A 262519-nucleotide genomic window follows, 5' to 3' on the forward strand; every position below is an offset into this window, starting at 1 on the left:
GTGTGAGAGAGAGAGACAGAGAGAAAGGTCTCCCTTTTTGCCGTTGGTTCACCCTCCAATGGCTGCTGCTGCCGGCGTGCTGCGGCCGGCTCATCTCGCTGATCGGAAGCCAGGAGCCAGGTGCTTCTCCTGGCGCTGATCCGAAGCCAGGAGCCAGGTGCTTCTCCTGGTCTCCCATGCGGGTGCAGGGCCCAAGCACTTGGGCCATCCTCTACTGCACTCCCAGGCCATAGCAGAGAGCTGGCCTGGAAGAGGGGCAACTGGGACAGAATCCGGCACCCCAACCGGGACTAGAACCCGGTGTGCAAGGCGGAGGATTAGCCTATTGAGCCATGGCGCCAGCCCCTTTTTTTTTTTTTTTTTTTTAAAGAAAGGAAATTTTGGTGAGGCCCATTGATGGAGGCCAGGAGCTGGGGTAGTTTTTGTGTGACACAGCAAAGATGAATGACATCGAGGCACAAGGGAACCTGCTGTTGTGGCTTCCCCAAGGTGAACTAAAAGTGTCCTGTGTTCAGTTTCCACCTAACCCCTCTGAGATGGCACCCAGAGGAGCATGTCTTCACTCCAAGGGTGGCCTGAGCAACAGTCAGAGGACAAGTGCCAGACTGTTGCCTGGCTGGTTTGGCTACTGCTGACTTCCAGAATTTCCATTCCAGAAGGGCAAAAAAAAAAAAAAAAAAAAAAAGACAGTAAAATCTCTAATTATGCCTTCTGTAGGCACTTCCCTCCCGCAGGCTCAAGCTACCTGGCAGGCAGCTAAGAGACTCCCCAGGTGCCGAGTGCCCAGGGAGGGGCCCTGCTGGCATGGAGCCTTCTCATCTAGCCAGGGCTTGCAGCTCCTCCCCCTGTCTTCAAACTTCTAGCCTAACATGGGTTTTCCCCAAGTGACGCTTGCTACAAAGGGTCATTTGTGGACCCCTAACCAATACCACCAGTCAGCTGAACCCCAAGGGACTGACCAACCCAAAGCTGTGTCCCCACCCAACTCTACCCCCCCAGATCTCTTCAAGGAAAGGAGAGGCTGGGGGTGCTATGGAAGAGCCCTAGTAAGAAGCTCCAGGGTCTGATAAAGCAATGGCTCAGCAAAGCCTCCCTTCAAATGCTGGCTCAGGGAGCAGAGCAATGACACACCCATTGACTGATCCTTCAGTGGTGGTACCTGGTAGGCAGGAAGGGTCACCAAGAGATGCCTTAGCAACCCATAAAGGCCAAATCAGTGGATGAAAGTAGGCGGGCAAAGTGGAAGTTAGATGAAAGCTGGAAGCACTGATAACTTACACTCAAATAGACATTATCTTTCACAGTACATGAGTACACTATGCAGAGTCAAGTGAGTTTGGGATACCTGGTCTGTGCAAGACCATGGGAGGCATCTGACAAGACAGTCTAGTTAACACCTGTACTCCTTAGTTTATACAAGCTGTCACTCTGCGCTTTGTACCAGACACACCCCAGTTTTAGTAGACCAACAAGTTCTCAAACAAGACGTGTCATGGCACCTTGCTCTTTGCCTGTAAAACCTTCTGGATCAGTCTAAGGAACCCTTATGGATCCTTCAATTCTCCTTGTAAAAGTGCCCTGGTCCCTGTCTCCTACAGAGTAGGTCCTCTGCCTGTGCCCTGCACTCCATCACAGCAGTCAGCACATTGCACGTAGCTCTGCAGTGACAAAGTGCATCTCACCAACTTGGTTCCATCACAGTACTTGGAGTATAGTGAAAAGTAATAAAATTTAAGAAAGTATTGCTAACCTTACACCATTTGATAAATAGACATTCTTTTTCAAAAAGACAAGGAAAATGAACTTAAAGGCAGAAGGTAAAATAAACACGTTGAGGCATAGAACATCAGCAAATCTCTCCTCGTGCTTGGTTCATTTCTTACCCAGACCACGTGGTGTGCTGATCACTACTTCCCAATAGGTCTCCCAGTGGCTTCCAGAGGCATCTGTCTCCCTTATCTAGGAATCCATCATATGATATGCAACTCTGATACATAGTAGGCACCAAATATATATATACGTGTGTGTGTGTGTGTGTGTGTGTGTATAGGATGCATGACAAACCAGTCAACGGATGAAATCCAGAAAGCAAGAGCAGCTGTAATACACATAGACTGAAAGTGGTACCATGAATTGAAATACATCCAATTTGGGGTCAGTGTTGTGCATAGCAGGTTAAACCTCACCTTCGATGCTGTAGTCCCAAATCAGAGCACTTGTTTGATTCCCAGCTGTTCTGTTTCTGATCCAGCTCCCTGCCAATGCACCTGGGAATGCAGCAGAGGATGGCCCATATGTTTGGGTCTCTGTCACCCATATAGGAGATCTGGATGGAGTTCTAGGCTCCTGGCTTTGGCCTGGCCCAGCCCCAGATGTTGTGGCCATTTGAGGAGTGAACCAGTGGATAAGGGATTCTCTCTCTCTTTCTGCCTTTCAAAGTAAATAAAATAAATCTTAAAAAAAAAAAAGAAATATATCCAATTTACAAACAAATACCTCATAGATCTAGGAAGAAGCACCAGCAGCAAGCTCTATCATTGAGAAAAAGGGGTTGATATTTTACCGGACAGCCCAAGCTAATGCCCAGAGGTCAGGCTCTCAGTTAGCTCCACCCACTCTCCGCCACAGGAGAAAACACTATTTGCCTGGAGATCGAGCCAAACTTGCTGTTCCCGTGGGCTCCAGCTTGGTTTACAGCCAGTCATTTAGAGACTGTTAAGTGAGGTGCCTGAATCAGAATCTCTAATATCAACTGATGATTCAAATAGAAAACTCAGCAGAGAAAACCCTCACTATGGTAATGGCACAATTTTTCAGAATCATATCAAGTTAAGAAATTCCTAAGTAGCTCTTTCATATAGATAGACCTAAAATGTTCCAGTTATTACTCTCAGTGCTACTACTGATTATAATTTTTGTTATCATACTGTCTCGTTTAGAAGAAAAACCTGTGTGGGCCAATGGCATTCTGATGGGAATCAAAATGGAAATTCAAAATATTGAAGAAGTGGAGGATTTGTTTACAAACGGGGTAGACTTTAATCATCTCTTTTCTAGCAGAGTAAGACCAGATCAAGTACACTGCGGAAGTGAGCTCCTCTAACGGAAAAAATGCTGGTGCCTGTCTTTGGTGGACAATTCTTCTAACTTTCCAGTGCCCATTCCACCAACCCCTTTACATGCAGTTACTGTATGAGTGCAGTTAACTCACCCATTGCTTTAAGTTTAAGTCCAGTTCTTAACATTCCTCTGGCTCAGAGACTGACTTGCATTGTCAGGTTGCATATGAAAACACTTTTTTTAATATTACCAGTGTTCCTAGAAATTATAAATGCATTCTAGTGTTATATCCTCAGGCAAACTAGCTAATCTCTCTGGGCTTCAACTTCTTGTTCTGAAATCTGACTCCATGGCTAACGTTCAGTTCAGCTTTAAAATCCTGAGCCTGGATCTGATCTGACCCACAGGGGTAGGTGTAACCAAACCTAATATACAGAAATGTCCATATTACTAAACATCAGAGAGGGGATTTGGTGGTGCAGAACTTCTCAAATTCATAGTGCATGTAACAATCCACCTACAGGTGGATCCTACTAAATTGCAGATTCTGACCAAGCAGCTTTGAGGTTCTGCATTTCCTTTTATAAAATTATTTTTAATTAATGTATTTTATTTGAAAGGAGAGAGAGAGAGAGAGATCTCCTATTCAATGGTTCATTCCCCAGAGGCCTGCAACAGTTGGGCCAGGACAAAGCCAGGAGCCAGGAACTCTGTCCAGATCTCTCATGTGGGTGGCAAAGACCCAACTACTTGAACCATCACTGCTGACTCCCAGAATGGAATTGGAAGCAGGCTCTCCAGACTCAAACCCAGGCACTCAAAAAATGGAATGCAGGTATCCCAAGCAGCAACTTAACCATGGCACCAAACACCCACCTTCTGCATTTCTGACAAAGTGCACAGGGATGGCCATGCTCCATGGACCACACTTTGAGTAAGAGGCCTGCTATGCTAAAACCTCTCTCAAAAAAAAATCGCCAAGGATGTTTCCCTGCCTCTGATCTGCCTTGCCTTATACCCATGACATTGCCACACCGGCCAAGCTGTCCACAAGAACCAGCACCAGAGCACTCCAAAGCAGCCATCTCTGTGCTGGCAAGGTGCCTATGAGATAGTTTAGCACAAAAGCACTGTTCAAAAGGAAGAGCCTTTAATAGAACAGGCCACTTCCTCTCTCTTTTAGGAGGTTTGAATATGACACACAGAGAACTGTGCCGAAGTGCAACCTGGGGAAGAGGAAGTCACAGCAGACAGAACACAGGCAGTGGCAGGAAGACTCACATAGAAGCAGAGACAGAGAGACTGAGGCACCAGACTACAAAGTCCTCTGACACCACATGGATAACACGCAGGGGTGGTGGAGCTTGTGCTCTGGGGGAATGGCTTTTTCCTTCTCATTTCAAGATGGTTGTATTCTGTCTTTCCCTGTATTAGAATGCAGCCAAGAGAACTGATTCGAGTCTCAGCTGCATTACTTTCTCTGGGACTTCTGGTGTTGCATCTTTTCTTGACAAAGCTCTTTGGATTAGCACTTCTATGTGGAATAAATGTATGATCTGGTCACAGTGTGGAGAATTTCCTTAAGTATGGTCAACATGTTCTGGACCGGCGCTGTGGTATAGTAGGCTAAGCCTCACCTGCAGCATGCACATCCCATATGGGCACCAGTTGGAGTCCTGGCTGTTCCACTTCCAATCCAGCTCCCTGCTGATGGCCCAGGAAAACAGTAGAACAAGGACCAAGTGCTTGGGCCCCTGCACCTGCATGGGAGACCGAAAGAAGCTCCTGGCTCCCGGCTTCGGATCAACGTAGCTCCAGCCATTGTGGCCATTTGGGGAGTGAACCAACGGACCGAAGATCCCTCTCCCTCTCTCTCTCTCTCTCTGCCTCTCAAATAAATAAATCTTTAAAAAAAAAAACCTGGGGCCAGCGCCGTGGCACAGTAGGTTAATTCTCTGCCTGTGGTGCCAGCATCCCAAATGGGCACCAATTCTAGTCCTAGCTGCTCCTCTTTCAATCCAGCTCTCTGCTGTGGCCTGGGAAACCAGTAGAAGATGGCCCACATGCTTGGGCCCCTGTACCCACATGGGAGACTAGGAAGAAGCACTGGCTCCTGGCTTGGATCGGCACAGCGCCAGCTGTTGCGGCCATGTGGGTGGTGAAGCAGCAGATGGAAGACCTTTCTCTGTCTCTCCCTCTCACTGTCTGTAACTCTACCTCTCAAATAAATAAATAAAATCTTAAAAAAAAAAAAAAACCTGCCAACATGTGAGTAGTACTCAAAATAGCAAAAGGCTTCTGAAGACATTCACTTGAACATCCTACTGTAAACACCTGAAATACCTCATCTTAACCACATCAGAGATACTTCTCAGGACAGAACCACCTACTAGGAACCTCTGGGCTGGCCCTGAAGTGGAAGTAAAGGGAGAGAAGGTAAGTGCCAGGGTCTTGACAGATCTCAAGATTCCCAGTTTCTTTTGTAAGGGAGACACAAATCAGCCTCTTCACTTGTTATCCACCATAAGATTTTCACTACTACTGAAGTCAGATAGAAAACAGAAGAGCTATCAGGAATATAAAATGTATATTAGTAGCTTTTATGGTAGGTTGAATAATGACCTCCTAAAATACACGTCCACCTGGAACCTTAGAATGTGGTCTTATTATAGATGGGTTCTTTGCAGTTGTAATTCGTTAAAGCACAAGGTAAGATTAAATTGGGTTAGGGAGGGCCCTAAATTCAATGACTGGCATCCTCAAAAGAAGGGAAGACAGACACCAAGAAGACCCTGTGAAGAGAGAGGCAGAGGTGGAATTCTGTGGCTACAGCCAGGAAGATTACTCCGCTGGAATCATGAGGAATGCCCACTGGCACCCTGATTTTGGACTTCTGGCCTGTAGAACTGAGAAAGAATAAACATTTGTCTTGAGCCACCCAGATTGTGCTAATTTATTATGGCTGCCCTGGGAAACCCAGTTAGATATGGATCAGTAACAGGGCTTATATACTTTTTTTTTTTTTTTTTTTTGACAGGCAGAGTTAGACAGTGAGAGAGAGAGACAGAAAGAAAGGTCCTTCCATTGGTTCACACCCCAAATGGCCGCTGCAGCTGGTGTGCTGCACCGATCCGAAGCCAGGAGCCAGGTGCTTCCTCCTGGTCTCCCATGCGGGTGCAGGGCCCAAGCATTTGGGCCATCCTCCACTGCCTTCCCGGGCCACAGCAGAGATGGACTGGAGGAGGAGCAACTGAGACAGAATCCAGTGCCCCAACCGGGACTAGAACCTGGGGTGCTGGCGCTGCAGGCGGAGGATTAGCCAAGTGAGCCGCGGCGCCGGCCAGGGCTTATATACTTTTAAAAATTTATTCAATTCTTACTGGAGTGGCTGAGAAGCAGATAGAAAGAACTCCCATGCTGGTTCATATCCCAGATGCCTACAAGGGCTGGGGCTGAGTAGGGTTGAAGCTGGGAGCTAGGAACACAATCCAGGTCTCCCAGGCAGGTGGCATCACTTCCTGAACTGCCACTGCTGCCTCCTGAGGTCTGCTTTAGCAGGAAGTTGGAATCAGGGGCCAGAGCTGATAATCAAACCCAGGTACCCCAGTATGAGAGGTGGACATATTAACTGCTAGGCTAAATGCCCACTCATTTGTATTATTTTTCACTCAGGGTTGGCCTAGCACTACACACAATTTTTATATATATATATATATATATATATATATATATGCACAGAGGTATATATATATATAGGCAGAGGTGTGAAAAAGACATGCTATACCATTTCTTCAGGTGTCTTCCTCCCCTTGGCATTTGAAGCAACCATGCTTACTTTTCAGTTAAAATTAGAGGTGCCCAGTGAGATATTCACATCACCTCAGAGACCCCCCCTGCACCGCCCCAGCTCAACTTTATGCTTCTGTACAGGGAATCGGGGACCAGAGATGTAAGATTTCATCAAGAAGCCAAAAAGCAAGTGCTTCCCTTCCCTCATCTTCAGGCAAAGCCTCCATTAATATTCATATTATAAACAGAAAATGTTACCAGTCCTGCAGCCTATCCTCCAGGGTTACACTTCTATGCTAACTTTGAATCTGCTCAATAATTTGCATAGAATTAGGGCAAATTGTCTTCTGTCTTATCATGCAGAGGACCATTCTAAGAAAGTGATGAGACCAAAAGGATGCTTCCACTTCACCCCCTGCACAAATTAAACACTGTTCTAGAGATATCCATATGCCATTTGAGGAAATGAGAAATGTGGCCTCCACATCACTTTGAGGGACAGAATTCAAAAGTGATGTCTTATTCACTTTCCTAGTCTCATTTCCCCCTAACCTCTCCAATGGTATATAGGCAAGGACACAGTGTTGCATCAAAAACATCTACAGAGTTAGCACAGACAGAAAGGTTGAAAGGAAAGGAACCAAAATACTAAGTGTTGTGTGCTTGCATTTTCCTTGCACTTTCATTTTCTAAATTTTCTGCCTGATACCATACTGCTCTTATAAACAAGGGGAAATCTGTGAGAGATGTAAAAGGCTTACAGATAAGCTTTCTCCTACAATGTCTTTGAACTACAATTCTAAGTAATTTACCTGGACAACAAAAGTGAAGAACTTGACTGTATATTCTGTTATACTTGTTGGACTTGGAACATTGTAAATATATCCATTGTCCCCCTCTGACATTTCCAAAATCACCCATCTACCATTTCTCCACACAACGCTCATCATCAGCCAAAGTAAATATTTTCTTCCCTAAACATATTTTTCCTTCTTTGCCTCTCAATCTTCTGACTTAGGTGACCCTATAACTGGAAAAATCATACTCATTCTTTTTTCAAAGCTGAGTATTTCATTTAAAGGTAATATTGTTTTTCTAAGAACTCCATGAAACATACTATTTGCACCACTTTGTAAAACTAAAAAAAAAAATTTTTTCTCATCTACTTGAAATGCAGAGCACTATATAGAAAGAGGCAAGAGAAACAGAGAATGAAATTTTCCACCTGTTGGTTCACTTCCCACATGCCAGCAATAGTCAGTGCTGGGCCAGGCTGAAGCGAAGAACCTGGGTCTCCCACGTGGATGACAGACATCCAGGTACTTAACTGCTGTGTCTCAGGGTGTATTAGCAGGAAGGTGGATTGGAAGTGGAGTACAAACAAGTACTCTGATGAGGGCTGGGGGGTCGCCAGTAGTGGCTTAGCCTGTTGCACCATAATTTCCACCCAACACTACTTCTTGCAACACAGTATAATCTATTTTAGGTTAGTGTGTTTACATATGTATTCCACCTGACAAGAGAGACCTTTCCAGGACATAAACTACGTCTTGTACATATTTATTTCCTACAGTGGTCTATGTACAGAAAATTCTTTCAAGTTTACTAAATGAGTATTTGGGGAATCAGGCATCCCATCAGGGAGCACTTTGAGAAATGCCAAATTTAGGGGGTGGAATTGTGGTACAGGGGGTAAAGCCACTGGCTGCAATGCAAGTATCCCATATTCGAGTGTGGGTTTGAGTCCCATCTGCCTTCACTTCTGATCCAGCTCCCTGCTAATGCTCCTGGGAAAGTAGCAGATGATGGCCCTTCCACATGGGAGACCCAAATGGGGGTTTTAGGCTCCTGGCTTTGGCCTTACCCATCCCTGGCCATTGCAGTTGGGAAATGAATCAGCAGATGGAACATTTTTCTCTTTGTTATTCCTTCTTTAAATAAATAAATAAATCTTAAAGAGAGATAAGAAATGTCAAATTTAGATTATCCCTATTCTGACCCATTTGTTAATTTCAAGTGAAGAATAAACATCTTACAGAAGAGGTGGGATGATCCTAAATTTAGCTTGGTTTCCAGAATACTAGCATTTCATGGTGGGAGGATGCTGTTAGTGAAACTTGATAATTACAATCGAAACACTCAATGTGTCCCTATGTGACTTTTCTTCTTGCTGGCCATCCCCCTTGGACTCGCTCTTTCTCTTGTTGACTTTCCTGATGCAGCTTTGGGAGAGGAACCCTGCTGACATGTCCACATGTGACTGGATTCTTTTAGTGAAACAGTAAAGTTTACAAAATAGTAGGCAAGCCTTGATTACATCCTCAAGGAAAACAAAACACGTTTTCCTAAAGATCGCAGCAAGATTCTACCCGGACTCCTGGCCTGGAACAAAGTATAAACCAAGTTAAGAATGAGATTGTGAACAGGACCTATCAGTACACTGTCACATGCCAAGTGATGGGGGGGGGCAGTCATTGTTTATGCAGTATATACCAACTGTGTCTGGAAGATATCCAAAGATATCTATGGTCAAATTGGGTAATGTGGGGTGGGGGGAAGGGACCAGTGGGCCTCTGGGAGATCTCAGGGCAAGGTAATTAGTTTGGTGTGCCCTTTGATATTTGATTTTTCACCATATATATCTAAGATGTTTTCAATTAACAATTAGAAGTAAGGGCATGGCTTGCTTACTGCTTCCAACTCGACAGGAAACTTATTAGGCAAAGCCACAAACCTACGGGTTACTGTTAAATGGCCCCACTGTATTATCATACCTTTCTAACCTCTCTCTCACCTACTCACTCCCATTGCAATACATAAGAATTTTGCATGATTTTAGATTATATTTAAATATGACACTAAGGCTGATGCAGTTAGTCAGTAACTGTCATCAACATAATATGGTGCTAGAAGTGGGCAGGAAGTAGAACAGCCATTACTAATATATATATATATAGTATTATATATTAATATATATAATAAACTATAATATATAGTTTATTACATGTGATACACTGCTCTAAGTGGTTTGCATATGCATAGGATAGTTCATTACATTCTCACAACCATCTCACGGGTAAGGTATTATTGTTTACAGATGAGCAAAGGCACCGAGAAGTTGCCGAGGGTCATACCAGGTAAGAGGTAGGACGGACGTGGGAAACCAGGGTGCGCTCTTGCTCACAGGCAATTGTCTCAACACCACCTACAACAAAAGAATTTAGAAAGACCCCAAACTGACATTATTATTTTAAATAATAAATTATAATAATAAAAACAATAAAAAATAAATTTACCAACAAAGTTGTCTTAAAATGAGTTGTTTGGAATATTTTTTCTTTTTTTTTTTCTTTTTACTAATTGGAATGAATGAGAACTCTTTCTTTTTTTTTTTTCTTTTTTTTTTTTTTTTTTTTTGGACAGGCAGAGTTAGACAGAGAGAGACAGAGAGAAAGGTCTTCCTTGTGTTGGTTCACCCTCCAAATGGCCACCACGGCTGGCGTGCTGCGCCGATCTGAAGCCAGGAGCCAGGTGCTTCCTCCTGGTCTCCCATGCGGGTGAAGGGCCCAAGCACTGGGGCCATCCTCCACTGCCTTCCCAGGCCACAGCAGAGAGCTGTACTGGAAGAGGAGCAACCGGGACAGAACCGGTGTCCCAACCTGGACTAGAACCTGGGGTGCCGGCACCGCAGGCAGAGGATTAGCCTAAGTGAGCCACAGCGCTGGCCTGGAATATTTTCTTCCCAGGAATACATGTATTTAACATGTGAAGGTCTACACAGACTCTGGTCCGGTTGCTATTAACGTATCTATTTCTTTTACCACTAGTGTTCAGGTGTATGTTGGCAAACACTTTATAGGCTCCTTGTGTGCACAGCACAGCCTCACAATATTTCCTGAAGCAAAAGTATGATCAAGGCCGGCGCCACGGCTCACTAGGCTAATCCTCCGCCTTGTGGCGCCGGCACAAGGGGTTCTAGTCCCGGTCAGGGCGCCAGATTCTGTCCCGGTTGCCCCTCTTCCAGGCCAGCTCTCTGCTGTGGCCAGGGAGTGCAGTGGAGGATGACCCAAGTGCTTGGGCCCTGCACCCCATGGGAGACCAGGAGAAGCACCTGGCTCCTGGCTTCGGATCGGCGCGATGCGCTGGCCGCAGCACACCAGCCGTGGCGGCCATTGGAGGGTGAACCAACAGCAAAGGAAGACCTTTCTCTCTGTCTCTCTCTCACTGTCCACTCTGCCTGTCAATAAATAAATAAATGAATACAAAATAAAAAAAAGTATGATCAAAATATTCTGCTGAGGACCAATTTTCAACTGTGAAACAACTGCAATGAAAAAGCCAATACACCAGCACAATACAACTGAAAACATCAGGGAGCGCTAAAAAGTGAGCTGTGAACCACGCCCACAGGACACTTCAGAGGGGCACGTGAGTGTTTGAAAACAATGCTAAAAACAAATTAAAAATTGACTGCTAGCTATTAGCAAAGAGGAAGTAACAAATGCTAGTGAGGATGTGGAGAAAGGGGAGCTGGTAAACAACACTGCTGGGAATGTAAATTCACAACTACTATGGAAAACACTATGGAGATTTCTTTAAAAAATAGAAATCAATATTTCTTTAGAAACAGAACTGCCAGGGGCTGCTGTTGTGGTGTAGCTGGTAAAGCTGCCGCCTGCAGTACCAGCATCTCATATGGGAACCAGTTCAAGTCCTGACTGCTCCACTTCCAATCCAGCTCTGGTGTAGCTCTGATGTAGCTCTGCTGTAGCCTGGGAAAGCAGTACAAGATGGCCCTAGTCCTTGGCCCCCGCCCCCACATGGGAGACCCAGAAGAAACTCCTGGCTCCTGGCTTGGGATAGGCACTGCTCCGGCCGTTGTGGAGTGAACTAGTGGATGGAAAGACCTCTGTTTCTCTGCCTCTCCTCTGTGTAACTCTTTCAAGTAAATAAATATTTCTTAAAAAAAAAAAAAGAAATAGAACTTCCATATGACCTAGTAACCCCAGTACCGGGTATAAATGCAAAGGATATGAAATTACTGCTATCAAAGAGTTACCTGCTCAACCATGTGTATTGCAGCACTGTTCACAATAGCCAAAATAGGGAATCAATTGAGGTATCCATCTTCAGATGAATAAAGAAAATGTGGTATGTATGCATACACACACGCACACACAATTTGACTACCATTCACCTATACAAAATGAATGAAATCCTGTCATTTGCAGCAAAATGGACAGAACGGGAGGACATCATGTTAAGTGAAATAAGCCAGACACAGAAAGAACAAATACTACCTGTTCTCCCGCATATGTGGAAGCTAAAAACAAAACCAACTCAATCTGAATACAGAATGGTGATTCCCAAAGGCCGGGAGGGATGGAAGGAAGAGATTGAGTTTGGATTAAAAAAAAAAAGAGGAAGCCAGGTGTGGCTTATTAATTGTGACAAATATATTAATATGAGATGTTAACAGTAGGGGAAGCTGGGTGTGGGGTATATGGGAACTTTGTACTACAGATTTTTTGTTTTGTAAATTTAATACTATTTTGAAATAGTGTATTTTTAACACATCGCCCATTAGGTCATGTGCAAACATGCAACATACTGTATTTTTATCTCCTGCAGGATCACTGAGTCTCACTGAAGACAAAGTTTTATAAACACTTATTTGGTTCATTATACAACTAGGCAAGGAGAGAGTCCCACCTATTCAGCCTGAGATCTGTTCAATATTTTCCTAAAGAACATGCATCAGTGTTGCTGTGTTCTGTTGCAATTGTGACACACTAGTACAAATGGTTTTACTTCTAACAGTTTTGCCAAGGTTCTAATAACTTTACTTCAAATGTAGGTCTCTTTTTATTTTTTAGACTTTTTAATTTGAAGGTAGAGTTAGGGAGAAAGGAAGAAAGAGATCTTCCATCTGCTAGTTCACTCCTCAAATGGCCACAATGGTCAGGGTGGGCCATCCGAAGCCAGGAGTTTCTTCCTAAACCCCCACTCACATGAGTGGCAGCAGTCCAAGCACTTGGGTCATCTTTTGCTGCTTTTCCCAGGTCATTAGGAGAGAGTTGGATTGGAAGTGGAGCAGTTGAGACTTCAACTGTTGCCCACATGAGATACCAGCACTATATCTTAAGGTGGAGGATTAATGTGCTGTACTACAAATGTAGGTATTACAGAGAGCAGGCCTTGTGGTGCAACAGGTTAAGTTGCCACTTTGGGTCACTGGCTCTTCCTATCAGAATGCCTGCTTTGAGGGAAGCAGTGTTGAGGCACAGGATGACTGAAATGCCAGCATCCTTGAGTGCCAGTTCAATGTCCAGGCTGCTCCACTTCTAATCCAGTTCCCTGCTGAAGCACCTGGGAAAGCAGTGGGGGATGACCCAAGTACTTAGGCCCCTGCCACTGCTATGGGAGATCTGAATGGAGTTCCAGGATCCTGGATTCCGCCTGGCTCAACCCTGGTCATTGTGGCCATTTGGGGAGTGAACCAATGGATGGAAGATCTTTCTCTCTGTGTAACTCTGCCTTTCAAATAAATAACATTTTAAATCAAAATCAGGCTGGCATAGCGGCTCACTTGGCTGGTCCTCTGCCTGCAGCGCCGGCACACCGGGTTCTAGTCCCGGTTGCTCCTCTTCCAGTCCAGCTCTCCGCTGTGGCCCAGGAAGGCAGTGGATGGCCCAACTGCTTGGGCCCTGCACCCGCATGGGAGACCGGGAGGAGGCACCTGGCTCCTGGCTTCAGATCGGCACAGTGCGCCGGCCGCGGCAGCCATTTGGAGGCTGAGCCAACGGAAAAGGAGGACCTTTCTCTAAATCTGCCTGTCAAAAATAAATAAATAAATAAATAAATAAATAAAAAATCAAAGGCTGATTTGAGTCCCAGCTGTTCCACTTCTGATTCAGCTGCCTGCTAATGCATCTTGGAAGGCAGCAGATGATGGTCCACGTCTTTGAGCACCTGTAACCCATGCAGATTAGCTACATGGAGTTTTCAGGCCCCTAGTTTCAGCCTGGCCCAGCTATGGCATAGTCAGCAATTGGGGGAGTAAACCAGTAGGTGGAAGATCTCTCTGTTTTTGACTGCCATTCTTCCTTGCAAGCCAAGCAGATGAAAATAAATAAATGTGCCTAGGAAAGCAGCAGAGGATGAGCCAAGTATTAGAGACCCTATCACCCAGTAGATCAAGATGGGGTTTCTGGCTTTGGCCTGGCCTAGCCATGGCCATTGTGGCTATTTGGGAAGTGAACCAGTGGATGGAAGATCTATCTCTCTGTCACTCTGCCTTTCAAATAAACAAATCTCAAACAAACAAACAAAAAAAAGTAAATGGATGTGCATTTAGCTTGATGGTTAAGATGCCTGTGTCCCACAATGGAAGGTGTGGGTTCAATTCCCAGTGCCTGACTTCAGCTTCTTTGTAATGCAGACTCCAGGAAGCAGCAAGTAATTGGGTTCCTACCACCCACATGGGAGACCTGGATGGCATTCCCAACTTCCAGCTTCAGCTCCAAGCCACCCTTGGCCCAGTGTGGCCACTGATGACATGTAGAGTGATAACTATCGGCTGGCGCCACGGCTCACTAGGCTAATCCTCTGCCTTGCGGTGCCAGCACACCGGGTTCTAGTCCCGGTCGGGGCGCCGGATTCTGTCCCGGTTGCCCCTCTTTCAGGCCAGCTCTCTGCTGTGGCCAGTGAGTGCAGTGGAGGATGGCCCAAGTGCTTGGGCCCTGCACCCGCATGGGAGACCAGGAGAAGCACCTGGCTCCTGCCATCGGATCAGCGCAGTGCGCCGGCCGCAGCGCGCTGGCCGCGGCAGCCACTGGAGGGTGAACCAACAGCAAAGGAAGACCTTTCTCTGTCTCTCTCTCACTGTCCACTCTGTCAAATAAATAAATAAATAATAAATAAAACTCATAAAAAAGAGTGATAACTATCTTTCCCTCTCTCTGTGGCTCCCGGGGAAAAATTTAAAAGTTGCAACAGACAGGTCTGGGCCAGGCTGAAGCCAAGAACTCCACCCTGTCTCCCACATGGGTGGCAAAAGCCCAGGAACCTGGGCCATCTTCTGCTATCTTCCCAAGCATGTCAGCAGGAAGCAGGACTGGAAGCAGAGCAGCTGGGACTTGAATTTATGCTCTAGGGATGCTGGCATCTGCAAGCTGTGGCTTAACCCAGTGCAGCACAACACCAGCCCGAAATCAAAGAATTTTAACTAAAATATACCTCAATAAAATTGCTTTTAAAATAGTAAATAGATGAAGAATTTCTGGTACTTTCTAATGTTAGGGTTCGTTCATCACCCAAGATAAATATTCATGTTGTAGACACAGGGTCACAAAATGCAACCCCTAAAGGAATCCAGTAAGGAAAGGTAAACTTATATTCTATCTGTGAAGTAGACAGTGCTGGCTGCTCCAGTGGATTGGTAGCACACATGCCTAGTAATTTCAGATCTAATTTTCCAAAGGAAATAGAAATATATATTCTTGTGAATTAAAACATTGGGAAAACTGTGTGATTCAAAAAGAATGCATCTGAAGATCAAATCCCCCTACCCCCCAATCATTCGGCATACTGAGCAGAATACCTTGTACACTCTTATTTGTTCTTGTGTGTAAGATATGCTTTACAACAAGAAGTTTTAGAATGTGTATTAAAAATTCATTTTGAGGGGCTGGTGCCGTGGCTGACTTGGTTAATCCTCAGCCCGGGGCGCCAACATCCCATATGGGCGCCAGATTCTAGTCCCAGTTGCTCCTCTTCCAGTCCAGCTCTCTGCTGTGGCCAGGGAGTGCAGTGGAGGATGGCCCAAGTGCTTGGACTCTGCACCCACATGGGAGACCAGGAGGAAGCACCTGGCTCCTGGCTTCGGATCGGCGTAACTCTGGCTGTAGCGGCCATTTTGGGGGGTGAACCAATGGAAGGAAGACCTTTCTGTCTGTCTCTCTCGTTGTCTATAACTCTACCTGTCAAATACATTTTTTAAAAAATAACAAAAAAATTGGCCGGCGCCGCGGCTCACTAGGCTAATCCTCCGCCTTGCGGCGCCGGCACACCGGGTTCTAGTCCCGGTCGGGGCGCCGGATTCTGTCCCGGTTGCTCCTCTTCCAGGCCAGCTCTCTGCTGTGGCCAGTGAGTGCAGTGGAGGATGGCCCAAGTACTTGGGCCCTGCACCCCATGGGAGACCAGGATAGGTACCTGGCTCCTGCCAGCGGATCAGCGCGGTGCACCGGCCACGGAGACAATTGGAGGGTGAACCAACGGCAAAAGGAAGACCTTTCTCTCTGTCTCTCTCACTGTCTGTGGGGAGCAACTGGGAGCAACTCGGACTAGACTAAGTTACTGGAATTAAGACTTATTCTATGCATCTGCTCTCCCACAATATTGCGCTGGGAGAGGAGGAAACAGCTTCTACACAGCTGCCTCCAGTTCAACCAATAAACTGTAGGACCTGCTCCTGATTGGAGGAGAGCAGCGTACTCGGCGTGTGGGTAGCAGAGTTGGGATTGGTGGAAGAGGACTATAAAGGAGGAGAGAGACAACATGCACCAAAGAACATCTATCTGAAGGAACACCTGTGCAGCCCCAGAGAGAGCCGGCCGGCGGTGTGCCGCTCCCCCGCGGAAGTGGGGAAAGTGGCCAGGGGGAACCGCCCTTCCACGGAGGTGGAAGGGACGGTAGCCAACCCGGAAAGAACCAGCAGCAAACCCAGGGAGGGCCGAGCAGACAAAAGAACAGCGCAGGGTCCTGTGTCGTTCCTCCACGAAGAGGGGGAGCGACATAATGGTGCTGTGACTCGGATATGAAGCCTAGGCAGGGTCTAGTGTCGTTCCTCTGCGAAGAGGGGGAGCGACAACTGTCCACTCTGCCTGTCAAATAAAATTAAAAAAATAAATAAATCAAAATTAAAAAATTTTAAAAAATAAAAAAATTCATTTTGAGGGGGCTGGTGTTATGGCATAGAGGGTTAGGTTAGGCTGTAGCCTGCGATGCCAGCATTCCACATGGGTGCCAGGTCATGAACCAGCTGCCCCCACTTCCAATTCAGCTCTCTGCTAACATGCCTGGGAAAGCAGTGGAAAATGGCACAAATGTTTGGTCCCCTGTCACCCATGTGGGGGACTGAGATGAAGCTCCTGGCTGCAGCCTGGCTAGGCCAGGCCATTGAGGCCACCTGGGAAGTAACCAGTGGACAAAAGATCCTCTCTGCCCCTGTCTCTTCTCTCTCTCTCTGCAACTCTTTCAAATAAATAAATAAATCTTAAAAAAATACATTTTGAAAAAGAATGTTAGTAAGCAAATCTTGATAGGCCAAGAAAAGATTTTTGTCGTGAATATGCTTAGCTTTCTTCATGAGTCAAATAGCATGGGAATTTACTGTTTCAAACAAAGGGACAGAGCAAGTACTCACACCCCACAGAAAACAACAACTGAAGCAAAGAAAGAGTCAGTGTCCAGCACATTCAAGCACTTGAGAGACTACTTAATGACACAGTTTTCAAAGGCAGTAATTGGGCAGTTATTCTTATAATAAAATAATTATTTTAATGAAGTATTTGAAATAATTTTAAACATCTGATCAATAAGATTATGCACAAATATGAGAGTATGCTGTACTTTACAAAAAATAAAGCGAAGCATTTAAATTTAAATATACAAAACAACATAAGTATAGATCTCTTCTTAAAGTATTCTTTTAACATATACATAATTTATAGCATTTTACATAACTTGCTGAAACAACAAATGTGGCCAATTTAAAACTTACTATGGTGTAGAATACAGCCATAACAAACCTGACTGGAAGAACAGGATGAAAAGTAACATACTTGAGGTGTTTTCTCCCCTGAATTCTTTTCCTAAGAAGCACAGCATTTCCCATTTTTTTAACCCTGCTCGGAGGACTTAATCTTTCTTTCTGTATGTGATTCTAACTACAGCTATTATTTTTTACCAGTTACATTCTGCATAGGTGGAACTGAAAAAAGAAAAACAAGGAAAGAAAAGAGGGTTTGCTTTGCACATCTTCCTCAGATGTATGATATGTTCCTCTCATTTACAGTGAACATTCCCCAGCAGTGAGATGTTGTACAGTACCTTTTAAGAACAGAATCCAAAATGCAGTCATATCATTTAAAATTAAGTCATTAATTAGGATTTCTTTTAAATGCACTAAGATGTTTAAAATTTAGGGTAACTAAAAGATTTTCCAAAAGAACAAAACCATAGAAAACCATCCTGCATGGGATTTAAAAAATACAAAACAAAAAATGCCTACTTCTTTTTGAAATTCTATAGTTTGCATCCACATTTTCCTTTTTTGGTTGGGCTGCGATGTTTTTCTTCCAAAAACAACAACAACAAAATGGAATAGCTGTTTTGGAGTTCCAGTTCCACCCCTGCCCCCTTAGGCATATGCGGCAAGCTTCCTGTTTTATGACTCCATTTTCATTTTCCCCTCACCGGTTTGAACTCAGTGCCCCATCATTCCTTCCAATACTTTCCATGTTTTCTATATTTCAATGAGGTATATCAACAGCTTCAATTTTAAGGTTTCCCTGACAAGGATGTCCCCTCACTTGGTATGAGGAGCAGCACATGGTGAGATGAACCAGAGAATTAGCAATCACCAGCACAAACTACTCCCATTTGTCTCATTTTGACAACACTGGGACTTAGCCAACCAAAGTCACCACGGGCTCTACTCTCTGGTGTCACTTTCAACTACAGCAGGTGACTGTCCTAGTTACCTAAGCAACTTCTGACTCCAACCCGGAAAACCTAACACTTTGGGATAGGCTCAGTATAAGATTAGATACATTTTTCTTGGTAAGTAATGATATATTACAGAAAGACATCTTATTTATTACAGTTTGACAAATGAAGCAGGTAGTAACAAACAGGGCCTTAGCTTACTGTAATTAAACACATAGGTAGACAGATACCTACTTCTGTGTAACCTCTGTTTCACAGCTGATTTTCAGAAAAGAAAGCTAAGTTCTAGTCTGTAAGAACCACATGGGATGTATAAGTAAGACTTAATAAGAGCCTATAATTGTAAACAATGGTCTTCCATATTGGTGATTATTTTTCAGAAATGAGAATTTCAGGATAATGCAACAATGCTCGTTACATCTTCTTTGGCAGTAAACAGCAAAGATCTGGATGGAGAGTGGAGTGGTCACTTCAGAAGGGCCAGGTATAGAGCTCGGGAATACTTCATCTCCCTTTCCTGTTCCATACAAAATATCAAGTCCCTGAGGCAGATTCTTGTGATTCTCGGACGAAGCAACTGTTTGGTGGCTGTCAGGCTGGATGTCCCAGAAGCAAGAAGGTTGTCTTTTAAGCCCTAAACGAGGCAAGGGGAGAAAGTGAGAGAAAGAGAAGCAATTTAAAATAAGCAATCTTTCATAAATGGACAGCCTGTCAATGCTAGCATGTAAGAAGAGCCTACCTCTGGTCACTGGGTCAGGTACTTAGATCTTATGATGATGAAGACTCAACTCCACCCTCTGTCTCAAATGGCTACTACAGCTTGTTTAATTCTTAAGTCTGTTACTTGGTTGCTGACAAGAGCCTCTGAATTGATTTCTCCACTTCCACATTCCACTTTGCTCCATTCTTTCCTGTATGTTGGAGGCCAGACTTTCCTCTTTAAAGGTATCACACAAAATTTTTCAAAGTGATGGATATGTTTGTCATTTTGATTATGGTGATCATTTCCCAGAGGTATATGTATTCATGAAAATATAACAAATTGTACATTTTAAAGGTGTGCAGTCTTTTGTTTATCAATAAAAACAGAAATCTTGCATTATTCAGATGCTACCACATGATTCCAAAATCTTCAATTGTCAGAGTGTCCACTTGAGCAATTATTAAATGCTGAGAACCATGTTAAGCACTTTTCACACATTATTTTTCTATCATACAATGTGATAGCAAATTATGTGAGTGCTGTCCTCTTTTACCAAATAAGAAAATGGAATCTAGATAGGTTTAGCAATCTGTTCAAAGTCACATTAAAGGTTGTTAAACTGCTACTTGATTTCTCTAATTTGATCTAAAGTGAGCATTCTTAATCACTATGCTATACAATCTACCGTATTAGGTACCAACTCAATACCCTGGTTTCTCTGCTTAGTTCCCATTGTTCCTTTATAAAGCAACTTAATTCCAGCTACAGAGTTCCTCTGCCAATAGGCAGAGTCGAGCAAAGGGGCCATGTAGGCCAGTCTACTCTCAGGTGTTAAGATGCATTTCAGATTTGCCTACCTGCCTCCCACCTACTAAGGAATTCTTTCTGAGGCAATCACCTCACCCTGTAGGACAGTAATTTTCATATGCTTCCATCAACACACAGCTACCAGATCAAAGGTTTTCTGAGAACAGTGGCTATTGTTTATGACCCCTCTAAAGCTTAGCAACGTAAACAGAACAACATAGATTATCAATAGTATTTTCTGAATTCTGTTTAAAACAAAACCAGTGTGAATTTTAAATGTCATTAAAAAAATGAATGAAACCCAAGACTCCCATATAAAGACAGTTTTAAAAACATCAGTATGTCTACACCTGTTATTTTAAAAATGAAATTAGAAGTGTAAAACACAGAATTCCCAAAGGATAATTTTGTAAAAATGAAACCCTATATTCTTACTTTGATTTTACTATAGTTTCAAAAGCCATCTCAATAGGGTAGCAACTTCCCTTTATCCATCCAAAAGACATAATAAATGACATTTACCTACACAGGAAGAAAATCTTCTAGTTCTGCAAATTTTAATTACTCCTTCCACATTTTGGGCTGCTTGCTTTAATGAAGCAGAGGGAAATCCTTTAAGTTCTCCAAAACAACTGGGTCAAAAACAGTCAATTTGGGGCAGGTGGTTGGCCCAGCGGTTAAGTTGCTGCTTGAGATACCCATATCCCATATTGGAGTGGCCTGGTTCAAGTACTGGCAAGTTTGCTTCCTGCTAATGCACACCCTTGGAAGCAGCAGATAATGACTCAGGTGCTTGGGTCACTGCCATCCATGTGAGAAACCAAGATGGACTTCTGGGCTTCCTGGCTTTGGCCTGCCCCAGTCCTGATTATAGCAGGCATTTGGGGAGTGAACCCAAAGATTAGAAGATCTCTCTCTCTCTCTCTGCCTTTTAAATGCAATGGGGAAAAAACAGTCAACTTAATTCCAAGCATGCTCACAGCATGATGTGGGAAGTACTTTATCTGATGATCAAACAAAATTTCTTTAAAGAATACTATCCAGTTCTGGAAGTATATGCTATCACAATATTTCTTTTTTAATTAATTAATTAATTAATTTGAGAGACAGAGCCACAGACAGAGAAAGGGAGAGACAGAGGTTTGCCATCTGCTGGTCTACTCCCTAAATGGCCACAATAGCCAGAGCTGGGCCAATCCAAAGCCAGGATCCAGGAAGCTCCTCAGAGTCTCCCATGTTGGTGCAGGAGCCCAAGCACTTGGACTAGCCTCCACTGCTCTCCCAGGCCATTAGCAGAGAGATGGACCAGAAGAGGAAAAGCCAGGACATAAACTGGCACCTCATATGCAATGCTGGTGCTGCAGGCAGAGGCTTAACCTACTATGCCACAGCACTGGCCCTCATAATCATATCTCTACACTCATGAGGCTATTTGTACACAAGTAATCATGTAGCAAATTTTGGAAAGTCCACATTCTACAAGAAGGAAAGACAGATTGCTCTTGGCTGCTTATCCTGGGGTACAGCCAGTCTCTTATCCCTTCTACACAATTCTTGGTAATGAATTCAACTCGCATAAATATAGGTGTCAGCCTCTGTACCTTCTTTCTGCTGAACACAGCAGCTAAGCCCTAGCCTGTCACTCTTCTTTGCAGCATCACCACTCTGAGATGATGTAACTCAGATGTCACCTTAGCTACTGTAAATTATTACCATCACAATATTTTAAAAAGAATTGCTTAGAATGGGCCCACTAATTCAGCTTTAAGAAATGGAATAAAAAATACACATTGGGAATAAAGTTAATAATATGGTAATATGCGCCATTGGCCATGAGTGGCAATTTTGTGTCTATAAGAGTTATTTGTTTATTTTTTTTTTTATTTTATTTTTTTTTAGTTTTTTTAAGTTATTTGTTTAAAACTACAGTATATTCAATGAAACATTTTCTTTAGCTATAAAATAGACATATTATGCTAAAGCTGAATCTGTATACATCTGCAAATGTTTCCCGTCAAGAGTGTGCCTAACATCATTAGTTCAGGATTTTATATGAATTTTTTAATTAAGTGGCTGGCTGGATACTATGTTTTGACAATTCTACTTCAATGTAAATGCCCAGAAATCTGTCACATGTTCATCAAAAGACATGTAGAAGAATGTTCAGCATTTTATTCACAATAGCCCTAAATTCAATGCCCTTAACAGTAAATTGCAGAGGTTAGCATTCTGGCTATAGCAGGTAAAACCACTGCCTGCAACACTGGCATCTCTTCTGGGCACCAGTTTGAGTCCCAGCTGCTCCACTTCCGATCCAGATCCCTGCTAATGGCCTTGGTCCAAGTGTTTAAGACCCTGCCACCCATGTGGGAGACCCAGATGAAGCTCCTTGCTCTTGGCTTTGGCCTGGCCCAGGTGCTGGCCATTGCGGCCATTTGGGGAACCAGTGGATGGAAGATATTCTCTCTCTCTCTCCCCCCTCCCTCTTTTCCCTCCTCCCTCCCTATTAACTGACTTTCAAAATAAATAAATAAATCTTTGAAATGGCTCAGACACAAAGGAATACACATTTCTATCAACTTCCAAAACAGACAAAACCAAAAAACAACAGTGAGTCTCCTATGGGCCAATGAGAAGTGATTAGGAGGGGAACCAAGGCTCTTTGGAGTTCTGATGATTTTCCCACCCTGATTTGCCTATGTCTCCACAGCAGTACCCCTGCTGTGAAGTCAGTGAACTTATTACAATTCATGTACTTTGTGCATCAATGTTATTCCTCAATAAAAAATTAAATAACTAACAACAACAAATCTTGTCTTGATAGGAAATTGGAAGGGAGCAAAAGGAGAAAAAGGAAAGAAAACAAGGCAAAATTGTTAAACAGAAAAAAATTAAAGAGACTGTCATCTGAGTAAGGAACAAAGGGGTCACAGTTCATGCTCGTCATGTGAGGAGCCTGAAGGATCCAGGGAAAAGAGCTGCATTACAGCTGCCAGGACGGGGTGAAAAGGAGGCCATTCCAACAGGACGCAGCCGAGGCCGGAGGCAACATTATAAATGAAACAAACCCCAAGGGATATCTAGTAACCCAACAGAAACGTCTTTCATATTTCACAAGTTTATGAAGGTGACAACATCTCTTCCCCCAAAGACTGACTGACTTAGAAAGTCTACCTTTCTTGAACCTCAACACAAAATATATGTACAGTATTTTTATTCCTATGCTTATGGTTCAGGGAGGCTTCACAATGCCCTGGCCAGAATACTTAGCTCCCTCTCAATTATGCATTGTGAAGCAGGATGGGGAATGCAGGCAACAAATGGGTTTTTTCACCATCGGTTTTAGCTATCTGTTGTCCCACTGAGTCCTTTCCCCAAAGCTGACTAGCACTAATTTGGGGTCACACTATACTATTAATGCCAAGCACATTAATACAACTAAGGGCCTGCAGTTTGTAGGAATGACAAACAGGCTCTCTTCACAATGTACTGTGTACTTTTGAAATAGTTTTTCCACTCACCTTTCTACATGAGGATATTCCTTAGTCTAGATTCTGTACCAGGGTAAAAGAGGATAAAATGGAAGGTGAAAGAAATAATTTACTTCCCAATTCACAACAGATGTCCCAGGGAACCTAGTCAAACCTAAATGTTAACCTGCTCTAACACTGACTAATCAACTCAGCTTTCATTAATTCATTAAACTATATCACTAAATAAAGCTTAGTTTTAGGGGCTGGTATCGTGGCATAGTGGGTGAAGCCTGCAGTGCCAGCATCCCATATTGGCGCCGTTTCAAGTCCCAGCTGTTCCACTTCTGATCTAGCTCTCTGTTATGGCCTGGGAAAGCAGCAGAACATGTCTCAAGTCTTTGGGCCTCTGCACCTGCTTGGGAGATCTGGAAGAAGCACCTGGTTCCTGATCAGTCCAACTCCAGCCTTTGCAGCCATTTTGGGGAGTGAACCAGCAGATGGAAGTCCTCCCTCTCTCTCTGCCGTTCTGTAACTATGCGTTTCAAATAAATAAAATAAATAATCTTAAAAAAAACCCCTTAGTTTTACAATGAAGCTTCTTTAAAAAATGATTGATTGATTGATTTGAAAGGCAGAGTGACATGGGGTGGGGTGGGGGGCAGGGAGAGAAGGTGGGAGAGAGAGAGATCTTCCATCCACTGGTTCACTCTCCAAATGGCCTTAAATAGCCTTGCTGGGCCAGGCCAAAGCCAGGAGCCTAGAATTACATCTGAGTCTCCCACATGGGCTGAAGGGGCCCAAGTACTTGGGCATATTCTGCATTAACAGGGAGCTGGACTAGAAGAGCAGCAAGCAGCTAGGAATCAAACTACTCAAATGGGATGCTGGCATCACAGGCAGCGGGTTAATCTGCTGTGCTACAACACCAGTCCTAATGAAACTTTTCAAGGAAAAAAACTGAATATCACTAGCTACCAACTTCAACGAAATAACACCATTTTATGAATGACATAAAGTAAGCCAAAATACTAGGCATCCAATTTTCATCCCTTCATCTTAATAGTGGTGTGAAAGAAAAGCTTTTCTACTTCTTTTCTCCCATTTCTTTAAATTAGATCACTTCTACATTGTTGGAAGCGGGAACAACATCATTATGAGCCCAAGGATTTCACGGATCTATGAACATTCTGACTTACTTCATAGGGGTCTGGAATTTCAAGAACCACTATCCCAAGTAACTCAGCTTCCTGCTGGACAGTATTGATCCAATTCAAAATTTTCTGAGCACTTGCTAAGAGTGAAGAACCATGCTACATACCACAGTGGTAAATACTAGCTATCTCCTACTTAAGAAACCCCAAACTACCTCTCTATGCCATAGTTTCTCTGTCTGCAAACTAGAGATAGTGACAGCAATTATCTCTTAGGTTGGTCTGAAGACTAAATGAGAGCAGTACCTGGCACACAGTGTAAACTCTATAAATGCTGGCCCTTTTTATCCCAACTAATTTATTAGTCAGCTGGAGAGGCTCTGAAGGTTTATATATAGAAGTAATGTAGCTCTAGCTCCAGACCTTTTCTCCCACCAACTTTTTTCCCCATGTCCTCTTTATCCTCTCATGTCCTTGCTAACTCACTGGCTAGCAAACGAGAAAAAAGTTCATGTTGTCACATTTAAATTGTCCCTTCCAGTGAAATTTCTGAATTTTAGTAGAACTTTTTAACAAAGAAGAATGGAGAAGCAAAGATTCACTACATTTCTCAGACTCTCTTCCTAATTTATAGTCTGCTTAAGTCTCAACCAAATGATACCATGGTACCTCTTAAATGATGACTTGACTCTTTTAAACTTTGAGGAAAAACCAAGGACTAGACATGGGAATTAGAGAGAATGAAGACCTGGCTCCAGAACAAAACTTGAACATCTAAGTTTTAGAAGCAAGGATAAATAAAAGTGCCATGGATGCCTGACCAGTGGAACAGGAACACTGAAAAATCTGTATTCTAAACACCTGCACTTAAGAGAACCACAGAGCAGAAAAGTCTGAGCTTTGAGACTGACTGCCCTCTGCTGGTCAACACGCAGACTTGTGAAGCTACAGAACTCTTCCTTTATCACCTTCATTTTACAATCCCTTTTGAATTATTTCAGAATGCAGAAAACTCTGCACATTTAACTTCTGCCCTAGAATGTTGTCATGCCTAACTATATGTGTTTCAACAGTCTTTCACAGGAGCAAACAGACTTAGGGGACATGGAATCATGAGCTTTGAATTCTAATTTTAGTTCTGTAATTATGGGAGCATAAAGATAATGTACTAACTGGCATATGTTATTGACCACCCTCCATCTTTATCTCCAACAAGAACACTCTTAAATTCCAGACCCCAGTCTTCAATTTCCTAATGAGGTGTCCAACTGAATGTACTCTAGGTATTTCAAATTCAATTCAAACCACTATTTCTTCCTTTTTTCCTCTTCTCTTTCACATTTCAAAGAATGGTAATATCAACCACCTCCAAAGACCAGGCCAGAGAACTAGACGACACCTTCAATTCCCTTTTCCTTTCTTTATAGTCCACCCACCACTTAATAGCAATTCTATCTCCATAACAGCTCCCAAACCAGCTACTACTTTCACATTTTTCACTTCTGCTAGATTACTTCAGCAAAATTCTAAGTAGTCTCAAGACATCTAGTGTTAATACTGCTTATACTTCAATGAGAAATAATTTTTCTTTTTTTTTTTTTTTGACAGGCAGAGTGGACAGTGAGAGAGAGAGACAGAGAGAAAGGTCTTCCTTTGCTGTTGGTTCACCCTCCAATGGCTGCCATGGCCAGCGTGCTGCGGCCGGCGCACCATGCCTATCCAAAGACAGGAGCCAGGTACTTCTCCTGGTCTCCCATGGGGTGCAGGGCCCAGGCACTTGGGCCATCCTCCAATGCACTCCCAGGCCACAGCAGAGAGCTGGCCTGGAAGAGGGGCAACCGGGACAGAATCCGGCGCCCCGACCGGGACTAGAACCCAGTGTGCTGGTGCCACAGGCGGAGGATTAGCCTATTGAGCCGCGGCGCCGGCCAGAGAAATATATTTCTAAAATAAGAAATAATCTAACAATAGTGTTTTCCTGCTTACAGTGCTTAATGGCTAAAAAATCTCCTAGAGAACCAAGTCAAATATCTAAGCACAACACATATGGTCAAGCACGACCCCATCAAAGCTTATCTCCCTAGTCTCATCTCTCATTTCTTTTTCTGTCTCACACTTGTATTACCAGTGGATGAAGCATTTTCCCAAACTCACTCACTCACACACACACTCTCTCTTTCCAACTTTGCCTTTTTTTTTTTTTTTTTTAAGATTTTATTTATTTGAGAGGTAGTTACAGACAGTGAGAGGGAGAGACAGAGAGAAAGGTCTTCCACCTGCTGATTCACTACCCAGTTGGTCACAACAGCTGGAGCTGAGCTGATCTGAAGTCAGGAGCCAGGAGCTTCTTCTGGGTCTCCTACAAGGGTGCAGGGGCCCGTGGATTTGGGCCATGTTCTGCTGCTTTCCCAAGCCTTAGCAGAGAGCTGGAGTGGAAGAGGAGCAGCCGGGACTAGAACCAGTGTCTATGGGATGCCAGTGCCACAGGCAGAGGATTAACCTACTGCACCACAGCGCCGACCCCTCTAACTCTGCCTTTCAAATAATTAAATAAAATCTTAAAAGAAAAAAGTGTATTAGTGCTTGCCAGGGGCTGAGAGGAGTGATAGCTAATGAGCGGAGTGATAACTAAGGGCTAAAGAAATATGAATACTGCTTTGTGAGGTAATGAAATGTCCTGGGATTAGACGGTAGTGATGATTGCACAGTCCTGTGACTATACTAAAAACTACTGAATTGAACATTTTAAAATAGTAAATTTATTGTATGTGAATTGGCACACAATAGTAAGTCAAAAGTCCTAATGAACACTTCTAACATAAACCTTTTTACTCTTCCATTCAATACTTTATGAAATTCTTGGGGGAAATGCATTTTCAGTAGGAATTCAATAATGTACTGCATTTTTCTTGGGGAAAATGGTTAAGTAAGATTTCTAATGCCACAAAAAGTACCATTGCAAGTACACCTAAGGCAGATTGATTGTTTTCATGTAAACCTGGGTTTTTACTAGCAACACAGTTGAAAAATCTGAACATTCAACTTCAGCAAATTTAACAGAGATTATTATATAGGGGAGGGCACTGTGGTGTAGCGGGTGAAGCCACTGCCTGCAGTGCTGGCATCCCGTATGTGCACTGGTTCAAATCCTGGCCGCTCAACTTCCGATCCAGGTCTCTGATTTGTCCTGGGAAAGCAATAGAAGATGGCCCAAGTCCTTGGCTCCTGTACTCACGTGAGAGACCCGGAAGAAGCTCCCGGCTCCTGGCTTCAGATCGACCCAGCTCCCTTCTGCTTGCTGGTAATCTTTATATACTAGGAAAGTTGTGCTCTTCAGCATCTCTAAAGTATGAACCAAATAAATGCATGCAAGACTGAAAGGACTGGTACAACATTAGGGAATAATATAACTGGTTATATGAGACTACTACAACTTAAAAAGAGTAATACTAGTCTAAATTATAGAAACATCACTCAAAGAGACACAGTATGTCAAAAAATGGCTTCCAGGAATCCTAAAAACCTTGTAGGAATCATAGTAAAACCGGAAAACTTAAAAAATAAAAATCTTTTCAGCAAAAGCTCATCAATAGGCTAACTATACTTAAAAGTGCTTTGAAAAAAAAAAATACCAAACAAAGTCTCAAATATTATATATAAAATACAAGTAAGACATAACCGACCAAAACGCTTAAATGAAGCAGTGAAAGGTAGTAATAAAAAATACTGGAGAGGCTGGTGCCGTGGTGTAGTGGGTAAAGCCACCACCTGCAGCATCGGCATCCCATATGGGTACTGGTTCTAGTCCCAGCTGCTCCACTTCCTATCCAGCTCTCTGCTATGGCCTGGGAAAGCAGTAAAATATAGCCAAGTCCTCGGGCCCCTGTACTCACATGGGAGACCCAGAAGAAGATCCTGGATCCTGGTTTCAGATTGGTTCGGCTCCGGCTGTTGTGGCCAACTGGGGAGTGAACCAGCAGACAGAAGACCTTTCTTTCTGTCTCTCCCTCTGTCTATACCCCTCAAATAAGTAAATAAAATCTTTAAAAAATATATTTGAGGAAAAGACAGTAATCTTAAAGGTTCCCAGAGAGCTCTGAATAGATAACTCAATATATTATATATATGTGTATGTGTGTGTATATATATATATACACGTGCATATATGTACATATATATACATAAATATATAAAGCTAATTTCCAAGTATCCACTGGCAATTGCTAAAAGAACCAGGACTTCTGGGCCAGTTTGTGGTGCAGCAGCTTAAGCTGCCAACTGTGATGCTGGCATCTTGTATCATAGCATAGGTTCAAGTCCTAGTTGCTCTGCTTCTGATCCAGCTCCTTGCTAATAGGCCTGGGAAAGCAATAGAAGATAGCTCTAGTGCTTAGACTACTGTCACCCACGCAGGAGACCTGGAGTTTCAGGCTCCTGTCTTCAGCATGGGCCAGCTCTGGCCATTGAGGCCATGTGGGGAATGAACCATCAGATGGAAGATTTCTGTGTCTCCCACTCTATCACTGCCTTTCAAATAAATAAAATAAATCTTTAAAAAAATTATATATATATATATATATATAAAAAGATTATATATATATATAAAGAACCACCAGGCTAACAAGGTACTTTACCTTTTCCCTGTAGTACAGGTTCCAAGTACTGCCCTAATCATGCTTAATTATAAGGTAGGAAAGTACAGTTCAGCATAAATCCAGCAATGCTGTGATAAAAGAGAACTATAACTTTTTTGGGCTATTAAATTACAAGCAAGCTGAGACCTAGTTCTATTCTCACCACTGTATTGAGCACAACTGGATAAGTGAACGAATGAATACAACATCAACATTAGGAGTCATAAGACTCCTAATGGGCAACAGAAAATGAGACTAACAATTAAAGATAGAGATACAAATGAAATCAAGGATTTTTAGAAAAATAATAGCTGATACTGATTAGAGACTAACCAACAGGAACATTCATATAGCACTAGCAGGCAGATAAACTAGTATAATTTTGGGGGACAGCAACTGGAAATACATGTTTTTTGGAAAATGTAATAAAAATCTATCTGCTTGTTCACTCCCCAAATGACTTCAACCACCAGGGCTGGGCCAGGCCAAAGCCAGGAGCCTGGAACTCCATCTGGGTCTCCCACACAGGTGTTGGCAGGAGCCCAAGTATTTAGACCATCTCCCACTGCTTTTTCAAACACAGTAGCAGGAAGCTGGATCAGAAGTGGGCATCACAGGTGGCATCTTAACCTCTTGCACCACAATACCAGACCCTATTTCTGGAATTTTAAAGCAACAGGCACAGTTGTAGTGGCACAGTGGATTAAGTGAGCACTTGAGACATGTGCATCTCATATCAAGTACTGATTCAAGTCCCTGCTCCACAGCTTCTGATCAAGCTTCCTGCTAACATGCACCATGGGAGGCAGTGGATAATGGCCCCAGTATTTGATTCCCTAACACTCATGTGGGAGACTAGGATGGAGTTCTGGGCTCCTGGATTCAGCCTAGCCAAATATTGCTATTGTGGGCATTTGGAGAATGAACCAGTGATGGAGATCTCTCTCTTCCTATCTCTGTCATTCTGCCTTTCAAATAATGTTTAAAAAGCAAAAATCAAAATGAAACATGCATCAAAGACATAATTACAAATAGGCCTACACATTATACAAGGATACTTCAAAAAGTTCACGGAAAATGGAATTTAAAGTATGTTTTTATTTTGGTGCAAAAAATGCTTTTTCAGGGCTGGTACTGTGACATAGCAGGTTAAGCCACTGCCTGCAGACAGGCATCCCATATGGGTACCAGTTTGAGTCTTGGCTGCTCCATTTCCAATCCAGCTCCCTGCTAATGTACCTAGGAAAACAGTGCAGGATGATCCAAGTGCTTAGGCCCCTGTACCTGTGTGGGAGACCTGGATGAAGCTCCCGGCTCCTGGCTTTGGTCTGGCTCAGCCTTGGCCATTGTGGCCATTTGCGGAGTGAACCAGTGGATGGGAGACTTCTCTATCTGACTCTGCCTTTCAAATAAATAAATAAATCTTTTTTTAAAAAACAGCTTTTTCATAATATGTGCAAAACGTATTATGAAAAAACTGTACATGGATTTCAATTTCTTTCTGAAACAAAATAAACTCACATTTTCCAAGAACTTTTTGAAGTACCCTCATGTTCAAAACTAAAATATGTTCAAAGGAAAGATGAATTATATCAATGAAATACACAGAACAGCATTCACTGACATTGATAACATATATTTAAAAAAGCAGATAACCAAAAATATGATTACAACCATAAATTTTATAAGAACTGGATATACTTTGGATAAATTTGTATTTTCTTCTATGTCATCACTCAAAGGATGTATATATAGTCAGAGTGACTGTATTGGGTAAGGGAAGTAATTAGACTTTTTAAGGATTGCTGGAAACTGACTATAATCCAACATGATTTCTAGGAGATGCAAAATACTGCTGTTTTCCATCAGTCAATGGCATTTTGGCTTAGGTTCATCACACAAAGGGGCCCTGAAGCCATATAATGGTTATTTTCACATTTCAGGGATGCATATTTCAATGGACATACTCAATAACTAAGGGTTCCCACACTGGTTCCTTGACCCATGGAAGTGAGAGAAAGTCAATAAAGTCAAGTGGTAGTCACTAGAATGGTGTACACTTACTAATGTAGTAAGCTGTTTCCAGGAGATACTACAGAGCCGCCATCAAGGATATGAAAACCCAACAGTGGTGATTCCTACTACCACATCATCATTCAGTTCATCTATATGGCTTTGAAGGTGGCAAGTAGATATTTGAGAATGATAATGGATGGTAATAAACTTAATGAGGTGGTGGTTTCAATTGCAGTTGTTCCATATGTGATTTTGTTGCTGGGATAAATAAGGATCAGCTCTGGCTTAATATACAGATGGTAAACCTGGTATGTGCTTCTTTTTCTCTGTATTTATTTGTAAAGATGATCAGAACAGGGGTTGGTGCTATGGCATAGCCGGTAAAGCCGCTGCCTGCAATGTTGGCATTCCATATAGGTGCCAGTTCAAGTCCTGGCTGCTCCACTTCCTCTCCAGCTCTCTGCTATGGCTTGAGAACATAGTGGAAGATGGCCCAAGTCTTGGCCCCCTGCAACCTGTGTTGGAGACCCAAGAAAAGCTCCTGGCTCCTGGCTTTGGATTGGTGCAGCTCCAGCCATCTGGGGAGTGAACCAGAGGATGGAAGACTCTCTCTCTCTCTGTGACACTCTGTAACTCTGCCTTTCAAATAAATAAATCTTAAAAAAAAAAAAAATGATCAGGGGCCGGCACTGTGGCACATATAGGTGCCAGTTCGTGTCCCTGCGGCTCCAATTCTGATCCAGCTCTCTGTTATGGCCTGGGAAAGCAGTAGAAGATGGCCCAAACCCTTGGGCCCCTTCACCCATGTGAGAGACCCAGAAGAAGCTCCTGGCTTTGGATTGGCACAGCTCTGGCCATTCTGGCCATCTGGGGAGTGAATTAGCAGATGGAAGACCTCTCTCTCTGTCTCTCCCTCTCTCTGTAACTGTCTTTCACATAATAAAAATAAATCTTTAAAAAAAAAAAGATCATAATAATTTTGCTTTCAACTGACAAGGTCAGTAGTATACCTTCAATAATCTGCCTCCAGCTGTATTAAGCATTCTGTTGTAAGACAGTCTGCGAGAATCAAGATGGCCTCTTGTTTCCATACGTTGTGCCACTCCATTACATTAACACCATGTTGACTGATCTGGTAGGCAAGAAGGAACTCCTCAAGACATTCTGGTAAGGTACATGCATGCCATATGGTAAGCAATAAATCCCACAAAACTTCAGGTGCCTTGGTGAACTTTCTAGAAGTTCAGTGGCTTGGAGTATGTTGAGATATGCTTTCTAAGGTAAAAGACAACTTGCTGAAGCTGCTTCCTGTTGTTAAGAGAAAAGAAGCATGTTTGGATTTTAAAGGCATGTCCACTTTATCTGATCTGCAGTGGAGACTTGACCCCCTTTCTACGTATGAGCTTTGCTCTGTTCTATTGTTCTAACCAGGAGCTATGAAGTTTGCCTATCTTCTTCTATTTAGTATCTGGAGTCATTTCTGTCTTTCTCTTACTATTTCCAATGGGTCTCTCATTGTCAGCTCTTCCCAGATCACTTTTGTTTTCTCATCATTACACATTTTTTATCGCCTCAGGTTTATGATTTCTTTTAGCTCTCCCCCACCTCTTTTTTTTTAATATTTATTTTATTTGAAAGAGTTACAGAGAGAGAGGAGAGGCCCTCCATCTGTTGGTTCACTCCCCAGATGGCCACAACGGCTGGAGCTGCACCAATCCAAAGCCAGGAGCCAGAAGCTTCTTCCAGGTCTCCCACGTGGGTGCAGGGGCCCAAGGACTTGGGCCACCTTCTACTGCTATCCCAGGCCATAGCACAGAGCTGGATAGGAAGAGGAGCAGCCAGGACTAGAACCGGCACCTATATGGGATGCCGGCACTTCAGGCCAGGGCTTTAACCCACTGCGCCACAATGCACCCCCCCCCCCATCTCTTTAATTGTGGTTTAACAGGTTAAGCCACCACCTGCAATGCCAGCATCCCATATGGGTGCCAGTTTGAGTCTCACTGTTCCACTTTTGATCTAGTTCCCTGCTAATGTGCCTGGAAAAGCAGAACATTGCACAAGTACTTGGGACCCTGTACCCATGCTACAAACCTGGATGAAGTTCCTGGCTCTTAGCTGATCTGAAAGATCTCTAACTCTGCTTTCAGATAAAAATAAATCTTTAAAAAAAATTATGTTCTAGGTATATCTGTACATGTGTCTTCAGAAGAAATCAGCATTTTAAAAAAAGATTTATTTTATCTGAAAGGCAGAGTTACAGAAACAGGGAGAGACCCAGAGAAAGACATCTTCTATCCTCTAATTTACTCCCCAGATGGCTGCAATGGCCATGGCTGGACCAGGCTGAAGCCAGGGACTTCATCCAGGTCTCTTACAAGGGTGCATGGGCCCAAGCATTTTGGCCATCTTCCACTGCTTTCCCAGGCACATTACCAAGGAGCTGGATCAGAAGTAGAACAGCAGGGACTCGAACTGGAGCATATATGGGATGTTTGCATTGCAAACAGTGGCTTAACTGGCTATGCCACAACACCAGCTCCAGAAATTAGCATTTAATCAGTAGACTGAATAGAGAAGGTCTAACCTCATCACGTAGGGGTGGGACACTGTCCCATCCACTACAGGCCTGGAGAGAATAAAAAGGCAGAAGGGTGAATTCACCCTCTCTTTGGGAGCTATGACATCCATCTCTTAACCCTGGAAATGAGAACTCCAGGTTCTTATTCCACTGGCACAGCTCCACCCCATTACTCCACTACTCATGGCACCAACAATCTCAGGCCTTCAGTCGCATACTGAGAGCCAGCACTGGCTCCCCTGGTTCTCAAGACTTCACAGTAGGAATGAATTAAACCACTAACTTTCCTGGGTCTCTAGGTTGCAGGCAGCATATTGTGGGACATTTTGGCTTTCATAATTGTGAGAGCCAGTTCCCATTAAAAAACAAACAAACAAAAAAGAAAAACAGAGAGGCTGGCGCTGTGGCGCAGTGGGTTAATGCCCTGGCCTGCAGTACTGGCATCCCATATGGGCACCGATTCAAGACCCAGCTGCTCCACTTCCAATCCACCTCTCTGCTATGGCCTGGGAAAGCAGCAGAAGATGGCCCAACTCCTTGGGCCAGAGACCCGGAAGAAGTTCCTGGCTCCTGGCTTCGGATCAGCGCAGCTCCGGCCATTGCAGCCAATTGGGGAGTGAACCATCGATGGAACACCTCTCTCTCTCTCTCTCTCTCTCTCTCTCTCTCTGCCTCTGCTCTCTCTTTGTAACTCTGACTTAAAAAATAAATACATGAACAAAAAAACCCTCATTTAGTTATATAAATATATATATATATCCTATTGGTTCTGTTTCTCTAGAGAACTTTAATACAATGTCCATGATAGAGTAAACCACATGATATAGAAAACACTTTTAGGGTAACTGCATTATAGTAGTTAAGAGTACAAACATCAAATTCTCTGGATATATAACTTGGCTCTTCTACTTAGTGTGGAATTACTCCTCTCAAGACCTTTACTTAGAGAAAGCAATAGTATGTTCTCACAGAGGAACTGTGAAAACTAATGAATACACTCTAAGTGCTTGTAAAGGTAAACTAAGATTACTGTATATGTATTTTTTAAGTATATACATAATCTTATTAGAGACTGAACTATATGAAATTGTCAATACTTATAATAATAATGGCAAGTTTATATGGTTTAACCTAATAGATTCATGGGAATTTTCAGGAAGGATATCCAGGAAACTTAAGAGCTGCCTTTAATACACTAATCTACGTATTTTCAACATGACCATAGTTAAATACCCCCTCTCTCTTAAATAAGAAACTATCTACACTCCTTGCTTGAAGCAGTATTATATTAAAAGTATGGCAGACACAGGGGACCTCCTCCCTCTCCCCAAATTAATAATCATTTACTGATTGGGCAATCTATCTTCTTACAGTGCTCTTTTAGGAAGACTCTTCTTCATTTCAGAGAAAACTGAAGACTTAAAAGAACTCTGGTACTAGAAAGGTTCTCAGAGACTATGTATTTAGGTAAACTCATTTAAACATTGTCAGAAGCATTCCTAAAATCTGATCTAAATAATACTTTCCAAAGAGCTCTGCCTTAATAATTCTATACAATTAGCTTTTTATAAGTGGGTAGAGTTACAGACAGTCAAGAAATAAAAACAAAATAATATTTTCTGACAGATACAGTCATAGAAATGGGCCAGATACCTGGTGCAGCAGTTAGTACACCACTTGGGGCACCCTCATCTCATATGAGAGTTCCTGGGTATGAGTCCTGGCTTGACTACACATTTCAGCTTCTTGTTAATGCACACTCTGGGAGGCAGTAGGTAATGGGTGAAGTATCTGGGTCTCTGTTATCCATGTGAAGTCCTCAATTGAGGTCCCAGCTCATACCTTTACCCTGGCCCAGCCCCACTTATTGTGGGCAACTGGGAACTGAGCTAGCAGATAGAACATCTCTGTCTCTTTTTTTCCCTTTTTAAGATTTTTTTAAAAATTTGAAAGGCAGAGTTAGAGAGAGGGAGAGATAAAGATCTTCCATCTACTGGTTCATCCGCCAAATGGTGGCAACATTTGGGGAACACTCATATGAGATGTGGGAAATGTAGGTGGCAGCCTAACCCACCTGCACACTGCTGGTCCCTCTTTCCCTTTCAAATAGCAGAGAAAGAGAAAGAGAAAGAGAAAGGAGAGACAGGAAGGGAGGGGAGAGAAAGAGAAGGGGAGAGAAGGGAAAAGGAAAAAGAGAAAAAGGATAAGGAAAAAGGAATCAAAGAAGAAATGATGGGCACACTGTGTTTGAAAAAACTACCACAGATCTAGTATGTTGGAGGCCCTACATTGCTACATGATCAAATGATTAATAGAAAGGAATGGTGGGGAAATCCCTAGGAGCATCTTCTCTGAAGACAAAGAAGTGGATTACAGCCCACGCTGCCTCCGTGTTTTTCCTCTCATCTGGTATGGTCACACGTCAGTCATCTGAGTTCCAATCGCTGTCTTTTCAGCTCACTCCCACCTAGCTTCCCCAGACTTCCTTTTTGGCAATGAATAGGAAGTTGCTGCTTTCTGGGATTGTTTAAAAATCAGGTGCTCACTACTTGGCACTGAACTAGCTGACTTTCACTTTCCAGAAAGAGCATACCATGGAAGCACAGAAATAAAAGGAAGGGAAGAGAGAATACTTGCCTTAAGGATTATCAGAAAGGGGAAAAACTAGCTATCCACCACAGATTTCCAAACCAAAGAAAAGATATTTGCACCACAGTAAATCAGGGAAATGTTTATCAAATAAATTCAAATTAGGAATGTCCAGATGATTTCATGTTCTCCATTTAGAAACTATGAATATTTTTTTCTTTTCCATAACTATGGAATTTGAAATTTCAAAATAGTAGGCACCCAATACAAACTTGCCAAATTAATATGAGTTTTTCTTTCTTAGTAATCTCAAACCCTCAGGTACTTCTTTATTTTTTTAAAAGATTTATTTATTTGAGAGGCAGAGTTATAGACAGAAAGAGGGAGAGACAGAGAGAAAGGTCTTCCATCTTCTGGTTCACTCCCCAAATGGCCACAATGGCAAGAGCTGGGCTGATCTGATGCTAGGAGATTTTTCCAGGTCTCCCACATGGGTGCAGGGGCCCATGCACTTGGGCCACCTTCCACTGCTTTCCCATGCCATTAGCAAGGAGCTGGATCAGCAGTGGAGCAGCCGGGACTCGAACTAGCACCTACATGGGATGCGGGCTTAACTCGTTGCACCACAGTGCCAGCTGCCCAAAGTTTATTAAATACAATGCATTGGGGTTGGCACTGTGGCACAGGTTAAGCCTCTGCCTGCAGCACCAGCATCCCATATAAATGCCGGTTCAAGTCCTGGCTGCTCCACTTTTGATCCAGCTCCCTGGGAAAGCAGAGGAGGATGGCTCAAGTACTTGGACCCCTGCACTCACGTGGGAGACCCTGAAGATACTTCTGGCTCTTGGCTTTGGATTGGCCCAGTTCCAGACATTACAGCCATTTGGGGAGTGAACCAGTGGATGGAAGACCTCTGTCTCACCCTCTCTGTCTTTAACTCTGCCTCTCAAATAAACAAATCTTTAAAAATAAACAAATACATTTTACTACTTTTACACTGCTTCAGCACTGATTTGTAGATAACTTTTTTTCAAACAAGTTCAGTTCATTTCTTATAAAAATGATTCATTTCTTATGTAATCTTTAAAGTCATACAAGTAGAAAAAAATGAATCTGGGCTCACTTTAGAATCTGGAGATTAAATGTTACCTAAAATGGGTTAGCCCCTAACAAGATATGTTACCCTTTAGAGGACAGGTATCTAGTACCGGAGAATTATTTTATTTGTGTCTATGGCACCCAAATATAGGGTCAAATAATTATAGCAAACATCAAAGGATTAAACAGTTGCCTGTTAATTTTGATTATTTTTCCATAACCTTTTGAATCTCCTTGATCACTCCACCCTATCACTCCAAATGAGACAAACTATCCTAAAGCTTTAAATATCAACTTGGAGCCAGAAAAGGTAAATTGTCCCACTAGTAAAATAAATACTAGTAAGACCTGATTTTTATTTTTTTATAGTTTAGTATCTTGTCACATTCACTTCAAATGTAGACATTATATGTATATGTATGCATATACATTATTTTTTCTTGAAAACAGATATTAATATCACAGAGTGAAGGATTCATGACTGACTGGAATGTGGGGGAAAGAAGGATATGTTGTCATTTACATGGTAAGATTCAGTGAAGCCATATTTATAACTAAATACCAAATGATAAGACACCCACACAATTTTTATACTGTACTAACTTCTATAAATAAGAAAAAACATGATATTTATCTTTCTGGGTCTAGCTTATTTCATTTAGCATAATGATCTGTAGCTCCATCCATTCTGCTACAAATGTCAGGATTTCATTCTTATTTATGGCTAAATAATATTCCATCATGAATATATACCACATTTTCTTTATCCAGTCATCAGATCATGGACATCTAGATTGGTTCCACATCTTAGTGACTATGAATTGTGCTGCTATAAACATGGGAGTACAGGTATCTCTTTCATATGCTGATTGAATTTCCTTTGGATATATTCTCAGGATGGGATCGTTGGGTCATATTGTATATATTTTTAGTTTTCTGAGCAATCTCCATACTGTTTTCCACAATGATTATACCAATTTGCATTCTCACCAATAGTGAATATTAGGGTACCTTTGTCTTCATAACCTCACCAGCATTTGTTATTTAAGACTTTTGGATAACAGCCATTCTAACTGAAATGAAGTAATATCTTATTCTGGGTTTTATTCGTATTTCTCTGATGGCCAGCAATCCTGAGCATTTTTGCATGTGTCTATTGGCCATTTGTATTTCATCCTTTGAAAGATGCTTGTTCATATCTTTTGTCCATTTCCTAACTGGATTGTTTATTTTGTTGTTGAGTTTCTTGAGCTCCCTACATATTCTGGATCTTTACTGAATGCATATTTTGCAAATATTTTCTCCCATTCTGTCTTCTGTCTGGTACCTCTTCACTTTTGTTAACAGTTTCTCTCACTGTGCAGACACTGCTTAGCTTGATGTAATCCCATGTGTCTATTTTTGCTTTTATTACCTGTGCTTCCAGAATCTTAACCAAGAAATCTTTGCTTAGACCAATGTCTTGCAATGTTTCCTTTATGTTTTCCTCCAGTAATTTGATAGTTTCAGGTCATAAGTTTGGGTTCTTGGGCCATTTTGAGTTGATTTTTGAATAGGCTGCAAGATCGGGGTCCTTGTTTCAAATGCCAGCATGCAAAAATCCAGCTTTCCCAACACCACCTGTTGAAGAAATTGTCCTTTCTCCAGTGAACGATTTTAACTTGTTTGTCAAAAATTAGCTGGTTGTAATGCATGGGTTAATTTCTGGGGTTTCTATTCTGTTCCATTGATCTACATGTCTATTTTTGTGTTAGTACCAGGTTGTTTTGATTGTAACTGCCCCGTAGTATATCTTAAAATCTGGTATTTTGACAGTTCTGGTTTTGTTTTTATTGTTTAAGGTTGTTTTGGCTATTCAGAGTCTTGTGTGTTTATGTATTTTAACATTGTTTTTTTCTAATTTTATGAAGAATATCCTTTGAATTTTGATTGGGATCACACTGAATCTGTAAATTGCTTTGAGTAGTTTGGACATTTTGATGATATCAATTCTTCCAATCCATGAACATGGAAGATTTTTCCATTTTTTTGTGTCTTTCATTTCTTTTTTTGTTTGTTTGCATTTTTCAAAAATACTTTTTTTTTAGGATTTTTTTTAACTTTTATTTAATGAATATAAATTTCCAAAGTACAGCTTATGGATTACAATGGCTTCCCCCTCCATAACTTTCCTCCCACCCGCAATCCTACCCTTTCCCGCTCCCTCTGCCCTTCCATTCACATCAAGATTCATTTTCAATTCTCTTTATATACAGAAGATCAGTTTAGCATATATTAAGTAAAGATTTCAACAGTTTGCACCCCCATAGAAACACAAAGTGAAAAATACTGTTTGAGTACTAGTTATAGCATTAAATCACAATGTACAGCACATTAAGGACAGAGATCCTACATGAGGAGTAAGTGCACAGTGACTCCTGTTGTTGACTTAACAAACTGACACTCTTGTTTATGGCATCAGTAATCACTCTAGGCTCTTGTCATGAGTTGCCAAGGCTATGGAAGCCTTTTGAGTTCACCGACTCTGATCATATTTAGACAAGGTCGTGTCTTTCATTTCTTTACAAAAAAGTTTCAACTGAGTATCTACAGCAAACTGCTACAGAGCACTTGTGGCACAAAATTTTTTTAGGTCACTTCTAAATACAAGTAAAAATTGGCCAGTGCCGTGACTCACTAGGCTAATCCTCTGCCTGCAGCGCCAGTACTCCAGGTTCTAGTCCCAGTTGCTCCTCTTCCAGTCCATCTCTCTGCTGTGGCCTGGGAAGGCAGTGGAGGATGGCCTAAGTGCTTGAGCCCTGCACCTGCATGGGAGACCAGGAGGAAGCCCCTGGTTCCTGGCTTCGGATTGGTACAGCACGCCAGCCATAGCGGCCATTTGGGGAGTGAACCAACGGAAGGAAGACCTTTCTCCCCTCCCCGCCATTGTCTAACACTGCCTATCAAATAAACATAAATGGTGAGCAATATAGATTGAGTTCTGCAATGAAATAATTTTATAAGTTCTATTCAAATAATACTTGGCGAACAATATTTGAGGAATATTTGGCTTAAAAATAGTTAAAGAATGTCCAAAATGAACTGTTTTTTTCAAGCTTCAGAAATTTTAAAAAGTGCAAGAAGGAAGAAATGTATTTTGGGAATGCACACTTAATTGTGGTAAAAAATAGCCAAACTATTATCAGTATCGCATTTCCTTCTCTGGAAAAACTTTTTTTTTTGAATGAGAGTTACATTATTCTGATTTTCAATCAAATTTTCTAGTTTATTACTGAGCAAAGGTCTAAAAAAAGACTTTACCCATGTTAACCCAAGAATAATAACTTGCCTCTAGAAAAACAGAATATACAAGAGGACTTCGAAAACTTCATGGAAAATTCATGTTATTTTTTTTTTAAATAGTTGAGAATACTTGTTTTCAACATTGTACTCTTTACTTTTTTTTTTTTTTTTATTTGACAGAGTTAGACAGTGAGAGAGAGAAACCGAGAGAAAGGTCTTCCCTCCATTGGTTCACCCTCCAAATGGCTGCTACGGCTGGAGCTACACCAATCCAAAGCCAGGAGCCAAGGCACCTCTTCCTGGTCTCCCATGTGGGTGCAGGGGCCCAAGCACTTGCGCCATCCTCCACTGCCTTCCCAGGCCACAGCAGAGAGCTGGACTGGGAGAAGCAACCAGGACCAGAACCCGGCGCCCATATGGGATGCAGGCACAGCAGCTGGAGGATTAACCAAGTGAGACATGGCGCTGGCCCAGGAAAATTCATGTTTGAATTCCATTTTCCATTAATTTTCTGAAGCCCCCTCGTTCTTATCCACATAGTTTCTTTATTTTGTTAGCAAATGAATGCTATTTTAAGTAAAAGCACCATGTAGCTGATTTGGTACTGTAAATAATGTAATTTTTATAGAAATATCAGCATTTTTAAGCCATTTGAAATAATACTGGTTTTAAGGATAGGGGAAATTTTGCTTTGTTTTATTGAAATAGAAAAAAACTAATAAAGGACAAAAAAAGCCTAAAACTAATTTCTTTAATTTATTGTCAAGAAAAATGGCAATCTCTAAATGCTAATGGTAGTAGATTTACTTTTCTAAAATTTACTTTTAAAAAACCACAATCAGTACTATTCAGCTGTTTAAAAAAAAAAAAAAAAAGAAAAGAAAAAGAAATCCCATCTTTTGCAACAAAATGGAAGCAACCAGGAACCATTATGCTTAGTGAAACAAGCCAGTACCAAAAAGACAGATACCATATATTTTCCCTGATCCAAGGCAACTAATAGAGTACCTAAAATGTAACGTATTAGAGTGAAATGGACATCTTGAGTCAATGATTGTTTATAGCCCTTGTCTTTTCTGTTAAGGACTAGTGTGTTTTTTCTCTATGCTATTTGTTGAATTATTTTACTTAATATGGGGTTAACTTTATGATCAAGAAGAGAACTGAAAGTAGATTTTTTGGGGCCAGCGCTGTGCCGCAATGGGTTAACGCCCTGGCCTGAAGCGCCAGCTTCCCATATGGGCGCCGATTCCGCGACCTGGCTGCTTCTTTTCCAATCCAGCTCTCTGCTATGGCCTGGGAAAGCAGTAGAAGATGGCCCAGGTCCTTGAGCCCCTGCACCCACGAGTGAGACCTGGAAGAGGCCCCTGGATCCTGGCTTCGGATCGACGCAGCTCCAGCCATTGTGGCCAGTTGGGGAGTGAACCATCGGATGAAAGATCTCTCTCTCTCTGCCTCTCCTCTCTCTGTGTAACTCTGACTTTCAAATAAATAAATATTAAAAAAAAAAAAAGAAAGATTTTTGTAAAAGTTAAGAGTGAGAATGGGAGAGGGAGGAGGAAAAAGGGTTAGAGCATGGGCAGGGGGAGGGAAGGGGTGAAGTATCCCTATGTTCCTAATCTGTATATATGAAATACCTGAAACTTGTATAACTTAAATACAATTTTAAAAAATCATTCTATTCAATCTTCCAAAACGAAAACTCACCCACGATAAAAAAAAAAAAAAAAAACTGTACTTGAACTAGAGTTACTCTTTGAAGAAATTCTCATTTCCTACTATCCTAACAAATTTAAATCAAACAGGTATGATTTTGAGTTCTCATCTATAAAGAATGAAGCAAACTAAAAGTAAAGACTCAGTTTCCAAAGTATAGAATTCTAAAAATGGTTTCATACATTTGTATTACCCGTGAGAGAATAAAGCAAGTAAATGAAGAGTTCCTGACAATCCTGATCAATGTAGTTCAACTTACTGGCAGGGAAAACAAATAACAGAGTCTTCTTTTCTTTAGCAGAAAAATGCTTTTAACATTAAAATATCACAAATAAAAAAAATTAGTCTAGCTACTTTAAAAATAAGAATTTACAAAATATTACCTAGTGATCATAGACAAGGATATGTTCAATTCAAGTTGGCATTACTTAAAAGTCTGACAATAACCTAAGTTTAAAGCCCAGGAATTACAAGGGAAAATACACATGCCTAAATTCTCAAGATTAAAGAAGCACCATGTGAACATACAATTCAATATGCTTATATCCAAGTTACAAAATATGTTTTGAAACTAAAAATAAAATAATTTTTATGTCACATAAACTAACATATATTGCTATCACTGTAGCACTTTCATTCTCTGGCTCTAATTTATGGACTCAGATTCAAATATACAATGAATGAAAAACACTAAAAATCTCTATTATAAATCAGGTATTATTTAACATCTCTTACATTTGTGACAGACTCAAGTGAGACTAAAGCAAATAAAAATTCAAATTTGCTGTCTCCAATGTTCCCTATAGATTCTACGAAAGGCTGAAATAATATTATTAATGGGTTATTACTATGATGATATATATGATAATTTATTAGGCATTTATTTGTGGCCTGGAGCTGTAAAGTGTTTCACATAAACCAATCAAGACATTATAAGGTAGATGTTATGCCCATATTAAAGGTGGAGAATAACTGAGGTATGGGGTTTAAGGAATTTCTTCCAAGGTTGCAAAGTTTAACAGAGTCAAGATCAAAGTCAAATTTGTCTAAGTCCAAAGTACAATACTCATCCCATGTGCTATGATAACTTCCACAAAGCAAACATTTACAGAATTTATTGCACAATGCTAACACAGAAAAGTAGGTCAGGAACTTAAACATCCCTAAAATTCATTCTCTAATGAGTTATCACTTATAAACTGTAACTATATGGATTTAAAAAAAACTCAAAATAACTAACTGTACTCGTGATAAAAGAGTGTTAAAGGTTCTTCGTAGGAATATGCTTAACAATGAGATCACATGCCCAATTTTAATAAAACTTTTACAAACATTTATATACAAATGATCCTAAATTAAAGAGCCATAGGGTGTCCTGTGCTAAAAAAAAGTAAAAACTTAAAAATAGTTCTCTACTGGACTACCTTAAGGACATTATGCTAACTCAAATAACCAAGGGGCAGGCATTTGGTACTGCACCGTAAGTCCTCACTTGGATGTGTACATCCCAGTCATAGAGCCTAGTTTGATTGCTGGTTACTTTGCTTCTGATCCAGCTTCCTGCTAGTGTGCACCATAGAAGGTAGCAGGGCATGGTTCAAGTACTTGGGTCCTTGTTACTTACATGGGAAACCCAGATGGAATTTCAGCTCATGGTTTTGGCCTGGCCCAGGCCTGGCTACTGTGCACATTTGGGAAGTGGACTAGAAGACAGAAATCTGTCTCTTTTAAAAATTTTTGTTAAGACCAGTCACAAATCAACAAATACTTCACAATTACACTTAGAAAGGCATCTAACCTAAATCTGCATATATGAAATACATGAAACTTGTATACCTTAAATAAAATTTAAAAAAATTTAAAAAAGGTAAAAAATAAAAAAAAGGTAGTCAAATTCACAGAAACAAAAAGCAAAATGGTAGTTCCCAGAAGCTGAGGGGAAGGAAAAACAGGAATTGTTTAATGGGTACAGAATTTTAGTTTTACAAAATGAAAGAAGCTCTGGAGAACTTTCCAATGTGAATGGAGTTAACACTGTTTAACTACACACTTATAAACGGTTAAGATGATTAAAAAAAAAAAAAAAAGGACTTGGAGCAGATAAATAGCTATAAACAGATACCAGTCAGAATAGCTGTGCTTCACTGACCAACATAGTAGTCACTAACCACATGTGGCTATTAAAATTTGTTAACTTAAAAAAATTTTAAATTCAATTTTTTTTCCAGTCACACTAGCCACATTTCAAGAGTTCAGCAGCCATATATAGCTATCCCGGACAATGCAGACACATAGTTTCATAATCATATAAGCCCTATTAGATAGCACTGATTCAGAGTTCAGAAACAGACTTAAACACAGACGGGAATTTGTATTTTACACAAAATTGTGTGTGACAAGGTGGCATTTCAAATCAGTGAAGGAAGGAATTATTAAGTAAATGGTTCTCATACAATTTGCTAGCTTAGATGAGAATGACACAGGACTAAGGAGATAAAGCTAAATACATATCTAACTCCTACTCTAAATAAATTCCACAGGAAGCAAAGATTTACATTTTAAAATGAAGCAATAAAAACACTAATATATAAATTTTAGTTAAGATGGGCTTTGTGGGTGGGTGTTTGGCCTACCAGCTAATATGCCTATGTCCTACAGTGTAGTATCTGGATTTGATTCCTAAGTTTGGCTCCCTGATTCCAGCTTCCTGCTAATGCAGACCCTGGGAGTTAGCAGGTGATAGATGGTTCAAACAGTTGGGGCACTGTCACCCATGTGGGAGACCGAGACTGTTTCTGGCTCTTGGCTCTGGCCCCAGGTCTAGCCCCAATCATTCTGGACATTTGGGGAGTGAACCAGCAGATAGCAGTGTGCTCTCACTCTGTCTCTCAAATAAATTTAAGACGAAAAGAGACTTTAAAGAGAATGTAGAAGAGAAAAAGGAACAATTGATTATTTTAAGGAAAAATTAAAAACTTTTACTAGCAAGGATGGGGAAACCTTTTTTCCACCAAGAGCCATTTGGATATTTATAACATCTTTCAGAGGACATACAAAATTATCAACTGAAAAAGGAGCCTGCTGTGGATTTATTGAATTTTAAGTCCTACTTGCAGTTGCCTTGGCAGAGCCAGACCAAATGATTTTGTGGGTCTTATACAGCCCATGGGCCAGATGTTCCCCATCTGTTACACGAATAAACTCCAGACAAACTGAAAGAAACAAGGGAGTTGTTCATTTCCTTAATCAATTAAAAAATATAACTCAACTGGACAAAGGACAATTGGTAGGACAAACATACCAAAAAAACTGCTCAACTTACTCATAACTTAAATGGTCTACTAAAAAATGGCTTTTTCAACCATAAAATGGCAAAATAGTGCTACTGTTATGGGAAGTGTGGAAAGACAGGCAATAATAGATATGAAAATGGAAACAAGTTATTCAAGAGCTATTTAAAAATACTTATCAAAATTAAGAGAAACAAATAATATTTATGAATAAAATGCTATTGAGTCTGAAATTGACTTTAAAATAATTTGAAAGAGAAAAGGCATTTAGTCTAGAGGTTAAGATGCCCACATCCCATACTGGAGTGCCAGTGGTTGATTACAGCTCTGGTTCCTGACTCCAGCTTCCAGCCAGTGCAGACCCTGGCAGGTCGCAGCAATGGTTCAAGCAGTTGAGTTCCTGACACTCACATGGGAGACCTGGATTAAGTGTTCTCAGCTTCCAGTCTCAGATCTGGCCATGAAGAGCATCTGAGGAGTAAACTAGCAGATGGGAGTTTTCTGCCTTTCAAATAAATTAAAATAATAAAATTGATAATTTAAGTAGAAAATAACTTACTTGAGAAATTGTTACAGATATAATAAAGTTAGGCATAAATTATTATTGGAGCAGGGAAAAGGGTACATGGGGCCACATTTTACTGCTCTCTCTACCTCTGTATATACTTAAGTTTTTTCAGAGTTCTCCTTTGAAAAATTCCTTTAGGCCAGGAATTCCATCTCTACAAATTTGGCCTCCGGTTAGTTACATTGTACAAGCAACTACACAACTATGTAAGTACAAAGAAGTTTTCTGGGGCAATAAAGCAAAAATCTGGAAACAACCCTGTCCATCAGACGAAATGGAAAACTAAATTATGGCTTGTTGAAACACAGTCAAGTCACATACCTTCAAAAAGTATGAAAGTAAATTATATGTGGTATATTATGGAAAGGGGGGGAAATTTCAAGAATAGAACAATAGGTATAGTCTGACCAAATTTAAGTAAAACCAAAATAAAACACATAGATATGTGAATACACATCAGATACGTGCTCATATTCGTAACAAATCTCTGGAAGAACATGTGAAAAACTTAATGTCAGTTACATCTGAGTAGGAGATGGGGACATTATTACATTCCTCATGTTTAAATGAAAAAGAACATGAATTTTTAATAATCTTTCATCTATTAAGGTAGCTGGCATTCATTTAGGGACTACTACTGTTTAGGGTCAATGTTGTTGGGGAGCTTGTCTCAAAGTACGTTTCAATTCTAAAGAGAAGGGGCTGGCATTGTGGCATTTGTGCTGAACCAATGCTTGTGATGCAGGTATCTCATGTCAGAGTGCCTGTTTGAAACCTGGCTGCTCTGCTTCCAATTCTGTTTCCTGCCAATGCACCTGGGAAAGCAGTGGATGATGCCCCAAGCACTTGGACCCCTGATACCCATGTGGAAGCCCAGAAGGAGTTCTTGGCTCCCAGCTCAGCCTGGCCCAGCCCCAGCTGTTGAGGCCACTTGAGGAGTGAACCAGCAGATGAAAAGATTTCTCTCTCTGACAGTCTGTCTTTTAGATGAATAAATAAATTGCTGACCTCATCCAAGGGCTCTTATCATACCTTCATTTGAGCCCTATTGATTGATCCTGAAGTCTAATCTTATCTCCAATAATTATTCTGAAGTAGGTAAGAGCCTTCCTTAGCATTAATCAAAAAATCAGTGATACTTATTGAACATATTGTACCATGTTCTATGGGGAATGCAATGGAATAAGATCACAGTCATTACACAAGATATTTGCAATTTAACAGAAGAAAAAAAATTTCTTACGAGGCACACACAAAGAACAATTAAGTCAGCAGATACACGATATGCTTAGAAAGGGAGAAGCTGGTGTTGGAATGAATCATCCGTGTTCAAGGAAGAAATAAAAGGGCATATTCAGTCTTAATAGATGAGCCAGACTCAGATAAATAGAGAGAATAACATAAAACTATCAGAAAAGCTGCACAGAAACAAAAAATAGAAATAGGGAGATTCAGTGTGACTAGAGTCAGGGAATAGGAAGAAGTATAAAATAAGAATGAAGTAGAAATAAAGTTCAGGGTGATGCATATGGCAAAAATCTAACAAAATGTAAGATTTCCTAAAATTAACAAGAGTTTTAACAAAAGTTTGACAGTAACTATGCATGGAGCAGGGTAAACTATTTCCATTTCTCTGCTCATTTTTGGCTTGCTTTCTTGCCATAAAAAATAAAGTAATAAGCACTATTTCAGTACCTCACTTGCAGATTCTAGTGGTCTCTTCTTCCTCGGTCCAATAGCTGCAAGAGCTGTAAGATTAGCGTCTCTGTGTTGTATCTGTGCGAGTTCCAATTGCTGCAACTAGAAAACAGGAAAAAAAATCAATGTTTACACACGGTCACACTCGGGGAGGAAGAAACTGATCTGTAAGCTCATTTCCGAGTTCTTCACCAAATAGTTACACTATAAAATAAATATTAGATTCCTAAGAGCCAATGGCACATTTCCTGGTTCCCTCACTCCAACAAACTCTTTAGTCTTTAATCTCTATTGAGAAGAGGCAAAACTGAGGTAACAGGGAAGTGCAGGGGAAAAAAAAGTAGAAAAGGTATTTAAAGTTAATTTCCCCTCATTTTTAGCATAGTTAAGAAATGCCTGAAAAATAAGTTTAGCAATAAATTGGAGAGAGTGACCACAGTCCACCTTTCAGATTAAAAGAAGTTACTTCAAAATATTGACAAAAAAAGACAAAAGAGAAAAGGGAAAAAAAGACAAAAACAAAAAAGAAAGAAAAAAATACTGGTAATTTTTGTACATGATAGGGCCCAGCTCTAACATGCTATATGATTTACAAAGCATTTATCTCTTATAATCACACAGAATGGTATACATACATTGCTATCACATATGAAAATTATCCAGATATGCCATCCCCTTTTTACTCATAGAAATAGAGAGGCTCTACAAGGTTGGGACAAGTTTATAAAAGTCAAACAAGTACTAAGAGGTAGAAACAGAACTTGGCACTGGATGTTGTCATTACAAACCTACTTGATACACCACAATTTTCCATTTGCAAATTAAAATCAGAAAGTTATATTTATCTTCATGGCAAGAATCAAATGTGATTTCGTACTGTTCTGTTATGCAGCTCTCACCATATTTAATCCAGAACATCCAAATCTGGAGAGTGTAATTTTCTAATATGTGGGCAATACTATGCATAAAATATGTCTTATTAAAATAAGGCAGAAACAGCACAATTTCATCAAAATAGTCAAGTGTCAAATTAGGTATTCTTAAAAAACAAAGGTGAGAGAGTCAAAACAAAATATTTTTACAGGGACCAGTGTTGTAACATAATGGCAAAGCTACCACCTGTGATGCCAGCATCACATATGGGCAGTGTTTCCAGTCCCAGCTGCTACATTTCCAATCCAGCTCACTGATAATGCGCCTGGGAAAGCAGCATTAGATGGTCCAAGTGCTTGGGCCCCTGCATCTTTGTGGGAGTCCTGGAAGAAGCCCCTGGCTTCAGTCTAGTCCAGTCCTGGCCACTGTGGTCATTTGGATGGAAGATTTCTTTCTCTCTCTGTGTAACTGCTTTTAAAGTGAATAAAATATATCTTAAAAAAAAAGCCCACTATTACATTATTACATATTAATTATTATTACATATTAATCTTTCCTAGAAGAGGTATAATATTCAATTCCCTTCAGAATTTACTACTATGGAAAGCGAAAAGGAAAGAACTCGGGGCTGGTAGACAGCCACAAATTCAAGTAAGATTAAGACTGTGAACTAAAAGTAGCCTGCAGAGAGAGGCTAGAATTGGAGCATAACAGGTAAAGCCGCTGCCTGCGATGCTGGCATCCCTTGTGAGTGCTGGTTCAAGTTCCAACTGCTCCACTTCCAATCCAGCTCCCTGCTAATGGCCTGGGAAAAGCAGGAGAAGATGACCCAGGTGTTTGGGCCCCTACCACCCACTGGGGAGACCTGGATGAAGCTCCTGGCTCCTGTCTTCAGCTTGGCCCAGCCCTGGCTATTGTGGCCATTTCGGGGTGAACCAGTAGATGGAATCTCTCTCTCTCTAACCGACTTTCAAATAAATAAATAAATAAATAAATAAATCTTTTAAATAAATAGTAGCCTGTGGAGATGTACTACACTTTATAGATTTTTTTATAGATAAATTTATAAATTTATAGATACATTTTTAACACTTGTTTTCTTTCTCTTTTCTTTTTAAAGATTTATGTTACTTATTTGAAAGACAGAGTTACAGAGAGAGGTATGTAGAGACAGAGAGTGAGGTCTTCCATCTGCTGGTTTACTCCCCAACATGGCCGCAACAGCTGGAGCTGAGCTGATCCAAAGCCAGGAGCCAGAAGCTACTTCCAGGTCTCCTAGGTGAGTGCAGGGGCCCAAGGTCATCCTCCTCTGGTTTCCCAGGTGCATTAGCAGGGAGCTGGACTGGAAGTGAAGCAGCTGGGACTGGAACTGGTGCCCACATGGGATACTGGTGCTATATGCCAGGGCTTTTAATTCGCTGTGCCACAGCACCTGTCCCTAGCACTTCAAAAATACCAGGATAAAAATAGGAAATATTAGTGCTCAATTGGTCAGTCTCAAGGAGAAACCAAGTAAATAAGCCCCACTTTAAGAAACTTCCGATTATAATAATAATAGAGAGAAAACAATGAAAAGCAGAAGAAAACTGCTATGGTATGGATGTTTGTGTCTCCCCAATATTCACATGATGAAATCCAAACCCCCAGGTGGTAGCATCAGGAGTGAGGCCTTTGTGAAGTGGTCATAGGGCCAAAGGACTCACCAATGGGATTAATGTATTTCTACATATACTAGAGACCCCTCACCCCTTCCACCATGTGAGAAAACAGTGAGAAGGTGCCATTTATGAAGAAACAGGCAATTACAACACTCCAAATCTGCAAGCACTCTGCGCTTTGATTTCCCAGCCTCCAGAACCAAGAGAAATAAAAATGTTATTCATAAACTACCCAGTCTTTCAAATAGGATACTTTTGTTACAGCAGCTTGAACAGATTGAGACAAAAATTAACCAAAGGAAGTGAACTAAATACTACCTTCTATTTGCTCCATAAATTACAGAACAGAAATCCTTTCGAACTGTGGGCTTCCTTATAAATAGATAACTAGAAAAGTGTTTTCAGAAGCTTGGAAACAGCCTTTGTGGCTGTTAGCTTTTTTAATCACAAAAAAAAAAAAAAAAAAAAAAAAAAAAAAGGCAAAAACAAACAACAAAAAAAACATGAACAGAGTTTTAGAGTCTGATGTATAGAAAATCCAGAACTTTTAGGTGACAAAATAAATATTTTAGTTAATCTACTCTGCAGTACAAACCAAAGAGCAAGCTATATTTTAAAATCTTTCCCTGCAGAGAAATGGCACCTACAAGATAACCAAACCAAATTAAATGTTTCAAAATTGACCTTTGTCTTCAAATCTCCCTATCATTGTATAAAATATTTTTGTTTCCTGACATTTTACACACAATATCTTAGACAATTTTGCAAAATTCTAACAAAAATGGAAACTGATCATATTTTTTGTTGGTACTTACAACAAACTTTCTCAAAAAACATGTAAAATGGTTAGCACAACATGCTTAAAATCAAGACAGGAAGAAGTTGTGGGCATCAAGGCAGATTTAGCATAACCATGGTGGTTTAACATAACCATGAAGGTGAAAACAAGCAAGCTCAGATTTTACAATGACAGTTAAGTATGTATAAAGATAATAATTTAACCCCAATATCAAATAAGAGAAACTCTTTAAAAATAGCAAAAATTTAAATTGAACGTGGAATATGCTTTGGGAAAATACATTTATTAAACTCTAAAATTCTCAATGATGTTTATATAATTGGTTCTGAATTACTAAAAATATCAAGTCTATTCAGGAAAACAAGGTTAGATTCTAAAATTTCGTACTACAAAGTAAACAAAAAAAAACCTCATTAAACATTAATGGTGATTTTTAAAGGAAAGGAACTTAATATAATTTAAAAAAATCAGGGGTGGTGCTGTGGAGTAGCTGGTAAAGCCACTAGCTACAGTGCTGGCATCCCATATGGGCACCAGTTCATGTCCCAGCTGCTCCACTTCCAATCCAACTCAGCTCTCTGCTATGGCCTGGGGAAAGTAGTAGAAAATGGCCCAAGTCCTTGGGTCCCTGCACCCACATGGGAGACCTGGAAGAAGCTCTTGGCTCCTGGCTTTGGCCTGGTGCAGCTCCAGCCATTGTGGCCATCTGGGAAGTGAAGCAGCGGATGGAAGACCTCTCTCTCTCTGACTCTCCTTCTCTCTCTGTGTAACTCTGATTTTTTTTTTTTTTTTTTTTTTTTGACAGGCAGAGTGGACAGTGAGAGAGAGAGACAGAGAGAAAGGTCTTCCTTTTTTGCCGTTGGTTCACCCTCCAATGGCCACCACGGCCGGCGCACTGCGCTGATCGGAAGCCAGGAGCCAGGTGCTTCTCTGGGTCTCCCATGCGAGTGCAGGGCCCAAGCACTTGGGCCATCCTCCACTGCACTCCCTGGCCACAGCAGAGAGCTGGCCTGGAAGAGGGGCAACTGGGACAGAATCCGGCGCCCCGACTGGGACTAGAACCTGGTGTGCCGGTGCCGCAAGGCGGAGGATTAGCCTAGTGAGCCACGGCGCCAGCCCTGATTTTCAAATAAATAAATAAATCTTTAAATAAATAAATAATAAATAAATCACCACCCCCAAGTTATCTAAAATTCAAGGTTACCACAATGAAATGCAGAATCATTTTCAAACCCTCAGACAATTACTGGCTAAGCATCCTACCAAATCAAATAGTAAAGAATCTGACTACAGCTTGTGCTATGGCGTAGTGAGTCAAGCAGCTGCCTGCAGTGCTGGCATCCCATATGGGTTCCCGTTCTAGTCTTGGCTCCTCCACTTCTGATCCAGCTCCCTGCTGATGGCCTGGGAAAGCAGTAGAAGATGGCCCAAGTGTTTGGGCCCCTGCACTAGCGTGGGAAACCCAGATGGCTCCTGCTTTGGATAGGCCCAACTCTGGCCATTATTGAAGCCATTTGGGGGAAGAACCAGTGGATGCAAGACCTGCCTCTATCTCTCCCTCTCTCTGTACCTCTGCCTCCCTAGTAAATACATCTTAAAAAAAAAAAAAAAAGAATCTAATTATTATTATTATTACTTTTTCTAACCACTAACACAAGTTCATAAGATAGCAGGAAACTGTCCAGAACTCCTACAAAATATACACTCTGATGCCTTATTGGCCAGCCTTTCTCATCGATCCCTACCTTCCAGAGAAATGGTATATTCCTCATAATCTCAATCAAACACCTTCTCTTTAAAAAAAAAAATTATTTATTAACTTGAAAGGCAGAGTTCGAGAGGGAAAAGCAGAGGCAGAGAGAGAAGTCTTCCATTTACTGGTTCACTCCCCAAATGGCTGCGACTGCTGCAGCTGGGCCACTCTGAAGCCAGAAGCTTCTTCCAGGTCTCCCATATGGGTGCAGGGGCCCAAGGTCTTGGGCCATTCTCTGCTGCTTTCCCAGGTGCATTAGCAGGGAGCTGAATCAGAAGTGGAGCAGCCGTGTCTCAAACTGGCTCATATATGGGATGTCAGCACCACAGGCAGTGACTTAATCTACTATGCTACAGCACCAGCCCCAGACACCTCCTCTCTTTAACTTAAACATAATACCCAATTTGTAAATTGTTTAAATACAACATGCTACAGTTATTCTAGATTACCAAACATTCCCCCACCTTACCCTGGCTCTCACTGTTACACTCTTCTTTCCTTCTGGTCCTCTGGAAAGAAATAAAACCTAACATCCATAATCAACCCCACATTACATCTATTAGCTTGATGGCATTTAATGTAAATGTTCCTATAGGTAAGATCTTTTCCCTTTTATGCCTCACCTTTCCCTAAGTTATGACAACCTTGAATAAGCAGAAGAGGCATTGTTACATTTATTTTATTTTATTTTATTTTATTTTATTTTATTTTATTTTATTTTATTTTATTTTGCCAGGCAGAGTTAGACAGTGAGACAGAGAGAGACAGAGAGAAAGGTCTTCCTTTTCCATTGGTTCACCCCCCAAATGGCCGCTACGGCCGGTGTGCTGCACTGATCCAAAGCCAGGAGCCAGGTGCTTCCTCCTGGTCTCCCATGCGGGTGCAGGGCCCAAGCACTTGGGCCATCCTCCACTGCACTCCCAGGCCACAGCAGAGAGCTGGACTGGAAAAGGAGCAACCGGGACAGAATCCGGCACCCCGACCGGGACTAGAACCCGGGGTACCAGTGCCGCAGGTGGAGGATTAGCCTAGTGAGGTACAGCGCTGGCTTTTTTTTTTTTTTTTTTTTTCCACTTTCATTTTAAATAAAAGGAAAGTGAAGCAAGTTGCAAAAGATGAAGAAACTTCCTGAAAGTGAGATCTACATATTAGGGCAGGCTGAAACTAGAATACAAGACTCCTGTCTTTGAGCTTGATACTATTTCTTTCATAACATGCTCTGAATAGGGAGCAATATGTCTCCCAAGACACATGAAGCTACTTTTTTTAAAAAAGATTTATTTATTTATTTGAAAGGCAAAGTTAAAGAGAGGCAGAGAGAGAAAGAGAGTGAGAGAGAGAGAGAGAGAGTCTTCCATCCACTGGTTCACTCCCCAATTGGCCACAACATCTGGAGTTGTGCTGATTCAAAGCCAGGAGCCAGGAGTTTCTTTAGGGTCTCCCATGTGAATGCAGGGGCCCAAGCACTTGGATCATCTTGTACTGCTTTCCCAGGCCACAGCAGAGAGCTGGATCAGAAGTGGAGTAGTGAGGGTTCAAATCGGCATCCACATGGCATGCCAGCACTGCAGGTGGCAGCTTCTCCCACTACGCCACAGTGCCAGCACCGAACTTAAAAAAAAAAAAAAAATTATTTGAAAGGTAGAGAGAGAGAAAGAGAGATGGAGAGAGGGAAGGAAAGACAGAAAGATCTTCCATCGGCTGGTTCACTTGCCCAAATGGCCACACCACCACAGGGGTTGATCTGAAGCTAGAAGGCAGAAGCTTCCTCTGAGTCTCTCACGTGGAGTACTTGAGCCATCTGCTGTTGCTTTTCCCAGATGAATTATCAGAGAGCTGATTATGAAGTAGAGCAGCTGGGACTCAAAACAGTGCCCATATGGGATGCTGGCACTACTACCCACTATGCCACAGCACTGGACCCCAAAGCTACCCTTTTAAACTAAGGATATATGCAACCTTCTGATGTATCTCTAAATAAAATACTTTCTTTTCTATGTAAAGGAATCCAGTAAAGAAATACAACCAATGAAGTCTCTCATGAAAAGAATCCATGAAAAATGTTAGTGTAACCTTCTTGATTCCAAGACAAACTTACGGAAAGGTAACTGAATTATGCTAGTTCAAGATGCCACATCTCAGATTCCCATATCACAAACAGCATTTTGTTTCATTTTTGCATATCATTTAATTAAAGGGAAAATGAAAGTAATAAATTTTGAGGATTCCCATTTTTTTGTTAGACCAATCGTTCTAAGGTATAATCTGCAGAACTGCAGCAGCAATAGCAAGCAGCATCTGGGAATTTTTTGTAAATACAAATTATTTGGCCCGAGCCAGATCTACAACAGCGTACATTCTGGGTGTGGGGTTCAGCAACCCATTTTTCACAAGTTCTCTGAATAATTTGCATGCATGTCAAAGTCTAAGAACTATTATCCTAGACTATCAATGCTATAGATCTGCTTCTTCACCCATATCAAAATATAAATGCTCTATAACATCATTTTAAGAATTTCTTTTCCATCCTGCGTAATTTGATTACTGAGATGTGCTTTTAATTTATTTATTTTGATGTTTAACAAATTTTTTTTATTTACTGATATGGGATCCAGGCATCCCATACAACATCTTAACCACTGGGGCAAATGCCCAACCCAAAGATGTATTATTAATGACAAACTTCATTTTGTCTTGTACAGTGTTCCTTGAGTTTTGGCATTTACAAAACTGGCATAAAGTTTAAGTGAAAAAGCTCAACTATTAAATTTTAGTAATTAGCTATCATGTTTCATTGACTCCATATCTTCAAATTTCATTTTCAAAATACTTATATACACTGCTCTTCTGCTACCTAAATATAAGTAATATATTTTCTAATCAGTTATGACTCTTATGATTCAGTATTTTATTTATTGTGCAATAATGCTTTATGGAGAGTTGTGCTTACCATTTTTAAACAAAAATCCTAAATACTTCAGGGTACATGTTTTTAAATGGTTATGCATTTTAATCACTTAATGCTATTCTTGTGTCCAGTTCTTACAGGTTGTACTGCCAAGCTAAAGCGCCAGCAGGTACATGTACCTCTCCTGTCCTCCACTATATAATAATAAATGAAAGATGGAAAGCTACAAATTGTTATAGAGAGCAAATGAATTCTCTGTCTCATTCTTCATAGATACACTGAACTCATATTTCCCAAAGAAGAAATTCAAAAGGAAATAAGAGTCACAATATGCATAACAAATGTAAGAAATCAGGTTGTTTGAACTACAAGGTCAGAAGGCTTGCTCTGCAGAATTCTAGATGATATGGTCAGACAAGAAAACACTGAGGGCTAGATGTTAATCTAGGACACACAACATACATTTCAGACAAGTCCACAATTGCATTAAACAAGGATATGCCAGGTGTGTGAAGTTAGAAGTTGGCAATTAGTAATTTATTAAAAACCTTTTACAAACAAATGGTAAAAGGAAGGAAGAATGTCAGCACTTATGAGGGAAAGTATCTAGGAAAATCCAAAAAACTCACAATGTCAGTATAATTGAAAATATGAAGTTAAGAGAGAGATGGAGAGAACAGAGTGATGGCAGGGGGAAGAAAGGAAATAGGCTTGGAGAGTAAGACACACACACATACACGTGCACAAAGAGAGCAACAGAGACAATACAATGTTTTTTCAGACAAAAACAGAGAAGAAAATGAAAGTTTAAAATAAATTGCTTGACTTATGGGGATATTCATGATATTTTAGCTAGGGAAAAGCAGTTTTCCAAATAGATAACCTGTCAGGTCACTAAGAACAGTGTGCAGTAGGAACTACTTCAATGGGCTGAGACTGGACTGGAGGTAAATCCAAAAGCATCCTTCCCCTCCCCACCCCACCCTCCAACAGTGCCAAATGAAAATCACAAAACTGAAGAACTCAATAGGAAGAATGAAAAGAAATTAATGGATACCATTATAAAAGCCTGCCCAACTGAACACAATTTTTGTCCTTCTACATGGAATACAAAGAAAGCAACAGCCTCTAAAGCTGTATTAGAGAAAACAAAACTGTAGGAGAAATGGTCAAGACCCAAATTCTAATACCTAAGAGCTGAAGGCAAGCATGGATTGTAAGATTAGGGGGATTCAGGTTGTGACTTAATGATTATATGGCAAATATTGCTGAAACATTTCCCAGGATACCAGGATGTATAATGTCTACAACTTCTCCACATAGTTCACTGGAATTCTACATTTATAAGAAACTATCACTCATCTATTTACTGTTTCCAGCTTGGTAGGTAAGTAGCAGTTACTTGAAAGGAAAAGCAAAGCAGTTCTAAATCATGCAACCCTAAGGTTGCTAATTCTCCCATCTGAACAAAGAAAACTTTCTAGATAGTAAAATAGCAAAAATTTACAAATCAAAGCATTACAGTTTACACCAACATGACAGCAATTAGTACCACCCAAATGCCAACCTTACAAATTACCAATTAAGAACAATTCCACTCTATATTAGGTAAGGTATCAATATCAATGCAGTCATGGCATATCCTTATGTGTTTGCTTCTGAACTACAGACCCTTAGAACATTAAAGTCAGTAATAACTCTAGGCAGTAGGAGAACGACAAAAATGACAATATTTAACTTTCATCAAACATTTTCAACTAACACACAGTGGCTATGTTCTTGGAATGGAGCCAATGTATTTGATTCTTTTTTGGATCAAAGAGGATTTAAGGTAGAAAACAGCCAGAAAACTTTCAAAATATTTTGGAAAAAAAAAGTATATTGAGTTCTTTTAATCTTGCTTGGGAAAAAAAAATAATAAATGGAGGTGTAAAAGGAGAGAAAAAGCTAGATTTGCTACCACCTGTTCTCATTTAGAGGCATTTTTTTTTTTTTTTTTTGGACATTCCCTCTCAGTTTTCTTTGAAAAATGCTGTCCACCTATTCAATCCTCAGGGAATAATGAAACACAATGTTAAAAGACAAATCAAAGAAACAAAACCAAAGCTGAAGAAAAAACTAAGATATAGATGTTTATGAAGGTTTGTGAAGGAGGAATGGACAGTAAGGTTAAAAGGGTAAGCTTTCTGACACATATTTCCAAAAAGATGGAATTAGAAGTGAGAAAAGCAACTAATCAGTTCTTAAAAAAGAAAGAAGACAGAGTAACAACAGGTTGCTTATCTCTAACTAATCTACTGTCAATTAGGTTTGCTTAAAGAGAATTATAGATATAGTTCTCATGTTAATATTTTTAGATACTTTTTCTACTGGAAGCAGAGTATTATCAGGAGTATTTTATTGTTGAAAAGGATCCTGGTTTCAACTCATTTTAATGGTTTCCCTTTCCAGGGTTCCTTGTCCCAATCCTAAAACCCCTCCACCAGAGTTCATGTATTTTCCTTCTCCGTGTTAATGAAAACACACTACATTGAGTGTAAGACTCTTACTAGATTTCCATTTGTTTTGCCTCAGCTCCTACATTAATCCAAACAATAAGGGCCTTTAAAACATTCATAAATAACCTGCTGCTGCTGGCACCTAGGAGCCAAATGCAGCAATGTTAAGCAACAACAAATTTCATAGTTCAAGAGGCACAGTTAAAGAAAAAGGTTGCTCACGAAAATCACTCTTATTTAGACAAAGATGCTTAAAAATTGCATGAAATCAGTGAAGTAACTATAGAAACCAATTTCTTCAGCTCCATATCACACGTCTCACACCTCAATTGTCTTTATTATCATCTGCTGTCAGATCCTTAATCAGAAATGTGAACAGGCTTGATGATTTATTCAGAAGGGAAAAGAATCTGTAGGTCAAGTGAAAAATTTCACACACACACCCACATACACACCACATCTTCAACCTTAGGTACTTTCATTTCATTCTGTTCTCAGCAGCTCTGGGGGCAACTCCAGTGAGATCCAATATTAAGGCTCAATTAAAATAAGCTCCAATTAGTGGAGCTTTTTTCTCTGGGGCTAGAAAAGTCAGGAAATGGATATTGGGAAATGTAAAAAGTCAGCTACTGAGAGGAGGCTGCAGACATAAATGAACTTATTTGTTGATTTCTACAGTTGCTATGCAGAGGCCTCTGGGAGTAAAAGCTTAACCAGTCTAAGCTATAAACTAAAACCCCTGCAGCTAAACATGAACTGTGTGAAACAAGGGCTCCATTCCAGAACAGAAAACTGCTGGGCCCAGAAAATTAAAAGCCAGAGGCGTTTTCCATTTAAAACTAAATCCCAGTACCGCCTCCCAGCCAAAGAATTATAAGCAGTATCAGATTTACAAAACGAACAATTACCCTGGAAAAATGTAGCCTATTGTACATTCCCAGATGCTAAATCTCAAAAGTTTCTTTTTTTTTTTTAATTCCACATTATATTTCTCCAAGTACACTGCTGTAGTTTACAAAGAGCCATTTCTAGACAGGCCTAAGCCTTGAAAATAAATTTTAAAAAGAGAGCTCATAACTCATTGACCTCATTTGAAGTACTGCCCTTGCCTTTAGCGGTTCCTGTCCTTCCCCAAGGCTTCTGCAAATGGTATGCACCAGCAAAATAAGCCCTGACCTAATTGCCAGGAGAGCGCTGCCAACCTTCCCTCAAACACAAAGACAAGCATGGTAACTTGAAAGTCCTACCTCTTTGGCTTTCTGCTTTAATCGCAGCTGTTCCGGGTCTTCTTTATTGGAACGACTCTATCAAAGGAAAAGAAAATTTTAATAGAAATTACTAGCATCTAAACACCATAGTTGCCGTTAAATATTTAATAAATGACAATTTTCTCTTGTGATTGAAAATCTTAGCTCCAGGGGAAATGCCTCAATCCAGGCTAGCTTCACTCTGGCCCTAACAACCCCCCTGTCATCATCTGGGCCAGCTGCTGCAGTTCTAGCCTGGAGGGGGCTGACACTGAAAATGATGCTAACAATGTCAGTCAGGTCCAGTTGAGGCATGACGTTGTTCTTGTTGGAACACTGAAAACTAAAAAACGCATGAAAGAAAAGAGGAAGAACTGTTGTTTCAAATGAACGAAAATAATCAATACTGGCTAATCGTCAGGTGAAGCTATTTTGGAAAAACATATTTCAAGGGGTACTAAAATAAGGCAACTGACTAACCTTTAACAAAATCTCCTTCTTTTAAAGTGTAATTTCTAGAAGTATAAGTAAGAAATACATTTTAGTATTTTCATTAGAGTATCTTATCTTTGGGTCTTCTAGCATTTAACAGACTGCTGTGCACAAGTAAATGTTCAATAAATACTTGCTGGGTGCCAATTTCTATTGCCTAGGACTAGTGCAATAGAGCTATCTTCTGTACATAATAATGCTATAATGGAACATGCGATAAAAAACTTTGATACCATAAGCATCTGTCCATTAAAAAACAAGCTTGAGATAAATGTATCCTTTTTTACATGTTAACAAAGTTTTCTGAGTCCTATAAATCTGAATATTTGTTCTATAAAATGCAATCTTAGCTAACTAAGCTAATGATAATGAACAAAACCAAATCTATGTATTTTTTGTATTTACTAAATTTACCTGATGCTTTCATCAATTTACCAGTACCTTTATTAAAGGAAAATATAAGAGACAGCCCATTTAGAATTAAGAGTGCCTTCTGATTTCAAACACTCTACATAAATAACTACATTAAATTAAATTCTACCCAAAGCTGGCAATGTTTTTATTGTAGTCCCCAAAATATTAAAGCAACTTTATTTTAGCAAAAATGAAGTCAAATCCCTCTGTTAGTCTTCCTATAATGAATTAGTATGCATATGTATAAAAATATCTGTTTATCTGTATATCTGTATGTGCATGTGTGTATACGTTTCTGTGTTTACAATTTTCTGTCCCAGTATAAAGCGGGAGCATCTGGGAATTACATCTTTCTCAGTCATCCAATATTTACTGGTCACCCACAATACAGACTCTATCCTCTAAATATCAGTGTTTACACCAGGGAGATATCGAAGAAATAACTAGACAAACTCTTCACTCAAGTAATTTACATTTGAAAAGGAGAAAAATGATAAAAGAAAATAATTTTATAAAATTAAATAAATTTGGGGCCAGCACTGTGGTGTAGTAGGTTAAGCCTCCACGTGCAGTGCTGGCATCTCATATGGGAACCAGGTCATGTCTGGCTGTTCCTCTTTCAATTCAGCTCTCTGCTTGTAGCCTAAGAAGGCAGTGGAAGATGGCCCAAGTGCTTGGGCTCCTGTACCCGGAGGAGGCTCCTGGCTTTGGATCAACTCAGCCCCTACTGTTGCAGCCATTTGGGGAATGAACTAACGGATGGAAGACCTCTCTGTCTTTTCCCTCTCTAACTTTGTCTCTCAAATAAATAAAATACAACTTTAAAAAAATAAACTTATGATGTGAAACAATTACTTGTATAACAAAATAAGTAACTGCTAATACTGATAAGTGCTATAAAGAAAACAAATAGAATAAATGTGTTTTAAAAGGAAGAGAGAGGAGTACAATGGGTACTCCCTAGCCAGGATGGTGGGGAAGGTATGTCTGAAGGGGAACATTTGAATAGGGACCTGTATGACAAAAACAAAGAGCCATGCAAAGATCTGGCAGAAGGTACATTAATCATCAAACAGAAACAAGCTTAGGCATACTGACACCGGAGAGCATCCACCCCTTTTGGTCTGGCCCTACCAAGGCAATCACAGGCAGAACTCAAAATTCAATAAACCTATAGCAGGTTAATTTTTTTGTATGGCCCATGAATGATGTTATAAATAATCAAATGGTCCTTGGCAAAAAATAGGGTTCCCACCCCTTCTAGGAAATATGGCCTCTCTGGTTGAAACACAGAGAAAAGCCAAAGGAGAGAAAAGAAGTGGATTGTGTGTAGGCCATGATAAGGTGTCAGGGGTTTATCTCCAGTTATGAACAAGCCACTGGAGGGTTTGGATCACAGGAATGAGATGCCGCTGACGTGACACTTTCAGAAGATGGCTGTGGCTGTTATGTAGCCATGCAAACAAACAGCAATTTGGAGACAGTTTTAAAGACAACTGTTCTAAGATAATGGGAAGGGGCCGGCGCTGTGGTGTAGCGGGTGAAGTTGCCGCTTGCAGTGCCGGCATTCCATGTGGGTGCCGGTTCAAGTCCTGGCTGCTCCACTTCCAATCCAGCTCTCTGCTGTGGACTGGGAAAGCAGCAGAAGATGGCACAAATCCTTGGGCCCCTATTCCCGCATGGGAAGACCCAGAGAAAGCTCCTGGCTCCTGGCTTTGGATTAGCACAGCTCCAGCCATTGTGGCCAACTGGGGAGTGAGCCAGTGGATGGAAGACTCTCTCTCTCTCTCTACCTCTACCTCTACCTCTCCTCTCTCTGTGTAACTCTGACTTTCAAATAAATAAATAAATCTTAAAAAAAAAAAAGAGAGAGAGAGAAAGAATGGGAAAAAAGATGCAGGCAGCATAGCTGGCAATATAACATAAAAAATGATGACAAAAGGCTAGATTTTTGAAACATATTTTGCAGGTAAACCAAGCTGGATTTGTTGGTGGATTGACTACTGGGTGTGAAGTAAAGAGAGAGATCAAAGATGACTCCTGGGATCATGGCCTAAGTAATTGGGAAGACGGTAATTCCAAATTACTGAGAAAGCAAACATCTAACAAAGAGCAGATTTAGGGCTAGAGACCTCAACGTTCTTTTATATGCCTAATTAGAAGTCTAATAATCTAAGGTGAGCACAAGCTCGGTACACTCAAGGAACAGAAAGGGAATTGTCTCTAGAGCAAAGGGAGTGACATGAGGCAAGCTCAGAGACATAGAAAGGAGACACCAAATAACACAAAGCCTTTTAAAATTTGGTTGAAAGTTTGGATATTTTGGGGCTGGTGTTGTGACATAGCAATTAAAGCTGCAGCCTGCAAAACCAGCATCCCATGTGGGTGCTGGTTTGTGTCCTGGCTGATCCACTTCTGATCCAGGTCTCTGCTAATGGCCCGGGAAAAGCGCTGAAGATGTCCCAAGTGCTTCAGCCTCTGCCACCCTTGTCGGAGACCCAGGTGAAGCTCCTGGTTCCTGGCTTCAGCCTGGTTCAGTCCTAGCTGTTGCAGCCACTTGGGAAGTAAACCAGAGGATGAAAGACACTTCTTTCTGTCTCTCTTTAAAACTCTGCCTTTCAAATAAGCAAATAAATAAATAATTTTCAAAAAAAAATATTTTTTTTAGAAGTGCAACAGGAAGGCACAGAATGCTCTACAACAGAAACACATATAATTTGTTATGAAAACATAAACATCATTCTGACAATAGTACAAAGAGTTGACCGCAGGAGGAAAAGACCAGTTAAAGATATTATAAAAGTCCAAGTAAAAGATGACTTACATTATAGTGGTGACAACACTGATGAAAAAAGGGTGACATAACTTCTAGAACTAGAATACGAAGTAAACTGGATGGAGGGAGAGACAAGAGACAGGGGAATTAGAGATGACTCCTAGGTTTCTGACTTGAATGTCTCAGTGAATGATGGCCTCATTTACTAAGTTAGAAAAGCCTCTGGGGCCGGTGCTGTAGCGTAGCAGGTTAAGCTGCTGTCTGCAGTGCTGAAATCCCATATGGGCATTGGTTCAAGTCCCAGCTACTCCATTTCCAATCTAACTCCCTGCTAATGTGCTTGGGAAAGCAGTGGAAGATGGCCCAAGTCCTTGGGCCCCAGCAGCCAAGTGGCAAACCTAGATGAAGCGCCTGGCTCCTGGCTTTGGCCTGGCCCAGATCTGGCCATTGCAGCCATTTGGGGAGTGAAACAGCAGATGCAAGATCTCTCTCTCTCTCCCTCTCTCTCTCTCTCTAACTCTTTCAAATAAATAAAATAATAAAATTTTAAAAAAATAGAAAGAAAAGAAAAACCTCTAAGAGAGGAGAGGAATATCAGCAGTTCTTTTGCAAGTGCTAAATTTAAGATGCCCATTCACCAATTAAATAATGTTAAGGAAGCAGTTATCTGCATGAGTCCACAGTTTTAGAATGTGTGTTGAACTGGAAATATAATCTTAAGAGAGAATGAAGACAGAGAAGAAGGTCTAGGACCGGAGTCCAAGATGCTCCAACATTTAGAAGTCTGGTACAATAGGAAAAGCCAAAGCAGATTGAGGGTAAGTATATTATACTTTTAATGGTTTCTGATTTGTTTATAGCACAGTAATTGGAAATAAAATACCAAGAAACCATCTCATTCAATAGCTTAGTGCTTGCTTATAACACTTGTGGGCTCAAGAAAGGAATCTTGCTTCTTCTAGTACAGGAGGCTGGACATGAGGGCTGAGTGTATAGAACAGCAGGAAGCTGCACAGGGACAAGGCTGGGATGCCCACATCCTTAGGGAGTAGGGAGTTGGGGCACATGAAAGAATAGACCAGTGGCCAAAAAGGCAAGGCAATGAGTGACTAGGGGGCTGCATCAAGGCACAGGCCAGTGAACATGATGGCCAATTACATGGATAGTGAAATTATGGTGGAAGAAATAGCAGTAGCATACAGAGAAGTCAGTCAGCATGGCTGGTTGAGACTAGTTACAGAGATCAAATAAGCAAACTAATTAAAGACAAAAGTTAAATAAATCAAGGATAATGGTAATCAAGTTTCCTATTATTGGAGAAAGTTTTCATAAATGTGGAAAGGTTGAAAGGAGAAAGAACCCTGAAGTACAGGATTAGAGCTAGAGACATCCATATGAACTAATGATTTTATAATATATAAACACAGATATAGAAATAGTTACAGATGCGCATCTGTGTGCATATATATAGATGTGTACATATAGACATACTATACATATATTTCCTAAATCTTTTAGGAGAGCCTACGCATAATGACACCCTATTAGCAATCAGTGCACTAGATGCTCCACTCTTGGTTTCTGAATACTGTCCTCAACTAACAAGAAGCAGGTTCCTTGAGGAAATGTATTTGATTCCAGAGCTGGGGCCAGAAAAGTAAAAGTTGGGCCTAGAATATCTTATGCAATGAGTAAGAACAGAGACTGATGAAAACATGACTAAACAACAGAATAACAGCTGAAAAATGACTTTCAAAAGGTTCAGAGAAAAACTGATTATTGCTGATAGCTACATAACTGTGTTAACATGCTAAAAAGCTCTAAATTAAGCAAGGAATGTTGGGTATATATACATAAAGACACACTTATCATAATGAGTGTGTAGAAAGAACAGGGGAAATGGTAGAGATGGAGCAAATTCAGTAAAACATTAAAAATGGTGGCACAGGAGTGGGTGGGAAGTAGAGGAAAGGAGGATGGGGGATGGTAGGGATAGGCATTTGGCGCAGTAGTTAAGTCACTGCATGGGTGCTGCCATCCCAATTTGAGTGCCTGGTCCCAGCCCCAGCTAGTCCTACTCTGCTTCCAAACTAAAATTCTGCTAGTGTGCACTCTGGGCACAGCAAGTGATGGTTCAACTACTTGGGTTCCTGCCACCAATGTGGGAGACCAGGATGCAGTTAATGGATGGGGATGGGTCAGTCCTGGTTGCTGAGAGCATTTGGGGAGTGAACCAGTAAATGGAAGTTCTCTCTCACTCTGCCTCTTTGCCTTTCAAATAAAATAAAAATAAATTAAAAAAATTTTTTACAAACTTAAAAAGAAACAGAATCTAAGGAAAATGAGAATTCTTTGCATAGCTCTGGCAACTTTTTGTAAATATGAAATTTATTTTGAAATAAATTAATTCTTCAAAACAAAATTGGTATATAATTAGGAACAAATACCCTAAAGGGTGAGGTTTCTAAGAATATTAGAAATTAAAACTTAAAAAAGAACCACGTAAACTCTAGTGCTTAGCCTTTAAGACTTCTCATGACAGCCTTAAGCCTATGAAGACATGTGGAGCTACAAAATGCAAACTATACTGGAAAGTTTTTAGCCCATCTGGCTCTAACAGTTCTGGCTAGTGTTTAAATAAATGGGAAAGGAAATAAATAGCCTCAACCTGTTCTCTATTTTATTCTTTTTCTAACCCATTTCTGCCCATCCTGTATTTTGTTCCATATAATCCAAATCCTTCTGCAATGTTCCTCTCTCAACTTTAATTTGGCACATATCAAATCATATCCCTAAAAAGACTGAAAATTCTAGAAACATTTTACCTGGAGGGTGGGAGTGGGTGGGTAGGTATGACACCAGACACACAGGAAATGAGGGTGAGGAGACAAAAGATTATGACTCATTAAACTAAATTAACTGAAAGCCACCGTACCATACCATCCTGGCTATGAGATATTCTATTAGTAATTTCATTTTAAGAAATTCTCCAGAGAAATCGAAAGGCTTAATAAAACCAAGACAATCAACCAATGACAAAGCCAATTCTGACCTCATTCCCAGGCCATGTTCACTCATAAATCACACAGGCCCTTACCTTGGCTGCCTTAAGTAACATTTCTCTTTCTTCTAAATCCTTTCTCTGTTTCTCCAATTGATCCAGCTTTTCGAGAAATTTAAGCTGTGACCTGGTATCACTAGACAGGATGTAATTTTCACTTGCCTGGAAAAAAAAAAAAAAAAGCCTTATGATGATCATAGGCAACACATTCTACACGATATATTGTTTTAAAATAACTAAACTGAATAGCACCAATATACACAGGAACTTATATTTTCAAGAAGTAATATTTTTTCTGTCAAACAAACTTAACCAAAAGGAGGGGAACTTTATTCATCCTTAAAATTTGAGAGATGATTAAACAGGTATGCTGCAAAAAGCTGTCCTAGCAAACCTTATTCAGAGGTAGGAAAAGGAATTAAGTCAAGCAGATCCTAACAATAGAAAGCAGAATCCAAGCAAGTATACCATTTATCTATAATTTAAATTTTTAAATTATTGTCTATCTCAGCAGACCTTAATTAGAGGATAAGTATCCCTACTCTGAAACCTGAAATGGTTTAAGTACCAATATGACACTCAGAAAATTTCAGATTTTAGGGCACTCTGAATTTCAGGCTTTCAAATTAGGATGTTCAACCAGTAAAGTTTATGTAACATTTCAAAAATCTGAAACATGTCTGGTTCCAAGCAATTCCAAATACTCAACCTCTATGAGTAATTAAATCTTAGCCTTGTAAAAGACCAAAAGCAAGAAACAATCATCTCAATAACAAATATACTACTATGGTTGAATTGATCTGACCTTCTGAAATGAATATAATTACTAAAATATAACATAAAAGAAAAAGGCAAACATTAAAATCTCAAAATCCTGTTCTGAAGATTCTCACAAGAATCTGAACAGAAACTAAAGAAATGAAGTATATGATTTATGAATGAATCATAATAGTCATTTATTGCAAAAAAAGGATAAAATTCAAATTGTCCTGTTTATGCTGATAGTCTAGCATATGAAACAGTACTTTCCAATTTTTTTTCCACCTGACTGTCACTCTTCTGTAACAATATACCAACATGTGTATGCTGGGGAAGAGGATGAGCAAGGGGATCCTCTCAATCAATATTTAAGACATCCTGTCATTTCCTCATGTCAGGAATTCAGGCTACTGAGGGAGCCTGTATGGCACACAAAATGAGCATTTTTTAAAATTCAGTTTACCAGTCAGTGGCAGCATGGAAATCATGGCTACAGTATCACTCCCATCTTTCTTTTATCCCCCTGCTTTTGGTTGATTCAATTAACTGGGATTGAGAGATTTCATATGCTCGATTCTTTTTAAATTAAATTTTTATTATTGGTATTTAACTAGATCAAAAGAGTATTACATAGTTTAAGGGACAAGGATGCATTAGTGCTACTTATTTAACTTCATATTTAATACAAAAAGAATTCCCAAATGTTTTAAAGTTAAATAATACAAGATAGAATATGGAATGCATTATAAGCCAACTGTAGAGGTTAAACACCATAACAGTGGCTTCTTAAATGCTTCATCTTTGCCATTTCTGTGTTCAGACACTCTGGAGATAGTTTACTGACAAGATTTAATTTAAAAGGGACAACAGACACTAAATTAAAAAGAAGTAGACTTCTAAATTTTAACCCTGTCTCATTCCCATATTAAGATTCCTCATGCCGGCGCCGTGGCTCACTAGGCTAATCCTCCGCCTTGCGGCGCCGGCACACCGGGTTCTAGTCCCGGTTGGGGCACCAGATTCTGTCCCGGTTGCCCCTCTTCCAGGCCAGCTCTCTGCTGTGGCCAGGGAGTGCAGTGGAGGATGCCCCAAGTGCTTGGGCCCTGCACCCCATGGGAAACCAGGATAAGTACCTGGCTCCTGCCATCGGATCAGCGTGGTGCGCCGGCCGCAGCGCGCCAGCCGTGGCGGCCATTGGAGAGTGAACCAACGGCACAGGAAGACCTTTCTCTCTGTCTCTCTCTCTCACTGTCCACTCTGCCTGTCAAAAAAAAAAAAAAAAAAAATCAAGATTCCTCTCTCCCCTCCAACTTGGACACAAATGCCTCTGGCATAGTATTTCTTTCAGATATTACTAAACAAATGAGTATCTCCCTATTCCTACAGAGTCCCTAACATTATTTGAATAACAGTAATCTAAATCTTAGCCCATTTTTTGCTCTCTATCCAGTGGGCCTAACTGAAGTTTTCACTACCTAATATAGGAGGACTGTGTAGTGGTAAGGCCACTACATATTAAATAGTTTAGCCATGAAAATAGAATGACCGAAACGAAATGATACCAAAACCACCAAGTGAATCCCATCCAAAGGACCACTACAGTGCTTTTTAACAGGGAAACACTGAAGTTCTTCCATGGACATAGGCAAACAACAGACTATATAATGCATCTTCAAGGGGAAAACACCTGGCAGCAAGATGAAAAATTTTAAACTATATGTACTTCCTACTCCTTTGCTTAAATCTAAGTTTATGGCCCATGACTAATTAGAAAAGTATATCTAATCCAGTAAAAGATTATCAAAAGTAAATAGATACCCACATAAGACATGGTAGGATTTTTATTTTAATAATTGCAGTTCACTTTTATAAAACTCATGGAAATTTCCTATACTGTACAGATAAAAATAAATCCTATCAGGGATGAACTGAAATAAAGACACAGGTATATCTTTGATGCAAAAAGTATTACAATCAAAGTCTTCAAAATAAGGGTGATTTTCAATTAGATTCTAATATAACTAAATGATTACTATTTCTTTTTAAAGACTAATGATAATCCTTCTGTCTTTCTATATATGCAAATTCAGGCAATGGCATGAACTGTATTAAGGAATATATGGGGAAAGGTGAGCAAGGGAAAAAAATCAATCAGAGCAGGCAGTGTACAAGACAGTGAGTTAGGGGCTGGTGCTGCTACGCTGGCATTTCATATGGATGCCGGTTCTAGTCCCAGCTGTGCCTCTTTTAATCCAGCTCTCTGCTATTGCCTGGAAAAGCAGTAGAAGATGGCCCAATTGCTTGGGCCCCTACACCTGCATGGGAGACACGGAAGAAGCTCCTGGCTCCTGGCTTCAGATCGCCTCAGCCCTGGTCATTGCAGCCATTTGAGGAGTGAACCAGTGGATGGAAGACCTTTCTCTCTGTCGCTTCCTCTCACTCTAACTCCACCCCTCAAATACACAAACAAAATTTTAAAATAAATGAATAAATAAAAAGACAGATAGTTAAGGAAGTATTAGATCTAAGCTAAGTTATTGGAGTAGATTCCATATATTTTGCCTGGGGCAACTAAATCCTTAGGATATATATGAGGGTGCTTCAAAAGTTAGTGGAAAACAGAATTAAAAGATAAGTTTATTTTGGTGCCAAAAATACACAGAAAGCCATGCATTGTTTTCCACAAGATGCATTTTTCATGAACTTTTTTGAGGATCCATTGTATGTGCAGATTTCAAAAGGTTTTACTCACCAAAATAAACTTGTCTTTTATACTACTGATTTAAACTGAAGAATTCCAACTGAGCGCCACACACAATAGAGATCTAATTGGCCATCAGTAAACATTACCTGGAAAACTTCTATTCCATAACATATTGTACATATTTCATTTTGTATACAAACTGTCCACTATAATTGATGACATACTAATTACCTCTTAAACAGCATCATGATTAAAGGGAATGGGGAGAATCTAGGTTTGAAAAAGTATACAATATTTAAAAGTTAAGTAAAAAAAGCCAAAAAGAAGCCTGTAATTTTTCCTTATCACAAAACTGAAGGTAAAAGTGGTTATCAAATAAAATGCTTTAGATTTAAGATGTTAATTGTAATCTCATAGTAAATATTAAGCAAATATCTAGAAGATATATGCAAAAGAAAATGAGAAGAGAATCGAATTTGTATAAGACAAAAAACAAACATTAAAGGAGGTAATACTAGAGAAAATGAGGGACAAAGAAAACATATAAGGATACATAAAACAAATAGAAAAACAGCAGATTTAAATCATTTCTTGTCAGTAATTACTTTAAATATAAATGTATTAAACTTCAAAATCAAAAGGCAGAGGATGACAGAATGGACGGACAAAAATAAAACAAACAAACAAAAAAAACCATGATCTAACTAACATGCTATTTGTAAAAGGCTCCATTTAGATGAAAACATGCAAATAGGTTAAAAGTAAAAGGGTAGGAAAATATTCCATGCAAGTAATCACTAAAGTAAAGTACAGGATGATGCACTAACACTAATATCAGAAAAAAGAATGAAAGTAAAAAAGTAAAAAACTGTTACAAAAGACAAGTGACGATATTATATTTTGAGGAGTCAATTCATCAAGAAGATATATAAACCAAACAGAATTTTAAAACACGAAATTTTCTTAAAAATAGATAATTCTACAATAGTTGAAGACTTTAATACTCCACTTTCAATAACAGATAAAATATCTAGACAGACAATCAATAGTCAACAGAAACCAGCACTGTTGACTCAAGCTAACAGACATATGAACAGAACACTTAACAAAAACACAATACATGTTCTTCTCAAAGGATAGATCATACATTAGTTCACAAAACAAGTCTCAATAAATATAATTGGAAAATTTTAAAATATGTGGAAATTAAACAATATACTCTTAAACAATCAATGATTCAAACAAATCCCAAAGGAAATCAGAAAAGTATTCACAGGCAAATGAAAATAAAAATACAACATACTGCAATTATTAAATGCAGTGAAAGCAGTGTTCAAAGGGAAATTTATAGCAATAAATGCTTACATAAGAAAGGAAGATCTTGGGGCCAGTGTTGTGGTAAAGAGGGTTGAGCTACCAACTGTGATGCTGGCATCCCATGTGGGCAGCGGTTCAAGCCAGCTGCTCCATTTCTAATCCAGCTCCCTGCTAATTTGTCTGGGAAGGCAGCAGAGGATGGCCCAAGTTCATGGGCCCCTGCAGCCACATGGGGGACCTGGATGAAGCTCCAGGCTCCTGGCTTCAGCCTGTCCCAGCCCCAGCCCCTGCCACTTTGACCATTTTGGGAGTGAACCAGCAGATGGAAGAAACATTCTCTCTGTCTCACTCCCTCCCTCCCTCTCCCTCTCTCTCCCTAACTCTGCCTTTCAAATAAAATAAATAAATATCTAAAAAAAAAAAAAAAAGGAAGATCTCAAGTCAATAGCTTAACTTTATATTTTATGGAACTAAAAAAAGAAGAGCAAATTAAATCCAAAGCTAATTTGAGGATGGAAATAAAAACACTAGAGGGAAGACAAATGAAAGAACAGAAAAACAGTGAAAGAAGTTAATGAAACAAAAAGTTCGTTCTTTGGAAAAACAACAAAATTAACAAGACATCAGCTAACCAACAAAGGAAGAAGGGAGAAGCTTCAGACAACTCAACATCAGAAATGAAACTGAGATCATTATTATTGATCCCACAGAAACGAAAAGGATTAATACTCTATGAATAAATAAATGTATGTCACAAATTATATAACTTAAGAAACAAATACCTAGAAATACACAAAAACAAACACTTGATAGCAATTTTCTGGTTTTTCCTTATGTTTTTCTCTTGTTGCTCATGTTTTTAAGTTAGCTCAGCAAATTCTCACAAAGATTTATACTTATGAAGATCTCAACAATTATATATAGTTCTTTCAAAGTTCAAAATGAAGCAGAATGTAAACAGAAATGACTCCCCCAGGGAACTTACCGGTGGTATGGCAGCTAATAATTTCCTGGATTCCTTTCAACCGATGTCTAAGATACTATGACAATAACCATTCTTGCAAATCTAAAACCTCATAAGATTACTGATACACCATCTTATTCAAAACCTAGCTATCAACATTTCTTGATAAAAAGGTAAAAGGTTATCTTGTTCTTTTTATCCCAGGTTGTCTTTTTTTAAATTCCCAATCACCCCACATATTTGTCCTCCCAGAAAATTACAATTCAAATACATCAAGTGCTTTAATTTGATAGTGGTAAGTCATTTGATTCACACCACTAGGCACAAGATAGGTTACTTATGCATTTAGTTGTTTATGAAAGCAGTCAATAGTGATAGTTAGCGGCACCAGTAATAGCACTCGAGACAATTATTTAGCTAAAGGAACAGAAACATTAGCAGGGTTCAGACCACTGAAGAGCACACAAGTAGCCAATATTTCAAACATATCCTGCTTCCAATGAATAGCTTAAGGAGGAGAAGCCTCAGGCAGAACAGATGCATATGAGTATTTTAATCTACATTGACACAGAAGCTTTGAATACCACTTAAACTCTATTGTCATTTTAATATTTGTCCTGTAACCAAATCTAAATAAGGCAAATTAAGAACAAGACTACTATGGAAAATTCTACTAGTACGAAATCTCAACCATTCCTTTAAAATATATTTAGAATATGTATCCAAGCCCAAATAATGACCTTTAACCCTAGAGGAAAGCGCTTGTACTTCTTTAATGATTTCCTTTACCTTGTAAGTAGTCATTCGATGCCGAGCAATTGTGGTCAATTTTTCTAGAAGGCCTCGTAATCTCTCTTGTGTTGCATGGGAGATCAAGTTCACAGCATCAGAGTTAAGTTCTGTAATATCATGCTTTTTACCTGTAGAAGTAGAGAAAATCCATTACATGTTTTAGTAGTGGCTGATAATTGAAATAATTAGCACAGCAGGTAATCTGTTCCCCCTGGAAGTCATACCCATTATGAATAAAGGTTTGGAGATTATGATTTTCCTGGTAAAGTCACAACTTCAAAGATCTTAGACATTACATTAATAAAACCTAGCCTGAAGCCTCAGAAAATATAGACATTGTTTCACTTAGCCTCTAGAATTATTCTCCTTGCAAGGTCATTTATAGGACAAAGTTAATAAGAACACAAATCAAGTCTAGTGTTCAGGGAGGAAAATGGTAACTGTAGATATTAGTGCCGATTTCTGTTAATTTCAGTAATTAAAAAAAAACACAGAAAGTTATATTTCACCCTGACACTGTTAACAACTTACGACATTTATTTCAACAAATTCAGATTGTGAGTCTCTGTTAATGCCTTGTGTATAAGACATATCTACATACTTTAAATCCATTACCAATCACGCTTATTTGAACTGGCTCATCTTCTCACAAACTGACCTGGTTTGTTGGCTAAAAGCCCATTTTGCCCACCCATCTGAATAACTTTGCTCTCATCAGAAATTCCTTCTATAGCTCTAAACTAGACCTAGACTTCTGTCTAGGAAGAAAGCTTCAGGAAAACAATTTGGACCACATACCCAAAGGCAGAAGCTCATTCACAAATCAACCTTAACAGTATTAAAATAGTATTTTTGGGGCACAGTTAATCTACTGGTGTTCATAAACAGCTAAATCTAAAGATATAGGCAATAGGTAGTCCAATTTAAATGGGCTTTTAAAAGTGATAGTACAGGGGCCGGTGCTATGGCATGGCAGGTAAAGCTACCACCTGCAGTACCAGCATCCTATATGGGCACTGGTTTGATTCCCGGCTGCTCCACTTCTGATCCAGCTATCTGTTACAGCCTGGAAAGCAAAAGATGGCCCAACTCCTTGGGCTCCTGCACCATGTTGGAAGCCTGGAAGAAGCTCCTGGCTTTGGATCGGCACAGCTCTGGCCACAGTGGCCATCTGGGGAGTGAACCAGTGTGGGGACCCATGAGCCGGCCATGGGCCCACATGCTAAGGCTTAGCTTGCTGACCGTTTGCAATAGTTACTGCTGCGTGGATGTTTATGGTTTCTGTTGAGCTGCGATATCGGGACCTTTCCATAACCCCAGGGTTGAGTCTACAACTATGGCCTTGGGACTTCCCATACTTCTTTTCCCACTGACCAAGAGTTGAGAAAACAACAGGTGGAGCAACGATAAGCTTTCTGCTGGCGTCTGAGCCGCCTGCTACGTGACCAGGAGCTCGACTGGATAAAGACACGTGATCACCTTTATGGTTGGACAAGGAGTGCATGGACTGTGCGTGATCAGGCACCCGATTGGAGCACCGCCGCATGGACTGTAGCATGGACTAAGCTTGCATTACATGCTTCTGCTATGATATACTATATAACCCGTTCGTGTAATAGTAACGGGAGCTTCCCCTTTCTTTCGGAGCTCCCCTTGCTCAAGGGTTTCTCTTTCTATCCTGTTTAAATAAAAGTCTACTGAAGACCGATAAGCTGCGAGCAACGTCGTTCCTTTGCGGGCAAGGGAGCGACAAACCAGCAGATGGAAGTCCTCTCTCTGTTTCAGCCTCTGCCTCTCTGTAACTCTGCCTTTCAAATAAATAAACAAACCCTCAAAAAAAAAAAAAAGTGATACTGCAATTGTTTTCAACAAATGCATATACACATTCTGAAAATTTTTTTGAGAATTTTGAGAATACTGTTTGATTTTGCATTCCAATTTATCTAAAACATGCTCATCAAAGGGCAAATGACTACATCAAAAATACACTTTAGTTAAAAGTCAACATCTCTTAATACAATGACGTATCATAAATATTATACTTTAAAACGTGGTCCACAGTAACCCAAATAGAAAGATGTAAAATTACGCAATGACCCATAAGCCAAGCCTTCAAAATGTAATTCATCACTTTGTAACAAAACTTAATTCATCTCTAATTTCAGATTCAAGTAGAAAAAACACTAGAGTCAAATCTATTTTATTAAAAAAAAAAAAGAAACCCTCAGCATAAATAGTGAGAGGTCCTCTATGGAAAAGGACAGGACAATTTTAAAATAATCCAATGATTTGAATTACAACTAAACATAGGACAGGCCGGCGCCACGGCTCACTAGGCTAATCCTCCGCCTTGCGGCGCCGGCACACCGGGTTCTAGTCCCAGTCGGGGCGCCGGATTCTGTCCAGGTTGCCCCTCTTTCAGGCCAGCTCTCTGCTGTGGCCAGGGAGTGCAGTGGAGGATGGCCCAAGTGCTTGGGCCCTGCACCCCATGGGAGACCAGGATAAGTACCTGGCTCCTGCCAGCGGATCAGCACGGTGCACCGGCCGCAGTGCGCCGGCCGTGGTGGCCATTGGAGGGTGAACCAACGGCAAAGGAAGACCTTTCTCTCTGTCTCTCTCTCTCACTGTCCACTCTGCCTGTCAAAAAAAACAAAAACAAAAACAAAAACAAAAAAAAAACATAGGACAGGCAGGAGATAACATATCATTTCAGGCTTAAAGAAAATTAGCATTTAAAAATATTTACTATTTGGGAATTTTTGCATATAACTTCATATACATTTATAAAACAAAGTTAATTCATCTGAAGTAAAAAAAAAATCCAAATTTTAAAAATAATAGAAGCAAGTACTTGGGGAATAACCAAATGTCAAAAATATCATCATTACATTTGTAATAAAATACAACTTAAGGTTATAAAATTAAAGAGTTTATAGAAAAATTCCCACTTCATAATTAAGAAGATCTAGTTGGTGATCGCATGCTTGTTATGTGATTTTTTTTAAATGCCTGTACAATTCAATTAAGGTAATGGGGGGGGGGAGCATTGTCATTTAATCTCTTAACATTATTCAAGTAGAATAAAGATCCTTTTATTTCCAAGAAAATTGATTGAGTAAATTATTTATTTGAAAGTCGGAGTTACAGAGAGAGAGGGAGAAAAACATACAGAGAGTGTCCAGGTCCCAGGCACTTCAGACATCTTCCACTGCTTTTTTTTACGCCATCAGCTGGGTAAGCATTGGAACAGCCGTGACTTGAACCTATGTGGGATGCCGTCAGTGCTGACAACAGGTTTACCTGCTATACTACAACACCACCCACAAATTTATAATTTCTGATTTTGAAGAATAGCTTTGGGGTCAGTGCTACGGCACAACAGGTTAAGCTGCTGCATGCAGCGCTGTAATGGCTGCTCCACTTCTGATCTAGCTCCCTGTTAAGGCACCAGGGACAGCAGTAGAAGATGGCCCAAGTGCTGGAACCCCTGCCATCCATGTGAGAGACCCAGAAGAAGCTCCTGGCTCTGGGCCTCGGCATGGCCCAGCCCTGATGGCCATTTGGCGAGTGAACCAGTAGATGGAAGACCTTTCCCTCTGTCGCTCCTTCACCCTGGCTTTCAAATAAATAAATAAATATTTACAAAAGATTGGCTTTGGCTTTGATATAATCTGGAAAGACGGACTATTATTAATAGAAAACATTCCTAGAATACATCTCTATTCACACTATGGTTTTACTTTTTAAGAAAGAAAAAAAATAAAAAACAAAAGGCTTAGATAGGCTTAGGCTTTTGGCCTGGCAGTTGAGATGGTGCTTGCGTTGCCCTCATTCCATATCATACTGCCTGGTTTCAAGTTCAGGCTGTGCTCCTGATTCCAGCTTCCTGATAATACAGACACTGGGAGGCAGCAGGTGATAGTTCAAGTGGTTTGGATGCTGAAACACACATAGGAAACCTGAACTGGATTCCCAGCTCCTGGGTTCAACCTGGTCCAGCCCCTGCCACTGCAGACATTTAGGGAGCAAATGAGCAGACGGTAGCTCATTCTCCCTCTCTGCCTCTCAAAAACAAAAACAAAAACATTTCAAAAATAACTTCAAAAAATGAGCTTAAATGATCCAAAAGTTAAGAACTTTTGCAGTTTTCCATTATATTGTATAACAAGTTCGTACATCATTATTAACCTACTCTCAGAGGCTGTCAAACCATGGATAACAAATCAAATCTCATTTATCTTTTTAAAGTAGTTTATGGAAATACATTTATAATAGGCTACATGTTTTTTGCCCCAACATTCATACTAAAATCGTAATCCCAACAAGAAGTATTTGGAGTAGGCTCTTTTGAGAATAATTAGGTCATGAAGGTAAAAACCTCAAGAATCCAATTTGTGCCCTAACAGAGAGGCCAGATAACAAGCACAGACACAGGAGGCAGATAGCTGCCCAAACACCAGGAAGAGGCCCTCACCAAGAATCTGACCCTGCAAGTACCCTCATCTCACATTTCTAACCTCTAGAATTGTGAAAAATATGTTTGTCATTTAGGCCATCCAGTTTATGGTGTTTTGTTACAGCAGCCCAAGCTGATTCTGACAATAGTCTTGCCCATTTACTCACATACTATGGCTGTTTTTTCCCAGCAACAGCAGAATCAAGCAGTTGCAACAGAAACAATATGGCCCACAGAGTGGCAAATATTTATCATCTAGCCCTTTGTGAGGAAAAGTTGCTGATACTTGTCCTAACTGATCAAAAAATATTCTTTCAATGCTAAAAACTTCTTTGTAACATAGTCAAGGGGCTGGTGCCTTGGCTCACTTGGTTAATCCCCAACCTGCGCCACCAGCATCCCATATGGGTGCCAGGTTCTAGTCCCGGTTGCTCCTCTTCCAGTCCAGCTCTCTGCTGTGGCCCAGTAGGGCAGTGGAGGATGACCCAAGTGCTTGGGCCCTGCCCCCTCATGGGAAGACCAGGAGGAAGCACCTGGCTCCTGGCTTCGGATTGGCATAGCTCCGGCCGTAGTGGCCATTTGGGGGGTGAACCAACGGAAGAAGGAAGGACCTTTCTCTGACACTCTCTCTCACTGTCTAACTCTGTCAAATTAAAAAAAAAAAAAAAAAAGCATAGTCAAGGTTTAAATCAAACCATAAATAAAATCTGGAGAGGACAGGACCCAATTAAACCAAGTACAGTACCCACTTCTCCTCTACCAAAGCTCCAAATATTTATATGGCATACAGGTGTTAAAAAACCAGTAAATTTACCAAGCCATAGCAAGAAGGAATAGTGCTTAGGTCTGTTCCAAAGTACTGGAAAGTACAAATACAAATGTGAAGTAAAAAAAGGAAAAAAGAAAGGATAGACAGAAGGCAGGCAAAACACAACTGAACAACAAATATTTTATAAACAGCTCTTCTGAGTTCCTATCTTTTATTTTAGACTACTTGTACTTTCCGGTTTTCAGAAAAAAAGAAAGAATATATCCTTAATTTAAATTAGAAATGAAAAACATGGTCATTTGTATAACAGCACACAGTAGCTCCTTTACTTATTAAATATGAAGTAGACTTAATACATGTAATAGCAATACATTTTGTAGTTTTTAAATGTACCGAGAGTATATAAAAATCAGAAAACTTCACATTTTGTAGGAAGCCTTCAATGTAAAATGTAAAGCTTCTTATACTCTGATCTCCAACATTGATATGGGAGAACAAGAGCTGGTTTCTGACCAAGTCTCGGGGTCAGCAACCATTTAGAAGGGACACAACTCACATGCAACAGCAGTTCTCTTCAATCTGTTGCCTTTTTCAGTTAATTTGGGGAAATATTAGTGCTTCACATTAATGTGGGCTTGTGATTAAACAGCAAAAAGCTGTTGGCTAAAGAATAACATTAGTATATTCTCTTCCATTTTCCTTCAGACAATGCAGATAACTGCCCACTATTTCTGGATCTAGAAGAACCTTAATATTCTAACTCAGTTCTTTTAGAGCAAGGATAATTTTAAATTTCAGGGTTGAGACAAGGAAAAGGAGACTTTCTCTATTGGCTATTGCTATATTTCATAAACACAAACATGTAACATAAGTGTGCATTTATACACATGATGCTTTAAAGGCAACCAAGGAAGTGTAAGACAAAAAAAAAAAACAGTATGCCATAGTATATATTCATGCAAAAATACACACCCATTCTCCCATAAAGAGATATGAATATCAATTTCTAATATCCAATTCAGAAACCACAGATCATGCATTTTAAGTTATATCACTAATTTAAAAAAAATATTTCTTTCTGTAACACCCATGAAATCAGTATTTCTAGAGCCTTATTTAAGCTTCAAGAGTTCCAGGCTGTCTCTCTGAATAACATTTTCACTCATTCATTTCAGGTCAATAATCTTAACTCTATACTCACCAATATCTAAAATTCTCTTTTGAAGAGCTCCAATGAAAAGAAATGGTTCATCTTTACATGACTGAATGAGTGTGCCAACCAGTTCAGAGTTTGTTGCTAAGATGCAGGCATTTTCTTCATGAAGGTTGACCCCTGCCATGGAAGTCACATCATTGATGTCATCTTCATCTCTAATAGGAAAAAAAAATTACAGTTTTTTTGGTAGGGTATGTGGGTAAGAGTGATTTCAGTGAGAAAAGAATTACAGATCTCTCCTTGGAACTAATGGCATTTTTTTTACTTAATTTATCCAATCAAGAGGAGAACTGAAGAATGGCTATCTTTCGCCATAAGCCTTTAAAGCTAATTAGTGTCTCCAACCACTAGCACACAAATAATGTCAAAAAGACAGTTTAGAAGCAACTTTGTCTTCTAAGGCTCATCTCTTCTTATCTATTTGGTAAATGAGATAAACTAAAAGGGATCTAGAGTTAAACTATGTCATCCACAAATCCTTTGCAATGAAAGACAAAGAAAGGAAAACAGACATATTTGTTTCCATCCAAGATGGCTAAAAGTCCCTCAGATTTCCCCCGCATTCTATTCTTTCACTGAAGGGCAGTAGAAATCCTGACAGGTCCGTATCCACATAAAGGCCCTTGAGAAGAAGTGTACTCAACTAGCTCTTCTGAAATGTTTTAAAACATGTATTAAAACTAGTTTTGTAGCCGGCGCTATGGCTCACTAGGCTAATCCTCCGCCTTGCGGCGCCGGCACACCGGGTTCTAGTCCCGGTTGGGGCGCCGAATTCTGTCCCGGTTGCCCCTCTTCCAGGCCAGCTCTCTGCTGTGGCCAGGGAGTGCAGTGGAGGATGGCCCAAGTGCTTGGGCCCTGCACCCCATGGGAGACCAGGATAAGTACCTGGCTCCTGCCATCGGATCAGCGCGGTGCGCTGGCCGCGGTGGCCATTGGAGGGTGAACCAACGGCAAAGGAAGACCTTTCTCTCTGTCTCTCTCTAACTGTCCACTGTGCCTGTCAAGAAAAAAAAAAAAACTAGTTTTGTTTTTGTTTCAGACTTTTGGTATGTTCTGCTGCTGGTCTAACTGAATTCATTAAAACCTCATTATCAAGAAACTGGCTCCAAAGAGCTCATATACTCATAGAAACAATAAAACTACACATATGCACACACATACATATACACATAAGACACATATAAAATGCAAAATGTTTGAGCTCCCTGTTTTGCACATCAAAATTAAACTTTTTTTTAAATAACAGAACTATTAAATGGCTATTATACAAGAGGGGTACATATGGTTAAGGGTAAAGACAGGGAGGAATGAAATAATAGAAGTCCCTCACAGTATCCTTACAAACTCATGTAATGACAAACACATTACTGGTGTTAACTCATATACCAACGCATAATATCAGAAAGATGCTGGTTTCTTTTTATGGCATGGGCCAAATGGTTTATCATGTGGTTTCATGGCAATAGATTTAAATTAACTTAATTGTAATACACTTGTGTACAGAAAAAGGAAATAAATTACAACTGTCAAACGCTCAAGAAATGAAGGCCTCTGATGTTCAACTTTAAAAAGCAGTAGAATAGGGGTGAGGAACGGAAAGAGCCCATACTCCAACATATAAGAGATACAAGCTAAATCAAAGATAAAATGCTAGACTTAATACATTTAAACATCCAATGTGTAAGAATGGTAGAAATCACACACTTAAGGATGACGATGACCAAAATGTGAGTTAAATAACTTGAAAAGTCTGAGTAAAAATCTCTCTAAAAGATCAAGTTTATTTCAGTGAAAAGTCAGTACACTATGGAACAGAACTCTAATCAGTTATTTAACATCTTGGGAACTCTGTATCCTCCTCTGAAAATTGAATGATCTGGATTACCTGCTTTCTAAGGTTCCTCTCTGACTCTTATTGAGGACGCTCTTTGGACGAATATGAAGGAGAGAGACTGCAATTTGAAGAGTTGTTTATGTGGACACAACAGGAGAGAACTATAAAAAGTTTGCGGGGGCGGTAAGTAGAGGTGGAGTGGGGGGAGGGGCGTTTGGTCGCTAAGGTTAAGTCTTTGCTAAGGACACCCATAGCCTATATCTGAGTGCCTGGTTCAAGTTGCAGGTACCCTGCCTCCCATCCACCTTCTTGCTAACGCGCACCCTTAGAGGTAGCAGATGATGGGTTCAAGAACCTGGATCCCTAAAACCCATGTGAGAGACCCAGATCCAATCAGGTCTCCTGGCTTCTGTCTGGCCCAGCCCTGACTGTTGTGGGCATTTGGGAGGTAAGCCAGTGAATGGGAGAGCACTGAGTGTCCGTGTCTTTGTCTCTTTCTCAGACTCCAAATAAAATAAAAATAACAAGTAAAATTTCATAAGTTCACAGAAAATGCATACTATAAAAACTATGTATGGATTTAAAGGTTTTTTAACCAGAGTGCATTTTTTAATACTTTATCTTAATTATTCGAGAGGCAAGAAAAACATGCAGAAAGACATAATGAGTTCCCAGCTGCTGACCCACTCCCCAAATGTCCACAACAGCCACAAGAGCTATAGCTGGGAGCTGGTGGATGGCAGGAACCCAACTACTTGACCCATCACTACAGTCTCCAAAGATCCATATTAATAGGCCAGGAACTGAACCCAGACACTATTTGGGACCTGCGTTCCCAGCTGGCATCTTTATGGCTAGTATAAATACCTGCATCTAAACTTACCTTTTAATTCCATTTACCCACGAACTTTCTGAAAACGCCTCACATAACCCCATACTTAACTTAAAAATAAAATTGGAGTTGTTAAAGGTAACTTCACATGACAGTTACACATATTACTCATATATATACAACATCAAGTGCTTATAATCTCAGTTTGTGCCACTACATAGGCCTCTGGTAAACTGCATCTTGCTTCTCTATCAGGGTAGGGAACCTGTATGACATCTCAGTCACAGGCTGGAGAGACTAATACCTGGCCTGTGGACCACACCTGGAACAATATTGAACTATAAAAATTAAAAAGTACTGATTTTAGAGCTAAAGAGGATCAGTTTTCAGGCACTGTTCTGACAATTATTAGGATAACTGTGGACAAGTGTTTTCCATTTCTATTCATCAATCCCTTTATCTGTAAAGTAGAAGTGAAATTATAACTATCATGTAATTTTGAGCACAACCTATATTAGCAAATGAAAAAGAATGTTACAGATTCACTGAAAAATAACAAATCCATTACATGGTAACATAAATAATATGTTTATAAAAACAAAGAAAATAAAATTAAAAAATAATCCATAAGAAGAGTGGCTTTTGTCATCTATTTCTGCAAATCTCTTTAAAATCCATTGGTACTCTTAGACTTTGAATGAATCTTTTACCCATGCATGGTTTTGTGACATCGTGCCTTGGTATATGGAAAACTGTGTTACACAGTTCACTAAGTTATACAGATCTCCCAAATTCAGACTCATTATACAAAATCTAAAATTTACCTGTTAATATCTCTATCAGATCAGAAAATCTAAGTATTGGTAAGCAGTCAAACTCACTGTAGTGGATTTAAGTTCTTCAAATTTTTAATTTTTTCTGGAAAGCTCAATTATCATTAGCAAACAGTAGATTTTTCCAAGATGTTTGCAAAATTCTCAAGCTTAAATAATCATAGTGTGTCTTTCTTATGTTCTTTCAAGTCAAAAACAGTAGTCTATGAAAAAAGAGGTCAGCTCAGTTTATAAATCAAACGCAAGTGAAAAAACTTGTCTTGAGACAATCACTGTACTCTGGCACACTGAAGAGCTTTATATAAACTTTCCATTTTGTCACAGAGGCTATTTAAAAGGTGTGTCCTCAAGGGTCCAGAATTAAAACGACCTTTCTTTCTTTTTTTTTTTTTGAGCCATCGGTACAGAAAATAGTGAAAAAAAAGCAAGTAACATTATTATTATGAAAATTGTCTGAATCTTGAAAATCCTTGAATGAGCTATCAGTTTCAAAACTCTTTTCTGTGGACCACTTTTTGGGAGCTGCTGCAAAGTCCCTAAAGTGGTACTGAACATCATAAATATTATCAGGGTTTTTAAGAAACAAATTCTTGCCATATTCCAGTCTCCAAAGATTTCATTCTAGATCTTACCAGAATCCAAAATGTTAACAAAGTTTCCTGGCTAACTCTGAAACTGTTGACCTTTATTATACTAGAAAGTATTTACTTGTAAACCATTTCAAAAGTATCTACCAGCCCTTTCCTATATTTATAAATTTCCAATAGATGCCCTGTCTCCAGCCAACAGAACATCAACCTTCAATTTTCACCTCTAAAGTCTCTCAGTTTATTCTGTATAAAAGTACAAGGATGATTTTTCCTAAACATAATTTTTATAAGATTTATTTTATTTATTTATTTGAAAGAGTTACACAGAGAGAAAAGGAGAGGCAGAGAGAGAGAGAGAGAGAGACAGGGACAGAGAGAGAGAGAGTGAGAGGTTTTCCATTCACTGGTTCACTACCCAATTGGCTGCAACAGCCAGAGCTGTGCTGATCCTAAACCCAGGAGCTTCCTCCAGGTCTCCCACGTGGGTGCAGGGGCCCGAGGACTTATGCCATCTCCTACCACTTTCCCAGTCCATAGCAGAGAGCTGGACTGGAAGCGGAGCAGCCAGGAGTTGAACCAGTGCCCATATGGGATGCCTGCACTACAGGTGGCAGCTTCACCCACTATGCCACAGCACCAGCCCCTCTAAACATAATTTTAGTCTAACAAAATGTAACTGAAAACTTTGAGACTTCACAATCTCATCTGAGTCTTTACTCATGTAATCTCCTGTGTGGAATGTTCAAAAATCTAATTTCCATCAAGATTTAGCATGAGATCTTTTCATTGAATTGTAACCCTATGTTCGAATGCGGATGTTTCTATGTTTCCCTTATCTTCCCATGATGAGAGATTTGTCACCAGAGACTCTTTTCCCTCTCTTTTAAAAATTCTTGCACAGGAATGATTAATCACTATATCAAATATTATATAACCAGATATATAACTGATATATTTGTAACCCATAAAGACAAATAGGACTCATTACAGGAGACAATGAATTACATAAGATGACAACTAAACACACATATAATATACAATAGAGAACTAGATTCCTCCAATGTGGAAAAAATGAACATTAAAACTGATGGAAATAATATTATCTATGCAAACAGTATGTAACAACCTATATTATTTTCTAAAAGTGCCTTTTTTAAACAAATGCTGAAACATACTAAACTGTTAAAATACCTTCTCTACTAGAAATAATATATGTATCCAAGAATACATCAAAAAAGTTATTTTGAAAAATGTACATTATCATTTAATGAATATTTCTTTTAAAAATGTATTTATTTGGAGGCAGCGCTGTAGTATAGCCGGTAAAGCTGCCACCTGCAGTGCTGGCATCCCATATGGGCACCGGTTTGAGTTTCAGATGCTCCACTTCTGATCCAGCTCTCTGCTGTAACCTGGGAAAGCAGTAGAAGATGGCCCAAATCCATGGGCCCCAGCACCTGCGTGGGAGACCCAGAAGAAGCTCCTGGCTCCTGGCTTCATATCCGCACAGCTCTGGCTGTTGCAGCCAATTTCTCTCTTTCTCCCCGTCTCTCTCTCTGCCCCCCACCCCGCCTCTCCTTCTCTCTCTGTGTAACTCTTTCAAATAAATAAATCTTTTTTAAAAAATGTACTTATTCTAAAGGCAGTGTTACAGGAAGAGGAAAGAAAGAAGAGAGGAGGGAGGAGAGGGATAAAGGGGGAAGCAGGGAGAAGGACAGAGATATCTTCCATCTGCTGTTTCATTTCCTAAACAGCCACAATAGCTGGGACTGGGCCAAGTGGAAGTGAGGAGCCTAGAACTCCATCCAGGTCTCCCATGTGGATGGCTGGGGCCCATCTTCCACTGCCTTCCTTGCTTTTTCAGCAGAGAGCTGGATCAGAAGTGGAGCAGCCAGGTCTAGAACTGGCCCATGAAAAACTTTGGAAATACCCTTGTATTATCCATCTACAAATATTATAGAACCCTAAAATATAAGGACTCTAATAAAAACATCTTAACCGTAGAATATTATCACATTATTGAGTCCTTATCACCAAATTCCTAGTCAGTTTAAACAGGGCTAACTAAACAAACACAAATAAGTACTATAATACTTGTTACTTTTGGTCCCAAAATCTGATGGATAAAACATGAATATCTGGCACCCTCTTGTGTCTAACCATTGTACGGCTTCCAATACTCATTGAAGTTACACTGACCAACAGAATAGAAAACAGGATTTTCCTAGTGAAAAAGAGTCACAAATGAACAATAACAAAAATTAAGTTAGCCAGGTAGTTTTTGAAAAAGAGGCAGATATCACTCCATATTATTAAACCTCATTTTGTTTAGTCAAGACAAGATTTAATGCCATACATATACTACTTCCTATTATTTAACAAAAGTCAGTGAGTCTATTTTAATTTTCATTTTAATAGTAACTAAAGTGCTCATAATATTAATTATCCAGGAAACAAAATTTAGGTTACAAAGACATCACTGACTGGCATTGTGGCATAGCAGGTAAAGCTGTCACCTTCTATCCCATATAGATACTGGTTTATGTCCCAGCTGCTCTATTTCTGATCCAGCTCCCTGCTAATGGCCTGGGAAAAGCAGCAGAAGATAGCCCAAGTACTTGGGCCCCTGTCATCCACATGGAAATTCCTGGCTTCAGCCGGGCCCAGCCCCAGCTGATACGGCCATCTAGGGTGTCAATCAACAGATGGAAGACCTCTCTGTCTCAAATATGTAAGGTTTTTTTTTTTGGACAGGCAGAGTTAGAGAGAGAGGTCTTCCTTTTGTTGGTTCACCCCCCAAATGGCTGCTATGGCCAGCGCAGCGCCGATCCAAAGCCAATCCGAAGCCAGCAGCTAGGTGCTTCCTCCTGGTCTCCCATGAGGGTACAAGGCCCAAGCACTTGGGCCATCCTCCACTGCCTTCCCAGGCCACAGCAGAGAGTTGGACTGGAAGAGCAGCAACCGGGACAGAACCAGTGCCCTAACCAGGAATAGAACCCGGAGTGCCGGTGCCGCAGGCAAAGGATTAGCCTAGTGAGCCACAGCGCCTGCCCAAAGTGCTTTTTTTTTTTTTTTTTTAAAGCTATCACAGGGGCCAGTGCTGTGGGATAGTGGGTAAAGCTGCTGCCTGCAGTGCCAGCATACTTTATGGGTGCCGGTTCGAGTCCTGGCTCCTAACACCATAGATCATGACAGTTGGAGCTGTCAGAATACTTCCAGTTCTGAATAGGAGAAATAATTTTCTATCTTACTTACACAACTGTTTTTCAGCTTTTCTGTTCCCTACAACCTAACTGAATTCTATAACAAATACAGATAAGAATTTTCCATAATGTTAAAAAGTCAAATCTGGCCAGCAGCATGGCTCACTAGACTAATCCTCTGCCGCGGGGTCTAGTCCCAGTTGGGGTGCTGGATTCTGTCCCGGTTGCTCCTCTTTCAGTCCAGCTCTCTGCAGTGGCCTGGGAAGGCAGTGGAGGATGGCCCAAGTTCTTGGGCCCTGCACCCGCATGGGAGACCAGGAGAAGTACCTGGCTCCTGGCTTCAGATCGGCGCAGCGCGCCGGCCATGGTGGCCATTTGGGGGGTGAACCAGCAGAAAAAAAACTTTCTCTCTGTCTTTCTCTCTAACTCTGCCTGTCCAAAAAAAAAAAAAAAAAAGTGATTTCTTCCCATGAATTAACCTAGTCACATAATCTCAATACAGAACTTTCATGGAACTGCCATGCTTATTTTAAAATCCAAGTACAGTAATAACAATGAATGAAAGTAAAATCAGGATACTTTTGATTAAAGAAAATGGATTGATGCTATCAGATATGAAAAATAAAGGTGCAGATTTGCATCCCAGTTGTTCCACTTCTGATCCAGCTCTGTGCTAATGCACCTGGGAAAGAAGCAGATGGTCCAAGTGCTTGGGTCCCAGTCATCCATGTGGGAGATCCACATGAAGCTCCTGGCTTCAGCCTGGTCCAGCCCTGACCGTTACGGCCATTTGAAGAGTGAACCAGTGGATGGAAGCTCTCTCTGTCTCTCTGTTAACTCTGCCTTTCAATTAAATAATCAAATCTTAAAAAAAATTATTGAAGATGTAAATGTCTATGCGTATATGAGGTAAATCTGTATAGGTGTCTTGCAAGAAAGCAGAGAACATCATTACAAAGGAAGAATCTTCTAATTCAAAAGCCATAAAGGAGGCACATGTTTGACCTAGCACACAAGATGCCCATGTCATGCATCCCACATCAGATGCTTGGACTCAATTCCTGGCTCTGGCTCCTGACTCCAGCTTCCTGCCAATGCAAACCCAAGGAGGCAGCAGTGATGACTTAACTGACTGGTCCTGCAGCCTACACAAGAAACTTGCATAGTGTTCTCTGATACCTGTTGTGAGCATTTGGGGAGTGAACCAGTAGGAGCAGCTTTTTCCTTATCTGTCTCTCTCTGCTTCTGAAATTAAAAAATTTAATTTAAAAATGTCAAAAAGAGGTTGGTTAACCTGATAATGTGGTTTTAAATTTCAATATGCAAAAGACACTGAAAAAATTTATAAGTGAAACAAAAGATTGGGAAAAAAATAACTATGTATTTAGTATACATACCTAAGTTTAGAAAGCAATAAGCATTCAGATAAATTAACAAAAGTAATGTCAGAAATCCAAGAAAATACTAATGGTGACATTTTTGCTCCAGGCAGTAAATGGACTACATTTACTGAGAAGCCATTACATGGCATTATAACTAGAACAGCACAAGACATTTTCATTCCATTGTTGGGTTCACAGAATCTGTCCAAAAAAAGGTGTCAGGAAAAATAAGCAATGAGAACAACCTAAAGGAAGACCTGTGTCAGGGGCAAATGCCTGTGGCTTGTACTGGTTCTTGTGTCTCTGACACGGTGAGAGAACTGTGTCAGAGAGAAACTCCCAAGACAAGTTAGGCTCCCAAAAACAAGACTAAAGTGGTTTCAAGTAAAGAATCATCCCTGGTTCCTACTAACAACAGTCACAAATCCTCTCTAGAATAAAGGAAATTCAACTTAGGCCCTCAGGTATAATCTGACTTTCCCACAGAAAGAAGTTTTGAGTTAACTACATTTGTCACTTCTGAAGGTCCTTTTTGGTTCCTTTTCAAATATTTTAGGCATTTTTTAATAAATAGCTGTTGCTTTTTAAATTTTTTATTCCATATTTTATTTTTTAATATTTTTAATAGGTTTTTACCAATCAGTTTGATCATCCAATGTTTGAAGTCATTGTTGTTCCAAATGTGTTGCTATTTCCCTTGCAGTCTGATTCATGGTGACTTTTCCTTATGTTTATCTTTGAATGTGAACACATACATGAATACCAGAAAAACAATGTAATGACATTTTATAAATGCGCAAAGAAAAAAATTGCCAACTCACAATTTTTTTAAAGCAAATTTGAAAGGCAGAGTTAGAAAAAAAAGAGAGGGAGAGAATGGCAGAGAGAAGAGAGATCTTCTATCCACTGGCTCTCTCCCCAGATGGTCACAAAGGCAAGAGTTGGGCCAGGAAACAGCTAGGAGCCTGGAACTCATCCAGGCCTTCCACATGGGTAGCAGGGTCCAAGTACTTGGGCCATCTTCTGCTGCTTTCCCAGGAACATTAGCAGGGAGCTAGACTGTAAGCAGAGCAGCCTGAGACTCAAACCAGCAACCCAATATGGGATGCCAGCTTCACAAGCAGCAACTTAACCCACTGCACTCCAATGCTGGCCCCAACCTGTAATTCTAATTTCACCTGAACATCATTGTCTATATAAGTAACCTAAAACAATCTAAAATTATTAGAAATAATTAGGCCATTGGTATTTTTAAACAATACACCTCTTTTGATTTGTATTAACAACAAAAAAATGCCATTGTCAAAAATATTATTGGGGCCAGTGCTGTGGCACAGTAGGCTAATCCTCCACCTGCAGTGCCAGCATCCCATATGGGCACCAGTTCTAGTCCTGGATGCTCCTCTTCTGATCCAGCTCTCTGCTATGGCCTTGGAAAGCAGTAGAAGATGACCTAAGCACTTGGGCCCCCGCAGGAAGCCCCTGGCTCCAGGCTTTGGATCAGCCCAGCTCTGGCCTTTGCAGCTATTTGGGGAGTGAACCAGCAGATAGAAGACCTTTCTGTCTATCTCTCCCTCTCACTGTCTGTAACTCTACCTCTCAAATAAATAAATTCTCCTTAAAAGTTTGCTCTCAAGGCTGGCGCTGTGGTGCAGCAGGTTAAAGCCCTGGCCTGAAGCGCTGGCATCCCATATGGGTGCTGGTTCTAGTCCTGGCTGCTCCACTTCCTATCCAGCTCCCTGCTATGGCCTGGGATAGCAGTAGAAGATGGCCCAAGTCCTTGAGCCCCTGCACCCATGTAGGAGACCGGGAAGAAGCTCCTGGCTTCAGATCGGTGCAGTTCCAGCCATTGTGGCTAACTGGGGAGTGAACCATCGGATGGAAAACCTCTCTCTCTCTTTGCCTCTCCTCTCTCTATGTAACTCTGACTCTCAAGTAAAAAATAAATAAATCCTTAAAAAAAATCTGCTCTCTGCTGTGGCCTGGGAAAGCAGTGGAAGATGGTCCAAATCCTTGGGCCCCTGTGCCCATGTGGGAGACTGGGAAGAAGCTCCTGGCTCCTGGCTTCTTGTGGCCAATTGAGGAGTGAACCAGTAGATGGAGACCTCTCTATCTCTATGCCTCTCCCTCTCTCTCTCTCTGTGTAACTCTTTCAAATAAATAAATAAATCTTTTTAGTTTACTATAACTTCAATACAGATTTTTTAAAGAGTATACTATAGAAATTCAAGATTAACTAACCAAAAGAGAGTAGGACAGGAAGGACCCATGCAGGTTTAACACAGGAGACATTACAGATCATTAAGGAAGCACAGACTCCTCAATAATGCTGTGGGAACACATGGTTATTCATATGGTGAAAAAATAAAGATGACCCCTACTATACACCACCAAAGGGGGGAAAAAAAAGGAAAGAAAACTAAGACCTCCCTCTCTGCCTCTCCTCTCTCTGTGTAACTCTTTCAAAAAATAAATAAATCTTTAAAAAATTTACATACAAAAAGCAAAACTTCAAAGTTTCTAGAAGACAATAAAGATTATCTTTATTATCTCCATAAATAAGACCTATATAACACCTAATCAGAAAAAATTGTCAGAGCCAACTTCTGCAAAATTAAGAACATCTGTTTACCAAAATATCATAACAAAAGTGAACTGCAAAACCCCTACTCCAACAGACATTTGTAATACACAAAAAGTATATTTAAAAAAAAAAACTACAGAGGGATTTGTATTTCAATTCAAGACCATCACTCATAAGAATATTGTTTTGCACATTAAAAACAAATAAAGCCAGAACATTTATTTTTAAAAGGATGTTTTGAAAGCATCAGAGTACTGACAAGGGAGCTAGATCTTGATGGGGCCACAGCCCTAAGACAAGAGAACCTCACTGAAACTCCCCAGTTTTCTCCATGTTTCTCCCTCAGGCATGTGCTAATTCCTGAAGTGGAACAAGACACTTAAAAAGCCACAGAAATGGCAACTGCTAAAAGACAGAAAAGTCAACAGAGTATTGGGTAATCTCTTAATGATGGAGACAAAAAGTTGGAGTTCACAGCTTCAAGGCTGCTAGCACTTGAGGGATGGGCCATGATGCTATAAAGAAGAGAGGCATTTACCATTAAAGCACTACAAAAGAAAAATCAAAGGAGCCAAGCAAAAAGTCTATGAAAAGCATAGTGAGTTTTTGGTACTCTTAAAATACTGAAGAAATAAAAACTAGGGTTCATAATCAAAGTACCCTAGGTCTTAGCTGACCTCCTTGTGGTACTGTATCCTGAGACAGGGGAACCAAAATTACACAATCTTGGGAAGATTACAGTTAGCTTTCAACTAGCTCAGTCACTGACCACTGAGGTGGCTGTTCCTCTGCTGCCTGCTAAGACACTGGAGTTTTCTTTATGGAGGGAATTTATCCCAAACTCCATTTGGCCAGCATTGTGGCCCAGCAAGTTTAGCTGCTACTTGCAACACTGGCATCCCTTCAGGGAGTGCTGGTTTGGATTGCAGTTGTTCCTTCTGATCCAACTCCCCACTAACACACCTGCAAAGGCAGTGGAAGACAGCCCAAGTACTTGAGCCTATGCTACCCTCAGGGGAGACCAAGATGGAGTTCCTGGCTCTTGGCTTTGGTCTGGCCAGATCTGAATGTTGCAGCTACTTGGAGCTTGGAGAGTGAACCAGTAGATGGAAAATCTTTCCTTCTCTCTCACTCATTCCCTCTACCTTTTAAATAAATAAATAAATCTATCTTTAAGAAAAAAAAAAAAACAAAACTGGCCGGCACCGCAGCTCACCAGGCTAATCCTCCGCCTGCGGCGCCGCCACCCCGAGTCCTAGTCCCGGTTGGGGCACCGGATTCTGTCCCGGTTGCTCCTCTTCCAGTCCAGCTCTCTGCTGAGGCCTGGGAGGGCGGTGGAGGATAGCCCAAGTGCTTGGGCCCTGCACCCTCATGGGAGACCAGGAGGAAGCACCCGGATCCTGGCTTCGGATTGGTGCAGCATGCAGGCCGTAGTGGCCATTTGGGAAGGTGAACCAACAGAAAAAGGAAGACCTTTCTCTCTCTCTGTCTAACTGCCTGTCAAAATAAATAAATAAATAAATAAATAAATATGGTCCCTGCGAGAAGCTACAATTGAGCTCCTGGCTCAAGGTTTCAGCCTGGCCTAACTCTGGCCATGGCAGGCATTTGGGGGAGTGAACCAGCAAATGCGGGATCTCTCAATACCTTTCTCCTTGCCTTTCAAATAAATAATATTTTAAATTAAAACGTAAAATAAGATTTCAGGCTCTGCTGGTGGGAATGTAAAATGGTACAACCTCTTAGGGAAAAGCTATGTTCATACAGATTTAGACATAGGGTTCCTAGCAACTTTATTCATAACTGCCCAAAATAAAACTAAATGCCCCTCAACATGTGACAAGAGAAACAATCCAGTGCATACAATGGAATACTACACAGCACTAAAATAGTAATAATACATATATGTGGGGAGCAACCCGGGCTGGACTGAGTTACTGGAATTAAGACTTATTCTATGCATCTGCTCTCCCACAATATGGCGCTGGGAGAGGAGAAAACAGCTTCTACGCAGCTGCCTCTTGCCAACTTGAGTGATGACCTCCAGGAGCTGATCCTGCTCCTGATTGGAGGAGAGCAGCGTACTCGGCGTGTGGGCAGCCGAGTTGGGATTGGCGGAGGAGGACTATAAAGGAGGAGAGAGACAACAAGCACCAGGAACATCTATCTGGAGGAACACCTGTGCAGCCCCCGAGAGAGCCGGCCGGCAGTGTGCCGCTCCCCTGCGGAAGTGGGGAAAGTGGCCAGGGGGAACCACCCTTCCACGGAGGTGGAAGGGACGGTAGCCAACCCGGGAAGAACCAGCAGCAAACCCGGGGAGGGCCGAGCAGACAAAAGAATAGCGCAGGGTCCTGTGTCGTTCCTCCACGAAGACGGGGAGCGACACATATATATGCACTAACATATTATGCTGAGGAAAAGAGGTCTAACAAATTGTATGATGTCATTTATGTAAAACCCTAGGAAAGACAAATCTAATCTATAAAGACAAGCAAACAGATGAATGGTTGTATAAGACTTGGGGTATAAAGTGGGGACTGGCTGAGGAGCTACATAAAGGAATCCTTTAGTATACTGAAAATATTCAATGTCTCTTGATTGTGGTACTTCATACATGGGTTTAACCTTTTACCAAAACTCACTTAACTGGAAGACAATGACTGTCTAGTAAATCATTGGCTTTCAATATTGCTGTGGGGAGCAGCCCGGACTAGACTGAGTTACTGGAATTAAGACTTATTCTATGCATCTGCTCTCCCACAATATGGCGCTGGGAGAGAAGTAAACAGCTTCCACACAGCTGCCTCCAGTTCAACCAATAAACTGTAGGACTTGCTACTGATTGGAGGAGAGCAGCGTACTCGGCGTGTGGGCAGCCGAGTTGGGATTGGCGGAGGAGGACTATAAAGGAGGAGAGAGACGGCATGCACCAGGAACATCTAAGAGGAACATCTACCTGAAGGAACACCTGTGCAGCCCCCGAGAGAGCCGGCCGGCGGTGTGCCGCTCCCCTGCGGAAGTGGGGAATGTGGCAGGGGGAACCGCCCTTCCACGGAGGTGGAAGGGTCGGTAGCCAACCCGGGAAGAACCAGCAGCAAACCCGGGAAGGGCCGAGCAGACAAAAGAACAGCACAGGGTCCTGTGTCGTTCCTCCACGAAGAGGGGGAGCAACATATTGCCTCCAAAAATAATACAGAATAGTAGTCATTGCCTAAGCATACCATGAAGACCCAAACTTCAAACCATCTATAAATGAAAAACAACAAACCCTAAGTAGTACACATTCTCTCCATCCTGTGGGTTCCTATCTCTACCCCAAGCTCCACCCCAAGCCCTACCCCAGTTGCCTCAAGGCTTATAGTCACAAAAGCAGACTGGAGGTAGGGGTGGAGGACTACCAGAAATAGAGACCAGAGAGCAAGCAGCAGGTATAAGGATGAAGAATACTATGGGGAGGAAGACTAAGTCATTCCAAGTCAGAAAAAAAACTAAAAAGGCAGATCGAAGCATGAGCTACATGCAATTTAAATTAGCAGACCTTGAAATGTGTAGATTCTTGGGCGTAGGAGGGCAAAAAGGAGAGAGAGAGAGATGCACCTTTTGGAAGGGAAAAGATCAAAAAGGGGTGAATTTAGAGTACTTCAAGAGAAAAAGAATCAGCCACACTTCAACCTACCATGGATAGAAAATATTTGAGAAAAAAATTTGCATCTGTACTAAACATGCAGATTTTTCTGTTGGTAACAGACAATACAATATAACAACTACTTACATTGTACTAGGTATTGTAATTCAGAGATGGTTTAATGTATATGGAAGGATGTATACAGGAGGATTATAAGCAAATACTACATCATTTTATATAAGGGTCTTGAGTTCATTTGTGGATTCTGGTATCCATAGGTGCTCCTGGAAAAATCCCCTCCCCCAGATCCTATTTTTTCCCCCATACATACACACCTTTGATAAAATTTAACTTATAAGTTAGGAACTGTAAGAAATGAACAACTAGGAATAAAACAATTATAATGCACCGCAGTTAGAAAGTATGTGATAGGGACTGCACCATGGTGTAGCAGGTGACACCGGCATCCCATATGGGCACCAGTTGGTATCTGGCTGCTCCACTTTCAATCTAGCTCCCTGCTAATGGCCTGGGAAAAGCAGCAAAAGATGTTCCAAGTTTCTGGGCCTCTGCCATCCATGTGGGAGATCCAGAAGAGGCTCCTGGCTCCCAGCTTTGGCTTGGCCCAGTGCTGGCCATTGCCACCATCCAGGGAGTGCACCAGCAGATATCTCTCTGTCTCTTCTCTCTCTGTAACTTTGACTTTCAAAATAAAAAAAATAAAAAAAAAATTTTTTTTAATTATGTGGATGTGTTGTTACTCTTTCACAATATATTCTTATACTGCACTCATCATCTTTCTTAAGATAATATGAGATGACACAATGCCTACATGAAGAGATAAAGTGAAGCGAATGATGTGGGCATTGTGACATAGCATTAAGCAACTACATGCCACATGAATACAAGTACAGAAATACTGAGTTGATCTGATAATCAAGATAGCTACTAAGTAACTAACCAAGGGATACAATATACCTCATGGATACATTGAACAAAGGAATGATTCACACACTAGGCATGACGATCACATCACATTACTCGATCACATCACATTACTCGAACAACATACATTTTAAAAGTCATGAATTGTGGGACTGGTGCTGTGGTACACTGGGTTAAAGACCTGCAGCACCGGCGCCCCATATGGGCACCAGTTCAAGACCTGGCTGCTCCTCTTCTGATCCAGCTCCTTGCTAAAGTGCCTGGGAAAGCATCGGAGGATGACCCAAGTCCTTGGGCCCCTGCATGCATGTGGGAGACCCAGAAAAAGTTCCCAGCTCCTGGCTTTGGATGGGCTTAGCTCCAGCTGTTGTGGCTATTTGAGGAGTGAACCAGCAGATGGAAGACTTCCCTCTCTCTCTAACTCTTTAAATAAATACAATTCTTTAAAAAGTCATGAATTGTGTATTTCAAGAATTTTCTGCAAAATATTTTGTAACTACAGTTAAATGTGGGCAATTGAAACTGCAGAAAGCAAAGCTGAAGATCAAGAGAAACTACTGTAATAATGTAATTTTCCATTTTTTGTGAAGTTCCAGAATAGAAATCATCTACAAGGACAGACTTAAGAATAGGGATTGCCAGAGGCAGGGAATGGGGGTAATTGATTTGAAAGGTGCATAAAGGTGATGGATATGTTCAGTATCTTGATCTGGATTATGATCACAGAAGAATACATCAAAATTCATTTAATAAAAAAACTTTAAAATCTGTGTACTTCCCTGTTTATAAATTATACTCTATAAATTAATGCTAGATTTTTTAATGTGTCAATTTATTTTATTCAAGCATTATTCTGTTATCATTTTATTTCTTAAAAATTACTTCCTTAAACCAGACCAGGCCTCAACTATTTATTTTCTTTACCTGAAGCATGTTGTTCCATTCTCTTTTATTTTATGTTTCTGAATAGGAGATGCCTGAAGCGACAGAATTTTATTTCCAGGCAGAGTAATTTGCTTTAGAATGGAAGCTATAAAAACAAAAAAAGAAAAAAAATACAAAAAAAAATTATGCTACATTAGGAAAAATTTAGGACAATGGCTTTTAATACATATAGGATAATCAAAGAAAATTTCAAGCTGTCCTAGAACTATGCTTAAATTCAAACATGACAACTCATTTATTCCCTGCATGAGATCACCATATAAAATAAAGATCCCTCCATTTTCTTAACATGGCCCCAAATTACCTATAGCATCACTATAAAAAATCATATACAAAAGTAGCCAAAACATATCAATAAAATATGATTTATACTGGTAATATTTTAAAAACACATAAAAGCTCTACCTTGTATTTTTAACATTGATTTCCAAACTTAGGGGGAAAGCTGTCTTTTAGAAAGAAATAAGCTATAGCAAACTTTATAAGTTAAAACAATATTTATTAGCCAGTAGCCATTGTTTTATCTAATTACAGAAAATACCATGAGTGGTTGCTTCTTTTATTCTAAAACAATGTATAACCATAAAAATTGTCTACGTATGTATAAAGAATGTAATAGTTATATTTTTCTCATATATAATAACGTAACAACTTTAAGGAGCAAATCTCCCCTCTTTATATAACAGTAAAAAGATGCTTGCCCCTCACAGAGGCAAGCAGATGGGCTAGTAGTTAAGATTCCAGTTGAGAGGCCTGCATCGCGTATCAGAGTGCCTGAGTTCAACTGCTGGCTTTGGCTCCTGTTTCCAATTTCCTGCTAATGTGAACCCTCATAGGAAGCAGGTAATGCCTCAAATAGTTGGCTCCTTATTACTCGTGTTGGAAAACCAGATTGAGTTCCTAGCTCCTGTATTTGATCCCTGCCCAGCTATGTCCTTGTTGGCATTTGGGAAAGTGCCCAACAGATAGGTGATTCATTCTCTTTATCTCTCTCTCTCTCTCTCTCTTTCTCAAGTTACTTAAATAAAACCCAACAAAACCAACCACGTTCTAAACTTAATGTGATGGAGCTGGGATCAGTCACTTACTGGTAGGTATTACAGTGTTCACTGGCATCTTCTTCTGTCCAGATTTCTGAATAGACAATGTTGAGGAATGGGAAAGTGTGGTCACTTGTTTTCCAACGCCTCCTGAAGGCTGCTGGACTACCTGAAACAATGAAAACTATCAGTACAGTCATTCAACTAAACCTTTGTTTTGTGAAAAGACTAGCATTGACTTTTGTGCTTATTCCTCCATAAATATAACTTTATAATAAGAAAGCCTACTTAAAATGTAAATTTGTATGTAGCAAAATTATCTTGCTTAAAAATGAAGAAGTTGATGACTTCAAATGTATTATTTTATAGAATATAATTCGAATTTATATTTCACACTATCCAATTTAAATAGCTATAATGATTCTATTTTCATTTTTAACTTATCTTGAAAAATTTCAAACATACAAAAATACAAGAATAAAAATCATCCATATACCATTACCCAGATTCAGTAATGATTAATTCTTGACCACCTTGTTTCCTCTATACCCCATCAAGTTCCTTGTCACCTTCAATTATTTTAAAGCAAATCTCAGATACATATTTTTATCCATAAATATTTTAAAATATATGTAAAAGATAAGAAATTTTTATATATTGTTTTTCAAAAGTATTTGCTTAAACTATCTAGAAAAGTGACCATGCTAAAGACATTCAGCAAGGTAACAGTTCAAGAAATCCAGAGAAAGAAGGTCAGGGATAAAAAACAAAAATTAAAATAACAGCAGACCTATTACTTTTAATTTCAAGAAAAAGAAAAATATAATAACAGGTGTCATCTTTTCACTTCAAAGGAGAAAAAGAATCATCATGAATTTGAATCAGCAACTGACAGTGAACTATTGAGAAGTATGTATATTCATACGACTAATATAAACAAGTCATAGTCTTGCCAGGAGACAGACTTCTGAATAATTTGGGGAGCACAATTTACACAAATTTTTCATTTTTTTTGTAAATAAGTTTTAGAACTCAAGTTGTATTACTTGATACACAAATTATATGGGTATGTAATCACATGGGAACTAATACTCCTAGAGAAGAAGAAACACACTCATGAGTTGAATAATTCAATTGCCATCATTCTTTGAGAAAAAAAAATCTGAAAAAACAATTCAATGAAACTGAGAGTATACTTATACACTGTAAAATTCTAGAGATCAAGTATAAATTAAAAAATGTAATACACATTTAGATTCCAATTTAAGCCTTCCTGGCTAAAACTCAAGAGCTCATTCACTACAATTCTGAATTATTTCCCCATTATTTGAATTTTCCTTCTTGACACTATAAGATATTCTTTTTAGTATTTTAATTAAGAAAGATAATAATAAAATATTATAGAAGTTTTTTTTAAAACTGATTAGTCTTCATACCATTTCTAAGGGGTACACAAACTATCACATAAAATTTTGGGCCTTAACAATCATAGATTCCCATCATTCCTTATCTTAATGACTATAATACATGGATTAACTAATTTAAAAAAAGAGACAGCTTACTCTTGCACACCTGCTTAACAAAATAAAATATACTGAGTGGTAACATAAGAGAATTCATTAGTCTTCATTCAAAGAAAGTACCATAAAAAAACACAATATTAGGTATCTTATGGAGACTTAAATTATTTTAGCATGATGGAAATTGGCCCACAGAAGAGATCTACTCCTGGTTATCAAGGAAAATAAACAGCTATTACATGTGTTCTTTAAAAATTCAATCCTTTATTTACTTTTTCTCTGGCTGCTTCACTTCCTATCTACCTCCTTGCTAATGTACCTAGAAAAGAAAAGAGGATGACCTGAGTGCTTGGGTCCCTAACATCCATGTGGGAGACCCAGATAAAGCTCCTGGCCTAGCACTGGTCATTGTGAGCCAGTGGACAGAACTCTCCCTCTCTGTTCTCTGCCTCACAAATAAATTAATTAAATAAAAAACTGGCCAGTGCCGTGGCTCACTTGGCTAATCCTCCGCCTGCGGCGCCGCCACCCCGGGTTCTAGTCCCAGTTGGGGTGCCAGATTCTGTCCCAGTTGCTACTCTTCCAGTCCAGCTCTCTGCTGTGGCCCGAGAGTGCAGTGGAGGATGGCCCAAGTGCTTGGGCCCTGCACCCCATGGGAGACCAGGAGGAAGCACCTGTCTCCTGGCTTCAGATCGATGCAGCACACCAGCCGTAGGGTCATTTGGGGAGTGAACCAATGGAAGGAAGACCTTTCTCTCTGTCTCTCTCCTCTCACTGTCTAACTCTGCCTGTCAAAATAAATAAATAAATAAATAACTTATTTAATGATACACTTAAAATCTGTGCTTACAAAGTTTACCTAAAAAGAAAAAAAGGCAAGCAAGTATTGAATTGTAGTTAGTGATATACATTGTTTAATTCCTTAGAAGAAATCTCTGAAGTACAATAAAATTATATGGACTGGTTGTTAACAATAATATAAATCAAGTGTGGTCCGTGTAAATAGGAGAGTCTAGATGGTTGGTATATGAGTGTTCATTATAAACTTTGTGGGGAGCAACTCGGACTAGACTAAGTTACTGGAATTAAGACTTATTCTATGCATCTGCTCTCCCACAATATGGCGCTGAGAAGGGAAACAGCTTCTACACAGCTGCCTCCAGTTCAACCAATAAACTGTAGGACCTACTCCTGATTGGAGGAGAGCAGCGTACTCGGCGTGTGGGTAGCAGAGTTGGGATTGGCAGAAGAGGACTATAAAGGAGGAGAGAGACAACATGCACTGGGGAACATCTGAAGGAACACCTGTGCAGCCCCCGAGAGAGCCGGCCGGCGGTGTGCTGCTCCCCTGCGGAAGTGGGGAAGGTGGCAGGGGGCCCGCCCCTCCACGGAGGTGGAGGGACGGTAGCCAACCCGGGAAGAACCAGCAGCAAACCCAGGGAGGGCCGAGCAGACAAAAGAACAGCGCAGGGTCCTGTGTCGTTCCTCCACGAAGAGGGGGAGCGACAAACTTCAATTTTGCTACAACTGAAATTTTTCATATTGTAAAAAGAACATGTACACTATAAATATTATCTCTATAGTTTTATTTTCCTTAAATTTTAATGTATCCTTACAAAACTTAAAAACCTCAAGTAAATCTAAATAAACAATAACCAATCCATATATTAAGACTATTATACACAATTCTGATTAAATTATAGCTTGTAGAGAATTTTCTATGTAACTCCTAATTATACATGGTAAATAAAGGGTAGGCCTTACTTGAAATTCATCTTCTTTCTTCACCAAACCTTTCATTAGTCCTATTTAATTGAGATTAAAATCAACAACCAAATTCTACCTTTTCTCTCACTCTTAAACAGAAGGCAAGAAAGGAAGACAAAAAAACAAACTGCATACAGAATTGAGGGTCAACTACTTGAGTCTGGAATACAATTAATGATTCTTGTTGTTTTTCCTAATTGATTTTTATGTCCTCTTCTCTGAGAAAAAAGTCATTAGCCAGCTAAGAAACTAAAATTCATACCTTGAAAATATTTTCCCTATGCTGTGAGAATTGTGAAATCAGCAGCAACTGGCAAACCCAAAGTATCACTGATTATTTCATATAAAATGTGTTGTTGAAAATTTTTTAAAATCTCTCCTACTTCAAAACAATTAGGTACAAGAAAAAAATACAATGTAACAATGACGATTTTTTTAATATTCTGGGTTAATTTATTTTAGGGGTTTTTACTTTAATAGAATGAAATTGAAATTTGCCACATTAATGAAACACTAATAAGTATTTTCTTTCTCTTTTTTAAAAATTCATGTATTTATTTGAGAAGTAGAGTTGCAGAGAGAGGGCGAGACAGAGAGAGAGAGAGAGGTCTTCCATCCACTGGTTCACTCCCCAAAATGGCTGCAACTGCCGAAGCTGAGCTCATCCAAAGGCAGGAGCCAGGAGCTTCCTCAAGGTCTCCCAGGCAGGTGCAGGGACCCAAGCACTTAGGCCATCTTCCACTGCTTTCCCAGATTACCAGAAGAGGGAAGAATCACAAGAGGAGTAGCTGGGACCAGAACCAGCGCCCATATGTGATGCCTTGATGCAGGTGGAGGTTTAGCCCACTATACCACAATGCTGGCCTCAGTAATTTTCTCTTATACCCACAAAACAGTAATATTTGCAAAGTGATGGTTGAATATACTTGTACACTTATCAATATCTAAAATTCTGTAACAGAAGAAATGTAAGTAATAGAGTCAGTTGGGAAATAAATATTTAAAATAAGAAAATATCTTCAATAATACTAAAACTTCCTGCCTTGTCTCCAAATATGTTATTATTAAAGAATCCAAATGATAAATAATGCAAAATTATTTAAGAGTAATAATATTCAGTTTAGTCTCCAAGATTATCAGCCTTTTTTTTTTTGCCAAAAATAGAAACTAATATTTTAACTTTTCATTCATGAGTTTCATTTCCATATACTATGGAAATAAATCAAATCAAAATTTTCAAAGAAATGGATTAAGTTAAAGAAAGCTGAATCAAATAAAATGTTGCAGGGAAATAATAAAGGCCTTAAAAATTTTTTTAAAGATTTTTTTATTTGAAAGAGTTACAGAGAGAAAGGGAGAGACAGAGGTCTTCCACCACTGGTTCACTCCCCAATGGCTGCAACAGCCAGGGCTACACCAGACCAAAGCCAGGAGCCAAGTGCTTCTTCTTCTGGGTCTCCCATGATGGCCCAAGCACTTGAGACATCCTTTGCTGCCTTCCCAGGCATATTAGCAGGGAGTTGGATTGAAAGTGGAAAAGCTCTGACTCTAACTGGCGCCCATTTGAGATGCCACCATCGTTGCAGGTGGTGGCTTTATTTTACTATGCCACAACGCTGGACCCTAAAAATTTTTTTAAAGATTCATCTGTCTGCTTAGTAGAGTGACAGAAAGAGGGACGAGGGAGAGGAAGAGGATTAATCCTCCATCTGTTGGTTGACTTCCTAAAAGGCTGCAACAGCCAGGGCTGGGCCAGGCAGGAGTCAAGACCCAAGAACGCTATGCAGATCTCCCACATGGGTGGCAGAGACTGAAGTACTTGAGCCACCATCTGCTGTCTCCCAGGCTGAACAGCTGGGAGCTATATAGGAAGCAGAGTAGCTGATACTAGAACCAGAAAACTAATACAGGATGCAAGTGTTGCAAAAAGTTTCACCCACTGTACCACAATGACCCCCACCCCACACCAAAAAATTTTATATGGTAAAATTAGTTATAACAACTTACCAAAATTTAAACATTAAATTAACTTAATAATTAAAAGTAATCAGATTTAGCTTTTGGTCAAATATGAATAAAAGTTTTTTCACAAATATCCAAAGGAAGACATTCAAGTACCAAGTCTCCTGAAGGCTTCTACTTTTATTTATCCATCAACAGTAACCCATAATCTAATTCATCTAATCTGTTTGTCAATTTTTAAATGAACTTAAAGGTAGATGCTGAGTTCAAGTTTATTAACATCTTTTTATGTTTACTTATTCATTTTTATTTATTTAAAAGGAAGAGAGGGAGAGAGAGGGAGATCTTCCATCCTCTGGTTCATTCCTCAAATGTCCATAATAGCCAGGGCTGGGCCAGGCTGAAGCCAGGAACCAAGAAGTCCCTCCAGATCTCCCATTGGGTGGCAGGGATCCAAGCACTTAAGGCATAATCTACTGTTTTCCAGGCACATTAGCAAGAAGCTGTATCAGAAAGCAGAGACAAGACTAGATACCAGGCATTCTGATACAGAAAGCAGGCATCTCACATGGCAGGTTAATCTACTGTACCACAATGCTTGCATCTATCAACATCTAGCAACAATTATTACAGCATAAGGCCAGCACTGTGGCATAGTAATCTAAGCCTCCATCTGCCATGTTGGCATCCCATATGGGCACCGGTTCATGTCCAGGATGCTCATTTTCCAATCCAGCTTTCTGCTTATGGCCTGGGAAAGCAATGGAAGATGGCTCAAATGCTTGGGCCCCTGCACCCACGCAGGAGACCTAGAAGAATCTCCTGGCTTTGGATCAGCTCAGCTCTAGTTGTTGAGGCCTTTTGGGGAGTGAACCAGTGGATGGAAGACCTTTCTCTCTGTCTCTACCTCTCTCTCTCAAATAAATAAAATCTTTAAAAAAATTATTTCAGCTTAACTGATAGCAAATAAAATTCATCATTTATAAGAACTGGATTCTTGTGTGACAAGATCCATAACTACTGATTAGGCCCATATTTCAACATTTCAAGCATTTGAAGACCAAAATACATAAATATCAAAATATAAAATACAAAAGCATTACACTATTGGTACAAATTTTAAAACTTACATCTCAAAGAAACTGTGAACAATTCTAGTTGATTTACTTGAAAGCGTTTGCAAAATCCCAGAAGACATGAAAGAGATATAAAAAGAGTATATAGTGATAAAACTAAACATTTTTAAGAAGTTGATGGTGAGGGATAAAAATGGGTCACTTCTTTTTTAAAAATTATTAATTTATTTGAAAGGCAGAGTGACACAGAGATAGCAAGAGAAAGAGAGAGAGAGAGACAAATCTTCCATCCACTGGTTCACTCCAACAGCCATGCCAAAGCCAGGAACAGGAACTTCATTCAGACCCCCCAGGTGGGTACAAGGGCCCAAGTACTTGGGTTATCTTTCACTGCCTCCCCAGGCATGCTAGTAGGGAGCTGGATCAGAAGCAAAGCAGCAGGGTCTTAAATTAGTGCTCTGATATGGAAAGCTGGTGTTGTAAGTGGCAAATTAACTCATTGCCCCACAACTCTGATGCCAGAGTCTTAAAATAATATTAATAACAATACAAAATCTAAGCCACGCAATGGTAGCTTGGGAGGATTCCTCTTGTAACTTCGAAGTGTAATATTTAAACATTTCATCTAAGAGACAAGAAACTTAGACGATTTTCCAAGAATTAGTACAATTTGGAAATATATATTCAAAAGAATTTAAAATCCATAATTAATTAATACTATAGACACTTTCTTTTTAAAAAAATATTTATTTATTTGAAAGGCAGAGGTACAGAGAGGCAAAGGCAGAGAAAGATAAAGTCTTCCATCTGCTGGTTCACTCCCCAAATGTCCATAATAGTGGAGCTGTGCCAATCTAAAGTCAGGAGCTTCTTCTGGGTCTCCCACACGAGTGCAGGGGCCCAAGGACTTGGGTCATCTTCTACTGCCTTCTCAGGCCATAGCAGAGCTGGATTACAAGTAGAGCGGCCGGGACTTGAACTGGTGCCCATATGGGATGCCAGTACTATAGGCTGCAGCTTTACCCATTACGCCACCATGCTGGTCCCCATTACAAACATTTTCAGCCTACCAATAAACGAGTTAACCATTTTTGTATTCTTCAAAGTACACAGAGTTACACAGACCACAGATTTGATCAGGGTGGCAATTTCTGTATTTGTCATATTTCTTATTTTCTTTTTTTTTTTTTAAAGATTATTTATGTATCTATTTATTTGAGAGATAGAGTTACAAACAGAGGGAAAGACAGAGAGAAAGGTCTTCCATCTGCTGGATCAATCCCCAGATGGCTGCAATGGCTGGAGCTGAGCCAATCTGAAGCCAGGAGCCAGGAGCTTCTTCTGAGTCTCCCACATGGGTCCCAGGGCCCAAGCACTTTAGACATTTTCTGCTGCTTTCCCAGGCTGTAGAAAAGAGCTGGATTTGAAAAGCAGCTGGGACACGAACCAATGCCGCAGGAGAAGGCTTAGCCTACTACACCACAGCACCAGCCCTTCCTCTCTTATTTTCTAGCACCCTTTTTTCCACTCCAACTTGAATCTGAATTAACTATAGTTTGCAATGGGCTTACTAAGGCTATTGATTATTTACAAGCTTGAGAAATACTAATTTTCTAAATTTATTTAAAAGAATACTCTAGTTCAATCTTCACTATGACATTACCATACAGAATGGTTTGTTGTTTTGTTCCAGTAAATTTGTTTCAAAATAAGAATACTTCCTCTCTGGCTAGCTACTCCGGCTTTTACCATTTTTAAGTGCACAGGTATAAAGACTAACATCAAGTTTGTTTTTAAACTTTAAACAAAGAGCAAATTCACAAGGAAAAAAATCCCACATTCTTTTAAGAATGAAGTAGGGGCCGGCGCTGTGGCTCAATAGGCTAATCCTCCACCTGAGGTGCTGGCACCCAGGGTTCTAGTACTGGTTGGGGCACCAGATTCTGTCCCGGTTGCTCCTCTTCCAGTCCAGCTCTCTGCTGTGGCCTGGGAAGGCAGTGGAGGATGGCCCAAGTGCTTGGGCCCTGCACCCACGTGGGAGACCAGGATAAGCACCTGGCTCCTGGCTTCGGATCAGCACGGTGTGCCGGCTGCAGCACACCAGCCGCAGTGGCCATTGGGGTGAACCAACAGGAAAGGAAGACCTTTCTCTCTGTCTCTCTGTCCACTCTGTCAAAAAAACAAAAAAAAAAAAAAAAGAATGAAGTAGGAAATAAAAGACCTCTAAAATTTGTCAGATTTTCTGTTAAATGTTTTCTTTATTGAAATGTCTAATACATAAAAAGTCAAACCACCTGTAAACGCTGTCAAGATATTATTGTTAAACTATTTCCTGCTTCAGGACATTCCAGAAAGCTAGGTAGTTTTGCCAGGTGCACCATAATCTAATGAAAAAGTCACTAGGATCTAGTCTGATTCATTACTGTTGACTGCCATTGAAAAGGTCATTCTGAATTTCCAGATTGTTAGTTTTTTGAATAAAAAAATCCATAGTACATAAATGACACACTTTTAAAACTCATGTAACTACAAAGTATTTTTTTACCTTAGGGACCTATATACTCTAGGTGTACGTAAAGATTAGCATTGTTTGAAGAATCAGCTATGACCCATTAAGAGAATTTCAATTCTAGTTAGTTCTATCAAAAGGGGCCTTTCCTTGGGGGTAACTCTTCTGTTCTCCTGTTTGGCTGCCCAAAACAATGATTAAGAATTACTACTTATAAAAATTCTGTTTTTATCTCAGAGATTAAATTCAGGCACCCACAGAAATCCTTCAAGGCAAGAAGCCCACATTTTTCCATTTGAAAATCACAGCCAGAATACGAAGAGATAGAAAAGATTAGTGCCTGGGAAGTGACTACTATTTCCTATCTGCCCAACAGTTTGACTCTCCAATTCTGTCCACCTGATTTTCCCCTTTCTATGTCCAAAGCTGCCCTTCTGCTTCAGGAGATAATCATCCAGGGGGTAGGCATTCGACACAGCAGGTTAAGTCCCTGACGTGGAACTCCTCATCCCATGTCAGACTGCCTGGTCTGAGTCCTGTCTATTCCACTTCGAATTCAGCTTCCATCAGTTGATGGCTCAAGTGTTTGGGTTTCTGCCATCCACATAGGAGATCTGGATTGAGTTCCAGACTCCTATCTGCCTGGCTGAGTATTGGCTCTTGCATGCATTTGGGGAACCAGAAGATGGAAGATCTCTCTCTCTCTCTCTTATCAGTCTTTCAAATAAATATATTTTTAAAAAAGGATAATTATCAATAAATTTTAAACTCTTATTCCAATCCTGTGAAGTTTAAGAGAATTTACTATTCCAAGAAGCAGAATAAATTAAAGCAGAGCTTTAAAAAACTGCCTCTAACACACAGGTTTACAATAGAGAACATAGGCAATCATAAAAATTAAAATAGTGAACTGTATGGTACAAAAAAAGGAAAACTTTTCTGTAATTTTTAATTAATTCACCATGTACTATTTCCCATGAGTTAACAATACTTTCATAGGCTTTTGATGAAACTTGATTTTTCTTCAATAAAGTAGAACTTCTAACTATTACCTAACAACAGCTAAAATTTCCTTATTTTATCCAAGAACCTCCAACCTATCAAGCTTACTGAAAACCACAGGGGACAACACTGTGCCATAGTAAGTTACGCCTCTGCCTAAGGTGTGGGCATCCCACACAGGTACCAGTTGGTGTACCAGCTGCTCCTCTTCCAACCCAGCTGTTTGCTATGGCCTGGGAAAGCAGATGATGGCCCAAGTACTTGGGCCCCACTACCCATGTGGGAGACCCGGAAAATGCTTCTGGCTCTGGCTTCAGATAGGCCCAGCTCCTGATGTTGTGGCCATTTCGGGAGTGAACCAGTGGATGGAAGACCTCTCCCCATCTCTCCCTCTGTCTGTAACTCTGCCTCTCAAATAAATGAATAAATTCAAAAGAAAGAAGAAAGAAAAAAACACAGAACTTTTTACTCCTCTATTCACATTACTGTCTTAATATTTTTTTAAAAAAGAAATACTATCTTAATATCACCTATGTAATAACTGCCAACAATATTTAAACTGAATCTAATCTTGATGAAACAATCAAATAAAGTAAAGGGACATCCTACAAAAACAACCAGCATGCTTAAACTGGAACTTAAAGCATTAAAATATAATGAACAACCACAAAAAGCTAGGGAATTGCTCTAAATTTTATAATTCTGAAGGGAAATAATAACTATATATAATATGCAATTCTTCATTAGAAACAAGATCAGAAAAAATAAATCTCTAAAAGGTTATTATTAGAACTAGGGAAAATTTCCCATATGTGATAGATAATAAGTATGTTGTGTTTATGTGAAAAAATCTTTTTCTTTAAGACATAAACAGTACTTAGAGGTGCACCGTTACAACTTCTGCAACCAGCTCTCAAACAGCTTGGCAAAAAATAATGTGTATGTCTGTGCATGTGACTAGAAAGAGGGAAAGCAAGCAAGGTAGAAAATTAAGTTAGTAAAGCATATATAGTGTGCCAGGTTATTGCTGTTGTTTTTAACTCATTTTGCCAGTTCCCTAAATGTCCGAAATTTTCCAAGTAAGTGAGAAAGAAACAAAATGTTACTTACTACTTGCTTGACTTTGACTGCCTGTGGAATCCCGGCTGGCTGTGAAAGGACAGGACTGGACTGGGCAAGTTTGATTTGGACTGGAGCTGCAATGACAGGCTTGTCAGATGTGGTTCCAGCAGTAGTAACTACAGGCTTCACAGATGGGAGACAAAGAGCTGCAGCTGAAGTTTCTCGAAAAGTTACCGAAGGAAGGGCCAGGGTTACTGCTGCTCCAGAGGCAACCGGTTTCTCAGGCTGAAGTGAGACTGTTGTAACTGTATTTGGTACAGATGTCACAAGTGGTTTTGAAGTCTGAAGCAAAACAGTTCCAGCTGTTGTGCCTCCTGGTACAGCAGCTGGACCCACAGAGTGAAGAGTCACAACTCCAGTTTTTGCTCTCACTGGACCAGTGGTGACTGGATTTAGAGTCTGCACAGACACAGTTCTGGGTGTTGCTGCTGCAGAAACAATGATGGGCTTTTCAGGCTGAATTAAGGAAACTGTAGTTGTCACTACAGGAGTAGCTGTTACTGTTGTGGTACTGGTGGCAATGACTACCTCACCAGAGGTCTGCTGAACACACTGCTGAATGAAGCTCTGGGAGTTAGGCAGAAGCTGTCGTAAGGCAACCACACTTTTCTAGAAACATGAGAAGAAAAAAAAACAGTGATAACTAAACAGATTAGCTAGTAATGAAACAAAATTTTGTACTTTATTATCTTTACAATGTAATGCAAATCAAAAATTCATCAAGTATTTCAGCTGAGGAACCGAATTATCACCTATTTATACTCTGTCAATATCCAGGGTACAATCAATTTTTTTTCTTTTTTTTTTTGTTTGTTATATAGTTATTTTTTTTATTTAATAAATGTGAATTTACAAAGTGCAACTTGTGTATTGTTGTGGCTCCCCCCCAAACCTCCCTCCCTCCCATTACAATCAATTTAAAGCTCCCAAATGCTCCATTTTTAATATGAAATTAGAATCCCTCAGTATTAAACGTATTTTACATAACTTAATATCAGTCTGGTAAAATAAAACATAGAATCACACTTCTCCATATTCATCTAAGTCTAAATCCCCTAACTGATCACTAATAATTTTAGTATCTATAAAGTCACTGACACAACAGAAGTTAGGTTTTTTGTTAAATAACTTTCAAACCTTGGACAAAAAGAGTCTAATAAAACTAATACAAACAAAGTGAATTTTAAGATGTGACTAAAACAATTTCCTTGATTGAACTAGCATATTTTCTGGCTAGATTTCAACCCTTTTGTCTTTGTATCCTGCTGAAAGAATAGACAATTCAAGGGGCCAGCGCGGTGGCACAGTAGGTTAATCCTCCGCCTACTGCACTAGCATCCCATATGGGCACCGGTTCATGTCCCGGCTGCTCCACTTCCAATCCAGCTCTCTGCTATGGCCTGGGAAAGCAATAGAAGATGGACCAGGTTCTTGGGCCCCTGCACCCGCATGGGAGATCTGAAAGAAGCTCCTGGTTACTGGCTTTGGATTGGTGCAGCTCCGGCCGTTGGGGCCATCTGGGGGAGTGAACCAACGGAGGGAAGGCCTTTCTCTCTGTCTCTCCCTCTCACTGTCTGTAACTCTACCTCTCAAGTAAATAAAATCTTTTTTTTTTTTTTTAATAAAAAGAGTACACAATTCAAATAAAAAATTACTATGTTCAGTTTTGTCATACCTGGGGTTTGTTTCTTGTTTGTAAGTTTAAAAAAAAGGTGGGGGAGGGTCGGTGTTGTGGCATGACAGGGTAGGCCATTGCCTGGGACACTGGTGTCCCATATGGGCACGGATTCAAGTCCTGGCTGCTCCACTTCCAATCTAGCTCACTGCTAATGTGTCTGAAAAAGCAGCAGAGGATGGCCCAACTCCTTGGGCCCCTGTCACCAACATGGGACACCCAGATGAAGTTCTTGGCACCTGGCTTTGGCCTGGCCTAGCCCTAGCTGTTGCAGCCATTTGAAGCGATGAACCAGCAGGTGGAAGAGCTCTCTATCTCTCCCTCCCCCACCCTCTGTAACTCTGCCTTTCAAATAAATAAAATAAATCTTTAAAATAAAAGTAAAAAGAAAAAAAATGAGACACAAAGAACATAGATGGTATGTTACCTTTCTGTTTCAGAAGACGTCATGGTATGACACATTCAGGCTACCTACTAAAAGCTAGAAACAGTGAAAGTACTCAAAAAGGAAAAAAAAGAAAAAAGAAAAGAAAAACAGCCCCTGCTGAAGAAGTAAACGGAACTACTTCTCCCTTTCCTTTAGAAAAAGGTTGAGAACATTCAAAATTTTTAAAACACACACACACGAAAGAAAGTAAAAAGCAGAAAATCCCTCAATCATTTTTTCAAGTTTAAACACAGCAAAAAACAAACAGCATTGGAAATACATGAACAAATTATTTCAGCAAGTTTAAATTGGAAATCATGAAGGAGATTCTGGGGCCAGTACTGTGGCATAGCAGTAAAGCCACTGCCTGTCACACTGGCAGCCGATATGGGCACTAGTTTGCATCCCAATTGCTCCACTTCCAATCCAGCTCTCTGCTAATGGCCTAGGAAAGCATCAGAAGATGACCCCAAGCATTTGGGCCCCAACACCCATTTGGGAGACCCGGTTGATGTTCCTGGCTCCTGGCTTTGGCCTAGTCCTAGCAGTTGCAGCATCTGGGGAGTGAACCAGCAGATGGAAGATCTGTCTCTACCCCTCTCTCTCTCTCTGTAACCCTGACTGCCAAAATAAATAAATCTTTTAAAAAAGAAGAAAAAAAGGAGATTCTCAGAAAAAACACCAGTGGAAAGAAATGTGAAAGGACTGAGATTTAAAGAGACAACAATACAGATTTACACTCGAATCACCTCTTGATCATCTGACCAGGGTGGGCTAAAATACTGAATCTCTCATCCTGATGCAACATCTAGTCCCCCAAAGCTCTTAAGAAAAATGCTAAGGATTAATAGACCCTTTGAAAACAGACACAACATGCAAATCCAGAATGGTAATATCTGGTAACAAAGGTAGTATCTAACACGTGGAGTGAAATAGCCTAAAACCTGGCCTGCGAGTTTGGTCAAAAATCAATTTAAATAGTTTTGCCTTTCTAAAATGGAAAATACCATACTATCTAGCACCTATCTCAAGAGAGTAATAGGAAAATTAAGTACAAACTATGCAAATTAAATGCAAAGTATCTAATTTTTAATGTTCCTTCTCCTTCACAGTGTATCCAGTAACTGCCAAACAAACTCAAGAGAGTTGTGATTGTTTCTTACCCATCTGGTGGTCACTGACCTCTCACTGAATGGGACCCAAGGAAGAACTGCCTCTAACTTCTCAATCAAGAGAGTGATCCTGGGGCCAGTGCAGTGGCTTAACAGGTCTCACTCTCTCTATCTCTGCCACTCCCTCTCTGTAACTTCACCTTTCAAATACATAAATAAAATCTTTAAAAAAAAAAAGTGATACAGAAAAAGAGCATAAGTCTATAAAACAGTTTGTCTCATTTTTAGACAAATTTATCTAATCTTAGCTATGGGTTCTGTAACTGCAAAGGTCAAATCTCTTACATGGGCATGTGCTTATTATGTAATATTAGGTACTGTATTGATCCTTCAACCTCCCCTGACCCAGATCAAGTCTTCTATGGCTCAAACATTCTCAGTGTTTTTAGTCACACTTCATATCATATTGCATGGATCCTCCTAATAAACCTGATCACCTTCTCAGGGACACTTTCTGTGCTTTAAATATCCTCATGAAAACAGGATGCTCACATGTCCCTTCCTACTTTCAAGGGACAACAAAAAGGAGTTTTCTAATACTCTCTACTCTGCCTTTCAAATGAATAAATAAATCTTCAAAAAATTTTATTTATATGAAAGGCAGAGTGTCAGAAAGGGAGGGAAGGAAATAGGGAGGGGAGGAAGAAGTAGGGGAAACAACATAGATTGATTTTCCATCTACTGGTTCACTCCTCTAAATGGTCACAAAGCAGGGCAGAGGTCTGAGAACAGGAACTTCATCTGAGTCTACCATATAGGAAGCAAGGGCTCAAGCACTTGGGCCATCACCCACAACCTTTCCAGATGCATTAGCAAAAAGCTGGATCAGAAGCAAAGCAACAGAGACTCGTACCAGCACTGGTATACAGGATGCTATGTCATTAGCAGTGGCTACATCCACTGTACCAGGGTCCATACTGTGGCACAGCGGGAAAGCCACCTCCTGCAGTGCCAGCATCCCATATAGGCACCAGTTCAAGTCCTGGATGTTCCATTTCTGATCCAACTCCCTGCTAATGCACCTGTGAAAGCAGAGGACAATGGCTCAAGTACTTGGGCCCCTGTACACACTTGGGAGTCCTGGAGAAAGCTCCTGACTCTTGGTCCCTGGCTCCTGGCTTCAGATCGACCCAGCTCTGGCTGTTGCGGCCATTTGGGGAGTGAACCAGCAGACAGAAGATCTCTCTCTCTCTCTCTCTCTCTTCACATTTCAAATAAATAAAATTTTTTTTATTTGACAGGCAGAGTTATAGACAGTGAGAGGCAAAGACAGAAAGAAAGATCTTCCTTCCGTTGGTTCATTCCCCAAAAAGCCACCATGGCCGGCGCTGTACCTATCTGAAGCCAGGAGCCAGGTGCTTCCTCCTGGTCTCCCATGCAGGTGCAGGGGCCCAAGCACTTGCACCACCCTCCTCTGCCCTCCGCGGCCACAACAGAGAGCTGGACTGGAAAAGGAGCCACCGGGACTAGAACCCGGCGCCCAATGGGATGCCGGCACTGCAGGCAGAGGATTAACCAACTGAACCACAGTGCCGGCCCCAATAAATAAATATTTTTAAAAAAATCCACTGTGGGCCGGTGCCGCGGCTCAATAGGCTAATCCTCCGCCTTGCGGCGCCGGCACACCGGGTTCTAGTCCCGGTCGGGGCGCCGGATTCTGTCCCAGTTGCCCCTCTTCCAGGCCAGCTCTCTGCTGTGGCCAGGGAGTGCAGTGGAGGATGGCCCAGGTGCTTGGGCCCTGCACCCCATGGGAGACCAGGAAAAGCACCTGGTTCCTGGCTCCTGCCATCGGATCAGCGCGGTGCGCCGGCCGCAGTGCGCCAGCCACAGCGGCCATTGGAGGGTGAACCAATGGCAAAGGAAGACCTTTCTCTCTGTCTCTCTCTCTCACTGTCCACTCTGCCTATCAAAAAATAAAAAAAATAAAATAAAATAAATAAATCCACTGTGCCACAACACCAGCCCCAAGAAAAATTTTTTCAGTCTGCAAAAATAAAACTCTTGTTTTCAAGTTATTGTTCTCCATGAAAACTTCAAGTAATTAAATAAATCATAGAAAAGCATTTGTCTAATAAGTCTTCACCTTCCCACCAAATTCAGTACTATTCAGTTTAATATTTTTTTAAAGATTTTTATTTATTTATTTGACAGGTAAAGTTACAGACAGTGAGAGGGAGAGACAGAGAGAGAGGCCTTCCCTCCGTTGGTTCACTCCCCCAGATGGCCCCAACGGCCGGAGCTGCACCAATCCAAAGCCAGTAACCAGGAGCTTCTTCCAGATCTCCCATGCGGGTGCAGGGGCCCAAGCACTTGGGCCATCTTCCACTGTTTTCCTAGGCCACAGCAGCGAGCTGGATCAGAAGAGGGGCAGCTGGGACTAGAACCAGTGCTCATATGGGATACCGGCACTGCAGGTAGAGAATTAACCTACTGTGCCATGGAGCCAGCCCCACATTTGGTTTATTATTATAAAAGAACATGGGGCTAGCGCTGTGGCACAGCGGGTTAAAGCCCTGGCCTAAAGTGCTGGCATCCTGGCTGCCCCTCTTCCGATACAGCTCTCTGCTATGGCCTGGGATAGCAGTGGAAGATGGTCCAAGCCCTTAGGCCCCTGCACCTATGTGGAAGACCCAAAAGAAGCTCCTGGCTCCCAGCTTCGGATTGGCATAGATCCAGCGGTTCTGGCCATCTAGGGTTGTGAACCAGAGGATGGAAGACCTCTCTCTCTGTAACTCTAAAATAAAATTAAAAAATAGAATAGAAAAATAAAATAAATATTAAAAAAATTTAAAAAAAAAATAAACATGACTTGGGGCCAGTGCTGTGGCGTAGAGAGAGGGTAAAACTGCCGCCTGCAGTGCCGGCATCCCACATGGGCGCCAGTTCAAGTCCCAGGTGCTCCACTTCTGATCCAGCTCTCCGCTATGGCCTGGGAAAGCAGTAGAAGATGGCCCAAGTCCACCAGCATGGGAGACCTGGAAGAAGCTCCTGGCTCCTGGCTTCCAATCAGTCAAGCTCCAGCCATTGCGGCCTTTGGGGAGTGAACCACAGAATGGAAGACCTCTCTCCTTCTGCTTCTTCCTCTCTGTAACTTTGCCTTTCAAATAATAAATATTAAAAAAAAAAAAATGATTCACGGCCATAAAACAAAAGGCCAAGTTACCTCTTTCTTTGTTATTTTTCTCTTTCACACACACACATTAAAATCTTTGAGTATTCATATATTTCTATAGTATAAGCAATATAATCATTTTGTTCATGAATAAGATGCTACTTCTATTTTTCCAGAGTGTTCAAATGAAAATACTATGTGTGTGATCTGTAGTTTACAAAAGCACTAAGAGATTTCTACTCCATTGTTAGTGCCTTCACACTAAATTGCTGTCATATTGAATCCATCAGGTTTAATTATTTCAAAGTAATCTAATCCATACAATTACTTCTAAGTACCACATGACTAACTACCTTAAGAAAAGGAACTAGGTGAGGCTGAGGTGAAGACTTGAGTTCAACATACAGTTTCTTGGTAAATTCTTCTGCTTCAATTTTTGCATCCTGAAGAATGGAAGAAAGAAAACACTTTTAGGTCTACCAATATTTTAAGACAAATTGTAAAACTCATAATTATAGACATAGCATGCTTTTTCTAAGTATAAGTCCGTCATTAAATGGAGGCTATTTTTCTTCATGGCACCTGTAGCATGAGTAAACGGAACAGAAGTTCATGGAAAATACAAAGAACAGATAATTTTTTCCCCTTTTTCTTTTTCTAAAGTTTCCAGTAAGTAAAGTAAAAGAGAAGACCTTACTACCTGAATAATACCACATTATTAAGTCCAAAGAACAATTAAAAAGATAGAGAATAGGAAGTTATTTGGTTTGGGGGCCTTTAGGGTATTTTGTTTTGTTCCTATAATTTTTAAATTACCATATTAAGCTAAGACTGTATTTTCAGTCCATGACAACAGCTCCAAAGCACTGAGGAATTCTTATGTACTGTGTTACACTGTAAGCATTTCAGGGTCTCTGAGATCTAAACTGTTCAGATTAATACTAAGTTTTTGTTTTGGCCTTGTTTTCTGCCTTTTACATTGTGCTGAGTTTTGCACTGATGTTATAAAAGTAACAACAGATAAACCTGCTGGCAAGAAAGCCAATGGCAGGTTAAAAAAAAAAAAAAAACAGAGCCACTTTATGTTCTCGATGAAACAATAAAAATTAATTTTACTTTCAACTTTTCAGTTGATATATTTTTAATATTGTAACAAACAAAACAAACATAAAACATTTCTGCTGCAGATCAAAGTGATTGTTCAAGGAATAGCACATTGTGATTGAATCACTTTGCTGAGTTCACTTTTTTTTTTTTTAATTTTACTGGAAAGAATGACAAAGCAATTGTGCTTATTTAGACTTTCCAGTAGAAATTTTCTCAAAAACACACTAAGCCTGCAACTGTAAGGAAAAAAGCTGGTAGTAACTATTGATAATGATAAAAATTAACTCTCAAGCCAAAATTAGAATTTCAGAAATTTATAACCTCTACCCTGATTTGACAGTTTCTCAATAAAGAATTTTTGGGGGGCTGGCACTGTGGTGTAGTAGGACTAAGCCTCCGCCTGCGGCGCCGGCATCCCATATGGGCACCAGTTCACGTCCCAGCTGTTCCTCTTCAAACCCAGCTCTCTGCTTGTGGCCTGGGAAAGCAGTGGAAAATGGCCCAAGTGCTTGGGTCCCTGCACCCACATTGGAGACCCAGAAGAAGCTCCTGGCTCCTGGCTTCCGATCAGCCTAGCTCTAGCCACTGCAGCCATTTGGGGAGTGAACAAGCAGATGGAAGACCTTTTGTCCTGTCTCTCCCTCTCCCTCTATGTAAATCTACCTCTCAAATAAATAAATAAAATCTTCAAAAAAGAAAAGAATGTCATTTTAAAAAATGAGAATTTTGGGGGCTGGCACTGTGACACAGCAGGTTGAAGCCCTAGCCTGCAGTGCCAGCATCCCATATGGGCACTGGTTCATGTCCCGGCTGCTCCTCATCTGATCCAGCTCTCTGCTATGGCCTAGGATAGCAGTGGAAGATGGCCCAAGCCCTTGGGCCCCTGCACCCATGTGGGAGATCTGAAGGAAGCTCCTGGCTCCTGGCTTCAGATCAGCACAGTTCCAGCCGTTGTGGCCATCTGGAGAGTGAAGCAGTGGATGGAAGACCTCTCTCTCCATCTCTACCTTTCTCTGTAGCTCTGTCTTTCAAATAAATAAAACAAATCTTTAAAAAAAAAAAAAAAAAGAATTTTTGGCAGAGGAAGTGGTAGGCGAACAGTGTCATGCACAGCTAACATGCAACGGAATTGTTATTTTTAAATAAGCAAATTTAAAAATTTTTTTGTCTTAAACCCCACAAAAAATAATAAAATGTCTTGGGAGTCCTAAATTTAAAAAAGTATAAAGGTATTTGTGGTTTTCTAAACAAAATATATCTTATGGCATAAAAGATTTTTGATTAATTACTAACTGCTCCTATCTGTCCACAAAATTCACAAATTTATTTAAAAAAAAAAAAGATTTTATCTATTTGAGAGGTAGAGTTACAGAGAGAGGGAAAGACAGAGAGAAAGGTCTTCTACCTGCTGGTTCACTCCCCAAATGGCCGCAATGGCCGGAGCTGACCAACATAAAGTCAGGAGCTAGGAGCTTCTTCTGGGTCTCCATGTGGGTGCAGACACCCAAGTACTGAGGCCATCCTCCACTGCTCTCCTAGGTACATTATCAGAGAGCTGGATCAGAAGAGGAGCAGGCAGGACATGAACCAGTGCCCAAATGGGATGCTGGCACCTCAGGTGGAGGCTTAACCTACTACACCAAAGCACCTGGCCCATACAAATCTCTTTTTCTCTTTTTTTAAGGTAGGTTGTGTTTTGTTTGTTTTTAATTTGAGAGGCAGAGAGAAACAGACTTGAGAGAATTCCATTTGCTGATTCACTACACAAAGGCCAGAAATTATCTTGGGTCATCATTCATACCTGACCAGAAGCCAAACCCAGGAGAGCCAGGAAGTAATATAGATCTCTTACTCAGATGGCACAAACCCAACTACTGAAGCCTTCATCCTGACTCTCAGGGTCTACATTAGCAGGAGGCAGGAACCATGAAATGGAGCCAAGAATCAACTCAGACTTGTTGAGACATGGCTATCATAATCACAAGGCTAAACACACATTCCCACACAAATCTTTTGTGATTAAAATTTTTTAAATATTTGTGATATGTATTCCTTTCTATCATGTCTTCCCACTGAGAGTATCCATGTCAGATATACAGATCATCTTATCCTCTCAGAAACTAGCATACTTGAAAAGAGATGATCAAAAACTCAACATTTACTTTTAAAAAGATATTTGAATAGGCAGACATTTGGGGCAGTGAGTAGTGAGGATGTGCCTGGAATGCCTGCATCCCATATCAAAGTGCCTGACCCAATTCCAACCTACTCTACTTCTGATCTAGCCTCCTGCTAATGTATAGTCCAGGAAGTAGCAGATGATGGCTCAAGTATTTGAGTCTCTGCCACCCTCAAGATCCTGATTACTTTGACTTGTCTAGGCTGGCTATTGTGGGCATCTGGGAAGTAAGCCAGTGGACAGAAGCTCTCTCTCCACCTTTCAAATCAAATAAAAATAAACAAAAAATTTGAAAGATATTCAAAAAGTAAATTAAAACCTTAGTTATATGACTTTTAATTTTATAATAATTATAAATATATAAAATAAAGATCATCTCAAAAGGAAAACTAACCACTGCAAATGTGTTCTATTTATAACATCTTACAGGCAGCATAAAAAATAGCTATATGAAAAGTGTTTTAATGTTTATAAACCATGCTTGTTTTTCCTATACGATATCTGAATATAGTTGTTCTCCACTGAGAAAAAATGACCAATTTCTATATGAAAAATATATAAAAATTCTGGGGCTAACATTGTGGCATAGCAAGTTAAGCTACTGCCTGCAATGCCAGCGTCCCATATGGGTGCTAATTCCAGTCCTGGCCATTCCATTTCTGATCCAACACCCTGCTGGTATGCCTGGGAAAGCAGCAGAAGCATACTGCTTTCATACAGCCCACGTGCTTGGGCCCCTGTACACATGCAACCATCTGGGGAGAGAACCAGCAGATGAAGAATCTCTCTCTCTCTCTCTAACTCTGCCTTTATAAAATAAATCTAAAGAAAAAGAAAAAATATACAAAAATTCTAATTATACAGCTAGAGAAATCTCTAGACTATAGTAGCTCAAAAAATCCAAAATTACATTTGTCTGTTACATCCTCAGCATATGTCTTAAGTACCTAATACGACAAATTTGCTTTGCTAACTTCCACTTTCCTCCTCTTTAGTATATCTAAATACTTTACCTGAAGGAGAATATAAAAAACCAAGGATGTATAATTTGGCAGCTAAAAGACATAGCATGGTGGTACTTGCAGAAACATTTATTCTTCTCATCTTATAGATAAGAAATCTGAGTCCTAAGTCCTCTAAGTCCCAAGGCTTGGTGTCTGGATATATGAGAACTTGAATTTCACTATCTATTATTGATAGGCTGCCTTTTTTGGTATTTTGTAACTTTAATAACAATTTCCTACTTGTTCAAATAGTTGGCCTTCTCTCCAACACTTTTTTTTAGGCTATGGGAATAAACACAGGTATAGAGAAAAAAATCATAATTGCATATATAATTATATTTATAATTTATATTTATAATTATATATATATATAAATCATGTTGTATAAAATATATACAATAAAAATTTTAAAAAGAAAGTAGGGGGTAGTTATTTGGCCTAATGGGTAAGATGCCTGCATCTCATATTAAGAGTACCTAAACTCAATTTCTAGCTCCAACTCCTGAATCCAGCTTCCTGCTGATGTAGATTCTGGGAGGTATCAGTGATGACTCAAGTGACTGGGTTCCTCACACCCATGTAGGAGACTGAATTGTGTTCCTGGTTCCTAGCTTCAACCCCTAGCTACTGTCGGCATTTGGGGAGTGAATCAGCAGACAGAAGAGGTGGCAATACTGCTTGCACTCTCTCTTATCTCTCTGCTTCTCAAATAAGTTTTTTTAAAGTAATACATAATAGATTTACTCATCTAAGATTTATAATCATTACAAACCTTTAAAGAAGCAAAAACAAAGTTTATCAAGAAGTACATTAAAATAAACCTCATTTAAAACATATTTTCCATTTAAAACATACTCTAAGGATTCTCAAAGAGTTTGCAAGATTTTATAGTCTTCACTTACCAAAAGTTGTTCCACCAGCTTCTGCACATTCTGCCCCATTTCTGGGGATTGTGATCCGCTACATGCTAGTTTTATTAACATTGCAAGGAAGTTCTTACATTTCTTCACATTTTCTAGCATTGTCTAAATATGGAAATGTAAACAAAAAATCAGAAGTGTTGGCTACAAACAGATTCAAGAAAATGTGTAAGGAATTATATTTATATAAGGTGCAGATGAGAGCTTACTGGAGAAAGATTGGTCTGAGCAGCTGCTGGACTCTCTGCTTTGAGATTGTGCTCATTTGAGGAAGTGGATGATGCTCCCAAACTTGAAGGTTTCAGAGTAGTTACTGTGTTCAACGGCTTTACAGGAGTACCTGTGACAACACTGGTTGGCGCAGCCACAGACTGAAATTAAAAATAGTACATATTTAGAGATGTATTACAATGAAAAATTAGTGGGTGCCTCCTTCCAAACTTACCAGACTACAGATTTGCTTTTATGTTATATTCTACTAGTCTAAGGTAACACAGTAAAGTTGTAAGAACACTAGACTGTAGAAGATATGGGCCTGTATATAAAGGTATATAAAGATAATGGAAAATTAATCTTGATGTGAATGGAAGGGGAGAGGGTGTGGGAGAGGGGAGTGTTGTGGGTAGGAGGGAAGTTATGGGCGGGGGAAGCTATTGTAATCCATAAGCTGTACTTTGGAAATTTATGTTCATTAAATAAAATAAAATAAAAAATTAAAAAAATAATGAATTAAAGAAAAAAAATAGAAGATATGGGCTTCATTCTCATCTAGCTTCCTACATTCCACTGCCACCTAATACAGTATTGACTTGATCCAAGTTACTTAATCCTGCTAATTCTGATTCTTGTCTGAGAAAAGAAAAAAAAAAAAAAAACAAGGAAGGACAGCAATAGTACCTACTGTTCTAGGGTTTGTGAAAAACAATGCCAAGCATATAAGACCTCAAAAAATATTAATACTTCTCTAAAAAGTAATTGAAATTTCCTATCCTTTAATTTTCTTTTTCTTAAGTATAAAGCAAAATGAGCTGATTATCTTATATTCAGATAAGCTGTTTTTAAGCAGATCACTAGAGTAAGCAAAAAGATTACAAAATGTGATATTTTCATACTGAAAAGAAGTTAAATTATTTCTTCTACCTTCTATTGAAATGAGATGTGGCTCTAGCACCACCTGCAGGACCAAAAGTTTAACACAAGAAATCACAAGTTCAATAACAGAAAACACAATTGAGACAAAAAAAATTCTTATTTAAAGACAATCACTAAAAGTTAAAGGGCATAAGAAAAGAGTGGAGGAGGTAGGAAAGAATAGTATTTATAATTCATACAGAAAACTTAATACTGCACCAGCATTTAATTATACAATATAGAAAGGTCAGGTTTGTATCGTATACAGAGAAAGGTCAGTTTGCTACCAATTTAGAGAAAATTTCCTGCGGCCAGCACTGTGGTGTAGTGGGCTAAGCCTCCACCTGCAGTGCTGGTTCATGTCTGGCTGCTTCTCTTCCCATCCAGCTCTCTGCTGTGGCCTGAGAAAGCAGCAGAAGATGGCCTAAGTGCTTGGGCCCCTGCACCTTCGTGGGAGACCCAGAAAAAGCTCTTGGCTCCGGATAGGCTCAGCTCCAGCTTTGTGGCCATCCGGGGAATAAACCAGCAGAAGGAAGACCTCTCTCTGTCTTTCCCTCTCTCTGTCTGTGACCCTACCTCTCAAATAAATAAATAAAATCTTTTTTAAAAAATTCCTTCCTTAATAGTCAAGACAGGTGAATTTGAATATACACCAAAATTTTCCACTTTAGAAAAGCTGAAGCATATATTATACAAGAATGTTTTGAGGGTAAAAATGAGAAGGAAATTAAGAACACTGATTAATGATGAGACTAGGACCAATGATGCCATGTTAAACAAAAGAGGTAAAATTAGAAATTTTACCCAAATTAGTACAATTTTATTAACCAGAGCAAGAGCCTCAAAGGCAACATTAAAAAGAGAGTGTCCTTCCTGTTCATATCCTCAGTTCTGCTCTTCAGAGATAACTATTGTGCAGTTTCTTCTAAATCCCTCTGGAAAATTTCTAATAAACTTTCAGATTTACATACATTAATTATGAGTTTTTCTTTGGTGACTATTTTATAATCAGCCATTAACTCTCTGTACTACCAAATTTAAGAAAGTATTATCTGGAATTGTAGCCAGTAATTATAATTTTCTTTGAGGATTGAGGGAGGGGTTTCTCAGGGGTACTCTGGCCTCATCCTTTATAAGCAAAGTAAGACCCAGTGAAATGTGCATTCATGAAAACTGCCCTATTGCTTGTGAACAGAGGAGGCCTTTATAACATTCTACTTTCCCGTCTCCAGTACAAAACCTGTCTTTCATAACATTTTCTGATACAGCTACCACCTGTACCAGATATATGTACCTTCCATGTAAATTTCACCTTTGAAGAGGCCCAGAGAGGTACATACTCTTGTATATATCTCTTTTTAATTTCATTGCAGGGCTGGATGGATCCTCTTAAACTCAATAATAACTCTGCCTTAGACCTGATATTCTAGACCAGCCAATGGTATTTCCATACTTTCCAAGACTGCACTGTGCTAATTATCCATTTCTTGGGAACAGGAAAGAAAGCAGGGGGTGGAGGATAGGGGCGCATATGTGAAACAAATATACACAGAGCTGCTAAAATGAACTGTATGTAAAAATAGCAGACCAAACTACATTACAAAGAGGGTCATTTTATGTAACTTGTATGAAAGAATAATCACTTTAGGTTTAATGATACTGAATTCAAAATACTATTTGTAAATCAGATAATTCCCACATTTAGATTGTAATCTAACAATGGGCCAACCTACATCTGCTTCAAATACAACATAAAAGTGAACACTAAGATTTTTAACTAGTACTTGTATTTACCAGACCAGGCCATGTTTTAAGCCATTTTAAATACTGAGATGAAAATTTGTACTTTATATTCAAATAGTCACGTACACAGAGTCTTGTCTTATTTCCAAGTTCTAGGAATTATTTCCAAGAAGTATCTAAAAATGAGAAATTTTATCCCTCAAAATAGACAAAATACTAACTTTATCTTTTTTTGGGGGGGGGGGGAGGACAGGCAGAGTGGACAGTGAGAGAGAGAGACAGAGAGAAAGGTCTTCCTTTTGCCGTTGGTTCACCCTCCAATGGCCACCGCGGCCAGCCGCCGCGGCTGGCGCACCACGCTGATCTGAAGCCAGGAGCCAGGTGCTTATCCTGGTCTCCCATGGGGTGCAGGGCCCAAGCACTTGGGCCATCCTCCACTGCCTTCCCAGGCCACAGCAGAGCTGGCCTGGAAGAGGGGCAACCGGAACAGAATCCGGCGCCCCAACCGGGACTAGAACCCGGTGTGCTGGCGCCGCAAGGCGGAGGACTAGCCTATTGAGCCACGGTGCCGGCCTAACTTTATTCTTTGATAATTTCTACTGCCCTAGACTATCCCTGAGGAGCAAACCAGCTTAAAATATATGCCAATTTAAATTAGGAAAAATAAATGGCCACAGAGAAATAAATACATATGGAAAAATAATCCAAGGAAAAAACTAAGCAACCTAGATATACCACATTAGAGCTATATGTACTAAATCTTTCTTTTTTTTTTTTAACTTTTATTTAATGAATATAGATTTCCAAAGTACAGCTTATGGACTACATTGGCTCCCCCCCCCCACCATGACTTCCCCCCTCCCACCTGCAACCTTCCCTGTGGGGAGCAATCCGGACTAGACTAAGTTACTGGAATTAAGACTTGTTCTGTGCATCTGCTCTCCCACAGTATGGCGCTGGGAGAGAAGAAAACAGCTTTTACACAGCTGCCTCCAGTTCAACCAATAAACTGTAGGACTTGCTCCTGATTGGAGAGCAGCGTACTAGGCGTGTGGGCAGCCGAGTTGGGATTGGCGGAGGAGGACTATAAAGGAGGAGAGAGACGGCATGCACCAGGAACATCTAAGAGGAACATCTACCTGAAGGAACACCTGTGCAGCCCCCGAGAGAGCCGGCCGGCGGTGTGCCGCTCCCCTGCGTAAGTGGGGAATGTGGCCAGGGGGAACTGCCCTTCCACAGAGGTGGAAGGGACAGTAGCCAACCCGGGAAGAACCAGCAGCAAACCCGGGGAGGGCCGAGCAGACAAAGGAACAGCGCAGGGTCCTGTGTCGTTCCTCCACGAAGACGGGGAGCGACATAATGGTGCCGTGACTCGGATATGAAGCCTAGGCAGGGTTCAGTGTTGCTCCTCCACGAAGAGGGGGAGCGACACTTCCCCTTTCCCGCTCTCTCTCCCCTTCCATTCATGTCAAGATTCATTTTCAATTTTCTATATATACAGAAGATCAGTTTAGTATACATTAAGTAAAGACTAAATCTTTCTTTGATACACAATTTTTAAATTAATATATTAAAAATAAGACTGATAGTGAAGCTAATAAATATTATTAATTTTAATATGGCAATGAGCATGAATAACATTTCAAAATAACTATGATATCTGAAGAAATACAAAAATAGTGGTTTCTATTGTGAGAGTTACAGGTATACATTAATACACTGTAGCACTCTATGGCTCAATGGATTGAAGCCCACATTCATAGCTAAAAGAAATTCTAAATTTCAGTTTGAGTTTATTATACTTTTCTCACCATCTGAATTCAGAAATCCCAGTTTATGAACTCCTGGTTGCCTCTCTATAAAAATTACAAACATAGTTACTGGCCACCAGTTGTGATCACTAAATTAACCCAAGCTTTCACTTTTTATTCCTATTAAGACTTCCATGGATATTCAGAGAATACAGAACTAAAACTGTGGCTACAGGAGCTGGCACTGTGGCACAGTGGGTAAAGACACTGCCTGCAGTGCCAGCAATCCATATGGGTGCCAATTCCAGTCCACTTCTGATCTAGCTCCTTACTGATGTGCCTGGGAAAGCAGTGGAGGATGGCCCAAGTCCTTGAGCCCCTGTACCCACATTCAAGACCCAGAGGAAGCTTCCAGAGGAAGATCCTAGCTTAGGATCAACTTAGCTCCGGCCATTGTGGACATCTGGAGAGTGAACCAGCGGATAGAATACCCTCCTTTCTCTCTCTGTCTCTGCCTCTCTACAACTCCGCCTTTCAAATAAAATAAATCAATCTTAAAAAAAAAAAAAAAAAAAAAAAAACTGCGGCTGCAGTTGGCAAGGTGGGGGTACTAAAGTCAATGGATGTGGAGAATCTCTGATAAACTCTAGGAAGTAATATCTAAGAAATTCACTTTATCCCTAAACTGGCTCCCAGAAAAATAATGAGCATAGTGAAGTTCCTTCAGTTATCCCAACACAACATAATTTGTTCTGTGTCCTGAAAACTCACCATGTACAAATGGCAATCCTAAGCATCGAAGACCATGTTGTAAGTATGGTTTTTTGTCCTCAGTATTTTGTATAGTGGCAGAAAATGAAATAAGAGGCAAAAAGGAACACATAGGTGATTCACTTGAATATCTACTAATATTTCCTGCACCAATTATGAAGATTAATGGGCAAGTACAGGGGCTGGCACTGTGGTGTAGCAGGTTAAGCCACCACCTGCAGTGTCAGTATCCCATATGGCCGCCAATTTGAGTCCTGGCTGATCCAGCTCCCTGCCAATGCACCTGAGAAAGCAGTGGAAGACAGCCCAAGTGTGTGGTCCCCTGCACCCATGTGTGAGACCCAGAAGAAGCTCCTGGCTTTGCCTTGGCTTTGCCCCATATGTTACAGCTATTTGGGGAACGAACCAGCAGATGAAAGATCTCTCTTTCTCTGTCTCTCCCTCTCTCTGTTTTTCTGCCTTTCAAATAAATAAATAAATATTTTAAAAAGTGGGCAAGTGTAGCAACCCTGGCCTCAAATAAAGCACAGTGATCAGGACCTTGGATCCCCCAGGGACGAGGGTCTGGTCATGCTACAACTTAACCCATCAAAACCATCATTACAATTGATAGCTGATGGTATGTGGAATCTCAATTGGATAAAGGAAGAGGTAGTTAATTTCTATCAGCTACAGCCAGAGACTAGCTATTGGGGCCTGAACTTCATCCTATTAATCTGCTCTCCTTTGCTTCCCCAAAGAAAAAAGAAAATCAAAATCCCATAACAGCTGGTCTCCAACATGTATGAAGAAGTAGAGCCAAGTGACAGAAGAAGCAGACTGTGATGAGTCAGGGATCTGAGCTCTCCTAGCTGCTGGGAATACTATTAGACAGCCTCTAGTTGTTCATCAAGTTTGCCTCAGCTGCAGAGCACAACTTCCCCAGGAGAGTCCAAAGCCAGAGGATTGATCACAGGGCAGGAATTAAGAACTGGGGGATCATGCTGGTCCACAGTGGGACAGTGCTAACTGGCTACACATGCTCCAAAGTCCCCCACCAGGTTGGCTGAGGATTTATTGGACTTGCATTTAGTTCACACTCTTATTTACCTACTGTCCTTTACTGGTATTTATCACTAATAAATATCTCATATACCAAATTCTGTCTCAGCATCTGCTTCCAGAGTGTGACACATGGTTACTAGATATATTTGTATAAATGTAATACATTTAGTTAGAATATATCAAGAATATACTCTATGTTTTCCTGTTTCTCATACCTCCAACAAATAAATGTATTCCCTGCTTCAAATTATCATCATCTATCACTGAATTGCTCTTTCAAGGTCATGCAGTCAGCAACCTATCCATCTGGCAGGAAATAATTAAATAATAAAGAAAGATGAGAAAATAACCAGTGTACACATGGCCACAAGTAAGTCACAACTTACTTGTACTGAGGAAGACTTCGGAACAGTGGTTACCACAGTAGTTCCTGTTTGTGCCAGTTTTTTAACAGGTGCCACTGCTACTTTCTTGATTAATTGTGAGCTAGAATTCTTGGGAGGGGAGGCAAGATAACACAAGTCATCATCATTAGTAGTTAAAAATCAGTACTATGGTGAACATTAGAATACTTTACCATAGCAAATTTACTTTTTATAATTGGCTTTATAACCTAATGGTTTTATGCACATTTTATACCATAAACCTAACTCATCAACTGACCAGTTTAAATTCACTGCAGGTTTCCCAGGAGGCAATTGATTGAATAAATACGCCATTTATCTGAAATCTCCAACTAAATAAGTATTATGGTATTTAACATTAAGTTCTTATTTAATATTTAATTACTGGCCGGCGCCGCGGCTCACTTGGCTAATCCTCTGCCTGTGGAGCCTGCACCCAGGGTTCTAGTCCCGGTTGCTAGTGGCCAAGGAGTGCAGTGGAGGATGGCCCAAGTGCTTGGGCCCTGCACCCGCTTGGGAGACCAGGAGGAAGCACTTGGCTCCTGGCTTCAGATCGGTGCAGCGCGCCAGCCGCAGTGGCCATTTGCGGGGTGAACCAACGGAAAGGAAGACCTTTCTCTCTGTCTCTCTCTTTCACTGTCTAACTCTGCCTGTCAAAAAAAAAATTAATTACAAACAAAACTTGGCTAACTTATGATCTCAACCCACAGCAGTTAGATAAACCAACTAGAAAAAGCAGCAGCAGCTATTATTGACAGAAAATAACAAGCTGAGCACCTACTGTTAAATTAGAAGAACACAACACTGGCAGAAAACGATATTCCCATAAAAAACCAATGCAGTCTTTCCTTAGGTTGAGCCTGAGTCACCATGCTGAATGTAATTCAGCATTTTGTTTAAATAAAGATTCCCATAATTCTGTCACATGAGGAAGCTGTTATCTAGAAAGATTATCATGTATGTGAAATAAGCCATTTTCTAACAATGCCAAAATAATGAAATAGTACATCAGATTTTTGTATTTCTTGATAATTATTATAAGGTATAGATAAAAATGAGTACTACAAAGGGGCATCAGTTTTTTGTCACAAATTAAAACAAACAAAATGCTTATTTTCTTCCCATTTAAGATGTACCTTTTCCTTTGAACATTCCTTTGAGGACTATAAAATGTTTAAATATGAAGACTGAACTTTCATTATTTTGCTAATTATCAAATGACAATACCAAAAAAACTTGTTAAATTAACATATTCAGACACTTTATTTAGAAACTTGAATAGAATCATCACTCAAATTTTTTTAAAAAGCAAAAGTGTACACTAAAAAAAACTAAAGAAAATGAAAAAATATGATGGTACATTACCGGCACGGTACAGATTTTGACTGTTTGAGTATTCGTGGGTATTGCTGGCCTTGAAGTTACATTACTTGTGGTCTCAGCTCTTGTCACGGCTTGCTGAGGAGATACCAACATTAACTGACCACTGTTACTTTTGATCAAAACTGTTCCTATAGGTTAAAAAAAAAAAAAAGTGACTTCTGAACTAATCAAACATAAACATCACATATTGTCTTACATTCTTTTTGAATAAATGATTACTACATACTGAATTCCAGGTGTGCTAATGATCACATAAAACAGAAAAGTGTTTTCATTCAAAACTATTTAAAATATTATGTCTAAGCTTTAATATGGCAAGATAACCCTGAAGAAAGCAAAATATCTTCCCTTTATAAAAATCAAAACTATTTATGAAGTAATTAAGATGGTATGGTAACAGTACAAGATAGAACAGAATAGAGAACCCCAGGAGTGGGCTTTAGGCATAGGGACTAAGATAGTACTTGGGATACCCATATCCCATATTAAGAGTCCTAGGTCTGCTTCCAATCCCAGCTTCCTGCAACGTGCACCTTGGAAGGAAGCAGGTGATGGCCCAAGTACTTGTGTCCCAGCCATTCATATGGGAGACTTGGATTGAGTTCCAGGTTCCTGGTTTTGGCCTGGCTAAATCTCTCTCTCTCTCTCTACCCCTCTCTCTCTCTACCACCCCTTCTTTTTCAAATAAGCAAAAAAATTAAAAAAAGAACCCCAAAATAGACTCATACTGGTATGTTGTACATGTTGAATATCTCTTATCTGAAGCACTGATGACCAGAAGTGTTTCAGATTGAATTTTTTGGGTTTTAGAGTATTTGAATAAACTTTACTAGTTGAACCTCTCTAATCTGAAAACCCAAAAACTGAAATGCTCTGAAGTCCAAAACTTTCCTGTTGGTGCATAGAAAGTCCAGATTTCACAGCATTTTGTATTTCAAGTACTTCAGATTTCAGGATTAGGGAAGCTCAGCCTATATCAGGTTTCCTAAGAGGTCTACAGATTCCCGAGAGAAGGAAGGACCATTCAATAGCTAAGGCTGGCCTAATTATTCATCTATACAGAAAAGAAAATTGGATGCCTGTTGCATACACACTCACAAAAACCCAGGTGCATTAAGGATACAAAAATATAAAAGTAAAAGAATATTTCAAACTTTTAGACAACACAGAAAATTATCTTTTGAAATTGGGATAGAAAAAGATTTGTTAAAATAGGTGAAATCTGACAGATTAAACTATATTTTAAAATTTTTGATGAACAAAAGACAGCATCAGATAAAAAGGTAAACTACAAAAGGGGATAAAATTTTATTTCATGGAGTGGGCATTTGGACTAGTAGTAATGATGTCATTTAGGACACCCACACTGCACATCAGAGTATTTGGATTCAATGTCTGACTCAGACTCTGGATTTCAAATAAATAAAATAAAATAGTTTTAAAGAGAAAAAGCAGAGTCAATGACAGGAAAAGGTAAAATTTAAAACAGTAAGATATCATTTATTTTGATTTTTTTTTCATTTGAAAGGCGAAGAGACAAAGACACACAAACAAATATTCCACTCACTGGTTCACTCACCAAAAGTTGGCAATAGCTGGGGCTGAGCCAAAGCCAGGAGCCTAGAACTCAATTTGAGTGTCCCATATGGATGGTAGGGACCCAAGTGTTTGAGCTATCACTGTTGCCTCCCAGCATATTAGCAGGAAAATGGAAAGCTGAGCCAGGACTCAAACCCATTTACTCTGGTATGGTATGCTGGCATCTGAAATGGCATTCTAATCTCTGGGTCAAATACCTTCCCTTCATTGCTTTATAAGACATAAATTACATAAGATAATTATAATAAGATAATGTATTTATAATATATCCAGATGCAATGTGTAGAGAAATAATAGCACACATCCACAAAGAGGTAAGAAGGAAATGAGCTAAACAAAGGTTTGTTTTTGTTTTTTTTTTTTAGATTTATTTTATTTTATTTGAAAGTCAGAGTTACACAGAGAGGAGAGGCAGAGAGAGAGAGAGAGGTCTTCCATCCGCTGATTCGCTGCCTAGTTGGCCGCAATGGCCGGAGCTATGCCGATCTGAAGCCAGGAGCCAGGAGCCAGGAGCTTCCTCTGGGTCTCCCACGAGGGTGCAGGGGCCCAAGGACTTGGGCCATCTTCTGCTGCTTTCCCAGGCCATAGCAGAGAGCTGGATCAGAAGTGGAGCAGCCAGGACTCAAACCCATATGGGATACCGGCACTGCAGGCGGTGGTTTACCCGCTACGCCACAGCACCGACCCCACAAAGGTTTCTTTATCTCACTGAATAAGCAAATATAAATGTGAAATAGATTCCAAAAGCTTTATATTGTATGTTCTAGAGCAATCTCTAAGGAAAAAATTCAAAAATCAAAAGGCAAAAAGTGTCCAATCAGATTTTAAAAAATGAAATCCAATGATGTGCTGTCTACAGGAGATGCACATTACCTTAAAGATACAAAAGAACTGAAACTAAAAAAGATAGAAAAAAATCTCATCCAACAGCAACCATAAGAAAGCTGAAGTGGTCACAATAATATCAAACAAAATAGACTTTCAAACAGAAAACGTTACTAAAGATAAAAAGCCCAATAAATTAGGAAGCTATAACTTCTTTAAAAAGATTTATCTATTTATTTATTTGAAAGGCAGAGTGACAGAGAGAGGACAGAGGAGGGAAGGAGGGAAGGAGGGAAGGAGGGAAGGAGAGATCTTCCATCTACTGGTTCACTCCCCAGATGGCCACAATATGGGCCAGTCTTGTGGTTTAGTGTGCCAGCCTACAATGCTGGCATCTCCTATGGGCACCAGTTCGTGTCCTGGCTGCTCCACTTCCAATAAAGCTCCCTGCTAATGGCTTGAGAAAAGCAGTGCAAGATGGCACTCATGCTTGGGCCCCTGCTATCCATATGGGAGACTGGAAGAAGCTGCTGGCTCCTGGCTGCAGGCTGGCCCAGCCTTTACCGTTGTAGCCAGCTTGGGGGTGAACCAGCAGATGGAAGGTGTCTCTCTCTCTCTGTAACTCTGACTTTCAAATAATAATAAATCTTTAAAAAAAAAAAAAAAAAGGCAGGAGCCAGAAACATGGGTGACAAAGGCTTTGCCAGCCTAATTATCAGCAGGAAGCTGGATTGGCAGCAGAGTAACCAAGACTCAAATCGGCACTCTGACATGAGTATCACAAGAAATGACTTTAATCCACTGTACCACAATACCAGCCCAGGAAGCTATAACATTTTAAACATATATGCACCAAACTATGGAGTCTACAATTAAAAGTAAAAACTGAGATAAGAGAAGGGAAAAACAAAAAGTTCAACACTACTGGGAGACTTCAATACCACTTTCAGTAAAGAACTAGACACAAAATTAGAAAATGCAAGATCTGTAAAACACAATTAACCAACTAGATTTAACATACATCTAAAGAATATTTCACCTAGCAACAGCATTCTTAAGTGTACATGGAACATTCTTCAAGACAGAACACAAGGCCAGCGCCACGGCTCAATAGGCTAATCTTCCACCTGCGGCACCAGCACCCCGAGTTCTAGTCCCGGTCGGGGCGCCGGATTCTGTCCCGGTTGCCCCTCTTCCAGGCCAGCTCTCTGCTGTGGCCAGGGAGTGCAGTGGAGGATGGCCCAAGTGCTTGGGCCCTGCACCCACATGGGAGACCAGGAGAAGCAACTGGCTCCTGGCTTCGGATCAGCACGATGCGCCAGCCGCGGCAGCCATTGAAGGGTGAACCAATGGCAAAAGGAAGACCTTTCTCTCTCACTATCCACTCTGCCTGTCAAAACACACACACACACACACACACACACACACACACACACAAACTAGGAGACTTAAAAAGACTCAATACAGGAAGGTCAGCACTGTGATATAGAAGATTAAGTCTCTGCCTGCAGTGCTGGCATCCGTATGGGTACTGGTTTGAGTCCCAGATGCTCCACTTCCAATCCAGCTCCCTGCTAATGGCCTGGGAAAAGCAGTGGAAGATGGCCTATGTCCTTGGGCCTCTGTACCAATGTGGGAGACACAGAAGAAGCTCCTGGCTCCTGGCTTCAGCCTGGCCCAGCCTAGGCTGTGGTGGCTACTGGGGAATGAACCAGAAGACAGAGGATATCTCCCCGCCCCTTCTTTCTCTGTATTTCTGCCTTTCAAATAAATAAATGTTAAAAAAAAAAAAAAACAATAAAGTTAAAAGATTTGATCTACAATAGAATGAAGTTAGAAGTCAGTAACAGAACAAAGGTGGAAAAACAAAAGTTAAATATCACACTCCTAACCAACCAATGAATCAATGAAAAAAAAAATCACAAAGCTAATTCAAAAATACTTTGAGATGAATTAATATGGAGACACAACATACCAAAATCTATGGCGTTCAACTAAAGCAGTGTTTGGAGGCAACTTATAGCTGTAAATGTCTGACTTAAACAAGAAAAGGGTAAGGGGAGGCACTGTGAAACAGCAGGTTAAGTTGCTTGGGAAGTCTGCATCCCATATCAGAGTATAGGTTCAAGTCCCAGTTCCCTGCTAATGCACCTGGGAAGCAGGAGATGATGGCTCAAATACTTGAGTTTCTGCAACCCACGAAGAAACCCAGATGGAGTTCCTGGCTTCTGGTTTCAGGTTGGCCCAGCTCCAGCTATCGTAGGCATTTGAGGATATAAAATAGAAGATCTCAATCTCTCAAACTCTCTTTCCCTACTCACCCTCTCTTTCCTTCACCCTGTCTCTGTAACTGTGTCTTTCAAAAGTAAAGTGAATCTTAAAAGGAAGGAAAGAAAGACAATCGAGGGCCAGCATGGTGGTGCAGTGAGCTAAACTGCTGCCTGCAAGTCTTCCAGCTCCCCTGCTACCAATCCAGCTCCCTACTAGTGTGCTGAGAAGATAGCAGATAGCCTAGGTGCTTGGGCTCCTGCCACTTACTTGGGAGATCCAGATGGAGCTATGGACTTCTGGCATTAGCCTGAACCAGCTGCAGTCATTGCAGCCATTTAGCGAGTGAACCAGTGAATGAGATCTCTTTCTCTCCCTCTAACTCTCTCAAATCAATCTTTAAAGAAATGCTTTTAAATTAAAAAAAAAAAAATTGAGAAAAAAAAAACAATGAAATCAAAGTTGACACACCTTTACTTAGAGTAACCAAAAAAACTAAAAAATCAGGAATCAAGATGAGACATTACTATTTAACGTCACAGAAATAGAGTATAAAACTATAAACAATTGCAAATCAAAAATTTAGGTAATTTAGATAAAACAAATAATTCCTTGAAACAAACAAAAAAAAAACTGAGGAAGAATTAACAACCTTAATAGAGCTCTAACAAATGAAGATATGAACTAAAAAATATATCCATAAGAAGATTCCAGATCCAGATGACTTCATTGGACTTCACTGGTCAAACCACCCTAACATTTAATGAAAAATAATGTTAATCCTTAAAAACTCTTCTAAAATATAAATGAGAGAATTTGTAATTCATTCTGTAAAGTATTACTGATACCTAAACAGACAAAAACATCACAAGAAAACTACAGACCAATAGCCCTTATGAATAAATACAGATGCAAGAATTCTAAATCAAACACTAGTAAACAGAATCCACTAACATACGAAAGGCATTATACATCACGACCAAGGAATATTTCTCTCAGGAATTTGAGGTGCATTCAAACATTAATTAGTATAAGGAATGGGAGAGGGAGCAGGAGATGGGCAGGTGGCGGGTGGAGGGAAGTTATGGGGGCGGAAAAGCCACTGTAACCCATAAGCTGTACTTTGGAAATTTATATTTATTAAAGTTAAAAAAACATTAATTAGTATAAAATGACAGATCAATAAAGGACAAAAACCACAAGATCATCTCAACAAATGCAAAACAGCGTTCAACAAAACTTAACACCCTTTTCTTTCAGATAAAAAAAGTGGTCAATAAAATAGCAATAAAAGAATATTTCCAGGACAGGTATTGTCACTAGCTGCTTGGGACACCTGCATCCCTTATCAGAATACTGGTTCAAGTCCCAGTTGCTCTGCTTCCAATCCAGCTCTCTGCTAATGCACCAGGGAAACAGCAGATGAGGTCTCAAGCACTGTAACCCATGTTGTAAACTCCAATGGGGTGCCTGGCTCCTGGCCTTGGCCTATCCCAGCCCCCAGCTGTTGCAGTCATTTGGGGACTAAACCAATGGATGAAGATCTCTGTCTTGTCCTTTCTCTCTGTCACTTTGCCTTTCAAATAAGTAATTATTTGAAATACATATACACACACATACACATATATTATTACTTAAAAAGGCGGGGGGGGGGCTGGCGCTGTGGAGTAGGGGGTAAAGCAGCTGCAGTGCTGGCATCTTATATGGGTGCTGGTTCAGGTCCCAGCTGCACCACTTCTGATCCAGCTCTCTGCTATGGCCTGGGAAGGCAGTAGGAGATGGCCCAGTCCTTGGGCCCCTGCACCCACATGGGAAGACCCAGAAGCAGCTCCTGGCTCCTGGCTTTGGATTGGCACAGCTCTGGCCTTTGAGGCCAACTGGGGAGTGAACCAACAGATGGAAGACCTCTCTCTCTCTGCTTCTCCTCTGTGTAACTCTGACTTTCAAATAAATAAATAAATCTTTAAAAAAGAAAAAAAAAAAAAGGATATTTGGGGAGTGAAACAGAGGATGTAAGATCTCTCTCATCTCACCCTCTGCCATTCTGCCTTTCAAATTAATTAGCTTAATTTTTTTTAAAAAGAGAGACATCTAACATCATATTTATGGTAAAAGACTAAATGCTAGGGCTGGCACTGTGGTGCAGTGGGTTAAGCTGCCACCTGCAACACCAGCATCCCATAAAAGCACCAGCTCAAGTCCTGGCTGTTCCACTTCCGAACTAGCTCCCTACTAACGCACCTAGGCAAGCAGTAGATAATGGCCCCAGTGTTTGGGCCCTGCCACCCACCCATGTGGGAGACCTGGGTGGAGTTCTAGGCTTCTGGCTTTGGCCTGGCCCAGCCTTGGCCATTTTGGCTATTTGGGGAATGAACCAGAAGATGGAAGAGATATCTCTCCCCCACCCCCAACTCTTCCTTTCAAGTAAATAAATCTTAATAATAAAAAAAGACTAAATCCTTTCCCCCTAAGATCAGGAACAAGACAAGGATAGATGAGGAATGAGACAAGAATGCCTATAATCACTAATTCTGTCTTATACTATACTGATAGTTCTAACCCAGACAATTAGACAAGAAAATGAAATAAAAGGCATCTGGATCAGAGAGGATGAAATAGGGGTAGGTGTCTAGTCTGATGGCTAAAATTCCATTTAAGATTTAAGATGTCAATGTCCCAAATCAGAATGCCTGGGAGCTCGGCTCCCAATGTCAGCTTTCTGCTTGTGTGCACCCTGAGAAGCAGCAGAGATGGTTCAAGTAATTGGTTCCTGTGCCCCACGTAGGAGATGGGCCTGTTGCAGGCATTTTAGGAATGAACCAGCAAATGGGAGCTTTAGCTTTCTTTCTCTCTCTCTCTGCCTCTCAAAAATTAAAAGGAACAAAACTATTTACATATGGATGACATGATCTTGTATATAGAAAATTCTAACAAACCCTTAACTATTAGAACTAGCCAGGTAGCAGGACACAAGATCAACATACAAAACCAACTACTTTTATACTCTTGAAATGAATACTTATAAGTCATAAAGAAAATTCCATTTACAATAGTCAAAAAGGATAATATACCTTAAGAGCAAATTTAGTAAAATAAGTATAAAATTAATTCTCTGAAAACTATAAAATATTGTTGCAAAAATTAAAGATCTAAACAAACAGAAAAACAATTTATGTTCAAAGACTAGGAAACAGCTACCTTGCAGGATTGTTAAAGGAGTTAAATGAGACAATATACTCACACATGAGATAATCTGTTTTAATTTTAAAGTTCTTAGGGGGCAGGTGGCCATTTGCAGAGCGAACTGGTGGATGGAAGACATTGTTTTTCTCCCTCCCTCCCTCTCCTTCTTTTCTGTCACTCTGGGAAGGGAGGGAGGGGGAGAGGGAGGGGGAGAGGGAGGAAGGGTGATGGGAACTCTAAACAGCAGAGACTCCACAAATCAGCCTAGAGAGTTAAAAACCACACCGCAGTTCCTACCTTGGTTCCCCAGCTGAGGGACTCCATCTTGTTGAGAAAACACAACAAATTTCTGCAACTCCTACCATCACTGCACACCAGCAACCATAACTACAAGAGAATTCCACAGTCCATACCGGCTTTAGATCCAGTCTAGAAAGCTGGCTGGGGCCATGTGACTGCTTTGCTCCAACAGAGGATTGAATCCTCTATCTCTAAGCCCTAGAACCAAGCTGCTGCAGTAGACAGTGTTAAACTTCATTCTGTCTTCGGGGAAAGCAAGCAGCTTCATCACTACTAGAAGCCTCCAGAGCCAGTGGCAGGGTGTTTCACAGGGCTAAGAGCAGGCCCCTCTGCTGCAGCTGCAGAATTGCTGGGCACAAGCTGTGAAGCCACATTTGCTCAGTCTTCACAATCTCAGAAATCCCCCTTTGCTTATTGGGACTCAGGGCCAGCAGCAGTCAATATACAAGCCAAGAGGAACAGACTTGAGGAACTGCCCTTCTGCATCTCTTAGCACAGGATCTGGGTAGCCAGTGTACAAGCCCTAGAGTTACTCTTGCACTTGGGAACTGAAGGCAGTCCCTTCTGCTTCCTGAAGCTCTGAGATTGTAGCTGTTGGTGCTACAATCACTGGAGTAACTGGCACTCAGTGGTGGGACCTGGAGGGCCCTATCTACATTCCTCCACTTCAGACTGGCAGCTGCCAGTTCATACTCCCCAGCATAACCTGTGCTCAAATTGTGAAAACTGGATAAGAGCCCCACTGTATCCTGCAGCTCTGGGACTATGACTATTGGTTCTGAAAGTCCCAGGTACACGTGTGCTCCCTGTGGGATCTAGGGAAGGCCTTATCTGCATTCCTTTGTTCCAGGTCTGCACCTGTCGGTACACATTCCCCATTATTACATGAGATCACTTGTGGGACCTGAATAAGGTACCATCTGGGTCCTATAGCTCTGTGTCTGTGACTGTTGGAGCTATATTCCACAATCACTTGAGTTTACCCCAAGGGACCAACATAAGGTTTCCACTGTATCCTGCAGCTCTGGGACTGCGACTGCTGGCTCTTTAAGTTCCAGGAACATCCGTGCTTGTTCTGTGGTGTCTGGGGGAGGCCCTATCTGCATCCCATTGATCCAGGCTTGTGTCAGTTAGTGTATAATCCCCAGCAAAAACTATATTTTTCCCATGGGACACATGCAGCTCCAAGACTGTGACTACTAGCATTTTATTTCTCAGAGTCATCAGGACCCACCTGCAGAACCTAGGGAAGACTTTACCTGCATTCCACTGCTCCAGGTCCACACCTATCATATTCCAAGGGAACGGAGCAAAATCCTCTTCAAATCCTCTAGAGCTGGGGTTGGAGCTTTTGGTACTATAAGCCACAGGATCACCTTTGCCCACCCAGCAGAACTGAAGGTCTCATCCACAAAACACAGTTACAGAGCCACAGTTATTGGTGCCACAAACACTGGTATCACTCATGCTTGCCTGGTGGGACAAGTGGACAGCCTCCCCTGAGTCCCACAGCATGAGGAATGTGGCTACTGTCATCACAAACCCTAGTATGACTGACACCCAACTCTTTGGGGCCTGAAGACACACCCCTTTGAAAGCTCACATCCACTTTAAAGTCATACTCCACAAACTGTTGCAGATTAGATACCTGTAGCTCTCACAGACACCACTGATGCTGATTACAGCTGAAGAAATCATTCAGAGGTTACACTTCTGGGTTCACCTAGCACCAAACCCAAAGCAACAACCCAAGTGATACCTTGCATCCCATCTAAACAAAAAATTTTTCCAACCAATGCTCTTCCATAAGGAAAGAGGAATTGTTACACCAGATGTACAGATACCAACACAGGGAAACAGTAAACATGAAGGAAGCATGACACCTCCAAAGGATCATAACAGTTCTCCAGAAATAGATCCTTAGACTTCAAGGAACTCTATGAACTGCCTGAAAAAGAATTCAAAATAATGATCCTAAGGAAACTCAATGAGATGCAAGAGAATACAGATAGACAATTCAAAGAAATGTGAAAAACAATGCAGAACATGAATGAGAAATTCAAGAGAATCATCAAAAAGAATTGGAAATTCTGGAGGTAAAAATTTCAACCAATGAAATAAAAACACAATCAAGAGCATTAGTAACAGAATACACTAGGCAGAAGAAAAAAATTCTGATCTGGAGGACAAGACTTTGAGATAACCCAGTCAGACAAAAATAAAGTGAAAAGAATTTAAAAGAATGAAGAAAGCCTACAAGACATGTGGGATACCATTATGTGAACAAATATTCATATTATAGGGATTCCTAAAGAAAAAGAAAAGGAAAAAGGCATTAAAACCCTATTTAATGAGATAACAGTTGAAAACTTCCCAAGTCTTGAAACAAATATGGCCATTCAGACACAGGAAGCTCAAAGGACCCAAGCAGATTCAACTCAAAAAGGGAGGAAAACACACACACACACACACACACACACACACACACACACCTTCTCCAAGGCATATTATAGGCAAATTTTCAAAAGGAAATAATCCTAAAGACAGTAAGAGAAAAACATCAAGGTACGACTAAAGAAAATCAGTTCAACTAATAGCAGACTTCTTAGCTTCTCAGAAGAAAGCCTACAAGCAAGAAAAAATTAGGATGATATATACAAGGCCTTGAAAAAAAAATACTACCATATCCATGGAAGTTAACCTTTAGAAGGGAAGGACAAATAAAGTATGTCCCAAATAAAGAATGAGAAAATCCAACATACCTAGTTCAGCCCTACAAGAAATCCTGAAGGGAGTACTACATTAAACGTAATCATCAAGAAAACACCCCACCATACAAAATACAATAACACAGAAGATACACAAAAGAGAATCTATTCTTCCATGACAGAAAGCTACAAAACACAGACACATAATGAAAGGCAGAAAACAAAAACAAAGAATATATAAAACAATCAGTAAGCAATTTACAAAATAACAGTACTTAGTTCTTATCTATCAATATAACCTTCAATGTAAATAGATTAGATTCCCTAGTCAAGTGGCACAGAGGGTTAAGACACTACTTGTAATACTGGCACCCCACACTGGAATGCTAGTTAAAGTCCCAGCTACTTCACTTCCCATCCAGCTTCCTGCAAATGCATCCCATGTGGGAGACCAAAATGGAATTCCTAGTTCCTAGATTTTGCCTGGCCCAGCCCTGGCTGTTATGGTCACTTAGGGGAATGAACCAGCACAAGAAATAGCTCTCGCTGTCTCTCATCTCTCTCTGTTGCTTTGCCTTTCATACAGATAGATAGATAAATCTATCTTAAAAGAAAATACCCCAGTCATAAGTTGGTAGAATGGGGAAAAAAAAAGAGACGATGACCCAGCTACATGCCACCTACAAGAAACTTACATTTCACGTCAAGATACACATAGACAAGCAAGAGTTGGAAAAAAATTTTTGGAAAAAACTTATGGAAACCAAAAATGAACTTAAGTATCATATCAGATAAAACGGACTTAAGTGCTGGCGCCGCGGCTCACTAGGCTAATCCTCCGCCTTGCGGCGCCAGCACACCGGGTTCTAGTCCCAGTCGGGGCGCCGGATTCTGTCCAGGTTACCCCTCTTCCAGGCCAGCTCTCTGCTGTGGCCAGGGAGTGCAGTGGAGGATGGCCCAAGTCCTTGCGCCCTGCACCCCATGGGAGACCAGGATAAGTACCTGGCTCCTGCCCTCGGATCAGCACGGTGCGCCCGCCACAGTGCGCCGGCCGCGGCGGCCATTGGAGGGTGAACCAACGGCAAAGGAAGACCTTTCTCTCTGTCTCTCTCTCTCTCACTGTCCACGCTGCCTGTCAAAAAAAAAAAAAAAGACTTCAAACCAAAAACCATAAAAAGAATAGCTGGAGCTGTGGTTTATCAGGTAAAACCGCCGCCTGCAATGCTGGCATCCATATGGGTGCCGATTCGAGTCCAGTTGCCTCACTTCCAATCCCACTCCCTGCTAATGCACCTGGGAAAGCAGCAAAGAATAGCCCAAGTGCTTGGGCCTCTGCATCCATGTGGGAAACCCAGAAGAAGATCCTGACTCCTGGCTTCAGATCAGCCCAGCCCCGATTAATGTGGCCATTTCGGGAGTGAACCAGCAGATGGAAGACCTCTCTCTCTCTGTAACTACCTTTCAAAATAAATAAATATTTTAAAAAGATCATTTTTAAAAACTGTTAAAAAAGACAAAAAAGGACATTATATATTGTTACGAGGATCAATGCAGCAAGAAGATATAACAATCATAAATATATATGCACCAAACACAAGATCATACAACTATGTAAAGCAAATATTATTAGACCTAAAAGGAGAGATAGATGCCAATACCAGAAGAGAGAGATTTCTTTTTTCCTTTTTTTAAGATATATTTTATTTATTTGAAAGGCAGAGTTACAGAGAGCAAAAGGGAGACACACACAGAAAGAGAGAGAAAGAGAGAGAGAGAGAGAGAGCGAGCGCGAGAATCTTCCATCCACTGGCTTACTCCCCAAATGGCTGTAACAGCTGGGAATAGGCCAGGTGGAAGCCAGGAGCCCGGAGCTTCTTCTAGGTCTTCCACGTGGGTGGCAGGGGTCCAAGCACTTGAGCCATTTTCTGCTGCTTTTCCAGGCACATTAGCAGGGAGCTGGATCAGAACTAGAGCATCAGGGACTCAAACAGGACCCACATGGGATGCCTGCATCATAGGTGATAGCTTAACCACTACATCACCACACAGGCCCCAAGTTGGGGATTTCAATACCCAACTGTTGGCCGGCGCCGCGGCTCACTAGGCTAATCCTCCGCCTTGCGGCGCTGGCACACCGGGTTCTAGTCCCAGTTGGGGCGCTGGATTCTGTCCCGGTTGCCCTTCTTCCAGGCCAGCTCTCTGCTGTGGCCAGGGAGTGCAGTGGAGGATGGCCCAAGTGCTTGGGCCCTGCACCCCATGGGAGACCAGGAGAAGTACCTGGCTCCTGCCATCGGATCAGCGCAGTGCGCCGGCTGCAGCGCGCTAGCCGCGGCGGCCATTGGAGGGTGAACCAACAGCAAAGGAAGACCTTTCTCTCTGTCTCTCTCTCTCACTGTCCACTCTGCCTGTCAAAAAAAAAAAAAAAAAATACCCAACTGTCATCAATGGACGGATCATCCAGACAGAAAGTCAACAAAGGGATATCAGAGTTGAAGCCTCCTATACAGCAAATAGACCTAGCAGATGCTTACACAACATTTCACACAACAGCTACAGAAAATATACTCTCCTCAGCAGCACATGGAACATTTTCTAGGATAGACCATATAATCTACTGATCAAGTTTCAGTAAGTTAAAGAAAAAAAAAAAAACACTGAAATGATAACAAATATCTTCTCAGACCACAAAGGAATAAAACTAGGTATCAACAAGAATAGAAAATTTACAAATACATGGAAGCTGCATGCTCCTGAATGGCCAATTCATTTCCCTGAAGAAATTAAAAAGAAAGTAAAAAAATTTCATGAAAATGAAAACATAACATAATATGTGGGAAAGATCAAGAGTAAACTATCAGGAGGGAAAGTATAGCAGTAAGTGCATACATTAAAAAGCAGAAATACTGACAATATTATGATGCCATCACAAGAACAGAAAAGCTGGAGGCTGGCGCTGTGGCATAGTGGGCTAAGCTTCCACCTATGGTGCTGGCATCCCATATGGGCACCAGTTCATGTCCCAGCTGCTCTTCTTCTGATCCAGCTCTCTGCTAATGGCCTGGGAAAGCACAAGATGGCCCAAGTGCTTGAGCCCCTGCACCTGAGTGGGAGACCCAGAGGAAGCTTCTAGCTTCGGATCAGCCCAGCTCCAGCCGCTGCAACCATTTTGGGAGTGAACCAGTAGATGGAAGACCTTTCTTTCTGTCTCTCCCTCTGTCTGTCTGCAACTCTACCTCTCAAACAAATAAATAAAATCTTAAAAAAAAAAAAAGAATGAACTTAGAAAAGGGAGAACAAAAAAACCTCAAAATCAAGAGGAGGCGAGAAATGATAAACATCAAAGCAAAAATAAATAGTATTGAATCTAAAAAAAAACACAAAAATATCAACAAAATGAAAGATTGATACTGTTGAAAAGATAAACAAAATAGACAAAGCTTTAGCCAGACTAACAGAAAAAAAAAAAAAAACTCAAATAAAATTAGAATTGAAAAAAGAGACATTAGGGCTGGTGCCTTGGCTCACTTGGTTAATCCTCCACCTGCAGCACCGGCGTCCCATATGGGCACCAGGTTCTAATCCCAGTTGCTCTTCTTCCAGTCCAGCTCTCTCCTGTGGCCCAGGAGTGCAGTGGAGGATGGCCCGAGTGCTTGGGCCCCTGCACTGCCTGGGAGACCGGGAAGAAGCTCCTGGCTTCAGATTGGCCGTTGCAGCCACTTGGGGGGTGAACCAACGGAAGGAAGACCTTTCTCTCCTCTCTCTCTCTAACTCTGTCAAAAAAATTATAACTGCTACCACAGAAATATGAAGCATGAGCCAGTGCTGTTGCTCTACTTCCGATCCAACTCCCAGCTAATGCACCTGGGAAAGCAGAGGAAGATGACCCAAATGCTTGGGCCCCTGCCACCCATGTGGAAGACCCAGAAGAAGTTCCTGGCTCCTGGCTTCAGCTTGGCTCAGCCCTGGTCATTGCAGCCATTTGAGGAGTGAACCAGTGGATGGGAGATCTCTCTCCTCTCTCTATGTAATTCTGACTTTCAAATAAATAAATAAATCTTAAAAAAAAAAAAAGATGCCGGTGCCACGGCTCACTAGGCTAATCCTCCGCCTGCGGTGCTGGAACTCGGGGTTCTAGTCCCAGTCGGGGCACCGGATTCTGTCCCAGTTGCTCCTCTTCCAGCCCAGGTCTCTGCTGTGGCCCGGGAGTGCAGTGGAGGATGGCCCAAGTGCTTGGGCCCTGCACCTGCATGGGAGACCAGGAGAAGCACCTGGCTCCTAGCTTTGGATCGGCGCAGTGCGCTGGCCACAACGCGCCAGCCATAGCAGCCACTTGGGGGATGAACCAATGGAAAAAGGAAGACCTTTCTTTCTCTCTCTCTCTCTCTCTCTCTCTCTCTCTAACTCTGTCAAAAAAAAAAAAGAAAAGAAAAGAAAAAGAAATATACAGCATACAAGAAACTACAATAAACAACTATGTGCTGACAAGTTGAAAAACCTCAAAGAAATGGAAAATTCCTGGATACATACAACCCACCAAGATTAAATCAAGATGCAGAAAATCTAGGCAGATCAGGAAGTAATGATATTGAAGCAGTAATTAAAAGTCTCTCATCAGTGCCAGCAGTGTGATATAGTAGGCTAAGTTTTTGCCTGTGGCACCAGCATCCTATATGAGCACCAGTTCTTGTCCTGGCTGCTCCTCTTCCAATCCAGTTCTCTGCTAACGGCCTGGAAAAGCAGTGGAATATGGCCCAAGTGCTTGGGCCCCTGCACCAATGTGGGAAACTGGGAATAAGCTCCTGGCTTCAGCCTGGCCCAGCCCTGGTTGTTGGGGCCATTTGGGGAGTGAACAAGTGGATGGAAGATCTTTCTCTAACTCTGCCTCTCAAATAAGTAAAATCTTTTTTTTTTTAGAAAACTACATACCAATATCCTTGATGACCATAGTTGCAAAACTTCAACAAAATATTCACAAATGAATAAATATCATGAATCATGTCAACAGAATGGAGAACAAAAACCATATGATCATTTCAATAGATGGAAAGAAAAACATTTGTTAAAATTCAACAACCCTTCATTATAAAAACTCTTAACACACTGGGCACAGAAGGAACATACCTCAAAGTGATAAAGGCCATATATGACAATACAACAGAAAATATCACACCGAACAAGGAAAAGCTGAAAATATTTTCCCTAAAATTTTAAATAAGACAAAGACATCCATTTCCACCACTCTTATTTAATATAGTATTAGAAGTGTTAGCAAGAGCAATTCAGAAAAAGATAGTGAAAATTAGAAAGGAAGAAGTCAAATTAGGTACATTTTCAGATGGCATGATTCTGTGTATGGAAAACCTTAAACACTCCAGCAGAAAGCTATATGAACTGATAAACTAATTCAGGAAAGTCACAAGATATTAAATCTACACAAGAGGCCAGTATTGTGGTATAGCAGGGTAAGCCTCCACCTGTGATGCAAATATCACATATTGTCACTGGTTTGAAACTCGGGTACTCTATTTCAGATCCAGCTCCCTGCTAGTGCACCTGGGAAAACAGCAGGAAAATAGCCCAAGTGCTTGGGCCCCTGCACCCACGTAGGAAACCCAGAAGAAGCTTGTGGCTTCTGGCTGTAGCCTGGCCCAGTACCAGTTGTTCAGTTGTTGCAGCCATTTGGGGAATGAACCAGCGAATGGAGGATGGATGGATGGATCAATCTCTCTCTCTCTCTCCCGCTCCGTATGTGTGTGTGTATGTGTGTGTGTAACTCTGCATTTCACAGAAATAAAAAATAAATCTTAAAAAAAAAAAAAGAAAATCGGGGCTGGTGCTGTGGTATAGCAGGATAAAGCCCTGGCCTGAAGCGCCGGCATCCCATCTGGGCACCAGTTCTAGTCCCAGCTGCTCCTCTTCCAATCGAGCTCTCTGCTATGGCCTGGGAAAGCAATAGAAGATGGCCCAAGTCCTTGGGCCCCTACACCCACATGGGAGACCTGGAAGAAGCTCCTGGCTTCGGATCGGCGCAGCTCTGGCCGTTTCAACCATCTGGGGAAAGAACCAGTGGATGGAAGACCTCTCTCTCTGTCTCTATCTCTCTCTGTAACTCTTTCAAATAAATAAAACAAATATTTTTTAAAAAATCAATACACAAAAAATTGTAGCACTTTTGAGGCCATCCAGTGGCTCCTCAGACATAGGCAGAAAGTCCTTCACAAGCAGGTTGCCAGCAGTGGCTGGAAAGCTTGTCTCCAGACCAAACAGCATCTACCCCACTAATAGCTTCTGTGATGCATGTGTGACCTTGCGGTTTTAAATCACACCATCAAGGTGATTCCAATCTTTCACCCAGAGCTGGTAGAGGAAGGGGCTGAGCCCCTGGGGAGAGTCAGGCTTTTTTCCAGGAGACCCCCACTACCTCCATGAGCCCCATGGCAATCAACATACAGTATGTGAAACCCTCTTTCCAATGGGCACACCCATAGAATGCCTTAAAAAACCCTGGGCACTTCCTCAAAGCCAGGGTCCCACTTGGGCACTCAGCCTGGTCTCCTCTAGGACCAGATGCTGTTTCTGTCCCTTGGAGGGAGGGAGGAGGGAGAGGGAAGGGAGGAGGGGGGAGGAGTGGGAGGAGGGGGAGAGAAGGAGGGGGAGGAGAGGGAGGAGGGGAAGAGGAGGAGGGGGAAGGGGGAGGAGGGGAAAGAGGAGGGGGAAAGGAGGGAGGAGGGGAGGAGGAAAAGGAAGCTCTTATGCACAGTGGATGGCAGTGTTAATTAGTGCAGCCATTATGGGAAAACAGTATGGAGATTTCTTTAAAAACTAGAACTGCTATATGGCGCAGCAAACCCACTATTGGGCATATACCCAAAAGACATGGAATAATTATTATCAGAGATACCTGTGGGGCCAGTGCTGTGGCATAAAGGGTAAAGCCGCTGGCTGCAGTGCCAGCATCCCACATGGGCACCAGTTTGAGTCTCAGCTGCCCCACTTCCAATCTAGCTATCTGCTAATTTTCCTGGGAAAGCAGCAAAAGATGGCCCAAGTCTTTGGCACCCTGCACCCACATGGGAGACTCAGAAGATGATCCTGGCTCCTGGCTTTTGGCTTCAGATCGGCCCAGCCCCGGCTATTGAGGCCATTTGAGGAGTGAACCAGCAAGTGAAAGACCTTTCTCTCTCAGCCTCTGCCTCTCAAATAAAATAAATCTTTAAAATAATATATTTAAGGGCCGGCGCCGCGGCTCACTAGGCTAATCCTCCGCCTTGCGGCGCCGGCACACCGGGTTCTAGTCCCGGTCGGGGCGCCGGATTCTGTCCCGGTTGCCCCTCTTCCAGGCCAGCTCTCTGCTGTGGCCAGGGAGTGCAGTGGAGGATGGCCCAGGTGCTTGGGCCCTGCACCCCATGGGAGACCAGGAAAAGCACCTGGCTCCTGGCTCCTGCCATCGGATCAGCGCGGTGCGCCGGCTGCAGCGCGCCGGCTGCAGCGCGCCGGCCATTGGAGGGTGAACCAACGGCAAAGGAAGACCTTTCTCTCTGTCTCTCTCTCTCACTGTCCACTCTGCCTGTCAAAAAAATAAAAAATAAAAAATAAATAAAAAATAAATAATATATTTAAAAAAAGATACCTGCATGTTATTCAAATACTGTTCATAATAGCCAAAATACAGAATCAACCAAAGTGTCCATCATCAGATGAATGAAGAAAATGTGATACATACATACATACAATGGAATACCAGTCAGCCATTTAAAAATATGAAATCTTCTCATTTACAACAAAATGAATGGAACTGCAGAACATGTGAAGTTAAAGAAGCCAGGCACAGAAAAACAAATACAGTATGTTCTCCCTCATATGTGGAAGCTTGAAAAAAAAAATCACAGAATGGTGAGTGAAGGAATAGAGGGAGTTGAGATAATGGGTACCAAGTCAGAGTTAGATGGAAGGACTAAGTTCCTAGTGTCATAAACCATAATGGGCATACTATAGTTCACATTAACTTAGTATAAGTGGTATGAACAAATAGAAGAAACTCCAAACCTCCAATCATAAAGTAATATCAAAGAAGGGGAAATGGCTGCTGACGTTGCAGCGCAGATTAAGCTGCCACTTGCAACGCTATTATCCCATATTGCAGTGTCAGTTTGAGTCTTGGTTGTTCTGCTTCCAATCCAGCACTCCTGCTAATGCCATTCCTGGTAATGGGCCTGGGAAGACAACAGATGATGGCCCAAGTGTTTGGACCCCTGCCATCCATGTAGGATGGCAGTTCCTAGCTCCTGGTTTCAGCCTGTCCCAGCCTTGAACATTCCAACTATTTGGGGCGTGAACCAATAGACTCACGATCAATCAATCTCTGTCTCTTTCAAATAAATAAGTAAATCTTAAAAAAAAAAAAAAAAAAGTGTGGCAGGTAAGGCTGCTGCCTGTAGTGCCGGCATCCCATGTGGGCGCCAATTCAAGTCCCAGCTGCTCTACTTCTGATCCAGCTCTCTGCTATGGACTGGGAAGGCAGTGGAAGATGGCCCAAGTTCTTGGGCCCCTGCACCCATGTAAGGGACCCAGAGGAAGCTCCTGGCTCCTGGCTTTGGATTGGCCCAGCTCTGGCCATTGCGGCCATTTTGGGAGTGAACCAGTGGATGGAAGACCTCTCTATCTCTGCCTCTGCCTCTCTGTAACTCTGCCTTTCAAATAAATAAATAATTTTTTTTTTTTAAAAGGATAAGTAAAGAAATGATATGTGTGATGACCTTCAGAATCCTTTAAGAGCTTCAGGTTTTTTTTTTTAAGATTTATTTATTTGTTTGAAAGTCAGAGTTACAGAGAGAGAGAAGAGGCAGAGAGAGGTCTTCCATCCGCTGGTTCACTCCCCAACTGGCTGCAATAGCCGGAGCTGCGCCAATCCGAAGCCAGGAGCCAGGAGCTTCTTCCAGGTCTCCCACGTGGGTGCAGGGGCCCAAGGACTTGGGCCATCTTCTACTGCTTTCCCAGGCCATAGCAGAGAGGTGGATCGGAAGTGAAGCAGCTAGATCTCGAACTGGCGCCCATATGGGATGCCAGCACTTCAGGCCAGGGCATTAACCCACTGCACCACAGCGCCAGCCCCAAGGGCTTCAATTCTATTGCCCCCTACTCTGTCTACACGTGTCTGCTTTCAGTCAAGCAACTTCCTAGGCCCTGGGAAGAACAACTAAAGTGACATACAATCCCTGCCTCTTCAGGACTTTTAATCAAAAAGGAAAGCAGAGGCTGGTGTTGTGGCACAGCAGTTTAAGCCACTGCCTGAGATGCTGGCATCCCATGTGAGCACTGGTTTGAGTCCCTGCTGCTCCACTTCCAATTCAGCTCCATGCTTAACGCACCTAGGAAAGCGGTAGAAGATGGCCAAAGTGCTTGGGTCTCTGCCACTCATTTGGGAGACCTGGATGGAGTTCCCGGCTCCTGGTTTCAGTATGGCCCAACCTTGGTTGTTTCAGTCATTTGGGAAACGAACCAGCAGATGGAAGGATCTGTCTTTCCCTCTCTGTCCCTCTGTCTCCCTCTCTGTCAACAAATTAAATCTTTTAAAAAGAAAAAAAAAATGCCACTAACACTTATGTGTTAAGCTGACCCCACAGCCTTTGCAATCCAAACAGTAGATGGAGTATGGTGAACACTGAAGAAAACAGCCTCATTTCTTGAAATCCAGCAGCACTTTGAGAACAGTGCAGCTGATGATCATGTAGGCTCCATCCCTTTGATAAAGCCAGAGTAGACAGGAAAAAAAAAAAAAAAACACTATCTTATCCAGAGACCAGTGCAAGAACTGGAGAAAGAACATGCAAATTCTATGCTGTGCTTCAGTAAGGAAAAAGGTTGATGAACAAAGACCTCAACTGCTTCCCAAGTAACTTTCATAAACTTTTGTACAACATGACTGTCATAAACAATCTGTCACAGCTAATGACATGGAAGACATCACCAAGTCCTTGCTCATCACTCTCAAATAAGTGATAGAAGAGATGCAGAATACCCAAAAGGTAAAGGGCAACAGTTTGGCCTAAAAATAGAATGTTCACAAATGAGAAGACTAAAAGGATTACCAAAGACCTTACAATTCCTCAAAATGTCCCCTACATATACTTTTTATTTCTAGTCTCTATTCCCTAGAAAAATCTGTCTTGCATACATATATTTTAAAAGATTTATTTGAAAGTCAGAGATAGAAGGAGAAAGAGAGAGAGACAGAGAGAGAGAGAGATCGATCTTCCATCTGCTGGTTTGCTCCCCAAATGGTCCCAATGACCAAGGCCAAAGCCAGGAGCCAGGAGCTTCTTTCAGGTCTCCCACATGGACGCAGGGCCCAAGTACTTGGACCATCCTCTGCTATTCTCCCAGGCACATTAGCAGGGGGCTGGATCAGAAGTGGAGCAGCCGGTACTCGAATCGGTACCCATAAGGGATGATGGCACTGCAGATGAAGGCTTAGGCCTCTATACTACAGTGCTGGTCCCAACATATGTATATTTTTTAAGATCAATTCTGTTCATAGAGAACTCTGAAATAAAAAGAAATTGAACTATTCATTGCATTAGAAAATGAAGAATTGATATGTATTATTTAAGCATCCCTGAGAAATCAACTTTTAATCCTCACTACACAAGGAATAGCACAAGATTTATAACCTTTTTTATAAATTACTTTTATTGGTGTTTTCAAATCATTCTTCAGCTGTTGATTATCCTATTCTGTGCCAATAAGTGCACAAATGTATTAGTGTGCTTTTCACCTACACACCAGCAGATTCCCAAAAGTAGCTTGACAAAGCACCTCTCCACCTCTTCTGTTAAAATTCCTTTTTTTTAAATGAACTTATCTTTTAAATCCTTTTCCCACGAACTTTTCTTTGCTTTTTAAGATCTATTTATTTATTTGAAGTGCAGAGTTAGAGAGAGACAGAAAGGGAGCAAGATCTTCCATCCACTGGTTCACCCTCTAAATGGCCACAACGGCCAGAGCTGGGTCAATCCGAAGGTAGGAGCCAGGAGCTTCTTTCAGTATCCCACATAGGGGCAAGGGCCCAAGCACTCTGCTGCCCTTTCAGGACATCAACAGGGAGCTGGATCAGAAATGGAACAGCTGGGGACAGGAACCAGATCCCATACGGATGCCAGTGCAACAGGCAGCAGCCCCACTGGCCACACCATGGTGCTGGCCCCATCAACAATTCCTAAAGACAAATTATCTCCTTTCTTTTGTGAGGGGGGTTTTCCATGGTCAATAGCATAAAAATTATCTTTTCAAATTTCTTTTATTTGAGGGGCAGAGAGTCAGAGAGTACCCATCTACATGTTCACTCCCCAAATACCCACAATGACCAAGGGACTGAAGCCAGGAGCTGGGAACCCCATCCATGTTTCCTAGGTGGGTAGCAGGGACCCAAGTACTTGAGATACGTGTTGCCTCCCAATGTTCACACTGGCAGGAAGCTGGAGTCAGGAGAGGAGCTGGGACTGGAACTCAGGAACTCTGACTTGGAATGCAGGTATCCCACCAGTGTCTTAACCACTAAACCAAAAGTTGGCCCCACAGAAAATATTTCAGTGTCATATAATGGACATAATCAGGCTGTTCTCTTAGTCCTGCTATTTAGCCCAGGCCAAGTTTCAGTTTTGGTTTCTTGGCATATAAAATCAAACATTAGGCTCTCTAATTCTCTAAATTGCCTTTCAGCAATGACACACAATGAGCTATTTAGTATACAAGCAAGCGGTAACCACAGTGTTGTGGAAACAGTTAAACAGATCCAGATTCAAATTCCCTCTGACATACCTATGAGTTGCCTGGCACTGGGCAAATTATTTATCCATGGAGACCTCTTTCCATGTTTGCTACCTGCCTTTTATGTCCAACAAATAAAATATAAATAACATAGGAAAAGAATCTAGCATAGTAAACAGTAAACCCTCAATAAGTAATCTGTTCCAATTTATTGGAATATTTTCACTCTTGACAGTTCTGTCTTAATACTAATACTTTTTTGTGTGTGAACTTTTTTCAGTTTAAACAAATTCAATATAGTTCATAGATACAATTCTAAGAATATAATGATATTCCCTTCCTCCCTCCCTATCTTCCTTCCTTTTGAGTATTTCTAAACAAATCAGTAACCAGGCAGAAATTTATTGTATGAGTCTGTATGCAACAGGACAACTCAGAATCAGCAAGCAATGTACACAGTGCTGCAGAGAGCCTGAACAACTGTGTGCACCTTGTGGGCCATAAACTGAGACAGAACTTCATCAAAAGTAAAGAACATAATCTATTCCAAATGTTCCTGACCAAGTACACCAGTAGCTACAAGAAAGAGCCCCTGCCATTTTGCTAGGGGCTTCCAAAATCTTTTTGAATCAATGTCTCCACTGCTTTACTATTTTTGCTGGTCAGAGTTCCAATGACTGCTTAGCAAAATCAACAGAAAACAAATTCCAAGAGACTTTCACAGTTGAGGAAAGACAGAAGGTCGAACCCTCAGGTTTCATTCAGCGTATTCATAATATGAGAATTATCACGACGCAAAATCTCCGTGTGGATCATGAATAAACAGCCCCAGAAAGAAGCAAAGACTCAGGAACAGCAGTGGTCACACATCCCTTCAAGTCCAACAACTGCACCTCTCTGCCGTGTCTGTCACCTCTGACACTTGTTCCCTGTGAGAGGGATTCCCTGAATGCAAGTTACACTCGGAACACATCACATACTTGTACAGGAAGCAGCATTTGTTTCTGGTACTAGACAGCAGTTCTCTCACTCTGGCTGGCATACATGGAAAACTGCCTTTCAGTCTTAACACACAGAAATTTTAAATTGCACTTTTGATATCACAATATCCATGCGTGTGGAAATATCAACCGCTTCTTTCTCCCCGTAGAAAATAACTTTGGCTATCTCCTGTCCAACTTCCCGACCCAGGGGCCAGTGCCTCCAGGACCTTCCTAAAGATGCTGCTCCAGCGCTGAGTGTCACTTAGGTGAAAAGATTCCTTAAAATATGAACCGAGCGAAGACGAAAGCTAAATCACTGCCCACGGGCTGCTTCCCGGGTGCAGCCAGCAAAGTCAGGATTAGCATCGATCCTCTAGGCTCGGAGTTTCTAAGCGCTACCAGCTAGGAGCAGCCATCTAGAGCTGCGAGGCTTCCCGGGGCACCGCGAGGGGACCCACTGAAGAGGCTGGAAAAGGCGATCCACCTACCTGGAGGAAGCTGCAAATTAGCCGGCAATTGGATGGTCGTGGTGTTGGGGGCTTTCACGGTCACTATCTGAGGCGCAGGCAGCCTAGGGCCGCCGCTAAGTTTAGGAAGAGCACTGACAGGAGCCACTTTGGTCACCAGGGTCCCCACGGGGGACCGCAGGGGCTGGGACGCCGAGGGCTCCACGCAGACACTAACAGGCGCCTTAGTCACGGCGCCCAGGGGAGCGCTCTCCACCCGAACCGGGAGAGCCCCAGCAGGGGCCATGGTCACGGCCCCCGATGCGCTCACAGCAGCTGGGGGAGCGGCGCCCGCCGGTTCAGTGAGGCCCGCGGGCATCCCCTTGGGGGATCAGCGGCAGCTGCGGCGCTGCCGTTCCGGGAGCTGAGGAGAGGAGAGGCTTGGCAAGCGGCAGCCGACTCCAGTGCAGCTCGGGCTCCACAGCATCGCGGGCGACAGGCGCAGGGGCCGCGGCAGAAAGTAGCGGACGCCGACTGGGCAGCAGGACCCGCGCGTCCCGGACCTTCCCCCCGCGTCCGCGTGAGCTGGGGCGGCCCTGGACAGCACCACCGGTTCCGCCGCTTGCCGGTCCCTCACCGGTGTTCACACGTGCGCCGGCTCAGCCGGGCACCTCAGCCTCGGGTCCCGCAGCAGCAGAGCCCGCGGCTTCCGGAAGGGCGTCACTAAAGGCTCCCACCTCCGGACCTAACTCTTCGCTTCTGTTCCCCCGCCAGAAACTTCAAAACTACAGACCCAGAGCGCCCCCAAAGCCCCCTTACACACACTAGGCTCAGCCAGGCTGCGCGGCCACGCCAGCCATGTTTATATAGCCACGCGGAGCCCTCGCGCACGCGCCAAGCCGCCAGCGCCACCCCGGGCTTCCCCGGAATGCGGCCGCCTGATTGGCCACGGGGCGGAATCGCGCTCGTGACGTCACTAGGTACGGCTCTGGAGGGCGTTAGAATCTAGCCCGGAATGGGGGAAGGGGGGGAAGATGGGCAAAGGCTCGTCACGTGGGAGGTGCGGACGGCTCCCGGAGAACTGCGGCAACAGCGTTCCGGTCCTTGGCGCCTCCAGTTGCGTGGTTCTCGGGAAGCCTGAAGAAGCCGTTCGTCGGGCTTCTGTTTCTCAGTGGGAAACGTGGCGGGCTGATTTTGGAGGTTAAGTCAATGAGAACTCAGTCACGCTTCAGCGTTGCTAAAATTAACACGCCGATTGACGTGGTGAAAATAAGAATGGCGCGTTATTTTAGAGTCTGTAAAATGTGCCTGTTTTCAGGTCGTTTTAGGATTGAGCTGACTGAAACCTAAAATGGAAAATCTTTTCTTGGTGTTTTGATGTCTGTAGTACCTGTAAACTTACTTCAGTTGTCTTGGTGTCCATCTTCTTGGAAACTGGGACTGTGTCTCGCGTCCTATCTCCTTAGATTTCAGCTCCTTTCGATATGAAGTTCAACTCTAGGCAATCTCTGATTAAGTGAAAGGATTTCGTTGAATGAATAATACCGTCCAACATGAAAAAACTTCCCGGGCCATAATCTAGTCAGAAAACATAACATGGATTTCAGGCTATTGTCATGATATTGTCCATCTGTGGAAAATAACACTGTAGTGAAGATTTTGCAAATAGGTGTTGTAGTCTGATGTTTGTGTTCCCTCAGAATTAATATGTTGGAATCTTAATGGTATTAGAAGGTGGGCCCTCTAGGTAGCGATTAAATTGTGAGGCCCCACCCACCACAAAAATGTTAAGCATGTGAAGTGATTTAATTAATTTGCATTAGTCATGCAACAATGCATATAAATCAAAACATCACATGTACCCCATAAATATAGGTAATTTTTATTTGTCAAAACTAAGTATATTTTTTAAAAGAACCAGGAGAAACCTCTTACTCCCTGTGAGTTTATAGTAAAAGAAGAGACTGCTGTGTAGGAAGCCTTCACCAAATACCCAACCTGCCTTTATAGTGGACTTCCCAGCCTTCAGAAGTGTGGGAAATAAATGTCTGTGCTTAAATACACACTGTTTGTGGTTTTTCTGTTTTAGTGACCCAAACTGACTTAAGACAGGAAGCAACCTGACAATCTAAGTTCATTTTCTCTCTTTCTATAAACACCCATGAATAAATAGGACCTACCCACAAGATCTCCACATTTTCACTCCTTTTGCTGCCTCCCACATCAACCAGTCCAAATCAAGAACCCATCTCCTTATCTAAATCGTCCCAACCTGAGCACTTACCTTAGCAATTGCCTCAGTGTAGAGTTGAGGAGAAGAAAGCAAAATCTTTTAAGCTTCTCTTGTGTCCCAAGTGCTGGTCTCTATGAAAATCTACACACAAATAAACACACACACACACACACACACACACACACACACGGCTTTTTTTTTTTAAACAACTGCCTCATTTTAATGTCTTAACAACAAATTAAAAGAGTAATTTATCCAAGAAGCTGAACTCAAACCAGTCTGTAAGATGCCAAAGTACATCTCTTTCCACTACTACACAAATGTCTGATTCATCATATATCCCACACTGTCCTGGCAAACTACTCTGAACATACAAAGTAGTTGATAAATATTTGCTAAGTAAATGAATTGAGTGGAGCCACACAACATTTTCAGTGAAATGTTTTCCGTGTAGTGTAGTGGAATTGAATCTTAGCTCTGTGCCTCACCCATTGGGCAGATGGTTTAGCCTTGATTTTCCTCTTTCTGTGTAGTAACTAAATAGTTCAATAAATACTTGTGGAAGGAAAACTCAAAGTATGCTTTGAAAATTCTTCCTTTCTAAACTTCCATTAGATCCACCCTCAACCCTCATACTTTGTTTAGATATGCAATTAACCTCAATCAAGTTACAAAGAGGCTTGGCTGAGGAACCACTGCATACTTTCTCTTCAAATTGATCACCCATGTTTTTCTTCTAATTCTTTTTTTTTTTTTTTTTTTTTTTTTTAGCAGTCAGGAACTGAAGTTCTTTATTTTATGTACAGAGAGCTGGTATGACTGCCCATAGCACTAATGTCTTGGAGGATCCATTCAAGGAAATGACTTAGTCCAACTTAATGAAGCCGATGTCCTTCACGTACTGACGGAAACACTGCGGCACATGTTCAGCCCGTATTTCCGGATCAGGCCGGGCCGGTTTGAGCAGACGCGACAAGAGCGGGAACCCTGGCCGAATTTTCGAGGGTGGCTCCAGTAGAGCTGCTGGTGGCCCATCTTGCTTTCACGAGCGCAACGAGGCAAAAGGTTTCTTCTAATTCTTTATCCTTGTTTTATCATCTGTCTCGCTGATGGGAACTTTAACTTTCTAATTCCAAAGATTTTGCTCTTCCTTACCCAGCACTGATAACCCCTGTCCTGAATTTGGAGTTTAAAAACATTGTTTACATTTTCTTCCTATAAAAATTTAATAAAACAATACTCAGAGGAGGGCAAAATACAGCATTTTATCTCCATGTAAAAAATGAAAGGGGAGGGGACGGTGCCATGGCACACTAGGTTAATCCTCCACCTGCGGCGCTGGCATCCCATATGGGCGCCGGGTTCTAGTCCTGGTTGCTCCTTTTCCAGTCCAGCTCTCTGGTGTGGCCTGGGAGAACAGTGGAGGATGGCCCAAGTGCTTGGGCCCCTGCACCCACATGGAAGACCAGGAGAAGCACCTGGCTCCTGGCTTCGGACTGGCCGTTACAGCCATTTGGGGAGTGAACCAATGAAAGGAGGACCTTTCTCCCTCTTTCACTGTCTGTAACTCTACCTGTCAAATAAATAAATAAAATCTTTTAAAAAAATGAAAGAGGAAGATAATATTTTGATTTTATTATGTTGATCTGTTAAACTATTTGTAAAATTAGAAAAGTTGAAAAAATATGTATTCATTTATCTTTTAAATAGTGAACCTATGGGGACCAGCATTGTGACTCAGCAGGTTAAGCCAAGGCTTATACTGCCTGAATCCCATATCAGAGTGCTTGAGTCCCAGTTGCTCCACTTCTGGCTCAACTTCCTGCTAATGCTCCTGGGAAAACAGCAGAAGATGGCCAAGTGCTTTGGCCCCTGCCACACATGTAAGAGAGCAGGATGGAGTCCAAGCTCCTGCCTTAGGCCTGGCCCAGCCCCAGCTGTTGCAATCATTTGGGGAGTGAGCCAGCAGATGGAAGATCTCACTTTTTCTGTCTTTCCCTTTCTCTCTGTCATTTCACTCTTTAAAATAAATAAATTAAATCTTTAAAAAAAAAGAACTATGTTATTAAATGTATATTTATATTCATCAAATCAGGTAGTGAAAGAAAACTGAACATGTATAATATTCATACTTCCAATATTTCACTATTTTGCATGTACAAGAATAACACAATTTAACTTGGGCAAAACCAAAGGCTATAGATATGGTTATTGAGTGGACAATATAAATTATTCACATTGTCCTTTTGACTTTTCAAGTACCTAAGGTCTCTTCAGAAAATGAACCAAAGTTTGCTACTCTGTAGAATTTTTTTTGTATTTATTTATATGAAAAACAGAGTAATAGAAACAAAGAGAGGTCTTCTATCTGGACCAGGGCTGGTCCAGGCAGAAGCCAGGAGCCCAGATCTCCATCTGTTATAGGCAGGCATATAGGATAAAATTGATCAGGTTTGTGAACTGGAAGACCATACCTTCATCACGCTCCTGTGTGACCTCATGTCCTTACCTGGCCACATCTGTGCACTCACCTGTCAATCAGGGTAATTAACCACTCCACTTTGGAAGTGGATTAAAGGCCTGGCACACCATGGGCCCAGCCGTTCCTTTTTTTTTTTTTTTTTTTTTTTTTGACCTTTTGCTTCTTTCACCATTGTAGGCCCTTGCTGCCCTGCACCTTCAGGCACATGGCCTTCAGGCTACCCGCCCCATGCTTTCTGGTCTGCATGCCCTTCCATGTGGCTGGCTCCTGGTATGCAGTATGAATTCAGATTTCTCTCTCTGTTAGGGCCCTCACTCTCCTGTGTATTTCTCTCACTAAATAAAAGCTTAAAACTTATCATACTGCCTCATTTATTTATGCTAGCATTCAGAATTCTTCTCTGAATATTAGGCAAGAACCCACTGGCTCATTAAGGGAGTATGTCTCCGATATCACATCCTGGTCTCCCACTTGGGCGGCAGAAACCCAAGTACCTGGGCCATCTTCTGCTGCTTTCCCAGGTGCATTCAGAGTAAGCTGGATCAGAAGTGGAGCCACCAGGACTCAAACCTGTGCTCCAGTATGGGATATCAGCATTATAGGTGGCAGCTCAGCTCACTGTGCCACAATCTGACCCCTATCATGGAGAATTTAGAGGAAGAAGACTGTGGGATGAAACCAGCTGAAAAATGATCTGCCTGAGAAAATCCAAAGTAACAAATACCTTCAAGTTCTGTACTCTTGAACCTGGTCCACTGTGTGCTTTTTCATTAGAACATTTTGATAATTTCTGCAACAAAACATACTCTTACAACATGATTCACTCTGTCATTCCTTTCCTCTTAAAAGAATGTGGCTGAAGCTCTTAAAAAGTTTTAACTTCGGGAGCAGACGGTTGGCACAGTGGTTAAGTTGTCACAAGGGATGTCAATGTCCCACATCAAAATCAAAAGCCTCCCTTTTGATTCCAATTTCCTTCTATTATGCACCATGGGAGGCAGCAGATGACGGCTCAAGAAGTTGGGTCCCTGCTGCCCAGGTGGGAGACTCAGACCAGGGTAAGGGAGTTGGGGGTAGATTTTTCATCTGGTTCAGTCTCCCAACTCCTGCAACAGCTGAGGCTAAGGCTAAGGCTAGGAGCTATTAACTGAATCTGGGTCTCACACATGTATAGCAGGGACTCAACCACTTGAGCCATCAACTGCTGCCTCTCAGGGTGCACATTAGCAGGATCTAGAGAGGAACTGACTCTAACCCAGGCACTCCAACATGGGCGTGGATGGTCCCATCAGCTTCTTAACAGGCCAAACACCTACCCCTTCCATTTTTTATGCCTCCATTAAGGGTTTAATAAATTCTGGGACACGTTTAAAAGTTTTTACTATTTAAAATAATATTGCTAAAAAATTGTATACAGTAGAAAGATCTAAACTTGAGAAACCCATTCATATGATGGAATCCTCATACTAATCAGTAATTAACATATACCCTTGTAGGGGGCAGGCATGTGGACCATACTTTACATACCATTTTATAACATCCTTTTGTCATCTGACAATACACCATGATAATTTTTTTCCATGTCAGTAAAAGTATCTGTACAAGTATAAATCTCTTTAAAATTTTTTAAAACAAAAGCATGAAGGAATTGGACCTATTCTTTGAAAGGCAGAGTCAGTGAGGTGGAGGGAGAGGGAGAGGGAAAAGGAGAAGGGGAGAGGGAGAGGGAGATTTTCCATCTGTTGGTTCACTCCCCAAATGGCTGCAACGCCAGAGCTGCACCAATCCGAAGCCAGGAGCTTCTTATGGGTCTCCCACGGCAGTGCAGGGGCCCAAGCACTTGGGCCATCTTCCACTGCCTTCCATAGCAGAGAGCTAGATCAGAAGAGAGGCCATAGCAGAGAGCTAGATCAGAAGTGGAGCAGCCAGGTCTCAAACTGGCACCCATATGGGATGCCGGCACTGCAAGCGGCAGCTTTACCCACTATGCCACAGCCCCAGGAATTATTTTTAAAGATTTATTTATTTATTTGAGAGGCATAGTTACAGACAGAAAGGGAGAGACAGAGAGAGAGAGGTCTTCAATCCGCTGGTTCACTCCCCAAATGGCCACAACAGCTGGGCTGATCTGAAGCCAGGAACCAGGAGTTTCTTCCATGTCTCCCATGCAGGTGCAGGGTCTCAAGCACTTGGACATTTCCCAGGCCATCAGCAAGGAGCTGGATCAGAAGTGGAGCAGCCCAGACTTGAACCTTCACCTATATGGGATTTTAGCACCACAGGTTGATGCTTAACCTATTACACCACAGCATCAGCCCCAAATCTTTTTCAAATTTTTAATTAATTATTTTTATTTATTTGAAAGACAGAGAAGGGGCTGGCGTTGTGGTATAGTGGGTAAAGCTACTGCCTGTAACACAGGCATCCCATATGGGCATCAGTTTGTGTCCTGACTGTTCTACTTTTGATCTATCTCTCCACTAATGTGCCTGGGAAAGCAGCGGAATATGGCTCAAGTGCCTAGGCCCCAGCACCCACATGGGAGACCTGGAAGAAGTTCCTGGCTCCTGGCTTCAGATTGGACCAGCTCTGGCCATTGTGGCTGTTTGGGGAGTAAAACAGCAGATGAAAGATTCTCTCTCTCTCTCTCTCTCTCTCTCTCTTTCTTTAACTCTGCCTTTCAACTAAATAAATACACCTTAAAAAAAAAAAGAGAGAGAGAAGCAGAGAAAGGCTGAAAGACACACACACACACACACACACACACACATATCACATGGAAAGAAAGGAAGCAAGAAAGATTCAGAGCAGGGGCTAGCTTGCTTATAACAACTCACCATCAGGAGTACTAATCTAGTCCCATAAGAGCTAGAATTCCCTCAAGATATGATTAATCCATTCAGGAGGGTAGAGCTTCCCGTGACCTAATTATCTCTTAATTAGGTCCTAACACTGTTGCATTGAGGAATTAAATAAAAATATCCTTGATTTTCCAACCACCACAGCAGTCTTACCTATTCCAATTAATGGCAACTCAGACTTTCAATTTGCTCTGGCCAAAACCTTTGGGCCACTTTTAAAAACTTCTCTCTCATATTTAATACTTGGTCTATCAGGAAAACTGTTGACCTGCCTTTCAAAATATCCCCAGAATTAGACCATGGTTTACTACTTCCTCCACTATCACCTTGGTGTACAACACTCTGGTCTCTCACTTGGATTCACCAATAGCCTCCTTATGTGGTCTCTCTACTGTTGTCTTCGTACTCTTGGTTTATTCACACACAGCAGCCAGAGTGAGGCTTTAAAGTATAAATCACATAATGCCACATAGCTGCGCAAACTCTCCCAGCATCTTCCAATCTAACTCCTGGTAAGAAGCAGAATTCTTACCCAGGGCCACAAACTCTCTCATGAGCTCCCACCAAGCGATGCCATCTGCCATGCTGTGATGCAGCAGAGGTCCTCACCAGTTGTGGTTGCCCCACTGGGCCTCAGGAACTGTGAGCCAAAAAAACCTTTTTTCTTTATAAAGTACCCAAGCTCAGGTATTTTTTTATAGCACACAAAATGTACTAAGGGAATGTATCGAATAAGTAGCTGGATATTCAATCCAGAATTCAAGGAAAAGGTGTAGCTAGATAGACATAGGTATAGGTACATTATTTCTAAACCCACTGGACTCAGTAAGATCATGAAGGAAGGGAATATAAATGGAGACCAGAAGAGGCCCAAGTCCCAACTACTCTAATTCTAAATGTCAGGCTGGGGCAAGTGCGTAACTGCTGATTAAGACACCAGTTAAGAGACCTGCATCCCATATGAGAATGCTTGGGTTCCATACTCAGTTCTGGCTCCTGACTCCAGCTTCCTGCTAATAGAGACCGTGGGAGGCAGGAAGTGTTGGCCTAAGTACTTGGATCTCTGCCACCCACCTGGAAAACCCAGATTGAGTTCCAGGCTTCTGGTTTCAGCCCCACCCAGACTCTACTGTTGACATTTTCATCACTGGTTCACTGTTGCGAACAAGCAAATGGAAGCTCTCTCTCTTTCAAAATAAATATTTAAAAATTTTAAATGAAAAAAATGGTGAGATTGAAGAGGACTCAAAATATGGAGATAGAATTTCCACTGAGAAAATCAAGAGAGTGTAGAGTCCTGGAACTGCAGAAGTGGCTGAGATTCAGATGAAGAGAGTAATCAAATGTGTCAAATGCAGCTGATAGGTCAAGTAAAATGAGAACTGTTGAGTAGCCATTAGATACAGAAACACAGTGCGGAAGTCACTGGTAACCTTTACAAGAGAAGTCTCTGTGGAGTGTGACCATGAAAGCCTGGTTAGGATATGTTCCAGCAACAACAGGAAGGGCAGATGTTCGGTAAGATACCAACATCCTATATTGGAGAGCTTGGCTTCGAGTCCCAGCTCTGGTCTCCTTTCCAACTTCCTACTAATGCAAAGCATGGGAGGCATCAGGTGATGGCTTAATTGAGTCCTCACCACCTATGTGGGAGAACCACCATGGCAGGCATTTTGGGGATGGAGCAAGCCAGCAGATATGAGCTTTCTTTCTTTCTTTCCCTCTCTACACCTCAAAACAAACAAACCAGCCTCAGTTAACTGTAGTACAGTTTATTGTTTGAAAAAAATGGGAGAGAAGTAGTGTAGAATAGTAGTAGGGGATGCAGTCAGGAAAGAATTTTTCTTTGTGATAATACAATGCTTGTATACTGATGAAAAGATTCATTCAGGAGATAAAACTGCTGATATTCGAAGAATGAAGAGGGGGAGATTTGTTGTTGAAGCCATTTCCTTGAAGACAAAAAGGAATGGATTGTAGCACCCAAGTGGAGGCTTTGGGCTTTGTTACATGCAATAGACCATTTATCTATGACAGCAAAAGATAAGGCAGAGTTCTTGGCCACAAACTCTTATAGGTGGATTAAAAAAAAAAACTTTTGTTTTTTAAAATGTATTTATTTATTTGAAAGGCTGAGATAGAGAGGAGTTGGGGGGGAGGAGGGGAAAGAGGTGGGGAGAGAGATCTTCAATCCACTGGTTCACTCACCAAATGGCCACAATGGCCAGAGCTAAGCCAATCCAAGGCAAGGAGCCAGGAGCTTCTTCCAGGTCTCCCATATGGGTGAAGGGGCCTAAGGACTTGGACCATCTTCCTCTGTCTTCCTAGGCACATCAGCAGGAAGCTGGATCGGAAGTGGAGAAGCTGGCTTAAACCAGCACCCATCTGGGTTGCTGGTGCTACAGGCAGAGATTTAACCTACTACACCACAGTGCCAGCCCCATAGGTGGATATTTTTGATGTAAATTCCCTTCTAATCATTTTCCCCTTTCTCCAATCCAATCCATACCCCTCACTGTTTCTAGGATGATTTTACTAAAATGAAAATCTCCCACATATCAATTTTAACATACTGTCATTACCCACAGGATTAGGATCTCAAGTGGTTAGCATGGCAAACAAGGCTTATGATCTGACACCTATTAAACTGTCCAAGTGCTCTCATCTGTGACATTCCCATGCATGCCTTCCACTAACATCATAAAGAACTACAGGAATTTCACAGATGTCTCTCAACTTCATGTCTTTGCACACATTGTTTTATCTCCCTTCAAAGACCTGCCCCTTTTGAAATCCATGTTCCACCACACCAATTCATTTTTGGCCTTGAAAAGTCAACAGTCTACCATGGCCCCTCTGGGTGAATTCATTGTCACTCTTTCTTCTCCCATAGCACTTTACCATTGCACTTACTGTATTTTAGTGTTCAAGCTGCTTTTCATGCCTGTCATCTTCCACCAAACTGAACTTCCTGATTACTGAAACTGTGTCACGTTCATCTCAGGACTCAAAGAGAGAACATAAATACATAGTAGATACTTGACAAAGAATATTTCTCTTTTACCTATTCTACTCCCAATTTGTGGACTAGTCCCCCAGGGGCAGGGATTTTGTCTTGTCTGGATATCCCTGGTGCCTACTACCATTCTTCATACAGTAAAAGAGTTTAACAAATACTTCAGTTTTCTTTTCTCAGTATATTATTTTTGAGGTGATAAAATTCACTTTCATGTCTTAATTTCTACCTATATGTTTCTGACTTCTTATGTCTTTGACCCAGATTTCTCTCCTGGCCTCCAGATCTATATAGATATCTGCCTCCAATCTCTACTTGGGTGATCCACTACTTCGAAACTAACCTTGTTACTCATCTTCAAGCCTGCTTTTACCTATAATCATTATATCAGTGAGCTAGATCCATTCCTTCCAGTCACTCCAGATGTAAAATTAGGAATTGACCTCCAGCTTTCTCTCTTCTTCAGCCATGTCAATGAGTCATTAAATCCTGCCAGTCCTGTCATCAAATCTGTAATATCATAGAATCTTCATTCCCTCTGTCTCTCAGCAAAAACCCAAAAGTTCTCACTTAAATTACCCTGAGCTGGCTCCATGTCTTCAGCCTTACTCTTCCCTGATTCTAGTCTGTGATCAGGGAGATTTTTATACTCTAAGCTCTAACATACTAATTGTAATCATTACCATCATTCTTTTACCTGAGATTGGGTTTTTAAAAATTTATTTATTTGAAAGACAGAACGACAGAGGGAGAGACAGAGAGAGAGAAATCTTCATCTGCTGGTTCACTCCACCAATGGCCACAACAGCCAGGTCTGAGCCAGTCCAAAGCCAGGAGCCCAGAATTCCATCTTGGTCTTCCATGAGGGTGGTAGGGGACCAAGTACTTGGATCATCATCTACTGGCTTCTCAGGTTTTAGCAGGAAGCTGGATCAGAAGCAGAGCAGCAGGACACCACCTGGCACTCCAGTATGGGATGTGGCATCAAGAGTAGCAGCTTACCCCAGTGTACCACATGATCCCCACCTGGGATTTTTTTTTTCCTAATTGAAAGCAGTCTTGTGGCCGGTGCTGTGGCGCAGCAGGTTAATGCCCTGGCTTGAGGCGCCGGCATCCCATATGGGTGCCGGTTTGGGACCTGGCTGCTCCACTTCCGGTCTGCCTCTGCGCTGTGGCCTGGGAAAGCGGCAGAGGATGGCCCAAGTCCTTGGGCCCCTGTGCCCAGGTGGGAGACCAAGAGGAAGCTCCTGGCTCCTGGCTTCGGATCAGCTCAGCTCAGCTCTGACCATTACAGCCATTTGGGGAGTTGGCCAGTGGATGGAAGACCTCTCCCTCTCTGGCTCTACCTCTCTCTGTGACTCTTTCAAATAAATAAAAATAAATCTTAAAAAAAAAATAACAGTAAGACGTAAACATTTAAAAAAAGCAGTATTAAAAAAATTTTCTAATTTGTAATTTATTGATAACTCCATCATTCTGGTTGAATTCTCATTTTTGCATATTATTTTCTAGTCCCTGTCCATTAAATGCTTTCTACTATGTGAAATATATGAATAATTTGTATAAAATTTAGAACTTAACTTTACCTAAATAATTTCCCAAGCCTATATTTTTTTTATTTATGTATTTTTTTGACAGGCAGAGTGGACAGTGAGAGAGACAGAGAGAAAGGTCTTCCTTTTGCCGTTGGTTCACCCACCAATGGCCGCCGCGGCCAGCGTGCTGCGGCCAGCACACCGCGCTGATCCGATGGCAGGAGCCAGGTACTTCTCCTGGTCTCCTGTAGGGTGCAGGGCCCAAGCACTCGGGCCATCCTCCTCTGCACTCCCTGGCCACAGCAGAGCTCTGGCCTGGAAGAGGGGCAACCAGGACAGAATCCGGCGCCCCGACCGGGACTAGAACCCGGTGTGCTGGCGCTGCAAGGCAGAGGATTAGCCTAGTGAGCCGCGTCGCTGGCCCTAATTTTTTTTTATTTTTAAAGATTTATTTATTTGTTTGAAAGTCAGAGAGTTACACACAGAGAGAAGGAAAGGCAGAGAGAAAGGTCTTCCATCTGCTGGTTCACTCCCCAGTTAGCCGCAATGGCCAGAGCTCCGCCCATCCGAAGCTAGGAGCCAGGAGCTCATTCCGGGTCTCCCATGTGGGTGCAGGGGCCCAAGGACTTGGGTCATCTTCTACTGCTTTCCCAGGCCACAGCAGAGAGCTGGATTGGAAGTAGAGCAGCCAGGACTCGAACTGGCCCCCATATGGGATGCCGGTACTGCAGGCAGCGGCTTTACACGCTATGCCACAGTGCCTGCCCCAAGCCTAGATGTTTAAATCAGGTCACTTTATAATTCTATTTCTAAAATGTCTTCATAATTATCATTTATTTGTGACATGTTTTGAACAAAAACACATTGTTTGCATACATAGTGGCAACTCCTGATAAACTCTGTGAAAGAAAAGAACAGGATTCTTTGAACAGGAATAATAGACAGTCTCTAATTTAGTTTGGGAGCTAGGGAAGTGTTCCAGAAATTGAAAGGAGCCCACTGAGACTGGTCCGAGTAAGCTGGGCTGTCGGGGTGTGAGAGGACTGTGGGGAGCAACTGGGAGCAACTCGGACTAGACTAAGTTACTGGAATTAAGACTTATTCTATGCATCTGCTCTCCCACAATATGGCGCTGGGAGAGGAGAAAACAGCTTCTACGCAGCTGCCTCTTGCCAACTTGAGTGATGACCTCCAGGAGCTGATCCTGCTCCTGATTGGAGGAGAGCAGCGTACTCGGCGTGTGGGCAGCCGAGTTGGGATTGGCGGAAGAGGACTATAAAGGAGGAGAGAGACAACATGCACCAGGAACATCTGAGGGAACACCTGTGCAGCCCCCGAGAGAGCCGGCCGGTGGTGTGCCGCTCCCCTGCGGAAGTGGGGAAAGTGGCAGGGGGAACCGCCCTTCCACGGAGGTGGAAGGGTCGGCAGCCAACCTGGGAAGAACCAGCAGCAAACCCAGGGAGGGCCGAGCAGACGAAAGAACAGCGCAGGGTCCTGTGTTGTTCCTCCACGAAGACGGGGAGCGACAGAGGCCCAAATGATGTTGGGTAGACAGAGGAGCCAGACTTTGAAGGACTTTAAAGGTCATGTGGAATACAACTCAAAGTAACGGAGGGGCTGGCGCTGTGGTGCAGCTGGTAAAGCCACCATCTGCAGTGCTGGAATCCATATGTTTGAGTCCTGGCTGCTCCACTTCCAATCCAGCTCTCTGCTGTGGCCTGGGAAAGCAGTAGAAGATGGCCCAAGTCTTGGGCCCTTGCACCCACGTTGGAGACCTGGAGGAAGCTCCTGGCTCCTGACTTCGTACCAGCCCAGCTCTGGCCATTGCAGCCATTTAGGGAGTGAATCAGAGGATGGAGGATCTCTCTCTCTCTCTGCCTCTGACTCTCTGTAACTCTGCCTTTCAAATAAATATAAATAAATATTAAAAAGTAACAAGTATTTTAAGAGGAATACTACAAATTTTTACATTGTTCAACTTCATTTTGAAATTATTTCAAACTTACAGAAGAGTAGCTGGCAATATTTATAAGTCCCAAATACCCTCCACACTCACCACTATTTGACTCTTTGATTGGCTTTTTATCATTCGCTGTCACTCTCTATGTATAAGTGCATGTGTATGGATGTGTATGAGCACACACATATGATCTTCATTATTTCAAGAGTCTGTAGTGGGAATAAGAGAGGGAGGAGATGTATAGTTTGACAAATACTCATTCGGAATTACCCCTAATGGTAGAGCTAGAAACGTGCCAGGGGATTCCAAATCAATCCCATCAAGGTGGCATGTACCAATGCCATCTTACTAGTCAAAGTGATCGTTTCAGTTCATAATTGATTATAGTGACAGGATTAAGTGTCAAAGGGATCACATAAACAAGAATAGTGTCTGCTAGTACTAACTGATAGAATTCAAAGGAAGAGAACAATCCAACATGGGAAGTGGGATACACAACAGACTTATAGAATGGCAGATGCCCTAAACAGCACTCTGGCCTCAGAATCAGCCCTAAAGGCATTTGGATCCAGCTAAATTTCGGGCATGGAAATTCAAGACAAGGTGGTAAAAAAAAATATATGACCTAAATGAAAGATCTCTGTGAGTAAGATCCCAGTGGAAAGAATGGGCCATCAAAGAAGGCTGTGCCTTTCACTGAAGAGAGGAGAGAACTTCCACTTTGATTATGGCCTTGTCTAAATAAGGTCCAAGTTGGTGAACTCAAGAGGCTTCCATAGCCTTGGCAGCTCATGACAAGAGCCTCGGGTGATTACTGACGTCATAAATAAGAGTGTCAATTATTAAATCAACTATGGGAGTCACTGTATACTTGCTCCCCGTGTAGGATCTCTGTCCTTAATGTGTTGTACTATGTGAATTAACGGTAAAACTACTACTCAAACAGTACTCTATACTCTGTGTGTCTGTGTAGGTGCAAACTGAAGAAATCTTTACTTAGTATATACCAAGTTGATCTTCCATATATAAAGATAATTTAAAATGAATCTTGATGAAAAATGGGATGGGAGGGGGAGTGGGAGATGGGATGGCTTGCGGGTGGGAGGGAGGTTATGGGGGGAAAAGCCACTGTAATCCAAAAGTTGTACTTTTGAAATTTATACTTATTAAATAAAAGTTTTTTTAAAAAAGAGTCTGTAGTTGAGAGTTCACCTGCTTAATAAAATCTACTTGTAACCCAGGAATTAGTGCTCAAAGCACTTTTGCAATCTTTTACAGGCATGCTCAGAGCAATAAAAATTTGAGTTGCCCAACCTGCACGTTAATCCCCACTGAAAATAAGCTGAAACTGTGCCTCTTATTTCAACTCTCCTATTGTAAAACAAGCATACTTTTTGCAAAGTGCCTCCATCTTCATATTTTTGTGCTTTTGTTAGTGTTCAAATGGCTCCCAAACATAGTGCTGAAGGATGTCCAGTGTTCCTAAGTGCAAGAAGGCCGTGCTTACAGAGAAAGTGCACGTTAGAAAAGCATCCTGGCTGGCGCCGCGGCTCACTAGGCTAATCCTCCGCCTTGCGGCGCCAGCACACCGGGTTCTAGTCCCGGTCGGGGCACTGGATTCTGTCCCGGTTGCCCCTCTTCCAGGCCAGCCCTCTGCTGTGGCCAAGGAGTGCAGTGGAGGATGGCCCAAGTGCTTGGGCCCTGCACCCCATGGGAGACCAGGAAAAGCACCTGGCTCCTGGCTCCTGCCATTGGATCAGCGCGGTGCGCCAGCCGCAGCGCACCAGCCGCAGCGGCCATTGGAGGGTGAACCAACGGCAAAGGAAGACCTTTCTCTCTGTCTCTCTCTCTCACTGTCCACTCTGCCTGTCAAAAAAAAAAAAAAAAAGAAAGAAAGAAAGAAAGAAAGAAAGAAAGAAAGAAAGAAAGAAAGAAAGAAAAGCATCCTTCAGGCGTGAATTATGCTGCTGTTGTCTGTGAATCCCATGTTAAGGGATCAACAACATGTTGATTAGATATCTTTAACAGAAACACACAGGGCCTGGGGTTGTGGCATGCAGCATCCCCTATCAGAGTTCCAGATCAAATCCCAGCTACTTCACTTCCCATTTAGCTTCCTGCTAATGTGTCAGAGAAGGCAGCAGAAAATGGCCCAAGTGCTGGGGCTGGTGTCACCCATGTGGGAGACCCAAATGGAGTTCCTGGTTCCTGGCTTCAGCCTGGCACAGACCTAGATGTTGCAGCCATTTGGGAAGTGAACCAGTGGATTGAATATCTCTCTCTGTATTTTCTTTCTCTCTCTGTCACTCAAATAAATAAATAAATCTTTTGTTTTTTAAAAGCCAGAAACACACTGGGGCCCAGCACCATGGTGCACTAGGTTAATCCTCCGCCTGCGGCGCCAACATCCCATGTGGGCGCCAGGTTCTAGTCCCAGTTGCTCCTCTTCCAGTCCAGCTCTCTGCTGTGGCCTGGGAGGGCAGGGGAGGATGGTCCAGGTGCTTGGTCCCCTGCACCTGTGTGGGAGACCAGGGGGAGGCACCTGGCTCCTGGCTTCAGATCGGCATGGCGCCGGCGTGTCAGCCATTTGGGGAGTGAACAGGCAGAGGGGGGACCTTTCTCTCTGTCTCTCTCTCACTGTCTATAACAAAAAAAACAAAAACAAAAAAAAGCCAGAAACACACACAAAATAAGGTTGATTGGTGCAGAGCCAAAGCTTCTGACTAGAGGTTCACAGGAACCTGTATTTTCCCTAGGAGCAATAGTTGAGTGTTTCCTAATTCAGCTCTTGCAGTGACTTTATAGAACATAACTACCTTAAATAACAAGAGTTTATGCTATATACACTTTTTTCCCTAGACTATTTTAAAGTAAGCCAGAAACATGCCCTTTTACCCCTAAATACCTCAATGTACTCATAAATTTTCTTTAAAAAGGACTTTCATTTATATCATCTCAGTAGAATCAACAAAATTATGAAATTTAACATTGATACAAACATTGTCAATGTCTTTTTTTATTTTTTTTTTTTTATTTATTTTTTTTTTTACAGGCAGAGTGGACAGTGAGAGAGAGAAACAGAGAGAGAAAGGTCTTCCTTTGCCGTTGGTTCACCCTCCAATGGCCGCCGCTGCAGCCGGCGCACCGCGCTGATCCGATGGCAGGAGCCAGGATCCAGGTGCTTTTCCTGGTCTCCCATGGGGTGCAGGGCCCAAGCACCTGGGCCATCCTCCACTGCACTCCCTGGCCATAGCAGAGAGCTGGCCTGGAAGAGGGGCAACCGGGACAGAATCCGGCGCCCTGACCGGGACTAGAACCCGGTGTGCCGGCGCCGCAAGGCGGAGGATTAGCCTATTGAGCCACGGCGCCGGCCTTGTCAATGTCTTTTTTTAAAAAAAGTTTATTTTATTTCCTTTAAAGGGAGAGTTACAGAGAGAGAGAAAAGGAGATAAGAGAGGAAAAGTTGTTGTTGTTGTTTTTAAGATTTACTTATTTATTTGAAAGGCAGAGAGAGAGAAGGAGAGACAGAAAAAGAGATCATCCATCTGCTGGTTCACTCTTCAAACAGATGCAATGACTGGGGTGGGGCCACGTGGAAGCCAGGAGCCAGGAGCTTGTCCCTGGTATCCCAAGTGGGTACAGGGGTTCAAAGACTTGGGCCACTCCCCACTGACCTCCCAAGCACATTAGCAGGGAACTGGATCAGAAGTGGGTCAGCTGGGATTCCAACTGGCGCCCATATGGGATGCTAGCACTGCAGGCTGTGACTAAGCCTACTAAGCCACAGCACTGGCCCTGAGAGAAAAAATCTTCCATTTGCTGGTTCACCCCCCAGGTACCTTTGCCATCTTCCACTGCTTTACCAAGTGCTTTATCAGGGAAGTATTGTAGAGATCTTTCACCTCTTTGGTTATATTTATTTCTAGGTATTTTGGTAATTATTGGAAATTGGATTGCCTTCTTGGTTCCTCTTTTAGATGATTCATTATTGGTATGTAACAGTATTACTGATTTTTAAAAGATTCATTTTATTTATTTGAAAGAGTTACAGAGAGAGGGAGAGAGATCTTCCATCATTGGCTCAGTCCTCAAATGGCTGCAACAGCCAGGGCTGGGCTAGGCCAAAGTTAGGAGCCAGGAGCTTCATCTGGGTCTTCCACTAGGGTGCAGGGGCTCAAGGATTTGAGCCACCTTCTGATGCTTTCCCAGGTGCATTAGCAGGGAGCTGGATCAGAAGTGGAGTATCCAGGACTCAAACTAGTACCTATATGGGGTACTGGCATCACAGGTGGTAGCTTAACCCATTATGCCACAACGCCAGCCCCAGTACTGCTGATTTGTGCACACTGAATTTGTAACTGCAATGTTGCTCAATTTTTTTATTAGTTCTATCTGCTTTTTGATGGAATCTCTGAGATTTTCTATATATAAAATTATGTTTTCTGCAAACAGTGACAATTTGACTTCCTCCTTTCTGATTTTGATGTCCTTGATTTCTTTCTCTTACCTAATTGCACTGGCTAAGAGCTCCAGTGCTATGTTGAATAAACGTGGTAAAAGTAAGTATCCTTGTTTTGCTTCAAATCTTAGAAAGCAAGCCTCTTGCTTATCTCCATTCAGGATGATGTAAGATACTGGCTTATTATATATGGCCTTTGTTATGTTGCAGTACATTTCCTTTAAATCTAATTTCTTCAGTTTTTATCATAACAGGGATATTGAATTTTATCATATGCCTTTCTGTATCATATGATTTTTAAAAATTTTTACTTATTCATTTGAAAGGCAGAGAGAGACAGACAGACAGAGATAGAGATATTACACCTGCTGGTTCACACCCCAAGTCCCCACAACAGACAGAGATTGTCCAAGATGAAGCCAGGAGTCTGGAACTCAATCCAGGGTCTCTGTGGATGGCAGGGACTCAAATACTCGAACCATCACTTGCTGCCTCTGAGACTGTGCACTAGTAGGAAGCTGGATGGGAAGTTGAGCTGGGACTTGAACCCATTTATTCTGATATGGGACACAAGCATCCCAAGAGGCAACCTAATCACTATACTGCATGGCCACCCCACTTATGTGATTTTTGCCTTTCATTTTGTCGATGTGATGTATATATTTATTGATTGCATATGTCTAACCATCCTTGCATCCTAGAATGGATTCCTCTTGACCATGACAAATAACACTTGTGATATGTTTTCGGGTTTGGTTTACTAGTATTTTGTTGAGGATTTTGCATTTATATTCTTCAACGTTGGCCTATAACTTTGTCTTATTTTTTCTCTCTCTCTCTCTCTCTTTCTCACTGTGTGTGTGTATGTATGTATTTGGTATCAAGGTAATATTGGCCTTGTAGAGTGAGCTTAGAAGGCTTCCTTTCTGTTCTAACTTTGTAAAATAGTTTAAGAAATATTAGTGGGGCCTGTGGCTTAGTGGGTTAAGCTGCCACAGGCGAAGCCAGTATCCCATATGGGAACTTAATCAAGACCTGCCTGCTCACTTCCATTCCAGCTCCCTGCCATTGGCCTGGGAAAAGCAGCAGAGGATGACTCTGAACCATGTGGGAGATCTGAGGGAGGCTCTGAGTTCCCAGCTTCAGCCTGGCCCAGCCTCTGCTGTTGTGGCCATTTGGCAAGTGAGACAGGATCTCTCTCTGTCTCCTCCTCTCTCTGTAAGTCTGATTTCAAGTAAATAATAAATAAATCTATAAAAAAAAAAAAAAAAGAACCACCACACACAAAAAGAGAAATATTGATGTGGGCCAGTGTTGTGGCCCAGCAAATTTAACCATTACCTGTAACAATAGCATTCCATATGAGCACCAGTTTGAGTCCCAACTGCTCCACTTCTGATCTAGCTCCCTGTTAGTGCACCTGGGAAAGCAGCAGAGGGTGGCCTGAGTACTTGAACTCCTGCCACTCATGTTGGAAAACTGGATAGAGTTCCAGGCCTGGCCCAGACATGACCGTTGCAGCCATTTAGGGACGGAACTAGTGGATGTTAAGATCTCTCTTTCTCTCTCTCTTTCTATAACTCTGCTTTCAAGTAAATAAATAAATCTTATAAAAAAAAAAAAAGCTTTTTCCTTGGGGCTGGCACTGTGGTGCAGCGGGTTAACGCCTTGGCCTGAAGCGCCAGCATCCCATATGGGCGCCGGTTCGAGTTCCGGCTGTTCTACTTGCAATCCAGCTCTCTGCTATGGCCTGGGAAAGCAGCAGAAGATGGTCCAAGTCCTTGGGCCCCTGCACCCTCGTGGGAGACCCAGAAGAAGCTCCTGGCTCCTGGCTTTGGATTGGTACAGTTCCGGCCGTTGCGACCATCTGGGGAATGAACCAGCAGGTTGGAAGACCTCTCTCTCTCTCTGCCTCTACTCTCTCTGTGAAACTCTGACTTTCAAATAAATAAATAAATCTTTAAAAAAAAGTTTTTTGCCTCAAGAAATAAGAAGATATCAATTTTTTAGATTTATTTGCTCATTTGAAAGGCAGAGAGAGAGAAGGAGAGATAGAGATCTTCCATCCACTAATTCACTCCCTAAATGGCCACAATGGCCAGGGTGGGGCCAGGTCAATGCCAGAAGCCAGGAGCTTCTTTCAGATCTCCCATGTGGGTACAGGGGCCCAAAGACTTGAGCCATCCTCTGCTGCTTTCCCAGGTGCATTAGTAGGGAGCTGGATTGGAAGCAGAGCACCCAGTACTCAAACTGAGTCCCAACTGCTCTACTGCCCATAGGAGATAAGTGTGCTGCAGGCCATGGCTTAAACCACTGTGCTGCAGCGCCAGCCCCTAATTTTTTTTAACTTTTCTTTTAAAGAGTTATTTATGTATTTGAGAGGAAGAGTTACAGAGAAAGGCAGAGACAGAGAGAGAGGTCTTCTATCTGTTATTTCACTCCCTGGATGGCCTTGACAGCCAGCGCTGGGCTGATCTGAAGCCAGGATCCAGGAACTTCTTCGGGTCTCGCACATGGGTGCAGGGACCCAAGTGCTTGGGCCATCTTCCACTGCTTTTCTCAGGCCATTAGCAGGGAGTTGGATTGGAAGTGAAGTAGCTGGTTTGAAGAACTCCCGTTAGCATTTCTTATATCACAGGTTTAAAGGTGATAAATTTATCAGCTGTAAAGATATGGAATCAACCCAGATGTCTGTCAACTGAAGACTGGGTAAAGAAATTATGGGATATGGGGCCAACACCATGGCTCACTTGGTTGATCTTCCACCTGTGGCGCAGGCATCTCATATGGGTGCCGGGTTCTGGTCCTGGTTGCTCCTCTTCCAGTCCAGCTCTCTGCTGTGGCCTGGGAGGGCAGCAGAAGATGGTCCAAGTGCTTGGGCCCCTGCACCTGCATGGGAGACCAGGAGGAAGTACCTGGCTCCTGGCTTCAGATTAGCACCGTGAGGCCGTGGTGGCCATTTGGGGGTGAACCAACGGAGAAAAGACCTTTCTCTCTGTCTCTCTCACTGTCTATAACTCTACCTGTCAAATAAAAAAAAAAGAAATTATGGGATATGTACATCATGGAATACTACACAGTGGTAAAAAAAAAATCCTATTGTTTGCAGCAAAAATGGATGCAACTGGAAACCATTGTACTTAGTGAAATAGGCCAGTCCCACAAAGACAAATGCCACATGTTATCCCTGATTTGTGGTAACTAATAGAGTACCTAAAAAGTAATCTGTAGAAGTGAAATTGACACTTTGAGATGCAATGATTTTGAATTGCCCTTGTCTTGACTGTTGAGGAGCAGTTTTTTTTTTTTAATACCATTTGTTGAACTCTTTATTTAGTGTAGGATTAATCTTATGTGTATACGTTAATTGAAAATAAATCTTGTGGGGCTGGTGCTGTGGGTGAAGCTGCCACCTGCAGTACCGGCATCTCATATGGGCATTGGTTTGAGACCTGGCTGCTCCACTTCCAATCCAGCTCTTTGCTATGGCCTGGGAAAGCAGTAAAAGATGTTCAAATCCTTGGGCCCCTGTACCAGCATGGGAGACCCAGAAGAAGCTCCTGGCTCTTGGCTTCGGATCAGCGCAGCTCCAGCCGTTGCGGCCATTTGGGGAGTGAACCAGCAAATGGAAAGACCTCTTTCTCTCTCTCTGCCTCTCCTCTCTCTGTGTAACTCTGACTTTCAAAAAAATAAACAAATCTTAAAAAAAAAAAAAAAGAAAATAGATATTTGTAAAAACTAAGAATGGGGGCCGGCGCCGTGGCTCAATGGGCTAATTCTCCGCCTAGTGGCGCCGGCACACCGGGTTCTAGTCTCGGTCGGGGCGCCGGATTCTGTCCCGGTTGCCCCTCTTCCAGGCCAGCTCTCTGCTGTGGCCAGGGAGTGCAGTGGAGAATGGCCCAAGTGCTTGGGCCCTGCACCCCATGGGAGACCAGGAGAAGCACCTGGCTCCTGCCTTTGGATCAGCGCGGTGTGCCGGCCGCAGCGCGCCGGCTGCGGCGGCCATTGGAGGGTGAACCAACTGCAAAAGGAAGACCTTTCTCTCTCTCTCTCTCACTGTCCACTCTGCCTATAAAAAAAAAAAAAATAATAAGAAGAAGAATGGGAATAGGAGAGGGAGGAGGAAGAAGGGTGGGAGGGCGGCAGGAGGGAGGGTAGGGAGGGAAGAATCACTATATTCCTAAATTTGTATATATGAAATGCATGAAGTTTGTATACCCTAAATAAAAGGTTTCTAGGTTAAAAAAAAAAAAGAAAATGCACAGTATGAGAAAAAAGTATGCATGGACATCAAAATATTTTGCACCAAAATAAACTTATCTTTTAATTAAAAATTTTTTAAATAACCTGACTGCAATTATCTAGGGTAATATTTGCCCCCAATAGTTAAAAAAAATACAGTTTTAGACATCAAAATTTTCACACTTACGTGTGACTGTGATTTTTAGTTATATTTGTTGGCCTATAATTCTATAGTTGTTATTTGTTGATATAATTGGTTAAGGTATGTTATCAATTATTAAAGTACATCCCGAATGGTGGCTTATCCTGCCGAGCCACAGTGCTGGCCTCTGCTTTTCTCCCTTCCTATACTCCTTCCTTTTTTTTTTTTTTTTTTTTTTTGACAGGCAGAGTGGACAGTGAGAGAGAGAGACAGAGAGAAAGGTCTTCCTTTGCTGTTGGTTCACCCTCCAATGGCTGCCGCGGCTGGTGCGCTGCGCTGGCGCACCGCGCTGATCTGATGGCAGGAGCCAGGTGCTTCCTCCTGGTCTCCCGTGCAGGTGCAGGGCCCAAGCACTTGGGCCATCCTCCACTGCACTCCCTGGCCACAGCAGAGAGCTGGCCTGGAAGAGGAGCAACTGGGACAGAATCCAGCGCCCTGACTGGGACTAGAACCCAGTGTGCCGGCGCCGGCAAGGTGGAGTATTAGCCTAGCGAGCCGCAGCGCCAGCTACATGAGGACTCTTAAAAAATTATATCAGCTTTTGTTTTTCTGGGAATGTCTTTGTCTCGCCCTTGTATCTGAAGGATAACTTTGCAGGGTACAGTATTCTTGGCCGGCATTTTTTCCCTTCATTATTGTGAAAGTCTCATCTCACTCCCTCCTGGCCTGTGTGGTTTCTGCCAAGAAGTCTGTGGTTAGGCAAATCGGGACTCCTTTATTATTATTTGCTTCCTTTGTTTTGAAGCTTTGGGAGTCCTTTATTTCTCTCCTTAAAAAATGTTTACTTACTTAAAAGACAGAGATATCTTTCTTCTGCTGGTTCACCTCTCAAATGCCCGCAACAACAGAGGCTGGGTTAGATCAAAGCCAGGAACCTGAACTCCATGTGGGCTCCCACGTGATTGGCAGAGACTCAAGCCCTTGAGTCATCATCTGGTGCCTTCCCAGGCACATTCAAGTGAAGCTGAATTGGAAGTGTAGTAGCTGGCACACAAACTGGCACTCCAATATAGGCTGTGGGCATCCCAAGTGGCAGCTTAACTTTCTACACCATGGTTTCCCCCTCTCTTTAACCTTGGAATGCTTGCTAATAATATGCTTTGGGGTAGATCTGGTTGGGTTGAATGTGGTGACCTTTGATCTTCCTAATCTTGGATAGTTGTACCTTTCTGTAGGTTGGGATTTTTTTTGTCATTTTCTCTTTGAATAAGCTTTCTACTCCTTTGGCACTTGCAAGACCATCTTGAACCCCAATAACTCAGATATTTACTCTTAATGCCATTCAAAGTTCCCATAATCTTCATCCTCTTAACTCTTTTATTTTCCAATTTTATATTTAAAAATAGCCTATCTTCAAGCTCACTGGTTCTTTCATTTGATCTGCTCTTTAAGAATTTTTTTATTTTATTCATTTGAAAGGCAGAGTTATAGGGAGAGAGGGAAAGAGAGAGAGGGAGATATCTTCCATCTTCTGGTTCATTCTCCAAATGACTGCAATGGCTAGAGTTGAGTCAAACTGAAGCCAGGAGCCTGGAACACCATCCTGGTCTCCTATGTAGGTAGCAGGGGTCTACACACCGGCGCCATCTTCTGATGCTTTCCCAGGCACATTAGCAGGGAGTTGGATTAGAAGTGGAGCAACTGGGACTTGCACTGGTGCTCTGATATGTAATGCTGGCACTACAAGCAGCACAGTGCCAGCCCACTTGATCTCTTCTGCTGTTGATGCCTTCTACTGTGTTTTCATTTTCATTGAGTATACTTTTCAGCTGAAAGATTTCTGTCTGATTTTGTTTAATTACTTCCATCTCTCTATTAATTGTTAGAATATTAAATTGTTTTTCTGTTTTCTTGACTTCCATTGAGTTTTCTTAACAGTTTTCTTGACAGGCAGAGTTAGACAGTGAGAGAGAGAGAGAGAGAGAGACAGAAAGGTCTTTTTCCGTTGGTTCACCCCCAAATGGCTGCTACGGCTGGCACGCTGTGCCGATCCGAAGCCAGGAGCCAGGTACTTCTCCTGGTCTCCCATGCGGGTGCAGGGCCCAAGCACTTGGGCCATCCTCCACTGCCTTTCCGGGCCACAGCAGAGAGCTGAACTGGAAAAGGAGCAACTGGCACAGAATCCGACGCCCTGACCGGGACTAGAACCCGGTGTGCCGGCGCTACAGGCGGAGGATTAGCCTAGTGAGCCGCGGCGCTGGCCATCTTAAAACAACTCTTGAAATCTTTATCTGAGCATTTGAAAATTTCAGTTCTTAGATGGTTGGCTTCTGGCACCTTATTTTAGTTTTTAGATGAGGTCATGCTTTCCTGGAAATTCTTGAAGCTTCCTGGTATAGAATGTTGTCTGCCCATTAAAGGATTAATTATAGTAATCTGGCTTCATTTGTGGCTGTCCTAGAAATTCTAAGCAGTTTGCTTATTTTCTCTGAGCTTAAGAATACTGCTCTTTCAGCACAAGATAGCTCCTTAAATCGAGGTTTGCTTCAATTCCATGATTGAATTTTCTTTTGTACTCTTTCAGTCCCACAGTACCCCTCAAGCTCAAATTTTTTCTAAACCCACCATTGGTGTGTTGTTTAGAATGTCCTGTGTCCAACAATGCCACATGTTAAATCACACCTGGAGTCTGTGCCCCACTAAGTACAGTACAGCCTGGGGGTAGGACCTAAGCTGCTCTGGTTTGTCAGCTGCTAAGGTGCGTTCATTGCCCAGTGCTGCTCCTATCAGCTAGTAGGGATACTGGCTGGGATGTTTGACTCATCAACTGGAACCATGGAACTCTATTTGGCACTGAAACATGTCCCGAGGCTCTGTCTTCAGGCACTGACCTATGGGCAGGGACCATTAGAATCTGCTCAATGTAGGGCTTCCAGCATGGTACTGAGTCCCAAAGAGGTTCAGTTGTTCCCTGCTGTCAGCTCACAATTGTAGGAGGGACAATACAGGCAGCCTCCAAGCTACACAGGTAGAGTCTAGATGGGTCAAACCTAGGTCTTTTTTTTTTTTTTTTAGATTTATTTATTTATTTGAAAGTCAGAGTTACAGAGAGAGAAAAGGAGAGGCAGAGAGAGAGAGAGAGAGAGAGAGAGGTCTTCCATCCGCTGGATCACTCCCCAGTTGGCTGCAATGGCTGGAGCTGTGCCGATCCAAAGCCAGGAGCCAGGAGCTTCTTCTGGGTCTCCCATGCTGGTGCAGGGGCCCAAGGACTTGGGTCATCTTGTACTGCTTTCCCAGGCCATAGCAGAGAGGTGGATCAGAAATGGAGCAGCCGGGTCTCAAATCAGCACCCATATGGATGCCAGCACTGCAGGTGGCAGCTTTACCTGCTACACAACAGTGCCAGCCCCGGCACCTAAGGTCTTATAGTCATCAGGCCCTATGAAGTCTTGGGGCTATACATCAGTTTCATATGAAGTTGGTGGTGATAAACAATGAAACCAATTCATTCCCCCAGGTTACAAGCTTTCGCCTGACGTGGGGGACAAATCCAGAGATTCCATTCACAGGCATTTGCTTAGGGACAGCAACCGTCAGGATCTTCCAAATGTTGGCTTTTACCAGCCCATCACTGAGCCCCAAAACACAGTCCTACAGCTCCCAACTGTCCAGACTGGCACTAGGTTGGATCACAACTGGTTTGCACCATCACTTGACCCCACAGAGTCCTAGAGTTCATGTCAGGCCTGCCTGAGACCAGCGGTGATACACTCTGAAATGCATCTTGTCATTGGAGTGCAGGTTTCTACCTGATGCCAGGCAAGTCCAGAGGCTCTGTCCAAGAGCACCGACTCCCAAAGGTCTTTATTAGTTGCTGGATGTCAGGACAGCAGCCTACCTCTGAGCTCCAAGGCAAGGTCCTAAGCCCCTTCTCCTGCCCTCTCTGCAATGCTGGGGTCTTGCTTCACTTTGTGCAGGTGGTTGAGGGAGGGGTGGCAGTGGCTACCTGCCTATGGAGACCCCATATACTCAGCCTGAAGGATTGGGTCCGCATATAGAAGTTGTGTGGCTCTGTCTGATTCTGAATTTTATCGTGGTGAATCTGTACTGGGATTTAATTCACTCTTCCTCCCCAAAGCAGAAGGTGTCTCTCTTCACACTGTGCTCCTTGGAGCTGGGGGAAGGGTGACATGGGCAACACTTCCTGTTTTCTTCAATGCAACTTTTCTTATTATTATGCTAAAATGAGACATTCTGGTCTGTCACCTGGCTGCTGTAGCTCTTGTGAAGGTGACTTGGTGCTTGATTGGTTGCACAAATTGCTATCTCCGTGGGGTGGTAACTGGAATCTCTTACTCAGACACCATCTTGGTTCATCTCTTTTTATTTAAAGGAATTTATTGATACATCAGGGTCACAGCAAATGCATGATAATTACTATAATACAATGCTCATCAACTCTCATGTTAATGTGATAGTAATTTCTTCTCTCCTTTTGTAATTAATAAGCAACACATAGGACATAATTGGAGACTATGTAAATATCCTGTCCTTCATCAAGCTTTGCTCCATTGATTTTAGCATCCATCCATGACTCTTGATTGAATCAGTTACTAAAATGACTACAAAATGGTGATTTTTCTAATGCATTCCTTCTATGTTATTGTTTGAAATTCTACTGAAATAGCTTCCCTTCTCTCTTCTTTTTGTATTAGTGTAGATTCATGTATTTTTTTTAGTCAATGGGCTAGGATCAATTATTAATTATCATGATTTATTTTTATTCTGCAACTTAGACAGTGGCATCTTCCTTAAGTTGCCTTTTGGCAAGTGTCTCTCTTGAGGCTGCCCATGCTCACATTTGAATGTGCATATCCTTTGCCTTTCAATAAATTCTGCTCTTCTATTCACCTCAGCCAAAAACAAAACAAAAAACAAAAAACCCCAGTTGTCTCCTGTGTCCTTGTCATGTAACCTCATCATTTTCTGAGTAACATCCTGAAAAGATCTCTGTAGCTGTAATTATTAGATGGAGAACTACTTGGAGAGAGCAAAAAGGGAAACCAAGGAACTAGTTAGATGACTCTTGCTGAGGCCAGATGAGAATGGCTTCAAGTAGAGTGGGAAAAAAAATGAGCATACTGAATATATTTTGGAGGTAAAGTCTATGGTTCTTAGCAGTAGATTAAATAAAGTACCTGACTGAGTTAAGTGTTTTAAGAATGTCATATTTCTAGTGTAAGAAGTTGGGTGGATGGTGATTTTATTCATGGTGATGTAAGATTGGAGATGGAACAGATGCATGTGAAAAGATCAAGAGTTCAAATAGAAGAAAGATCAATTAGAACTTGGAAGTGAAATGCAGTCTAGGTTTTACATTACCTTTATGTCTACACTTCCTGCATGGTATAGTTTATACTTGAAATAATGAGACTTGATGTTATCACTGAGGAAGAACAGGTGCTATAAAAAGACAAAATCCTTTATCTAACCTCAGCATTTAGGTGTAGTACAGACAAGCTAACAGAAGGGTTTCAGGTAGTAGGAGAGCCTGCAGAGGTAGCTGAAAACAACCAAGAGAAGTAAAGTCAGGAAACCTAGACAAAAGGGTTTAATTTCAACTGCATGAAATGCTGACAGATCAGTAAGAGTTCAATGTTGTCTCTCCTAGAATGATTCTTTTTGAAGACTGGTGTTCATTGCAGTCTCCCTATAACTTTGAACAGTTTCCAGCCCATAGTTGGTGCTTAATAAACATTTGTTAGCAGAATGAATGAGTTTTTTGATAATATGTTTTGTAATGTTATTGCATTGACTAAATATAACTCCAGGAAAATGTTGAAATATAATGAAATCCTTCCTAGTGATGTTCTTGACATAAAAGTTTGTCAAGTGGAACTGTTTGACATTTCCTCTACTAAAACAAAAATCTCATGGTTCTTCCATTGGTAAACACTTCCTGTGGCACCCCTCCCTCCTGCCTCTAATGCCTCAAGGGTAAAACCCTGATGTAGAACACAAGTCCCATATGTTTACTGCTTGGGATCACTTCCCAGCTACACTCTCTTCATATACTGACCTCCTAGGACACTGTGATCCTCCTTGTGACTTTGTGCCAGACTAACAAGTAGGGGAAGAGCTTTTCCCAGGAAGTCTTCCTTGATTCTCTTCCTAAAAACACCCTTCATTGCATTTGTTTCCCTCCTGATATATTCATGGCTTCACGATCTTCCCAGACTCTGAGTGCTTTGACATACGGTCTGTATTTTTGTACTAACTCATGGTTTCTTGGTGGTAGCTGGGCTAAAACTTCTTAGTTGCCTGCAACTCTTGTTTTTCTCGCTCGTATTTCTCACCAGAGATTCTTCCCTGTCATCAAGTATCAATACATTTTCTGTTTCATCTTCTCTTTATGAAGTTACTCCAGCTAATAATGCATCACATTTCTGTTTTTTTAGAAAACTTTTACTTAATAGATATAAATTTTGAAAGTACAACTTTTGGATTATAGTGTTTTTTCCCCCATAACCACCCTCCCACCCACAACCATCCCATCTTCTACTCCCTCTCCCATCCTATTCTTTACTAAGATTCATTTTTAATTATCTTTATATACAGAAGATCAACTTAGCATATACTAAGTAAAGATTTCTTCAGTTTGCACCCACACAGACACACAAAGTATAAAGTACTGTCTGAAAACTATTTTTACCATTAATTCTCAAAGTACAACACATTCAGGACAGAGATCCTACATGGGGAGCAGGTGCACAGTGACTCGCGTTGTTGATTTAACAATTGACACTCTTATTTATGACGTCAATAATCACCCGAGGCTCTTGTCATGAGCTGCCAAGGCTATGGAAGCCTCTTGAGTTCACCAACTCGGACCTTATTTAGACAAGGCCATAGTCAAAGTGGAAGTTCTCTCCTCCCTTCAGAGAAAGGTACCTCCTTCTTTGATGGCCTATTCTTTCAGCTGGGATCTCACTCACAGAGATCTTACATTTAGGTAATTTTTTGCCACAGTGTCTTGGCTTTCCATGCCCGAGAAACTCTCATGGACTTTTTAGCCAGATCCAAATGCCTTATCAGAATCAGCCCTTAAGGCATTACATTTCAATTACAGTTTTAGGTAAGATGGTGTGATCTCTTTATTTATTTTTTTTTCCAAAAATAACATCTAAATGAGAAAAAAGTTTTCAGTTTTCCAGTCTTAAAAATTGTCAACTGGCCGGCGCCGTGGCTCACTAGGCTAATCCTCCGCCTTGCGGCGCCGGCACATGGGGTTCTAGTCCCAGTCAGGGCGCTGGATTCTGTCCCGGTTGCCCCTCTTCCAGGCCAGCTCTCTGCTGTGGCCAGGGAGTGCAGTGGAGGATGGCCCAAGTGCTTGGGCCCTGCACCCCATGGGAGACCAGGAGAAGTACCTGGCTCCTGCCATCGAATCAGCGTGGTGCGCCAGCCGTGGCGGCCATTGGAGGGTGAACCAACAGCAAAGGAAGACCTTTCTCTCTGTCTCTCTCTCTCACTGTCCACTCTGCCTGTCAAAAAAAAAAAATTTTTAAAAAAAATTTGTCAACTTCACTGCCTCTTACAGCTGTATGTGTACGAGATCTGGATTTGAATTCAAATTGCAATCTGCCTCCAAAAATCAAAAACGCAGAAGTCGTATAGTGAAGCAGCTCTTCTCAAATGGTTTAATCTCAAGAAAATTTTACACTCAAAATTATTGAGGACTCCCAAGATTCTTTGTTTATATGGATTGTATCTATCAATATGTACCTTGCTATAACTTTTTTTAAAATGATGTATTTATTTTATTTGAAAGTCAGAGTTACAGAAAGGGAGATGCAAAGGGAGAGAGAGAGGGGGGTGGGAAATCTTCCATCTGCTGTTTCACTCCCTAAATAGCTGCAATGGCCAAGGCTGAGCCAGGCTGAAGCAAGGAGCTAGGAGTTTTCTCCAGGTCTCCCACATGGGTGCAGGGGCCCAAAGTCTTGGGCCATCTTTCACTGCTTTTCCAGATGCATTAGCAGGGAGCTGGATCAGAAGTGAAGCAGTTGGGACTCCAACTGGCACCCATATGCAATGCCGGCACTGCAGAGAGCGGCTTTACCTGATAAGCCACAGTACCGGCTCTCATACTAGAACTTAAAATTGAGAAAATTTTACATTCCTTCTCCATTTAAAAATAGCAGTGCAGTTCCCATTACATGGTATATTAGCCAGGGTCCAGTCAGGAGACGGATATCCCACTAGTTATTTGAGTAGGGAAATTTTAATATAAAATTTATTGGCTAATGGAAGGTGGTTAACTACTCTAAAAGGTAAAAATAAAAGGACTCTAAGCATCCAGAAAAAGTAGCAGGTACAAAAAAGAAATCATTGCTATGGTTTGAATGTGTCTCCCAAAGTTCATGTGTTAGAAACTTTTTTCTTTTTAAAGATAGCTTTAATTTCTTGAAGAGCAGAGTTACAATTTCATTGTACAACATCAAAAAATTTCTACAACTTCAGTTAGCAGTCGTCCAAGAAAAATATTAAGTGGAGAATTCCAGAAAAAGCAATTCATCAATTTTCAGTTGCACCATTCTGAGTAGCATTATGAAATCTTACATCTTCTTGCTCAATCCTGTCTGGGATAGGAACCATTCCTTTGTCCAGCATATCAATGCTGTGAGTGCTATTCACCTGTGAGTGACTATCACTCTCTCTTTTTTAAAGATTTTTTTTTTTTTTTGAAAGAGCTAGAGGTGGAGGGTAGAGCTTGAGAGAGAGGTCTTCCATCCACTGGTTCACTCCCCAGATGACTGCAACAGCTGGAGCTGAGCTGATCTGAAGCCAGGTGCCAGGAGCCAGGAGCCAGGAGCCTCCTCTGGATCTCCCATGCAAGTGCAGGGGTCCAAGGACTTGGGCCATCTCCCACTGCTCTCCCTGGCCAGAGCAGAGAGCTGGATTGGAAGTGGAGCAGCCGGGACTTGAACTGGTGCTGTATGGGATGCTGGCACTGCAGGCTGGGGCTTTAACCTGCTGCAGCACAGCGCCGGCCCCCGTGACTATCTCTTTATCAGATTATCTTGGTCTGTCTTCTGTTGCTATACCAGAGTATCTAGCACTGGATGTGTTGTAAAGATAGAGGTTTATTTTGGCTCACAGTTCTGGGGAATGGGAAGTCCAAGGGCATGGTACCAGCTACTGCTTAGACTCTAGTGAGGGCTTTGTGCTTGTTAAATTCATGGCAAAAAGCAGAAGGGCAGAGGGCATATACGGAAGATAGGTGGCCACACATTAAAACAACCTGCTTGCATGGTAACTAATCCAGTCACTAGAACGAGAATGCATTACCAAAAATATTATCATATTCCTGCAAGAAAGACATTAATCATGTTAACCTAATCTCTTTTTAAAGGCCCACCCCTCATAACACCACAATGGCAATCAAATTTCAACATGAGTTTTGGAGGGTACAAACTATTGGAACCATAGCATATGACTGTTATATAGTAACCTAATGCTACACCACAATGCCTTCATCATTCACTTCCCTTTATCTCATCACATAGGCATTGTAACTCACATGACCACAAGAAGATGGGGGAGGGGGCCAGCATTGTGGCGTAAGGGTGAAGCTATCACCTGTAACACTGGCATCCCATATGGAAACTAGTTCGTGTCCCAGCAGCTCCACTTCCAACCCAGCTCCTTCCCAATGGCCTGGAAAAAGCAGCAGAAAATAGCCCAAGTGTTTGGGTCCTTGCCACCCACCTGGGAGACCTTGATGAAGTTCCCTGTTTCAGCCTGATTCAGTCCTGGCCATTGTAGCCATCTGGAGAGTGAAACAGCAGACAGAAGATCTTGTTCTCTCTCTCTTACACTCTTGCTGTGTAGTTCTTTCAAATAAATAAATAAATCTTTTAAAAAAAGGATACGAGGGGCTGGTCTTGTGGTGTAGTAGTAAAACCGCTGCCTGCAGTGCTGGCATCCCATATGGGTGCCAGTTGGAGTCCCAGCTGTTCCACTTCCAATCCAGCTCTCTGCTATGGCCTGGGAAAGCAGTAGAAAATGGTCCAAGGCCTTGGGCCCCTGCACCCATGTGGGAGACCCGGAAGAAGCTCCTGGCTTCGGATCGGTGCAGTTCTGGCCATTGGGGCCATCTGGGGAGTGAACCAGCAGATAGAAGACCTCCCTCTCTCTGTCTCTCTCTCTCTCTGCCTCTCTGTAACTCTGTTTTTCAAATAAATAAATCAATCTTAAAAAAAAAAAAGAGATGAGTGAGTACAGTACAATAAGGTATCTTGAATATCTTGACAGAGATCATAGTCATATAACTTTCATTACAGAATATTGTTACAATTGTTCATTTTATTATTTTAGTTACTCTCTTACTGTGTGCCTAATATGTAGATTAAATTTTATCATAGTTACATATATACATGAGAAAAATATAATACAAGGTTCAGTACTACCTGTGGTTTCAGTATCCAAGGGGGACTTGGAATATAACATCTATGGATAAGAAACGACTATAGGGGCCAGCACTGTTGGCGCAGCAGGTTAAAGCCTGAAGCGCCAGCATCCCATATGGGCACTGGTTCTAGTCCTGGATGCTCCTCTTCCAATCCAGCTCTCTGCTATGGTCTGGGAAAGCAGCGGAAGATGGCTCAAGTCCTTGGGCCCCAGCACCCATGTGGGAGACCTGGAGGAAGCTCCTGGCTACGGATCGGTGCAGCTCCGGCCATTGCGGCCATCTGGGGAGTGAACCAGGGGATGGAAGACCTCTCTCTCTCTCTCTGTCTTTCTCTGTGGCTCTGTCTTTCAAATAAATTAAATAAATCTTTTTAAAAAAAAAAAAGAACTCATCTTCAATATAAACTTAGTAGAGGGTATAAATATATAAAAAAGAAAGGACTACAGTATTTCCCCATATCACTATTAATCTTGTTAGCTCCGTAGAATGGGAAGCTGTCAATTTCACAATAGCACATACAAATCTTCTGAAATTTTTATTCTTGCTTGAAATTCTGAATCTTGTTAGCAATTAATGTTTTTCCTTGAAATTCTGAATTTTATTGTTAGTAATTAATGCTTTTCCTTAAGGTGACAGATTTACAATTTTCATTTTTGACAATATACCCAAATCTGAAAAAAAAAAACACACACTATGTGAATTATCTCAGTAATAAATACTGGTTCATGAAAAATGGTTTAGTTCATCTGGTGATTCATAGAAGCGCTTTTTCTCAAATCAAGTTTCTTTCTTTCTTTCTTTCTTTTTTTTTTTTTTTTTTTTTTTTTTTTTTTTTTTTTTTTTGACAGGCAGAGTGGACAGCGAGAGAGAGAGACAGAGAGAAAGGTCTTCCTTTTGCAGTTGGTTCACCCCGCAAAATGGCCACTGTGGCCGGTGCACCACACTGATCCGAAGCCAGGAGCCAGGTGCTTCTCCTGGTCTCCCATGCAGGTGCAGGGCCCAAGCACTTGGGCCATCCTCCACTGTACTCCCGGGCCACAGCAGAGAGCTGGACTGGAAGAGGAGCAACTGGGACAGAATCTGGCACTCCGACCGGGACTAGAACCTGGTGTGCCAACGCCGCAGGCTGAGGATTAGCCTATTGAGCCGCAGTGCCGGCCCCAAATCAAGCTTCTTAATATGGTAAATAGTAGAAGAGTTTTATGTGTATTTCTCACTTTATTACACAGAATATTTAAAAAAATGTAATGGAAAGCCAAGACACTGTGGCAAAGAAATGTCCTATATGAAAGATGTCTCTGAGTGAGACCACAGTGGAAAGAAGTGGCCATCAAAGAAGGACGTACTTTTCTCTGAAAGGAGAACTTCCACTTTGCTTATGGCCTTGTCTAAATACTGAGAGAGTTTGTGGATTCAAAAGGCTTCCATAGCCTTGGTAACTCATATCAAGAACCTTGGGTGATCACTGATGTCATACATAAGAGTGTTAATTGTTAAATTAACAACAGGAGTCACTGTGCACTTACTTCCCATGTAGGACCTTTGTCCTCAATGAGTTGCATTATGAGAATTAACTTGTTCTCAGTTTTTGTGTGTGTGTATATACGTGTGTGCAAATCATTGAAATATTTACTTAGTATAGAGTTGGTCTTCTATGTATAAAGTTAATTGAAAATGAATCTTAATGGAGAATGGGACTGGGAATGGGAGAGAGAGGAGGAAGTGGGATGGGAGGGTGGGTATGGTGGGAAGAATCACTGTATTTCTAAAGTTATACTTATGAAATTTGTACTCCTTAAATAAAAGGATTCTTTGGGAAAACAAAAAGGTTATTTTGTTGAAAAAGTATTCTGAAATTCATGCATATGTGAGTTTTCAAAATTCATGAAAATCTCATATTATGAAAAAATATGTAGAGATTTCAACAAAATTTTGTACTAAAATAGTTACCTGTTAAGTCTAAAAAAACGTAAATTTTATGGTTTCATTAAGAACATTCTTAAATAAAACTGACTTAAAAATCGTGTGTGGCAGTAGACAAGAGTGACTACTGTAGAAATATAATATAAAGACCACAGTGCAGTATGAGTCAGGGTTCTCCAGAGAGACAACATAATTGAGATAAATGAGAGGAGATTTATTAGGGGAATTGGCTCATGAAGTGCAGGATACCAAGAATTCCCATGATAGGCGCCTGCAGACTGAGAAGCTCGGTTCAGTCCAGGAAGGAAGTCCCCGAACCAGCACGCCTGTATTCTCTCAAGCTGAGGTGGACAGAAGAAAATCGCCAGGGTGCTGCTTATGCCAAGTCTTCATCCATTCACTGGAGACCCTGGAGGGCTGATGTCCCAGGGCAGCGGCAGCAGACTGTCCCAGCTCCGGGAGACAGAGGAGCAGCGGGGAGACTGCTTTTCTTTGGCCTTTTGCTCTATCCAGGCCTCAGCCGGTTGAAAGGTGCCCACCTATATTGTGTGAGGGGCATCTTCCTCAGTCCATTGATTCTAGTACCAATCTCTGGTAAAGGCGCTTCCTGACCTCTGCAGAAATGCTCTCCCAACTGTCTGGGATTCCTTAATCTGTCAAGTTGACTCCTAAAATCATCCATCACAGTATCACTGCCCTCATGTGTTCCAAAGCACCAGCAGAATTACCCACCATTATTTTGTACTGTCAGTGGAAAAGTGCACACAGTGACAACAGCAAACACTTTAGTTTAAAAGGAAACTAAAACCCCCTGTATGCCTCATGAAATAGTCTCAGATATCTATGAGTACACAGAGTACATTTTGATAACCAGTGAAGGAAAGAAAACGGCTTTATTTTATTTTGTTTGATGGGCAAATAATAGAGAAAGAGAGAGAGAGAGAGGGTGTTAAGAGTTTTTAAATGGCTACAACAAACAAGGCTGGACCAGGCTGAAACCAAGATCCTGGAACTCCATCTGGGTCTCCCACATGGAGGTAAGAACTCAAGTATTCAAGCCATCATCTGTTGCTTTCAGGGCATATTAGCAGGGAGCTGGATTGGAAATGGTGTAGCTGAGACTTAAAGTGGCATTCTGATACGAGATGTGGGCATCCCAAATGGTTGCTTATCCTGCCGAGCCACAGTGCTGGCCTCTGCTTTTCTCCCTTCCTATCCTCCTTCCTTCCTTCCTTTTTTTTTTTTTTTTTTTTTTTTTTGACAGGCAGAGTGGACAGTGAGAGAGACAGAGAGAAAGGTCTTCCTTTTGCCATTGGTTCACCCTCCAATGGCCGCCACAGCTGGCGCGCTGCAGCCGGTGCACCGCGCTGATCCAATGGCAGGAGCCAGGTGCTTCTCCTGGTCTCCCATGGGGTGCAGGGCCCAAGGACTTGGGCCATCCTCCACTGCACTCCCTGGCCACAGCAGAGAACTGGCCTGGAAGAGGGGCAACCGGGAAAGGATCCAGCGCCCCGACCGGGACTAGAACCTGGTGTGCCGGTGCCGCTAGGTGGAGGATTAGCCTAGTGAGCCGCGGCGCCGGCCGGCCTTCCTTCCTTCCTTCCTTTTTTTCTTTTCCTTTTCCTTTCTTTCCTGAAGATTTATTTTATTTGGAAGGCAGAGTTACAGAGAGGTCTTCCATTCGCTGGTTCACTCCTCAAATAGCCTCAGGAGCCAGGAACTTCATCCAGAACTCCCACGTGGGTGCAGGGGCCCAAGTACTTGGGTCTCTTCTGCTGCTTTTGCCAGGCCATTAGCAGGGAGCTAGATCAGAAGTGGAGCAGCCTGGACTCAAACCAGTGCCCATATGGATGTCTATCCGACATTAATTTAAACATCTTGAAGATACACAGAAATAATAGAGCATATTATAATGAGAATATATACAGCATCCACTATTGATGAGTGGCGTCAAATGCACTGAAGTCCTTTGTGTTCTGTTTTCTTTCAACCATTCCTGACTTTGCTCTTTATTTTCACACATGGACACATTCATAGACATTATGTAACATAGTTATGCATGCTTTTAAATTTTATTAAATAGTGTGTTTTGTGGATATGCATCATTTTTTCTGCATTGAATACTTTTTAGATTTGTAATTGTGAAATACATAAAACACTTAATAATTGCAGATAACTTATAGTACAATTCAGGTAATGATGACATGAACACCAAACACCAAACACCAAGCACCAAGCACCGCCCAGCTTTGGAAAAGTCCTACCAGTTCTTGAGCACTCCTCTTCCTGGATCCCAACAGAACTCACTATCCTGAATTTTATTTTCCTTTTTTTTTTTAAATAAAAGGTTTATTTACTGGAAAGGCAGTTACAGAGGATGAGAGAGCAAGAAAGAGAGAGAGAGAGCGCGAGTGAGCAAGCGAGCTTCCATTTGCTGGTTCACTCCCCAAATGGCCACAATGACTGCAGCTGGGCCAAGCCGAAGCCAGGAGAGAGGAACTCCATCTGAGTCTCTCAGATGGGTTCAGGGACCCAAGCACTTGAGCCAACATGCGCTGCTCTCCCAGGTATGTTATCAGGGAGCTGGCTCAGAAGTGGAACAGCTACGACTCAAACTGGCCCTCGTATGGGATACAGGTGTTACAGATGGCAGGTTAACCTGCTGTTCCACAACGCCACCCCATCCTGAATTCTTAAACAACTATTCCCTTGCATTTTTCAGTTTTAAAATATACTGGGCATTTTAAATAGCAACAATGCTTATTTTTTGGTTAAAACTTCACATTAAATTTAAAAATTGCTTTGTACATATCAGTGAAACTTGGCCCAAACAATACTTAAGATTTCCAAAGACAAACCAAGCAGCTCAGTGCAAAATAATCAAACTCTGATACCTGAGTATAATTGAGTCACAGAAGGAATAAAGCCAATGAGATTAAGTTCTCACCTCTCATGACACATCTTTGTGAGGGAGACTGGTGAGAAATGTCCCCATTTTAGGCGGTTGGTGGACAGTAAAGGAGCCAAGATGCTGCGAAATCTGCTGGCTCTTCGTCAGACTGCCCAGAGAACCATAAGCACTGCTTCACGCAGGCATTTTGAAAATAAAGTTCCAGAGAAACAAAAGCTATTTCAGGAGGATAATGGAATTCCAGTGCATCTAGAAGGTGGGGTAGTTGATGCTCTCCTGTATAGAGCCACCATGATTCTTACAGTTGGTGGAACAGCATATGCCATATATCAGCTGGCCATGGCTTCATTTCCCAAGAAGCAGGATTGACCTGCGTCATCCCAGTAATTACTTGGTTCAGTTCCATTCAGCTCTCTATGAACCAGTAGCTTGATAAATAGCTGAGCTCTTCTCTGGGGATCAATATTTATTGACTTGTACTAACTGCCACCAATAAAGCAGTCTTTACCATGAAAAAAAAAAAAGAAATTTCCCCATTTTGATGGACAGCTATAGTGGCAAAGTTCTTTTTTATGATTATTTATTTGAAAGGCAAAGTGACAGAGACAGAAAAGCAGAGAGAGAGAGAGCGAGAGAGAGAGAGAGAGCGAGCATCAAGATCTTCCATCTGCTGGTCCACTACCCAAATGTCTGCTATGGCCCAAACTGGGCCAGACGGAAGCCAGGAGCCAGGAACTCCATCTGGGTCTCTTACATGGGTGGTAGTGGTCCTAGTACTTGGGTGATCTTCCACTGCTTTCTCAGGTTCATTAGCAGGGAATCAAATGGGAAGCAGAGCAGCTGGGACTTGATATGGGATGCCAATGTCACAAGTGGTGGCTTAACTCCCTGTACCACAACACTGGCCTCCAAAGTACTATTAAGTAACAGCACCATGGGTATAAGCCATGTGTCTTGTCTCACAGGAATCACTGAGAATTAAGTGAGTTAAGATTTATAAAGAACTCAAGACAGTGTCTGACATGTAGAGAGCATCATATGAGTACTTACCAAGTAAAAACAAAGGATGGAATTACAATCATACTCTCTATATGATGTGTCCCTATTTTCCTAATAAAAACCATGGCGATTCAGAGAGTAGAGCTGTGGTTCAGAAGAGCATCATTAACATTATATCTACTTACAGTCAAATCCAAGATATGTGAATGTCCTATCCTTGGACTGAGATGGAAACTGGGAGACAGGGAAGTCTCATAAATAAAATCAGTCTCATTACTTTTTAAAAAGAGATTTGGTATGGTGTGCTACATTAACTACAGAAGATTCAAATAAGTTATACCAGAAATCATTAGCAACACAAACCATATTAAATTCATAGGCTACAAAGGAAACACACTTTTCAGCATTTGTATTAACTCATAAGAATGGGCTTACCTATTTGATGTATGATTTCTTGAAGACAAGGACCATATCTTGTTCATTTCTGGTACCTAAACAAAGATAATTCTTTTTTTTTTAAGATTTTATATATTTATTTGAGAGGTAGAGTCAAAGAGAGAAAGAAAGAGACAGAGAGAAAGGTCTCCCATCCACTGGTTCACTCCCCAAATGGCTGTAATGGCTGGCGCTGGACCAATCCAAAGCCAGGAGCCAGGAGCTTCTTCTGGGTCTCCCACATGGGTGCAGGGGCCCAAGCACTTGAACCATCTTCCACTGCTTTCCCAGGCCATAGCAGAGAGCTGGATCAGAAGTGGAGCAGCCAGGACTAGAACCAGTGCCCATATGGGATGCCAGTGCTTCACGCGGAGGCCCAGCCCACTACACCACAGTGCCGGCCCCATAGAGAATGTTAATCAGAGATGAGTAGTATGGGAATGCCACTTCAAATTACACCTTTAACAGGTTTCCCAGGGCCATGTCACAGAATAATATGGCTTGCATTTTGGGAAGTCCTTCTGCTTTTATTCAGCCAGGATCTGAATCCATTTTCAGAGCCTGATTGCAACATACATTCATTGACTTTGTCTTCTTGTCACTGTAACATTCAGTCAGTGCCAAAGACATTAAGAAATTGACTTCTACTTGAAGTGAGCGATTAGATAGGTGATTGGTTTCCTCCTTTTTCCTAATATGGGATATTTTTTTTTTAAAAAAAGATTTACTTCATTTATTTAAAAGGATTACAGAGAGAGGTACATAGAGAGAGAGAGGTCTTCCATCCATTGGCTCACTCCCCAAATGGCCACAACAGCTGGAGTTGAGCAAATCCAAAGCCAGGAATGAGGAGCTTCTTCTGGGTCTCCCATGTGGGTGCAGGGATCCAAGGTCTTGGGCCATCCTCTGCTGCCTTCCCAAGCCATAGCAGAGAGCTGGATTGAAGATCTCTTCATTTCTTTCTCTGTAACTCTTTCAAATAAATAAATAAAATGTAAAAAATAACATAAAGTTGATCACACAGGTAATTCCAATATAATATGATGAATGCTAAGAGGCATATGTTGGGGCTGGTGCCGTGGCTCACTTGGTTAATCCTCTGCCTGCAGCACCAGCATCCCATATGGGCGCCGGGTTCCAGTCCCGGTTGCTCCTCTTCCAGTCCAGCTCTCTGCTGTGGCCCGGAAAGGCAGTGAAGGATGGCCCAAGTGCTTGGGCCCCTGCACCCGCATGGGAGACCAGGAGGAAGCACCTGGTTCCTGGCTTTGGATTGGCGCAATGCCGGCCGGAAAGAAGATCTTTCTGTCTCTCTCACTGTCTAACTCTGTCAAATTAAAAAAAAAAAAAAAAAGGGCATATGAGAGGTGCCACAATATGTTCTTCAAGGATAGTGATGCTTCACAGTGGGTTCCCTGCAGTATTGCAGGACACAGGGAATATCCAGCCCCTGCTGCAGGTGCATGTGTGTTAAGTGGGTTATCTGTAGTGAGGTGGGAGCCAATTACTTTTTCAAACGTGGTAAAATTCTGCTTAGTAGGCCTTGCACTCAGCAAGTACCTTTGTTTGTGGAAAGCTAAGCAGGGCCAAGTAGGGATCAGGAATGGGTATTTGGCTGTGACTTTTAAGCTTTCAAAGAGAGGAGTAGCATAGCTGTTTGGCCCAGTGTCTGAAGCTGTCACTTGAGATGCCCAGACTCTTTACAGTGCTTAGAATGCCTGGTTGGGTCCAGGCTACTCTGTCTTCTTCTTTTTTTTTTTTTTTTTTTTTTTTTTAAGATCTATTTATTTGTAAGTCAGAGCTATAGAGAGGAAAAGACCTTCCAATCACTGGTTCACTCTCCAGATGGCTGCAATAGCCAAGGGTGGGCTAGACTGAAGCCAGGAGCTTCTTCTGGATCTCCAACACTTGGACCACCTTCCGCTGCTTTTCCCAGGTCATCAGCAGGGAGCCAGATTGGAAGTGGAGCAGCCAGGACATGAATTGATGCCCATTTAGGATGCCAGGGTTGGCTTTACCCACTATGCCACTACATTGGCTTTTTTTTTTTTTTCTTTAAGGCTAATCTACTTCTGATGCAGCTTCTTGCTAATACACATCCTGGGAGCCATTTGGTGATGGTTCAAGTACCTGAGTCCTTGGTTCCTGATTTGGCCTGACCCAGTGCTGGTTATTGTTGGCATCTAGGGAGTAGATGGAAACTCTCTTTCTCTATGTTTCAAATAAAATAAATAAAAATTAAAAAGAGGAGAATTTGGAGACACAAAATTTCATGATTGCATTGAAATTATAAAGGCAATCAAGGAGCTGGCCCAGTGACATAGCGGGTAAAGCTGCTGCCTGCAGTGCCAGCATCCCATTATGGGCACCAGTTCAAGTTTTGGCTGCTCCACTTCTAATCCAGCTCTCTGCTATGGCCTGGGAAAGCAGTAGAGGATGGCTCAAGTCCGTGGGTCCCTGCACCCGCATGGGAGGCCTGGAGGAACCTCCTGGCTCCTGGCTTTGGATCAGCGTAGCAGCCAATTTGGGAGTGAACCAGCGGATGAAAGACCTCTCTCTCCCTTTCTCTCTCCGCCTCTTCTTCTCTTTCTGTGTAACTCTTTCAAATAAATAAATAAATCTTTAAACAAACAAACAAAAAAGGAATATAGGATATATATTGAGCCCTGGAAAATGTCCAATAATCTTTATGTCTGACAATCTGCAGTGCAGCAGCTAGAAACCAAAGGAATTTGGTTCAACACAAACACCAATGAGGCAGCTCTGTAAGGTCTTATACGTCTTTTTTTTTTTTTTTTTTTTTTTTTTTTGACAGGCAGAGTGGACAGTGAGAGAGAGAGAGAGAGAGAAAGGTCTTCCTTTTCCGTTGCTTCACCCACAAATGGCCGCTGTGGCCGGTGCACCGCGCTGATCCGAAGACAGGAGCCAGGTGCTTCCTCCTGGTCTCCCATGCGGGTGCAGGAACCAAGCACCTGGGCCATCCTCCACTGCTCTCCCGGGCCATAGCAGAGAGCTGGACTGGAAGAGGGGCAACCGGGACAGAATCCGGCGCCCCGACCAGGACTAGAACCCAGTGTGCCGGTGCCGCAGGCGGAGGATTAGCCTAGTGAGCCACGGTGCCGGCCAGGTCTCATACTTCTTAAACTTCTGATTTTGCTCTTACCTTGCCCCAGCACCACTGACACGTGAGCACAATCATCGGTGTTTTAGATCATTTTTTAAAAAATGTTATTTAAGGTTATACAGAGTGCTTTAGATCTTATGATAGGTGCTGGTCCAAGCTGATTGTTTACTATCTCCCCAGAATGTTTAATTCCTCTGCAAAAAACTCAACCCCTTGATTCTGTTTTCAAAATGAACATGAAGGAAAAAAGAATAAACAAACAGATAAACTCTAAAATAATAACATGAACTTTTATTTTTATACTAATTAAGACCCTTTGTCTTGAAAACTATAAACTCAAATTAAGTATACTTAAAAAAAGATTTATTTATCTGAAAGGCAGAGAGAGAGAGAGAGAGAGAGAGAGACAGACAGACAGAGTGAAAGAAGTCTTCCATCCACTGGTTCACTCCCCAAATGGTCGCAATGGCTGCGCTGCTCCAGGTTGAAGACAGAAGCCAGGAATTCCCGTTTGTGCCTCCCACATGGTTGGCAGGGGTCCAAGCACTTGGACCATCTTAGCTGCTTTCTCAGGTGCATTAACAGGAAGCTGGATTGGAAGCAGAGCAGCTGGGACTCATACTAGCACTCTGATATGGGATTATGGGATGCTAGCACTACAGGCAGTGGGTTGACCAACTGGGCCACCATGCCAGCCCCAAGCAGATTCTTTTGGTGGGATATTTGGATTAAACCTCTGTGGGGGGGCCGGCGCCATGATTCACTTGGTTAATCCTCTGCCTGCGGCGCCGGCATCCCATATGGGCGCCGGGTTCTAGTCCCGGTTGCTCCTCTTCCAGTCCAGTTCTCTGCTGTGGCCCAGGAGGGCAGTGGAGGATGGCCCAAGTGCTTGGGCCCCTGCACCCAGGAGACCAGGAAGAAGCACCTGGCTCCTGGCTTCAGATTGGTGCAGTGCCGACCGTAGTGGCCATTTGGGGAGTGAACCAACGGAAGGAGGACCTTTCTCTCTGTTTCTCTCACTGTCTGTAACTCTACCTGTCAAATAAATAAAAATAATAATAAAAAAAACTCTCTGTGGGCAGTTTTTTTAAACTTTTTTTAAAAATTGAGAAAGGCTAAGAAAAAGAAAGCCTTCATCTTTCTAGTTTACTCCTCAAATGCCCACTATGTTCCCTAGCCAAGACCAAAGCTGGGAGCAGAGAACTCAATCCAGGTCTCCTATGTGAATGGCAGGAATCCAACTATTTGGGCCATTACCACTGCCTTCCAGGATATGTATTAGCAAGAAACTGAGGTTAGTAGCCAGAGCCAGGTATTGAACCTAGGTACTATGATTTGGGATCTGACCACTAGGCCAGACATTCCCCTAGGAACCCTATTTAGATTTTTCTTATTCCTCCCAATAAGCTTATCACAACGCCGAGCTTAAAATTAAGCACTCAAATATTTGATGTAACATATAACAAGCCTAACATACTAGACATACTTGAGATAAAGTAAAAATCAAAATTTATCTCCTTATTTTCCTAGATTTCTGCTAAAATGCCCTTATAAGCTCTTACTAATACTTTAACTTCCTATTTGGATTAGGTCTTTAACGTTTGTTCCATAAACAAAACAATATATTGCAACTGAAAAAGTGAAAATGGTATTAAATATGATAAAAGAGTTAAAAATAAATAATTTGACAATTCATCAACACAAGGTTTTTTTTTTAAAGATTTATTTATTTATTTGAAAGGTGGAGTTACAGAGAGGCAGGGGGGTGGGGGGAGAGAGAGAGACAGAGAGAGAGAGAGAGAGAGAGAGAGAGAGAGAGAGAAGTCTTCCATCCACTGGTTCATTTCCAAAATGGCCACAATGGCAGGAGCTGGGCTGATCCAAAGCCAGGAGCCAGAAGCTTCTTCCAGGTCTCCCATGTGGGTACAGGGCACAGACACTTGGGCCACATTCTGCTTTCCCAGGCCATAGCAGAGAGCTGGATAGGAAGTGGAGCAGCTGGGACTCGAACTGGAGCCCTATATGGGATGCCAGCACTGGAGGCAGCAGCTTTACCTGCCCACAGCACCAGCCCCAAGGGTTCTTTTTTGTTTTTGTTTTTTAACAAGAAATGCAAGTCAATATTTTATTTAATTTATTTAAATAAATAAATCTTTAACTTTAACATCTTTAACTGACAGTCAATACTTTTTTTTACCAAATCATGAATTTTTTTGGAATTAAATTTTTTCTTAATTAAGTTTGCAGATAACAGAGAAAAGTAACAAACTGGACAACTTATATAGTCACAGGCTTATGTGGAATTATGGTTACTTTCAACAATTACTGGAGTGACCTTTCAAATATCTTCACACTAATCTGTGTGAATAGACTGGGAATAGCTACAAACATGGAATTCTCAAAACAGCATGTAATGTAATGCTTCAAAGTAACTTATTTCCTCTAAAACTTCACTAGGTAATTCTAAAAATTCAACAAAATGTTAAATGCTCCGAGTGGCCATCCTATGAATTAGGTAGTCTTCTTTGATTTTCTCTTCTCTGCTTCTTCCTTTTCCTTTTCTATTTCGGTTACTTGTAATTCAATTTCTTTGGCATTAAACATCTGAAAAGATAAAAAATTTTAAAAAACCAATTTCAATATATACATTTTCTCTTTTAAATTTAGATATTCAGTATTTGTACATTTCTATTTTTCTTTATAATTTTATAACTTTCAATATGTAATAAAATGTTTCAAAAGGTTTGAAAGCAACAGTTTGTAGCAATTATGGACCAAACTAGATCTCTGATATTTCCGCCATCATGTGCCAATAAAGTAAGGCAGCAGCCGGAACTGTGGTGCAGCAGGTTAAGCTGCCAGCTGCTATGCCAGCATTTATATGGGCACTGGTTTGAGTTCCTACTGTTCCACTTCTGATCTAGCTCCAGACTCCTAGCTTTGGCCTGCCTGGTGCAGTCATTGAGGAAATAAAATCAGGAGATGGAAGCTTGCTCTCTCACTCACTGACTCTCCCTCTCTGTAAATTTGCCTTTCAAATAAACACACTTTTTTTTTTTTCCTTTTTAAGTATTTATTTCAAAAGCAGAGTGACAGGGAAACAAGGTTTCATCTGCTGGGTCACTCCCCAAACGGCCACAACAGCCAGGGCTGGGCCGGGCCAGAGCAAGGGGCTTCCTCGATAAATACACTTTTTTAAGAAGGCAAAAATGTGGGGCCGGCACTGCGGCATAGCAGGTAAAGCCGCTGCCTGCAGTGCCAGCATCCCATATGGACATTGGTTCGAATCCTGGCTCCTCCACTTTCGATCTGGCTCTCTTCTATGGCCTAGGAAAGCAGTAGAAGATGGAAGTCGTGTGGGAGACCTGGAAGAAGCTCCTGGCTCCTGACTTAGGATCGGTGCCAACTCTGGCTGTTGTGGCTATCTGGGGAGTGAACTATCGGATGGAAGACCTCTACCTCTGCCTCTCTGTAACTCTGCCTTTCAAATAAATAAATAAATAAAGCTTTCTCTTTAAAAATAGGCAAAAATGCGATACTATGTGTAAATATGTGTATATCTATCTCCCATATATTCAAATTACTCTCAACATGTTTTAGTTCAAGGCTTATTTCTTTTTTTTTTTTTTTTAATTTTTTTGACAGGCAGAGTGGACAGTGAGAGAGAAAGAGAGAAAGGTCTTCCTTTGCCATTGGTTCACCCTCCAATGGCCGCCGCGGCTGGCGTGCTGCGGCCGGTGAAACAGCGCTGATCCAATGGCAGGAGCCAGGTACTTATCCTGATCTCCCATGGGGTGCAGGGCCCAAGTACTTGGGCGATCCTCCACTGCACTCCCTGGCCACAGCAGAGAGCTGGCCTGGAAGAGGGGCAACCGGGACAGAATCCGGCACCCCAACCGGGACTAGAACCCGGTGTGCCGGCGCCGCTAGGTGGAGGATTAGCCTAGTGAGCCGCGGTGCCGGCCTCAAGGCTTATTTCTATTCATGAACAAATAGCATTATTGAATTCTCCCTATTCCACTGTGTAATTCTGACAGGGTTTAACTATTTTATCACCTCATAAAGTAGTCAGAAAATAATGTGTATTTGAATATATATGTATTTGAGTTCTAACTCCATTTCCAATTCCAGCTTCTTGCTAATGAACACTTTTTTAAATAAATTTTTTTAAGTTATACAAGTTTCACGTACATATATGTTTATGAATATAGTAGTATTTCCCACCCTACTGTCCTTCCTGCCAGTGTTCCAACCCTTCTTCTTCCTCCCTCTCCCATTCCCACTCTTAATTTTTACAAAGATCTATTTTCAGTTTACTAAATGATTTTACATTTAACTATATACTAAGTAAAAAAGTTTAACAAATAGTGTGAAGAAAAAGCACTGTACCTCAATGGAGGAGTTGAGGGCTATAAACAATCATCAAATCTCAAAATGTCCATTTCACTCCAATACATTACATTTTAGGTATTCTATTAGTTACCTTGGATCTGGGAAAACATATGATATCTGCTTTTTGAGACTGGCTTATTTCACTAAGTATAATGGTTTCTAGTTGCATCCACCTTGTTGCAAAAGACAGGATTTTATTTTATTTTTTTTTACGGCTGAGTAGTATTCCATAGTGTATCTATACCATAATTTCTTTTTCTTTTTTCTTTTTTTTTTTGACAGGCAGAGTTAGACAGTGAGAGAGAGAGAGACAGAGAAAAAGGTCTTCCTACTGTTAGTTCACCCCCCAAATGGCCGCTATGGCCAGTGCGCTGCACTGATCTGAAGCCAGGAGCCAGGTGCTTCCTCTTGGTCTCCCATGCGGGTGCAGGGCCCAAGCACTTGGGCCATCCTCCACTGCACTCCCGGGCCACAGCAGAGAGCTAGACTGGAAAAGGAGCAACCAGGACAGAACTGGCACCCTAACCGGGACTAAAACCCGGAGTACCATCGCCACAGGCAGAGGATTAGCCTAGTGAGCCACGGCACCGGCCCTATATCGTAATTTCTTTATCCAGTGAAATTGACAGACATCTGGGTTGATTCTATATCTTTTTTTTTTTTTTTTTTTTTTAAATTTTTGACAGGCAGAGTGGACAGTGAGAGAGAGAGACAGAGAGAAAGGTCTTCCTTTGCCGTTGGTTCACCCTCCAATGGCCACCGCTGCAGCCGGCGCACTGCGCTGATCCAATGGCAGGAGCCAGGATCCAGGTGCTTTTCCTGGTCTCCCATGGGGTGCAGGGCCCAAGCACCTGGGCCATCCTCCACTGCACTCCCTGGCCATAGCAGAGAGCTGGCCTGGAAGAGGGGCAACCAGGACAGAATCCGGCGCCCCGACCGGGACTAGAACCCGGTGTGCCGGCGCCGCAAGGTGGAGGATTAGCCTATTGAGCCGCAGCGCCGGCCTTGATTCTATATCTTAAGTATTGTGAATTGTGCTGCAATGAATATGGGGTTACAGATTGACTCTTTCATTTGCTGATTTCTTCTGGTTTGAGTAAATTCCCAGAAGTAGGATGGCTGGATCAAATGGTAGGTCTATATTTAGATTTCTGAGGTATTTCCATACTGTCTTCCATAGTGGTTGCACCAGTTTACCTTCCCACCAACAGTGGATTAGGGTACTTTTTCCCTACATCCTGGCCAACATTTGTTGTCTGTTGGTTTCTATATGAGAGCCATTCTGATTGGAGGGAGGTGAAGCCTCACTTGCATTTCCCTGATGGCTAGTGATCTTGAGAATTTTCTATATGCCTGTTGACCATTTGAATTCCTTCTCTTGAAAAATGCCTGTTCAAGTAATTTTCCCATTTCTTTTTTTTTTAAAAAATACAGAGAAAGATAGAGACAGAGAAAGAGAGAGGTTTTATATCTGCTGACTTATTCCCCAAATGGCCCCAACAGCTAGAGCTGGGCCAATCCGAAGCTCAGAGCCAGGAGCTTCTTCCTGGTCTCCAACGTGGGTACAGGGGCCAAAGGACTTCGGCCACCGTCAAATGCTTTCCCAAGCGCATTAGCAGAGAGCTGGACTGGAATTGGAGCAGCCAGGACTCAAACTGGCTCCCATATAGAATGCCAGCACTACAGGTCGGGGCTTTAACTCATTGTGCCACAGTGCCAGCCACTCTTTACCTATTTCCCTAACTTGACTGTTTTATTGTTGTTGAATTTCCTGAGCTCTTTATAGATTCTGGATGTTAATCCTTCATCAGCCACATAGTTTGAAAATATTTTTTTGTCGGTTGCCTCTTTACTGAGTGATTCTTTTGCAGTGCAGAAGCTTCTCAGCTTTATGTAATCCCATTTGTCAATTTTGGCTTTGATTGTCTGTACTTCTGGAGTCTTTTCCAAGAAGTCTTTGCTTTTGCCAATGTCTTGCAGAGTTTCCCTGATGTTCTCTAGTAATTTTATGGTATAAGGTTGTAGATTTAGGTCTTTGATCCAGAGAGTTCATGGTTGTACTATTAAGCAAGATCTTCTGGAACTGAAATCCAGTTCTATGCAATTCTAAACTCTGTGCTCCAAAGTATGTGTGCTCTACTCACTACACTGTCTATGCTGAAGTAACATGTGGAATGGCAGTCTAACTTTGCTACCAGTACACAAACCATTCCACTATTTGTAAGTAAATATATTTATAATTTTGTGTGTGTATGTATATCCATGAGTGGATATATGTGTGTGATGGGGCTGAATAGGAACCTTTGTATTCAGTAGTTTCTGTACATCTGTAGTGATGGTGTATCTGGGCTCAATGATAATTGGTTTAAGTACCTGTCTCTCTACTCTGTGTGTGGTGCTGTGCAGAGACAGACTCCACTGTATGTTCCCTTTCCTTGTATTTATTGAAACTTTGCTGCTGCTCTACCTTCCTATCCTATCTGTTGGTTATATAATCAAAGATAGGAAAATGGTGCCAAAACAACGATGAAAAAACCCAACCAAATTCCCCATTGGTCCATCCAGCACTGATTTTAACAGTATTTCTCTTTGATACACTTTCCTTAAAGCCAATGAAAAATGTACATAAAATAATCCTTTAAGTGTTTTTTAAATATAGTTCCCATATTTTGAGTGCTTTTATATACTTTCAGCTAAGGAGAACTAGTTGGCAAGTTGCACCGTACAGTTCTACCTAATGGACACTAGTAAACCGCATTTCCAATGCTCTTTGGTTGATAAGTCTTCTTTCATAATATTCAGCACAATTTATTTTAGTTCAGGAGTTTTAATTCATAAACACTGACAAAAGGCAGATGAGTAGTAATGCTAGACTTGCCATAAAGAAATAGGAAACAGTTTTCATGCTAGGTAATAAAATTTAAGTTTTAAAGAAGCTCAAGTCACTTTCAAGTAAAAAGTAGAGAAAAAAGATTAAAAACCAGTAGGCCAATCAGAAATGGGTGGATGTTCTTTGATATAATGAATAATAATATGCCAGAAGTCTAAAGGGCCAACAGTTATATAAGAAAGGCAGTTGAACAACTGATTTTAGAAGATCTAAAATGATAGAGTAACTGCTTTCTATGTGGTGCCAGAAATGAATTTCCATGGGAAAGATGCCATATTGACCTCATACGAGACTGATTCAGGAAGTATCTGACTCACAGGAACATATACTAAATGGGTAGGCCTATACAGAGATCTCAGCAATTGCAAGTTATCACAATGGGAGAGACAATCTTGTGACAAACATAGAAATTAGTGAATATTAGACTAAAGAAAGAAAACAGAAATCACCATGGTGTCAATGGATGCTAATGGATGTCCCATCATTATAATGCAGATTTACAGGGATCAATAATATTTTAAATTTCATCAAAATACTTTAAACTACAGATATTTTTCCCTCTTTCATAAATGACTTACCTTCAAAGGTTGATTTCTTCTTATTATGGCAAGTTCAATATTTTTTCCACCAGACTGGACAACCTAATTTAGAACAAAGACAATATTAGAATTATGTCAGCAAATTTTGTATTTAATAAATATCAATGGATGAGAAAAGGAACGTACACTTTTCTGAATATATTCTATTAGATCACTTACTTCTAGCAAAGCTCTTATTGCCAATTTAATAGCTTCATTGTCGTTTGCTATAGCATCTTCTGTGTAATTTTTTTCTAGAAATTCTCGAACAGTTTTAGCACTTCGGCCTATTGCATTTGCCTTAAAAAATAAAAAGATAATTACTAATATTGTAATATGGATAAATTAATGGTTGCTAAGTAAATGTTAGGGGTTTGGAGTTTATTCCAGCATTACTTAATCAAATTATAAAATGAAAATTTTAGATGTGAAAATTAGCAAACATTTCAGTAGCTCATTTGGTTACTTCATTAGAAATCTATATTTTAAAATATACTAATGCTTTATCTTGGCCAATGTTTTCTGTTAGTTTAATGTCTCCCATGCTCCCAGTAACCAGAGAAGATCTAAAGGGTTGATACTACAAAAGTTGTGGAGAAGAAAAAAACTTTAATTTTACAAATGGCACAAAAAGAAAGAGGAAAAAAGAGATGTCAACGAGAAGAGGAAAGGTGTTAACATGAATGACACTGGACATGTTTTAGAATAAAGTATAGTAGTCACCTGATTGCTGATTCATTATTTCTTTTGACTTCATATGCCAGATGGGCTTTAATTCCATTCCCCATTATTTTTATTCTTTAGAAATTTTCCTCAGATGAAGAAAAGAATCAATGAATTTCCCCAGCTGCATGGCAATAGTTACTAGACCACATGTAAGCTTAATTAAACCTAAATATCCAGATGAGTACTAATGATGATAATAATTTATATTAAAAGAGCACTTTTATGCCAAACACTATGCTAGGCATTTTACATGGGTTACCTTATTTAAGTATGATGGAAATGATTAAATAGAGACTATTACTAACTCAATTTTCAGATGAAAAAATAAGAAACTTAGAAAGGTTAAAATGGGGTTTCTCCATCTCAGTACTGTTAGCACTTTGGGTCCGATAATGTGGGCTGTCCTGTGCTCTGTGTGACGCTTGGAAGCCCTTTCCCATTAGACATTAGTAGCGACATCTACCCCACCCCAGTTGTGACAACAAACGTTTCCAGACGTTGCCAAACATCCCGAACGGAGGACAAAACCATTGTTTGTGTGAACTATTGGCTCAAGTAATCTTGCCCCAGAATACATGGGAGCAAGGAGAAGAGCTGAGCTTTGAAATATGAGCTCTATAAAAATGCTGCCACATGCCACATGCTATGATCATCTGGAACATGAGAAGAACCAGCAGAAAGGCCTAGCTTTAACTGTCATTCAATGGGTGAATGTGTCATGTGTAATTCTTTAGTTTATTTTTTACTTTTACCACATACTTACTGACTGTTCTTTTTTTTTTAAAGATCTTATTTATTATTCATTTAAGAGGTAGAGCTACAGACAGTGAGAGAGAGAGAGAGACATAAGGTCTTCCATCTGCTGGTTCACTCCCTAAATGGCCCAAATGGCTGGAGCAAGGCTGATCTGAAGCCAGGAGCCCCTCAGGGTCTCCCATATGGGTGGAGGGGCCCAAGCATTTGGGCTATCCTCCTGCCCTACAAGGCCACAGCAGAGAACAGAGAGCAGCAGCTAGGACTAGAAGCTGCACCCATCTGGGATGCTAGTACCACAGGCAGAGGATTAACCCACTGAGCCACAGAGCTAGCCTCGTTCCTTAGCATTATGATTACAGAAAAGGGATCTCAAAGGAGATTTTAGGAAAAGAACATGAAAACACATCTTTTGTACTACATGAGAGTATACTGCTCTGGTTAACAGAATATTCTTTTTACTTTATATAAACTAATTGTATGTCATTATATTTCAGAGGATAAAAACAAATAGCTGTGAAACATTCAAATGAAATTTTTATGGCCTTAAAATTTCCCTAAGATCAAAGATTGTATGACCTTGAGTGTTTGCTACTAGTATTTTTGGTAACTGGTTGCTGCCCAGAGAGGAAGTCACGATAGTTTATTCAAAAGTCTCACTTTACAGGGCCCTTAGGGTATACCTGTAAATTCCTGGGTTTTTTTAGCCCACTTCTTGTAATTGCTGATGTCAAAGTTCTCTAAGTATCTGAATAGTTTCCTAAAAATCATGTCTATTCTCGCCATTCATATCCCTACCCTCACCCACCCCAACACTTTCTCCAGCCCACTTCAACAAAGTGTGACGATTTTGCAATGTTTTTCCTAATTGCTTACCAAGGTTAATGACAATTTTCTGTGGCAAAGACTATTAGCTGTCAACCCCAACATAGATTCTTCCTTTGGATACAACTCCAGGCAATGTGACTACTAAAAAAGTGTCATTTCCTAGCCTCTGTTACAAATTAGGTACATATACATAGGTACATTTCATAAAAAAAAAAAATGGAACTAAAAGGTTTATTTTGGTGCAAAAAATTCTGAAATCCATGCAGAGTTTTGTCTTAATACTCATTTTCTATGAGCTGCCTGAAGACCCTATCATACAAGCAGTCAGTCATTGGGCAGAGCTTCTAGGAATGTTTGCTGCCAAGGAAACAGATATGTTGGCTGAAGGTCTATCTCCAACTTGGAAAACATAAAAGCCTATTCCTGCAGTTGCTGGATTGAAGGCAGGTAGCCAGCAGTTCTCAACCCTCTTTAGGGAGCTCCTTGGTTAGCAAGAGCCACCTCATATAAAGTCATGTGCTCTTTCATGGGAAGAGGAGCGATTAATGTCCAGTTCCTCAACCCAACTTGTAAGAACTCTGAAGAGCCAGTACAGACCTGGCACTTCCCATGGGCTCCACTGAGGCGTCGATTGAGACTGCACTGCAGCCTAATCTGTCCCTCTGCCCAGTGCTGAACACTTCCCTTCAACAAACGCTGATCCCAACAGCACTTCCTATTACATTTCCTAGGAACAATAATCTCTGTCTCAGAGTTGGTTTTTTATGAAACTTAACTTACAATTATCTTTCAAAGTCTAAAGACTACTTCTTTATCATGCCCTTTAAAGTCTGTATTGATCATGCCCCTTATAAGATACATTAAGAAAATCAAGGTAAGATTCCCTGGTTTCCTGGCTGACTTCCCTTGTGGCTAGGTGAACCCGGGATGCCATGTATTAGGCAGCCTTTCTCATCTGAAGGCTGTGAACTTTCAGAGTAAGTAAGTAAAGGCTTGCTTATACTCATAAGAGAGAGATGTGGTAATGAATAATAAATTCTACTCATAATAAATTAAATAAATCACTGTTTCCATTATCTCTGAAATATTAATAGAAAGCAAAACTGTCCAAGATTTTCCAGGAAAAACAAACTAGATGGTTATGAATAGTCTTTAAAGTCTTTTCAGCCCTGAGCTTCTATGTCTTTATGGTGGCATTTTTCCAAAGCGGAATCCACAGAATATCAAGATGAGAGAGGACCTATGATAAAAGAGTTCTAAAATTCAAGTAATCTTGGGGACTACCATTTTGCCTACTTCTAGAAGATTTCCAGTGCTTTTCAGACCATAACAAAATATTTTGGAAACAAAATTTATTAAATTTCTTTAGATAAACATCTCCCAAAATTACTTAAGTGCTTACCTTACACCTATTAACGTCAAAACAAATACACTTTGAGGAACACTGCTCTGAAATACACAATCTATCATCTGTTCCCACTTTGAAGCTTTGTGATCCATACTAACAAAAGCAAAACATGCCTCCAAGGTGACTCACATGGTTAAGTTACAATGGTCTTTTTTTTTTTTTTTTTTAAAGATTGATTTTATTTATTTGAAAGCCAGAGTTACAGAAAGAGGTAGAGACAGAGAGAGTTTTCCATTTGCTGGTTCACTCCCCAAATGGCTGAAATGTCCAGGGCTGGGCCAGGCCGAAGTCAGGAGCCAGGAGCTTCTTCTGGGTTTCCCATGTGGGTGCAGGGGCCCAAGTATGTGGATCATCTTCCACTGCTTTCCCAAGTGCATTGGCAGAGTTGGATCAGAAGTCAAGCAGCCAGGATTCAAACCGGTGCCCATATGGTATGCCAGCATTGCAGGCTGTGGCTATGCCACAATGCTGGCCCATAGTTCATCTTAATTCCTGCATATGGGTCTCCTGAACATGGTACAGCTAAGCTTTTTAATTAAGCAACTACTTCACACAATTCATGCACAGCTGGTTAGATGCTAGTTTTCCTCTATTTTTTTTTTTTTTTAAGATTTATGTATTTATTTGAAAGGCAGAGTTACACAGAGAGGGAAAGACAGAGACAGAGAGAGAGAGGTCTTCCATCCACTGACTCACTCCCCAAATGGCTGCAACAGCCAGAATGGGCCAATCTGAAACCAGGAGCCAGGAGTTTCTTCTGGGTATCCCATATGGGTACAGGGGCCCAAGTACCTGGGCCATCTTCTACTGCTTTCCTAAGTACATTAGCAGGGAGCTGGATTGGAAGAGGAGCAGCTGGAATTCGAACCAGCTCCAATATGGAATGCCAGCACTGCAGGCAGATGTTTAACCTACTATGCCCTTCGCTGGCCCTCATCAGTGTTCTTTAGAAACTAATTTTCTTTATGTAAACTTTAAAAATAATAGATTTTCAAGGAATATGTAGTAAACAAAACAGAAGTTTTGAATATAAAATTTGAGTTTGAATGGCCAGGTTTGCATCCCTACAAATTTAAAAGCTACCTGTAAATGAAAGAAAGCAGATATTTAGAAGAGTGTACAATTTCTTAGGTACATCTTAAGTACCTATATTTGGATTTCAAAAGTACTATGTGAAAAAAATAAGATTATTTATTTATTTGAAAGGCAGAGCAAAAGGGAAAGAGACAAAGGAAGAAACAGAAACAGAGATCTTCCATTTCTTGATTCACTTTACAAATGGCCTAAACAAGCCAGGCCTGGGTCAGGCTGAAGCCAGGAACAGGAATTCATTCTGGTTTCCCACATGGATGGCAGGGGCCCAAGTAGTTGGACCATTTTCCTCTGTTTTCCCAGGCACATTGGTAAGGAGCTGGATAAGAAGAAGAGTAGCCAGGATTTAAGTTGGCATCCCAATATGGAATGCTGGCATCATAACTGGCAGTTTAATCTGCTGCACTCCAATGCTGGCCCCCTAAGTGAAAAATTTTTGATTCTTGCAACTAAATGTCTACGGAATTATCATTTTGAAAAATCAATGAAGTACCATTATAGTCAAAGTATGCATCTGTAAGTAGAATTTCATGATATAAATATAAAAATGCTTTTCTTCTAAAATATGATTAGTATTTACTGTACAACAGATCTTGAATGTTTACTATACAAACTCCCCCTAGGAAGTTTTTACAGGAAATAAACAAAAAAGCAATAAGAATTACTAATAGTTCAGAAGCTCAAAGAGAGAGTACTTTTGAGAATCAAGTAGATAGCATTCTGTGCATTCAGTTATTCACTTACTATCATTTATTAAATATTTTTGACCACCTTGTATATAAGGTTCTGTTCTAAGCACTGGTATTCCAATAACACAAAAGGTAAGACACCTGCCTCCCACATCAGAGTCCCAGCTTCCTGCTAATAGCCTGGGACAAGCAGCAGAGGATGGTCCAAGTTCTTGGGCCCCTGCCACTCATATGGAAGACTTGGATAAAGCTCCTGGCTTTGGCCTGGCTCAGTTCTAGCTGTTGCAGCTGAAATGAGACTGGTCAAGGAGTTAGATTAGGTTCAAGCTAGAAGCCACACCTCCTTCACTTTGTGTTGCCATTTTCAACTAGCTGTCAATTAGGGGATCTCTTTCCAGGAAGTACTTCTTCTTACCCGGGATGTGGGGGTGGTACCACATAAACACTTCTGTTTTTCTAAAGCTCATAAAAAGCTAAGAAGAACAGAAGCTCTCTCTCTCCTCCTTGTGGACAAAGGGATGAGCAGAGCAGGGTAGATTAATTCCCTTTCTTTGGCCCATTCTCCTTTACTAAAGCCTTAATGAGTCTGTTTATCTTTCTCACTTTGTAAATGAAGTTTATCACATTGCATGCTGTGCTTGGGCCTATATTTAGAATTCTTCTCTAAGTAAAAGGCAAGAGTCTAGAAAATTAATTTAGGCTCAATCCAGCCCATAACGTTAGCCACTTGGGGAGTGAACTAGCAGATGGAAGACCTCTCTCTCTGTCTCTCCCTCTCTCTGTGTAACTCTTTCAAATAAATTAATAAATCTTTGTTAAAAAATTATCATCTGGTTCCTTAAGAACATGTTTGCTGATACCTGCAGTTTATACTCTTAAAAATTAGTAACTTCAAAGTACTTTTATTTGTACTTACTGATATTTATTGTATTCTTTTTTTAAAAATAATTGTTTATTTTTTTATTTTTTTGAGAGAGGGAAAGAGAGCATATTCCCTTCTGCCAGTTCACTCCCTGAATGCCCACAATGGCTTGGACCAGGTCAGGCTCAGGCCAGGCCCAAGTGGGGAGCCAGGAACTTGGTCCAGGTCTCCCAAGCAAGCAGCAGGGATCAAATCACCTGAGCCGTAATCCTCTGTTTCCCAAGGTACAAAACAGCAAGAAGTTGGTATCAGGAATAGAGTCAAGACTTGAACTCAGGCACTCTTGATATGGGATGTGAGTGTCCCATCTGTTGATGTTAACTGCTAGGCCAAATGCTTGTCCCCGCCTTATTGTTCAAAGAGATCATGTTCTTTGGTCCTGAGGCAAAATTGTTTTACAGGCTGTCTATGCAGCTGATAATCTTGAGACAAGGTAACATTTTCCCAAGGACAAAGAGCCAGGCTAGCTCACTGTTTGCTGTGAATGTAGCAGATTCTCCCTGCTTAGTCATCCTCAGTTGCGAAGCAAACCAACACACCCAATAAGGCTGTACAACATCAACCCAATGGGACTTGGGGACAAAGGGAATCTATGCAAATATGCTGATATTCATGCTGCTTGCTGTGTCAAATGCTTTGCTTTTAACTCAGAGAGCCCTGTGTCTTCTGCAATATCTATGAAATTAGTAGCAGGCTAATTTATTAGTATGTAAGAATTGCAGTGCAAAATCAAATCCAGACTCAATAATTAGAAATTAAAATTGAGAAATTTAATACATAATTCATTTAAAAATATTATTCTGTTTGGTCTGCCATAACAAAATACCACAGATTGGTAGCTTAAAACAGTAGAAATTTATTTTCTCAAAAATTTCTAGAGGCTAGAAGTCTAAGATCAAGGTGCTGGCAATTTTGGTTTGTGGTGAGGTCTTTCTTCCTGGTTGGTAGATGGCTGCTTTCTCACTGCATCCTCACATGACCTTTCTTCTGTGTGAGTGCATGTGCACACAAAATACAGACATTTCTGGTGTCTCTTCCTCTTCTTATAAGCAAGCGACCCTACCAGAACAGGATCCTCCCTTATAACTATTTAGTTATCTCCCTGCAGGCCCTTCTTCAAATACAGTCACAGTGGGATCAGGGCTCCATCCTAGGTATTGTAAGGGACATCATTTAGTCCATTATACATATTAATATAAAGAACATGCTTGCATGTAAAAAATTCATTTTCAAAAACAAAAACAATTTTATGAAAAGAGTGTTACTATTTTATATTTTTGCAAATATCTTTATTATCTGGCTTCCTAAGAGAAAGCAAGATTCTTCTCTGTTCTGCAATACACTTATTGTAATATATTATATACATATGTTGTTAGGGAAGAGAGGAATATATATGTTTTTAAAGTTTATTTGAAAGGCAGATTTAGAGAGGGAGGTGGAGGGAGACAAAAAAGAGAAAGAGGTCTTCCATCTGTTGGTTCACTTCCTAAATGGCTGCAACAGCTGGGATTGGGCCAGGCCAAAGCCAGGAGCTTAGAACTCCATGTGGATCTCCCAGTGTGTAGCAAGGGCCCAAGCTTGGGTCATCTTCTGCTGCTTTTCCAGGTACATTAGCAGGGAGCAGGGTTGGAAGTGGAGCAACCGGGACTTGAATCTGCAACCATACAGGATGCTGGTGTTGTAGATGGTGGCTTAACCTGCTATGCCATAACACCAGCTCTTGGGAAGAATAATTTAATGCCCTACTCAGAAAAGTATGACTATTCAAATTAAAAAGTGGTGGTTTCTTTTCTTTTCTTTTTTTTTTTTTTAAAGATTTATTTATTTATTTAGGGGGTAGAGTTATAGAGAAAGGGAGAGGGGGAGAGAAGGAAAGGGCTTCCATCGCTGGTACCCTCCCTAAATGGCTGCAATGGCTGCAGTGGGCCAGGCCAAAGCCAGGATCCAGTAGCTTCTTCTGGATCTCCCACATCGGTGCAGGGGCCCAAGCACTTGGGCCATCTTCTACTGTTTTCCTGGGTAATAGCAAGAGCTAGATTGGAAGTGGAGTAGCCAGGACACAAACCAGTGCTGCAGGCGAAGGCTTAGCCTAATATGCCACAGCGCCACCCCCAAGGTAGTAGTTTCTTAAAAGTTAATGGCTAGCTGGCACTGTGGCTCACTAGTCGAATCCTCCACCTTGCGGCGCCAGCACACCGGGTTCTAGTCCCGGTCGGGGCACCGGATTCTGTCCCAGTTGCCCCTCTTCCAGGCCAGCTCTCTGCTGTGGCCAGGGAATGCAGTGGAGGATGGCCCAAGTACTTGGGCCCTGCACCCCATGGGAGACCAGGAGAAGTACCTGGCTCCTACCATTGGATCAGCGCAGTGCGCTGGCCGCGGCGGCCATTGGAGGGTGAACCAATGGCAAAGGAAGACCTTTCTCTCTGTCTCTCTCTGTCCACTCTGCCTGTCAAAAAATTAAAAAAAAAAAAAAAAGTTAATGGCAATGGAATTTAAAACCACATGAGTGAACTTTTTGCACTCCATTAATAATGTATCTTGGCTTATTCTTTTTTTTAAATAAATTAATAAATATTTTAAAATTTCTCAATTTTAATTTCTAATAGTCAACAGGAATTGGTGAAACCTATATGATTTTACCTTACAAGATTTTCTAATATCATGCTTTGATCTTTTGGAAAACATTGGTTAAATGAATTATGCAGAACTTTGGAATACTGACTCATTTGATTTCTAAAATATCAAGTAATTATGTTAATTAATTTTGCCATCCATGTCATTACAAGTCTGTGAGTACTGGGAAAATATTATGCTCACTGTGGCAAATCATGTGTTGGTAGAAATAAATAGGATCTGTAAAATGATTAACACAGGGACCAGTGCTGTGGCATAGTAAAGCCTCTGTCTGTGGCGCTGGTATCCCATTTGGGTTGCGGTTCCCATTCTGGTGGCTCCTCTTCCCATGCAGCTCTCTCTTGCTTATGGCCTGAGAAAGCAGTAGAAGATGGCCCAAGTCCGTGGGCCCCTGTACCCATGTGGGAGACCAGTAAGAAGCTCCTGGCTTCTGGTTTCAGATTGATTCAGCTCTGGCCGTTGCAGCCTTTTGGGGAGTGAGCCAGCAGCTGGAAGACCTTTCTGTCTCTCCCTCTTTCTGTCTGTAACTCTACCTCTCAAATAAATAAGTAAATAGTTTTTTTTTTTAAATAGGTTTTATTTATTTATTTGAAAGTCAGAGTTACAGAGAGAGAGGAGAAGCAGAAAGAGAGAGGTCTCCCATCTGGTGGTTCACTCCCGAGTTGGCTGCAACAGCTGGAGCTGTGCCTATCTGAAGCCAGGAGCCAGGAGCTTCTTCTGGGTCTCCCATGCGGGTGCAGGGGCCCAAGGACTTGGCCATCTTCTACTGCTTTCCCAGGCCATAGCAGAGAGCTGGATCAGAAGTGGAGCAGCTGGGTCTCAAACCGGTGCCCACATGGGATGCCGGCATTGCAGGCGGCAGCTTAACCCGCTACGTTACCAAACCGACCCCAATAAAATCTTAAAAAAAAAAAAAATCAACACAAGGTTTATCTAGGGCAGCAAAATGAGTAACTTAGGCCCAGGAAACAGAAGCTCAATGACGTCCAATGAATCTTTTTTTTTATTTTTTTGACATGCAGAGTGGACAGTGAGAGAGACAGAGAGAAAGGTCTTCTTTTGCCGTTGGTTCACCCTCCAATGGCCGCCACAGCCGGAGCGCTGCGCCTATCCGAAGGCAGGAGCCAGGTGCTTCTCCTGGTCTCCCATGTGGGTGCAGGGCCCAAGCACTTGGGCCATCCTCCACTGCACTCCCGGGCCACAGCAGAGAGCTGGACTGGAAGAGGGGCAACCGGGACAGAATCCGGCACCCCAACCGGGACTAGAACCCGGTGTGCCGGCGCCGCAAGGCGGAGGTTTAGCCTAGTGAGCCGCGGCGCCGGCCCGTCCAATGAATCTTGGGAAGTGTTTCAAAGTGGTCAAATTCTAGTCAGAATTTACCTATTACTCAGTGAGGATATAGGCAGCTTTAAGTAAGTGGGGCAAATTTCATACTAGCTGGAAATTAGAATGTGATTGGCCCCAAACACCCACAGATCTGGGGAGGGTATTGTCTCTGAAAAGAAGCTATTGAAGGAAAGCTTTTGATTAATTTTAAGGAGGGCATTTCTGGGAATGGATAAGGAATGTGTAGATAAAGGACAAAGGATTGTTCAAGGTTCCTCCAGATGGCTAGGACAAAAACAGACCTTTTGTGCACATCACCCAAGTCAAATTGACCTAATAGATAAGATTAATAGCTCTATCTGGCTACTTCTCAGATAAGTCTCAGAAGATATTTCTTTTGAATGCTTTGCAGGAATTATAGGATCAGTATGTTCTCAAATGTTTTCTAAAATTCTACCTTCTACTTGAAAACTTGAATTTTATCACTGGCAACAAATACTGTCAGTTGTTACCTTAAAGTGGTAGGCTCAGCATGCCCACTATTGGGACTATGTCTTGCCAAATCTCCAAGTCTGAATACCCAGTTATTTATTGTTCTAGCAACTAAACATGAAGTTATATTACTAAAATAAAGGGTATTTCAGCTTGCAAGTCAATCACGAATCTGCTTTTCCTCAAGATAACCTTCTATACTTGACAGCAGATGTGCTTTATGATTTCAATTTCACCAGTGTTAAAAAGGTATGTACTAGAGTCAAGATTTAATACTATTAACAATTTTCACTGTTTCATCAAACATAATTTATATAAAAATTGAATTTATTCACTAAAATTCATAATGTTGTAAAGAATAAATACCAATATCACTGAATGCTAAGCCACCAACAATTTTTAAATAAATAAATCTTTTTTAAATTTATTTTTTAAAGATTTTTTAATTTATTTATTTGAAAGTCAGAGACACAGAGAGAGGTTCACTCCCCACGTTCACTCTGGCAATGGCCAGAGCTGTGCTGACCTGAAGTCAGGAGCAGGAGCTTCCTCTAGGTTTCCCACGCGGGTGCAGGGGCCCGAGGACTTGGGCTTTCTTCTACCGCTTTCCCAGGCCATAGCAGAGAGCCAGATCAGAAGAGCAGCAGCCACAACTCGAACCAGTGCCCATATGGGATGCCAGCACTATAGGTGGTGGCTTTACCCACTATGCCAAAGTGCTGGCCCCACCACCAACAATTTTATCTGCTTTTGCTTTTATACCATTAGTGCTTATGTCCACACAGTGAAAAGGGAAATACTGTCTCAGCATTTGTTATAGTCGAATATTTGTCCTTGGAAACTCAAGCAGTAGTCTCCACAACCTTATGTGAACAGTACTATGAGACTGCAAACTTACGGTGTTTAGGGGATGGGACCTTGGGAAAGTGGTTAGACTGGATTAGGTCATCACGGGGGAGCCCCTGTGACTAAATCCTGGTGACTTTACAAGAAGAGACACCACACAGATACAGACAGACACATGTACTTCCTGTGACATCTCAGGACTCTGCCAGTCAGAATGCAATCACCACATGAAGCTACTGGACTTTGCATCTCCAGGACCAGGAGCCAAAATAAATTTCCTTTTTTTTATAAAGAAGACTGCCTCAGTTATTTCATTATAGTAATGAAAAGTAAATACTGTTAAATAAATAAGCTTTTCATTTTACACACAAAAACACTGGGGATCTTACCTGTGGCCACGTGGGACATTACAAGTGGGGTTACTTGTGGTAAATAAAATGAGAAAAACAATGATTTTGGCCAATCACATGGTTACAATGCTAGGCTTTGCAACAGGGTTCCAAGTCAAGCTCTCTATAGAAGGTCAAAGGAAGCAATGAGACTATCTACCTGAGGCCCCCAGCAAGCACTGATTTGGGACCATGAGGTGTCTTGGCTGACATCAGGGTAGGGTCTAACTAGCCCGGGCTAGTGACTGAAAGGCTCAGGAGCTAGCTTGCCCACAGCTTACTCAGCTTGGGGCTTTCTGAAATTTCTACTAGCAAACTTAGCCTTGCTATTCAATTCCTCTTCAGACCTGAGGAGCTGGTTGTACTGGCCAAGTACTAAGATAGGGAAAGTGCACCAGTCTTAACTTTCTCAGTGAACACCTCTACCACCATTCACCAACGTTTCTTCAGGCTCCCAAGACTGAGACCCTAACCAGTGGACTGAGCCAGCTTGCAACTCAATTACTGAGTCTATATATATATATATGTAGTCCACTTTGAGCAGGGAGGCAATTGCATGATTTCTTTCCCATGCTTTTGGCAATTAGCTTTAGGCTGGTCTTTGTGAGATTATCCCTTACTACCTGGATGCCTGCCCTACTTGTGAACTTCTTCCATATTCCCAGTCATCATAGTCAAAGAAATCTTTGACAGATACCACTAGGTAGTCCCTGATGAAGGACTCACACATGTAGACCAGCTTGTCAAGTGTGGTATACTTGCTGGTATCATTAGGTCACTTGAGCACATGGTCATACATCTCAGACTTGCAGAACTCAAAAGCAGCCATGTCAATATCTAACTGCAATCTTATCAGTATGGTCATTTTTCCTGATCAACATTTATTTTATTTTGGTCTTACTGCCAAAGGTTTATTTTATTTTGGTCTTAGTGCCCAAGGTGGGACAGGGAGGTGGGGTACATTTCCACAAATGTCATAATAATTTCAATGAGCTAGAAGCTGAGACTGCCAGTTGGCTATTTTGGACTCCTCATACCACTGAACCAACAAGAAAATGGCAATAATGGTGGTAGGACCTGACCTGACTATCGAGGGCAATAAAGCTACTATTATACAATGCTACCAAGCAGGAAGTATTTAGAACTCAAAGGATTTTTCTGGGGGTCTTTTAAGCACTCCCACATAAAGTGAAAAAAGTTAACGGGAGGCTCATAACCATAAGGCTCATGTGATTGTTAATGGTCCAGGAATTTCAGAAATAAGTCTGTGCCATGTGCCAAGATAAAGAAACTCAGCAAACCAAAGAGCTCATATCAGATACTTCTATTCTTAGTTTTGTAACAGGTCATGTGGACAATTTCTAACTTCCAATTTCTACTACTTTTCTTCATTTTACACTACTGTACATTGTAAGGCCATGATCTAGCACTGCAGTGTTATCATGCAATTGCCAGAGCTGTGTTCTCAACAGTAAATTGCACTGCTTTATCCAGGCTACCTGGTGTAATATACATCACAGTGAGAAAAACATCACAAACCAAGAACCAGAAAACCTTGATCTCATAGCAAAGTATAGAAATAAGCTTTGAAGATTTTACTCTGTCTTTCAAAAATAGATATCAGAATTTAGTCACTGGGTTTAGGAGAGGTACCATAATGTAGTGGAAAGAACACAGGATGAACATATAGAAGAGTCTAACTTTAAATCCCACTATTGCTACTTGCAAGTAACTAAAAGGGAGGAGTTTAGATAAACAAATCACTTAAACTCTGAATCTGCCCTTGATAGTCGGGTTTTTTGTTGTTGTTGTTATTGTTGTTTAAAGCTGTCTAATACTTCCTTCAACAGAACTCTCCTAAGAAAGTACAATATGTGAAAATAGTAAAATGTAGGGCTGGTCTGTGGCTTAGTGGGTTAAGCGTATGCCTGTGGTGCCAGCATCCCATGTGGCTGCCAGTTCAAGTCCTCCATTTCCAATCCAGCTCCCTGCTGATGGCCTGGGAAAGCCGTAGAAGATGCCTCCATGCTTGGGCCCCTGTACCCATGTGGGAGACCCAGAGGAAGATCCTGGTTCATGGCTTTGGATCAGCCCAGCTCTAGCCATTGTGGCCATTTGGGGAGTAACCAGCAGATGGAAGACCTTTCCCCCTGTCCCTCCCTTTCTCTGTCTGTAACTCTGCCTCTCAAGCAAAATAAATAAGCCTTTAAAAAAAAAAAGAGTCAAGTGATGAAGGGGGGCTTGTGTGTGCACATACTGTTCATATCCACTTGCCCCTTCGTGTGGCCTGAACATACCACAGTAGAACACATTTTCAGAAGATAATCAAAGAAATTCCCAACAATTGAAAAATTTTGTAATTTTCCAAAGATAAAACACATATATATGCTCATAAAGCAACTGAATTAAAATGAAAAATTTTGTAAACTTGGAAATTGTTTTATGGTATTGAAATGAAACATACATAACACGAAAGATTCTAAAATACTTGAAGGCTGAGTGTAATAACTTGGCTAAATTATTTAGGGCATAGATTAGGTAAATTAAGAAATCAAGAGGAGCCATCCCTTAGTATCCATGGAGGATTGGTTCTAGAAACTTCCTTTCTACCCCTTAACAGTAAAATCTATAGATGATCAAGTCCCTTATATAAAATGGCATAGTATTTTGATATAACCTAAGCACATCCTGCATACTCTAAATCATCTCTAGGCTACTTATAGTACATAATACAATATGTTACAGTTTTCAAAACAATATTTAGGGGATAATGACCAGAAAAAATCATAAATACTCAGTAAAGACACATTTAAAAAAAAAAAAAAGGATTTTCAATCTGCAGTTGGTGGAATCCACAGATTTGGAATCCACGGATGGATACAGAAGGCTGACTATTCATTGTTGGAAAAAACATCTGGTATTTGCTGCAGGACATCCATGCCTTCTGACTACCAACTAGGTTACCTAAATATATTAAAAAATTATGCGCAGGGACTAGTACTCTGGTGCAGTAGGTTAATCCTCTGCCTGCGGCTCCGGCATCCCATATGGGTGTTGGTTTGAGTCCCTGCTGCTGCACTTCTTATACACCTTCTGCTATGGCCTGGGAAAGCATTGGAAGATGGCCCAAGTCCTTGGGCCCTTGCACCCATGTAGGAGACCCAGAAGAAATTCCAGGTTCCTGTCTTTGGATTGGCCCAACTCTGGGCGTTGCAGCCATTTGGGAGAGTGAACCAGTGGATGGAGGACCTCTCTCTCTCTTTCTGCCTTTGCCTCTCTGTAACTCTGCCTTTCAAATAAGTAAACAAATATCTTTAAAAAAGCAATGTTCAGCTGACAGAAATATTTGGTTTTTGTTGCAAGATTGCATTTCACTGTTTTACTGGCCTAGTTAAGCAGTTTATAAAACAGCTTATGAATTCTTTACTTAACATAGGCACAAAGACCACAGCAATATTTCCCCATTAATTTATCTGGCTCTTCATAATAGTAAAATAAATTTTAGAATGAAATTATATAAAGCTTGGATATTTCTATAGGCCCTAGATTTTTGTATTGGTTTGGAGTGCATCAATAAATTGTCAGTATTGGAAACCATAACAGAGTTTGGTAAAAGGGCATGATATAAAATTAACACTAAAAAAATCAATAGCCTTTGTATACACAGACAATATCAGGCTGAGAAAGAACTTCTAAGATCAATCCCATTCACAATATCTACAAAAAAAATGAATACCTTGGATAAATTTAACCAAGGATGTCAAAGATCTCTACAATGAGAATTATAACACATTAAAGAAAGAAACAGAAGACACAAAAAAAGTGTAAAAAATGGATCGTAATAATCAATATCATCAAAATGTCCATACTACTGAAAGAAATTTACAAATTCAATGTCATCCCAATCAAAATGTCAACATTCTTCTCAGTTCTAGATAAAATGATGCTAAAATTCATATGGAAACACAAGAGACTCCGAGTAACTAAAGCAATCTTAAATAACAAAAACAAAGCGGGAGGCATGACAATACCAGATTTCAAGATATATTACAGAGAGGAGGGGCAAGATGGCAGTATAGCAGTATAGCAGCAGGATGTTCGTGCAGGGAAAAATGGATAATTAATGAGTAGAGGGGATACAAGCAGGCGGTGGAATCACAAAAAGTTTACGCAGAGTGGCCCAGGAGTTCACTAGAGACTGCGCGGGTCCACATCAGGGGTGGGGTAGAATGGAGGGAGCAGAGAGGTGCCTGAAGTGCAGAGAAGGATCGATGCAGGGACCCAGCGAGGGGACAGGCACAGCTCCCTCAGCGAACCAGGTGAGAGGTCGCGAGCCTACGGAGATCCAGCAACGAGTGGGGAAATTTGGTGAATAGCACTTGGAGCTCTAAGTGGGAAGAAGGAGAAATTCTGGGGGATGGGCAGAGATGTTGAACACACCATGATCCATCAATATCTTCCCCCTCCTCTCAACTGGAGCTACTCCTGGTGGGGAAAAGCCATATTGATTGTTTACATTTTTGATTGTAGGCAGCAGCCTGCTGCTTTTGCCTCCAGGGCACAAACCCATCAATTGTGGGGGCCATCTCACAACACAACCAGCCAGGGAACAAGGATCATAATTCAGAGTGACTCCCCGCCTCCACCATCATGCAAGTTGTACAACAAATAATGCTAAACAATGAAAACCCAAGCTCGTTTTATTAACAAGGGAGCAGAGAGCCCAGCCCCAGTAGGCAAGGCTTAGTACACCAAAGCCCTAGTAACTGCCTCCATAAGGAACCAGAAATAAACAAAACTCCAGGAGGTGGAGCTCCTTGCTTCCACTTGCAATGGGCACAGACACATAGCAGCTCATAGCAGACGGAAATCAATTTAAAAATAAAACCAATCAGAATACAAAGAGAAATGCCAAAGAACAAAGGAAAAATCCTGAATAAGAACAAGGCAGAATCTATGAACTCGCCAATGGAGCAATCTAAATCTTCAATAATGGAGGCTAAAGAAGAAGAAAATTGTGACGATGCCAGAAAAGGATTTCAGAAAATTAATAATCAGATTACTTAGAAGCAATCAGAAACAGATTAAGATCTGCATAAAAAGCACTCCCAAGAAATTGAGATTCTAGAGAAGCCAAAATAAAAATTCAGTTGACCAGATTAAAAAAAATGCCATGGAATCTCTTAGAAATAGAACAGATGAAACAGAAGAGTGAATATCAGAGCTAGAAGACAAATTTCCAGAAATAAATACAGTCAGACCAAACAAGAAGAAGAAATTAGAAAATTAAAAATCACGGTTGGAAATTTACAAGATTCTATCAAGCGATCCAATGTACGGATCATAGGAGTTCTGGAAGGTATGGAAAGAGAACAGATTAGAAGGCCTTCTTAATGAAATTATATCAGAAAACATCCAAAATAAGCAGATTGAAAGAGACATCCAAGTACAAGAAATACACAGAATTCCCAACAGATAAGACCAGAAAAGGAATTCACCATGACATATTGTGGCAACACTCAGCTCAGTGAAACACAAAGAACAGAATCTTAAAATGTGCCCAAGAGAAACGACATATCACATTCAGAGGTAATCCAATTAGACTCACCCCAGACTTCTCATTGTAAACCCTATAGGCAAGGGGACAATGGCAAGATATACTCCAAGTCCTAAAAGAAAAAATTGTCAACCCAGAATACTGTACCCCACAAAATTCTCATTTATGAATGAAGGAGAAATAAGGATTTTCCACAACAAACAGAAATTGAAAGAATCTGTATCTTCTTGCCCAGCCCTACAACACTAGCTCAAGGATGTGCTACACACAGAAACAAAGAAAAAGGAACTTCACTACAAAAGAAGATGAACATAGAAAATGACCCAGCAGGGGCTGGCACTGTGGCGTAGCGGGAAAAGCCACCGCCTACAGTGCCGGCATCCCATATGGGCACCAGTTCGAGTCCTGGATGTTCCACTTGCAATCCAGCTCTCTGCTGTGGCCTGGGAAAGCAGTAGAAAATGGCCCAAATCCTTGGGGCCCTGCACCCGCTTGGGAAGATCCAGAAGAAGCTCCTGGCTGCTGGCTTCAGATTGGTGCAGCTCTGGCCATTACGGCCGACTGGGGAGTGAACCAGCGGATGGAAGACCTCCCCCACCCTGCTCTTGCTCTGCTTCTCCATCTCTCTCTGTGTAACTGACTTTCAAGTAAATAATCTTAAAAAAAAAAAAAAAGAAAATGACCCAGCAAAAATATAAATGAAATCTGAAATACATTAACAGCTCTAAACATGGCAGGGAAAAGACAGTATTTAACAATAGTCACACTGAATGTAAATGGTCTCAACTTCCTAGTTAAGAGACACAAACTAGCTGAATAGATTAAAAAGAAAACCCATCTATCTGCTGCCTACAAGAAACACACCTTACCAACAAAGATGCACGCAGACTGAAAGTGAAAGGATGGAAAGAGATATTCCATGATAACATAAACCAAAAAAGAGCTGGTGTGGCCATCCTAATATCAGACAAAATACACTTGAATATAAAAACTATTAAAAGAGACAAAGAAGGACACTATATAATGATTAAAGGAATGAGTAAAGGATCAATTCAACAGAAAGATGTGACTTTTTTTTTTTCAGTACAAATGGCCTTTATTGGTTACCATGCAAAAGGGAACAGAGCGCAGGGTTTGACAGCTCCTGTTCCAAGGAAGGCGTCCGCAGACCCGCACAGCACCAGATGTGACTATTATAAATGTATATGCCGATTCTAGTCCCGGCTGCTCCTCTTCTAATCCAGCTCTCTGTTATGGCCTGGGAAGGCAGTGGGAGATGGCCCAAGTCCTTGGGCCCCTGCACCCATGTGGGAGACCCAGAAGAAACTCCTGGCTCCTGGCTTTGGATCAGTGCAGCTCCGGCTGCTAGGGCCATCTGGGGAGTGAACCAGCGGATGGAAGACCTCTCTCTGTCTCAAACTCTCTCTGTAACTCTTTCTCACAAATAAATAAATCGTTTTTTAAAAAAAGAAAACAGAACAGAAACACTAGAAATCAATCCAAACATCTACAACTGACTTTGACAAAGGAGCTAAAACCAATCCCTGGGGCAAGGACAAAATCTTCAACAAATGGTGCTGGGAAAACTGGATGTGCACATGTAGAAGTATGAAACAAGACCCCTACCCCTACCTTACACCTTACACAAAAATCCACTCAATATGGATTAAAGATCTAAATCTACACCACAACACCATAAAATTAATCGAGAACATTGGGGAAACCTAGCAAGACACTGGCATAGGCAAAGAATTCCTGGAAAAGACCCCAGAGGCATAGGTAGTCAAAGCAAAATGAACAAATGGGATTACCTCAAATTGAGAAGCTTCTGTACAGGGGAAAAAAAAAAAAAACCAGGAAAGTGAAGAGGCAACTGATAGAATGGGAGAAATTCTTTGCAAACTATACAACTGATAAAAGATTAATAACCAGGCTGGTGCCTCAGCTCAATAGGCTAATTCTCCACCTGCAGCGCCGGCACCCTGGGTTCTAGTCCCGGTTGGGGCACTGGATTCTGTCCCAGTTGCTCCTTTTCCAGTCCAGCTCTCTGCTGTGGCCCGGGAGGGCAATGGAGGATGGCCCAAGTGCTTGGGCCCTGCAACCGCATGGGAGACCAGAAGCACCTGGCTCCTGGCTTCGGATCAGCGCAGTGCACCAGACGCAGCATGCCGGTTGCAGCGGCCATTGGGGGGTGAACCAACAGAAAAAGGAAGACCTTTCTCTCTGCCTCTCTTTCTCATTGTCCACTCTGCCTGTCCAAAAAAAAAAAAAAAAAAAAAAAGATTAATAATCAGAATCTACAAAGAGATCAAGAAACTCCAAAATAACAAAACAAACAACCTTGTTAAGAGATGGGCCAAGGACTTAAACAGACATTTTTCAAAAAAGGAAATCCAAATGGCCAACAGACACAAGAAAAAATATTCAGGATCTCTAGCTGTCAGGGAAATGCAAATCAAAACCACAGTGAGGTTTTACCTCACTTCAGTTAGAATGGCTGTCATACAGAAATCAACAAACAATAAATGCTGGAGAGGATGTAGGGAAAATGGAACCCTAACCCACTCTTGGTGGGAATATGAACTGGTAAAGCCACTATGGAGGACAGTATGGAGATACCTCAAAAATCTGAATATAGACCTACCCTATAACCCAGCAATCCCACTCCTGGGAATTTACACAAGGGAAATGAAATCAGTAAACAAAAGAACTTTCTGCACCTCCATGTTTATTGCAGCTCAATTCACAATAGCTAAGACATGGAATCAACCTAAATGCCCATCAACCGAAGACTGGATAAAGAAATTGTAGGATATGTACACTATGGAATACTATATAGCAGTAAAAAAGGATAAAAGGAAAAGGCTTGTGAGAGCATTTCAGGCATGGAAAGCCAAGACTCTGTGGCAAAATATATCCTACACAAAGGATCTCTGTGAGACCTCAGTGGAAAGAAAAGACCATCAAAGAAGGATGTACTTTTCTGTGAAGGGAGAAGAGAACATCCACTTTGCTTATGGCTGTGCCCAAATACCGATGGAGTCTATGGTCACAAAAGGCTTCCATAGCCTGGGCAGCCCATGGCAAGAGCCTTGGATGATCATTGATGTCATAAATAAGAGTGTTAATTGTTAAAGGAACAACAGAAGTCACTTTGCACTTGCTCCCCATGTAGGACCCCCATCCTTAATGAGTTGTGCTATGAGAATTAACTACAAATCTTGTTCTCAAACTGTACTCTATAGGTTGTCTGTGTGTGGGGGGTACAATCTATTGAAATCTGTGCTTAACATGGAGTTGTCCTCTGTATATAAAAATCAAACTAAAAATAAACCATAATGAAGAAGGGGATGGGAGAAGGAGAAGGAGGTGGGATGAGAGTCAAGGTGGAGGGTGGGTATGGGGGAAAGAACCACTATATTCCTGAAGTTGTACCTATGAAAAATACATTCATTAAATAAAAACTAAAAAAAAAACAAAAGACATACTATAGTGCAGTCATAATCAAAACAGCCTGGTACTGGCAAAAAAGATGTGTAGACCAATGGAACAGAACAGAAACTCCAGAAATCAATCCACACATGTAAAACCAACTTATCTTTAACAAAGGAGCTAAAACCAATTGCTGGAGCAAAGACAGTCTTTTCAACAAATGGTGCTGAGAAAACTGATCTCTGCATGCTGAAGTATGAAACAAGACCATTACTTTAGATCTTACACAAAAATCCACTCAAAATGTATCAAAGACCTAAACCTATGACCTGATACTGTTAAATTACTAGAGAACATTGGGGAAACCCTTCAAGACATTGGCATAGGCAAAGACTTCTTGGAAAAGACCCCAGAAGCACAGGCAATCAAAGCAAAACTGACAAATGGGATTACATAAAGCTGAGAAGCTTCTGTACTACAAAAGAAACATGCAGCAAAGTGAAGAGGCAACCAGCACAATGGGAGAAATTATTTGCAAACTATGAAATTGATAATCAGCTAATATCCAGAATCTATAAAGAGCTAATGAAACTCAACAACAACAAAACAAACCCAGTTAAGAAATGGACAAAAGACTTGAAAAGTCTTTTTCTTCAAGAGAAAAAATTCAAATGGCCAACAGGCATATGGAAAAATTCTTAGGATCACTAGCCATCAGTGAAATGCAAATCAAAACCACAATGAGGTTTCACCTCAACCCAATCAGAATGGCTCTCACACAGAAGTCAACAAAAAATAAATGCTGGCAAGGATGTAGGGAAAAAGGTACCCTAATCCACTGTTGGTGGGAATGTAAACTGGGGCAGCCACTAGTTAACCCAATATGGAGATACCTCAGAAATTTGAATATAGGTCTACCATATGACCCAGAAATCCCACTCCTGGAAATTTACCCAAATGAAAAGAAATCAGAATAGGAAAGAGTGACTGTACCCCATGTTTATTGCAGCTCAATTCGTGATGGCTAAGATATGAAATCACCCCAGATATTCATCAATTGAAGACTGGATAAAGAAATATGGTACATATATACTATGGAATTCTACATAGGAGAACAGAAAAATTAAACCCCGTCTTTTGCAACAAAATGGATGTAACCAGAAACCATTATACTTTGTGAAATAAGCCAGTCCCAAAAAGACAAAGATGGTATGTTCTCCCTGATCTGAGGTAACAGAGTACCTAACAGGTAATCTATAGGAGTGAAATTAACAGTTTGAAAGGCAATGACTTTGAACAGCCTTTGTCTCAACTATTGAGAAACAGTGTTTTTCTTCATATTATTTTTTGAACTCTTTACTTAGTGTAAGAGTTAATCTTATGAGTATAAAGTTAACTGAAAATAGGTCTTTGTAAATAATAAGGATGGGACTAGGAGAGGAAGGAGGAAAAAGGGTAGGAGCATGGGTGGGAGGGAGGATAGGGTAGAAAATATCACTGTGTTCCTGAATTGATATATTTGAAATACATGAAATTTGTATACCTTAAATAAATAAAAAAATACATCATTCAGTAAGTTAAAAGAAATGTATTGACTAAGGACCCTGTGATTATGAAAGTTCTGAAAAACAGTTTGATTTCTACAGAGAAACTTGCCAGATTAAAAATGTAAAAAATCCAAACAACCTCCTATATGGTAGAGAACTAGAGCGGAGTCAAGAATGCCAGATTTTGCTTTAGCCCTTCCATTTCCTGGCTCATATCTTTGAGCAGGTTACCCAACATCTCTGAACCTTAACTTCCTAATTTGTAAAGCTGCCGGTTAAGCCCTGCTGGGTTATGGTGAAGAAGAAACGGAACAAGGTAAGAAAAAAAAAGTCAGTAGTTGGACACCAAAACAAGGATAACAACTCATCCAGAAAACAAACTATATTTCAAGAATTCTGTGGGAGATCATTGCTAGAATACAAACATAGGAGTATAGATTCATACCTTCGGGTGCTCAGAATCCTAGAAGAGAAGGCACATTAAATATTTCAGCATGGAGTTTAAATGCTCATTTAATGCTTCATTTGAAGCCAGAAGACTGCTTCTTTTTTAAAAAATAAAGATTTATTTTATTTATTTGAAAAGAAGAGTTAGAGAGAGAGCTTACGCCCCAGATGGCTGTAATGGCCAGGGCTGGGTCAGGCCAAAGCAACGAGCCAGGAGCTTCTTCTGGGTCTCTCACATGGGTGCAGGGGCCCAAGCACTTGGACCATCAACCAGTGCTTTCCCAGGTGCATCAGCAGGGAACTGAATTGAAAGTGGAGCAGCCGGGACTTGAACCAGCACCCATATGGGATATCGTCATTGCAGGCCGCAGCTTTACTTAATAATCCACAAAGCCGGCTTCCTGGAGAGTATTTCTAAAGCAGGCATCTATATAGTGCAACACTAATTTGAAAGAATGTACAATGAATAGGAATTATATACAGTATTTCATTTGGCCATTTACAGACTCTTGAGTTTGTCACATCTTTTCAAGAGATAAGAAAAGAACCTGTGATCAATAAGCCAAGATGTTACCTATCCAAAACCATCATTATTTCTGACTAGTTAAATGGATACATTTATGAAGTTTGTGTTACCATCAATATTTTAATGCAACATAATTCTGTCATGTCCCTGAAAGCTATAAGGCATTCAGAGTGAGTAGTTACTCAACTTCCAGAACAAATTAGTAAACTCATGACTCACCTTCCAAGCATGGTAGGTACCAGAGGGATCTGTCTGATACAATCTTGGGATACCATCATCATCAAAACCTACAATTAAGGCAGAAATACCAAAAGGTCTTCGTCCATTGCTCTGAGTATATTTCTGAAAGATAAAAAGTATTTTTAGGATAACACTATTCTTTATAAATTTAAAATCCTAGTAATAAAGTATTGCTGAGAAATTATCGACCTTCCTGATTCTTATGCTACATATTTTTAGATACTGTTAATGCTCAACTCAAGATAAAATTTTAAAATCATTAAAGCATACAATTTGTAAAATAAAATCCCAAGTTTGCTTAGAATTGGTTTCTTGTTCTATGTATTCATTTTGGTAACATAATTAACTATATTGCAATCTCTTAAATATACCAGAGAACTGTGTATTTTTGACACAGCTTCTTCGTTCTCAGTAAAGCTGATTTCCAGGGGTTGTGCTTTGGAAGTACTTCCTCTGTTTACCTTGAAGACACTAAAATTATTGTTATTATTATTATCAAGTATTCTGGCTTGATCTTAATATTATCAGGTATATTCTGTTCACTATGTACTATCCTATCTCTACTTAAAAATCCAACTACAATATTTTTCAGTTCCAGGACAAGAAAATCTCTGTTTCTGTTGGAGGAGACAGGGTTGGAGTGGGGAACCCTACTTTGTTCTCAAAAAACAACAGGGTGCTGGAAAATTTCTTTTTATATTAGTGCCAGGGAACTTCTGGGATTTGTGCTCCAAAGGGTGGAATTAACACTGAGACTGGTACTCCTTGAAGGCTTGCAAACAGGTGGTACTGACAAAAAGCCAAGGACTGAATCTACAGACAACTTCAGATAACTCTGAGAATTTAACTATGCCCATATATAAGTCAGGGGCTGGAAACAGCTTTATGCTACCATTCTCCCTTGTCTTATACGTGTATCGTATCTACACTCTAATTTTTAAATTTTATATATTTTTATAAGCCACTTCAATGTTTGAATGTAAATAGCTGACTATGAACGTAAGTAAACTCTTAAGGAACAGAATTTGTCTGAATTCTTCTTACTTTCTAATGTTTCCATTTCACATCTAGGTATGAAGAAAATGTTTTATAAACACTCTTAGAGGAGAGACTTATTTACTTTATTTGCTTAATGAATTTTTAATGAAAAACTAATATATGCATAGGGTTAAAATAATCTGAAAGTACAAAGGTACACATGAGATATCTATCTTCTGACCCAGAGCCCCAGGCCTTCCCAGCAGCAATACCTTTGCTTAGAGACTTATGACTATGTTTACATAAATATTCTATGTATAGCTCTGATATTCTAGAAGGAAATCTAAAAGCTACAATGGGGAATCCTATGTATACAATGTTCTGTCTCCACCTTTTCCTGATGAATGCCTTTTTAAAAACTGGAAAAATCAAAGCAAATAAAATAGAAAAGTAGAATAATAAAAAAATGTTGGACTTTCTTATAACATGAATTAATAAATTTAAAAATCCCAAATAGGGCAATTTTGTTAAAACTTCAATATATAAAAAGTACAGGGTTTATTTAAAAGTCTACAGAGACACATGGTATAATCCACACCAAAATGTGCTCTAAAAGCTTGAAATGTATTATGTATTAAATGACTGACTACAACTCAACATAATCTGTTATTATAAGAACCATTTTATGGCCGGCGCCGTGGCTCACTAAGCTAATCCTCCACCTTGCGGCGCTGGCACACCGGGTTCTAGTCCCGGTCGGGGCGCCGGATTCTGTCCCGGTTGCCCCTCTTCCAGGCCAGCTCTCTGCTGTGGCCAGGAAGTGCAGTGGAGGATGGCCCAAGTGCTTGGGCCCGGCACCCCATGGGAGACCAGGATAAGTACCTGGCTCCTGCCACCGGATCAGTGTGGTGCACCGGCCGCGGCGGACATTGGAGGGTGAACCAACGGCAAAAGGAGGACCTTTCTCTCTGTCTCTCTCTCTCACTGTCCACTCTACCTGTCAAAAAAAAAAAAAAAATAATAATAACCATTTTATAAGGCCAGCGCCGTGGGTCACTAAGCTAATCCTTAGCCTGCAGTGCCGACATTCCAGGTTCTAGTCCCGGTTGAGGCGCCGGATTCTGTCCCGGTTGCTCCTCTTCCAGGCCAGCTCTCTGCTGTGGCCCGGGAAGGCAGTGGAGGATGGCCCAAGTGCTTGGGCCCTGCACCCGCATGGGAGACCAGGAGGAAGCACCTGGCTCCTGGCTTCGGATTGGCACAGTGTACTGGCCGTAGTAGCCATTTTGGGGATGAACCAATGGAGGGGAGACCTTTCTCTCTGTCTCTCTCTCACACTGTGTTACTCTGTCAAAAAAAAAATTACAAATAAGAGAACTGAAACAAAAGGAAGCTAAATAGATTCCCCCAAGGTACTAAGAATTCAATGCCCCATATTTTGGCTCTTGCACCACACTTAACCACTCAAGTGTCTCTTAAAAGAAAGACAGTTTACACTCGCAAAAATGAAAATAGCGAACCGATGTGAAAAATTTCAGCCCTACTGCTAATTATAAAACACAAATTAAAACAACTATTGCAGTACAATGTGATAGTTATTTGCAAAATAAAAGAAAAATGAAAAACCCAATGCTGATGATTCTTCAGGGATACATTTACACATTGCTAGTTGCACAATAAAAATTGGTTCAATTTTCCTAGGAAGCAATTTAGCCACATATAACAAGAGTATTAGAATCAATTACAATCTCAAATCTAGTAATCCCATACTAAAAATTAATTTAACAATATAATATTCAAAGAGCAAAAAAAAATGCTGTGACCAAGATAGAGTGATGTTATTATAGTAGTGGAGTAGGGTGGGGCAGTTTATAAAAGAAATGGAAAACGGTATAACTAAATCATCAAAAAGGAACTAGAAGCAGTATTAAATGAAAACAGTAAAAATAATTGCATGGACAATGTTGCTATATATAAAGTACATATAACAAAAATGAAAAAAAATACATGTGTACATCATGATCATACTTAATATGAAGCCACGCTTCTACCCACGGATTCAAAACAAGTCATATCTAAGCTTGATCAGCTGCACTTAAGTTTATAGAATTAAGGATAATATATATTAATTTGGAAAACCTGAAAGAATTATTGTTATTATTATTAATATCTCTAGAAGTTAAAAAATTATCTTGAAAGATCAGACTGTTCTTTTAAAAATTTTTAAAAAGATTTATTTATTTATTTGAAAGAGTTACAGAGAGGTGAGGCAGAGGCAGAGAGAGAGAGAAAGAGAGAGAGTGAGAATCTTCATCTGCTGGTTCACTCTCCAGATGGGCACAATGGCTGGAGCTGCGCCAAACCGAAGCCGGGAGCCAGGAGCTTCTTCCAGGTCTCCCATGAGGGTGTAGGGGCCCAAGTACATAGATCACCTTCCACTACTTTCCCAGGCCATTGCAGAGAGCTAGATCAGAAGTGGAGCAGCCAGGAATTGAACCAGTGCCCATATGGAATACGGCACTACAGGCGGTGGCCTTAACCTGTATACCACAGCACCGGCCCCAATTCCTTGTCTTTTAAAATTTTAGCAGAATTGACATGGATTACATTGGCAGTGATGAAATCGAGCCCATTCTACTGGAATGAGAGGGTAGATATAAATAAGCATGTGAAAGAATAAGGAATTTAATAGAATAACTAATTGAAGTGATTATAGTATTTCTAGGACATGACCTATAATGATGGAAAAAAAGAAATGTTAGAATAGGTAAAAAAGCTTACCTGCTTTAAAGTTGCTATGAAGCGAGTTATATATTCCACAGTGACCGGGTCCTCAACTGTAAGCTTATGGCTCTGGCACTCCACACGAGCTCTGTTTATTACCACTCTAGCATCAGCAGTCAGTCCTACAAAAATAGTAAATTCATTAATGCATAATGAAGTGACACTTGTCATACATTCTGATTTATTTCAAGACTTAATTGGATGATCCTTATTTAGTTTATAAAGATGGTTTTAAAAAGTAATGGTTTAAACACTTATCATAAACTACACTGCTTCTTATGACACAAGAGTACTACTTTATTATCAAACATATACTCAAGGAATTTAAATTGAGGGACTACTTCAGTAATGAGAGATCAGGCTGATGGCAGGAGCCTGGAAATCCATCTGGTGCTCCCATGTGGGTGCCAGGAGTCCAAGCACTTGGGCCATCTTCTACTGCTTTCACAGATGCATTAGCAGGGTGATGGATTCTAAGTGGAGCAGCTGGGACTCGAACCTGTGCCTGTATGTGATACTGGTGTGCCAGGTTGTGGCTAAATCTACTGTGCCACACTGTTGGCCCCAGAAATTAATTTTTGAGGACTGTGTTTGCCACAAGTGTGCTTGCTCAAGTGGTGACTTGAGGTATCAGCATCCAACATCAGAATCCCTGGATTTGTGCCCTAGCTCTGCTTCTAATCCAGCTTCCTGCTAATGTGTACCCTATGGATCAAGTTTCCAACACATGAATCCTTGGATTCTCAGACCATATCTAGACCACAGCACTATCAAAAGACTGATAAATTGACCATAAACTTTAAATGATGCAATGGCTGCAAACACTGCAATTAAAGACTTTGGCATTTGATTTTTCCATGACCATTTTGTTTCTCTGCCCACTCTCTTACTATTCACTAAATGGCAAAAAGAATTCATATACAAAATCTTGGAAACTTGGCGATTTCTCATGTAATCATTAGCTTTTTGCATTCACAAACTCGTTTCTCATTATTTCAAATCTTTTGTCTACAAACCTGGAAGAACCTTCAGTTGCTGAGACAGTCAGCATTAGTCAATAATGACAAAGTTCTCAGAATAATCCACTTTTCACAATTATCCAACACTCAGGGAGGTATAAATTATAATCAGAGGGACCGTAGCTGTGGTGTAGTAGGTTAAGCCTCTGCCTGTGGTGCCGGCATCCCATACTGGCTCTAGGTTGCTCCACTTTGGAGTCATGGCTGTTCCACTTCTGATGTAGTTCCCTGCTAATGTGCCTCAACAATCAGTGAAGACGGCCCAAATGCTCGGGCTCCTGAACTCACGTGGGAGACCTGGAAGAAACTCCTGGCTCCTGGCTTCAGATTGGCTCAGCTCTGGCCATTGTGGCCATTTGAGGAGTGAACCAGCAGATCAAAGACCTCTCTGTCTTTCCCTCTAACTCTGTCCCTCAAATAACTAAAATAAATCTTTAAAAAAATTATAATCAGATACTCAGTTATAGGGAGAGAAACTGATTCTTTTCTCTTTGTAAATGTTATCTGAGAGAGAAATGGCAAGAGACTGATTATTTTTTGCTATGGATTAAAGCTTCACTCAGTTAGAAATATGATCAGAATATTTCTGGGGCCAGCATTGTGGCACAGTGGGTTAACACCCTGGCCTGAAGCACCAGCATCCCATATGGGAACCAGTTAGAGACCCAGCTGCTCCACTTCCGATCCAGCTCTCTGCTATGGCTTGGGGAAGCAGTGGAAGATGGTCAAGTCCTTGGGCCCCTGCACCCTAGTGGAAGACCCAGAAGAAGCTCCTGGCTCTTGGCTTTGGATCAGCCCAGCTCCAGCTGTTGCGGTCAATTGGGGAGTAAACTGGTGGATGGACGACCTCTCTCTCGGCCGCTCCTCTCTCTGTATAACTTTCTCTCTGACTTTCAAATAAATAAATAAACCTTAAAAAAAGAATATTTCTAAGTCTTTCCCCTTCACAATGTGAATGTAAACCAAAACTGAAGAAACATTAAGCATACTTATAAAAATATGAATGTGGGGCTGGCACTGTGGTGTAGCCAGTAAAGCCTCCGCTTGCAGTGCCAGCATCCCATATTAGCACCAGTTCAAGTCCTGGCTGCTCCACTTCTGATCCAGCTCCCTGCTAATGTGCCTGGGAAAGCAGTGGAACATGGCTGAAGTGCTTGGGTACCTGTACCCACGTGGGAGACCCAGAAGTTCCTGGCTCCTGGCTTCAGATCAGCTTAGCTCTAGCTGTTGTGGCTATTCGGGGAGTGAACCAGTGGATGGAAGATGCTCGCTCTCTCTCTCGCTCTCTCTCTGCCTCTCTGTAACTCTGCTTTTCAAATAATTTTTTTAATAAACATGCCAATCGCACTAATCAATAATTGGACAGGCAAAAAAGTAAAAATTCTAGAGAAAACATTTCAAATTATAATTCTTTTTAATTCATAAATAAGCAATCAATAGAAGAAATGAGCTCTCAATATAGTGCTTTAATTTTTTTAAAAATGTACTTGAAAGAGAAGGAGAGAGGGAAGGAGGGACAGAGACAGATAGCTATCTATTCCATCCAATGGTTCACTACTCAATTGCCCACAGCAGCCAGGGCTAGGCCAAGATGAAACCAGAAGCCAGGATTTCAATCCAGGTCTCCTACATAGGTGACAGGGAGCCAAGCAGCTAAGCATCATCACTGCCTTCCAGGGTGTAAACCAGCAGGAAGCTGGAGTTGGAAGCAGAGCTACTACTCTAACCTAGGCACTCTGATATGGGATGCAGGTGTCTCATCTTAAGTGGCATCTTAATCACTGTACCAAGCACCCACCTCTGCTTTTAAATTGATGTGATAAATTTACCTTGAAGATTATAATATAAAATTCCAACTATTAAACAGAATTCCACATGCTACATGAAGTTTTTTTTCCAATTCTTCCACTTTTTTCTTAAGGCTTGCTTTCTAAACATTAAAAGTATAAAATAACTATCAATTAAAAAGTTAATGCCCTTGGGCCCTGCACCCACATGGGAGACCAGGAGAAGCACCTGGCTCCTGGCTTCGGATCAGCATGGTGCGCCAGCCACAGCGCACTGTCCACTCTGCCTGTCAAAAAAAAAAAAAATGTCTAAAAAAAAAAAGTTAATGTTTTTCATAATGGAATTATATATATTTTTCTGATTTTTTTTTGTAAAATATTTCAAACAGGGGCCATTGTTATGGCACAGCAGGTTAAGCTGCTGATCGTGCCACTGGCATCCCATATTGGAGTGGTGGTTCAAGTCCTGGCTACTTCACTTCTTTTTTAAAGGCTTATTAGAGGTGTGGGGGGGGGGGGTAGAGAGAGACCAAGTGAGAGAGAGATCTTAAATGTGCTGGTTCATTCCCCAAATGGCCCCAATGGCTAGAGCTGGGCCAGTCCAAAGCCAGGAGCCAGGAGCTTCTTCCATGTCTCCCACATGGTTGCAGAGGCTCTGCATGGCTCTGCATTTGGGCCATCTTCTGCTGCTTTTCCCAAGACATTAGCAGGGAGCTGTATCAGGAGTTGAGCACCCAGGACACATTCTTTTTGAATGGAAAATTACTATAGTTAAAAGATATGTTTAATCTATAATTGTCCTTAAATCATTTGAGTTGGAAGTATAGTTTTTCCTAAATATTTTTTTAACAGGCAGAGTTAGACAGCGAGCGAGAGAGCGAGAGACAGAGAGAAAGGTCTTCCTTTTCCATTGGTTCACCCCCCAAATGGCTGCTACAGCCAGCGCACTACGCCGATCCGAAGGCAGGAGCCAGGTGCTTCCTCCTGGTCTCCCATGCAGGTGCAGGGCCCAAGCACTTGGGCTATCCTCCACTGCACTCCCGGGCCACAGCAGAGAGCTGGACTGGAAGAGGAGCAACCGAGACAGAACTCGGCACCCCAACCGGGACTAGAACCAGGGGTGCCAGCGCTGCAGGCGGAGGATTAGCCAAGTGAGCCGTGGCACCGGCCATTTTTCCTAAATTGCTTACCATATATGAACTATTACAGGAACATGGTGTAAAGTAAGTTTTCCCTTTTTTATTCTCTATTGTTCCTGCACAGGGAAGGAGCAGTCCTTCTTTACCTCATACTTGATGAGAAGTCAAAAGAGAAAGAGAAGCCATAGTGAATTATCTGATGAGCACTTTGGTCTGTTTAGTCTCACCTGTTATATCCTGCCTCATACTGCTTTTTCTACTGTCTGGAATAATTAGGTAGCCTGCTATTTTAAAGTTTATACACAAATCACACATTTCTACTTTGAGAGCACTGTGGTCCCTCTTCACTTCATAGTTTGCTTTATTATTTTTTTTTCCTTTCAGAGAAGCTATTGATAAAAAGATGTTCTTGCTTTTTGTATCATGAAAGTATTCTCATTTGTTGAGTTAGGAAATAAAGTTTATAAACACAAGATTGAAACTTCAAAAAAAACCAGATACACATATTATGTTTTTAAAAGATTTATTTATTTGAAAGAGTTACACACACACACACACACAGAGAGAGAGAGAGAGAGAGAGAGAGAGAGAGAGAGAGAATGAGAGAAAGAGAGAGTCTTTCATCTGCTGGTTCACTCCACAATTAGCCGCAATGGCTGGAGCTGTGCCGATCCAAAGCCAGGAGCCAGGAGCCTCCTCCAAGTCTCCCACGTGGGTGCAGAGGCCCAAGGACTTGGGCCATCTTCCACTGCTTTCCCAGGCCATAGCAGAGAGCTGGATTGCAAGTGGAGCAGCCAGGACTAGAACTGGTGCCCATAAGGGATGCTGGCACTTCAGGCCAGGGCATTAACCCACTGTTCCACAGCACTGGCCCCCACATATTATTTTCATCTTAAAGAAATGTATCCCTTGGGCTGGTGCTGTGGCAAAGTAGGTTAATCCTCTATCTGCGGTGCCAGTATTCCATATAGGTGCTGGTTCTAGTCCCACTGCTCCTCTTCCAATCCAGTTCTTTGCTATGGCCTGGGAAAGCAGTAGAAGATGGCCCAAGTGCTTGGGCCTCTGTACCTGCATGGGAGACCTGGAAAAAGCACCTGGCTCCTGGCTTTGGATTGGCATAGCTCCGGCCGTTGCAGCCATTTGAGGAGTGAACCAACGGAATGAAAATCTTTGTCTCTTCCTCTATTGTCTGTAACTCTACCTCTCAAATAAATAAATAAAATCTTTAAGAAAAAAAAAAAAGAAATGTATCCCTATCAGAAATTAAAGTACTATACATCATTTATATTAAAATGATTTCTAATTCTTATTTTTTTATTGTGATAAAATACACAACTTAGCACTTTTTACAAAAAGATTTTATTTATTTGAGAGCTAGAGTTACAGAGATAGGGAGAGACAGAGAAAAAGGTCTTTCTTCTGTTGGTTCACTCCCCAAATGGCCGCAACTGCCGGAGCTGTGCCGATGCAAAGCCAAGGGCCAGGTTTTCCTTTCTGGTCTCCCATGTAAATGCAGGGGCCCAAGCTAGCCCTCGAGCCATCTTCCACTGCCTTCCAAGGCTGTAGCAGAGAGCAGGATTGGAAGAGGTGTAGCTGGGACTAGAACCGGTGCCCATATGGGATGCTGGCGCCGCAGGCAGAGGATTAACATGCTGTGCCACGGCGCTAACCATGACTTACCATTTTAACTGTACAGCTCAGTGACACTGTCCCATTCACAAAGTGCAAACATCACCGTCACCTACCTCTTGAACTGTTTATCCTACTAAACTGAAACTTTGTACCCATCAACTCTATTCTCTTCATACCCCAAGACCTGACAGGTGCCATTCTACTTTCAGTCTCCGTGAATTTCACTACTCTAGGTAGCCTAGGTAAGCAGAATCACAGTATTTGTACTATCATCACTGGCTTATTTCATTTACCATGTCTTCAGTGTTCGTACATGTTATAGCACATATCAGAATTTCCTTTTTTTAAAATGCTTAATTACAGTGTGTTATGTGCATAAGTGATCCTCAAAAAGTTCAGGGAAAATGTGCATACTAAAAAACTGTGGATTTCAAAGTTTGTTGCACCAAAATAAACTTATATTTTATTTGCAAAATATTTATTTACTTATTTGAAAGGCAGAGTGAGAGAGAGACATATCTAGCAAGAGACAGAGAAACAGAGATTTTCCATCTGCTGGTTCACTCCCAAAATGGCTGCAACAGTCAGGTTTGAGCCAGGCTGAGCTCCTACCAGGAGCTCCATCCTAGTCTCCCATATGGGTAGCAGGGACCCAAGCATTGGGTCATCTTCTCCTGCCTTCTCAGGCACAACAGTAGGAAGCTGGATCAGAAGCAGAGTAGTTGGGATTTGAACTAGCAGTGTACCACATTTCCAGTCCCAAAACTTACACTTTCCGTGAACTTTCTGAAGTACTCTTGTATGTGCCATATTTTATTTCTTTGTTCATTTCTCAATAGACATTGGGCTGCTTTCATGTTTTGGCTATTGTGAATAATACTAAGAACAGAGTTGTAGAAATACCTGTTTAAATCCATACTTTCAATTTTTTAATGAAGTGTAAATGCTGGATCATGTAATTCTATGTTTAATTTTTTTTTTTTTTTTGACAGGCAGAGTGGACAGTGAGAGAGAGAGACAGAGAGGAAGGTCTTCCTTTGCCATTGGTTCACCCTCCAATGGCTGCCACAGCCGGCACGCTGCGGCCGGCGCATCGCGCTGATCCGATGGCAGGAGCCAGGTGCTTCTCCTGGTCTCCCATGGGGTGCAGGGCCCAAGCACTTGGGCCATCCTCCACTGCACTCCCTGGCCACGGCAGCGAGCTGGCCTGGAAGAGGGGCAACCGGGACAGAATCCGGCGCCCCGACCGGGACTAGAACCCGGTGTGCCGGCGCCGCAAGGCGGAGGATTAGCCTAGTGAGCTACGGCGCCGGCCCTCTATGTTTAATTTTTGATGAACTTTCATACTGTTTTTCATACTGGCTATACAATTTTATATCCTTATCAACTGTATATGAGGATTTCCATTTCTCTCTATCTTTGCCAACACTTTGTATCTTCTGTTTTTTGTTGGTGTTTGATAACAGCCATCCTAACTGGTATGAAGTAGTGTCACCTTGTGATTTTTGATTTGCATTTCACTAACAATTTGTGCTGTTGATCATCTTTTCAAATATCAGTCATTTGTATATCTTCTTTGGAGAAATTTTTGTTTTGTTCAGAGAAATATTTATTAAAGTTCTTTGCACATTTGTGTATTGGGCTGTTTGTGTTTTGCATATTTTGGGCATTCTCTTCATATTATAGCTATTAATCCCTTATCAAATATATGACTTGCAAATATCTCCCTCCATTCTGTAGGTTGTCTTTTCACTGTGCTGATTTTGGCATAGTTTTAAATTTTATAGTGCAGATTTTTTTTTTGTCTGTGCTTTGTTGTTAGATGCAATGATCGCTGCCAAATCCAATCTCAAGAAACTTTCCTATATGTTTTGTAATTTTAGTTCTTACATTCATTTTTATACATAGTGTTAGATAAGTGTCTTACTTTGTTCTTTTGCATTTGTTGAAAAGATTGCCCTTTTCCACTGAATGCTCTTGGCACCCTTGTTGAAAATCATTTGACCACATACGCAAGAGTTTCAGGGTTCTCTAGTCAATACCATTGGTTTAAATGTTTATATTAGGCTAGGATGATACTATTTTGATTATCATGAGTTTGTAGTTAATTTTTAAATCAAGAACTATGAGATCTCTAATTTTTTTTCAAAGAGTTATATATTTTATTTATTTGAAAGGCAGAGTTATAGAGAGAGGAGGAGAATTAGAGAGAGATCTTCTATCCACTGGTTCACTCTCCAAATGGTCGCCAATGGCTGGGGATGGGCCAGTCTGAAGCCAGGAGCCCACAGCTTCTTCCGGGTCTCCCACATAGGGACAGGGGCCCAAGCACTTCGACCATCTTCCACTGCTTTCCCAAGTGCATCAGCAGGGAGCTGGATGAGAAATAGAGTGGCTGGGTTTTGAACCAGTGCCCACATGGGATGCCAGAGTCGCACACAGGTGGAGGCTTAGCCTGCTATGCCAGAAACTGGTCCCAATTTTGTTCGTTTTCAAGATTGTTTGGCTACTAAGGGACTCTTGAGATTCTACATGAATTTTAGGATAGTTTTTTTTCTATTCCCCTATGAAAAAGTCATTGGGATTTTGATAGGAATGGTATTGAATCTTTAGATTGCTTTGGGTAGTACTAACCTATTAACAATATTTAATCTTCCCATCTATAAATAGGAAAGTCCTTCCAATTTTTAAAAATATTTACTTTATTATTTATCTGAAAGGCAGAGTGAGAAATAGAGAAATAAAAAAATACTTCCATCTTCTGGTTTACTATGTAAAAGGCTGCCATGGCTAGGGCTGGGCCAACCTGAAGCCAGGAGTCTGGAACTCTATTCAGGTCTCCCCAATAGGTGGCAGGGTCCCAAATACTTGGGCCATAGTCTGCTGCCTTCCCAGGAGCATTAGCAGAGAGCTGGACTGGTAGCAGAGCAGCTGCGATTAGAAATGGTGCTCTGATATGGGATATTGGTGAGGATTATAGGTAGTAATTAACTTAATGTGCCTTTCAAAGAGAGAAGCCATATTTATATGATACTTAAGCGCCCCGTCTCTCACTATGTGATGCTCTATGATCACCAGAGTCTGAACCAATGGGGCCTGCCCAATCTTGGACTGTGACCTTCCAGAACCATAAGCCAAAATAAATCGCTACTTTCTAAGTACCTTGTCCCACAGTGTTCACAAAGGGACATTGGTCTGAAGTCTTCTATTCTTATATTCATAGTAAAGCTAGCCTCGAATGAGTCTGAAAGTGTTAGATCCTCTTCAATTCTTGGGAAAAGTTTAAGGCTGGTGCTAATCTATTTAAATGTTTGGGAGAATTCACCAGTGAAGCCATTAGGTATTTGATTTTCTTAATTGGCATGTGATAACTGATTAAATGTTTTTGATATGTCAATATTTTCTACATACTATTGAATAACTACATAATTTGCATTTTTCAAAGAATTTTTTTGGTATACAACTGTTCATAAAACTTGAGTATTTTTTTTTTTTAAATTTGACAGGTAGAGTTATAGAGAGTGAGAGAGAGAGACAGAGAGAAAAGTCTTCCTTCCGCTGGTTCTCTCTCCAAATGGCCGCTATGGCCGGCACTGCGCCGATCTGAAGCCAGGAGCCAGGTGCCTCTTCTTGGTCTCCCAACAGGTGCAGGGGCCCAAGCAATTGGGCCATCCTCCCCTGCCCTCCCAGGCCACAGCAGAGAGCTGGACTGGAAGAGGAGCAACTGGGACAGAACCTGGAGCCCAAATACGATGCCAGCGCCGTAAGCAGAGGATTAACCAAATGAGCCATGGTGCCGGCCCCTTAAGTATCCCTTATTCAAAGTGTTTAGGACTATAACTGCTTCAGATTTGGGCTTTTTCCAGATTTTTGAATATTTGCACAGACTTTACCAGTTGAGCACAAAAAAGATTTTGTAGCTTTCTAAATTTTAGATTTTCAGATTTGGAGATGTTATACTGTAGCTTTCCATCAAAATTTTTTATTTCTGTAAAACTGCAGTAATGTCCCCATTTTCTTTTCTCATTTTGAATTTTTCCTCATTTCTCTTAGTTAGTACAGCTAAAAGTTTATAAATTTTATTGATTTCAAAAAACTAACTCTGAATTTTCTTTTCTCTATTGTTTTTCTATTAGACACTTGCTGTGCTCTCTCACTTTCCTCTCTCTCTCTCTTAACGTCTGACTATCTTTATTACTTCCTTCTGTTGTTTTAGATTCTTTTTTTTTTCTAGTTTAAAGGAATAAAGTTAGGCTGTTGAATTGAGATTTTCTTAATGCAAATATTTATAGCCATGAATATGCCACATAGCACTTCTTTCATTATATACCACAGGTTTTGAAATGCCATCTTTCCATTTTATTGGTAAAATTTATTAATTTTTACTTGAAAGGTAGGTAGAGAGAGGTAATCTTTCTTCTACTGGTTCACGTCCCAAATGCCCACAATAGCTGGGGCTGAGCCAGGCTGAAGTGAAGCTCAGAAGTCAATCTGGGTATCCCATGTGGGTGGCACACACTTCAGTACCTGATGCCCCTTAGGGTGTGCATTAGCAGGAAGCTAGAATTAGAAGCAGAGCTGGAACTTGAATATACTATGGGAGGCAGGCAGCTTAACTGCTGTGCAAATACCATCTGTGTGTTTTCATTTTCGTTTTCCTCAAGATATTTGCTAATTTCCCCTATGATACTCTTCTTTGAAACATGGAAAGCTAAATAATAAATTGTTTAATTTCTATATATTTTTGAATATTTAAGTTTTCCTTCTGCTATTGATTTTTATTTCCATTTTGATCAGAAAAGATACTTTGCATGATTTTATGATTTCAACATTTTTATATTCTTTAAGACTTGTTTTGTGGCAAGATGACTCCTTTTGTAAGACAGCAAATAAAATATATTTTGTTGGATGAAGCTTTTTTTTTTTTTTATTTGACAGGTAGAGATATAGATAGTGAGAGAGAGAGACAGAGAGAAAGGTCTTCCTTCTGTTGGTTCACCCCCCAAATGGCTACCATGGCTGGCGCTGAGCTGATCCAAAGCCAGGAGCCAGGTGCTTCTTCCTGGTCTCCCATGCGGGTGCAGGGGTCCAAGCACTTGGGCCATCCTCCACTGCTTTCCTGGGCCACAGCAGAGAGCTGGACTGGAAGAGGAGCAACCGAGATAGAACCCGGCGCTTATATGGGATGCTGGTGCCGCAGGCGGAGGATGAACCAAGTGAGCCTTGGCGCTGGCTCCTGGATGAAGCTTTTAAACATCAATATGAATTTCTAGTTGCAAAAAAACAGTGAGCAAAAAAATGATGAGACACATCATATTCACTGTACAAAAGCAAATAAACAGTTGAAAATAGGTATAATCTCATAAGTCACAGGGGAAATACAAATTAAATTCACAATTAGAGACAACTACACACCTGGTAAGATGTTAAAAAAAAAAAAAAGTAACAACACCAAATGCTGTTGAAGACGCAGAGGACAATGAATTCCTTGGGGGCCAGTGCTGTGACACAGCTGCCTGCAGTGCTGCATCCAGTGCTTGGCCACTGCATGCAGTGCATGGCCACTGGTTTGAGATCCGGTTGCTCCACTTCCAATCCAGCTCCCTGCTAATGTACTCAGGAAAGCAGCAGAAGATGGCCCAAGTATTTGGGCCTCTGCCAATTATACAGGAGACCCAGATGAGGCTCTTGGTTTGTGGTTTTGGCCTGGACCATCTCTGGCTGCTGCAGCCATTTGGGAATTGAACCAGCGGATAGGAGATTTTCTCTCTCTCTCTCTCTCTTGTTCTCTCTAACTCTGCCTTTCAAATAAAGAATTAAAGACATACATACATACATAAATCTTTTTAACAAAATAATCACTCATACACCACTAGTTGGAATGTAAACCAGCACAGTTAATCTGGAACATAATTATGCAGTAATTGCTAAAATTAAGCATGCATTACCATATAATCTAGCAATTGCATTCTTAGGGTTTTATCCCAGAGAAATGAAAATACATGTTCACACAAAAACCTGCACAGAAATTTTCACTGAAACTTCATTTGTAATAGGCAAAAGGTATCCTTTACTAGTGAGTTACTGTTTCTATCATGGAATACTAATCAGTAATAAAATGGGATGAACTACTGATATATGCAACAACTTGGATGAATTACAAGGGGATTATACTAGATGAGAAAAAAGGTTTTATATATATTTTATTCATTTAACAATCTCAAAATGACAAAATTATATAGATGGAAAATATATCAGTGGTTATCAGAGCTTAAAGATGGGAGGAAGAAACAGCATGAGGTAGCTTTGTGGTGATGGACAAATTGTAGATTTTGACTATGGTGATAAATATTTGAATCTACACAAGTAAGAAGTATAATAAAATTATACACACACACAAATGAATGCACATAAAATTGGTCAAATCTGAATAAGCTCTTTGGATTGTATGAATGTGAATTTACTGATTTTCAAGATGTTACCATTGAAGGAAACTGGGCAATCTGCTTTTCCCCGATTTTTCATGTAAATGTATAATTATTTCAAAATAGAAAGCTTTGGGGCCAGCATTTTGGCACAGTGCGTTAAGCTGTCCTAACACTGGCATCCCAGATCGCAGCACAGGTTTGATTATGGCTTCTTTGCTTCCAACCTAGCTCCCTGCTAATGTGCCTGGGAAAGCAGTGGAAGATGGTGCAAGATCCATGTGGGAGATCTGAATGGAGTTTCAGGCTCCTGGCTTCTTGTGGCTATCAAGGGAGTGAACCAGCAGATGGAAGAGCTCTGTCTGTCTTTTTTCTATCACTTTGTCTCTCAAACAAAATAAAAAGCTTAAAAAGGAAACAGCTACTAAAAGTTCTAAGCGAGGCGCTATGGTGTAGATTGTTTTGAGTGTGTCTTCTGCCAAAGTCTCATGTGCTAGTAGCTTGGATTTCAATGTGGTGGAACCTTTAAGTGTTGCCTGGTGGAAGGTGGTTAGGCTTTTGGGAGTGCCACTCTTATAAGGGATTAACGTGGTTTTGGTGAGATCATAATTTCCATGAGAGTACACTATTCTAATAAGAGCAAGCCTGGCCCCTGAATCTTTCTGTCATCCTGTTTTTTCTTTTCTTTTCTTTTCTTTTTTTTAAGATTTATTTATTTTAAAGGCAGAGTTACACACTCACACACACACACACACACACCCCTTCCATCCACTGGTTCACTCCCCAAATGGCTGAAAGAGCCAGAGGTGGGTTGATCCAAAGCCAGAGGACAGGTGCTTCTTCTGGGTCTCCCACATGGGTGGCAGGGATTCAAGCACTTGGGCCTTCTTCCACTGCTTTTCCCAGGCGCAGTAGCAGGAACCTGGATCAGATGTAGAGCAGCCGGAACTCAAATTGGTGCCCATATGGGATGCCACTGCTGCAGACAGCGGCTTAACCTACTACACCACAGAGCCAGCCCCTGCCATCCTGTTTTACCATATGCTTTCTTTCTCTTGCATTAACTACTATCATGTTGTGACATGTTGTCATGTTGTGTCACAGCTGGGATTGGGAATAGGGGGTCAGCAGGATGCAGGCACCATGCTTCTGAACCACTAGAACTCTGAGCTTCATAATAGCAACATAAAATGATGAAAATAATATGCATTGTTTTACCATTTATGCTTTATCACAGTTCATTATCAGAAATCTTGGCTTCAAAAGTTGTGGGTTTCTTTCTTTAATTAAATACAGTATACCATTTCTTTTTACTAACAGAGTCCATATGTTGTATAAATACAGCACAACTATGGTAGTGGGGCCAACTGTATTGCTCTACTGCACTAAAGAACTATGCATCATTACTGTAGATCCATAAGTACCTGCAAAAGCCATGCAGACGTGGTCATCAAGGGCACAAATTTTCCTCACAGTTCTTTCATCTTGAAGTTTGGCAACAGATTTTTTTTCTACTCCAAGCACAACAATATTGGTACCCCGAATTCCAACCTGTCAATAAAGATTGTTTTTAAGTTTGAAGTTTAAACTTAAGTCATCCTTACACATGACTTAGAGGTAAAGGTTTTTGTTCGAACATATAATAAAAATGATAAAAGTATACTGTTAGTGAAGCAGTTGCACAGGTACAGGCTTATTGTTCATTCCTCAAACTCAAGGTAAAGAATACAACTAGGTAGAAATAGCAAACGAAAATTCAACCAATGTTAAAACTAAAAGAGTGTCCTAATCTCATTAAAAAAAAAGAACCTGAAAAAGCACTATCAAAATATAGTATGATTTTCAACCAAAATGCAAGGAAACGAGGGTAATCCATACGGATTCCTTATCGAGTAAGTAGTACCAGATATGGCAGTAAAAACAGGAAACAAAAGTAGAAAAACTTCTGCAAAACTCTCTCATGCATCTTGCAATTTGGAAGGATAGGAATTGGAGGCTGTTTTATTATCCCCCAAAATTCATATGTTGAAAACTTAACCCCCAAAGTGATATCAATAGAAGGTAGGACTTTGGAGAAGTGGTATGGTAGGGAGGATGGAATGCTATTAATAGAATTAGACCTTGTAAAAGAGGTACAAGAGAACTTGTCTGCGCCTCAGTCACATGAGGATACAGCAAGAAGGGGTCATCTATAAAGCAGGAAGTGGTTCCCATCACGTGCTGAATTGGCCTTGATTTTTGGATTTCCAAGCTGCTAGAACTGTGAGAAATGTTTCTGTTATTTTTAACCTGCCCACTATATGGCACTGAGTTATAGTAGCCCAAATGAATCAAGACAGGGCCATAAGCAGCCAAGAGAACACTAAATGTCCTTACCCTGTATCACTTATAAAGAAAGTTTCATTTAAACAAGAAGGAAACAAGTGGAAGAACTATGGCTCTTTCCTTGCTAGCCATTTTCTGAAGAAAATGGGTAGAAAATCTAATTTTGTAAATTAGATTGTAACCAATGTACAAAGTAGTAGTTCTGAAATAGGGACTTGCGGGGAAATACTGCCATATTCTCAGTAATTATTTCAGAAGAGAACTGTCCTTCAAAAACAAGTAATAGGCCCAGGAGGTTCATACATACATTCTGTTAGGGTAATTCCTATGCTAGTCTATAATACAGATAAAAGTGGAAATGTTCCTAACTCTTTTTTTTATGAAATTTTGGATACTACATAACAATCTTAAATGTACAAATATAACACTTTCTAAATCATGGAAAGGACCAATAATTCTTACGTAGGAAAGCTGATTAAAAATTCAAAACAAGAGATTATTCACAGAAAACATTATTGGTCACCTCAGCAAGATGGCAGACTAGTAGTTTCTAGTACTCATCTGCCAGGAGAAATGTCAATTTGAACAACCATGCAGGAAAACAGCTTCATAAGAACAAAGGAACACAGGTGAGAAACTCTAGCACTAGGACTGACCACAGAAATAAGAAGCATTGGTGAGGTTAGGAAAGATAGTTTCTCATGAAATTGTCACCTTTCTCCCAAGCCAAAACATTACAGTTCAAAGAGACAGATACACTCCATGTGATAGAAGCAGAGTGAAGTGACTTCATCATAGACTGCAACTCTGTGAGCTACAGTCCTTGTGGACTTACATGCTAAGGCTATTTAACTGCTAACCCAGGCACCAAGCTAGCACATCTAAAGACTATGGCAGTATGCCCACTCAGAATCTTCAGATGGGCTGACTGGTGAAAGACTTTCCCTGGTAAAGCAAATTTGTAAGGGCTGGAAGATGTGCCTACTTTTAAATGTGTAGATACCAATGCAAGTTCACAAAGTTCATGAATAATCAGGGAAATATAATATCACTAATACAAAATAAAGTACCAGTAATTGAATAGAAAGAAATGAAGGTCTATAATCTGGAAAAAGAGTTAAAAGTAGTATTATTGAAAAAAATTCAATAGATAAATGTTACTACTGGGGCCCATGCTGTGGTTTAGGTAGCAGAGCTGCTACCTGCAGTGCTAGTATCCCATATGGGCACCGGTTCAAGCACCAGCTGCTCCACTTCTGATCCAGCTCCCTGCTAATATGCCTGGGAAAGCAGTAGAGGTTGGCCTAGGTGCTTGGACCCCTGCACCCATGTGGGAGATCTAGAAGAGTCTCCTGGCTCTTGGCTTTGGTCTAGCCCAATCTTGGCAGCTGCAGTCATCTGGGGAGTGAAACAGCAGATGAAAGACCTCTCTGTCTCTTCTTCTTTCTCTGTAACTCTGCTTTTCAAATAGATAAAATAAATCTTTTTTAAAAGTTACAAGAGAAGAGCTGGCGCCACGGCTCAATAGGCTAATCCTCCACCTGCGGCGCCGGCACCCTGGGTTCTAGTCCTGGTCGGGGTGCTGGATTCTGTCTCGGTTGCCCCTCCTCCAGGCCAGCTCTCTGCCGTGGCCAGGGAGTGCAGTGGAGGATGGCCCAAGTTCTTGGGCCCTGCACCCGCATGGGAGACCAGGAGAAACACCTGGCTCCTGGCTTCGGATCGGCATAATGCACCGGCTGCAGCATGCCGGCCGCAGCGGCCATTGGGGAGTGAACCAACAGCAAAGGAAGACCTTTCTCTCTGTCTCTCTCTCTCTCACTGTCTACTCTGTCTGCCCCTCCCCCCAAAAAAAAGTTACAAGAGAAAACAGACAACTAAACGATATCAGGAAAACAATATATGAATGAAGTGAGCCAACAAAAAGACAGAAACCATGAAAATGAGGCAAACAGAAATTCTAGAGCTGAAGAACAAAATGACTGAGTGAAAAATGCCATAGAGAGCATCAACAGTTTCTTGACAAAATCAGAAGAATTGGCAGGTTCAGACAGGTTATTGGAAGATGAGTTAGAGAAATAAAAAGAAAAAAAGAATGAAAAATAGTGAAGGCCTATGAGACTTATGGGACACTTCTAAAGAACTAATTTTTAACATTGTGCCAGTCCTATAATGAGCAGTGAAAAAGAAACAGGCAGAAAGCTTATTTAAATAAATAATGACAAAAATTTCTAAATTGAGAGAAGGAAATGAACAACTACATTCGTGAATGCCACAGAACCTGAAATATATTAAAAATGAAATCTTCACCCAGACACATTATGATCATGTTCTCAAAGGCCAAAGAGATTTTTTTTTAAATGGCAGAAGAAAAATGACACATCATATACAACAGAACTCTCATTAAGACTGTTAGTGGATTTTTCAGTAGAAACCTTTCAGGTCAGAAGAGGATGGGCTGACATAAGGAAACTTTTGAAGACAAAAAACTGCAAATCAAGAATACTATAGTTTAGGGCTGGCATTGTGGCATAGCAGATTAAGTTACCATCTGCAATGCCCAAATCCCATATGGGTGCTAGTTCAAGACCCATCTGTTCCACTTCTGATCCAACTCTCTGCAGAAGTGCCTGGGAAAGTAGCAGAGGATGACCCAAGTGCTTGAGCCCTTGCACCCACATGGGAGACCAGGAAGAAGCTCCTGGTTCCAATCTGGCACAGCCCCAGCCAGTGTGGCCATTTGAGGAGTGAACCAGCAGATGGAAGACCACTTTCTGTCTGTCTGTCTTTGTCTTTCTGCAACTCTGTCTTTCAAATAAATAAAATACATCTTTTAAAGAAAAGAATACTATATCTTTAGAAATGGAGTAAAGATGGCAGGCACCGCAGCTCAATAGGCTAATCCTCCACCTGCAGCGCTGGCACGCTAGGTCCTAGTCCCAGTCGGGGCGCCAGATTCTGTCCCGGTCGCTCCTCTTCCAGTCCAGCTCTCTGCTGTGGCCTGGGAGTGCAGTGGAGGATGGCCCAAGTCCTTGGGCCCTGCACCCGCATGGGAGACCAGGAGAAGCACCTGGCTCCTGGCTTTGGATCAGCTGCCGCAGCGGCCACTGGGGGGGTGAACCAATGGAAAAGGAAGACCTTTCTCTCTCTGTCTCTCTCTCTCACTGTCCACTCTGCCTGTCAAAAAAAAAAAAAAAAAAAAAAAGGAGTAAAGATCCCCCTCAATAAACAAAAGCAGTGGGAACTCATTTCTACTATATCTGACATACGAGAAGTAATAAAGGAGTTCTTCAAGTTGAAATAAAAAAGTAGCATCATGAAAACATGGAAATATAAAACTCACTGTCAAGGTAAGAATATTCTAGCACTATAACAGTGGTGCATAATTTATCTTTTAAAAAATATTCTTATTGCATTTGAAAGGCATGGGGAGGAGGGAGGGAGAGAGGGAGAGAGATTGATTGATTAATTAATTGATTTTGGTCATTTTTCTATTGCCTTCCCAATGCAGGAAGGTGGATGGAAAGTGGAGCAGCAGGACTTGAACCTACACTCTGTATATGGGATACCGGTGTGTTAAGTGGGGGTTTAACTGCGCCACAACACGGGCCCCCAGGGAGAGGCTTAACTCTAATGTCTTCATGCTAATGGTTGATCCTGGTGGTGGTAGGAAGTGATAATCAGGTTAATTAGTGAAGAGAAAACAGTTATAAATGTGTGTACACCCAACATTAAATCACTTACATATATAAATCAAATATTAGCAGAGCTGAAGGGAGAAACAGATTGCACTGCAATAATAATAAAAGACTTCAACACTCTTCTTTCCATAATAATAGGCCATTCAAACAGAAAATCAATAAGGAAACGAGTGGACCTGAATAACTCTATAGACCAAATGGATCTAACAGTCATACAGAAAACACTCTATCCATCAGCAGAATACACATTCTTTTCAGACACACATGGAACATTCTCCAAGACAGGTTAGGACACAAAACAAATCTTAAATTTAAGATTGAAATCATATCATCCATCTTTTCTGACTACAAGCCTATGAAAATAGAAATCAGTAGCAGGAATAAAATTGGAAAATTCATAAGCATGTAGAATTAAACATATTCCTGAACAACCAATATGCCAAAGAAGAAATCAAAAGGAATATAAAAATACACCTTGAGACAAATAAAATGGAAGCACAAAAAGCCAAAACCTTTAGGATGCAGTCAGAGTAGTTCTAAGAACAAAGTTTGTAACAATGAATGCCTAAATTAAGAAAAAAGATTTAGGGTCGGTGCTGTGGCATAGCAGGTAAAGCTGCCGCCTGCAGTGTCGGCATCCCATATGGGTGCCAGTTGGAGGCCTGGCTGCTCCACTTCTGATCAAGCTCTTTGCTATGGCCTGGGAAAGCAGCATAAGATAGCCCAAGTACATGGGCCCCTGCACCTGTGTGGGAGACCTGGAGGAGGCTCGTGGCTCCTGGCTTCGTTTTGGTGCAGCTCCAGCCATTGCAGCCATCTGGGGAATGAACCAGCAGATGGAAAACTTCTCTCACTCTTTCTCTCCGCCTCTCTGTAATTCTGCCTTTCAAATAAATAAATAAATCTTAAAAAAAAAAAGATTAAAAAAATAGAAAAAGACCAAATTAAATGCAAGTTAGAAGGAAGAGTTAAAGGTCTAAGCAGAAACACATGAAATAGATACTAGAAAAACAAAAGATTAATAAAACTGAGTGATTTTCTGAAAAGATAAAATAGAAACAAAGGTAAAATAAAAAAAAAACCTTGAACTACACGAACAGAAAAAGAAATAAGACTCAAAATTATAAATGAAACAGTTATACATTAAAACTGATACTGCAGAAACACAAAGGATCAAAGAAACTACCAGGAGCAACTGTGTGCCACTAAATTAAATGATGTCAAAAAAGTAGACAAATTCCTGGAAACACACAACCTACCAACATGAAATCATGAAGAAATAGGAAATCTAAATAGACCAATAGTGAGTAAGAAAATGAATCAGTAATCCAACCTTCCAAGGGTTGGGGAGGGAAGCCTAGAATCTACTAGCTTCACTGGTGAATTCTACTAAACATTTGAAAAATAATTAATGCTGAGCATCTGTCAAATTCTACTAAAAAAGTGAAGAGGAGGGGTCATTTTAATCTCAAACCAGACAAGGGTACTACAAGAAAAGAAAATTGAAAGTAAAAAGCCTATCTTAACATAGATTAAAAAAAAATCCTTAACAAAATACTATCAAACCAAATTGAAAATACATGATAAGAATCATACATTACAACATAGTGGAATTTATCCCTGGGATGCCAGGATGTTTCAATACACAGAAATCAATAAACATGATATATCACATCACTAAAATAAAGAGTAAGAATCATACAATCATTTCATTTATTACCAAAAACACCAGTTAAGATTCACGTTAAAAATTTTTCACAAATTATTCATGGAAAGAGTGTATCTTAATAAAGGCAATACATGACAAGCCCACAACTATTATCACACTTGATGGTGAAAAGCTCAAAGCTTTTCCTTTAAAATCAGGAAGAAGATAAAGATTCTCACTGTCACTGTTTCTATTCAATACGGTACTAGAAATCCCAGCCAGAGGAAAAAAAAAGAATAAAAGGCTTCCAACCCAGGAAGGCAAAACTAAAATGGTCTTTTTTTTTTTTTTTTTTTAACAGATGGTATGATATTATATATATAAAACTCTCTCTCTCTCTTTTGCTCTCTCTCTCTCTCTCTATATATATATATGTAAAACACTCTAAGATTTTTTTAGAACTACTAAATTTAGAACTAATAAAGAATTAAGTGAGGCTTCAGGCTACAAAATCAACATGTAAAAAACAGTTGCTGGGGCTGGTTCTGTGGATTAGTGGGCTAAACCTCTGCCTGCCATGTCAGCATCCCATGTGGATGCCAGTTCATGTCCTGGCTGCTCTTCTGAAACAGCTCTCTGGTTATGGCTTGGGAAAGCAGTGGAAGATGGCCCAAGTGCTTGGGCCCCTGAAACTGTATGGGAGACCCAGAAGAAGCTCCTGGCTCCTGCTTTGGATCAGCCCAGTTCCAGCTGTTATGGCCACCTGGGGAGTAAACCAGCAGATGGAAAACCTTTCTGTCTCTCCCTCTCCCCATAATTCTACATCTCAAATAAATAAAATCTTAAAAAAACAAACAAAAATCAGGTACCTTTGTATAATAACTAATAATTGTGTCCAAAAATGAAACTAAGAAAAAAATCCCACTTATACTAGCCTCAAAAAATAAGATACTTAGGAGTGAATTTAACCAAGGAGGTGAAAGATCTGTATACTGTAACAATTGATAAAAGAAATTGAAGACAGGAAAAATAAATGGAACAATATTCCCTGTTCATGGATTGGAACAATTAGTATGTTATAAGGTCCAAACTGGGGCTGGTGCTGTGGCATAGCAGTTAAAGCTGCTGTCTGCAATGTCAGTATCCCATATATGCACCGGTTCAATTCTCGGATGCTCCACTTCTGGTCCAAATCCCTGCTAATGGCCTTAGGAAAGCAGTAGAAGGTGACCCAAGTGCTTGCGTCCCTGTATCAGCATGGGAGAACCAAAAGAAGCCCCTGGCTCTGGATTGGCACAACACTGGCTGTGTGGTCTTCTGGAGAGTGAACCAGAGGACAGAAAAATCTGTTTCAAATAAGTAATACATATATATATGTGTATGTGTGTGTGTGTGTGTGTGTGTGTATTTAAAAAGGCTCATACCACACAAAATAAACTATAAATCCAATGCAATCCCTATCATAATTACAATTATATTTTTCACAGAAATAGAAAAAAGAAAAACCCTAAAACTCACATGGAGTCACAAAAGACCTCAAATATTTAAAGCAATTTGAGGAAGAACAAAAAAAACTGGAAGAAGCACAATACTTGACACAAAAATATTCTACAAAGCTAATGTAATCAAGACAGCATAGTACTGGCCTACAAACAGATATATTGACAAATGGAACAGAATGGAATCCCAGAAATAAAAACAGATATTTAGGGTCAATTGATCTTCACCAAAGATGCCAGGAACACAGAGTGGAGAAAGGAAAATCTCTTCAATTAATGGTACTGAGGAAATCAGATATCTATGTGCAGAAGAACTGGGTCCTTACCTCATATAGTATACAAAATGCAATGCAAAATGGATGAAAAGACTTAAAAATAAGATCTGAAATTGTAAAACTACAAGAAGAAAACATAGGAAGAACCCTTCTTGCCATTAGTTTGGACAATGCTGTCGCTCCCCCTCTTCGTGGAGGAGCGACACTAAACCCTGCCTAGGCTTCATATCCGAGTCACGGCACCATTATGTCGCTCCCCCTCTTCATGGAGGAGCGACACTGAACCCTGCCTAGGCTTCATATCCGAGTCACGGCACCATTATGTCGCTCCCCGTCTTCGTGGAGGAACGACACAGGACCCTGCGCTGTTCTTTCGTCTGCTCGGCCCTCCCCGGGTTTGCTGCTGGTTCTTCCCGGGTTGGCTACTATCCCTTCCACCTCCGTGGAAGGGCAGTTCCCCCTGGCCACATTCCCCACTTCCGCAGGGGAGCGGCACACCGCCGGCCGGCTTTCTCGGGGGCTGCACGGGTGTTCCTTCAGCTAGATGTTCCCCTTAGATGTTCCCCTTAGATGTTCCTGGTGCATGCCGTCTCTCTCCTCCTTTATAGTCCTCCTCCGCCAATCCTAACTCGGCTGCCCACACGCCGAGTACGCTGCTCTCCTCCAATCAGGAGCAAGTCCTACAGTTTATTAGCTGAACTGGAGGCAGCTGTGTAGAAGCTGTTTACTTCTCTCCCAGCGCCATATTGTGGGAGAGCAGATGCATAGAATAAGTCTTAATTCCAGTAACTCAGTCCAGTCCGGGCTGCTCCCCACACAATGCTTTTTTGGATATCACCCCAAAAGGACAGGTAACAAAAGCAAAAATGGACAATGAGATCGCAACAGGCTAAAAAAAAATACAGCAAAGGAAATGAAAGAGAAAAGAGACAAAGTTTTGTTGGGAGAAAATATTTGCAAACCATCTATCTAATAAGGAGTTATATCCAAAATATATAAGTAACTCCGAGGACTCAATAGGAAGAAAAGAATCCACTTCAAAAATGGGCCAAAGTCTTAAATAGACATTTCTCCAAAGAAGACTTACAAATGGCAACAACAGGAAAATGAAAAAATACTCAACATCTCTAGTCATCATAGAAACACAAATCAAAACTACAGTGAGATATTATAGCACACCTACCTGAACAGCTATTATCAAAAATAAAAACGCATTGGGAAGGAGGTAGAGAAAAGAAAATCCTCGCATACTGTTGGTGGGAATATAAACTGGTATAGCCATTATGGAAAACAGTATTAAAGTCCTCAAACAGTTAAAAATAGGACACTAAGTGATCTAACAATGTCATTTGGGGTACACGTCCAAAGGAAATGGAATCAGGATCTTGAAGTTTTATCCACACTCCCATGTCTGTTATAGGACTACAAGAATACCTTATGTTATTGTGTTTCACTTTATTGGACTTCACAGGGGTATATGTGTGTGTGGTTTTTAGAAATTAATGATTTGTGGCAACCCTATGTCAATCAAGTCTATTGGCCCCATTTTTCCAACAGCCTGTGTTCATTTCATGCCTCTGTTGCATTTCAGTAATTCTGTCAATATTTCAAAAGTTTTAAATATTATTTTTTGGGTTAGGATGTTCTGTGATCAATGATCTTTGATATTAGTATTTTGGATTTGTTTGGGAACACCAAAAGCCATGCTCATTTAAGACAGAGAATGGTTAAATACTGTGTGTGTTTGGACTGCTCCATCAATCAGCTGTCCTCCATCTTTCTCCCTCCCCACAGGCTTTTCTATTCCCTAAGCACAACAATACTGAAATCAGACTAATTAGTAACCCTGCAATGGACTCTAAGTGTTCAAGTGAAATGAGGTATTACATGTCTCTCACTTTAAATCAAAAGCTAGAAATGATTAAGCTTAATGAAGAAGGTATGTCAAAAGCAGCCATAGTTGAAGTGAAGTCTCTTGTGCCAAACAGTTAGCTAAACTGTGAACACAGAGAAAAAGTTCTTGAAGGAAATTAAATGTGTTAGTCCAAAGAATACACCAAAGATAAGGAAAATGAAACAATCTCACTGCTGATATGGAGAAAGATTTAGTGGCCTGGATAGAAGAACTATCTCAATTTCTCTCTCTTTAAAATAACTAAATAAACAAAGATATCTTGAAATAATAAATGAAGGTGATGTAAGACTCACATTAAAATTGAAGGAAAAGAGTAATCAAATAGCAGACAATAATACCTACAATTTATTAAGTACTTCATGTGAACCAGATTCTATGCACGATGTTTAACATATACTATTACTGCATTCAACTCATATCACCCTGTTAAGCAGATATTCTAATGTCTGCTACTAAAGAAACTAAAACTTAGAAAGATTAATTTACTTAATTGACATATGTAGTTTCCACATTTGTGATAATGGCAGCTAATTAACATACAAATATTTGTTGAACTATGATGCAATGCAAAAAACACAGGCTTTGAAAGTAGAAAAATTTTAAGTATGAATATAGACTCCATCATTTTCTGGCTGGGTAATAAAAAGGTGATTAAATATCATCCTTAATGTTAAATAATGTACCTAAAATGCCTGGTGTATAAAGTATTACTTATATTTTGTTTCAGTGTGGAGGGAATGGAGGAAGAGAGGGGAAGAGAGAGAGATTCAGAGACAGGGAGAGCAAGACAGAGAGTGCATTTTCATCTACTGGTTAACTCCTCAAATGTCAGTAACAGCCAGGGTTGACCCAGGCTGAAGCCAAGAGCCAGGAACTCCATCTGAGTCTCCCAAATACATTTCAGGAGCCCAGGCACTTGAGCCAGTATCCATCTGTTGCTTTCCAGGATGCATCAGCAGGAAACTAGACTGGAAACTGAGTAGCCAGGACTCAAACCAGGCATTCCAATATGGTTGCAGGTGTTGCAAGCTATTGTGGTTTACCCAGCCACACCACAATGCCACCCCACAAAGTAACTGTTAGGTCCTACCAGATCTACCAGATCTTACTGTCCAGTTGCCGCGAGAAGATTATTAAATAAACCTGCCACTAAAGAAAATATGAGAATAAGACCAAACAGTAAATATTGTAACATACTCTGCGCTCTGTACAGGTTATAAATTCAGAAGCAAAAAAAGATTCATGATGATTGGAGGGGAGAGGACAAGAGAAAGTTTCAGGAAGGATAAAGATGCAGAGATTCTTCAAGGATACGTCAAGGTGTAGAGCAGCAAAAAAGGTGTTTTCCCCCTCTCTGAGCTCCACGGAAGGAAGCATACAGACAAACAAAGAAGGAGCTACCCCTGAATTAAAGAGTAAAGAGGGTGGGAAAGGATTATGGAAGACTTTGATGGCCACATTGTGGAGCTGAGACTTGATAAAGTAGGAAATATAGAGCTAATAACATTTTGGGGTCAGAGAAAGGACAGAACAAGTAATGATAATAAATCTTATCTTTTTCATGGGAATATTATGAAGGATTCATTTTTTTCCCCTAAGAAATGTATTATTTCTCCAAAATGTTATTTGAACATATTTTGCATTTATAGAAAAGGAACTAAAGCAAAAAGAAAACAAGCCTCTTGCCTCACTTCATGCTGTAAAATAATCATCAAGAAAGGAAATAGAGCCCAAGGCCTCTAATTGTTGCCCATATAACTTTTTATGTTACCGACTAATAGTACTTCTACATATTGGTCAAAACTGGTCAACTTTTGGTTATTTATAACTTATCAAGTCAACTGGTGTTTATAGACAGGAAATTTTGCAATCTATTTTAATAACCAGTTGCCATTATAAACTTTACTCTATGTAAAAGGTCATAGCACCCTTAAGGAAACACAATGAACGACTCCATACAAAGATGCAAATTATAATTTCACAATCCTCAGACAAGAGTGTCTCATCCTTGCAACGTATCTTTAAAAATGCCCACTATAGGTATTTTTATATCCTTACCCTTTTACAGCTCATTACAAAGGAACTATCAATCAGTTCTATAGCATTCTTAAAACATTTTAAATGAGCCAATGTGGTTTCTTATTACACTCCAGTCTTCTCCCATTACTCCCTTTATTTCAGGCTCTAAAACTTGGGCATTATTTTCTAACCATATGCTACATGCCATGCTGGGGATTATATAACTTTTTGTTTTTATCAAAACGGTACCCTTTTGGTTTAAGCTACATCAGGCTTTTCCTAAATTTACAATTCTAAAAAAAAACCTTATAAAACAGAAGCAAAACTATTGGGCGCAATTAAATAGAGGAATACTTCTAAAAGATTTTTCTTTCTAGTGTTTTTCTAAAACCACTTTACTGATAGATTTATATTGAAAGTGAAAATTATTTTCTTCCATAACTAAGTTGGTATGGAAAGTAAGAGAAATACAACTGCTAGATTTAGAAATGCTCTGTGTATTCTCATACCTACTGCCTGAAATTCCAACACACACAACAAATACTCATGAAATCTGAGACACTTAACAAAAAATTGGATCTTTTTGAATTCATAGTCTGTCTAGGACCTGGAAGTTTTAGGGGTAATAAATAGATCATTGGTCACTAGGGCACTTTTGTCCTTTTCAATTTTTATAAATCACTAAGGTTATTGAATATAGTAAAAATTTGGCAGCAGTATTACTGCTACCCTGAGTATTTAAAAGTTTCTCAGTAATGTGGATAGATAAGTCTAAAGTAGAGTATAATCTCAGGAACTTACAGCATCATTTAAAAACAACAAGAAGGGGTAGGACCTGCAATGCTGGCATCCCATATGGGTTCCAGTTCCAGGCCCAGCTGCTCCACTTCGGATCCAGCTCTCTGCTTTGGCCTGGGAAAGCAATAGAAGATGGCCCATGTGCTTGGGCCTCTGGGCCTGCTGAGACATGGAAGAAGCTCCTGGCTCAGGATAGGGCCATTTGAGGAGCGAACCAGCGGATGGAATATCTCTTTCTCTGCCTCTGCCTCTCTCCAACTCGGCCTTTCAAAATCAATCAATCAATCAATCAATCAATCATTTTTTTTAAAGTGGCAATTTCTTAGAGTTTGGAACATCAGAAAGGTCAAATATTGTGATATCAAATACTGGGACTTAACAAGTGTGTCTGGATCAGCGTTCTTAACCATTTTGTTATCAACAAGGATTTTATTTTGCATTGATCTGGTCCATGTTTTAGGGTCAGGCACGGACAATTTTTAGTTTGAACCATATTTTTTTTTAAAGATTCATTTATTAGGCCGGCGCCTCGGCTCACTAGGCTAATCCTCCGCCTAGCGGTGCCGGCACACCGGGTTCTAGTCCCGGTTGGGGCACCGGATTCTGTCCCGGTTGCCCCTCTTCCAGGCCAGCTCTCTGCTGTGGCCAGGGAGTGCAGTGGAGGATGGCCCAGGTGCTTGGGCCCTGCACCCCATGGGAGACCAGGAAAAGCACCTGGCTCCTGGCTCCTGCCATCGGATCAGCGCGGTGCACCGGCCGCAGCGCGCCGGCCGCGGCGGCCATTGGAGGGTGAACCAACAGCAAAGGAAGACCTTTCTCTCTGTCTCTCTCTCACTGTCCACTCTGCCTGTCAAAAAAAAAAAAAAAAAAAAAAAAGCCAAAGATTCATTTATTTTATTTGAAAGAGTTGCACAGATAGAGAACGAGAAGCAGAGAGAGGTCTTCCATCCATTGGTTCCCTCCCCACCCAGATGGCGGCATTGGTCACAGCTGCGCCAATCCAAAGCCGGGAGCCTGGAGCTTCCTCTGGGTCTCCCATGTGGGTGCAGAGGCCCAAGGACTTGGACCATCTTCTGCTTTCCCAGGCCATAGCAGAGAGCTGAATCAGAAATGGAGCAGCGGGTCTCCAAACGGTACCCATATGGGATGTCAGCACTGTAGGCGGTGGCTTTACCTGCCACAGTGCCGGCCCCGCACCATAATTATTCTTAAACACTTTCCAATGTGAAGGGGCTGGTTAGTGCTCCAGGGGTCTGTGAATTTCTAAAGGAGTGGGGCATGAGCCTGCAGGCAGGTGGTTCCAAGCGACAATTCTTTTCCTTCCTTTTTGGCAGACACAGCACTAGCACTCCTCTTCCAGAGTCGAGGATACAGTACCCTCACTCTCTCTCTGGTGTTGGGTTTGTAACTAGCTTTAAAACAAAGGCAGCTGACGAGTGAAAAGTGACAACTCCCAACTCCTTTCCACCACTTCCAGTCCCAACCTCAGAGGTCTCCCTCCATAACAGGGAACAAACAGGGACATTTCCCCCGCCACGGCGGGAGGCTGGGCCGCGGCCATGGGGTAAGGAAGGCCCGACAGCTTGCTCACCGCTGTGGATCCTTTCTTCACCGCTTCTTGAGCATATTCCACTTGGAAAAGGTGTCCGTCCGGGGAGAAGACAGTGATTGCCCTGTCGTACCGAGATGCCATTGGAGCGGACAAGGACGCCCACCCAGAAACACGCGATACCGACGCAAACGGTGGTGAGTAGCTGCTGGCGCCCACCCGGAAGTGCTCACGCACGCGCCTCGCGTCGCCTCCCAGCAATCCTTGCGCCGACGCCTTTGGTGTCCCCGGAAGTCCTCTGTGGCTACCCAGCTGTTCCGCCTGAGGTTTCCGTGTGTAATGGCGGTGTTTTCCTGCAGTGCTTGGTACATAGCACAGTCTCCCACTTTCCCCCAGTGTGGCCCAGGGTAGTGTTAGGTCTCTTGGCTTGTAATGTGACATTAAGGCTTACAGATGAGTTCTTCAGGGATGGGTGTTTGGTCTGTGGTTTAGCCACGGTTTGGGACGCCCTCACCCATATTGGAGTGCCGGCTCCAGTCCCCATTCCAGCATCCTGCTAATGCGCACCCCTGGAGGCAGCAGGTGATGGCTTCAGTACTTGGATTGCTGCCTCCAACTTCAGAGACCTGGGTGGAGAGGTAGATGTTCCAGTCTTAGACCTGGCTCAACCCTGACTTGTATTTGGAGAGTGAACCTGCGGAAGGAACATCTCTGTGTGTGTCTGAGCCTTTCAAAACAGAAAAAGAAACGTGTTTCAAAGTGGTAATGCCTCTTTCATTCTTTTGCCTTGTTAACAAAATATAGTCTGAGCAAGGGGTCCTTTATGTAGAGCGAATAGTTAATGAAACTAAATCTAATGATGAGAATTAAAACTTTAAAAAAAAATTTACTTATTTACTTTGAAAGAGTTACAGGGATAGAGGGAGAGAAAGAGATCTTCAATCCAATGGTTCACTCCCCACATGATCACAACGGCCACACTGGGCCAAGCAGAAGCTGGATGCCAAGAGCTTCATCCAGGTCTCGCATATGGGTGGCCGGGGCTCAAGCACTTGAACCGTCTTCCGCTAGTTTTCCCAGGCCATAGCGGGGAGCTGGATGCCGATGTTGCAGGTGGTGGTTTTACTTGCTACTCTGCCATGCTTGCTGCGATCATGCTGTTTTAATTGAAGACATTTTGTAGAAACCCAAAAACATATTTTAAGAATGTCATCTGGGGCCGGCACTGTGGCGCAGCAGGTTAACGCCCTGGCCTGAAGCGCTGGCATCCCATAGGGGCACGGGTTCTAGTCCTGGCTGCTCCTCTTCCAATCCAGCTCTCTGCTATGGTCTGGGAAAGCGGTAGACGATGGCCCAAGTCCTTGAGCCTATGTACCTGCGTGGGAGACCTGGAAGAAGCTCCTGGCTTGGAACAGCACAACTCCATCCGTTGCAGCCATCTGGTGAGTGAACCAGCGGGTGGAAGACCTCTCTCTCTGTCTCTCTCTGTCTCTCTCTCTCTCTCTCTGTCTCTACCTCTCTCTGTAACTCTTTCAAATAAATAAATCTTTCGGCTGGCGCCACGGCTCACTAGGTAAATCCTCCGCCTTGCGGCACCCGCACACCCGGTTCTAGTCCCGGTCGGGGCGCCGGATTCTGTCCTGGTTGCCCCTCTTCCAGGCCAGCTCTCTGCTGTGGCCAGGGAGTGCAGTGGAGGATGGCCCAAGTGCTTGGGCCCTGCACCCCATGGGAGACCAGGATAAGTACCTGGCTCCTGCTGGCCGCAGTGCACCAGCCGCGGCGCCCATTGGAGGGTGAAACAACAGTAAAGGAAGCCCTTTCTCTCTGTCTCTCTCACTGTCCACTCTGCCTGTCAAAAAAATAATAATAATAATAATGAAGAAATAAATCTTTTAAAAAAAGAATGTTATCTATAGCAGAATGTTTGTCTATTGTGGTAGAGCAGTCTCTGTTCTCATCAATAAGATGGGAATATTAACAATCTGCAGCAAAGTGTTCAGAAGTTAAAATGTGTTTATAGGCATAATAACTTAAAATGGGACCTGGTGGGTTGTAATAGCTAGGGAAGTTTGGCTCTTATTACTTTCCATGTATCGTTTAATACTCAAAAATGCTGTTTTCAACTGGCGAGGATCTTCAAGGTGGTGAACTCAACCTTAACTAAAAACCGAAAACCAAACAATAAAAATAAAATAAAAAAATAATTATCCACAAAAGAGGAAAGATAAAAGTCATCTCCCTTGATTCCAAATACTTAATTGAGAATTTTATTTGACTCCTGAAAGCAATTTGTATGTATTCCTCCTCATCTGTTTTCTTCAGTATTAGAAACTCTTGAAAAGTTTGGTTCTACTGAGAAAAACAATAATTCTGAATCAAAACAATTCACCATAAGTGGTTACTTTACAATATTGGTAAACCAACATTTTCCAGAAGCTCTTTTTTTTTTTTTTTAAGATTTTATTTATTTGAGAGGTAGAGTTACAGACAGTGAGAGACAAAGACAGAAAGGTCTTCCCTCCACTGGTTCACTCCCCAAATGGCCACAATGGTTGGAGCTGTGTGGATCTGAAACCAGGAGCCAGGTGCTTCTTCCTGGTCTCCCATGCAGGTACAAGGGCCCAAGCACTTGGGCCTTCCTCCACTGCCCTCCCAGGCCATAACAGAAAGCTGGATTGGAAGTAGATCAGCCAGGACTAGAATTGGCACCCATATGGAATGCCAGCACTGCAGGCAGAAGATTAACCTACTGCACCACAGTGCTGGCCCCCAGAAACTGTTTTTTAAGAAGTATTTTAGTGTTCAAGTAATAATTTTTTTACCTTCAAATAATTAGAGATTTACATGAAGTCTCAAAATAGGACACCAAGAAATCTGCTGTATCCCTCACCTAGTTTCATCCAATAATAGTATCTTACATTCTGTCTCAGGAAACTGCTATAGGTACAATCCACTAAGTTATTTTCAGTTTTAGAAAAGCAATTTTTCATAACCATGTATTATTTTTAAATTTTTTAGATTTATTTATTTATTTGAAATTCAGAGTTACACAGAGAGAGGAGGGAGGGGGCGGGGGTTCCATCCGCTGGTTCACTCCTCAGTTGGCCGCAACGGTTGGAGTTGCACCCATCTGAAGCCAGGAGCTTCCCCCGGGGCCTCCCACGCGGGTGCAGGGACCCAAAGTCTTGGGCCATTTTCTACTGCTTTCCCAGGCCAGCAGAGAGCTGGATCAGAAGTGGAGCAGTTGGGTCTCAAACCGGCACCACTGTGGGATGCCGGTGCTTCAGGCCAGGGCATTAACCCACTGCACCACAGCGCTGGCCCCCTTAAATATTTTTAAAAATTTATTTATTTGACAGGTAGAATTACAGACAGTGAGAGGGACAGACGGGGAGAAAGGTCTTCCATCAGCTGGTTCACTCTCCAAATGGCTGCAACGGCTGAAGCTGGGCCAATCCAAAGCCAGAAGCCAGGAGTTTCTTCCTGGTCTCCCATATGGGTGCAGGGGCCCAAGAATTTGGGCCATCGTCTACTACTTTCCCGGGACATAGCAGAGAACTCAATTCGAAGAGGAGCAACAGGGACTTGAACTGGTACCTGAATGGGATGCTGATGCCGCAGGCTGGCCCCCATAACTATATTTATGTTAATGCCTGCTATCTTATTCATTTGAAATAAATTTAAGCGTAAATAATACAAATATACAGTTTAAAATGGAAACATCTCTCTCCTTATTGTTTATTCCTATTCTCTTTCCAATCTCTGGCCTCCTGTATAGAAAACCACTTACATTAACTTAGTGTATGTGCTTTTACTCTTTCTACATTTGAAAACATGTATCTATACAAACAGACATTTTAAAAAAAGCATAAATGGGGGAAAGTGTTTGGTTAAATGCTTAAGTTACAAGTTTAGGTACCTGTGTCCCACCCTGAAGGACCTGTATTTGATCCCCAGCATTAGCTCCTGTTTCCAGTTCCCATCTGTGCAGATGCTGGGAAGCAATACATGATGACTCAAGTAATCAGGTGTGCATATTTGCAACTTTCTTTAATGTCTGGCTTAACAGGAGATAACTAGATTCAGTGATGTGTTTCTGCATTTAATCTGTTGCAATATGTTATTTTGGTTAAGGTTTAGGAAGAAAATTCTGCCTCATAAAAACAGGATACTTTCTATACATATGACTGGGTTTTCTGGGAAGTTGATTTGACTTCT

At 41.3% G+C, this 262519-nt stretch overlaps 2 protein-coding genes and 2 pseudogenes across 3 annotated transcripts; 1 reads left to right on the top strand and 3 right to left on the bottom strand.

The window, feature by feature from the left end:
• Positions 1–17375: 17375 nt before the first annotated feature.
• Positions 17376–153185, bottom strand: TAF4B (TATA-box binding protein associated factor 4b). Of its 2 annotated transcripts, XM_002713611.5 has the most exons (15): positions 152356–153145; positions 128218–128363; positions 126835–126942; positions 120218–120379; positions 119991–120113; positions 115152–115241; positions 108401–109021; positions 97503–97623; positions 96394–96499; positions 79627–79796; positions 73198–73328; positions 66701–66826; positions 59922–59978; positions 48183–48287; positions 17376–19213 (listed from the first exon to the last, which is right to left on the bottom strand). In XM_002713611.5, the coding sequence occupies exons 1-15, from the start codon at positions 152690–152692 to the stop codon at positions 19046–19048; spliced, it is 2571 nt and encodes an 856-aa protein (XP_002713657.2). In that variant the 5' UTR covers positions 152693–153145; the 3' UTR covers positions 17376–19045. The 2 variants fall into 2 exon arrangements, with proteins under 2 accessions (XP_002713657.2, XP_008259387.1); XM_008261165.4 differs by lacking the exon at positions 126835–126942 and having other exon boundaries at positions 152356–153185.
• A 2148-nt stretch (positions 153186–155333) lies between these two features.
• Positions 155334–155630, bottom strand: LOC100340834 (small ribosomal subunit protein uS14-like; annotated as a pseudogene).
• Positions 155631–190615: 34985 nt separating this feature from the next.
• Positions 190616–191073, top strand: LOC127492394 (cytochrome c oxidase subunit 7A2, mitochondrial pseudogene; annotated as a pseudogene).
• A 6174-nt stretch (positions 191074–197247) lies between these two features.
• On the bottom strand, positions 197248–258535 carry PSMA8 (proteasome 20S subunit alpha 8). The gene is made up of 7 exons (XM_002713467.4): positions 258344–258535; positions 244000–244126; positions 230571–230695; positions 226794–226916; positions 203141–203260; positions 202961–203023; positions 197248–197704 (listed from the first exon to the last, which is right to left on the bottom strand). The coding sequence occupies exons 1-7, from the start codon at positions 258443–258445 to the stop codon at positions 197612–197614; spliced, it is 753 nt and encodes a 250-aa protein (XP_002713513.1). The 5' UTR covers positions 258446–258535; the 3' UTR covers positions 197248–197611.
• Positions 258536–262519: the final 3984 nt, after the last annotated feature.

Source organism: Oryctolagus cuniculus, chromosome 10 (assembly GCF_964237555.1).
Source record: "Oryctolagus cuniculus chromosome 10, mOryCun1.1, whole genome shotgun sequence".
Classification (NCBI taxonomy): domain Eukaryota; kingdom Metazoa; phylum Chordata; class Mammalia; order Lagomorpha; family Leporidae; genus Oryctolagus; species Oryctolagus cuniculus.

Excerpts from the sequence above, each read along its gene's own strand:
- PSMA8 (XM_002713467.4), bottom strand. The coding sequence starts at position 258,445 with ATGGCATCTCGGTACGACAGGGCAATCACTGTCTTCTCCCCGGACGGA. Across the intron at positions 226,917-230,570 it reads TCATAGCAACTTTAAAGCAG|AAATATACTCAGAGCAATGG; the intron begins GTAAGCTTTTTT and ends TTTATCTTTCAG. Across the intron at positions 203,024-203,140 it reads CAATAAGAGCTTTGCTAGAA|GTTGTCCAGTCTGGTGGAAA; the intron begins GTAAGTGATCTA and ends GTTCTAAATTAG.
- TAF4B (XM_002713611.5), bottom strand. The coding sequence starts at position 152,692 with ATGCCCGCGGGCCTCACTGAACCGGCGGGCGCCGCTCCCCCAGCTGCT. Across the intron at positions 48,288-59,921 it reads TAAAGCAGAAAGCCAAAGAG|TTGCAGCAATTGGAACTCGC; the intron begins GTAGGACTTTCA and ends CCTGTTTTCTAG. Across the intron at positions 19,214-48,182 it reads CACTAGAATCTGCAAGTGAG|GGCTTAAAAGACAACCTTCT; the intron begins GTACTGAAATAG and ends TGCCTCGTTTAG.